This window comes from Vidua chalybeata, chromosome 9 (assembly GCF_026979565.1).
Source record: "Vidua chalybeata isolate OUT-0048 chromosome 9, bVidCha1 merged haplotype, whole genome shotgun sequence".
Lineage (NCBI taxonomy): Eukaryota > Metazoa > Chordata > Aves > Passeriformes > Viduidae > Vidua > Vidua chalybeata.
Window position 1 is genome coordinate 8,602,022 of NC_071538.1, and position 286,226 is coordinate 8,888,247.

Consider the following 286,226-nt stretch of genomic DNA (forward strand, 5'->3'; position numbering starts at 1 on the left):
TGCCATCAACTTGTGCCCTCTCCTTTCTTCTGATAATCTGAACAGATCGAGCTCCTTAATTTTTTTCACTGACCACATATTTGTATTCCTTTAATGATTCTTGTGGCTGTTTGGAGCAAAACCAAGCGTGGGGACAGCACTGCTGGTTGCTGTTGTGGTTGTACCAATTCACATTAACAGTGTGGAATAATCTTTCTGTTCCCATGTGGCTTTATTCTGCTGACACTGTCAGGGAATGCATTAGACCCTTCAGTACCATAGCAATGCCTGGTCGTGATTTCCAAGTTTTTTTCTGTATTTTAGACCCTTTCTTCCCCAAATAGACCCTTCCAACCTGTAAAAGTGCTGTAATTGCTTTGTTCCTAGGATTCAGTTTATCCCATTTCCTAATTAGGATTTAGGACTCACTCAGTAGCAGTACTGTGGAGCACATAAAGCTTGCTTGTGTTGATCTTATCAGGTTGCTTTGAATCAATACCTTCCCCACTTCATTATTTACCATTCTCCTAATCTTTGTCAGTCATTTGACATTTTTATCAAATAATGTTTTCGAATTTTCTTCCAGCTTGTTGATAAAAATGTTGTATAGCTGAGGGTCAATTACTCAGGGTGCTTGCAGGATCTCATTAGAAACGCCCACCACTCTGTGATTCCTCTGTGGAGTGACTGAAACACAGTAAAATCAAATGAATTGATTAGTGAAGTGGTATAGGAAACAGTGACAATTAGGGAGCTGCCACATTAAACAGTGCTGTGCTGGTAGAATTCAATGTGAACCATGCAGAGCATTGTTTTCTAAAACAATTTTTACAAACTCAGAGAAAATAACCTCTGGGTTATTCAGTTGTTCTGGGCTGTGCCTTTTTAAGGCAGAGTTTTTATACTGGGAGAAGCTTCAGTATCAACAGTGCTGTGATTTTGGAAAGGTTGTGGTTAATTTCTTTTCTTTTTGGCATTTTTTTTTCCCCTTGAGGGAATAAGGATTCCCCCTCATGGGCAGAGCTGGACCAGCACTGGGAGGGCTCCTCAAGAGCTGGGGCACTCTGATCTGATGCCTCCTGTCTCTGTAGTGGTTTGTGTTGTCCTTTAAGTGTGGTGCCAGAGGGTGGGGAGACACCTTGCTGGAAATGCAGGTTTCTGAGCATTCCATGAATCAGGAATTTAACCAGGACAGGAATCTCAGGGGAAGTTCAGCACCTGCAGGTGGGTGCTTCTTGAGTTTTGGGTAACAGGGTGCTCTTCCCTTGAGTGTTAATGTGGAAACAAGAGATTTCATAAATCATAAACAAGCACAGCTGATGGGCAGGGTCTTGCCAACCTTATTGCATTTACATCAGAAACTTTGCCTATTTCAGTCGTGTAGATTATGGGATGTGATTTTTCACGCTCTGTAATATCAAGGCAAACCCTACCAAGAAAGCTTTGTTGCCTCAAGACTAATGAGGTTGTAAAACTCTATCCATAAAATCAGAATAATAGTATTCCCCTGCATCAGAAGATTGCTGTAAGTACATATGTATATTCTGCACTTGCATGGCCTAATAATGTGAGAGAAAAACTTCATTTATTCATGTGAAGGACAAGTTTCTGCAGTGCACAAGGTTACAGGTAAAATCCCAAGGTTTTCCACCTTGCTTCTGTAAATAGAGAGGAACACCAGTAAGGTTCATTTTATACAGTGAAGAATATAACAGCAATTATTGCTGAAATCTTTATTTGTCTTCCCACGCAGTTATCTGCTATGGTTTCTTTTGTGTGTTCTCATTTATTTAATTAAATTACATTTAGTCTTTCCAGAGTCCTTTCTGTCTCTACTTGTTGTGGACATTTATTAATAGTGTCACTTGGTTGATAGTCTGTTAATTTTAATCTTGTCTGAATTTGATTAACTTTGTCTATTTACATTTCAGAGACTTTTCCCCGAATTCAGAAGGGCTTGCTCTCTCTTCCCACTGTTAGAGCAAGGCAAGTTGTCGTGTGTACACTGGGCAGGTGCTTTAATGGCACTAATTAATCACGAAGCAGTACAACAGAGGAAGGAAAACACTCCAGATGAGTGCAGCCAATTCATATGCAGAGCACCCTGCCTGACCCACGCTGGGAGTTACCCTGGATCACCCATCAGTGCAGCAGCGAGGCAAACCAGACCCCTGACAAACGATTAGCAGCTGCTCCTTGGCACCCATCCCTTTGGCTTTAGGTCAGGTTAGGGTTTAAAGCACTTTTACAGCACTAATCTCTAGCGCTTTAGGTTTCTGGAGCCCTGTGATAGCACAGTGTAAGTGCTTAAAGAACCCCAGTCACTTCTGGACATGTTCAGTGCAACAGCACCATGTCAGTGTTTAAATGAGTTTTGTCAGCTCTCAGGTGTCTGGTCTTTTTCTCAGGGCAGCAGGTCTTGCTCTCTCACCTTGTTCTGCTTTTAAGTTTCTAGTGCTTAGAGTTGTTGGAGAGAAACTTTCAAAACGGGGACTTGAAATACTCAAAGCCCTCTCTGCAAAACCGAAGTATAAATATAACACTCAAATGCATTTGTTTTCAAATCCATGATTTAAAAGCATTCTGAGAGGGGCTCAGAAGAGGTTGGAGGGAGCCATGGAGAGCCCTTGTCTCCGGGACATGGCTTGTTTGGAAACTGCTGGGTGCCTCCAGGAATAACTGGAACCTTGTCAGGGTGGGGGAATGCAGCAGAGGATGTCTGCGCTCAGTTCTTCTGCAATTTGGGGGAGGCAGCATCTCTTGCACAAGATGGGGTGGGTGCCCTGGGTAGAATTTGTGTTTCTGACACCCAAAATGCTTTGGCTGCCAAGCAACACAGGCAGGGCGCTTTCTTTAGCTGGTTTTGAACCAATACAGTCACCTCTCCTTGTTTATCCATTTTTATTAAGAATTCTGTGGGCAGGGGACTCAAGGCAGGGCACGTCACAAGGGGCTGAGCCTCTTGTGCAGGACAGACTCAGACACAAGGCACAAGGGTCTTCTTGCTGGTTGTGTTGAGTGGTGTTTTTTTCCCTTAATAATTTCAGTTGTGTTAAAATTCACTGTTGGTTCGCCTTGATCTGTATCGAGAAGTGAAATTCCTCATCCTTATCTCTGGATTTGTCTGTGGGGTTTAGGAGTTCAAGCACCTCACAGCCCAAAGGATTGTTGCCCAATTAATCAAAGTGTTTCTTTACATTGCACCAGTGAAGAGAGTGAGAAGAAAACAGGTCTCTATACCCCTGTCTCTTCAAAGAGATAATGTGTAATTATTAAGAAATGCTGTTGCCAGTTGCCTCCTCTCTCTCCCAGTGGAGGCAAGGGGCAAGGATCACACACAATCACCTTTCCTCATTTTATCTAACAAGGGTGAAATTCTACTGTCAGGCATATTTTCCAGTTTAAGTCATGATGTACAGCAGATTGTTATGCATGATTATAAAGCCTAATAAATTTCTCACCATCTCATTTCCCCTGGCTGGTGGAAGTCAGGGATTAAATGCCATTCTGATGGGTGGTAAGGTGATGAGGAGAGCTGCACTCACAGCCCACAGCACAGGACTGCATCTGCCCCTTAAACTCTGAGTCAGGAATATGTAATTTGTGTCAGCTAGCCTGATGGAGATTTCCCAATTTCCCTCCCATTTTGGGAGCTCACAAGCTGTGGGTCCATACTGAGCCTGGCTTGGGGGGCTGAGCAGAGAGACTGGGACTTGCTGCTGCCACAGGAGTGGGAAATTAGGAGTCCATGGAATGGTCATTTAGGGGAGCTGGGCTTGCTAAATGCACGATGAGGTTCCGTGGTGGCTTTGCTCCATCGTTCATTCTGATTTCACATCAGCAGCTGATAATCTGTGAGCGATGCAGTGTCTGCCTGGGTTATCTGGAGTACCTGGCAGTGCCTGAGGCAGGGCTCTGTTACTCTTTCAAAATTAATAGGAGATGAATTCTGAGAGCAAAATGGGCAAATTAAGGTGTGTGAGGGCTCCATTAGCTGCTCCTGGAGTGCTGTAATCCACACTGGTGTTGGCTTTCATCACAGGGAACAAAAGCTTTTGTGGTTTCGGTACATCACCAGTTCTGTCTGCATTCAGGGCTCCACCTGCCCTGTGAGTACTTTTTTTTTTTTTTTTTTTTTTTTTTTTTTTTTTTTGCAGTGTGTGGTAGGAAATGTTTAATGTAGAGATGATCAGAGCTGGGGCCTGGAAATATTAGTGAGACTGTTACATGATGAGGTTAGAAAGGTAAAATAGTGAGGGGAAAAAATACTGTGATCTTTATGTAAGTGTGAAGTGTTTCAAAGATACCTGAGAGTTTTTGTCTCCTTTTCTTGGAGTTAGAAAAATTTAATTGAGTATCTCAGAGGGTGGCCAATAAATTTCTGGACTACTACATGTTGTTGAATTGCTCATCTTTGCCAAACATAGAGATCCATTATGCTAACAAGGGACAGGCTACAGCTGGGATTTTGCTCTACCAAGTTCTCAGCATGGACAAGGAGCTTTTGTGGTTTCTGTGAGAAGCCCAGCCTGGCTCAGCTCGGCACTCTCAGATTGTTTGTCTCAAGGGACTGTGGGGAGACAGGCATTTTCCATTATTGCTTTCCTAGTGTTAAATTTGATTTGTTCTCTTACCTAGTTCTTGCTACAGAAACCAATCATGCCCTGATTTACTCCCCTTTCTTTTTGGTTACACAACCATTTGGAAAGAACACCCCAAATGATCTATTCAGCTTCAGACTGGCACAACTCTGCTGAAAGGTTGGAGTCCTTAAAACTGCTCTTTTATCTCCTTCTCCTCTCTCTCATTCTCTTCAGGTTACTTAAAACATCAGCCAGAAAAAACACTGCTGCACCAGTGATTACTGGAAATAAAAGTCCTATTTAAACTCAGCTATCATAGCAAGCATTCATTTTCAATATGTGAAGCAAATCCATTGTAAATGGAGAAGTGAGGGGGCAGAGTGGGGCAGTGGCAGAACTGGGGTACAGCTGTTACAGAAACTGAGTTCTTGGGGTCTGAACAACTGGACTGGAAATGAGTTGGAGGGAAAATTGTGGGAATGAAAAGGAAACTGTTGTAGCAAAATGTACTATTCAGTACATCAGGGAAAAAACACACCACTAACAAGTCAAACCACCCATATTTCTGACTAATCCTGACAAGCAGGAGCTGCTATTAGAAGAATTTGAAAGACCTCAGTGGAATAAGGTCACTCTTCCCATGGCTTCCATGATTATTTGTATGCTACATGTGATTTTCTGAAATACAACTCCTTACCACAACATACATAGGTCTTAAAATTATCCTCCCTTATCATTTTATGTCTCCATTAGTTCAAATCAGTTTCTGATCAGTTTAATTTTTTTCTGTACTAATACAGGGTGTTTTTGCTGAGATGTGTTTCCACCTGAACTGCAGATTTTTGAAGGATCCTGCATATGTTAGATTCCACGTAGTTAAACTTGTGAACGCTGCTGAAATCGCTAAAATCTTAATTCACAAATATGGATTTCCTGAATGCATTTTGCACAGCCTTTAGCATGGGTCACATTTACTCTGAAGGGCACAGGACAGAGCTGAGTATGTTTTAAGGCAAATCATGAAGTGGTAACATCATTTACAGAGGAAGCCTGTTAACTGATAGGTTGGAGAGGGAGAAGCTATTCTGGTTCACTTATCCCTATAGATTTATTGGCAAATCCAATCTAATCATTGCTTACAGTGCAGTTCCAAAAGGGGAGGGAGAAAAGGGGAAAAAAAAGAAAACAACAGCTTTTCAGGGCTCAACTTTATTTTAATAGGTTAGGCTGGTGCAAACCTGTGTGATGCTGTTTCAGATGAAAGGACTGAGATCTAAAAAGTCTCCATTCTGTCAAACTAGAAAGGACGTGAACTATTATTTTTGACACAGAGGGGAAGTAATCAAATATTTAGGTCTTTTGTTTTCATTAACCAGAACAGGAGGATAAAAAATAGACACCAGAATATTCCTTTTGATTTGCTTCAAGAGTAAGTGAGGCATAGCTATTCATTCTTCTTCATTTTCTCTCAGAGATGAGAATCAGGAGCAGTGCTGTCCTCCTGGTGTGTGCTCCAGTCTGTTGTGGAAGGAGCATTTTCTCTGTCAGCTTAAAGTATCCACACAGGGCACTTTGTCTCTCTCTGTCTCTCTTTTATTTATATGAATGGTCTTGCAGCAGAAATAAGTGCTTAAGTGTTAACTTTTTTTTTTTTTTTCCCCTTGAAGAGAAGATGAACTGCATGTCAGTGTGTACAGACAATGGATGGAAAAACAAACAGAATTTGTTTTGGAGGTGTTTTCATTTATGCGTTCTCAGAGCTTGGATGTGAAAGTGCCTTTCAAAACACCACAGACACACCAGCTTTTGTGCTTCAAATGAAGACTGAAATTCTCTGCTTTCCAAGAGAGCCATTCAAAAGGGTGAAACGTAACAATTCCCATTGATCCCTCCGCGGGAGGGGGTTTTGTAAGGATACCCTGGTCCCCATCTCAGAGGTGGAGAAGCAGAGAGAGACAGGCAGAGATTTTTACAGGGGAGCATGCCAGAGGGCAGTGGCAAATCCAGGAGCATAAGCCAGGTCTCCTGAGTCACAAATGAGATGTGGTTGAAGTCTGTACACAGCAGAGTCTGGGCTCTAATGCAAGGATTTATGCAGGGGCTGCTGGATGCACATTGCAATATGATAATCGTTAGAATGGACAATTGTCCCACTGGCTGTCATTGAGCAATCCTCCAGTATGGTTTGTCTCCTCAGCAAAGGAGCTGTAAATGAACTCTTTTGTTTTTATTCCTTTTGTTTGAAGACCTTTTTAACTGCAGAAATCATCCCTATGATGTCAGCGGGGAAAGATTAACCCAGTGCGTTTTTTTTTTTTTCTGAAGGTGAAAAAACATGGAAAATTGCCTCAAGAAAATTACAGACTGTGTCCTGTTAAAAAGCCATTAATGCCTAAGGTGTTGGGGGAAAAAGGCATTGAAATTTCAAATATATTGGATGATTTTTCCCTGGCATTTAAAGAAATGAGAGTATGCTGCTTATTTTCTCCCTTGGATTGACTTTTATAGGTTTGGTCCAATGTTTCTTCATTAGGTGAGAATTAAGCACAACAGAAACATAAACTGTTTTCTTGCTGCAAGATATCCTAGACAATTTCTCATGAACAGAGATTCAGTGGCTTACAAGTCATGTAATTAGGGGATTAAAATCGAAGTGTAAAAGGAATTCTGAGGCTCAGGTAACAGCTGGAATGAGCAGGTTCTCTTTGCAATGTCTGCAGGACATTGTCAGAAATAGGATCCATCTGACTAAAGGTGTAAATCCTGGGGCTAAGGAATTTTCCTTCTGCATGCCAGTGGAGAAGACTTGTTTGATTTAAGTCATAGTTACGTGGATGTTGCAGGGAAAGAAAGTTTCTAATAGATCCAAAGTGTATTTTGTATTTCATACCTGGCTTTGGGATTTGTATCAACACCCTGACTTGCACTCAAAAGCAAATGGGGTTCACTGCAGCAAAAGATGGATTTATTAAAAGAGTGACCAGAATAGCCTGTTATTGGTTTGGACTGTCTAGCAGTGGTTTAAATGTGCTATCCATGGGAAAGCAGGGGAGAAACCTTGGGATAAAGGTATTTTAAGTGTCTGCCACTGATGTTATTTTCTGATAAGCTCCCCTTCATGCTCAGAAATGATGGAATGTTGGCAGTCCTTTGCTTTCTCTTGGGCTGAAACAAATAGCACCAAGATAATGCATTTGAAATATATTTGAAAACTAAGCTGATGAAGAGGCAATGACATTTTTTTTTTTTAGTTCTGTACCCTGGCACCATGAAAAACATGTTTCCCTGTGTGAGGAGAAGCAGCCGCTTGATAACCAGTGGCATGTGAGGACACAGAATCAAATCTTCTGTCCTTTGGGCTGGATTTACCAAGCTACATCTTCGCTGACCTTGCTGACTCTGGAGGGAGAGGACACAACCAGCTGCCAGCAGTCCCCTTCTGTGGCTTCCAAAGCTCCTGCTCCCAGCTGAGGAGCACTGGCTGGGTGTGTGTGTCCTCCCAGCCCTCTGCAAAGCCCAGTGCAGCAGCCCAGCTCACCCTGCCACGGGGCTGAAGTCTGGTTTTGTGCTAGATGAGGAGTGTAAGTGCCACTGCCTCTCTGATTGCTTCCTCTGGAGGAGGCAGTCACTTGAACTGCTCTAGCTGCAGCTCATGCCTTTAGGCAGGCTCTGTCTAGACCCATAATTGTTATGTTCTAGTCTTCAAACCCTTCTCTGCATGATCTGCAGTAAAAGAAGATGTGTGAGTACAATGATCTACATGTGTACACAGCCAAATTCTTCCTTTAATTGTGTTAGTACAACCCATCTATTGAGTGCACTAAATGCAGGGTGAGCTCTGCCCTGGCACATTTGGATTTGGACTGCTGATTAGCCTGCAATACATATTTCACTTTGCCACCAATAGGACCTTAACCTCACTTAAAAAGAATAATGACAAAACAGCCCAATTATCAGTTCCCAGAGTCCATTACCGAGGGGGAACCAAAATTACCCTTTCTGTTAAAACAGCCCAGTTCTCTATTACATTTGCATTAAAAAAGGGTCTGAGATTAGGTTGCCTTTGTGTTAGGCGCTGTATGAACAAGTAACAAGAAATAGGTCCTGGCCCAAAGAGGTTACAGTGTAAATTAGACAGACGTGGAGAGAAAGGCAGTGGCTTTCATTCATTTCCTGTGGGGAAATGAGGCACAGAGTGTGTTACACAGCAGAAGTGCACAGAGCTAACTGAGAATGAGCTACCCAAGCCCAGATACCTGTCTTATACTGCCAAAAGGAGATGCACACAGTGGTCTGGTTATTTTACTTCTGGAATTGGGACTCTGGGATGCTTGAGTGATGTGGATGTACACGCCCTCATTTGGGAGTTGCTTGGGTTTCTACCTGGCTGCAGCATTTGAAAAACATTTAAACAGGTTAAAACAGACCTGCACTGCTCTTCTACCTCTGTCTCCTTACAGGGAAGCACAGAGCCCCAGAACCTCGAGGTCATGGGTTAGGTACCCCTGCACTGCTGTCCCTGGCACAGACAGAATTTTGTGTCCCTTGGAGCTGCCCATGGCAGTGGACAGTGGGAATCCTGATTCCCAAGCAAATGAGCTGTTGGGGAGCAAGAGCATTAGAGGTTAAAACATCTTGGCTTCAATGAAGCAATATTTTCCTCTGAAAATCTGTTTTGTCAGAAATTTGCTGATGAGCATTGCTACAAACCAAGCTCTGAGTGCTACCAAGGGAAGTTCCCAAGAGGCAGGCAGTAAAGGGAAGGTGGGAAGAAGGCAAGGATGGCTTTAGCCTCCTCCCTACATCCTGTCCCCCTTGCCAGGGCCCTGTCTGGGTCCCCAAAGCAAAGCAGAGCTGCCTTCAGCTCCTGGTCCTGCCCTCTGCACCCCTGCTCTGCCTTCCACTGAGGGGATGAAGATAAAAAATAGCAATGTGTGCTAGAACAACAGCACAGATTCTTTCTTTCTGCTCTTTTTTTAATTTCCCATCCACACCCAACCCCTTTTCTCTCCCCTTTTCTCCCCCCTTTTCTCCCCTTTCTGTGTCCTGGCTGAATTTTCATGTCTTACATCAGCTTTTGTATTGCTGGGGGGATAATACAGCCCTGAAGTAATCACTCATTTCAACACCTTCCTATCTGTGTCTCTAGTTTGAAGTCATTTTCCAGCCTGCAAGAATGGATTCTGAATCTTTAGAGAATCTCACTCCTTGCTTAAAGTACAGTTGTTGTGTCTTTCCTTTTTGACTACCTTCTCTGCCTCAGAAAATCCATGGGTAGAATCCTAACTTCTATGAATTTATTGGCAACCAGGCCAAGGGCTGACCTCACGTGTTTGGTAAAAGACCTTTCCATAACTGCTACAGGAAGAACTGCCCATAAACAAGAGCTCTGAAGAGCCTGGAGCGCAGCCAAATGGGGAAACAAGGTTGTTATTGGCATGATTTTAATCACGATAGACAATTAGCAAAGCTTAATTATATTGAGAAAGAAAATCAGAGCAAGTGGCAGTAATGAATTTTCCTAGTAAATCTCTTGTGCTTCAGAATAAAACCAGCTGACCTATAAATACAATGAAATTAGAGGAGGTGTTTGCCCACATGGCTTAGCTTTGTGCTGCCTGGGCTGTGAGCGTGGCTCCTCCTCTGAGTCCCTTTTTATCATCTTTCTCTCCTGCAGTATTAATGCTGGGAACAGAATTGCAGTTTAGCCATTTAGATGACACCCAGTGTCAATAGGCAGCAAGAGGTAGGTTTTATTTTTTTTTTTTTCTGAAGCTCAACTTGCTAGTATTAGAAGTTAATAGGCTTAGAGAGCCAAGGATTTTTAAAATACTGCCGTTAGCTAAAATAAATATTATTTAGAACTCGCTAAGTGGGTTATTTTTTAATATTGTGAAAGTCGGAATGTTTCCAGAGGATTTTCTGGCTACAATAAAAATACTAAATTGAGTACTATCAGCCTTAGAAGATTTCAAAGAAGATTTCTCTTGTTTGTGTTGGCAACCTATAGACCTGATACCTGGAGAGTGAAAGCATGTGGCTTAACTCAAGAGTGCTATTTAAATCATTAAACCTTTTAATAGCACCGTAATAATGGAGCTTATAAAACAAAGCAGCTTCTGGTGAAGGCAGAGAAACCCCTGTGGGTAATTTTATGTTGGACATCTTTAAATGCAAACTGTGCTTTATGGAGGTGTGAGCAGCTCTTTCTCCTCTCTGTTGTAAAGCCCAGGAAACCAAAATGCACCTCAGTGGCCAAAATTGGCCAGGTGGGTGCCACTCCTGTGAGCCTGAAGTGACCTTGACAAAGTCCAAACTGCTCATGAAGGTCTGCAGGGTGGCAGATGAGGGAGGGCAGGGGGTGTCTCTGCTGAGGGTGCTGAAAGCTGAAGGTTTATTTGGGTCTGGGTGGCCTGAGTGCATCTCCACCTGTTCTGGAGGTGGCAGTGCTGTGGGGGAGTTGGAGGTTTCTCAGTTCTCTCCACTTCCACAGACAAAGGTTGGCATTTTCAGAGTGCTCCTGATGCCTTAAGTTTTAGCTTTTATATTTTTCAGATTCTGTGCTGCTTTAGTGTGTACTTCTGAGCTCCATATTAGGGGATGGTGAGCTCTCTGCACAGAGCAGGGAGACAAAACAATTCCTTCTCCAGCTGGGGACCAAGGACAAATGACCCAAATCTCAGGCCCAAGAGCACAAACAGCGTGGGCTGGAGAGAGAAAAACAAGCAGGATGGGAGTGCATGGGCTAAAGCTGGAATGGGACAATGAACTGCAAGGTGCAAATGGAGCAGAGCTGATCCCAGTGAGAGCCCCCGGGAGCGCTCGTGCATTTTGGGACCATTTTGGTTCCTCTTGGCTGCAGCCCTGGCTGGGCTCTGGTGCTGCCCAAGGTGGATCCATGGAGGCCTCCTAATAAATCCCTGCTTTATTCTTTAGCTCTGTCCAGCCTCTGCTCTAGGGCAGCCTTCTCAAGGCATCGTTCCCACGAGCACAGAGCCGTGATTCCAATGGGATGAACAGAATGAGGGAAATTTTGGGGGCACCCACAGCATTGTCACCCCAAGCTCTCTCTGCTGCTTCTCCCATTTGGGAATCACACTTCTGGCTGAGAGATGAGAGATGTCTGTCACTGCTGTGCACATCCCCACAGCTCTGCTCTGCTGTGCTCCTCCACAATCTGAGCCACAGCAGAGAGCTGTGCTGGTCCCCACCGCACCCAGCCTGGATGTGCCTGAACCAGGATCATCATTCCCAATCTTTTAGGAATTCTCTTCCTGTCACTGTCCCCAGGGAAGGTACCAAGTGCTCAATTTGTTTGAAACCCGAGAAGAAGCAGGAAAAGTATGTTTGCATTTTTCTCTGTCATTCATGAGGATGTGCTGGTGCTCCGCTGCTTCAAACTGGCTTTTCTGTAAAACTCAGATTTCAGTCTCCATAGCAAGTCACTTGCAATGAGGCCTGTACAAATTTATATTGAACTCAGATATTCAAATCCAAGAAATTTCACATCTGGGGCTTCACTGTAGAACTCTTTTTCAATTTGGCTTTTTTGCTCTTGTCTCCAGACTAAGCAGAAGGGAGTGAAGATCTGCTTTGTGCTCACAGAGATCCTAATTTTGACTGGCAAGTCAGATTTCCCCAAACAGAGGAGAAAACCAGAGAGAGCCTCTCTTTCCAAACCATTTCTGAAACCCAATTAACTCACTGGAATAATCTCTAACTCTTCTTGTTAGACACTCCGGTGCCTAAGCAAGGAGACAGAGCAGGATTCTTGTTTTTTGTGGGAAGGCTGTGAGTAGTGACAAACAAGCTCTTGCCTGTGGAAAAATCTTTTACAACTGAAAGAAAAATGTTTTAGCATTTCAAATAGCTAATGCTCTGAGATCAAGTGAAGTTCTTCGCTTTAGGAAGTGAAATGAATCTATTTGACGGGATATTTTATTAATCGGTTTTAAGTTTTAGCAGTTTAGTTTTACATTTCCATGAATATTGTAGTATCATAGGAATTTGTGATAATGTTACTGGGATTATTACATGCAAGTCACTAATAGCAGAGAAGATGTAAAAATTCATTACCCTCATTGAATTTAGAGCAAAGTCAAGCCAGCCTAGTTCTGTGTGATTTGTGTGTAGCACTGTCTAGGCTGAAACAGCGCAAAGCCTTTCATCTGCACTTTGTTGTGTTGTGGTGACAGTTGTGGAATCACTTCTGCTCTGTCTCACACCACAGCAAACCCTGTGGAGCTGCCCGAGATCCACAGTGGACTGGGAGCTCACTTCTTATATGCAGCTCATTGCAAATGTTTTCCATCTGTGGTTAAGAATGCAGAGAAAATGTGAAAAGCCTCATTTTTACTGTTTGTTTAAGGTAAAAATCAGGCAATCAGTAGAGGGACAGGTTGATAAGCAAAAAGGGGCTACTTGATGCTGTCTTTCTTTGCAGTCCCTTGTTCAAGGGCCCAAGTTCTGACACTTGAATTAGTGCTGAAATTATGAAAGCAAGCAAGAAAGAGGAAAATACGTGTACAGCTCTCTCCATCATCCTTAGCTGGACTGTGACAGCTTCTCTGACTCCTCTGAAGCTACACCACTATTTCTCCAGCTGAATATTTACACATTGGGGTGTGCTAAAAGCCCACAAATATCTAAAGTAACACCAGATTTAGTTACCATCTGTCTCTCTGAATTAAGGTATTGCATGGGCACTGATTCTCTTTCTTTCTATGAAGTTTCCTTATTGGTATAAAGATGGGTTAAGTAATTGCATAAACAATGGGACATGAGCACCCCAATCCTGCTGTTGTGCAAAAGGTTGATTTTTCCTCTGTATCTCCAATGACACAAGCAACTGAAAGCAAAATCTTTATATATCCTTTTACCTGCTAGACTGATCTATCTGTAGTGAGTGTCTGCCTCCAGCTGACTTTGGGGAGTGGGAAAAATTTTCCTGCAGCACAGTCTGGCTTTTGAAAATGAGGTGAAGCGAGGAAAATTGTTGTTTGTTTGTTTTCGTAGTAAGACGTCCCCTAAAATATTTATGACCTTTTCTTTGTAGACTCTAGCCCTTTGTGCTTTGGATTACACACTTAAGAGCTAGGCACTGATTTTGAATGCCTAAATCAGCCTTTTTATTGGCTTCTTGTCTACAAAATGGAATAACGTGTTCTCTTGTGCGGAGGTTAATAAACCCTTGTGGAAAGCTTGTATTCCATAATGCTGAGTGCCTGGAACAGTCTGTGAGGGAATGAGCAATCTCTTCCTTCAGAGACAGTCTTGGATGGCCTGCACTGAAAGAAGGGATTGCAGGGGAAATGCTCCTGCAAAGCTGTTTGGTCAGGAACAGCCCTTCCATGTGTAACCAGCCTGCAACTGTGGCGTGAAAATCCATGTCAGGTGGGCTGAATGGAAATTATGTGGAGAAAAATGTTTCCAAAGGTCTGGACCTCTTTTCCCTTCTGTCTTCTGGCTGCTCTGTGGCCAAGAGACTATTTCAGGTTTTTTGTGTGAGGTTTTGGTTCCTTTTCTTTTGCTGTGTGGAAGAGCAAAGTGCAAGGGTTGTTTACTAACCTGGATTTATGGAAGTGCACAGAGGAGGGAACAAAACCCCTCAGCTACTGCTTACACGTGTCTAAACCAACCCAAATTCCTGTAGCAGAACCAAATGGAATAATTAAATGATCACTGGTCAAACAGATCAGCATGGATCTCACCACTGGTGATGGAGAAGGGGTTGATATGGATGCAGCTTTACTCAGAATCAGGGGCAAAAATGACAGAAGTGTTTCTACAGTTTTATAATTGTGAATTTCATGCAAAGCACTGCTCCAATCTGCTGGAATTTAGAGGTCTTATTTTCAGTAAACCTTCCAATTGGGGGCAGATACATAAATTCTGCTTGTATCTTTAGTAGTTAAGGAAATTAATGCAAAAGGATCCATGCACTTAAAGGAAGATCAGTGGTGGGTGAAAGCAAAGGAACATTTTTTCTTTTCTTCTGCTTTGGTCAATGCTTAGGAACTCTCATTCAGCCAGAGGAACTCACTGTGAGGTACTGTACCTGTAAGTGGCAGACTCCTGTCACATTATGGCTGGCACCCCAGGTTTGCCATTTTGAGGAAAGAAAAGAACCACAGCAAACCCAAGAACAGCAGCAAATCCATATTGTCCTGCTATGCTTTAATGTGTAACAGGGGCTGGGGAAGAGGGGTCCATGGGTTAATTATGCATTGCACAAAAAAGGAATTTCCTTTTAACAGTTGGGATTTTTCCTAATTCCACAGAACTTATTAAATCAATGGATAAATGCCTGCATTGTACCATTCATTGTCTGCCCTCTTGTTTTCTCTTTAAACAAAAGAGGTTCAATAATATCAATTTGGCATTTTGAGAGAGCTTTTTTGTGTCACTAAGCACACAAAACACAAAGTGTGTGCTGTCCTGGCAGTCAGAGGGCAGAGATGCTACTCTTGTCACCTTCTGGGAGCTGTTTTGGGTCAGGGCTCACCTGTGGAAGGCTTGTGCTGGCTCGTGTCAGTGCCTGACCCTCTCCGTGGTGTATCCATGGTGTATCCCTGCCTTTCCCTCTCCTCTGTGGATGCATTTCCCGGTTGTGCTGCTCCTGTCTGTCCAAATAAACCTGAGTTAATCCCAGCTGGAGCAGGGATGGTGTGGGCAGGACTCACTGGGGTCACAGCTCCTGCCAGCTGTACAACTGGGCAACATTATTTTTAGCATATTCCCAGCCTGACTTATCAGTGCAGCACTTTGAGGTAACGACTTCAGCGCGTTTGATGTTTGTTCATTTTGAAAGATGTCATTTTAAGAATTTCTGCAAGTTTCAAAACTGCCCTGTGGGAGATCTGTTCCATGCCAAAATGTCATTTCAGATTCTAAACTACATGCTCCCTCATACTTTCTCTTTATAAATGTTTCACAGTACCTGCATTTTTTATCATTGCACTTTTGTGTGACCTGTGAGCTCCTTGTAACTAACCTACAAGGCCTGTCTGGGGGAAGTAATAGAATTATTTTAAATGAGCTTTTTTCCTCTGTCAGGAGATAAAGCCACCACCCAATTATTTCTTCCTTATGCACAGATATTTGTATTAATATTGTAAAAAATGCAGTCATAGGTCCGTGTTAAAATTAAATCAAATGTGTCCTGGAAACTTAGTTTCATTTCTAACAGTTTTTAGAACAAGGCCTTATTTCTTCAGTAGCAGATCAATCTCCTGATATTGTCTGCAAGTCATCAAACTTCATTCCCGGGCCATAATTATGTGTGAAATCCTGCTTGATGGCTTTCCTGGTAACACTACCACCCAGAGCAAACATAGAAATAACCTGAGATAATATTTGCAGTGAGCACCTCTGAAAGATCCTCTTTGATGGGAGACACCTTCAAAGGAAAGGAGAGGGAATCCTTGAAATGTTCTTACCAGTGCTGGTAGCATGGGGAGGTGAGCATCAAGAGCAGGTGTGCAGCTCTAAAAATGGAAATATTGGTTAATAAGAGCACAAAAATGGAGTAATAACAGATGTAATGACCATGAATCAGAAGCTCTTCCCAGTTCCCAGCTCTGCAAAGGTCAGTGGGGAGCAGCAGCCCTGGGGAAGCTGGGTGGGTACAGGGCTGGGAGAGGGGTTTTGACCTGTCCTCCTGCAGCACCCATGGAAGGGTACTCAGCCACCAGGCTGGGGGTTTGTTCTGTCACTTCTGATCTCTCCTGTTTAAAGCCTTTCCACTTCCTAACAATAAATATTCATTGAGCTGAAGGGCAGGGGAATGAGAGATGGAATACTTGAATTAGTGAGGGCATGAGCTTAGACCTGGGGTTCTCTTATCTCAGTCTCTTTCATATATTTTGATCAGAAAATTTTCATCCTGGATCTATGGAGTCTTTGCAAAAAATTTCTCCGCAGCCTCCAACAAGTGCAATGTCCTTAATGAACCACATAGTGCAGGTTAACATGCACAGCTAAAAACTTGTAGGGAGGGCAAGCCTGAGGGAAATTAGTCATTGTGTCAGTCACAAAGGATGTAAACTCTTCAGTTTTCACTGGGGATGTCTGTACTGTGCAGGTGGAAAGTTAAACCTGCTCTTCCCACCTTGTTTGGGTTTTGCTTTTGGGATATTTTTTTCCTCCTCCACAAATACCTTTGCCAGGATTTCTTGGTCCACAGAGCCCTGCATTGGATTTTCCCTTTCCACTGAGCTGTGCATGAGGTGGTATAATAAGATCTGATAGTCGTATCTTTTTTTTACAGCTACAAAGTCATGAACTCCAGGGCAGTATTTCCACCTCACAGCAGGCTTCAATAGAGCAGTGTAATACCTCTGGCAGCCTTGGGCTGCTCTGTTAGGAGGAACACTGGGTGCCCCCGACAGTGCTGATTTAAGCTTCACAGTTAACATTATTTTTAAGGACTCAGGACACAGAAAACCTCTGAGAAAAACTGGTTGCTTCTGTGCTCTCCCCACAGAGCTGACATCAAGTATCAGATGTCACAGCAAACCTTTCCAGGCAGTGCTGCCTGAAATTATTCAGAGCCGTCCTGAAAAGCAAACAACTAATGGCTTAAAATAAAAGATAAGAAATTTCTCCGTAATTTAACTGTCAGGAGAAAGGGACTCTGGTCTTAAGACTAAAGAATTCCTGTGGAAAATGTGTTATTTTTGTGCTGAATATGTTATTTTTGTGATGCTATTGGAACTAAAATCCTGTAACATCCACCCTTCCTTTCATTTAGTTTCTTGATGATGAAGATGCGTGACCCTTCCCACCACTCCCCGCCACCTCCATTTCCCTGGCTCTGCTCTGGAAATTCACTGCCAGTGGATTTCCAGCGGTGGGGAAGGTTAATGAGCAATTGGCACTGATTGCCCTTTTCCAGGCCTGGGAAGTTCAGAGCCCCAGGGGGGTCAGGGACAGCTCCCTGGGCACAGAGAGGTCACTGGCCAAAGAGCAGGAGAGCAGCATCCCTTTGCTTGCCCGCAGTGCTCCCTCCCTCCCTCCTTCCTCCACCATTTTTTTCTGCAGTGTGAGAGAGAATTAATTGCCCAAACTAGTCACCCCAGAGCTCTTTGTTAGGAAACAAATTTTTGTGGTTAAAGCTTTTTAACGAAGGGAAATCAGTAAAAATGTTTGTCAGTACCTTGATGGCAAGACAGTGATCCCAGCCTGCAGAAATACTTTCTCATCCAGAAATACTCTTTCTCAACCAGAAATACTCTGTCCAACTGCTTGCAAGACCTTATGCAAGGTTGTAGCACAAGCAGTGACTGGAAAATGATGAAACTTGTCTTCATGATGTCCCTCCACCAACTACAGGCCTGGAATAACACAAGACAAGGCTTGTTCTGAAGTCAGTGACCAATTTTTGTTTAAAAATGGCTTTTCAAACATTAAACAAATTTTGCATAAGACAAAGCACTGAGGAAAATGACAGGTTACTGTTTGTGTTGAAAGATTAATTTAATTTGTATTCAGCTCGAAATTAAAACATTGAGTTAATATACATTTAAAATGTACTGTTAGCAGGAACCAGAGGCAGTGTTTTACTGTTGCTGTAGAAAGTGTTTGTAATCTAATTAAGAAATAATAAAAATAAACACAACACAAGAAAGCCAGAGGGAAATGGTCAATGAGAATAGATGAAATTTCAGAGAGTGTTTGCAGTGAACTTACAACAATAAAGGGAAGCTTGGGAAACTTAGGGGAGTTACTTTTCCTACAAACCCATTAATGGCCAAATTCTTCCCATTTCCTATGGTGATTTTTTTTTTTTTGTGCTCTTTAAAAAAAGCCTGCATAATGCTAACAAATCATAGAGCTTAGAGACCCATGAGTGGTGTAAATCAGGGCCATGGTCAGAATCAAAAGCTGGGTTTGATTGCTTGGTTTTCAGAACAATAATGAATTTGTTGTGCACAGACCTGGCTGTGCAGAAACTGCGGCTGGAGTTGGTGATGTTTGCCCACCCACAAACCTGTGGGGACCTGTCCTGGCTCTGCCTCTGCCTCTGGCTCTGGCTCTGGCTGTCCCTCCAGCACTGTATCCCCACTGCAGCTTTTCCACCCAAGTGCTTTCCTCTCCGTGCTGTTCCCTGCCAGGCTTCCCTCCCTCATCTCCTTTTCTTCTCATCTCATCACCTCACGATGCTCCTTTTCTTCATTCAGAAGTCAGAGATTAGAAAAATATGCTTGTTGCTGTCAAAATACATGTTCCAGGCTCCCTTCCAGCCAAGGACTACCAACTATTTGGATGATAATTCCTCAGGGCACAGGTCTCCTGACCTATTTTATTCAGTATTTATGATATGGGACAAACTCAGAGCGAGCCTCTGGGCCTCAAAGCCACGACTTCTGTACTTTTTCACAGTGTGTGGGCAACATATCCAAAATTCCTCAATGCAAGCACAAGTTTAGGTGAAGAAAGTCACCCCAGAACCCCTGGTTTTTAATTTATAGCCTTTTTTTTGAGAATGCAAGTGACATGAAGGTGTTCTTTCCAAATACTTGTAGTTTTAAAGGGATGCAGAGCATCTCAAGTGATGATTAATATGTACAAAATTACATAACTCCAGAAAATGGCTAAACTTGACAGTGTCTGTGTTCATTGAGAAAATAAATAGCTATAAAAAGTCCTATAAAGAAATATTTTTCCTTTTATCTTTTAATCGATATGTAAATTAATAATCCCTGTTAAAATGTAAACATTTAGGAACTATTATTCAGAAGTCCTGATGGCTTTTAACTTCATGACTTTTGAAAGTCATTTGAATACATTCCACTCTTCATCAATCATAGCTTCTCTTGTTCTGAGGAGAAAGCAAAAAAGTCAGTGGTGAATGAATGCTCTGTAAAAATAGAGAGGGAAGGGCTGAGAAAAGAACAGCATGATTGTACTGCCTTGCCACTGCAGCAAATAATGCACATTGCACTTTCAAAGGGGGAGAAAATAGAAGTTTTGGCAAGCTGCACTAGAATAAGTAATATAAAAGCTATCACAGAGCTATCTGACCAAAACCACTGGGTTTAATTATGCTTATGGGGAAAAGGAATAAAAACAAGAAAACATTTTGGACAGATTGGGTGGATTCTTCCACAGCTGATTCTGTTGTGAGATGGTCCAACAGGAACTCATTTTCCTGCAGTGTAAGTTATGTTTATTGTACATTATCCCCACGCTGGATCATGTACCTCATATATTTTGCTTTATGGGACAAATCAGATAACAGTTTAAGGCTGAGGGCTAACTGACTGTATATATCCCCAGCTGGTTAAACTGCTGGTTGTCACTGGGCATCTTTCATGGGAAAGGCAATTTCAGGAGGATGAGATTCCATCTAACAGAAGTACCTCAAGTACATTTTTACACTTGCTCACATGCAGTATTTATTTCATAGCTATCTATGCAGAAGATAAATGTGAAAGATACAATTACTGAAAATCCCTCAGCTTGCTTGTGCCCTATGATTCCTTTCAGCTCAAAGGGTTCAAATGATCATCCCTTACAGAAAAAAAATGGATAAAAATTAGCTTGGTTTTCTATAAAAGCAGTTTCGTCTATCCTTCAATTTCATGTTGCTAGAGAGGATTTCATAGTAAATGTGAAAATGTTTATATTTGATACCCCACAAGCAGCGTGACAATTACCAATTTTTGCTAAATCAATGCCAGCAAAGAGGTAATAGTAGATACTTTATGGCTGCTAAGTTTAAAATAATTCATTGAAATTAAAATATATAAATTGGATGTCTTTATGACTTTTCTTTACATGTTTAATTGGATGTTGAGAAACCAACAAATGTATTTACAGGATAAAAAGATTGTGCTATGAAGAGAAAATTGGCTGAAAGAAGTAATCTTTAATGCATGTCAATGGTGACATAGAAAATGTGAGGTTGCGATGTTATGAGAGTTCTGCTGTTGACTCTGTTATACTGATATAAAGTTTATTGATTGTATTAAATTCTATGTTTAAAATGTTCTCCCTCCTGGCTGTTGATATGTGTAACATCCTTCCTTTTCTCATTGTCACTTCTTTATATAAAGGGATGAAAATGGGGCAGTGTCTGTTTCAGTTCAACTGGTCTGGAGACGCCACGTGTGGTGGATTTTGTGTGCCTTCCAGAACAAATAGTTACAAACATTCTACCAGGCCTACAATGGCAGAATACTTCATAACTATTCACCTCACATTTCTTTCAAGTAATTCAGGTGTGCTTTAGAATCATCACAAAATCCCGGACTGCTCTGAGTTGGGAGGGATTTTAAAGCTGACCCAGGTCCGGGCCCCTGCCATGGCAGGGGCAACTTCCACTGCCCCAGGGTGCTCCAAGCCCTGTCCAGGGCACTTCCAGGGATCCAGGGGCAGCCACAGCTGCTCTGGGCAACTCCCATACCCAGCAGTACAATAGTGACAAAAGACAATACAAGAAAGAGATAAAAAGGTTTTTAGGTACTTAATGCATATTGAGTTAAACAACTTCCACTTTTAGGGATGGTCGCAGTGAGGATGCTCAGGCCTGCAAGCTGGTCCAAACCAAGGCTGTTCCAAAGCTGCCTAAATCTTAAAAAAAACCAAAGAGGCAATGAATCGAAAACCTGACATTCCCTGTTTCTCTGGGAAAATATCTCAAAGTGCACTAACACAAACAATCTATTTTTCTACTACTTTCAGATGATATCTGCGCTGGTCCATGGGCAGGATTTTGCCCTGTGTCTATCCAACACTGCAGATATGTTTTCCTCCCTAGCTGATTCCATAACCCTGTGCTACTCTGTTCTCTGTAATTGTACTGATCCATAGCATACTGGTTTTTTTCCCATTTGACCTTTGCTTTTCACTGACATTTGCAAAATGTGACTAAGTTGAAACCAGACTAAATAGATGTTAACAGCAAAATCTTTTTGCTGCTCTTTCTATTAAAAAAAAAATCTATTTTCTAGAACTGCAGAATGCGAGGACAAATGCAAAAGTTCTGATATTTGCCATTACTACAGCACATCCAAATGCAATTAAAGGCATTGACCACTTGCTTATTTTTATGTGCTGATTTACACAAATCTATTCAAAGTAATGAGAAGCCCAGCTGGTACAAATCGTTACCAAATGCCTTTCGTAGCCACCTTTAGCCAGAGAACATTTGTTCTACGTTAACTGAGAACAAACTGTTTCGAATCATGCTGCAGTCCCTCAGAAGTATTAGAAATACATTTATCAACTGTTTTGAAAGGCAAAATTAATTTACATGCCTCTCCAGCACCAGATGTGTGTTCTGACGTGTCGTGGTACAACCGAGCCCAGCGTCTCAGAGCAGCTCCACAGCTTTTGGGTGGAGGGGACATTTCCTCGCTGGGTAAAGCAACCTTGGCAGCAAAAGCTGCTCCACAACCTATTTATTAGTATCTGCACTCCTCCCCTGCCGTTGTATTAATATAATGAATTGTTCACAGGTGCTCCAAATGAGGTTTAGATGATCGCTGGGAGCTTTGTTACTCAGAGAAGCCAAATCGAAAGGAGCAGATGCAACAGTCCCCCAGCAGAAGTACAAAGTATGACTTAATGAAGGTCATTCTGCACATTTTGGCCTTGGCGACTCTATGAACAATCAGACTGTCATTATTTTACTGTTTCTAGACAGAAATTGATTGCTTCTTGCCCACTTGCCTTGATTTTTTTTTTAAGTTGTCTTTATTACATCATTGGGAGCTCTTAATTGCATTTAATCCTACTCCCTTTTAGCAAAAATGAGATGGTTCCCATATGATTGTTGTTAATCCATGCTCTAAGTCATGTTTGAGCTTTAATGCTTTTTTTTGTGGCAATGGTTAAATCACAATGTGTATTCAAATACTGGGCCAGGTGAACAGATAGCAAAATGGACATTCCCAGCTGGATATCTAAAATGGGGAGAAAAGAGGAGTTGGAAATGGTGCCAGGTGCATGGCCTGAACATTTCCTGCAGGTAATAGTGGTGCTGTCCAAAACCTGTGGTTTTCTTCTCTGCCCTTGTTTTGTGGCAGATACAAGCTAACCCCATGCCATTATCCCCAGAAGGCCTGTGTATGCACTTAGCTTTGTAAATGTTGATTTACTGCATTAAAAGTCTCCTCAAAGGCTGTGCAGGATGTGAAAGAGCTGCAGAACCTGGGAGATGAGGAATTGTCATAGGTGTGTCTTTGGGAAATGGAGGTGTCAGCCTAGCAGAGACCCAGGTCTTTCCCCCTGACTCTGCCACAGATCTCACTGGGATTTTGGAGAAAAGCTCATCTGTGCCTATTCCTTATGATGGAAAAAGGGGTGAGGGTTTTTTTCCTTAGTAGCCTTTTTAGCTCTGTTTAGTTCATGCATTTCTGAGATAAGGCTTTTCCCTTGCTTTATGTCTTACACTGCTCATCATAAAGGGATTGCGGTCTCGGCTGGAGCCTCTTAGTGCTGCAATAATTGCAATAAATGTGAGGGCTACTGCACCCAAAGTGCTCCTTAATGTCCTTCTGCCCCCAAATGGGAAAGAGAAGAGGCTCTTTTCTTTTTTTTTGGTTTTTGGTTTTTTTTTTTTTTTTTTTCCAGTTTAAAGGGAATGCACTAAGGTCACAACGTCCATCGAAGGTCTGTCTTTGCATCACTCAGCCCTCCACTAGGCAGGCTCTCTAACATGCACACTTTGATAGTTCAGTGACAGATCTCACCAAGGAGAAAGGACAGCATTTTAACCTTGAGTACACATTGCAGGAGAAAATTGCACAGGGACAGAAAAGCCATGTACAACTCCTGTGCAATGAGCCGAAGAAAAGGATCTTCACTGGGCTTTCCATCTAGAGGGGGTTTGGCAAGGAGCTGCCAAATGCTGATGTTTTGTAAAAGGTGGGGGTTACTGTGTACTCACAGTGGCTGCAAGTGGTCATTGGAGGAATTCCCAAGAGGATACCACTCCTGCCAGCAAATATTAACTGAGGAGAGTGAGACTGTAGTGTAAACATGAGCACAATATTCTTAGTTCTCCCCAGAAGAGGCATCAGTTGTCTCCTTTCTGAGCAGTGCACATCCTTCTTTGCTCCAACAGGACACAGTGCATTCAACATTACGTATATCCTAACTCTTGGGTGGGTTTTAGTGTGAAAAATGAGTATCTGGATGCTTTTCTGGCTTGGGCCTTGCCAGACTTTGTTTATATAGGTTTACACTGGACTCCTGGGGGCAGGTGTCTCATTTCTACTGGGCTTTGAGGCAGAGGCCACAGAGTGGAGCACAGAAGTAATTGTTGGATCCAACCATGAAAACTGCTATTACTTGGTTTCTCTGTGACATCTGTTCCATCCTGTTGTGCATGTGATGAGAGGCAGATTTTGTTTCATTTCAGAATCTGTTGGTGAGCATGAATAGTATCTAAAATAGTTGATGGCTCATCAAAACACACACAAAAGCCATGCTTCCTGAGCTCAGCTTCGGGAGGTGCAGCAAATCAGGGCTCTATAGCAGGAGGATTCAGTTCCCAGACTGTGGCAGAGGCAAAGCTGGGAGCAGGTGTGTCAGGCAGACTGCAAAAGCCCCTGTTGGACCAGGACAGGAGGAGCAGCAAAAGAGGGAGGGTGGATTTATGGCTACCTGGCTACAAATACCAGCAACTTGTGTTTAATTTCAGCAGATTTCCCCAGAATTTGCACATTCTCCCATCCCAGCTGGACGCAGGGGGATTGTGTCCTGAGCACAAACATGGACAGCGCCAGGCAGGGCTGGAGCATACGTTCCCACAGATTTGGGGTTGCCACAGGGGCACGGGGCTGGGGGAGCTGCTGCACACTCCCATTTTCTCATCCTGGCATATGTGCTCCTGGTCACATTCTGGAGCCGTGCGTTTTGCAGCTCTCCTCCTTCCTCATCAACAGGCCAGATGGATCTAGTCTTGCCTACCACCCACTCCGGAGCTGTGTTGTTTATTGACATTTGTCACTCCCAAGGACTGGTATTTGAGCAGAAGGTAAGGATTCAGTTGGCTGCTGTAGGTCTTTTGTAATTCATTAGCTATTTAATCAAATTTTGACTTCTTTTTCCTTGCTAAAGACCATGTCCATGATTTATTTAAGTCCCGAGTGAAAATATTTAATATCAACAGCTTTGTTTTTTAAACAATAAGGATTTTCCCTGTTCTGAAAGCTGACAAACATCTTGGTGTTCTTTGAATTTATTTTTCTGTTGAGGAAACAAGCTCATTGTAAAGGAGATACGCTTAGGTGGATGTTGATGAGAAACAAAGGAATCAGAAAGGAAGGAGCTAATTGGCTTAACAGTACCTCAGATTTCTTTTTATTCTGTGTGTAACCTGGATTCCATGTAACTTCTCTGGATCCTAATGCTGCTGGTTTGGACAGTTGTGTTAGAGGTTGGCATAAAGATTCAGTCTTTAATGCACAATACACGTGAGAGCCTTCCAAAAGTTGCCATGATGTGTGTTTAGCATCTAAAACTGGAATTTGGCCCTCATGCTGGGATGAAGGGGTGCCAGTGTATTCCCTAATTTGTTGAGTGTTATCCTGATTTGGAGAAATACCACCTTAGCCACAGGAACCACAGATCTGAAAAACTATAACTTCTTCTGTGTATATGCTGTGTAGTCTCAAGCTGGACCTTTTAAAAATGACATTTGTTAATGTTCTTTGAAATGATCCTGGTTTTGTGGCAGTGGATGAGGACTCCATAACCAGGTTGTATAGATTCTGTCTTGGTTCTGTCATAATTTCTTATTAAATGTGAATAAGGAATGAAAAAAGATGTAGACATTTAGGAACCTAAACTCCAGTGAGTAGTTTTCTAATATAAATAAATAGAATGTATTTGAGATATTCTTTTAAACCTCAGTGTTTTGTCTTGGGCTAACGTTATCAACTCTTTCAAGTGAAGGATTGTCTTTTTAGATAAACAGCAAAACCCCTTTAGAAAGGAAGCCCTGATCTAGTTGACACCTATAAATTTATTACAAAATAAAAATACTTCAAACATCCTTCATTTAAATTGTTATTTGAAGATTTATATTATTGCATTGAGTTGCTATGGTGGCACTTGCAATTTCCATTCCTGCCTGGAAAGCGTAAAGAGAAAAAAAAAATGAATAGCAAACATCAGAAAGTAATGATTTGTCATGTTTTGAAATGTATTACAGAAATATCAACTTAGGCAAATATGTTTGGCTGAACTCTGGCATGCTGCCTGGAGCTGAGGCTTCCAGACTTGTGCAGAGCCCCACTGTGTGGAGTGCCTGGGGACTGGGAGCTCCAGGGTGCAGCCTCCGTGCTGGACAAGGGGAAAACTGACATCCCAGGAGTGGCTTTACCTGGACATTAATTTCATGGTGCTTTTCAGGGCTGAGATCTTGTATTGGAACTGGCACTTGTTTCTGCTGAGACGTGTGTGTGTGGAGGTCCTGAGGTCAGCAGCAAGTGAAGCAGTCCCGCTGAATTCCTCAGTCCTTGGCCCAAATGTATCCCTGAAGGATGAAGTGCTCCAGTCAGTGTCAGCTCCACTTTGTCACAGAACCATGCAATGGTTTGGGTTGGGAGGGATTTTAAAGATTATTTCCAGTTCTACCCCCTGCCATGGGCAGGGACACCTTCCACTATCCCAGGTTGCTCCAAGCCCCCTCCAGCCTGGCCTTGGACACTTCCAGGGATGGGGCAGCCACAGCTGCTCTGGGCAACCTGTGCCAGGGCTTCCCCACCCTCACAGGCAAGGATTTTTTCCTAATATCTCATCTAACCCTGGCCTCTGGCAGTTTGAAGGCATTCCCCCTTATCCTGTCACCATGTGCTCTCATAAAATCACCAAGAAGCTTTGGCAAGAGAGTCACTAATCAGCAGCTGATAAAGAGGGGTTATATCCATCCTTGGATGCTGATGTAGGTTCTGAAATGGCAAAAGGGAACATATGCTGTGGTATCCAGAGAATGGTTTGGGTTGGAAGGGACCTTAAAGATCCCCTCATTCCAACTGTGCTGCCATGGGCAGGGATGTCCATGAGCTGGACTCACAGTAAGAGAGTAAAGGAAAAGGTCAGGAATGAAGCGTTAAAGGCAAAGAGATGTACAAGTTACTTATTTAAACAAGAGCTTTTAAAAATGTATTATTATTAAAAGGAAACAGATGAAAAATTGATTTCATACTTTCAGATGTAGCTTTATGTAGCAGTGGGCTCAGCTAACTCGAAAGTGGGCTAAGCAACTTTCAAAGGAAGGTGTCAGGAATCCTTGCTAGTGCCTAACAGAAATAACACATTAAATCTTACTTGAAAATGCCTTTTTCAGCTAGTGCTTATAATGCCATGCTGAGGGCATATTTCAGGATGAGTCTGAGGTTAAAAAAAAACACCTATTGAGTAACCAGTGGCACTTGCTTCAGCACTTGAGTTTTCCTCAGAGGTCTTCCATCCAATTATTGGCCAGATCCAGTGATATTTAACTTATCAGATCTGACAAGAGCTGAACCCAAGGTAGACTGACTGCCTAAACATTTATTTGTGTCAATGACACGTTTAAAACTCTCTGCTCTGTCTAAATATTTAAAAGGAAATATAAAGAGGAAAATGTAATGTGACATAAGAGGAAATGAAAAACATTACTTGTTGAGGACATTGACTACACACAATTGCTGTCTCCTGAATACCTGTTATTTTGGCAGAAATTGAGGGGAATGCAGCTCTAAATATCTTGTTAATCTGTCTCTTTTTAACAAAAAATGATTTTTAAAATAGCAAGTGGATCTTTTGCTGTCAAAATCATGGAATATAACAACAACCAAGATCTTTAGGAACCTCTGAGACTGAAGTTTCCAATTGTAAAATCTACATCTACAAATGAATAAATAATGAAGATAAACATGTACGTAGTGAAAAGAAGCTGCAGTATTGTCCAGATCAGAGAGCTTAAATGTGTCAGCTGCTTGTTAAAGTAGACAAAAACTTAAGAACAAAGTATAATAAGGTTTTTTACTGGAGAAGTGGAGAGTTTAAAGTAGTCAACCCCCCTTTTACTCTCTAACCCAGAGTAAAGCCAAATTTTGGAATCCTCTGTGAAGCAGATAACCTCTATTTTCATAGTAGAAATACAATTTCCTTAGTAGGTACCCTTTGCTTTCAGTTTATGTGTACTTAAACCAGTGTGAGCACTCTGCAAGGTAATGCAGAACCATGTGGGCTTTCAGGATGTAAGGGATGCTGAAAATTTTCTTCACCCGTGAAGTTCTCCTAGAAAGGAGTTTATTAAATTCTGAGGTGTCTCTGTGTGGCTCATCAGTGGTGTCTGGGGGGAATGAGAGAACAACAGAACTCAGACTGTGTGCATAAATCATGCTCTTAGCAACATGTTCTCTGTTGGAACCTGACACTTATGTTTGCAAAAGCAAACCCTCTCTAAATTAGTTTGCAGTTAATTGGCTGTGAAAGGAAACGCACCTTGCCAAAAAGGATCTGAAATATGAAGCAGTTTGGATTTGTGAAGGAGTTGATCGCTGTTCTTGGAGAATCACAGACTCTTCCATGGGCATCTGGGAAATAATGTGGTTCATAATCTCCAGTGCTTTCACAAATTCCATTATTTGGCAGGACAGGCATCTACTTGCTGCCATCTACTAGAAGATAAATGGATTTTGGAGGGGCAGTCTTGGACTGTTTGTTGGAGCTGCTCATTTGCAGCTGAGGAAAGCGTTTGCAGCAGGGTTAGTTCAGTAATATTTTGAATATGTGAAGGAGACTAATAGGGGCTACCAGATAGAATGACAAGATCTTGTTTCTATTTTTCCTCCCAGGACTCAAAAGTGAATGAATGGCCACGTATAGGACAATAATTAGTGTTTATGTGTGTCCTTGCCTGTCTCTGGGCTCCTTCCAAGCATTCCTGAAGAAATTCTGACAGGAGGCTTCTGACATAGATGTGGTAGAGATGGACATAAAATGAGTATAGGTTGACTTATCCAAGATCACAAACTAGTCAGTGACACAGCTGAGATCTGAACCAAGCTCCTGAATCCTTTTTTGCACATGTAACTATGAGATTTTGCAATCTTTGCTGAGATGCATGAAAGGAAGGTTCCCCCTGTGACCAAACCACAATACAGTAGAGGATCTACCTTCAGAAACCAGTGATGAATCTCTGGTAATTAATTCCATTTTTAGTTTTTCACATGCTGGCTTTAATAGAGAGATGTCAGTGGTATTTTTTTGGATAAAGCATTTTACACCAGATTTCACTGTGGGTACAAGAATTATCATAACCTTTTCTTGATACATCACTGCCAGAAAATAGACCGGCTTCCCATTTTTCATGAAGAGCTACCAAAATTTTTCTACACTGATATTTTTTTGGTGGGCAAGAGCAGTGTTCAGCAACATATTCTGCTCAGCCACCTGAGGTATCTCCAAGGAAGTATCCCAAGAGATCTTTAGTGGAATAAGAGAACTGAGTTTCTTTGCATTTGAGAAAACTGAGGATGAAACCAAATCATTATTAATTCTCCTGCTGAATGGCAAAAGGAGCTCACTGTGTGGCTACAGCAGTAAGAGATGGGCTACCATAGTTACTGATAATGCAGCAGATACTATTTTCAGTCAGTGCCTAATTGCCTTAGAGGAACTTATTAAACTGAAATCACTATTGTGTGAGGAGCTATTCACGTAGAGGATCTCCAGAGTGATCAAGATGATCCTGCTGTGGGCTACAATATAGATCAGTAAATGTGAAAAGGGGTTTTGTGAGAAGGCTGACATCTTGAGAGCTCACTTGGCAAGGGATGGGTCTGCACGTTGTGCTGTGTTTTACTGAGATGTTAATAGCAGAAATAATGGCTCCCTTTTCAGATATTAAATTCCCCCTCCAAAAATCCCACTTGAATCCAGCAAAGTGTAACATTGCGTATCTCTCACTTCCAGATTCTTTCAAAGCACCAACAAAACTCATTCTCAAACATCCATCAAAATTTCTCTGTACTATTATTTGGTAGCCCTTTATAATCAGCACAGCTTGAGGTACCTTAATTAGCTTCATGAAGGTAAGGCCTATATTCCACCTCAGGAAATGTCCAGTTCCCATTAATGCCAGTGGCTGTCACACATGTGCATCCACAAGAACCCTACAGGGTTTTTGGCCAGTGGTTTGCCATTTTTGCAGGATGATGCTGGTTTTACAGTGTGCATTCTGCCTTAGCATTCCACGTGAGAAACATACAGGCCTGCAGCTGGGCAGCAGTGATGCTGATTAACTTGCCTCTGAGGTGAAACAGGGAAGTTTTCTGATTACTCTTTTCCTAGGGAGTCAGAAACTTTGACTGTGAATTATCAGCAAATTCACCATCAACAATTATCCTGCAAATTATCTCTTATTTGCAGGTAAACATTTTTGCTCTGCAGGGTGCAGTGGTTTACTAGCAGCTGCAGTGCTTATTGAAATTGGGTAGTATAGCAAATTACTTAGAATCCAGGTCTACAGGTATCAGTGGTGGATATTTTAATGTCGTTTCCAGGCAATTCTTTAAAAAATTGGTGCAGTGCTCTTGGTTGTAAGATTGAATTCATCATTCTCTCAACTGATGCATACAGGAACACTTAAAAATATTCTGATCATTGTCCTGTTAGTACAAATCTACTCAGGAGCTCGGCTGATCCTACTTTCCCTTTAGTTGTTTTAGCAAGTACTGAGTGACTGAGAGCTGCACAAGTGACTACTGCAAAAATAGTTGAGAACTACACTTAGAGGTTTTGATCTTCAGTTCCTCCAGCTGTTCAGTGGAAATGAAAGTTTTGGCCTACAGGTCTTAATACATAGCTCCTAATGGTTTATCACCAAATTGGTGATGGCATAGTGCATCATCAGAAAGGAGAATATAGGAATGATGAGTTTAAGCTTTACAGATAAACAAAAATAAAAGCTGTCAGTCTTCACATCAACCTTCTTGCTCCTTTGCTTCTTGATCGTGTTTTTCAGTAGAGAGAAGGAAGTATGACCAAATATATGTTCTCATGTGAGAGTTTGTGTTGCAAAGTTATGGCCTAAAAAATATTTTACATTAAACCAGAGCAGATTGCTTATGGCAACTCCTGCATAATGAAGGAACACAATGAAGAACTGCAGTGCATATTGCTCTTCAGGTCTGTTCTATTTTCATAGTTGTTTTTTTTTTAAGTAGAAAATTGCATAGTATAATTACAAGTTCATTTGCATTCATATTACAAGCTGTGAGCTAGTAGTCTTTTATATTTAAAAAGTATTATTAGCAAGTGTGACTTGCATCCATACATTTCAGAAATGAATGGGAATGAAGTTTTATACTGCTGCCAGCACCCCTCCTGTAAACTCCAGGACCTCAGTGAGGCCAGCAACACAATAAATGCAACTTCCTTTTATTGTGCACTGGTCAAAGGGTAAGAACAGCTCAATTACTGTTTTCCCAAAAAAAAAAGCCTTTTGGGAAATAAGGGCCACCAATATTTTATTGGACCTAATACATATAGACAAGCATGTCTCCTCAAGGATGCTGTCTACTATTTCCTAATGAAAAAAATTACTTTATTTCTCCTTTAGCTCTTTGTCTTCCCAGATGGTGAAATTCTCATCAATAGGAAATTTTGCTGCAATGAAGTTGACTACTTACTTCTTTTAATTCACCTTAGAATAAGTGAGTTCAACTGAGAATCTGACCTTTCATTTCTGTAATAAATTGAAATGCAGAAAACAGGTCTATAGTGAAAAGCTCCATTGCATGAACGACTTCTATAAAAGTGGCTTGAATTCTGAATTTTTTATGTTGTAAATGTTATTACATGACGTTATCTTTTATGCTTAATACCTAATGTGCTGTAGAAAGAATAATTGAGAGAGGTGAAACTGATAATATTTGAGAACGTTACCAGATCTGTGCATGTACTTCCAATCAATCTGCTCGCTCAGCCTTTCCCTCCGCTCCCTGCCCTGTTAAAGTGTGTTGCCACATTGGTTCAGCTCTCCTGCCTGTCAGGTGGAGGTAAAATAACCTGTAGACATCTTTCTACCTTGTGAGCATCCTGGTGATGCTGTCATCCCGGGCAGTGCACATCAGCAGCTGGGTACCTGCGTGTCCTGCAGAACATCTCGCTCGTAATTCCTGCTCGGATCCAATCCTCTGTAATGGTCTGAGCCCTCTTCCCTGTCAGCCCAGGGAGACGTGGCCACTCAGCCCCGGGGGGTGAATCAGATCTATCTAGAGGCTGCAAAAAGCTTTTCTTTTAGTCATTTACCTCGGTTAGCGAGAGCAGCGCTGCTTTTATGCATTGATTGGAGATAATACTGGTGAAATGGCAATAACCTGGCAAATGGACTTCTCTCTGTATGTAAATCCTTTCGGGAAGTGCATGACAGCCTCTGTTTTCTATGGGTCTCCGTTTGTAAAGAAGCTGTTATCACAGAATAAGTTTAATGGGTCGTGAATTTTGCGTTGAAAGGAGAGTCTCTCCGTGACTTCTGATCCGCCTGCAACAGACCTATTGGCTCGGCAGCGAGTGCATTAGGCTAAATATGCTTCCTCCATTGACTCTGAAGGTAACAGCCCTAAATGCCTCATTAAATTTTCATGGGTGACTGCGAGAAGCCATGAGAAAAGCAGCACACTGGTGGCGGCGGGGCCCCCGGCCCGGCCCCCGCCCCGCGGCCGTGTGGGGGGAGCCGCGATGGCGGGGCCGTGCCCGGGCCCCACGCGTGGGCAGCGGCCACCCCCGCCCTGTGTGCCCCACTGACCGCCCTCCCTGCGCCCCGGGGGAGCCCTGGAGCCCCCGGGCAGCCCCCGGTACCGGTTCCCCCCCGGCCGGGCTTGGGCGCGGTGCTGCGGGCGGGGCGGTGGGGGTGTCCAGGCGCTCCGCTCCGCTCGGCCACGGGGCTGCCCCGGAGGCGATGACAGGCTCGGGACGAGCAGACGCGCCGAGCGCCCCCGCCCCGAGCGGGGACAGCCCCGCCAGCCCCCTCCTCGCCCGTCCCCCTCTCCCTGCCCAGCTGCACAGCGGCGCTGAGACCCCCAGCCTTGGGAGAGGAGGAGAAGGAGGAGGAGGAGGAGACCGACCCCTCATCAGCCGCGTTCCTCCGCCGCACACCTCCCTTTTCCCCTCCCTCTGGCCTCAGCGCCGCGCTGGCGGGGCCGGAGAGGGCAGGCGGCGCGGGAAGGCGGCTCTCCCAGCATGGACGGGCCATGTGTATCCTAAGGAATAACAGCAGCTGCTGCGCCCACGATGGGGAGCAGAGGAATGCGAGAAGGAGAGGGCTCGCTGGGGCAGGTGAGAGAGCCGGTCCCTGCTGCCCTGCGCGGCCGGTCCTGAGCGCGGCGCGGCGGCAGGTGCGGGTTCGGGGGCTCAGCGGGGCGCGCCGCTGCTCCTGCGAGCGGGGACCCCCTCCCCGCAGCAGCGTGGAAGGGCAGCTTTTCTCGGAAGGAAGTTTATTCTTTACCCGTCCTTCTCCCCCTCCCGCTCGCTCCCGTCCCCCCGAGGCGGGGAAAGGGCTGGAATCCCCCTGCGAGTCGCGGGAAGTTGCCGGCTGCGGCGGGAGCGCCGTGCGAGGCTGCCCCACACCCAGCCGAGCTCTGGGGCAAAGGGCTGGGGGCGCTTTCGCCATCCCCCGCAACGGGGCAAGTTAAAAAAAAAAAAATAAAAAATCGAGGAGGGAGCCACAGACGCGATGCGGCTGCGGGATTCCCCGCGGCCACCCCCGCCGTGCCCGGGGGTCCGTGGGATGCGGCGCTCCGGAGCCTTGGCCGCTGCCGCCCCGCAGCTGGAAGCGCCGATCGGTCGCGGTAGTGCCGCTTGCCGCGGGAGGCGCCCCCCGCTGCCGGGCTGGGAGCCGGCCGAGGGCTGGGAGCCGGCCGAGGGCTGGGATGCGGCTCGGCTGCGCCGGCGCTGCCCTGCCCGGGAAGGTGCGGCAGGGCCGGGGGACGCCGCGCTGAGGAGCGGCGGGGAAATGGCACCCGGAGCGGGGCGGAGGGGCCGCTGGACGCGCGGCGAGCGGGGCGAGCTCGCCCTGCCCGGCCGGGGACCCTCTGGGGAGCGGTCCCCGGCCAGCAGCCCCGGCGCTGGTCAGCGGTGCGCGGTCCAGGGGAGCGGGTGCAGAGTGACCGCTTGCCTTAGGGGTGCTGCGGGTTCATGCGCCTCTCCTTTACAGCCCCTACTTCAGGGGAAGAGCCGACAACTCCCCCGCGGTCCGAGTGTTTTGGAGTGCTTTCCTCTCGGGGTTGTGCACGGCCACCGAGTCACCGGGAGCAGGCAGCCGGGAGTGAAAGTTGAGAGCGCTGCGGTGGGAGGAAGGTGGGCGCAGGAGCTGCTGGCAGGCTGGATCAGGACAGCGGTGACAGAGCCCACAAGGGCCGGCAGGACTAGCACGGGACTATGAATTCCCCAGACCCAGCTCTTCCTTTGGTGTTTTCCAGGGTGTTTCACACGCTGGGAGCTCAGGTTCATGACCGGCGCGATTGAAATGCCTCTATGAATGGTGAAGTGGGAGTCTGGGACTAGTAATCATAGTAAAGAACAGTAGATAACAAAGCTGGTTTCTGGGCTGGAGAGTCCTGGAGCTTGCAGACGAATGGGAAGTTTTTAATTTCCCGACGAACTTCTTCATTGTACATTTCAAACCGGTTAAGTCAATTTCCAGGTCTCTCTCCGAAGTAGTTTTAAAAGCAAAGTCCTTGGAACTCTTTGCCATTTGTCTAAATTCTGAATGCATGTCTGAAGCATTTAATCATGTTTATTGTTTTCAGCCACTCAAACGGAATAAAAATTACTTATCGTTGACGAAGCTTATCTCGCAAGCTGTTTCACAGTATGTTTCCATTGCAAGACACAGCGCTGTGTTAAACTACTGATGACTGTATTGTTTATTGTTCTTTCATTCCCCACCCTCACCCCCCATAACACCAGTATCAATCTGTTCTTTACTGCTCTACTCAAAAATAATGGAGGAGCAAGTTTTCACCAGTTTGGTATGCTGAGATTTATGTCTTTTATATTTGCTCTTAAGCTGTTTTTCATTCAGTGTGCTAGAGGCAGCTGATGTATTAAAAAAGGAATCAAGGCATAAAGCTAAAAGGGACTTTCAAACTCCTGAGCTGAAACTCAGTGCATGGAATGAATTCCATGAACTAATTCCAGTGCATGGAATTAATGCTGGATCCACAGCATTATTTATTTGTTTATCCACATACATAACACCTTCATGAACCATAAGGTTCCTTGCCTCTTTGTCATTACCATTTTATGTCATTACACAGCTAAAATGCAGTATTCACAGTGGCCTAGAAATACAGATCTATTGTTTGGAGTGTTTTGATCTTGGACTGTACCTCATAGGTGATTTTGCTGCACTTTAACAGTATCTCAACACAGTGATGGAGGACACCATCATGTTTTCTTGTAGGATTACCTTTGGGACCTTAGTGACTGCACACATCAGTGGTTTCATCTTAGGAGGATTGAAATTGATTTTCTTCTTTTTCTTTTTTTTTTTTTCTTTTTTTTTATCTCAGCCAGTGAAAGACCCTGTGTATGTCCTTTGACCCATGGCCTCACATGATGAAGTGAAACCAGTAGTGGAGGATGTAGACTCGAAGTAGCTACTACTAAAAAGTAGAGGTGTCAGAATGAACCCCTTGTCCTGGTGATCAGCATGTGTGATTCTTTGGGCAAGGCACAATTTTTAAAATTTGCAAAATTTGTAAAACTGCTGCATATATGTATCAAAATAAATTTAAAACACAAGCGTTATACTTTTTTTCATACTTTTGATGGGTCCTTGCTCAAGCAAAGGAAGAATGACCATTCCCTCTCATCCATAACAGGCCTTTGTCTCTAAAGTATTATATATTTCAAATTTTTGCAAGGTATTTGTGTTGAATTTAGCAACAGCCAAGCTCAGCAACTAAATATCAGTGAGGTGGGAGAACCTCTATTTTTACAACCCTGTTTGCATTTTAAAGCGATAGCAAATACTAGCAAAGAGGAACACGATTTTCTAGATGTTATAGTTCAAATTAACTTTCCCAGTCAATATTTAGTCAAGGTCTTGATGGTTAAAGTTAACTGTCCAAGTCAATGTTTAGTCAAGGTAATGACTTGGTTTTTATAAACACTACCCAAGCATTCTGGCAGAATTAATCAGAGTTGCTTGCTCAGCCAATTACTTAGGAATAAAGCTATGTTATTACTTGGTCTCTCATATGTCCTGTTCTGTTTGGTGTTATTTCAGCAGTGCTTGCTTTCAGCCCTTCTGTGGCTTCCTTCTTACAGCACCAGCTCTGTCTTTAAGGCATTCATTTGCCTGGTGGTTTTGGGAGGTGAGGGAAGTCCTGCACTAACCTCTTTTATGGGTAGGAAGCTGAAGTGTGGAGATGCCAGGTGCAGGCTCCCAGAAGGAAGTGCAACATGTAGTGCAAAAACAACATTTATGTACATCCAAGGAAGTCTTCAGGAGCCTGTGCTGAGCAGCTCCGTGTGCAGTGCTCAGGAAGAGAGGAGCACTTGGGATAAAGCAGTCATTACAATGTATGAAAGCCATTTTGGTGCCTGGGACGAAAGTGATGAAATTGAGAATTGTTGGCATTGGTACTTACAGTGAAAGATGGAAGCATGTTGTGAACTGGGAAAGAACTGGAAATCTTCATTGTGATTCTTCATTTCTTGGCATCTCTTTAAATGGGATCTTCATTCTTCCAGGATGGCACTTCAGTCTCTTAAACTGACATTAGAATCAGTCTGGACTTCCATTGTACCCGTGTTTTTTCCTTTTTTTTTATTTAATTGTACCACTTGCAAATGCATTCCCTGCAATTACATGGGTATTAGAGTAGATATTCATTAGGATTTTACTAATCTGAACCTCAAGTGCTGTTCTGCAAATTTGCCAGCCTTTGTAAAGCAGTGCTTGACTTCATCAGCTGCACTGTTTTATTACGAGTATTTTGATACAGTAGAATGAAAAGCATATATTTTAAACCAAGTAATTAGTCAGATTGAAACATTTTCATTTTCATACTTTGATTTGTCACAAAGAGAGCCTGCAGCTCTATATTTTTCCCTTAATACTAGTTTTTGCCCAGTCTAGCTGCAGCCAAATGACATTGTGTGGTGGTGGTTTAAGAATTTCATCCATGAATCAATCTTCTGTTTCTGTTTCAAGGCAGCAGAATTGCCACAACTTAGAGAAGGTGAGTAAACCCAACACTGTGAGCTCCAGGAAAGGTACCTGTATCTATGTATTTAATCTTACACTGCTGTCAAACACATTTTTAAGTGTTCCAGGTGTAAGCAGTGTCTTAGAATTTTAACTTTGTTTATTTTAGTGGTTCAGCCACATGCACAAATCCTCTGTCAGAACCCACCAGTGTGAGTCTTGCTGGTGACAGTGGGGTCTGTGGTGGATCTGTCTCAAGGTGGTGCCATATTGCAGAATCAGACCAGAGCAAGACCTGTCAGCTTCTATATATTAATCAATATATTTGTTGTGGGGTGAGAGTGAAGCTCATTCCCTGGGATGAGCCGTGTGTTGCTGCAGGTGCAGAGGCTGCCGTGTCCCCAGCTGTGGGGGAAGCAGCTGCCCAAGCCTCAGACAGCTGCATGTCCTGATCAGCTCCATCCACAGCGGAGCAGCAGCCTTGCTGAAGGGCTGCTTGTCACATCTTGCTCTGGCTCAGTCCTCTCCTGAGATATGTGAAGCTGTTGACATGAACTTATGGCCCTTGGAGGCGTCAAGATTTCCTTCAGTTACTTTTGGGATCAGGGAGAGGATGGCTGTGGGTGAGCTTTTGAAAATGCAGCGTTCCTGAGCAGGAGCCTGCTGGGGGAGCTGGCTCCAGGCACTTTCCGTGATCCTTTGCACTTCCTACAGACAGTCATTCCATTACTCTTTCTTTAATGAGGATGCAGAGGTTTCTTTTCTTCAGGGTATCTTATCTATTTATTTTCTATCTTACGTTTTATATTCTTAAGCATAAGAATGTTTTCTTAGGTTTTAGCTATACAGAAGAAATTCCTTCCCGCGAGGATGGCACAGGGAAAAAGAGAAGCTGTGGCTGCCCCATCCCTGGAAATGACCAAGGCCAGGTTGGACAGGGCTTGGAGCAACCTGGGATCGTGGAAGGTGTCCCTGCCCATGGCAGGAGGTAAAACTGGATGATCTTTAAGGTCCCTCTCAGCTCAAACCATTCTGTGATTTTATGATATGTACCACATTAAAAAAAATAGGGCAATTGCTGTTTTTTTCTGTATTGAATTTTGTATGTCTCTGTGTATATATATATAGATATATAGATGCAAAAATTCGTTAGCTGTCCTTTTTACTATGTAAGGATTTAGGTCTCCAGGTATTGCCAAGCAGTTACACTGAGAGATTCCCCACCCCTCCCACCCACAAACAGTGATTGCTCCTGTGGGTGGAGGAGCATCAGTTTCTTGAGAGTCCTTGCAATTCCCTGAGCCTGAAGGCAAATGAGTAGAAATTTAGTGGACCACCTAGTTCTTAACTCAAAATTCTCCAAAGAGGAGTCTGACCTAATTTATATTGTATTGGAGCAAATAATCCTATCATGCATATGTGCTTGCTGTTGTGTTTTCTTTTAGCAGGCATATTGCTGTCTTGCAGAAACTTCAGATTTAGATGTTAGGCAATGTCCCCGTGGTTTTGGGAGGTGCTTTTCCTCAGTGAGTACTTACTGGAAAATTACATTTAGAGGATACTTGTGAAGAGGAAAACAGTCAAGACAGAATACTAAGGCTGCTAGAATTACTCATACCTGAATGTACTGTTGTTTATTACTGAGGATAATCAGGAGTCCTCTTATACAAAGTCTCCTTATTATCACTAAAGATGGAGCTGCAATCTCCCCAAAATGCTTTTTATCTGTCATCACATGTCCCTGTGATAGGGATTCTGGTGAGGTTTGATGTGGGTGATTGTAGGGTTGCTGACTGCAGGGTGTTTGTTGGGGCCAGCATGTGTTGAAACTCACTGGGAGCTGATCAGCATCCGGGCACTCCAGGTGTGCAAAACCTTTTTTATGTTATTCTGTAGAGTGTAGCACCCTTCAGTCTGTCTGTCCCAAGATACACCCCAAAGCTTGTCAGTCCATCTATCTGTGTTCATGGTTTGGATAAGAGCTGTCTAAACCTGCACAGGTTTGTTTTTGGGAAGCTTGGGAAAGTTTTGAGTCTGCAGAACTTCAAGATCATAACAAGAGTTACCTGAAAACAATTCTTTGCTCTTGAATTTCTTGAGGAACTTGGATTACTGGGAATCCAGTTGATGCAATACCCATTTCATTGTTTCCCTTTTACAGAAATGTCTTCTACCCTACTGACAGAGCAGTTACTTAGAGAACAGCAGGCATCACTATTGGTTGTTTCTTAACCTAAAGGATTATAAATTTTTTTTCAATAATTGAAGTAACTGAGGAGAAAATTGTGAGTGATTTTTTTACACTATTTAAAAAAAGCTGAATTTCTGTTCCTTGAGATGCAGCTCAATAAACTATGCTAAAACAGCAAAGAAAAAGAGCACTTCAACTTGTTTCACCTTTCCAGGAGCTGTCAGTCTCTGCCTGAGACTGGCCAGAGCCCTTCTATTGGCATGTGCTTTTTGCCAGATTAACATGGATTAGGTCACCTGAATTCTCCCCTCATTGAGTTCATACCTTTCCTTTTGTCCTCTGTCATGGTATCTGTCAGGACTGATGAGGAAAGAAAAGCTTCTCCTGTGTTTGGGATATTTTAAACGAATAATTAGCATGAAGTATTTGTTTTACCTTTTTTTATTTCCTCGTGTAACCTTTACAAACCAAATACTTCTTCACCTCTTGTGTTTTGCTTGTGGCTGTGATGGGGTAGGAGACTCTGCTTCCTTGTTCTTGAGGTTGGTGATGATGGGCACACATAACTTGGTGCTCTAGAGGATTCCTGGCTTAGGAATTTCTAAGTAGCTCCATAGTTAAGCCAAGCAAAAAAGTAATTAGGAAAAAAAAGCTAAATACTTCTAAACTTTAATGTAGCACAGCTGATACTCAGGAAATTGTACTGCTCTTCAGTTCATCAACAGTCAATGCTGCGAATACTTTATTAATATTTAAATTTTCCCTTTCATTCCTTTATGTAAAAAAATACACACTTAGTTTAGTTTTATTGTTACTGCCTCTTATGTCAGTTTTTTTCTAACTCTGAGGCTGATCAGCAAATTCAGACCTTTTAATGGCAAGATTAGATGACCTGTTAGGTGTTCATGTTTTAAATTTTAGCAGCTATTCCCCAAATATCAGGGGTCTTCCCAGCAGGTGGACTTCCCCCCTGCTTTTTAAACATAATGAAGGTTTTCCCATTGTAGAATTTTAATTTCTGTGAATGTGCATACATTTGGAAATGTGTTTGTTGTGCCACAGTAACACTGGCAGTGTCACTTGGAAATGTTGTGGCCCCTGTTTGTGGTTTTAAAACACCTGTTAGTTGTTTGCAATAAAGACTCCACTTTTTAATTGCACTATAATTAATACAAAACAAATCAACAGGAAGTACTACTTCACACAGCGTGCTAATAGTTAGTTCAAGTAAAAAAAAAATCAGTGAGTTTAATAAAGATTATTTTATGAATGAGGTTTTCCTTTGTGGCTGCTGAAGTAATCAAATCTCACGTTATGGCTTCAGGACAGTTTTCCACCCACCTTCCCTGTGTGATAGTTTTTATATATTCTGACCCATTTTTCTTCTTTCTGAAAACAAGAGAAATAAAATGTTTGAGAAGTCCTAAAGAGGATAACAAATTGAATTGACCACTTACTGTTCCTGGCACTCAAATTTTATGGTCCTTACCTCCCTAGTGATGGAGTGAGCTGTTCACCAGCACTGCGTGAGAGTTGCAGCTGATGAAATTTGGTGAAGTTCTTTCAAATCAGAGCCACTACACTGATTTCCATCACATGAGGGCTTGTCCCCTGTTGCTGTGTCACATTTGTAGCAAATGCTAATTGAATTTGGTGCTTACGGATCCTCAGAGAAAAGTGAGAATTGTTACTGACTGAATCCCACTGTGCCAGGCTTCAGTTTCTGGATTTCAGTGTGGGATGCTCCCAGAGAGAACATGAAATCTTCTTTATGTTGTCAAACAACACCAGAAAAACAACTCTGCTGCAGCCTCAGAACAGGTCTGAGACTTCAGCACTGCTGAGTTTGGGCTTGAAAAAGAACAGCAAGTGATTTTCATAAGGGAGCTCTGGTTGCAGCTCTTTATTTTCTTCATGGCAGGACTGTTGGTCCAGCAAGCTGCCTGTATGTGGTTGTCCCTTTTGAATGTAGAGTTTCTCATGTTTCATTCTTGCATAATTTGTTCTGTTGGATTCTCAACTGAGGTGAGGAGATGGCAGAGGGAAGGCTCTCCAAGGGATGCTTCTGTGCCTCAGCAGTCCTTGTTTGTTAATTTAGACACGATGCCCAGTCCTGACAGCTGAAATTTAGGTGAGAAGAATCCTGTCCTCAGTCACTGGCCTCGAGATGCCTTTTTTCCAGGGAGCAGAAATCCAGGGGAGCAGATCATGCACATCAAGCTTCAAAATATTGCTCAGGCTGTGCAGAGAAGTAACTCAGTTCTTTATTGCAAAGATCATCTCTACTTCAGAGAACAGACTGCAAGTGACCCGTGCACATTGTGGGTGGCTGGTTCTGCTAATCACTGTTTTTAGATGGAGCTTTTTGGTGGAGATGGGAAGGAGGACAGTGTTGAGAAGGAAAATAGCACAGGTAGAGTAATTGTTCTTGTGGATCTGGGAACACAAGAATAAATTTTCCTGATGAAGACAGCACTGATTTTCTTCTTTGTGGCTGAAAGTGTGTACATATTTTGCAATGCAGCCAATGAGTAAAGCAGGTGTAACACCAATTTTAATGTCTGTATTGGATGACCTCTAAGACTTTTTCTCATTCTAGTGGGCTAGGATTATCTTTGGTTGCTTCACAGTGATTATTTATTAATTAATTTATTAAGGAGACTTATTTTGAGGTTGGATGGTAGTGAATATATTACCTTGTTTTCATAGGTGCACATATATTTTCTTGAGAAAGACTGACACTAGATTTTTCCAAGGCTATCTAAGGTTTGATTTGTTACAAGAAACAGGCATCCAGAAACCACCAGGAATTGTGCTGATTTAGTGTATGTCTGGTTTCTGCTCCAAAAAATCATTCTGGAGATCAGTGTAGGTTCACTGTTGGGTATTCAGATAATACTGGAAAAAACCAAAAGAACTGAAACAAGGATGTCTGGAGGATTCCTTCCCACTTGGGGCATGAACATTGCAGGTCTCAGGTGAAAATTTTCAACTTCAGACAAAGTTATAATCAGCAGGAATAGAAGTAGTTCATGACAGCTCTGTAGTTCTACCATTAATACAGCATGAAAAAGTTCAGCCTCGAGTTCCAGCAGATGGTTGAAGAGGTTTGGCCACTGCTGGCACACTTCTGTTGGGCTGCATCTTTATCATTCCAGTATCACTGCCTGAGATAAAATGCAGACATGACAACATCTTGTGTATTAATCTTGCTGACTCCTAATTGTTCCAGCAAATACTTCCTGTAAGAAGTTGGCCACACTGGATACATTAGGGAGAGAACAGTGCTAAATGTAATGAATTGTGTATTCAGATGTACTTCAGCTTGTACTTCACTTGCAAAAAGTGGAGAGAATCTTGTCTGCCTGTCTTGAAAGTAAAGGGGAGAATGTCTGGAGGAACAGTTCCAATGCTTCACAATTAATAATAGCACTTTGAAGAGAAGCTTTTAGCAGAAGGGGAGCACATAGGTTACAGATTAGTACAGAGAACAATGTAATTTTTGTGCTAATATGTTGAGATCAAATAACTCATTAATGGGAGAATAATTTATAAGGATGATGCAAGTAGGAGAATAAAGTTCTTCTAAATATTAATCTACTGCATATATTATTTATTGTTGTAATAAAAGGTTGAGGAGTAGACAAGGGAGACTGAAATGCCTTGCAACTTCTAGTAGAGTTCACAAAGTGCTTTTTAAAATGAAATTTCTTTTAAATGAAAAATGCTGGCGTAACCTTTTGGTGAGGTAGTGGTAATAACTTGTAAAGTTTCTAGATGCATCTCTGTGCAGTAATGTGAGAGAACTCCTGAACCAGGGTTCTCTTCTGCAGGCTGAACAATCTCAACTCTCTCAGCCTTTCCTCCCAGCAGAGCTGCTCCACCCCCCTCATCACCCTGGTGCTTCCTGTGGACTCACTCCTATGGCACCATGTCCTTCCTTGCTGTGTATCACAGTTGGGAAGAGAAATCCCGAGTTTTGGCACCTGTAAAAGAGTGTTACGACCCTCCCACCTCAAATCTCACATGCCAAAGGTTGTCTTTTTAAAGACCTATTACATTCTCTGGTTATAGCCTTAGGAGCTGTACCCAGAATTTCAAAAATGGAATGGGAAAAGCAGCCCAGGGAAGAGTCAGGGTGCGGGAAAGAAACAGCTGCTGTTACAGGTACGATGTGTTACTACTCACAGCCTCCCTTTTATCCACTGAAAAAATTTATATTTAACAGCAACTTGTGAAACAGTCTAATGATGTGTTGATAAACTGGAGTGGGACCCATTTTAATTGTCATTTTTTTCAAAGTTTTTTTTATCTGCTGGCCTACTTCTTCAGGAGTTGAGTAGATGATTAGGTTGTGTATTCTATTTTTGAACACTCTTTTTGTAGTACAAAGCCTCGCGTGCTTCTGTCATTCAAAAACCTGACATGACTCTGAATCCCCTCCTGTGATAATTCTGATTGATCACTGAGGCTTTTAAAGCACTAACACCACCTGTAGCATGTGACAGAAATATGTCTTGCTTATTTTGAAGAAGTGGAGTTCACACATGTTCGCAAAGATTTGTTAAACAGGTCCTTGTAAATTTTTGCAAGGACTGTAAGTCGGACTGTGTGTAAAGGAGAATTCAGCCTTCTTTATTGTTTGTGAAAGCTTTTTGTTTCTTGTTCTTGTGTGATATTCTGGCACCTGTTGATGTTTGAAAGATTATTGCCACATTTCAGTGCATAGTATTGGGTAGAAAATGGCTTTACTGATGTGTTTCCTGGAGTTAATCAGAGATGCTGTTCCTGCCATTAGATAATCTTCATATATTACTGTTGATATGCATGTAGGAATGTGTTGTGCTTATTGTAAATAAAATGTTGCTTGCCGTTCGTTTTTGGCTGTGGTAAGCCAGATGTTTTTGAGCTCTGGTTTAGTGCTTTGCACTGCTGTTGTGTAGCTGTAAATCTCACAGGAATTCTGTCCCCCAGGGATCCGCTTTTCCTCGTGCCCAAGTGAGCAGTAAAAAAGCTTTTGCCCTGCACAGAAACCTGTAAGTTCTGCACGTGCTTCCAACTTCAGTGTCTTCATCTCTATTGGACATAGGTAGAAAATGTAGCATTACTTTCTGAAATGGCCATCAGAGCTTCCTAATGAGACACTTGGATTTTTTTCCTCCTTTGACAGAATTAAATGTTACCTATTAACCATAATGCTTAAATTGATGAAGTGTAAAACTAGTGAAATGGGTTACAGGGAAAGGAAGTGAAAATATTATGAACCATATGCCCTAATTTATGTCTTCTTAGAAAATCCATTTAATGAAATTAAGTATTTGGAATAATTCAGTGTATGATATTCAACAAGACGTACAGCAGTGATGGTAGGATGATCTTGCTTTTAATATAGTAAGGAAGATAGAACTCCTTTTCTGGGGAGGAACATCAAATCCTGTTGTGTTGAGATCCACGTGCATCATCAAGACCAGGTTTTCTTTTCCTTTGGACCTACATTGTTCTGTTTAATTGAGTAGCTGTGCCAGCAGCTTCTGCTGTGCTCTTTGTGATCTTTAATAGAGGCAAATGAGGTGCCAGCTCCTCGGGTGAGTTCTTAATCCCAGTTTCCTGGTCCCTCTCCTTTCCTCATGGCTCTGATCTGGATGCAGCTCCTCTCTCATAAATGACTGTCTCCATCCACTCTTAATCTCCCCCTCCCATGAAGCTGTTTTTACATCTTCACTCCCAGACTGAACCTCCCAAGTCCTCCATTATTAAACAGCTCTCACAAATTCTCCTCTTCTGCTTCTTGTGATACAAGACTTCGTGTCAGAGTCAATCCCTTTTTTCTCTGCTCTGACTCTTCTGTTTTATGCATTCAAACTCAGCAGCTTGCTGGGTGCCTTGATGGAAAGATGAACCTCTTGCTGTCACTTCGGCTGTTCTGTGTAATTTCAGTTCAAAGCAGTAATTAAAGAAATAGTCCATTTTCCAGGACAGTGTTTATAGGAATGTGAATGCACATTTTAGTTCCTTCTGGAGGCTGCAGGAAGGGTGATAGCACAGAGGGATTTTTGTATAATGGAGTCATCCTGGACAAATGTAAAAATCTCATTTTTTATTTTAAGTAGTTTTGGGCTTGAGACTTTTGGTTTGTGGCTTTTTGTTGTCTGTTTGTTGGCTTTTTTTTGGGGGGGACGTATTGTTGTTTTTTAGTGTTAGCAAGAAAACCAGGTCTGTGATATGAACACCAAATCCTACTCCCAGTTTCAAAACTCAGCAAACTTTTCATATATAAGTCTGTAATGATTATTTAATGTGGTCAAAACACACTATTTCCCTACATCCTAAATTTTGGAAGCAATTCAACCCATTCATCCCTCACATCCCGAAAATCATCCCAAAGCAGATAACACTTGACATGTTGAATTGTAACTTGAACAGTTAAAAATCTGCCAAGTGATTAAAGAGAGTGAGAAGTGTCAACCAACCTTGTCCACAGGTGATGCTTCCTACCCTGGCTTTGAGTAGAGAAAATGTAAATAGGTAATTTATTTAAAGGGACTTATTTAGCAATGTGATTGTTGATAACTACATCATAAATAAACTGCCCAGAATTTTTGGTGAAATTTTAGACCTTGAGACCAAAGGTGTAGGAGGTAACTGGAAGAGTGGATTTTGTGCAGATTATGTACTCACTGAGGTACTGTGGAACTGGTTGGTTTAATCAATATAAAATGTGCTTTATCTGATGACTCCTGTGAAACAGAGCATGAGGGTCATTGATACCAAGAGTTCTCTTGACTCTTGTTAAAGGGGGAGAGAGGAATTTAAGCTACACTGGTGTTTGGCTTCTTATCTTTCTGGTGATAATCATGGTGTGTTTAATGGCTGTGCATGTCTGAAGCATTTTCTTTAGGTAAATGAGTTTGGGATGTGGTTTTGGAATTTAGGGGGAGGAAGATGTATAAATACAACCAATATTACTCTTCTTGGGCCCTTACTAGAGAACTGAAAACATGCAGATGCTAAGTCAGGGAGTGAAAATGTCATCCTTCAAAGACACATGAAACGCAAGGACTGTGATAAAAGTGTTGTGCACTTTGAGGTGCACAACCTGAGTTACAAAGAAAGCTTGTAGTTCATGGAATTATGTCCATGAGTCTTTTAATTTACTCAGGTTGTTCCTTATTTCCTATGGAGCGTTGCAGAATTTGTTTCCCTGGAGGTGACTGAAGTAAGGCTGGAAAAATCCTACCTGATCTTTAATAATCCCTCACACTCATGGTAGTACTCCAGAATTGTACTATCATTGGATAATTTACACTTAAATCCTTTCATCTCTGTGCTCCCACCTTAAAAAAAAATCCTTTAAAGTCTTACGGGGAGCCAGGGATTGCACACTTGAAATACCTTGGCCTTGTTGCCAGTTCAGTCTCACCTGCTTACACTGATTTATTGTGATTTTCTTTTTCTTCTGAGGGCAAGACTGAAAAATACATTTTTCCCATTATGGTTAATAGATTCAGGAAGTAATTTGCAGATCAGGAAACAATGGATCTCATATGATAAAAGCACTGCCTAGGTAATTCATAAGGAAGATAAACTTGCATTGTTAAGCTTGCACATTTTACTCTTATTTGTAGGCCATGTATTGCTCTCCTGTGCTTTCCACCATTAAGCAGTATCATTATTGCATTAGTAAAAAAGCACTGCTGCTTTGACTGGCTTTCAGAACCACACACAGAATCAGATAATGCATTTTACTGAATTATGAAGAACTGTGTTGTTTATAACTCACTTAGTTATTGCTTTCAGGGCTCCGTGGTACAATTTAATCACTTCCCTGCATCACAAAGTTCTCCCAGGCTGCTGTGAGCAGCGAGGGTACAAAGCAGAGTGACTGGCAGCTAAGTGTTTCCATCAGTCAGGATACTGATTTATTTCTGTGAGGAGGAGTGTAAAGGAAATGAGAATGGCTGTTTTTTGTAAGTGATGCGCTGAATAGTCATCAGTTAAACACTGGAGGTCACAAATAAACACTGAAATCTTTGAGAAATGGGAAAAAAAAAGCCTGGAGTGTGTCTTGTCACCCTCACTGCACACAGGCTTTGGGAAGTGTGTGATGCTCATCATGTCCTGAAAAGGAAGCACAAAGGATGAGTCTGGAATCCTTTCACTCACAGGGTTTTCCTCTCAAAAGAAGGGACATGAAGCATTAAAAGGCAGGGTGCTAGGAATTCTTTGTTGTCTGGTTACTATACACACCTGTGAAGATTTTAACTGTATTCAGGATTCTGGCATTGCAGAATGTTTAAAGTGGACCCCAAGAATTGGAATAGGGCAGGTGGTGTAAATACCTGTGCAAATTGATCCCTTTTGGAGTTAAAAGTATAATTTAACTTGAGCAAATATAGGAGTAAAAACACTGGTGGAATATTATATCTGTGCTTTAAAAATATTCATAGGTATGCCTGAGATAGGAACAGATACATTAAAGTTTTCATTGCCTACTTGGAGGCAATAGAAATAATGTAATTTTATGTCCTTCTTGAAGTGCTGTTCTTAATCTGGAAAAAATAATTCTTTTTAGATTGCCAAAACAATAAATAATCTGTAGCAAACCTGACAACATTAGATGATGTTTACAGGAGCTAGAAAATTCAACTTAAGTTTTTTGCTAATGGTTTATCATTCCTTCGGTATTCCATCTGAACTCATACAGATATAAAATCCAGAGGAAACCAGCAGGTAGTTTTGAAAGAAATTAGGTCTTTCTAAGATTTTAAACCTCCAGAGCCCACTGAAAATCTGTGCTCAACAATCACTGCTTTTATAGCAAGGCAGATACCTTAGCTATCAGGAGACTGCTTTAGTGGGCTATTCCCTAGAAAGCCCCCTGTAGCCTAGCCTACATTTCCTCTTCTTTTTCTAAACTAAATCCTGAGGTTGTCAGACACTTTCATAAAATGTATAAACTAAAATTTGATGAAAAAATGTGGTTACTTAGAGAAAGAACTACTTTAGGAGAAGCTTTTAGTGCTGACAATAGAGAAACTTTTTACTGTCTCATGAAAAACTCAAACTCTGACTGCAGGGAGAGAGAGGAGGACTTGCCTCTTGGTCAGAGGAGAAATCTCTGGTTTTGCTGCTAAATGCACTCAGGGGAAGTGAAGGTTTCTGCAGTATAAAATAATCAAATATAAAAGCAGCCCTTGCTGTTGCAGAGACTGGATGGAAAAGGAGAGGCCCCACTTTTTGATTACACTGATTTCTGGATGGTTTATGCATCCAGATGAATTGATATTTCTTCTGATGCTGCCCATTAAGACACAGATTTTGAAGCCTATTTTGTCTCTTTCACAGGGAAGGTGTATGATATGTTGATAGATGTATGATCATGATAGTTTTGGAAGATGAAGGAGAAGAGAAAATGTGCTGTGGGCAGGAAACAGCTACTTCAGCATTTCTTTTCCCTCCTGTCTTTTTTTTTTCCTGAGCTAACATTCCATTCAGCCTGAATACAGATCTGTTCTTAATGTGTTCAACTGCATTATTTAGCCCACCAGTGCAAGCCAAATTGTTATCTGTGGAGATGGAATTGCTAAGTTGATTTAATGGAGCTTTGTTAATCTGAAATTTCATTTAAATCTTGTCTTGGATGTGTCTGTTGTCACTTCTTTGTGTTTAGGATGGGTGATTTTGGCCAAAAGGCACAAATTTACACCAGGAGCAGCTCTTTAGCTCCTGGATACCTGCAAGAAGGCTGTGGAGGAGACTCTTGTCTTGTGAGAAGCACTTAAAACTTGCTATTAAGTCCTGTAGTGCCTCTGTTTGCAGCACATCGATCCCTTGGAAGTGAAGCCCTGAAGGAGCAGATCTCTGTTGTGGTTGTGGCTGTGATTAATTACGGAGAAGCACAGAAAAGAAAACCTGAGTGGTTTATTCATAACCTGCTTGGTGCCTGCATTCCTGACTCCTGCATGGCTGGAATGGGAGCCACCAGTTGAAAACACAACCAGCTGCTGGCTGCAAAGATCTGCAGTGGTTAAAAACACTGAGAGAGAGAGATCAAATAGTCCCCTGGAAGGATAAGGAGAAGAGCGAATTTGCAAGCCTGGAATGTGTTTTTCCCTACAGTATCCATTTCCATTTTCTGTGAAATGGCTTTCAATATTTAGGTTATTTCACATTTTGTTATAATCTCTTGGATGGAGATCAGATAAGAGATTTACAGTCTGAAAACAGGTTGAAATGGTTCTTGATGGTGTCAGGAATATTTGCAAGGTTTTAGCAGCTGATATGGCACAGATGAGTGGATAATACAAATAATAACATTTATTATCTCTGTTGCTATCCCATTCCCCAGAACTGTGGAGGTGGATTGGAGCCCTCCTTGCCTTCATTTTCCCCCATGATCATAGGCACTGTATCAAACAGGAAAAAAAATCCCAAATTATGTTTTAGAATGCTTGATAGTGGAGATACTTGCAGTTGTCTGATGAGGAAATAGCAGAATGATGTGACTCTGGTTATGAGCTAGTCAGTGGTGTCACTGGTCAAATAACACCTTCTACCCCCTTCTCTCTCATTCATTAATCACACCACAAATGACATATTCAAGGTGAAATTTTAACAACAAATAATTGGCTTTGGAGGAGTCTGTGTGGCCCAGGTTTGGGAGGGCACTTGGACCTGCCTGAAGATGCTTGTTTTGGCAGCAGAGTGTGGTGATGCAGATAGAAATGGGTTGAGTACAAGTTATTAGTGGTTTAAGAATATTATGTGGGATAAAATTGCAACCTCTCAGCTGTCCCACCTCCCTGAAGCAGTGCAGCCAGTGATCCTTTCCAGATTGTTTTTCCTGAGGTCTGATTTGATGCAAGATCAAATAAACTTCGGCTACTGAGCAAAGTAACCCTCTCACTTGACTTGAGGGGGACTTACATGGGCACTCAGACTTTCTATAACAGATTTTTTGCAGCATCAGGCTTCTGTTTGCAGGATTTGGTAATGCATTTCTTAATGGAAGATGAAAAAGTTCTGTTGCCTGTGAAATGTTGAACGTTTAAAGCTTTCTGCTCTCTAACAGCTTTCTAGTTTCTCTTTGTTTCTCCATAAAGTCTCTTCTTTCCCACATTATTCTGTCTCCTCAGAGCAATCTTCAGCTCAAAGTGAGGACAGATTTGTACCTTGAGCAGTTCAACGTCTTGAAGCTGAGATTTGTGGTAGGGAAAATATGATGTGATGCAAGGACAAAAGGTGGTCTTGCCCAGATTCCCATGTTTGTCCATAATTAATGTATTTCTTTCCTGTTACTTTCAAAGGTTTTATTTCTAGTCAGGAGTTAAATAGGCCCATTCAGTGTTTACATTTATGCAAATGATCGTTGTGTCACTCAGGTTGCAACATTAAAGAAAAAAAGCCAGATATTTTACATGCCTTTGAGTATTGAAGTGATTGCAATTACCTACATAAAAGGAGTTGCTTTATTAATTAATTAACTTGGAGAAAAATGTCTAGTGACCCTCTGAAGGAATATCAATAACTGAAACATTAATTATGTAAATAAGATCTGCCTTTACTGTTCATTATTCATCGTTTAACATGAAAATTGCCTTTTAAAATAATGCTTCATTCATATATTTCAATAAATGTCGAGTCCGCCTAGCTTGTCACTTGGATTTAGATTCTGAGTCAAAAACTGTAGTGACATCAGACTTTGGGACACTTCCTTTGAGCCAACAACACCCAGTTCCCAATTTCTGGGCTGTCATTTTTTGGGGATGGGCTCTCTGAGGCAGCAAATGCCCTTTGGGAGTGAGTTCTTGCAAAATTCTTGTCTGGAGAGACAGAGTTGTGGCATTTCATGGGTGAGGAAGGAGGAGAAAGAAGCAGCAAGATACTTGCAGGGCTTTTGTGACTTTCCCAAGGTCTCAGAAGGGAGGCTGCAGGACCAGCCCAGCTCCAGGTCCTGTTGGGTTGTGGAATTGAATTTATCACTGAGTCATAGGCAGCAGTACCAAGGCAAACAAATACCACAATGAAAACAAGGTTAGCCCACGTGGTTGGTGGCTGTGATCCTGTGCACTCTGTAAACTTGCTGGTCCTTTTTACATTTGGAGGATGTGACTGAATGCCTCCTGGCAAGTGCTGCAGGTAATTTTGTTCACGTTATGAGAATCCTTTCCTTGTAAAGAGCTCTGCTTTTTTTGTTTTCTAAAGTTTCACCGAGCGTGTTAGCAAATTCTGATGAAGGATTCCTGGAGGGTTTTATTCCTTTTCACATCCCTAAAGACAACACACAAAGGTTTCCAGGGTTACTTTTTGCTCAGGTAGCTGTGAGTGCACCTGTAAGAAGAGAGGGAGGAAGAGCTGTGTTTTATTCTCATAATCTCAAAGGCTGTGATGCATGTAATCTTGAGTGTGCAGACAAAAAATAGTAGCTGTGCAGTCCCAGAAAATCCTTTACTCTCCACTCCCTGAAGAGCACCTGCTTATGAGCATAAGACTTTCAGATTGCCTTTTTTTAATGCCTCAGAACTCGCTTTGCCCATAGCAGGAAGGGCTGATGAAGAAATGTGTGTGTCCCCCCCTTTCCCTTGCAGCGTGATGGATTGTGGAAGTCCTGATTGAAAATTCTAATCACAGCCTTGCAGTCCTTCAGATCACAACCCCTGACAGTTGATTCACTCCTTTTCATGCCTGCTGCCTCTGAGTGCTCCTGGTGCCTCGTCTGCATGAGTCTATCATTAGCACACAAAGCATGATGGATCGGCCGGGGTACCTCTGTCCTCAGAACCTGGGAAATGCTTCTCTTCCAGAATCAAAGAACCTGTGTGTGACATCGTCATGAACGAGGCAAGAAAGTAATACAGTGTTGGAGGTGCCTGTTTGCTGCCACTGTTTAGAGGGAAAATGATGCATTGTGGGGACTGTAAGTACCTGGCCTGTTTGTTTGGGGTTTGGCTCCTGGCTGGGAGCGATGCAGAAAATCCCGGGTGTGGAGCAGTGCATGAGCTGAGACTGGCAGGTGCACAGCAGTTGTAATGCTGTTTGGAAATCAGGGCTGTAAACACTTCCAAAATTCTACTTAAAAGTTCAGCCTGTTAATGAAATCATTTAAGTTTCAATGAGATCTGATGAGCAAGATGATTACAAATTATTATTATTTTGATACTGACTGGGCTCGGTTCACTTTGGTGGATTCTCTTCTACAGACCCTTTCAACAGGAAACTTTTGCAAATGTTTGCATCTTGCAAATGCTTTTATTCATCTGTGTGACTTGGCATTTAATGTTTCAGTGAACAAGACAGTTAAGTTTTGGCTCCAGTGAAAGATTGATAGGAACAATTTTCGAATGTGGTATCACAACAAAGTGAAAATATGTCATGTTCAAATACTGAGCTCTGATGCATCATGTGGTCTTGTAATAAATGAAACAGCACTACCAACCTGACAGATGTGCAAGAAAACGGTTTTAAATTTATGATGATTAATTTTCAAGATGAACTGCAATGAAAAAAATTGTTAGTAGATACTTAAAGAAGGTAAGGGGAACCGGCTTTCTGAAATGAGAACAGGCAGGTAATGATAAAGCTGCCTTCACTTTTATGTTTTGCTTTCTAAAATTTCAGCAATGGGAAAATTCATATTCTGGCTGCTGCAGCTGGCGTTAACTGCTACTCATGCAAGTGTAACATCTCATGGGAATTCCACTTCTTGGATGTGTGCTACTGTTTCGTGCTGGTTGTCTTGGAAGTAGGAGTAATTCAAAGCAGAGCTGAAGGGTTTCTACCTGGTGATTCTTTCAGAGCCATCAAAATAAAATGCACTGAACTCAGTGAGAAAACAGAAGTAGCTTGATACTACCTTGAAAGAAAACCAAACATTTCGGAAACTCAGCATGTTCATTCATTTTGAGGATTTGCCACTTGAGCAATGACTTTATTTTGCACTAGGACAGTAAAATGTAAAGCATATTGTTAGGTAATAAACTGATTTAGTTAAGCATTGTAAGGTAATTTCAGGCTAAAAACAGCCCTCGATAGCCTGAAGTGAAGTCTACTCCTGCCAAATGCAAGGAGATAAAATACTGCCCATCCCTCGCAGTAAACTCCGTTATTTCAAGGAGCTGTGTCCCAGTGAGGCCAAAACGGAGCTTTCCAGTTGGAAATGGAGAAAAAACAGCCTCAGAAAGGATGTGGGCTGTACTTTTTTCAGAACAGGAGTTCAGCAGGGGAAAAAAAAAATCCTAAGTGTCAGTGTCATGTTATTTTGAAACAAACAAAATACCTTTAAAAGGAGATGTTTTGTTTGTCATTAGCACTCTAAGCTTTTACATGGGAATGTTTTAGGTTGGCAAGTTACGTGGGAAACCCCAGCAATTGTCAGCCAGCTGTTAATTTCAGGCACTCGGAGAACAGCTGGTCTGTAGCATCTCCTCATATCTGACTTTCCTCATCTTCTGCAGTGCTCCCTCATCTCTGTTAAACACACTTGACAGTTCTAGATTTTTCCCTTATTATTTGAGGGAAATTATAATTATTTGGGACAGTGGTTGTGGAACTCAAAGGCAGTATTTTGTCTGTGGATTGCAATTGAAGTTCACTTAATAGAAAGTAAAAATTCCAGAAGCCATTTTTGGCTGTCTGAAGATAGATCTGACTGCATGTGTCCATTTTTTTTCTGCAGAAAGACTTGTCAAAACAAGGTCTCTGCTGGTCCCTATCAGGTCCCTGTCTTACAGTGCCCAGAGGAAAGAAAAAAACAAAATGTCTGAAGAGCTTAATAGAAAATTAGTATAATAAGTATAAAACTGTCAAAACAGATGAGGTGTATCTGGAAATGTACAGTATATTGTGTTTGGTGCCTTTAGTGCACTTTGTAATGGCTTTCCTACAAGTTGCTTTGGCCCTTAGTCTTTATTATCAGGAATTGTTTTTATCCGCTGAAATCTTCAAAGAATAGCCAAGATTATGCTGAAATTTAATGTCTTTACCTCCAACTAATGCCAGTGTCTGTGCTGGAGGGAGATACTTTATTTAGCAGATGCTTGTGAATGCTCTGTCCCTGCTCTGGAATCACCAGGAATCCACTGAAAATTCGCTTCTACCAAATCTGGATTTTTTCCCAATGTTACTTTGTTTTAGAAATGAGAATACTCTGTGAGACTTTCATGATCAGCACTGATCAGTTGTACTGTGGCATTTTTACAGTTGGATAGCATTCAAAGTTCCTTAAGCACCGATATTGGCAAACATTGGAGTGTCACATGAATGTGTTCTGAGGTCTGTTAGCACCTGGCATGAAGTGACCTGAGGAATGTGTTCATTGCTTCCAGTGACAATTAGATTGTCTCTCTTTTGCAGTTTCTGACAAGCTTAGCTCTCCAATAACCTGTGGTTATTTTCCCTCTGAGTTGATGAAGCTTTGTAAGTTTTGGAGGTTAATTCAAAGAACATTTGAGTTGTACTTGCCGCCGAAGAAGTTCCATTTAGGGTGGGCTGTGTTTTATTTTAAAGGGTGTAATTCATTATTGTGTAAGGATTTATACTGTCTTTAGTTACACACAAGATATAATGGTCTTAAGGCATAAGAAAAGTAGTTGTATTTTTAAAAATAATATATTTTTCTGAACTGTATTTTGTCAGTGTTAACTTAGATTTTTCTGATCTGTTTAATTCAGTGAATTTAATCTTTCATTTCATTACATCAGGAAAGATTTCATGAAATGACTATAAAGGCATATCCAAATTGCTCTGTATTACCATGGAGAGCTGCATTTCTGGCCTTTGTAGCTGTACCCAAGTGCACTTTAATCCAGGCAGCAGGAGTGGTGCTCGTGTGCCAACTGTGACAGCTCTGCTTCCAAGGCCACTGTCCAAGCCTGCCCAGCACTGTCAGGGCTCACTTTTCACAGCCTGCTCCTGCCTGGTTTGGGCTCTGACTTAGTTCTGTTCACACAATGGAATTCCTATTTCCTAGGTCTGGCTGTAAATTTCCCTAAACAGACAGAGTGGATTGTTTTGTAAAATTTTTACATTTCCTCGCATCCTTTGCTTGTGAAAAAAAAAAAGGCTTCTTATTTACAAAATATTTACTGTATTATTCATCATAAATATCATAAATATATTGTATATATTTACTATGTATACAGTCACTGCAGTGCAAATATGTAACTTCTTAATAGAAAATACTCATAAAACTGGGTTGATATTTGAGATTACTACTCTGAATCCTGGCAAGAGGTACCTAAATTCCATCCACCACGGTGACTAACATTTTGACATTTACAGATGGGCCTTTGACTTTACAGTTTGTCACACGTGACCTGTGTATCCTTGGCTGTAAATACCTGGAATGTGGAGGATGAAGCTGGAATCTTATCTGTGCATGCAAATGTTTGCTTTTAAATTTCACTAGAAATAATTTTCATACCTTAAGATAGTTCCCCATCTGAAATGTGAGTTGCAGATGGTACAGTTATAGGATTATATTGGAATTAGTAGTTATTAGAGTATTAGAACTAATTTGAATTAAAGATTGTTTATGAGTTTTGGACCTTATGTAAAATATTGTGATACGTACTTTGGCGAGATAAACTAAACTGTTAGTGAAGATTTTACTTTTCCACTGAGACTGGAGAAATATTTTTCTCCTAAATACTGAGTGTAGAGTATTTTATGATGGCTTGCCTATAATGAATCTTTCAGTTTGTTGATGGAGCTGCTCAAACACACCCAATAATAAAGAGTGCCAAGAAAGCTGAATTTCCATCCTGCTCTGCCACTATTGGCTGGGAGTGACCAAATCACTGTTGCAATAGGTAGTTAAATATTCTGGTTTTCTTTTTAACTTGTGAAGGCAGACTGATCAAAAGGCATACTGTCAGATTACATGGGAAGTCGGGATTTTACTTCCCCAAGAAAATACGGGTTTCCCTATAGCCCATTTTAAGTCCAGTGCCATACTTTATTAGGTATTAAAAATGTGATCTGTAATAAAATTGAAAATAATGTATTGGTATGTTCACGTTTTAAGCAGTAATGGCCGTGGCTTGTCTGAACTGGCCTGGACTTCATTTTAACATCCAGCGACAAAGTGGAAAGGCTGTACAAATGTATGGCACTTTAATTAATGGGGGCAATACTGAGCTTTGAAAGTCCTCTGGAGCTTTTGTCTCTGTTGGAACATTGTGCTGTGAATCTTCCCTAATAGTTAAAGCAAATGAAGTAAGATAGCCTTTGGGCTATTTTGTTACACTGTGTTGTTGGGGGGGAAAAAAAATTAATCCTGTGCCATTTTGCATTTGCTGTCTGTGAATCAAACTGTGAAAGCTAATTTAAAAACTTTCACACTCGGCTTGAATGAGGACTGTCAGTGCTTGGAGAATGTCAAATTGAATGCAATTAGCTGGAGTTGGGCTAGCCTAGATAAACCCATCAGACTCAAAGTGCTCAGCCTTAACGACTGCCCTGATAAACTTAACACAGAGGTTACAGGAAAGAATTTAAAAGCGTTACAGTCCTGCTGAAAACTTGTCCTGTAGAGAAGAGGTCTTTGAAACCAAAATAAATTGTACACCAAGGGGGCAGGGAGGTGGTGAGACCCTGTGGAAAGTTAAATACAGCACAGAGATGCAACCAGGAAAGGGAAACAAAACCACTGATGAGCCTGCTCAGAAATTGTAAATGCATCAATTACTTAAGTATTTATTAATTGTTAAGCAGCAAGTTAGCATTTGTGGTCTCTGAAGTCGTTGGGTGTCAAAGGCATTTGTAGAAGAGGCAGTGGTACAGCTGTGGTGGAGTGAAATCTTGGAATGTCTTGGTGCTACGGCTGTTCTGGGTTTTTTGGGGAAATAATGGGGTTTTGAAGGTCACCTCTTAATTGTACCTGTTCATAAACGCTGCATCGACCTATAATGGGGACACTTAATTGATAAAGTGAAGTTCTGTGCTTGGTTCTGTGTGTTCAGAGTGACTTTCAGATGGGATGTGAGCTGACTGCGGGTGCTCAAGACACAGGGAATTTAGGAAGAAGACTGGAGGAGAAATAGGTGATGAACAGCTGAAGTTGTGAGAAGAGTTATCTGCAACATCAACTGCTAATCTAAAATATAATGACTCTTCCCTTGGAAGATGGGATGATTGCCAGTCAGTGGACTGTGGCTTTTGGGATATTATTTTTCCATGAGAACATGCCAGAAAATGTGTTTGGAGCTCATTCAGAACATTCTTTTTTTCTTTTCTCTCCACTTTTTCTTGGAGAAGACTCCCTGCAGAGTTATATCTCCAGGTGCTGAGTGAGGTCTTAGCCCAAGTTATTCCCTGAGAATTGTAGTGAGTGACCCCTGATTTTCCTCATGGAGAGAGAGCCCTGATGGTAAATTGAAAAGAACTGAGTCTGTAAATTAGCATTTTACATGTCATCCCTTCTCACATGAGCAACATGAATTGTGCAGACAACAGCAGCATTTTTAGTTAATGAACCCAGCCATGAGCACTGTTCACATTTAACATATTTACAGGGGGTAGCATCCAGTCAAAAAATTCCATTAATTCTTTTTGCATGAATATTGTGTGCATGAGTGCATGCATTTATGTGTGCATTTGTATGTATGTGTACACTATCAGTGTATGCAGTGTTAAAGCATATAGAGTGATTCAAGAAGAATCACTGAGGAGGTTTCATTAGGCATGTAAATATATTCAGCAGAAGATTTGAAATAACTCTTTAATGGAAAAAAAAGGAAAAACTGTGCCATTTGACATGAGAAATCTATTTTGAACTATAGTATATGCACAGTCTGTTTTCTGCTTTCCCTTTCTTGAAATTGTTGCCTGAAATATTATGGTGGCATGCAAAGGCTTGAAGTTTAATTTTAAATTTAATTTGCCTGAATGCTGCCAGGGTATTTTTACACAGACAGTAAAATTGCAACTTGGTAATAATGCATGGCACTCAATTTCTATAGAAATGGCATTCAGGATAGAACTTTGGGCTCATAAGTAAGATAATATGAAATCCCACGTGTTAATGATGATTTAAAAATATTTTCAGGAATATGTAAATGTAATTTTTGCCTTGATTTTGTTAGTTTTATGGGCAGCAGGGGAAAGAGTTTGTAACAGTCATATATATGTATATTTAAAGCTGTGAATGAACTTTTTTCAATCTGTTAATCCAAATGTTCTTTAATGGCTAAAAATAGAATCAAATTACTTCATATCAAAAAATCTGGGACTTACTTACTGAGTTTCAGGCAGAATTATTCTTCCAATAATATTCTGAATATTCTTAAACAGACTGTTGGAAGGTTGCTGAGCTGCTGAAGGCTGGGCTTCCTCACCTGTGATTGCTGATAATCTGGTTGTCCTTCCCGACTTCAGTGCTGATAGGAATGCCTGTTTGGTGAAAAAAACCAATATTTTAATGGCTATTACAATATGAAGTATTTGCCTTGAGGTGTTCAACATCAGTTATCAGTGTAACTTTATCTTCAGGCTCTCTGTCACCTTCTTGGACAGCACAAGACCTTGAGCTGGGCCTCCGTATGGGGAATGCTGCTCTCCTCAGTGTTGCACCTGAAACCAGCTGGCTCAGGGCTGAGCCTGGTACTTCGTTGTGTCCCACAGGTGGTGTCACATCTCCAGTGGGTTGTAATTCATGGGGAGGAGCAGAGGAGATGAGAGAAAGACTTTTTTTTTTTTTCTTCTTGAATGTCATATTTCCCATTGTTTTCTGATGTGTGTTTTCATATAACTCATGCAGATCCTTGTACTCATTTGGCTGCTTAAGAGTTCCCCATCTGAATAATCAAACACTTTTTTTTTTTCCTCCTGACATGTTAGCCTGGCAGTGGTTTGGGGGTTCCTTTTCCTGGAAGTGATTCTTTTTGCAGTGTCCCTGGGCTTTCCTCCTGTTTTAGGGTGTGAGGTGGTCGTGCACACCTGGTTATGTCACAGTGGGGACCCTCTATGGATGTCTCTCTGTATGGAATTAAGACTATTTCCCAAAGGAAATCTTTGGTTTAAAGATACACCATGAAGTCTCTGTGTGGTTGGTTGGTTTTATTTACTAAAGTAGTGCTCAGTAATTTATTATTTAGAGAAGTAGTGAATGATCTGAGCATTCACAGCTCAGGACTATGTTTTGTCTTTCCAAGCACATTCTGACACCACTTTGACACAGAGACCTGAAAGTCACAGCTAGAATTGAACATTGTGCTTTCCTTTCCTATCCTGTTTTTCCCAGGTCATGTTTGAAAGAGAGTCCCTGCTGCCAGACCCAAATCCCACATTGCTGATGTAACTTTTGCCAGAGTAGGTGCTGAAGGAATGCAGCTTTGGAGCCAAATTCCGGAAGGTGCTGCAGTGTGGTTGTTGCACACCTGTGCTGCTGCTTTTTCCTGCATGGAATTACTCACACAAAAAAAAAAAAAGAAAAAAGTAAATTGCGGTTCCAGAGCCAAGCGCATCAGTAAAGAGATGCTGAATTTATCATTGTCCAGGTGGAATGAAAAGTTGTGGGTGCAGTCACAGAGTAACTTCTCTTTTCGTGTGACACCTTTAGGTACAGACAGTCCCTGCTGGAGGATCAAAGTCAGGGCTGTGAGCTAAAGGCAGTCACAGTCTGTGGTCATTGCTTGGTGAGGAGGAGGAGGAGGAGGGATGATCTCATGCCTTGGGGCAGCAGGACAAGGTCTTGGAGCTTGAGCTCTGTGTGTCATTGCTCCTGCATGTGTCGTCCAAGATGTCAGCCCTGGCACTTCACTTTGGTAAGGAGCTAAAGCCAGAGCTCATGAAGGGAGATATCACACAGCTTTAACACATCGTGCTTACCAGACAGCCCTGTAATTAAATCAAACATCATCAGTAGCCAAATCTCCTTAAAAATGGTCAGAAAGACTCATAAATTCCTTGTCAAAAGTATTAGGTTTAACTCAGATTTTATTGACATGTTTTGGGCTACTGTAATGTACATTTCCTTAGTTGGACTACCTGAGCTAATGGATTAAGTACCGTTAATTTCAGCTCCTGTGTAGGTGCCTGTAGCTTCTGTGTACCTGTGAGTTCAAGTATAAAGTCTTTTCTGTGACTGTTATTTGAAATAAATCTAGAAAACTCTTCTAAGCATTGTTTGCAAAAGAAGCAATATTTTTAGAAAATTCAGTGAACTTCTCTTTGCCTGTGTTGATACTGTGTCAGTAGTCTCTTGTTGGTTGTTTTTTGGTTTTCTAATTTTTAATTGATTTTATTGCTAGGCACTGTTCTGTCATGTAATAAAAATCATTATTCTGCCCTTCTTGCAGTGTTTTTGATAAAAATATATCTGAGGAAGAAATCCATTATGCATCTTATTTTTTAAAAGAAACATCTCTGTGCTCTTTTTAAAATTAAAGAATATAATGTATCTTAGGCTTCTTAAAATCAAAGTAGGATGAAGTATTCACTGCAGATGATCCTGTGGAAAGGCTTTGCAAGAGGAGGGCAATCAAGTGGGGATAATTAGAGTTACTACTTAAATATGCAGAAAGCAAAAAGCTTATCTGGAAGAGCAGGGTGAAATGTAAGCACAGCGTAAGGCTCACGTAAGGATGATTTGCAAGCAATAAAATCACACCTCCCTGACTTTGTAAGTACAAACTAATAAGCAGTATTTAATAATGGAGACTGTAATAGTGTGGGATATAAACCCAGTGGAATGTGATTTTACCATTAGATCTTACCTGAAGGGGATGGATTGGTTTAGCACAGGCAGAGTGAGGATTACAGGTATTTGGAATGTGTGTGCAGTAAGGGATGAGAGTAATTGCTCAAGATAATCTCTGAGCAGTTAACTGAGAATAATGATAGGGGGTTGGTGGGATTTCTCTTCCCAGGTTTTACTTCTTCCTCTGAATCAGCCTGAAAGTGTGAACCCCTCTGATGGGACTCTTGCTGCTCCTGTGATTTGGAAAGGTTTGCTGAAGAACAGAATTAATGTGCTGCTAAGAACAAATCCTCCTTGGCAGAGGAGTGGGTCGGATGGTCTTCAAGTTCTTAATCATCCCTGATTTTGTAACTCTGTCATTATTTTCGTTAATTAACTTGAGTGGGTAACACAAACATCACACTTCTTCCAAAATTAATATTATTAACTGCCTGCCATTTAGTCTGCTGATCTGAAAAAAAGCCCAAACCAAAATGTTAAAGTGGTGCACAGGCAGTAACTTCATTGAGCATGTATTTATCCAAATGGCTTTGACTGGGCATCATCTGCAGCCTCACCCTGTGCTGAGAGCCTGCCTGGTTTCACAAGCTGGGCAAGGCCAGGCCTGCCTGCAGCTGGGCTTTGGGAGGCAGGAGCTGCTGGAAAGGCTGGGATTCAGGAGCTGGTTCTTCCCTGGGGCTCAGCTGCAGGGCAGTGCCAGGGGTGCCCTGCTCAAAGGAGAAAGGAGCTGGGGGCCTGACCACTGGAATTCCTTTGAGTTCCCCTGGCCCTTTCAGAAGGCCATGGGTGCTTAACCCAGTGGTCCTGGCTACCTTCCAAGTGGAGTAATTAAATTGTGCATTCCTGAATTCCCTCTCGTTTTAATTGGATTTGGAATTCTTCACCTTTTGGCTTTAAACTCGCCTGGCAAAACAACTGTTTCTCATTACAGCAAGGGCTTTATTCAGATCAGGGTATATTAGCCTTGAATGTAATGTACATTGCTTTAAGTGTGCCAGGTGTTTCGGGAGAGCAGTGTACAAGGGAGAGCAACGTTTTGCTTCTATTTTTAATTGATTTTCTTTGCTGTACTGAAGTGCACCCATTTGATGGTTATTCCTGTTCGCTCTCTCAGTTTACAGGCCTTGTTGAGACTGTAGAATCAAAGGCAATTCATGAAAATATTTTAGATCTTTGCTGCATCCAGGAAACTTCTGTTTGCCTCTGTGTTCAGCTTTCATCTCTTTTGTGTAGTCAGTGAAATCTAGGGCATCAGTGGAAATCCAGTTTTTACTGTGTATCCAAATGTTCACCTGATCATGGAGACTGCTCAGCACTTCACAGGAACCAGCTGGTAAACAAGGGAATCTGTGCTACAACTCCCCTAAAATATGGCTTGGTTTCTACTGTGCCAGTAACTTCTGTTCATGTACTGGAGCCTAAATAATTGATTTTTTCAGTGTGTGCCACAGCACAGCATTTTAAAGGACAGGCTGCCTTGTCAATGAGTACTGTGGTTCTGCAGAAATTTTAATTAATCAATAGGGATGTCCAAAAGTTGTAGGCAGTAATGAGAGTGAATACTTGGTTTAAATCTGGGAAGGTAATTTCTGGACAGGATAAATGTTTGATATGGATAAAATTCAGATGAGTACACTTCATGGTTCACCTGGCCCTAGTGATACCTACACTTAGAACTTGTGAGCACCGCTGGCTCCCAATCAGAACATGTTTTTCCCTGCATAAAATGGAATTCTGTTAGTCAATTCACATTAGCCAAGTCTCAAGTCTGTGTCTGGTTGGATTTATTTGCACTGGGCTGATGACAGAGCTCTGTTTGGCTTTTTGTTTGACCTGGATATGTGTATCTTCCTTAGTGCTGTCAGTCTGCTCTTGCGCTGCTCAGTGAATACTCCTGTTACTGAAAATCCAAGATCTGTAGCCCTTTATTAAATTACAGAGTACATTACTTGCTCCTTTAGTATTTACCTTTGGGCATTGGGACTCTTTTTCCTAGAAAATAACCTGGTACAGAGTTTTGTGGGACTTTCTGAAACCTTTCTGAGAGAAAATAACCATTCAAGCACATCTGGGAATCCCTTAAAAAAAAAAAAAAAAGCAGTAGTAATGAGCACATCTGCATTTTTTTTTTATATAGTACATTTCATGTGAACGGATGCACAAAAGTCTTTATAAGTAGGAAGGTCCCACCTGTGTTATGGACTATAAATTCTCTTTTTATAGCATTCTGTCCCTTTTCTCTGTATGAATCCCAGAGGACAGCCCCAAACTGACAGAAAGCCTTTCCCTTGTGGACTTGATTTTGTTGGTAGGCAGAGAGGGCGGGCAAAACCAGCATCTTGTCTTTCATCCTTCTGCATGAGGATTAATAATGATCACAGCTGCAGAATAATGCAAATCTTAGCTGGGGCTGGCGAGGGGGAAGGGGTGGGTAGGGGGGAGCAGAGGACATCTCTGTCTTCCCTTCCACCAACCCCTCCTGCCCTTTATGGAGGAGTTGGAAGGAGCAGATTCCTACCTCTTTCTGTTTTTTAACTAGTTAATCTTTCCTGCATCTTGTGTTTTTTTCCTTTAATCATGAAGAGTGCACTCGATTTACTGGTAGCACACACACACAGAATGTTTGCATGGCTTCCTTGTTTCCTTGATGATGCATCAGGCACTGGGTGCTGAAATTCTGCTGGTTCAAAGGCACACAGATTTACACCAGTGACTTTTACTGTGTCTCTGCAGGCAGCCCCGAAATGCCTTGCAGGTCAGCTGGTTTTGAAATGGATAAAAGTGTGCTAATTCCTTCAAGGTAAATCAGAAGGATTATGACATCTCGGAAGAAGAATCTGCCAGGCAGTTCTGAAGCAGTATAACCAGGACTGACCCAACAGCATCTCTAAAGCTTCCAATAAAATTGCCTGAGGAGTCTGCCAAGAAGCCAGATGCTGCTGCTGGAAAAATACCTTCTGTAGCTTGGCATTTGTCCTGTAATTGCTTCCAAGAGAGAATAAACTGTAGCGTGACAGTAGAAGGTGAATAGTTCCTCGCTGCATGCTGCTTGGTGATTTTAAAAAATATTTCGAAAATAAGCATTATTTTCTGATGTGTTACCACTCATGCAGATCCTGGTACTCATTTAACTGCTTAAGAGTTCCCCATCTGAATAATCAAACACTTTTTTTTTTTTTTCCCTGACATGTTAGCCTGGCAGTGGTTTGGGGGTTCCTTTTCCTGGAAGTGATTCTTTTTGCAGTGTCCCTGGGCTTTCCTCCTGTTTTAGGGTGTGAGGTGGTCGTGCACACCTGGTTATGTCACAGTGGGGACCCTCTATGGATGTCCCTCTGTATGGAATACAGCAAACAACACCTGGCCCACACAGTCCCAAGGGTTAGACAGTCATGTGGCTTTGGTTTTTCTTTTAGTATATTTTCCAGTTGTGGAAATTATCTGTTATTATTCAGAGATGCTGGTGAATCTTACATTTAACCAGAAAATGCATGGAAACTTCTTAGGGAAGATGCTTCCTCCCTTTGAAAATGGTTAATACTCCTGCTGATAGAAAGCAGAGGCATTTGTGGAGCAGTGTATAACCTAATCAGATACAAATGAGATGAGAACAGGTAAGTGATTCCAAGGAAATTATTTATTTGAAATTTCTCCAGTAAAATCTAGCAGCTGTCCCCAAATACTTCTGTTTGGTATCACACAGGAGCCTGCCTGCTGTTCATCCCAGCACTCCTGTGGGATTGCTTTCAGGAGTGGTTTGAAGACTGAACTATTCAAATGGAATGGTCAAAAGTAATTCTGCAGCTAAAACTCATCAGAGAATCGCAGAATGGCCTGGTTTGGGAGGGACTTGAAAGCTCATGGTGTTTCAAGCCCTCTGCCATGGGCAGGGGCACCTCTCACTACCCCAGGCTGCTCCAAGCCCCATCCAGCTGGGCTGGGACACTTCCAGGGATCCAGGGGCAGCCACAGCTTCTCTGGGCAACCCGTGCCAGGGCCTCACCACCCTCACAGGAGAGAGTTTCTTCCTAATCTCTGCTCTAAACCTACTCTCTGTCAGTTTGAAGCTGTTCCCCCTTGTCCTGACACTAAATATGAAAAGTCTTCCTTGTGGGTTCCCTTCAGGAAGGGAAGGCCACACTTAGGTCACCTGACAGTTCAGAATACTGATATTTGTCAGTGAACATGAATGTAGAAGTAATTATTGTCTGTTTGTGTGAATTCATACAGTCCCAGAAGCTTCTTGCTTTTTCCCTTCACTGCACTAGACAGTGAACTTTGGTAGGAGTCAGGTGGTTGAGTTTGGTGTAATAAAGCAAAAGTCCATTTCCAGCAAGGTGAATTCCTTTGATCAGCGTTCCTAATACTTAACAGTCAAGGGAACCAGGGCTGAGTGTTGAAAAATAACAGTGAACAAAGATCCTGGCAAAGGGGCTTTTTGTTATTGTTGGCCTTAGGAAGGTTTGCACTGCTTTGCTGTAGTGTCAGGAAGCTTCAGAGAATGGAAGGGCACAATGTACAGGTCAACTCTTGTGGCTGAACAAACCTCAAAGGGACTTGGAAAAGTTGGTGCAAAATTCACATCCTTAGAGAAGGTCAGTGTAAGGCATCACTCCAAACTTTACTTCAGATTTCAAAGTATAGCTTAAGTTAGGTATGGTGCTGTTATTTTATTTAGAATGAATGAGAAGGTGAGTTCCAGTTCAGTCTCACTAGAAATACTAGGAAGATGATCCTGAAATTCAGCAAAAAACCAGAACTGAATCAAGATATTTCTATGAAGGCCAGGAGATTAACAAGATTCCTGCAACTTACTGTGCCACTTCAAAACATGCTGAGCTGTCCAGGATGCGTGATGTTTAATTCCATAACCTTTTCTTCCAATTAGAAGACGCAGGTTCTGATTGTGAGGAATTTGCATTTCAGTATGAAACGTGGTGTCTGACATTGCTTTTACCTTGTCCCTGGTGATGCTCCTGACTGCACACTTCTCCCTTTCCTTCGGTGTGATGATTGCACCACTGCACTTTAGTAATCATTTAACAGCTCTAATTACAGAATACTGTGATCCCAGCTGTGTACTTTGTCCTCTTTGCCTTCTTAGTCCCTGTTTCTTTGGTGTCGAGAGGATCACAAAAGAGCCGTTCTTCTGCTTTGCAAAACTGAATTCCAAAGGCCCTGCTTTGGTAATGTACAGATCTGCATTTTCTCGTGGCTTCGGAGTTAATGACACTGACTTTTAGCCATAGAGGGGTTGGTTTGTCTGCTGTTGTTTGCATCAGTCATGCTGGCATAACTTCTCTGACACTAATGCAGACGCACCAGCATAAAATTGGTGTAACTCCAACTCCATTAAAATCAATGGAGTTAGCCAATATGAGTCAAATGCAAGGCCATTGATTTTGTGCTGGTGTGACTTCATTGACTGGAGTGGAGGTGAGGCAGTTCCTGCTGGTGGGGCTGTGCCTGTGCTTGGAGTAGTTGTGACTTTGGTTCCTTGTTTGTTCTTGCACAGCGTGATCAGAAATTCCTTCTCTTTTCTGCTCCAGGGTCAGCAGTGTGGGAATCTGGGAGCAGTGAAGTCTTGGAGTAGAGCAATTCCTAAGAGAAAAGCATTAGGGAATTCAGCTTCACTGAGCAATCTCTAGACCCATCTGAATGATTTCCTCTGTTATCTGCTAACATGGTATCAGAGGAATGATGTGGAGTTTTTAAGCCTGCTCCTTTTTGATGTGATACCCTGCTAAAGCTTACAAAAGCACTCTTGAGTGGAGTTTTGAGTCAGAAAGTGCAGTTAAAGCAGTGATGAGTGTTCTGTCTATACCCCCAACACACTGGGATTGCTCCTGGTTTTCAGCTCTCTGTGCTGGAGTTGCATTCCCTGCTCCATGGGCAGAGGAGATGTAGTTTTTCCTGAATTCAAATGCCATACCTTTAATATTTCAAAAATCCTTTAAAGCAAGTCCATGTCTTCTATTTTGCCATTGTTGCATAAGTGCTGTCCTGCATAATATAAAATAGAAACTGGAATATTAAAATGAAATGTTAGTAATTTGCCATTAAAAATGTTGATGAAATCAATTCATTCCTTTGAAAAGCTTCTTTTTAATCTGGTCAGCATTTTCTGTGAGTAGAAAATTCACAGCACTTCTGGTGAATAATTGGTGGAGTGGAGTGCAGTATTCACCACGACATGGAGTGATTTCCAGGAGGAATTTCAGTAATTATTCCTGCCATCACTGGAATACTAATAAAAATCTTACTTTAGAAATATTTTATGGGTCAGTTTTTTGCCAAGATGCTCTTCCAGTGGTGAATCAGTTTCAGTGGTGCTATTTACCCCATCTGAGGAACTGGGTAACATGCCCTAGAAACAGAAAAATGAAGCATAGTTTAAACCACAATAAACTTAATAAAATGTGTTATTAGCCTAGGTAACATGTAGGATTTTATTAAAAAAAGAGCTTCTTGTTTTCAGGAGATAAAAGAAGTATTTTATGAATACAGTCAACTACAGCAATTAAATACAAAGGGAAATTAAATGCTGTGGTTGGAGTACTAGGGATTTTTCTGATATTGGATGAATTAAAAAGGGTTATTTGGCAGTGTTGTTCTGGAAGACACTACAGACATAGTACAGAAAACTGGATAAAGGACATAAAACTCCTTCCTTTATCATAATATGTAGAAAATCAGGAGTGGAAGGAAGTACACACTCATTTTAGAGCAAACAAAACTAAATATGTGATCTGGAGGCAGCTGTGAGTCTTAGAAAGCCATGTAATTTAGGGAGTGAGTGGGAGATGAAGGGTGCTGGGTTCCAGGGGAGGGTTTGTAGGGGAATAAATGTTTGTGTAGTATCTCAGTTTGTGCACGTGAACAGTAAAATTCCTTTCACCTTTACAGGCAGCAGGAATACAAGAAATGGCAGGAAAAGGCAGTGCTTGGCATGGATTGCCATAAAAGAGACTCCTTTGGCTTTGTCACTGGAAGCAGTGCATTCTGCTGTTCTGGAGCAAATGGCAAAACTGGAGGAGAGGGACAGATCCATGAACAATCCAACAGAGGTTGTTTTCTGTGGCAGGGCAGCCAGAATTTCAGTGCACGGTCTGGCTTAGATTTTCCTGTTGAACACTTCATAGAATTTGCTGTAATGGAGTGTCACCGACAGCTCTCCTGTTTGCTTTTGTTTCCTCCTCATTTTCTCCTCTCTGTCAGTATCTTAAGCTCTCTTTTACCTCAGCTTGCTCCTTTTCTGGTTCTCACTTGCAGGCCTTGTTAGCTGCAGCATATCAGTGGGTTTTGGATCAGTCCCTTGGGTTCCTGTTCGGAATTAGAGCAGTGCCTGCTGTGACACATGAATCCTCTGATGTTCGCCAGCCCTGACCACTGGGGAAATGAGCTGATGAGTACAAAACACTGTGAGCAGCACCAGAGGATTTCCTGGCCCCTCTCCCTGGAGGGTACAAAGAGCACTGGTGCCAAGGATGGGTTTTCCACTCTCTGTTTGTGTGTGGTCCCACTGCAGTTCTCTGTACCAGGCTTTGAGGGCAGGTGGGCAGTGGATGAGTAAGATTTTCTCCTGGGACTGCAGACCCTTACACTTGAACTGGTTTAAGTTTTCCAGGATCACAGCACTTTTCACTCCTATTTTCACTTACATTTTACCCTTTTACTGTGTTTGGGCTTTGCTTAACACTTGCAACACCACAGGCATCAACATGATTATGTTGGTTGCTTTGGAGGAGAAAAAATTAATTGCAGGACTCCAGAGACATAAAACAGGAGCTAAGGATGGGAGCATGGCTTTTGTTTTGTCAAACCAATGTTTGGGAGGTGCCATCCTCTTGTCAAATCCCACTTTGTGGCTCTGGAGAACTTAAATACCTAGGGAATGCCAGGGCTTAGTTACAAATCCTTTCTAAGACTGCTTTGCTTTTATATAAACAGATGGAAACTGGTTTCAGGGGAGGGAACTTCTTAAGTTTTGAAGTCCCGAAGAAAATTAATTAATTAATGTATTTGAAAGCCAGAGGGGATGTATTACGATCATCTTGTCTGACCTCCTTCATAACTTGGGCCAAGGGAAGTCTCCTAATAACCCCTACATGAGCTCACTGAAGCGTGGCTGAAAAGACAAATGATTTGACAGAAATTGTTATTTCACAGGCATGTGGGGGAGGCGAGTGGAGCTTGGGACTAATTTCCCCCTGCATAAAGGTCCAACCTGTGTTAATCCTAACTGCAAAGTGTTTTTACAGAAATGTTTCTTTGCAAAGGCTTTAGGTTTTGTGCTGGCGTGGGAGTAATAGAGAGCTCAGGCTTAAGAACTTCTGGAATTAAGAGCCAGTTAATTCCAGAATGCGCTGATTGTGCTCCTGCTGTAGCCACTTAATAAGGCCACGGAAAATGTCAGTTTTTTGTTAAAAGGAAGAGCTCAGAATCCTCTTTAGGAAAAGCTGAGGCATGCACACAACATTGCAATAGCTGGAGCAGTAGCAAGGCACACAAGGAGATTGTCAGAGTAGATGGATACGTGTAAGACGATGGATTTTTTTTTTTTTTTTTTTTTTTTTTTTGGAAATGCAGCTAACAAAATTTTGTCTTTAGAGCGGGGAGCGAAATGTGGCAGAACTGATCAAAGCAAATAGCATCTCATTGATAAAACACATGCTGCAGTACTTCCCACAGTTGGGAGGCTGTGGTATTTAACAGCGGTGACCTAGATTGGAGGAGACAATGAAAGCTGTTGCGGTGAGGAGCAGATTGACTGCCATTCTCATCTGGGTAATAAACGGCTGAAATATGGACAGTGCATGAAAGTTTACTAATGTGGCTTACATAAAGACCTACACTTTTGGAGGAGCTGTCTCTGTAGCAAATTCAGTTTGAGCTATAGCTGGTGTCTGACAGATGTTTATGTGCTCCTGTACAAAGATGCCTATTACTTTATTCAAGGATCTACGAGCCTGCGAGAGTATGACCTGATTAGGTTTGGAAGTAAATCAATATGTGAACCTGTCCAAAAACAGACATGCATTTATTTTAAAAAATATTACTCAGTGGGATAGCCTCGAGGGGATATAGCTTTTCTGGAGAGTTTCAGATGAGATAGCAGTCATATGTTGTTACTTTAAAATATTCAGTGCCATTCAGATGCTACTATTTCAGCTGTCCTGTTGGAAATAGCTGACAACAGGAGATGACATTCCTGAGGCTTTGTAGCCACAATGGCCTTCTAAGACATTAAAACTTGCTTAACTATGGACCCCAGGGGTATTTAGTATTTATTTTTAACTTATTTTTTAATAAGTGGACCTATTATAAATATTTCCCTTTTGTGAAGTGGCTCATGTTAGTGCTCCTTGTAGAGTTATGCAGTTAACCTTTGGGTAAATATAAATCCAAATTCTCGAAAAATAAACTGTCAATCCAGCTGTGACTCGAGAGATGCTTTAAGTAAGTGCCATTGAGCTGTAAAGGCTGATGCATCCCTACTGTGCTGTAAAACTAAATATTATTAAATTGGGTTGCAGGCAGGGGGAGGGGAAGGAGATGGGGGTTGTGAGGGACATCTGTTCTGCTCAGAGCTCCTCTCCCTGCTCGTGGGGGGATTTGAAGCGTGAGTGAGGAGGGTGAGGGCGTTCCCCCCAGCACTGCTCCAGCAGCTGTGCTTGGGGAGAGGCATCTCCCTGTCCTAGACCTGGCCAGAGAGAGCTTGGGTCCTGGAAGCCTCCCTTTGGGAGCTGTTTCTCCTTTTCCCTCTCTGACCAGCCTTCGTTTGCTATGTCCTTTCCTACTCTTTTATCAGCTGAGAAGATTCAACCAAGATGCTGTTGGTTTATTCAGGGCTATTTCAGCAAGCAGGTGTGTTCAGCAAGCGCTGCAACTTCAATTTGTGCCTCACTTTATTTTTCTCCTCCCTTTTTTTGCCATGTGGCGCTTATTCAGGTTCCACGGAGGGGGGAACAGGGAATTTTGTATTTCAAAATCAGTTCAGCAGATTTTGAAAAGCTATCTTTGAATATTCTATAATACACAGACAGATTTGAAGAGCTTATTAAAGAAAGCCCCTGACACACTTCAGCAATATTAAATCACTTCAGACGGTGCATGGCAGTGTAATGTTACTGAAGCATTTTAAAATGTTAAAAAAGCCTGGATTTGAAAGTACTGGTGGCTTCACAGCCCTTACTGTGAAAAGTGATTTAAAGTGTCAAAATTATTCCAGTGTTTACAGTCTGTTACTTTCTTAAATGACAAAGAAGGGACATTAGTAAACAACTCTAACTGCAGTTAATCTCTGGCCATCTAACCAGCTGATATGCTGGGTTAATATCTTTATTAAATGCTTATTTAATAAGTGGGCAGCTGTTCTGACAGGCCAGATGGACTTCTCTGTAATTGTGCTGATAATGAGAACTTTCTCACAAAAAGAAAGGGCAGTAAGAAGATGCATTTGGTGAGGGAACATCCTGACAAATGGCTTCAGGACAGCCTGGTCCTCTGCCCTCGACAGACTGGCTCAAGTAAGTGCTTCATCCCTCAAAGCACGAGGGACCAGCAGTGAGAATTGGAGCAATGGGTTCTTTTTGGCTTAGATGTTTATTCTTTGTGTATTCTTTGCCTCCAGAGCCCTGGCATCCCCAGTCCTGCCTTCCTCATCCTGCTCCAGCACATTCCTGTCACACCTGGCGCATTTTTGTCCCCAACAAATACACATTACATAAAGCTGTAGCTTTCTCCCTAAATGCTATCTCTCTAAAAGTTATCTTTTTGCACCTATCCCACTTACATTTCATGGGTTTATTTTCAGAGATCTTTGCAAGAAGGTTTGCTAGATGGGTGTTAATATTACGGCTTTGTTTGCGCAGAGACAGAGTCTTTTAAACTGGAGACATTTATCATAAGCAAGAGGAGTGGCAAAGTATGATGTTCTCAGCATGAGCAATGAATACATTTTTCATTTGTCTTTGTTCAAGAACGAGAATGAAAGCACTGAAAGAGAATTGGAGGAGTAAAAATCTGTACTTACTCTGGCAATATGGAATTAGTGCATTTAGGAATTGAGCCCTTGCAGATTTTTTGGCTTTTGGTGACATTTCCAGCTGCTTCCTGCATTGTGGTCTCTGTCCTCCAGCTGCTGGTCCAGAAGTGCTGGTCTTCTCTACACCCTGAGCAGAGTGTCTAGGCTGTGAAGGGATCTCAGATATGCCAAAACATCTCAAATACAGGTGTTTGAGGTAGTCACAGATAACTATGGTCAAGCATCTAAAATCAGGGACAATTGCCTGTAGTAGATGGAGAACTTCATATGTTTCTCCCTTGCAGTGGTTTGGCTTTTTTTATTTCCCTTTCATGTTTTAAACCCAGAAAATGACTGTTCCTTTTTGTTTCCTTCCCTAACAGCACTGGAAAGGAGTGAATGAGATGAACTGTTTGGGTTATAGTATCTGAAAGGCTAAATTATTCTCTTGGAGAGACGTTCTAAATGAGCCTGACCGAGATCCTGGATCTGTGTGAAGAGGACTAAGGATATAGGATGTCAACTGAGACAGAACTTCAAGTGGCTGTTAAAACCAGCACAAAGAAAGACTCCAAAAAGAAAGGTAGTGACTCATTTCTCTTTATTTGTGTGTGTTTTGTACTTTAATCAGCTCCCACATCAGCCACCTTTGGCACATCTGTGGCTCTTCTGTTATCTCTGTGCTCAGTGAAAGTGGGATTTGTTAAGCTCAGTGGAAGTCTGGTACAGAAATATGGGGGTTGATTCTCTGACATAAAAAATACATCCTTTTGAAATATGAGGAAAAAATTTGCATATTATTTATTGTTCACAAAGAGAAATACTGTTTTTAAAATTACTCAACAAGAGATCACTTTTCTTTTTCTCTTCTGACAAACACATTTACTTCTAATGTTCTTTTTTCTGCTCTGTTTTGAACTAACCAGAGCTCAAATGCACTTTCTGTTCCTGGAGTTTGAATTTTACTGTCACTTTGTGAAGTTAGAGAACTCAGTAGCAATCTGTGGAAAGATTATTTAATCTGGTAATCTGGTATATTGAAATATAAATGAGGAGGAAGAAAACTCAAAATTAAGGAAATGCTGGGGGGAAATGCATGGTTGATTAGTTCATATTTGTATTTACAATTTTGCCTCGGACTGTAGAGCAGTTCTTTGGAGTGATAAGTGTGAGAAATATGAATTTGGTGCTTAAGCTTGTTTAAAGATTTTTAGTAGGGATTTTTCTTCTTACATTTTTATTAGTATTTTTATTACTTATGGTTTTCAGTACTGATGAACTTGGAGTCCAAGACCTTCAGTTCTATTGGTAGTTTTTGCTGCTCTGAAGAACCAAAAAAGAACCAAATAGCCATATTTGGTTATTTTTTAACGTACACATGAAACTGAGATTGAAGACAGATTTAATATTAGTTATTCAAATAAAAAAAAGTAAAACAAAAAGAAAATAATCATACTAAATAATTTTAATACTCAGCACAGCAAGATTTGAACTTTCCTGTGAGCTCTGGAGTTTGTGATTCTATTTCTTTCTGTGGATGTGTAATTTAGCCATTTACTTCTGAGGATTTTTTTCTAAGACAAAAAAAAACCCTCATCTTTGCTTATGCAATTTTACTTATGTATAATGCAATTTTATAATGTATAATGTAAATTTTACTCACAGTTAACTTGAACTGCTGGGCAGCAATACAATTTACTGCAGCAATCCTACCAAAGCATTTACTAAGGCCTTGTGTTCCCTTTGGCTTTTGTATCAGAAATCTTTATCCTAGAGTTCGTAGAAGACACAGCAATTAAAAAATTTCAAGTGTTTGTTCAGGAAGATGGTTTAAAAACTTTATGACTGCTCTAGGCCTACAGTCACAAATCAAAAATTACTCATTTAAGATAAAAAAGCTCCAGTCTGGAAAGGCAAGAAAAGGGGAACTTTGATGTAAATGAGAGTGTGGTCTAAGATGTTTAAGGCAAATAAAGTGGTTTGGTTGCATGATCATTCAGTTTTTGGGGGCAGGCAGGAAATTAAAAAATGTAATTTCTTTGCAGTATGGATAACATCTTTTTGATGTGTGTCTCCTATGTTATTTCTTCTGCTGGAGGCTGTAACTTTTGAAACCAGCAAACAATTCTTTTAGGAACTTGATGTTTATGTTAATAAAGTATTCAGCATCCAACTTGTAAAAACATTCCCATAAATCACAATAGCTGCACACTTCTCTGCCCAAAATCTGATTCTGTCCCCCAAACGGAAATTCTGAAAAGTACCTTCGGTGCTGAGGGCGAGTATGAATATGTTGTGTGGCAGTGATGTGAGTGTCTGGAGAGCTGGAAGGGACAGGGGATGGCAGTGGCACCTCCCCAGGGTTATTCTGGCTCAGTGCTGTCTGTGCAGTCTGAGTGATCCATCCCATCAGCCAGCCCAGGGCTGGGGCAGTGAATGCTTCACACAGACAAGGTACACAATGCACACACTGTTTGCTATTCAAATCCCACAGAACCAGAGTCAAAAGAAACTCGGTGTGCTCATTTACTTGTCTTTGAGTTGTATGCACTGCCCTGTGTTCCAACAAAGGAGCCCTCCTCTGTATAGTGGGAGTGATGGACATATGAAAAACAGGGATTTTTTTTCCCCTTTTTTTTCCCCAAGTTCATTAACTGTGAGCAGTGGCAGGTAGCAAGTGCTAACATGAAGTTTCTTATGTTGCTAATCAATGAGTTTGATTATGCAATGGAGCTGAGTATTCCCAAGAAATCAGTCTTTGCTGTATAAACAGAAATTTCCGCTCTGGTGTTTTTTATTTTTTCAGCTCAGTGTTTTGTTGCACTGCTGGAAGAGCCATGCATCCCTCTCCACCCAGAGCAGGGACAGGCCTCTTTTGCTGTATTACCCACTGTTCTGGTAGTTTTCCTGCCTTCTGCAGCTCACAGCAATGCATGGAATGTCTGTTCCATGTTCCTCTCCTGGAGGTCTGGGATGGCTCAAAGAGGATGAGGATTAGTGTGGAGTTGGAGCATGGGACTGAGTTCTTTCCTGATCTCAGCCTAAATCTTCTGTGTAGAGTCAGCTAAATCTTTAGTTCTCTTCATCTGCATAAACATCCAGTAAGGTGGTGTTTCTTATTTGGAGTGTTGAAATAAAACAAAGCTTAATTCCTAGGATTTGTAAGGTATTTGGATATAAAACAGTATAAAGTGTCAGATGAATGTGAGCAGTTCTTGTTGCTGATGTACAATGGCCAAAAGGAAAGCAGTGACTTGTACATTTGTGGTAATAGTGCCTTCCTTGAGTTAAAGCCACTGTGGTGTCATTAGTTAACAATTTAATAACCTGAACAGGTTAGGAAAAAAGTCCAGGAGGAGTCTAATGCTATTTAGTGAGTGTGAATGCAAAGTCTTGCTGCTGGGATGGACTAACTCCCTGCCAGAAGGGTGGAATGTGTGTTGAAGTTTCTTTAGGATTTTGTATAACTGCTTTTAGGCTCTGTTGCGTAGACTGCTGATTTTTGGGTGACAGGGAAATAGTTTGATTTGTGCTGCAGATGGGGCAAATGACAACGCTGGTGCAAACATTTTACCAAATATTTCTTTGATGCGCCGGGCGCACACAGAAAGCTCTTTCTGTAGTCACATGCAGGGCAGTTCCCTTTGGGACACTTCTCTCCAGGCAGGGTGTTTTTACAGGCATGAGCTTTGTGGTCATGGCCAGCTCTGCAGTGTCTCCACTGTCGTCTGAGCTGGTTTGTGAGGCAGTGTCCTGCTCCAGCACTGAGGGGTTGGCACTGCAGTTAGGACAGGAACTTAAATACAAAACCCTCTCAGGAGCTGCTGGTGGCACAGGATCACATCTGAGGAGCTCTGATCTTCTGTGGGTAAGTTCAATATTTACATGATCATGTCAGAGTGTAATTTTGTATGTTAACATTATCACCTTGAATAACCTTAAAAGCAGGCTATTGAAAAATCAGGTACAAATTTTGCCTTTCATTCAGCCCATATTGATCTGATGGATGCAGGGTTGGGTGGGCTCTAGAAATGCTTCCTGGTCACACTCCTGGCAGAGGAGTTGGAATTTTCACTGACCTGGAAATACCATTATGGGAACAGAAGTGAGGCAGGCACCTCCCTTCCTCTCCAGATTGTCACTTTTTCCTCTCTGTGCTGTGAAGCTCCTTGTCCCTTGAGGACCAGTGTTTCACCCTGACCTCCAGAGCCCTCCTTCCTGCACTTTATTCCATTTTACAGGCTTACAGTGCACTGGGTGTTATTAGAGGAGATTATATTTCTGCCATCCTCCACCTCCAGCCCTAATCTTCATGCCACTCTTGCTGATATCTGCTGGTAACTTCATTGTAATTATCTTTTTTGCTCACATTTTAAAAGATATCCTGGAGAGGTTTCATGTTGCTCTCTAAGTGGAAACGGTGAAAAATTCTCAGGAGATTTAGGAAGCTCAATTTGAGGACTTTTTTTGGCAATAAATTTTTTTTTTTGTGAGTTTGCCAGAAGTCATGTGTTCTTTGAGAAGGTTTAGAGAATTAATGATATAACTAATGCTCTTAAATGCTGGTGTTACTTTGTTTGTTTATGTCATCCAGTTCATTAAGAAGTGGATAAAAATTGTGTGTTTGTATCATTCAGGATAGGGAATCAGAATTTTTTTATTAGCCACAGTTGTTAGAAACATAAACCATGTTTGTCTTGTAGTACATGGGGGAAAAGCCTTGTTATAAGTGCCTATAGATTATTGAATCAAATTGAAAACATTTACTTGAGCTATTGGAATTAAAATTGATTTAGAAACCTCTCTGGGGGAAATGTGTTGCATTGATGTTGAATTCACACTGATAACTGCCTGGGAAAATCCCTTCTTGTGAAATTAGCTGAACAGAAAAATTGAAATGGGAGGTCAGTAAAGAAGTGAGCCAGGCTACCAAATTTCAGCACAGATCTGTGTCTGCTTAGGGTAGGCCAGGGGACTTATCTAGAGATTTAATCTCTTTCTCTTTCACTTAAATTCTGTAATTTTTCTATTTGAAGCTTAGGGCTTGTTCTGCAATTCCATCTCTCATTGTATCCCTGTTGTAAGATTCCTGAGTCAATTTCCAAAATGACAGGGACTTGTAAAGAATGGAAGCAAATTCAGAGAGGAGCTTGGGCACGTTGGCTCTCAGCATGATGGTGGTTGCTCAGGTCCCCTTGGGTGAGATTCCCTTGTTTATTTGGTTTCCAGAGCGTGTGGGAAGCACGTGGCATCCGGGAGCAGCTCAGAGCAGGCAGGGCGCCAAGCTGGGGATTGCTGCGCCCAGCCAGTAGGAATGGGACATTTAGGGAGGGTGGGATGTGCTCTGCTGGAGCTGGAGGTCTTCTCCTGGCCCGGAGCTGGGCACTGTGTCCAGGCTGGATGGACATCCAGGTGCCCAAGCCATGCTCCAGGAGGGAGAGCTGGTTCATGCCAGGTGAGGAGTTTACACCAGGGGGGTTTGCGTGGCAGGGCTGGCTTGGAGGTGGGAGGTGTGAGTCTGATCCTCTTGGGATCACGATGGCAAAAAGCTTAATTGTCCCATTTTATCTCTCCTGAGTGCTGATTAAAAGGAAAGCAGTGGCTGCGGGAGCGTTTGCGTGCGGATTGGGCCTGTGGCGGAGTCACATCTATTTCCTGGGTCTTTTAAGCACTAATGAGAGGCTGGGGTCTGTCTAACTATCTAAAGGAAAACCTTTGCATCCCCAGGAGCAAAACTCTTGTCAGACTGAGATCAAACAGGAGCTACCTAGTTAGTTTAAAAGCCTTTGGGGATAGGAAGCCTTTAAACGAGGTTATGTTTTGTCATTGTCAGTTTTCTTCAGAGGTGCCTGATGCTACCTCAGTCCTGTTTTGGGCTTCTTAGACCTCATTTGAATCCAGTCTTTGCACTAATCATTGCTAAACTCCAGAGTGGAATGGAGATTTCTGATGGATGTAAAAGTTACAATTTTGCTGACACACGAAATCTTGGTGCAGTTTTTTGCAGCTATGTTTCCAGACTGAAACTTCAGTTTAAATTAATAACTGCTATGATGGTGGATTGCTTTTTCAATGAATTGGATAGTGATGGTGGATTACTTTTTTAATGAATGAACTTTTAAAAAAAAAATTTATGATCAACTACCAACAATTGAAGCATCATAATGAGGCATTTCAAGATGTCACGTCGGTATAGGTTCATTTATTTTTCTGATTATGTAGCTAAGATTCATGGAATCCAGCAAAATCTAAATTTGATCTAAAGAGTAATGAACAGAGGAGCTTCTTTCATTGACTGGGAGTGGATTTGCTTTGTTTCCTTGCAGTAGCTATGAGTTTTTCAATAATTTATAGATCAAGTAACAGCAACATTAATTGATACACTAATTGTGTTCACATGCCTGCCTTTAACAAATCTCTTTTGTGAAATGATTACTGACAATATTAATTGCACGTCTTTTGTGAATTGATATAAGTTATGAATTCATTCTCAAGTTGAAAAGGGGTGGGAAAATCATTAATTTTGACATTGTGTAGCTATAATTAACAAGGGTTATCCAATAACCTATCATCAATTAGAGAGCTCATGAATTCTGTTTTAAATACCATGTACCAAAGGGGTCTGTGGTTATTAATTGAAGGATTCTTTGGGGGTGATGGATGTTGTCTCTTATTGCAGATAGGATGTTTATTGTTGTATTTAATTGAGGGAAATCACCCTAAACTAAGGTTGGAGCTGGTGTTACTTTGCTGCTCCTCAGCAGAGGAATCAATAATCTGTTGAATATTAAGAACAGCTTTTCTCGAGAGCTTCTGTTGCAATTTCTCAATGATTTAACAGTCAGTTTAAAGTAGTAATCAGGAGCTCAATGCAATGCATATTCCAGAGAGGATCTGAGCCACATATCAGTCCATAAATACAGGTGGGTGTTGCTGTGCTCCAGTGCTCTGCACTGAGAGACCTGCTGTGAGCATCACCTGTGCATCCAGTTCAGCCTGTGCTGTACCTTCTTTCTGGCTGCATCCTCTTATACTCTAAAACTACCCCTGAGATTTGACTGAAATACTGAGAAAGTGAGGCTGGGGATGATGAGGAAGAAGAACTTCTGAACAGGCAAATCAATTAATTTTCAGCGAAACTTTTTCCCTGCTTGCAGTCATTGAAAAGACTCTCAGCAAAATTGCAAAATTCATACTAAAACTTTCGTAAATAGAAACTTTTGTTTAGAGAGTTCAGGGAAGAAAATTCTATTGTGTAATGAATAACTGAGCAGGAGTGACCTAATTCATCCAGATTAGTAGCTAAAATACCTCCAGAGGTTTGGATAAGTGGAAGTTTCCTAATATGGCTCACAGAAAAATATTCTACAGGGACAAGTATGTTGGTGATGATAATGTTTTTGTAGCATTCTTCATCCAAAGATATTTTCTTGCCTAATAAATATTAATGAATAACATTTCTGTCAGCATGTTGCACATTTGGGCACTTGTAATTTTCTGAGACATTTTGCCTTTTTCATCAACATCATTATTACTTGCAAAATTTCCCATAAAATGCAATAAAGTGTTGCTTACTTGTATAATACAGATTAGAGGTATCAGCTGTGTTGATAACTGCTCCCATTTTGCTGAAGGGATATCAAACACAAGTAATTTTAGAATATTAGCTTGATCCCAGTATTAAATTGCTCACTGATTTTCCCTGAAATAAACAGATAACACTTAGCATTGGTGTCTACAGTATTTCACTGTATACTTTTTCATGTTACAAGGGAAAATTCCTCCAATCTTATATAATTTTATGTAATTTATGAAAATCATGAGCTTTCTTGACCTATGTACATATGGGGGAAATGCAAATTGATTTCAGAGGTGGTTAGATCCTTGCATCAAAAGCCAGTGCTGATCTCTCATTTATTTTCCAAAGATTACAGCACAAATCAGGGCAGAGCTTGGTGTGTAATCTGAGGATCCTGTTTCTTACTTTGTGCTTTAACCAGCACGTTTCACTCTCTCAGTGTTGACATCACAGTAATTTCATTAATCAGCTTGTGAAGAAAAAACTGTGGAGGAATGTACAAGTTAACAGACACATGCAGGGCTTGGTTTGTGTGTTTAAACAGCCTGAATTAGAAATGTTTATTTAAATCTGACCACTTCTGGTTAAGAAAAACTCTCCCACAGAATCGGTGCCATTTTGAAATACTGTTACAGAAACTGTAAACCCTTCATTCATGCCTTGTGGTATATTCCTCTTAAATATTCCTCTTAAAGAGCTCCAAGAAATATGTAGGGAATTTGGCCAAGTAATAGGCTCAGACTCCCTGTGATAAATATGCCAGGGCAGACATTCACTGTGCTCCTTAGGAGTGAAGAAAAGATGTGGCTGTGATCCTCCTGCATGATTCTATGTATAGGATCAATATGGACATTATTGGTCCTCCAGAATAAAGGTAATATATTATATATACATAAAATATATTTGGGTTGTTCAGTGGTAGAGTGGATGTTCCTTGTGATTCCCTTCCAGCCCAGCTTATTCTGTGATTCTGTGAATGTGATGAAGCATAACATTTCTCTTGAAAGTGAGTTAGAGATAAACATGTCCTCAGAAATAATGACATCCTATTTGTATTATTTTTATCTAAACATTATTATATATAATAGCTAGTGTTGGTATAAGGATAGGAAAAAGAGCATTTCTCTGCTTTTGCATTTGCTTGGGTTTTCATGTGTGACAATATTTAGTTTGCTTAACTAAGTAATGTGTTTGTGGGGGTCTTTGTCTGAAAAAGAAAGGGACGTACTTGAATGCTCATTGGCATCTTTCCTTCTACTTGCAACAAGAGTTTCTGATAGCCCAGTATTGGGATATCCCAGTATTGAACTAAACCTGAGAGCTGCCAAAGGCCATTTTCAGTCTGGTTCTGGCTGTAAAACCTCATGTGGAGATGCTCAACCTCTTCAAATGTTTCTGCTTTGAGCCTCCTGAACAGCCAGAGCCTCTCCCCAGAGCCTCTCTCCACAGATGAGGATCAGTGGGGCTGAAATCACTTCTGATTTAGACACTGTTTATCCTGTTCTCACTGCCCAGACTGAAACACCAAATCCAATTATCACTTATTTGCAAGCAGGTGAGTTTGCCCCCTTTATTTACTCCAGTATTGGCTTTTCCCAATTCCTTTTATTTGTGCAGTTGTGCAGTGCAGGAGAATAGTTGCCAACACAATATCCATTATTATTCTGACAAGAACAGAGTAGCTTTCACTTCCATTTCCCAGAGACAGCATTACTCATTGCTGCAAAACAGCACTAAAATCAGGAGAAGGAGGATGAATTGTCATTTGGCAGCAGAGTCCCAACACTGCCTGTCCTTGCTCCCTGTAGATCAAGTTTGAAGTAGAAGTGGGAAGGATGTGTGGTCTCTGTTTGTGATGGGGCAGTCAGGGAAGCAAACAAGCTGTTTGTTGCTCCGTCAGCACAAAAGTCATTGGGAGTGGAACCAAAGAAATTGGAATGATTGTGTTTCCAGCATCTTCCATTGATGGTAACTGAACCTGGTGAGCTACAGGGTTTGGGGGATTTTTCCTCTCCCGGTTGTTTCAGTGGCTGTAGGATATCCTGCAAAGTTGTCCAAAAGCACAGACAGCTCCAGCCTTGACTTCTAAATATTAACATTTCCCAGCAGATTCTTCTACAAGTGACAGGAGCAGCAGCTTCCTCTGGAGCCATCTTTAAAGTCTACCCTGCTTTAACCATCAGCAAATGCTGAACAGCTAATCTATGATCTATAATTACACCTCTTATGCTCTTAGTTTAGTTAGAGGGAGAATTGTGTAGTGAAAAGGATGATTCAGGGAGTGAAATGAAATTAAGTGCAGTCTTTTGAGGTTAACTATTAATTTCATTTTAAATATAAAATTGCCTTGAAAGTAATAAGAGGGTAATACTCACACATCACAATAATGTGCTGATAACTAGGTGGAAGGCAAAACCACCAGTAGTAGTTGGATGAGCCATTCTTTTTTCTGCAACCTGGTGTTGCCTGTGTAAGTTTTAAATTGAATTCAAATATCTAAAGTCACATAAAGTGAATTAAATGCACCAGGGAAATTGGGTGTACTCGGTACTCAGGCATGGCTTAAGTTTAATATTGACATGGTTACCTAGTGTGTTCAGTGTTTGCTGTAGTGTAGGATGTTTATGGTTCATAGTTCTTTTTTAAAAAATGCACCTATCTGAAATGTCTCTTTAAAAATCACGTTACCAGCCCTTGCCAGTAAAATTGGATGTGGAAGAACACAGCCTCTGCTGTGGTGAACGTGTCAGAAGGATGGCAGTGCTCGAGAGACACTGGAGATCAAAATGAAAGCTACCCACAGAATTCTTTATCTCTCTTGCCTATTTTCTTTCCCTGTGCTAGACTATAACTAAAGCAATACATTATATCTCTGTCTCTGTTTAATTGCATTAAAGAAATGCCGGGGCTCTAAGGTTAAGCACTAAAATTCTAAGGAAGCAGAGCCTCAAAGTTGCCTGTGTAAGCCTCATTTAACATCCCTTCAGGATACACATTTTCATACAGTTTTTAATGAGCTGAGCTCCTCTTGCTGTTTCCTGGAGACCTTTGTCCTGCTCAGTGAATGGAAGGACAGTGGTCAGGGAATGTGCTCCACCTGGGGCTGTGCTTGGCGCTCAGGATGGAGCTGATGCTTTGTTTGCATGGCACCACAGCCTGAATGTGGATACGTGGCTATTGATGGAATCTGAATCCAAATGCCTTACACCTCAGAGAAATCCTTTTCATATATATACCTCTGAAAGAAGTTTAAAATGAATAGTGTGAATGACTGGACATCAGTGCAGGCCCTCAGAGGGGTGCAGTCAGAGCAGGATTTGGGAGGAATTAATTTGGCACGGGAACAAATGAGAAGAGACTCAGAGTTGGTTAAGATATGGATGTTTAAAATGATCCCAGGGTTAGAGTAGGGTGGATGAGCAATCTTTGGTGACACTGAGGTTTACTGTGGCAAGCACATTTCTCTCTGTGCACCTCAATGAAAAATCCTGAGAGAGAGAGAGAGAGAAATGTGCTTGCCACAGTTTATTAGAGATTATCTAACTCTAAAATGATGGAAAGGCCCATGCTTTGAAGCTCATCTGCATGTGCCTATGTTTATGAGGTCCAGGATAATGCTAATTAATAATAATAATTCTTTTTAGGCCAAGTCATTCCCTACAAGACAAGTGTAGGTGGTCCCACTCAGTGCTAGATGTTTACTTCAGCAAAACAAACACAGCTTGGGTGTTCAAAAATAGCTTGAAAGGAGTCACCTGAAAGCTCACTTTAATGCTAATTTATAGGGGTCATGTCTGGGGTTTTTTAATGCAGACATATTTAAGAAAAGCAACAAAGATCCTGGGGTCAGATCTCATGGAAGCAATGAACCTTTACGGTGTTTAAAAGCCTTTAGGATTTTATCTTAATTTCACTACTCATTCATTTTAAATTATCTCACAACCATTTTCAGGGACATGGTCATTTAAGCAAATAAAGATAAAGTAAATATATATTTCATATATTTAAAAACCTAGTAAACTCTCTCCAGTAATTTCTTAACTCAGTAATTCCTCATATTCTATTCAATGCATAAACTGCTGGTGTACTGAAAAGATTTTCAAGATAAAGTGGAGGTTTGGGTTTGGGGTTTTTAATCTTGTGGTGGAACCAATTATTTGGTGTTAAATGTCCTTAGAGCAGTCAGATACTGGATTTTTAGTATGTGAAATTATTGTGTGTTGATATTAAGTACTTTGTGTCTTTGTATTAAACTCCTCTGTTTTTAAGGCAAAATATAATGACAAAAAAAAGAATTTTGAGGGGAGATTTGTGTCTGGTAATGAAGCAATCAGTGCAAATTTAAAGGTGCAGTAAGCACTTCTATAAACACATTATGGAAAATGTATTTCCTGTTGCCTATTAAGATTGACAAATGAAGATGTCACTTGTAACAACTAACCTGATATTTGCTACTGGAGTCCAGTTTTGTAGTAAAATGTTCACAACAGAGGAAATAGGAAGCCTTGAAGTTGTGAAAAGTAACTTGTTTTTCACCATTTACTCACAGTTCAGCTTCCAGGGAGGTTCTATCGACATTTAATCTGGTTTTGAATATTTCATAATGAGGAAGCTCATTTGGAACTGCTGGCCCACACAAGAGTAAGAAAGTCAGAGCTACACCTTTGAGTGAAGTTATCAAAGAGGACTTTTATGTTTTATTAAATTTGTGCGGTGGATATGAGAATATAGGTGAATATATATTGTTTTCCACTGCTGGGTTGCAGGGGAGTGCTCTGGTTAGAGAGTAAGCTGGGGGAAAAGACACCAAAGGTGCATCTCTTCATGTGTTTTTTCAGCAGTGTGAAGTTATCTTCAGAAATGTAGCTTGAAGCTTGTGTGAGTTCACTGACCATCAGATGAACTCTGTGAAGGCAGCCTTACATTTTCCGTGCGTTCTTCTTGCTCTGTTCCACACAGGCTATCTCCAGCAGATAAGTCTAAACTATTACAACATCCTCTTTTGTTAGTGCCCCATAACCTCTGCAGGCCAGATTTTGTCATTTCTGTCATTTCACACTAATTCTATCCAAACACAAGCTGATTTACTTTTTTCTCTCAAAGCAGATGATGTTTGGAGGAGACTGAATTCTCTAAGGTTAGTAATGAAGTTTCCATTTGAAGTAACCCAGTTTAAAGGGGGAAAATTTCCCCTTTAGGTTTAGAGCAAAGGTTCTAAAAGCCTGAGATGTGAAAATAAAGAGGCACCAGCTATAAATACCTTTCAAATTATGTCTCTTAGACTTGCTGAAATGTGTGGTTAAGCTCCTTTCTAGCTGCTTTAAAATATTCAAGGTTATTGGCCTGCATTAAACTCAAAACCCTTTAGATACCATTTTTTTTTTACCAAATTATTCAGAACTGACAAGTGGAAAGATTTGAAAATAGGGTTCTGTGAGGAGAGAAGAACAGACTTGAAAGAAGGAACTGGGTGTTTTCTCCCAAAAAGTAATTTTAGTATTTTTACACTCAGAAGTGAATTATCTTAATTAATAAGTGTATAGGACAAGCAGTTCCCTCTTGCCAGTGCTGTTTATATAAACTGAGCATCCCTGGAATATGGGTATTTAGTAAGCCAGACTCTCATGTCTAGAAAACATTAATATGCTTATGTTGCTGTGACCAAGGCAAAATATTCCAAGTGCATCACCTCTGAAAGTTCCTTTGCCAGCATTTGAATAGGGTCTTCATTTGATCTGCTGTGTGTGATGGGCTTTGAGGTCTGAGATTCCATAATCAATATGTTCCTGTTCATCAGCATTTCATCTACTTAGATACATTAATTTACACATTTACTCATCTCAAGCCTGATAGTGAGCAGTATTAAGTGACTGCTAAGTCAGAATTGTTGAGGGAAACACTTTCATTTAATGAAAATTTTATCTCTGAGTCTGGAATTCAGCCATTAGATGTGAGAGTCTGGAGTGCAGCTGGAACAGCCTTGTCCCAGTGAATGCACAGCTGGGCCAGTGCTTGCATTGGCAGTGGTGGAATTCCTCCAGAGGATGGTGTTTCACACACAGGTTTGGAAAGGGAACAGGATCACTCCAAGGCAGTGAATCCCAACACTCATGGTGTGATTGGAGGTGCTCTTTGTGCTCCCTTTTTTAAAAAAACCTCCTAAGCAGTGTTAGGGATGGGAAGATTGTGCAAAAAGCATTGAATCACTGAGTATTTCCAGCCATTGGATCCTGCAGGTTTTTATTTCTTTTGTCTGACAGAGGTATGGCTAAAGCTTCATATGACTCTTCTTTAATGTATTTAACCTTTGTAGCAGAGGCATTTTTATTCATTTGGTGTCTAAGTACAGCAGGAGATTGGAGCAGCATTGCCAACCTCTGCAAATGCTGTAATCATGGGATTAACCTACTTCAGAGCCCTGGGAGCACGCTCACTTGGTGAGGAGAGCAAGAATGTTTTCATCACTCTGAGTTCGCTGGCAGGTTTTGAAACCAAATTCTGCTCCTTTTATTTGTGTCTCTAAGTGGAAGGTGCAGTGGAAATGATTGTTCCCTCTTCCATTCTGCTTAGAGGAATGAGAGTTTCCTGTACATTTTTTTGTGCCTCCATCAGGACGTTTGTATTTATTTCTGCTGGGCATAGACACAGAGATTTTCCCACCTCACAGGATGTTGTTTTAGGAATGACTTCATATACCCCAAAGTAATTTGCCAGTCAGCTTTGGGTTCCCAGCTTACAACAGCTTATAGTTATTACTAGCAGAGACCTTTCAGCATTTTAGGCACAAGAAGTGAGTGTAAAAGGCATTGCTCATGTGCACTGTGTACAATTTTAATTTTAGAATGGAATCTTTCATTTTACAATAGAATATTTTCCATTCTGAAATGAAAATTCTAAAGATTCCGTTCTAAACCCAACCTGATTCTTTGGTTAGAGACCCACGTACAGAAATTTAAGAATGGTCAGGTTTGTAGTCAGCTGTCCATAACCTGATGCTTCTTTCCTGTTCTTAACCTGCAACTGAAACTTCCAGATTTCCTAGAATGATTTTGGGGGTACTGCTGTCTGTGAAAAGCCCTGTGAGTATGTTTAGAGGAAGTCACATGGAGCAACTGTGCCAGAAAAAGATAAGTTGACCTGAAAATGCAGCTTTCAAGGAAGCAAGAGTAAGAAAGGAGAAGGAATTGTTGCTATTTTTAATTACTTTTCACTAGCTATGGACCAACCCCACAGAACTCAGTGCATGGTCAGGGCACTGCATCTTCACCATGCCCTAAAGAGAGAGCAAGTTGGCATCTTGTTTCTAGACAAACAATCCCTGCTTTCCTTCCAGTTAATTTTCAGTGAAAAGAAGCACCAGCCAGTTTTCTGGTTCTAACTGCACTCATAATAATAGCAAGTTGGCAGCAACGGTGAAGAAAGGAAAATTCACGCCTTTGCAGCTAAACATTTTGTTCTGAACTGTATTTTAATTACAAAATGTCACTTTGTGATAAATGAAGCTTTCTTCTTCTAGCTGGTTTCAATTAAGTTTTGTTTTAAAAAGGAAGAATAGGTTTTAATAAGGCTCAAAATACATAAAAATATTTCATTTTGACTTTAGTAGAACAAGGAGGATTTTAACGTTGAATCAATAGCGAATAACTTGAAGTTATCTTGGCTGTGGGCCTTGGTTTCTTGCTATCCAGGCTGCTCTTTTTAGTGGCCAGGGTCATCACTGGCTCCAGTGGGTGTTTTTTACCTTTCCAGATCCTGAATTGCTGCATGCCAGGTGTTGGCAGGAAAAGTCAAACCATCCTTGCACTTGGAGTTTCTCTGAGCTTAGAGACTTTATGGAATTAGGCACACGAACATGGACTCACTTCATGATTAAGGATATTGACTTAAAGCAAGAAGCTGTTCCCATAAAGAAAGATATGGGGAATAAACATCTTCCTGTAAAATCACATCTCTAATTTGACTTGTGAGGTGTTGGACTGCTCAGAGGACAGTTTACAGATCTATGCAGATATATTCTGTCCAGCTCCTGTCTGATGTGTGGTGTCATTCATAAATGACATAAATCTCCAGGTGAAGATTCTTCAGGGAGATTTCACATAATCAAGAAACCTACCACAAAATGTGCAGGTTCTTGTGGGAAATTAGGAGGAGAGGATTACTTTTTAGTTTGCTAGAGCTGCCCCACTTAAAGCAAATTTGCTGGGGACTCTGCTTTGGAACTAATGCAAAAGGTCTGCACGCTCAATGGAGTGGCCTCAGCTCTCAGTTGTGTCAAAATAAATCTGCTGAAATCAGTTCAGACAAATTTCCTGGAGGTTACCAAACCAAGACAATATTTTAAAGTACAGTTTTTGTTAGCTGAAACCAGTATGGAAATGTCTTTTCCTAGAACTGACACCTTGAAATGATGTATTCACACACTTTCATTAGTGTGTGAGTGGTCTGGTGACGTAGCTGAGGGCAGGGGACATGGCAGTGATTTCAGGGAATTGGTGGCCCAGCTGCCTGTCCATGGCACAACATTTAGATAAAGAAAAATAGAAAAAAAATAGCACTATCCTCAAGATGTAGGTTTGGGGTTTTTTTCCTCACTCCAGCTAGACAAGAAAGCCACAAAATATTGCCATGTAGACAAAGCTGCAGATTGGCTAAAAGCTTTAAATTCCAGTTACTGCTGAGGTCTGGGCAGTGCATCAGCCACATCCAGGCTCTTAAAGGAGCACTCTGTGGAGGGAATGTGATTTTCTCTTTAAGATGCCTGAAATAAAGCTGGCTCTCTAAGAAGGAGAGATTTTAAATATCTTCTCATTGTGAAGGGATTTTGGTCCCTCGGCTGTAAGAATAAACATATGTGACTCCAGGTCTGCTGCTTACAGGGTGGGGAAGGATTCTTGGAGGGAAATAAATTAATGTCAGTGATTTCTCTGGTTATCTTTTCAATGTGAATAAATGCACCTTTCAGTGTGAAGTGTCTCTGGTTTTCAGAGTGGTCAACACAAGGTGGTTTGTAGATGTGGCAGTTTAATGCTGTGAAAATCTTCTGGCAGTAAGACAGATGTGGCAAACCCCTTGTTGGAAGGGCTTTGGAAGAGGAGCAGGTAAGGATTTAACACCCAAGTAGCTGCTAAGCACACAGGCACTTGATTTTCTTTCTTAGTGAAAAAGGCAGAGTGGCTGTGGAATGTGATAATAAAAAATAACATTTTTATTTTCATAGAAATAGAAGGAAGTTGCTGCTGAGGAGAAAGGAAAAGCTGCTTCAGAAATCCAGCTGCTGTTGGGGTTGGAGCTGTGTAAATTCTTCTTGCTCTGAGCTGGTGCAGGTTCTTCACTGTCCTGTTGCATGACCATATTCACAAAAAGAAACCTTTTTTGTCTCCTTTTGGGCCCGTTTTTCCCCCCTCAGTCTCTGCTAAAGATGTACAACTTTCTACAAACACGTGGAAGGCTGTAAATATTTCCATCTCCCGCAGGTAAAATATGCAGCGCGACACAATTAAAATACAAAAATATTCACCGGATTTCTTGAGCGGTTTTGCCTCCCTTCATTTGGCAGCACATTGTCAGGACGTTCCTAATGAATCCAGCCTGCAGCAGAAGCTGCTCTCTTTCCAGTTTTCCCTTTATGAGTTAACAAAGAGAGAAAAGTAGGGAAAGTGTGTCAGTGGCATCGGGGAAAATGACAGGCAGCTTCAGGGGCAGGTGTTGGAGCTGCACAGCTCCGGAGGTGCCAGGGAGCCTCCAAACCCACTTTGGACTCTGCTTGTAGGAAATTGAGAATTCTGCCCAAGGCAGATAGAAAGGAAATTTGGGATTGAACAACTTCCGTCAAATAACTTTGGCAGAAAATGCCTTTTTTTTTTTTTTTTTTTTTTTTTTTTTTTTTTTTGCCTTTAAGTCCCAAAAGTCGCACACAGAAATCGTGTCAGCCTTGTTAGAGGCTTCTTTTTAATTTTTCTTCCACTTTTTTTTTTTTCAGCTGTGTGGCAGATTTAGGCTCTATCATGTTTGAGTTTTAAGGAACAGTTTTAAGGAACTGACAGTTTCATATTTCTGACTTGTCTCCCTTTGAGGAATGCTGTGATGCAGAATCGAATTAGCCATAATAACTGGTCTGTAATTTCAGGTATTTCCTTAAATTATTTACAAATATTCTTGCAGCAAATCAAGCACTTTTAGTGGTGCATTTTTCCTAAACTGAGTGATTGCCTTGCAAACATCTCCCTCAATTTGTCACTTTATACTGAACATCCCCTGCATGTTGAGAATCCTTTGTAGTCTAAATACACCCAAATGGGAATTTTTTCACCAGAATTGGAGCTCTAATCACACCACACTTTGGTTTTCTTCAACTCCTTTTATAGTCTCAATCTAAATCAATTTTTTTTCCTTTTCAGATTTGATTTAGTGGGATATTCCTGAAAAATCTCTGTTCTTCCTTACATCCCCATCAAAACTTACAGCCCAGAAGTAACTTTGGGAGTGTGGGAATTGCAGTGTTTGCAAATACACAGGCAGAAGATTTCTGTAGTACAGCTGTTAGGCTTTATGGATTTACCTTCATAAATAATTAACCATAACCCTAAATGAAAAACTGTTTAGATTTTTCTTTTCCTTAGGTGGGCTGAAATTCGTTACTTCAAGGAAATTGTCTTTCAGTGTCTTCCCAACTTAATTTGTCTCACTTTAATTATTGCACTCTGGCATCATTACAGTCTTTTTTTCCATTTCTGTCTAAATATAATGTTTCTGCAATGCTTTTCCAGAGGCTGCAGGTAAAGAGCAATTCCAGCAATGCAGAATAGAAGGTGATGGTGCATAAGCAGTGCCACAAGGATGAGAGACAGATCAGAGCAGATAATGGAAAAGAGCCAAAGCTTAAGCTTTATGAATTACAGGAAGAAGCATTTTGTAATCTTGAAACAAAGCTTCCTATGGTTATTGAAGTCACAACTTACACACTGGTCAGTCACCAGTCATGTCAGTATATTTGTTTCAAGGATGGAAATATATTGTTTTCCTGCAGTGTCAGGAGCCTCACTGAGCTGCAGCATCTGTTTTGATTTGCCTTGTCCTTACCTTTTTTTGGGCCTCCCATTGCTGGGATTTTCTCCCTAACTGGTTTAGGGAGATGTTGCTAGAAAAGTGCAAGGATTGCTTCTCTGGCTACGTCTGAGAGGCCTTCTAAAATCTGGCTTGCTTTCCACAGCCTCAGTTATTCCTTCCTTTATTATGTCCCTCTCAATCCCACTCACACTTCCATCCTTGCTCACAGTAGTCTGAGATTTACCTGAGAAAAAGTTTCTCTCTGCATATTCTTCCATAACAGACTTTCCATGAAGGTTTCTAGAATTAACCTGTTAGGAAAGTAAACATCCTTTGGCTACCATGGAATTGGAAATAACCTTGAGAGAAAGATCCTTAAAGCGGTTTCTCTTCACAGAGCTTGGGCTGAGGATTATTTCCAGGCATTGATTGCTTAGAGAGGGTTTATGGCAGCTTGAAGGGTGGCTTTAGTCTTCCCTCACCTTTGCATATTGTCTAGGAAACCAGAGGGAGGCTTGGAGGTGTTTAATCATGCTGGGCTCTGTCAGTGGCTCTGTATTTGTGTGGTTATGGGGTTCCAGTGCATCCACAAATGGTTTGGAGCCAATGTAGAAAGGAGAATTAGGGACTGTAAAGGCCTGGTGAGGGATGAGAACTGTCTGTGCCGAGTGCTCCTGTTACTCACACAATGCTGGGTTACTTTTGCCATCAGGCGTGTTGACACTGAATAGAAAACCACTTCTCCTGCTTCCCTCTGCACTTGGAGAAATCAAATACAGAACAATGAGATCACAGTTGCAGAAGAAGGGAAGAGTTGGAGCAAATAACAAGGATATCAAAGCAAATTGCATATATGGGGAATCTCACCTGCTTTTTAACATGAGGTCAGAGGTCTTTGAGCTCTCTTAAAGCCACAATTTAAAATCCATTACTTGTGTTGTTGGTCTTTTCCTACTCAGTGTGGGTAGTATTTATGGTAGTATTTTTTATTTAGTTCCCCTTCTTGCAATAAATAAAATTCAGAGGAAAATCCCATGTGGGGATGGACACACAAATAGCCTTTTTCTACAGAAAGCTTGATCCAAGCAAGGAGTTTTCCAGCAAATCTTTAGTGTACAAGGAGGAAAACCTAGTGAACAGTAAACAAATAAACACAGGGGGGGATTAACATTCAGATATTCCTGTGAAAAACAACACACTGTGATAATATTTTGATAAGCAAAGAACATTCCAGTTGATGGTAATAAATTGTGTCTCAACAGCTGCTTCCCTTGCAGGATATAGGCAGGTATTTTTCCATCAATTTATTTCACCAAAAATGAAAATATCCTTCATCTTTTTCTCTGGAATGGAAAGAGCAGATGGGTAGGTATATTTAAGAAGTATTTTTGAGAACCTGCTATACAAGAAGCTGGTAATGCTTATGTACTTTCTAAGGTTTCCATTGCTGGACCTAATTGGGACATACTGAAACACAAAATCAGTAGAGATGCTGTACACATCTAAAAATACTGCCTGTGGAGGTGGATGTGTGTCTTTTTTATCCCCCATCTCAAAGTACTGCACAAAGTTTGAAACTAAATAAAGATGAGGAATTCACAAAAATCACATGTGTGCTCTGCCCATTGTGAACGGTGCATTTTGGAGTTTTATTTTAGAGCCACTTTTTAAAAACGAAAATGAACCTGCCTACATCAGTGATGGGCAATGAATGCAAAAATAATAAAGCAATCAGCCACCACTGAAATGCTGCCACCTCTCAGGAAATGACAGCAATTTGCCTGTGCTGCAGCACATTGCAGTATCATCCCTCATTTTAATATTTGATTTCCAAGATTCATGTTTCTGATATTTATGACAGATGTAAATCCTGGAAATCCAGAGATGTAAAATTATGGACTCGACACCCAGAGTCAGGCTTTTGTGCTTCTTGGCTACTAAATAACATCAGTTAAAGGAGCAAGGATTGTTCTGTCTGAGCACGAGTCTTCCCACATGTGAATGTGTTAGGTGCTGTCTCTGATGATCTGATAAAAAGTTCTGTGCTTTGTCCTGTAAATCAGTGAAGGGCAGATAAACTACACTGATTTTACAAAAGAAAATGTCGTTTTTCTGAATTAAAAGATACCAGCCAAACTCCTGCCTGTAAAGCCTTTTCTCCTCAGCAGAGGCTCCTCTCTCAGGTGTTTGTGAGCTTCAAGCATTTCAAGCAGCTCTACCTGTTCTAGAAGCACTGAGAGCTAATAGCTCTGAAAGAAACAAGGTTTTCATTGACTTTCCAATCTCCAGCCTGAGTTAAAAGCTGAATTTTACCTCACTGTCACTGAGCTTCACTTCTGTGAAGGATCCTGAGCTGGATGTGGGGTGACAGTTCCAGCAGATGCTGCTGCTCTGAGCAGTGCCACATTGGGTTCTGTCACTCAACAGGCACAGGGGAAAACTGCAGTTTTCTTTGTCAAGTATGAGAGTATCAGCTGTAATTAATACGATTTCATTGCAAAGCCGTTTTTAGGTGAGCCATTAGACACTGCTGGTGGAAAGGCTCAGCCTAGTTAAGTGTTGTTGTAGCAGTGCTGCCTGCAAAGTTGAGAGTGCTTTGCTCGAAGCTGAAGCCACTTGTAACTAATTAAAAAATACAAACTTTTGATTCTCAAAAATTACATTAAACTATTCAGAATTAAGAAAGATGTGCCACTTTTTTAGCAAACTCACCTGGGGGCCATTCACCTGGATTTCACTTTGCTTGTTACATCTGAATGCTTAATCTGTATTTTTCTGTGCTCCACTGGTTTGGTTGTTTTTTGGTTTTGTTTTTTTCCCCCATAAAGAACAGGCTTTTCTCAAGCAATGGAGCAGTTTGTGATGTAGTGTAGGCATTAAAAGGTTGCAGTTGGGCCGAGCTGGTTGCTGCTGGAGCTCGGAGTGCAGGGATGGATTAAGATCAGACAAAGCTGTGTGAAGTTGGCTGTCAGCTACGCTCAGACTTCTGACGGGGGATGTAAATTATGCTCTGCTGCAGCTCTCTTAGTTAGCTGATCTATGGAGTGGAATTGAACCTCACTACCCGGGCTGTTCATCTTTCTTCTTGATGGAGAAAGAGGTGCCAGTGGCACTTGAGCAGCGAGTGCCAGTGCAGAGGGAAAAGGCTGTGGGAGACCAGGATGTCACTGACAGCCTGTGGGACATGGGAGTGATGGAAGCTCCCTCCCTTCTGCTGCCCTGCAAGGGGAATGTTGTAATTTTAAAAAAGAATAGAGGAAAGAAAGTATAACAGAATGGCTAATTAAATTTAAACGTGTTTGATCAAGAAAAATAAAACAAAGCCCATATCATGGTGTAAGCCCAGCTGGTAACTAAGCACAAAAAGAAATTATCCCAGCTGAAACCAGGACAGCCCATGAAACAAAGCTGAGTTGTAGCTTTCTCACAAGTGTGATGGCAATTAATAAATGAAAATATACATGTGTAGTACTTGGAAAAGAAAGTGAATATTAAGTTACTAGTGAATATTATTTATACCTTAAATTTGCCTTCATCTTTATTTTTTGGTGCTTTTAATTTTGTGTATGTTGTGAGAATGAGGATATAATTCTGTAGACTTTCAGATTTTACTTTTGCTTTCCAGTATGCTGTAAAAGTTATCCTTGAAATATTTATTCCCGGAGCAGATCTTGAAAATTTGGTTGTTCAAATTATGAATGGACATGGATTTCAGCAAAAAGAGAATATGAGCAATTTTGTGTTAACTGAGTCTTTTAATCTCTTGTGTGTATTATTTAACAGCTAATGATGAACATCTAAAGGTGTTGCAAATTTTCTCACAGTGGAAAGCTTCACTTGAATCTTTCCCTACTTTCTGGCTTCCCCTCTTCATAGAAGTGATGAGAATGATAAAATTAGAAAATTGCATTATAAAAGTAGAAAATGAATCTGACATGATTTTATAGAATTACAGGCTTGAAAGTCCTTGGGCAACCACACAGGTAAGGTCTGGACCATGTCAGAGGTTCACTAAGATGCTCTTGCAACAATTTCAGTGAAGCAGCATATTAGCAATGGGTAGGTGTTCCTGTGGTCCTAGTGCAGGACTGAAAGTTCTCTTTAATCCCTGACCTGTAAATTTATCTGATTTCTTCTTATCTTTTCCCACCATACAGAGAAAAATTAATTGCCTATCCCTTAATGCCGACAGGATCATAGCACATCTGGAGAATGGAATAAATAAAAAAAGTTGCAAAAGTTCTATAATGCCGTCGTGCTGCAAGGGATTAGAGTCAAAAAGATAGCAGATAGCAAATACACAAGAGAGGCTGGATAAAATTAGGGTGGTTAGTGCAGAGAGTTGGAAAGATAAAAGAGATACTTCCTGCCAGAAGATGAAACAAGAAATGAAACTTGAAGAGTAGTAAATTTATGTTACAGAAAAGAGAGAAACCTCATGGAACTCACTGCTGCAAACAAGAAGTGCTGAAAATTTCCTTATTAATAATGGGCACTTACTCTGAATACCTGGATAATCTTACTTTTATGGTTTGGTTTTCTTCAAGGTACAAAATCCTGTGCAGTCCCATCCGGAGGAGCCTTCCTGAGTGGGAATTTTGCACATCTACTGACTGAATTGAAGGGCAAAAGGAGTGTCAGCCAGTGAGGCAGGGAGTCAGAGATGGGGCAGCTGTCAGTGTTCACATGCTGGGCTTCATTTGAATGTTAAATATTAAAAGGTGCCCTCTCCCTTCCCACACTGTGCATAAGTTCACTGTGCTGGAGCTGGGAGGAGCACAGGTAAAAGCTCAGGCAGGGAAGCAGCAGCCTCTGGTTAAGTGGGATCCTTGGGCTGTGGGTGGGAAGCTCATCCTTGTCCTCTGCACTCCTCAGCCTCAGTGTGAGCAGAGCAGCAGCCAGCAGCAGTGCAGGGATTGCATTTTCCAAGTGCTACTTCTCTCTTACAACTTGTTTTAAACCAAAAGATGCCAGTTCCAGGATAGGAGCTTCTGCAGTTGTTAGGGAAGTCATTATTCCACCTGTTTGAAAATCCAGGGGAGTTCACCTCAGTGCTCCCGCACCTTCCAGCGAGCACGTGTGACTTTTCTTTTTTTTGAGCTGTCTCATTACCAGGCTCTTCTCCTGTGCCATCATTTTCATTAGGCAGCATTGTTGGAGGGAACTCTCAGAGACTGAGCTCTGATTTCAGCATGGGCGGGAGAGCGGCGAGGGAGCCTCGCGTGGCACCAGGACCAGAGCCACAGAATCACTTCCAGGAGTTATCCTCGTTATTCTGTGGCCCCACAGCTTTGTCTGATCTTAATCCAGAATCATTAGTAACAAGCTGGCCTGAAAATCCTGTTTGTCAACACAGGTAAACGGGCCCTGTGAGGTTCCTGCTGTTCCCTCGTGGGGCAGCTGAACAAGTACAGCTTTAGTGTTCACAAGAAACCTTTGAGACAGAAGAAACAGTAAAATTGCCCTTTTATAGTGTTCAATCTTCTATTTTGCTGTATTATTCAAAAGATGAGCTTGCAGAGGATAATGCCGTGTCTGGCCTTGCTGAGAGCAGGTGCTGTGGTATAAATGAGCTCATGTTTCTGCAGCCTTTCTTAAGGCTGAGGAATTTTGGAATGACAGCACTAACATAAACAGTGTTGAAGTCTGCTTTGTTCTTCTGATGAGGTGGTGCATTTATTTAACTCAGCTTCAAGGTAAAAAAGCTTAATCCCTACAAGCTGTTTTTGCAAAAGCCCCAAATTGGGTAATTCTCGTGTGACAGGCTGGCCTGCTGAGGTTGCTGCCCCCCTGGAATTTCTCTGAGCCATAATTAGGAAAAACTGGGTTAATGCTGTTTTGTAGACTGAGCTTGAACAGTGGATGTAGTGAGTTTGGGGCTATCAGTTACCCAGCCTCTCTGTAAGCTTGGAAGTCATCACCTGAGTGATTGACACTTGAATGTACAGAGGGATCAGGATCTGCTGCACTTATTAAATGAAGCTGATTTGTCTTCCTGCATCAGCAACTTTAAACTTTCTGTTTCTCGACATCATTGGACTGGGAAGAACTTTGAGTCCAGCCCCTCACACTGGTAATTATGCATAATATATGCAGTGCTTATCACAGTCTCTTTCTCCAGGTTGCTGCAGGTGTACAGAGCTCTTAGTGCTGCCTGTGTGTAACTGCAGTGGAAGGTGAGAAATTAACATCTTAAAACATCTCTGTTTCCCTTCCACACCTGCCTCTAATTTGCATGGCAATTGAGGAAAAGTGAGTCTAAATGAAAATAAATGTTCTGTTTCTAATTTTTGTCTCTTCCTGGAAGAGGCAGGCAGGAGGGGGCTGGCATCTTTGTCATATAGATTGAGGAGAACCCAGCTGGGTTGTAGCTCTGTGTTATTTGAAATGTCCCGGGACACTGGGCTGGTTGCCTTTGAAATGAGCAAATAGAAGGTGCTGTATTTAGGGCCATTATTGGAGTGATGTTGTTAATGGGAGTTTTGGATTGGTTTGGTGGGACACGTGGTTTAATGTTCCAATCTCAGAGGCCCTGCTTGTCCCAGGAAAAAGTTTTGGAGTTTGAACTAGTGATACCTGAGATCCAGGGGGAGGTGTTCACATCCCCAGCTGTTCTACTGGAGCAGACCTGTAAGGGAAGGCAGGTGATTTTGGGGTACTCGTGGGTGAGAAGGTGGCTGGTTTTTGGGAGGGGGAACCCGTGGAGATGAAATCCCATCCCTGTGCTGTGTGGGGAGAGCTACTGGCAGAGAGGTAACAAGAGAGGCAATTTGAAGAAGGCTTAAATTAAACTCAATCAGGCACAGCAGCCCTGAGCTGAAGGGCCAGATCCTGTGCCTGGTACATGCACAGAGCTCCTATTTCTGTCTGTAGCTTTGGAGAAAACAATGTTGGCATCAGAGATGTGAGCAGAAAGCCGCCTTTTCATCCCTCCTGCACGTAATTTCTGACAGTTCCCCCCCCCACACTTTTATATTCACTGTTGTTTGGTTTTTTCCCCTCTTTGAAGACTTTTCCATTGAATTTAAAATCTCAAGATTTAAACTGTATGTAGACATAATTATGTCTCTTCCTATTTACTTAGTCTTGCTACTTGTTATCCGTGCAATATTAGCGATGACACTTTTTCCTGGGCAGGGTTGTCAGTGACATATTTTCATATGAAAAAAGGGGAAAAAAGGAGGAGTATTTTGAATAGAAAACTTGACTTCTTTCAATAAAAGTGGGCAGGTGGTGTGTTTAATACGTTAACCCCATTCTATGGATTTGTTTTACAGCCCTTCTGTCTTGAGATGGTAAAAGGCTGGAAGGGAATTAAGGAGACCAAAGGAAGTCCCTTGACATTTTAATGTGCTGAAGTAACAGGCAGGCAATCTTGCTTTATACAATGCTGTCTTCCTGGGTAGAACAATTAGTGTTAATGTGGTAATGATAATTGTTTCTGTAAATTATTCTTAATTAACTATTTATGTAATAAGACACTTAAGGATCTGTATTTAACAATTTTGAGGGTTTTTTTTCCCCTGCTAATTGGCTTCCCCATATATTTCTTTCCTGAGCTAGTGACTGTTTTCTGTTCTGGTTATTAACTGTGTGACATTCAAGCTTAAAATTTGGTATAGATGATCCTTAATTAACACAAAATGGTGCATAAATGATCAAGAAACAGGTGGGTTCCTTCCTTTAGCTGTACTCTAATTGCAGAGTGCTGCGTTTTCAGGGAAGTTACCAAGCTCTAAGACAGATCCCAGCTTGTGGGGCCACTGTTACCACCCAGAATCATCACCCCAGACTTTAAGCAGGTGCCTCCCAGATGTTAAACTTTATTATGTGCCAGATGTGGAAGTGCCTCTTTGGGAATCTTCTGTTTCCAACTGAGGAGATAAGAGGAAAGGGGAAAAAGTGTTCGAGACAAGAGCTTCAGGGCAGTCAGTTTGTGGTGGTATTTAAGCAAGCAGAGAGTAAAAATGGATGATCTCCTGCCTCATTTGATGCTGCCTGATATATTTTGCAGGGGTTTTGGAACAAGGTATGAGAGAGGGAATAGCCTGCTATGCCATGTGCTCTTTAATTAATTCCCGTTGTTCTGGTTTGGGCTTTCTTCATCTTGAAAATGTCACCTGCTGCCCTGCTCTTTCCTCATGGTTTTTTTCACTTGCCTCTATGTGAAGCATATACCAATATTTTATGTACATAATTGGTCTGAGTTTCTGTATACTGCCTAATATAAAGTGCACATTCTCCTCTTCACTGTGGTTTATGTTTATTGCACTCACTGCATTGCTTTATGTGCACAGTGTGTTTATGGAATGTGTGGTGCAGGCAGAGATGTTATATTCCATTCTTAGCATCATTAGTGCTGTTTTCTTCCCCAATTTTCATCAAGCTATAGCTTAATTTAATTCACTTCATTATTTTGCAAAGTAGTTCTTATCTGTTGGATTTCCCTTCTGTTGCTTTAAAAACCAGCAATGTCTCAAAACAGTGAGAACTTAAATATTTTTAGCTTTATTTTTCTTTTTTTTTACATGTTCTGAGCATCCTAGGATTTCTGTAATACAGCCAATCAGTTAAAGCCAAATACTGATAGCTTTACAAGTTAATTAGCACCTCAGTTCATCAGCACTCACACTCAAATTAATACTGGAGTAAGCATCTCAGAATCTCATCTCCCATTTGCATTTAGTGAAGTTGATTTTGCAATATGTTAATTTTTATTGTGTGCAGAGCCTGTTTAATTTTCGGTGCTATTATTTTTTGACCTATTTAAACTTGGGGCCTAAAACCTTACAGGAATTGGTTTGTTTGAGCTTGTGTGAAGAATAAGAAAAATTCAGTCCATTGCTAGGATTTATTCTGATTAAATAGCACTGACTCATTATTTCCCCACTCAGTCTCTTGGAAAGTAGGTGGTTTTTTTGACTATTTTGGGTTCTTTTAAAGTGTTTGCAGCTTAGGGCTCTTGATGTAAATAAAAAGAACTATTAGACTAAAATAGGAAAAATAACTTTAACCTAATCAAGCCCTAGTTGTCTGAATTAGTAACACCTACAATGATTAAGATACTCTGCGGAAGTAAGAAGCTAATTATGTTCAATAATAAGGAATAATCATCATACTCAGTCCATTGCATCTTTAGATTTTTCACTGCATAGGCTTTTCTTTCAAAGACTGAAAGAAATGGTGGGAAGAAATTTTTACACTGGTGGTGAGCTCTGGTGTATCTGAGAACAAATAATTGGAACTTCAGAGGGTTGGTATTTTGGGAAGAGTACAGATAATTACTATTTACTGTTGTCTCCTCAGCTGCAGCACACCAAGAAAAAGGAGCTAATTTCAATTACTCTTTCTTTAGAGATGGTTACTGGGGGAACACTTCATCAAGGGTAGTTTGCTGCTGCAGAAGGCTTTATCCAAGTGCTGTGGGAAGCCAGAAGCTTTTTGGTGGTCCTGCTGCTGCAGGGTCAGAGAAGGAGAATCCTTTGAGTCACAGATCTAATTTTACACCCCTGCAGTGGTGCTGAGGGCTGAATGTGCTGCAGATGCGTCAGTACTGCTCTGCTGGCTGAAAATCCCCACCCTAAGGAAGCAGTTATCCCAAACACCAGCATGGGGACTTGGAGTGTATTGAAAGAGGAAGTCAGGGCTCTGTCTCTCAAGAGCACTGCTGGTGTGGGTTTTGGTTTTTGGTAGTATTCTTCAGGGGTTTTAGCCATGTCCTGCACCATTGTGACTTTCTTTGGCGTTCTTGGGGCAGGTGTAGATGAGATCTGAGTTTATGGGAAGCATGGGAGGTGGGAGAGATTGATTGGCTGTGTGCTGGAGTAGAGATTTTATCAAAATTTATTGAACAGGCTACAGGTAAATGTTTCTTTCTTTTAATCAAGGTTGATTAAATTACAATCAGAAGGATGCCTCTGCTCCCTTAGGCACATCACAACCTTGTTATCATCTCAATTCATCCAGCCTTTCAAGAGGGGGTTTTATTAGCTGTTCCTAATCCCCAGATAATTACTGTAGACCAAGAGATATTTGTAGAGAACATTTTGAGTGAGGGAAAGGGATTCACAGGACATCACAGGCCTGAATAAATTCTGTGACAGCAATGCCTGCTCCGATTTCCAGTCCCTGGCTCCAGGCACAGCCCCTTGAACCCTCCTGGGCTGTGCCCCTTTCCTGGGCACAGAGCAAGTGTTCCTCCTTTCCTTCCAGCACCAGCACTGCAGGAAAAGGGATGATTTGGATGATTGGCGCCGCTGCCCTTTTATAAAACAGCCTCATGATTGCACGAGGTAGGAGACGCGGCAGGATCATTAATTCCTTGAGTTTTCCACTTTCTTTCATTGCAGCTGCCTCCAGAAAAAGGTTCCTATTTCTGAGCTTCCTGTATTTCAGAAATCAGCAGATTTTGTGGGGACCTTTTATGACAGTGACAGTAAAACAAAAGCAGGCAATCAAACCTAGACTGTTTTATATACTTTGGTGTTATTCACTTGCTAATACAGTGCTCCCTAAAAACCAGACTATCTGCTCACACCTATTCCAGTTTTAAAGGAAAATAAATGCCTTTGCTACTGCAAACAGAAATTAATCATAACTGGCTTGTTCTACAAAACACACTCTCAGTGATGGGAAAGGTCTGATTTTTTTTTAATTTAATTTTTTCCCCCTCAAATAAGGAAACTTAAATTACTTAAGGGACTACTTAGCTTCCACTGGTGCAATTAGATTAACATAGGAGGAATTTTGATTTATTTCCAGAAATGAATGTATGTTTCTAGGTCAGCAACTCTATTTAGAACAAAAGATCTTAAGATTTTTTCCCAAAATAAATCCAAATGTAATGTTGGCTAGGCTGCTCTCCATTTGAATTTCAGTTTAATCTTCATCTTACTTTATTCCCATTTTCTTGAGAAGTGCAAAAGTGTTAAAGTTCAGAAGCAATACATGAACTGGGAAAGAGGGGAAGGGATAATAAAATTATGAAGTCAGTCACCCTGAACCAGTACCATAAGCCAGACAGAGGGACAGGGATGTTCACTAAGAGTAAAATAAGCTCCAGAGCAGGAGAACTGAAAGTTAACAGTGAAGCCATGAAAGGTAGGATGATAGTGAATAATTGGGCAACAAAAGCAGTTGCGATCCAATTCAATGTTGATAACATAAACCAATCCATATAGAGGAAAAACAGTAATACATGACTCCTTTTCAGTGAACCAAAACCAGATGTCTGGATTTGACCCCTTGTATGCAGTCTGGAGGAATATATTATATTTATCAATGTTTTCAATTGAAACAAAATGAAATGTGCATTATGTTGCAGTCTGTGCGTGTCTGGTTTGGTAAAATTTATCTGTTGACAAACTTTATAACAGAGTTGTTAAAACTTTGACCTCTGGAGAAAAGAAAAATCAAAGAATTGAGCCTCCCTTCAAATATTCAGGATGCCACGTGAGAGTGAAAATTAACTAATGTTACTTATGGAAAAGTAGCCTCTAGCAAACTCTTACATGTAAATTTTGAGGAAGTTATATATATCTATGCTGGTTAAAAATAATCTTACCCATTAGATATTCAGTATAATACACCTTCCTCTTGATAACTAAGCTGCCCAGGGGGATGTATGGTAGGTGTTGGTTAAAAAACAACCTTAACCCCTAAAAATGCCCCAACTCTTCCCCCTCCCCCAAGAACCCCTTGCTCAGTCCTTGAACACCAGATCAGGATCCAGTCTGGGCTCACCTGTGGAACCTTCTGCCTGTCACAGCCACTTCTGGCTGCAGTTGCAAAGATTTATGACTAAGATAATAACCCCAGAGTATCTGAATTTACAGCCTGATAGTTAGTTATTCTCTGTGTGCCCTGTGCTGTAGTTCACATGTAAACAGTGGTTGGAAAGCAAAATAATCCCCCCACAGCAGAATTGGGCATATCCTGAGGGCTATTCTCTTTCCATCTCAAGAGTGGGATGCTCTTCTCTTGTGTTTCAGCTCCTTGGAGGGCTTTAAAACATGACCTGCTGTATCTAAACATGGTTTATCTCCACTGCCAATAGTGCAATGGAGTCTCAGGACTAACCTGGAATACAGTTTAGGCTCTTTTTGCATTCATGGGTGGTTTTGTGAACCTTTTTTCTTGCTGGTGATGTCAGCAGAATCTCTCTACTGAATTATGGTTATTTAATCAAGGTCTGTGCATTATTATACAATAATTCAGCTTCATTCAGCTTTGTCCTCAAAAACTGACTGAAATGTTTTTGATTTGCAATGGAATTGAGTGATCTTCTGATACATTAAACCCAGTTGTGCATCCTGCACCTCTGTCTGGTGTCATGCAAATGTGGAACAGGAGGTACATGTCCAGCAGGCCTTGCTACTGGAAGCCAAAGAGATTTTCTACATCAGTAACAAAGGAATACAAAATTTGGAATACTTTCCACCAACTCTGATGCATCTTTCTTAGTGGATCTTTGCAGATGTTAGCTTTGAAACATCTGTTTCTCCTGGTGTTTCTTTCCTCAACATCTTGGATCACAGTTGAGCTGGTGCTCCAGCACCAGCTTGGGACCACCAGATTTGCTGGTTTAGCAATTGCATCTGGTTTCATTCCAAATTATAGTTTTGTCCAGCTGTCTTTTAAAACCATTCCTATGAGTTGCTAGGATACATTTCTAAAAGTGGAAACCATGTTTATACCGCTTCAGTGTGAAAAATTTTTGTATATCACTTACTTCTTTGCCAAGGCTTCATTACAAGGCACTGCTGAAGTTTACCAAGCTCTCTAAATTGTCATCCAATCCTGTTTCTTTGTTTGTGGTACTCAGAGAAATACATGGCTGATTAAATGAATCCTGTTCTGTCTGCTGTTATTAACTCCTTTGCTGAGCAGTGCCATTATTCAGACGGATGTTTAGTCAGCTCAACCCCGACCAAGGCCAGTCCTGCACGTGTGGGTTCTTTTTTGTGCATCCTGCAGCCCTCAGAGCATCTCTGTGACCTCCCCTGTACTGGCTCCAAGTCCTTCTTATGCTGAGGGCCCCAGAGCTGGGGATCAAATAATTCTGAAACAAAATCAAACCCACGCATTTTCCTAAGGAAGGTTGTAGGCAAGGAACTTGAAACTTGTGCAAGTGAAGGATGGGCAGCACACACCACCAAAAGGCACTGTCAGAGATTGCCCAAGTTCTGCATGATTTTTAAACTTCTGTTTGCCAAAATATGATTCCAAGGATGAAGTCTTCCTCATCTTACAACATCTGCTGTAACTTGCCTTGTCTTGCATTGTTAATTTTTCTAAAATGTGAAGTGTTTTTGACATAACAGTAGTCTCCTTACTATAAAATCTACACAGTAGAAATAGGTTTTATCACATAAATTTATATTTTGATCAGCCATTTCAGGCTCAGTGTTGATGATTTTAATATCAAATAGGGTTTTTGTGGGGAGCATCACGTAGGAGGGTGATTGAAGAAAGAACTGGCATTTAAACCTTCAAAGAGTTTTTCTTAAATGATAGTTCTGAGATTAGACTTGTTAGTCACTATTGTGATTCTTTCAAACCAGCCCAACAGGCCTTGAAATAAATGCTGTGGATGTAATCAACAATCAGATTACACTGAATGCCCACAGACTCCACCAGAAAGGTCTAAGGGAAAACAATTACAGATGAAACAAAACATAGCATTTAAATCCCTGCATGAGAAGCATCCACACAAAGGAAACACAGATCGTGGTTTAATTACCCGGGTGAAAGAATGTTTAGAAAATTAATATTAGGACCCTGGCAGTTGAAAGCATTTAAAAGTGTTAATACCCCCCCTTTTCTTCCCTTTGATTAAAAAGGTCACTGACAGAACACAGCTCTGTGCATACTCCAGCAAACATGGGAGTGATGGCTGCAGTGATTTTGTGCAGCTCCTACAGGTGTCAGAGGACTGAGGGCTCAAGAGTGGTGCATAGCTTCTTACAATGGTCCCCAGAAACACATATTTTTATTTAAAAGGAGCTGCATGGTTGGTGAATTTCATCCTTCTCATGATTTTTTTCAGGTGCAGCCTTTCTAGCTCAGGTGTATCGAGGCGACTTGATGGTTCAAGTCGTGCACAGAGGTGACCACCAAAAGGTTTAAACTCCCTCTGTTGTGCAGGGAAAACTCCTAAACTGATGAAATGTCAAACCATTCTTTCCATTCTGTTCTGGAAGTAAAGAATCTTAGAGACAGACACACATTAGCTCTTGCAGGTGACTGAGGAGGACGTGCACACGGCCTCTGTGTCCTTTGGACCTCACTGTGGGCGTTGCTGGGTGCTGCCTCTTCATTTTCACTTTCCAGTGTGGTGCTGTGTTCTGGTTTGAAAGCAAAGCCAGTGAGAGACTCCAAGTCAGAAATACAATTTATCAGGAAAAGGGAAAAGAAACAAAATACATGTAATAATACAAAAGAAAAACCACTGACAGAGTCAGAATACAACGTGACACCCCTTTGGCCAGCGTGTTGGTAGCAGTCCAAATTGGAATGGCTGCAGTCCTCCTGGAGTGGCAGATGTGGTTCTGTTGGAGCAGTGATCCTGTAGAAGGGTGTAGTCTTCCTCTGAAGGTCCAGTGGAAAACCCCAGCTGTTCCTCTTGGGAACCAGTGGAAAGGCTGAGTCTCATGTCCCCAAAACCCAGATTATATCCAGTTAGGAATGTTTAGCTCCCAGACCCAGATTATATCCAGTTAAGAATGTTTGGCTCCTCTCTCTGGGTGGAGCATCTCACAATGGGATGTTTAGTTCTTATCAGTCATGCAGTGACATTCAGTGGCCCATTATCAGCAGATGTCTCCCCTGAGAGAAGATTGGTTGTGGAAGAGATAAGGAAAACTGCCCACTTAATGGAAGACAACTGCCATACAGATAGGAAATAGAATGCATCTTGCTTCTTAATCTGGGACATGCTGGAATGGCAGGAAAGAAAACACAGTAAAGACAAGAATTAGGCTCATCTTTTTTTTGCCTCAGGAATGATGGCACTATACAATTTCCATTGTACCTTCTGGCAGTGTATTAAAAGATGAAGTGTAGGCTTAGGCAGCATTTAGCTGGGGAGGAAAGTTAAAAGATTTTGTTCTGCCAAGCCTTTTTTAGGATATTTAATAGGGATATGGTGGGTACAGTATGGAACCTGATATGTGGGTAGTGATGAAAGCAAGGACTGGTAAAAGCAAGAGAAATCAACAAGTAATCTGAATGCTGCAGCAAGGTCAGTGCAGTGAAGGAACTGGAGATCCTGAAGACCTTTTCTTTGGTTGCAACAGCACTGAAAACCTTGGAGTTGTTGCTTGCTCTTGAATTTATGTGATCAAATGGTCAGAGCTGGGCTCAGCAGGGTCATGAGGTGATTCCCAGAGAAGCTGTGGCTGCCCCATCCCTAGAAGTGTTCAAGGCCAGGTTGGACAGGGCTTGGAGCAACCTGGGATAGTGGAAGATGGCAGATGGGTTGATTCCATGAATCTGTGAACTTTTCCATCTCCCTGGTACTGCAGGAGTGTTGCCTGCATCTTGGAGTTGTTCCTGATCTCTCCCTGGGAGGAGTTAGATCTTGTGGAGCATGTGGATAATGACATCCATTGTAAATCCATCCCCCTTTCCTCCTGGCAATCTCTTAATTTTGCTGGAAGGCCTCTCGTGCACTGAGGGACCAGGGAAGCCTGTTTTCTTTGATTTTCATGTTGATCTGAGCTCTAAGGAAAGACAAGGCTCAAGTGAGGCCTCTCCTCAGCATATCCATCCACAGGAGGGTTCTCTTCTATTGCACCATCTATTTCCCCCTGCCTGGTAAAGTGCAAAAATCAGGATATGGATGAGACTTGACTGAAATTGGCCCGAAGGTTCATGTGTTAATCCAGGCACGAGAAGGGAGGATGGGGGTTTCCATTGCTCTGCACATTCCCACATGACACCCAGGGAGTGTCTGGCTGTGTTCCTCTTGTTTCCTTGAGAAACCAGGCTAAAAATAACTGCAAATGGGAAATGAAAACAATTCTGTTACTACATAGTACATTGCGAGGAAAAAACATTCTCCACATCTCTGGATTAGCAGAATGTTTGAAGCTGTGATAACCCAGTTGTTAACAACCATAATTTAGACGTGGGTTGTTTTTTTTTCTTCACATAAATATGACTTATTTGAAGTACGTTGAATTAGAAAACTCATGAATAAATATTTTGACATAATCAGAATTATATGGCTAGAAATTGACCTACTTTGCATGACAGATGCCTGAGAATCCCCCAGCTAATAGCAGACTAACCTGGCACAGCAATGCCCGATCTTATAATATTCTAAGCTGCATAGAGACATTAAATTATTAAATTGTTGGGTTTTTTGCACGGAGATTAGACACAGTCAATTTTGTTTGTAAATGAGTAAGTTATAGGCAAGCTATTGAGGAGGCCTTGGGGTGCAGTCCAGAGAAGGACTCCTGCATCATTTGATCAGTGTTTTCAGCGTGGTCTCGAAAAATCTGTTAGAGGTAGAGGTAGAAATAGCCAGCAAATCTTGATGGTATCAGCAGCCAAATAATGAGAGCATTACACCAAATAGACAGGTCTTTTCAGAAGATAAGCACAACTGCAAGAGGAATAATAATGTTTTAAAAATCTGGTAATATTTTGATGGTGTAAATAGAATCTTCTTTTCCCCCTGCAGCTGCTCCTTATGCCAAGTGTTGATTTCAGCAGACTGATTTTATCTGCGTGTCCTTTCAGTTAATATGACAAGGATTTTCTATAGGTTAAGTTAACAGAGAACTCTGACCTTGGGAAAAGAGTCTTCTCAGTTTAGGTTTATATGGATTCTTATAAAAAAATAATATCCCTTTATTATTTTAACAAACATAGGTGATTAAACATTTTAGGTGCTTATTGCACAGAATAGAGTTTTCAAGCTTCATAAGTTTTTGTTGTTCAGTTCTAGCACAAGTAATAATACTGATTTTATTTGTAAAGTATCATGCTTTTTATTTTTACTGGGGGAAAAGTACCTTTTTCATGGCTCAGTTTCAGCAAAGATAACCCTCCTTTTATTAAATCCATGCAATGAAAAATAATAGCATATCCCATTTTAGTAGCCCCTTTTTTCGCTTCCCAGTTGTTTTCTCTGTTTTCAGAGAATCTCTGCAGATGAAGTCGACTTTGTTCAGACTTTTCCTCAAGGTCTTCAGGGGAATGTTTTGCTCTCTTGTAATGAACCCTTGTTAGCACAAAGGTAGTAAAACCACGTGTATCATATTGGCAGATCTGTTCCCTTCCAAGACTGAAGCAGGGCCAGGCTGAGACACAGCTCCTATCCTCTATCTTGATTTGCTCCAGCTGCTTAAAATTTCCTAGAATTAGCTTAAACTGTCCCTTTAGCACCCATATTTCTTCCAAAAAGGATGCAGTTCAGTCATCCTTGCAGTGCCCAGCTGCCAGACCCAGCATTGTGGGCTGCAAGCAGAGACCCCTTCAGGTGGTGCTCAGCTGGGGACAGAGCTCCTCCTTTCAGGGAATAAAGCATCCTTTTAAAAGAGAGTCCTGTTTGCAGGACACTGATTTGCAGCTGAATTTGGATTCTTTGGAAGCCTCACCTAAGGGCAAGAGACAGAGGTGATTACTTGGGTTGGTCACAGTCACTGCTTTAGGAGCTTCTCTCTGGCTTGCAGTGTTTGGAGGAGCGTTGTTAGTGATTTCTTTCTGGTTGCTCTTCAAATGACCAGCTCTGAAACACTGGACTGCTCTGCAGGTGGCTCAGTAAATGTGTTACAATTCATAAGAATTTCAGCACTCGACTGCGGTATTTTGTCCTGCTTCTTCTCACACACCAGTAGGCTTTTTGGATTCAGACCAAAAAAGGACCCATGGTCACTTGGGTCCTTGTACCCTTACAAATCAGACCATTTACTCAATAGCTGAAGAAGTCTCCAGGTTCTCCTGGATGGGGAAAGTTTCCTTTCCTCTTACTTGACGCAGAGTTAGCTGGTGGGATTTGCTGGTTTGTTTTTATTGTATTTTCTTACTTTCCCAACAATTCACTCTCAGTTCCCAAACACTTTGGCTCCTTGATGCCCAATCAGTTCCAGGAGCAGAGGAGTTCTCCTGATGTGCTGATCCTCCGTGGCTTTGCACACACCAGAGATGTGCAAACCCCAATTTCTTACCTCTGGAATCCTCTCTGGCACAGGGGTGTTTTACTTCTTGTCAGCAGTTTGCCCAAGGGTGACTGCCAGCAGTAGTCCTTTCATTCCTGCCTCCTGCTGCCACTTTGACAATAGGAACGGCAGCAGGAGGCAAAAATGAAAGGACCCGATTGAACAAAGCACTTTGCCACTGTTGTAATTTCAAAATTGATGGCGTTTTTTAGCCCAAAGTCTCGGGAAGAAAACTGCTTTCCTCTTTGCCTCCTATTGTTTTTCCAGCAGGGAGAGACATTCTCTGATGTTGCAGAGGCAGTGGGAAGCCAAAATGAAAATAATTTTCTTCCTGAAACATTGGATAACAAAATGTGAACAATTTCAGCAGGGAAAGACTCGTTTGGGTTTTCTTTATTTTTTTTTTGTTGACTGCCATGTGGTGAATACTGGTATTTCCATTTGACTACAGAAACTAAATAGCAGCTGGTTTTCTTATTGAGTTAATGTGATCTTAAGATCATTTCTAGACACCTATTTGCTGTGGGGTTGGTTTTTTTTAGCAGAACACTTTAATTCTTTTCCTTTTTCTGCATGAGAATAGGTACTGTAGGGTGGATGTGTAGTTCGCTTTTGAGGCCATGTGCTGCCTTTAATGCTATGCTCTTGGAGCCAGCTTTTTAAGGCAGAAACGTAGAGGTCTGCACATTCTAGAGGTGTGTTTTACACCAATATTATCAGAACCGCTAATAATGCAGATGTAAATGTCAGGGCCACTAATTCCATTGGAAGAAAGATGAGGATTGTTCTGCAGTTGCACTGACATTTTCTGCTGGAGTCTTTTCTCAGTGGGGTCTGAAGTGGTTCTGGGGTTTAAGTGATGTGGGAGGTGGGGATGGGGAGCTTTAATGCTTCAAGAGTGACTTTCACCTTCTCTCCCTGAAGACCAAGTTCTGTGATTTAGGTGAGACTTTATTTGCGCTGGGGAAGGTGGTGCCTTGTGAAGGCTGACCTAGAGCAGAGGCTGGACAGAGTTAAAGAGTGAAGCAGGGATTTATTAGGAGGCCTCCACGGATCCACCTTGGGCAGCACAAGAGCCCAGCCAGGGCTGCACCCAAGATGAACCAAAATGGTCCCAAAATGCACGAGCGCTCCCGGGGCTCTCACTGGGATCAGCTCTGCTCCATTTGCACATTGGAGTTCATTGTCCCATTCCAGCTTTAGCCCATGCAGTCCCATCCTGCTTGTTTTTCTCACTTCAGCCCACGTTTGTGCTTTTGAGCCTGAGATTTTGGATCATTTGTCCTTGGTCCCCAGCTGGAGAAGGAATTGTTTTGTCTCCCTGCCCTGTGAAGAGAGCTCACCATCCCTTACTATGAAGCTTAGAACTACACACTAAAGCAGCACAGAATCTGAAAAATATAAAAGCTAAAACCTGAGGCATCACAGGAAATCAGTGAAGGACCACAAGCACAGCCCCCAGACTGTGCAGTTTGCAGATGTTCCCAGCCTGGTGTGTTGCACGTTCTGCAGAGCACTGACATCAGCCTTCAGCAGGATGAAGTTCTGCATTGACAAAGGGGATGGCTGGGAGGGGAGAGGTGGCTCTGGCACCATCCAGTGTGGTGCAAAGCCCCGTTTCTGTGCCTGCACTCAGCACTGGTGCAGGGGGGACCACAGTGGTGACAGGAGAGGGTGAAGTGTAAATCAATGAATGGCTTTGTCCTCCTGCTTTAGCTGTTACAGGCTATTGCTCTTGTCTTTGGGACTTCAGTGGCTGTAATTAGTTATCTTGAATGGAAAGGTTTTTTTCTCTTACTGAACGTGTGAGAAGTTTGGGAATGTTAATCAGCAGAGCATAACCTTTTCTTAACTTGCTCTTTTTATAGTCCCGGGGAATTAACATTTATCTTAGGGCAGCACAGGAAACTGGTATTTGTATGAAGTGAACGGATTCTCCACCCTTTCTCTTTCTTTATACTTAACAAAAACTAAACTCTTCGGTAGGCTCATCAGCAGAATATATTTTGCAGGCTTTGAAGTGTAAATTGTGAATGTGTGTGTCTTGACATGAGTTTGGGGTGCCGCGTGTAAACACGTGCGTGTCTGTGTCCTGGATTAGTGAAAGTCTCATTAAAATTTTCTTGAAAACTGCATACTTAAAGCCAGATATGGGGAGGCACAGAAAAACAGCTTGATTATTTTTTTCATGAGTTCTGAACTCTTACAGTTCTTGTAGGATTAAAGAGGAATCGGGGAGATCCAGCAGGTCTGCAGGTCTTGTTACATGTTCACATACCAAAATAATAATAAGATGCTTATCTGTAAATTGTCAGTATTCCTTGTGTTGGCTGATTTTTCATCTGCTTTGAGGTGATTCTCAGTGCTGTGGTGGAGCTTGAAAGGAAAAGCAATTCTATCTGACTTTCTTCAGCCCCAACAAGTTCAGATTTGGTTGGGAAATGACACATTCTGGGGTTATTTAGCAGCCCCTTTGCACTGGGCTGTCCTTGCTGCTTTGGAAGTCGTGTACAGAGATTTTTGGCAGCAGATGGTATCAGCTGAGTGCCCCATTGGGACTGTTTTGCTCGTTCATGTAAGTACAGCTGTAACAGGTCCTTTGGTTTTCAGAGTGCTTGGGCTTTTACAATGCCCCTTCCAAACGCAGTGCACATATTAATGCAAATTAAGGATCACTGTAACATCAGTTACCTTTTCTTAGCTGGTTTTAGCTCAGAAACATCTGGTTTCATTCTGAGTCCCAGGCAAGTGGGTAAGGAATGAAACAGCTGATGACCCTGTTTTTCCAAGGGCTTTATGTACTTGACATTTTGATGTCTGTTTGATTTAAACATTTACCTAAGCCTTGAAACATTAGGTGAACAAAGATTGCTAAACTATCTTCCATCTCCTAAGAGGAGAGTCCACAAATACCTGTCTTTGCCCTTCCCCTCTGGTTGTCCAGAAAACATCATTTTAATTCTCTAACAGCAGAAAATGGACTGCCAAGTTTCCCTGGTTTCACTTCTGGTCATTCCCTGGGGCTTGCTGAACAAAGTTAGTACCCCAAAATGAAATTTTATTGCAGGGTCTCATTTCACTTTAAATCAATGTAGAATTTGGAATTTCAGCTGCTTCTACCCGCAGCCTGCAAAAAGCTCCTTTACAAAATGACTTTCAAAGATTTATGAAGACTTGCATGGTACAGAGGCTGAAAGGAAGTTTAATTACATTCAGCCTTTGGTCATTTCTGTGTCTGAAGATGTGCCCATATTCTGTCATCTCAAAAACCATCTAAGAAAATAAAATTGATCAGTGAGCCTTCTGGCTAAAAGGAAAATGAGTGCTTTGTCATCTGCCCGTGGAGCCTGGGTGCTCAATCACTGCCTTCTCCCGGGTGCTCAGCCCAGACTCTCCATCACTGAGATTTGTCCCAAGTTTTAATCAAACATTATTTTATACTGAGCCCTCCTCTATAAATAGCAGAACCCTTCCCCTGACATACTCACATGGACTTCATTGTAGTATATAAAAGAAATAATTTAATAATTTAATCCAGTCCATGCAACCATTTTGCTTTGGAGATGGTAAAATGTGCATCGTGCTCATCTTGCATTAAGCGTTAAGATAAAAACTTGGCGAGTGCAAGTCGCTGTCACTTGATAAACAACATCTCTGCTTATAAAGCTGATCAAGGACAGCAAATAACATGGGAACACCTTATTTCCTTGCAGAGGAGACTTGGTTCTAGGAGTGGAGCTGTGTGGGTGCCTTCAAGTACAGTAATTCTCAGGCTAATAATGCCAGAAGCCATAAAATCTCTGAGTTTGAGGTTTTGTGAACAGCAGCGCTGAACGATTGGGGAGCACTGCTGAGATGATAGCCTGAATGATGATTGAGTTTTCCTGGAGAGCCTTTATCTGTGCTTAAAATTGGAGGTAATGTTTTTAAATTAAACCATAATAGAAGTTCATTGAGCCTTCGGAGTGGTTTCTCTGTCCCCTCTTTACGTGGTTTATCATTTTCTGTAGAAGTATTCTCAGTCTTTTAGTTCAGGACAAATTGTGTTGCTGTCAAAACAGGGCATTAAAGGCACCCCAGAACAACACCTTGCAGACTTTTTTAGGAGATTTCCTATCAATTGATGAAAGGAGAAGTTTGCACTCAGGTTGTGACCATATACTGTAAACAAGCTTTTGTACAGGCACTGACATGGAAAGAGGTGCTTATTCCTCACAAAATTTTAACATGCTTTTTAGGGTGGTGTCTCCCTAAAAAGGTTGTATTTCACTCCATCAGTAGGTTTTTTTCAGCTGCTAGGGATTAGCCTTTATCACTGAAATAAAGTGTGAAATCCAAAGTATGTATCCATTTAAAAGACAGCAGTGCTTGATGTCATGAGCAAATCGTGCTGCGACTATGCTCTGGTCACTTGAGATGAAGTATTGATCTTGAAATTAAACTTTCAAGTATCTGTCCTTTTTAAAGAGAAAAAAAAATAAAATGGCTAATTGCAAGAATCTCATTTCAGAAATATTGGTAGAGCAAGAGAATGCTAGTGCTGACACCAGAAGGTTAAATTTTGAGTACATAGCCTGCTAGGTACAATGTGGTTTCTTTTCTAAAATGTTATGTTAAAAGAGGAAAAAAATTTTCTGTGGCAGATCTGTGGATGCCCACAAGAGGGTTGTGCAGCTGTGCTCCTAGAGACAGTGACAAATGACCCCGCACCTCTAAGTTTCCTAGAACATTTCAACAATTAGATTAACAGATGCCAGGAGAATCTGAGAACATGTGAAGGGTTCTCTGCTTTATAACCCCAAATTAACATTCTGCACAGAACTTTTTTATGGTTATGAAGCAAGAATTCCTGGGTTTGTAGTATCATGATCCATTCCTTTGTGTGATGGATCATTTTGAACCCTCTGTGTCGGTCTTGAGGTTCTGTGAAGGCACTGAGGAAAATGTGCTGTCAAGGAGAGTAATCAGAGTTATCTTCATGGTTCCTTTTAGTTCCTGCTGTACTGAAAGGCACATTTAATTGCATGTGAGTATTTTCTCTTTTACACCTGCTTATGTACTTAGGGGCTTTTTTTCTAGGGAAATCTGTAGTTGATTAAAATTGCTGTGAGTTTTCTCGGGATAATTGACACCAAGTGAACCTGTGCATCATGTGTGTCTATATGTGCAAATAGATAAGATTATGCATGTATATATGTGTGTTTAGGTGCATATATATGCACAGCTAATGGGAAAAACCTTTCACTTAGCAATTAATTTAGGAGTCTTCAGTCTGTGTGGCATCTTAGAGGTCATTCTGCACCACAGTGTTTTGTATTTTCCACTGCGTTGATGCCATAAAAACCCATAAAAATGCTAATTGCCCCAGGCAGATGTAGGCTGTTTATAAGTGTGTATGGGATTGTTTTTCAGCCCTGTGATACAGGAGGAGGTGTTATTTCAGGTTTATAATTTGAATGTGTGCATAATTTGAATGGATACAACTTTGACAGTTTATTAGTTAGAAAAGAAGTAGAAAAGAAAAGACAGCGCTGTGTCGTTCTCCAGCGAATTGATTGCCAGGAGCATGTTATTGACTTTGGTGATAATATCATTATATATTTTACAGTCGTAAAATCAAGAAATTCAGATTATGCCCTGAGGGCTTCACACATTTAAATAAAGGATATAGCCATTTCCAGGGTTATTGGTTTAGATTAGCGGGTGCTACGAGGAATGCTGAGTGCGTTGTGGGCAGGACAGAAAGAGCAACAGTGCTCTCACTGCAGCGGGGCTTGGCTTTATTTTATTTTTCTATTTATGAATTACACTCACAGATCCCCTGGGAGGATGAACAGCGTTTGCTCTAAACTTTAGCATATTAATACAGTGTTAGCTTCGTGTTCTGTGGGGCTGAGAGCTGAAATCAAGTGTAATCCTTGGCTTGTACCATGAGTGAGGATAAATGAGGGAACACTGGCTAAAATACACAGTGCCTGGGAAGCAAACCCGGGCTGAGCTGCAGGCTGCAGAGCAGTGTCAGAGCCAGATAACCTGACACAAACACATCTCTCCCTCTTGGTGGCAAAGGCAGGGGATGGTGCTGCCTTGGGTGCAGCTTCCCAAGGAGCCCCAGCACCTGCTGCTGGGTACAGCCCCAGGAGCACCTCTGGAATTCAGCTCGGCTGCTCCATCCTGGATCTTCCACAACAGCTCCTCTCGCTCTTGGACTGCTTGCCAGTCACCCCTTGGGACTGGCTGGACTTGAGGCACGTGGGCTGAGCACTTGGGGTTTGGGTTTGGGGCTGTCTCCAGCTTGCTTGAAGGAGTCTCAATTTAATTAAGGTATAGTGCCTTGAATAAAAATGATTGACTGCATTCCAAACAGGGTTTATGACTTCTACAGTAGCTTTAGTGAGATGGATAAAGCACCTTAATGCTGATCGTGCTGCTCAGCCTCTTTCCATTTCAGATGGGAGTTTGGGAGCACATTGCATCACCCAGCTCTGGGCATTTATTGTTCTCTTAAAAGACTGTGAAAGTCCAAGTGCAGTGTCACAGCTTCGCAGCAAAGGTCATGTTTTCCTTCTCATGAAGAAGCAGGGGGTCCAGCTGGAACATACATGGCTCCAGGGTGTGTGGTGACATCCACAAAAATAGATAAAAATGAAATAATTACCCTTACATTTACATTTTAAGGGCCTCTGAGGACTATAAATCTATATGCTACAAACAAAACTTTCCCTGGATCAAGATCAGCACATTTTCTAATTAAAAGTAATCACCTTTTTAAACTGAATTTGTATGACTTCTTAGGGGGTTTTTAGCTTCTGCATTTTTTCTAATTTTTTGGCATGAGAATCAATTTGATTTTAATTTTGATAACCTTGTTCCATTTTGGATTGTAAATTGCTTGTGTTGAGTTGGGAACAAATGCCTGGGTTATTTCTTATGAAAATCCTTTTGCTTATGAAAAACACTATGAAAGCATTTTAGAGCAAACCATTGGAAAACACCCATTGATCTCGAATAGTTTTGATACAGACATTTAATTTAGGATCCTTTTAGAATGGTTCTTCAGAGTTCTTCTGAAGAAGAACTCTGGGGATGTTCCTCCCTGTGCAGGGGGCAGGTGAGCAGCTGCAATGGACATCAGCTGCTTACCCAGAGTGATTTGGCATGGCTGCTGTTCTCTAGTCAAGAATTGCTAAAACAAGATTTCAGGAAATGTCTTGTGGAGAGAGGAGTGGTTGTCATTGAACACGGGCTTCTAATTTTGCTGCAGATCATGGCCTAATAATGATTGCTGATCTCAAGCCTCAGTGTTGCATAAAACCTTCACAGATGACTGTCCCTCTTTGAACCATGGAGATGTTACCTAATCCCAAGATGTGGCTTCACAGTATTGAAATAAAACTCAGCTCTGGCAGTAAGTGCATCCCTGTATCCAGAATAATTTTCCTTCCAGGGGCTGGTACCCATCCAGCGTGGTGGCAGGGATGGCTGGAGAGCCAGGCTTGATGGCAGAGCTCCACTGATAAAAGCAAGAGATGCAAAGGAGCAAAGCTTGACTTTTCCTGTTACATGGAAGGAGAGATTCACTTCCCTGGGCGTGTTCCTGGCACGGGCACAGCCTCTGGTTTAGTGGTTTAATATTCTCACTCCCCCTCCTCTGAAGCCTAGGAAGAATTACAGCCTCGTAATTCAGGCATCTCTTATTTATGCAGTTTCAAATACAGAAAGAACCTTGTTCAAGAGCTGTCATTAAAAACCCCACCCTTTTTTGTTTCAATGATGAGATGTTTATGACAGTCTGGACTATCTACTTTCCAAAGTGTCCAGGGTTCAAATGAAATATCACCCTCCCATAAATCTCACACACCTCATGGGTGCTGTAAAATCAACTGCACTGACAGCGCCACATGGTAATTTCCCAAGCAGGTAGGGAGATTTCAGCACCAAAATTTGGGAATAGGGGTGAATACACATTGGAGGAGATGTGGGTGTGTGCTGAGGAGTGGTGGCCTGCAGATGGCTGGCCCACAATATAGGGCAGCGTGCGTGTGCACTCCGTGTGCTCTGCACGGGACATATGCTCTGGGGTTTCACGGATGAATTTGTAGTCTCCAGCAATTTGCAGCTTCCACCACGGTTTCAAATATCTACATCATTTTCAGGCTGATGATTTTTCCCAGTCATTTATCCCAGAAGCACTTCATCCTGCTTAATCTGGGTCATAATTGACATGGGACTTGTGCCGAAGCAGACACGGCCGTAAGTTGTGTTTGAGTGGGCTGCTAATGGCAGGGATTTAGTTACGTGCAGTAAAACACAGCAGAGGTTGAAACAAGTATAAATGTTAAAATAACACATGAATGCAGGGTCACAGTCACGACTTGGACCCAGAAAAGACTCTTGAGCACTTGACGTGCTCCTGCTGTCAGCTCACAGCTGCCTTTGGCTCTACCGAAGGCGTGAAGTTGGAAGTTTCGGGTAAGGAAGCTGTTGGAATTGGATCGTAGTTATTGCAAATCAACAGGATGTCTTTGCAAGTGTAAAAGACATATGGAAAAGTCCACTGTTATTGTTGTACTCTGTTTTGTCTCCAGATGTCTTCCCTCCTGCCCTGCTCCAGAGGCTGAATGTGGGAAATGGTTTTTCATTGTTTCTAGCTGATAGTGCCAACATCTGCCTTGATGTTTCCCTGGGGAATGATATTAGCACTGCTGAGAGTTTCTGATTCATCACTTGTGTCTTATCTGCCTTTTTTTTTTTTCTTTTAAATACAAGGTAATGTTAGAGCATGAAGTTTTAGCCCTGCTTAGTTATTTTGAGGGGTGAGAAGAAATCAAGGGAAACACTTGGGTGGCTGCTGGACTATCACAACAGCACTTCAGAGCTGCCTTATTTTTAAAGGGCTACAAATGAGGCATTAAAACATTGCTCTGAGCTGATGTTTTTCATTGAAAGAAATAGTATTTGTGAGCTCAAACATACTTGAAGATCTCAAAATGCTTAAAATAGCTCTGTTTTCTTAATATACATTTAATCCATCATTAGTTCATAGTGCTTTACTCTGAGGGGAAGGGAACCGAATGAATATCTTCCTTTGAAAGTGCTCCTTGCTGGTCATATATGCTCATAATGGTGTTGTAAAGACTTAATTCCATAGTTAATAACCTAACTGGTTGATGAACTTGATGGGTGTATAAATTAGCAAAGTTAGCCAGTGTTGACTGCTAACGAAGGTGCTTTTAATAGAAATGCAAAACAAAACAGTATTTTTTCCCCAAAGCTTTCTCTGTGCTTCTTCTTATCAATAAACAGCTGTACAGTGTCAATTATATTAATCTTCATGTACTAATAAAATTTATTCTATTAATGATGCTATTTTTTAGTGCTTTAATCTGACATTTTAGATAGGAATGAGCTCTGGAGAAAGTTTGGGCCAGCATTCTCAAATATAGACTAAGACTAGATCCTGTCCTGTGACTCCTTTATATCAGACTGTGGTTTTTGGTTCATTCTCTTACATGAGCTGCAAGAATCTGACCAGAGCCCTTAGGTGCCAATAGTGTAAATTTTAGCAATGTCTGTCAATGTTTAGGGAAGGGGTTTTTTTGAGAAATCTGTTGGGTCTAAGAAACTGAAAATTGTGTAATATCTCACCGTTCTGCCTGCTTCTTTGTGCTTTGGCTGTTGTTTGTTTGGTTGCAGTTATTTACAGCTCACTCCTGGGTTTTTTTGAGATCCTAGTAAAAAATTCCACAGGCAGCTGCAAAATATATGTTTGATCAATTTTAGGAAGACTGATTCCCTAACTTAACATTTTTCTTCCGGCTGAAACACAGTAAAAACTGTTCTGCAGATACTCAGGGAAGGGGGGAAAGTTTTTCTGACAAAGATGTTCCTTTTGTGGGCTGTTGTGGTGTCATAGTCACATGGTTCAGGCAATTTAGGTATGTTGGTATCATGGTTTAACCTCAGCTGACAACAAAGCACCATGCAGGCACTCACTTCCCCTCCCTGCAGGATGGGGGGAAGAGAATTGGAAGGGTAAAAGTGAAAGAATTTCTGTGTGGAGATAAAAATAGTTTAATAATTTAAATACTGCTACTACTACTACTACTACTACTACTACTACTCCTGTAATGAAAACAAAATATCAGAAAAAAGAGACAACTAAAACCCAAGCATTTTTATTAAGAAACATATTTTTTGCCTTCTTTTAAGCTTCTCAGGGTGAGCCTGCGAGAGCAGCCTTTGCCAGTTACGTTGTTTCTGTGTATGTTTATGTGCAAAAAGAGTAGAACCAGGAGTTTTAAAGCATCAGTATTCTATAGACAAACAATACAATTTGGTATTTGGTTTTCCACCTTTCAAGTGTTAGTAGTGTAAATATTGCTTAGATTAATCATTTTACAAGGAAATAGTGGCATGTTAGAGTTTTGTCTGCAAAACGTAGAATTCTCCTGTGTGTTGGGATTGAAACTACTCGTACAGATCACAAGTTTTCACAGAATCACAAGGTTGGATGGAAGAGACTTTAAAGATCATCAAGTCCAAGCCATGCCCTAACCTCAGCTAAGCCCTGGCACCCAGTGCCACATCCAGGCTTTGTTTAAACACATCCAGGGATGGTGACTCCACCACCTCCCCGGGCAGGCCATTCCAGAACTTTATCACTCTTTCCATAAAAAACTTTTTCCTAATATCCAACCTATATTTCCCGTGACTCAGCCTGACACTTCCAGATCCACAAGCTGTGATTCAGGTTTGTCTCTTACTTCTGTCCAAACCTAATTTCTGTGCTGGAGATTTTGTACGGCGACAGTTCAAACTCCTTTGGGTTGCAAGACCAACAGGTTTCATCGAATGAGCATTTCCTTCTAATTCCACTGAAATGTTCGGGGTTTGACCTGATTTGCCACTTGGCTGTGTCCCTTCCCTTGTTCCTCTTTGCCCTCCTGTGAGTATCCTCATGCCCACGTTGTCTTTGCAGGTCAGGATCGCAGCGAAGCCACTTTGATAAAGAGGTTCAAAGGTGACGGTGTCCGCTACAAGGCCAAGCTGATCGGGATCGATGAGGTTTCTGCTGCCCGAGGGGACAAGTTATGCCAGGACTCCATGATGAAGCTCAAGGTGCAGTGAAACTTCCCGGTGTTGCAGTCAAATGGAGTGAAATTCAGCTTGAACTTGAACTCGTTCTCCTTTCATGACACTGAGCCTTAGTCTGGTTAATTATGTATTGAAATCAGTCAATTTTGCATGAACTCCTGCGTGGTATTGCTTATCCTGGTTTAATTTTAATACATTATCTCTGAGTTCTGTAGTTACTCCGTGATTGACACCACTGCAATTTGTCCACAAATTACAAACAACACACTGCAAATTGAATAATTTTATTATGCAAAAGGGGAAGTAAATGACTGTGGAGGAAAATGGGATATCAGAGCATTTTCTATGACATTTCTAATCAACTACAGCACTGCCTCTGGCTGTTACCTCCTGTGAGTGATGGGTGTAGGCAGCCAGATTTAGGGGGAACTGGTGTCCTCCTGGAAGGAGAATGTCTTGCACCAGCAGTGGAAGGGCTGAAGTGTTGCAAAATCAGGCAGTGCACTGAGAGGATGGGGCATGAGAACGTAAAGAGGAGTGCCTGGAGTTTTGGGGATGAAATGAAGCCGAGGCAAAGGCAGATTTGGGTATAAGGTTGGAGCGTAGACACTCTGAGGTACCAGTGGTGTCCAGGGTGGGTTCTCTGGAGCTGACAGACATCCCTCTGTGGCCCAGTCTTTCTCAGAGCATGAGAGTTCCTGTAGGAATTTTCTGTCCCTCACCCTGGGACATGTGGAAGAGCTTGAGTCACTGGAAAGAAGGAAGGAGAGGTTGTGTTTTCCTGGAGTGCGCTGTTCACTCTTCACTTCCCATCTCCCCTCTGCATTGCAGAGTTGCAAACCAGGTCTAGCAGCAAACCCTCTGCTGCTTTTTCCCTTTTATTTCCCTCCCAGCCCTCTCCCCAGCCTAGAGAGCTGATGGGTTTTCCATTGCTGGTTTTTCAGGAGAAGAAATCACTAAATGGTGTCTGGTCATACCAGCCCACAGAGTTCCAGTCCATCCAGGAGGAATGAGTTACTCATTAGGGAAACAGCATGGGGTGACACTCAGCTTGTGGTTCAACAACCTAAAAGCAAGATCTGGGAGATAATTTACAAATCACTTTCATGGCAGGCAAAAATTAATCCGCTCCAAAAGTTGCTCTGTTGGTGTGTCACATCTGCCACAATATTCCTGCCTGATTTAAATGTGTGCTGGGTGTTTCTCATCATTTCATAGCTCCTGGCACTATGGGGAGAGTTGTCACTGTTCTGCTGCACAAACCTTTTTGTCTCTCTCCTCCATAGATTAATATTTCCACATCTCCCAGGTGCCTAATACCTGTTTGCAGGTGGCAAGATTGATCTAAACAGTACCAGGAAATGACTAAAACTGTTAAAAGAAGGGAGTGTTAGAAATTCATTTTTGAGGGCAGAGCATTAATTTCTGGGCTCTGGAAACACAGTGTCCCATAACATGAATTTTGAGGCCACCCATAAAGTCTTGGGGTGGCTTTTGACATCAGATCCTTGTAATGGCAGCAATGAAGGTCTTAAAACCTAAGTTAGTTGTTAGTGAAACATCGGAATTGCAGAGAACCAGATAAAGTCTAAATATTTCATTTCATTTAGAAGTACAACTGATTATATTTGATCTCAGTTCAGTGTTACTGGTCAGGGCAGGCTCCTGAGAAGGTGGAAACAGAAGTTACTGTTCTAATTCTGCTGTGGGAGAATAATGCATGAGATGGTATCAGCGAGTTCTCTTACAAAGTAGAGGTCTGAGATCCTGAAAAATATTACCCTCAATACCAGAGTGTCACATTACAGGTATAGTTTAATTTTTAGAAGAATATTTTTCTTCTAGAAAAACCTCAAGTTGCTTATACTAGATGTGTGTGAAGTGAGCTAAATTCATTGGAATTTTCTGTCCTCTGCTGCTTGTTGGGTTTTTTTTTTCCTATTTAATAAATAAATAAATAAATAAATAAATAGAACAGCTTATAGCTGGGAAAAGTGTGCTAGAAATGACCTTCAGCATCCATGAAAACAAATTTCATGGAGGATTAGCTAGTGCTGAGGTTGGAAGTGGGAGCACATTTGAAATGCTCTCTGGGTAGCATAAAGAGATGTGGTACCTTGAAAAAAAGGAGGAATCCAGAAGTAAGGAGGGGGCTGTTCCTGGAAAACCTTTAAGTTTTCCTAGAAAAGTGGTGAATTGTCCACAAGTAAATCTGTGGCACCTGGGAGAGTCATGAAACCAACTAAAAGTGCTCCTTGTTTCCACAGGGAATTGTTGCTGCGGCTCGATCAAAAGGAGAACATAAACAAAAAGTCTTCTTAACAGTTTCCTTTGGGGGAATCAAAATCTTTGATGAAAAGACAGGGGTAAGTAAAGTTGATTGTGTGGTGGGACAGAGTTGAATCTTCCTCTGGTTCCTTTAGAAGCATTTCCTGGCTGGGCAGTGGGACCTCACTGGTGCAAGCACACATGAAGGATCTCAGAAATTTGATAAAGGGTTATCGCCCCTTACATCACTTGTAGAGTGTAGCTTGTGTATTGTCAGTGATAGAAAAATCACATTTTGTATGGAATGAGAGGTAAGAGATACTGGAAAATTTGAGGTTGTCTCTGTGAAGCAGCAACTTCCCCAGTAGCATCTGGTGGAGGAAGTTGCAGAGACTTTCATGCCTTACACGGTTTCTGCCGCAGCAATACCATGTTTGATTTTTTAAAATTGCTCTAAAAGAAGAAACCTAAGCAAAACATTACACTACTTCAAGATAAAGCAACAACACACAAACTGTTTTAATCATAATTAAGAAGATTTTTACAGCGGTTTAAGCTCTGCCTTGAATTTTAAAAAGCTCTTGATTTAATCTTTTGGAAGATTAACTATTTAACACGGTGCCAGAAATAAAACCCTACTGATGATAGATGAAATTATCTTTGCCAGTTAATTTATATTATTAGAAAATCAATGTCATTGAGCTCACTGATACATAATACGAGTAGTTAGTAATGAAAAGCTCATTTGGGATGTGTTGTGTAAAGTATCCATGCAAAAGCTGTGTTTCAGAGGGCACTGCTGGGGTTACAGAAAATAGGAAATGTCAGAATTAGGGCTGTCAGTGCAAATTGCACCCCAGCCATAGTTGCTTTCCTGAGATTAAAGCCTTTTATTGGGGAAATAAAAAAGAGGAAAGAGAAAGTCTATTCCTTTTGCACTTGTTTCTGAATGTTTCTCAAACACTGGAATTTTTTGCCTAGAATAAAGAGGGAAAAGAGGCCGTGTTTTAGAAACAAAGGTGTGCTTTATTCCAGCTGCCTCTCCTGCAGCATCCTGCACACTCTCCTGTCTGCAGAAAGTGAGGTGGGGACATGGGAACAGTCCCCTTCATTTCATAGCTCTGACATCCCACACTCTAAATCTGACATAACTATTTCATCCTTATAGTAAACCTGTCACTCACCCACTGAGGCTTAGAATGAAACCCTTAAATCCACCTTGCAGATGTCTGCCCCTGAGCTGCCCGAGTGATGGGCAGGACTATTGAGTTGTCCTTCTTGCAGCAGGGCTGTGACAGAGGCATGTGGGGAGCTTTCCACAGCACTTTGTACATGTTGTTGTCAAAACAGGAGAGTCCTGCTTCCCATGCCAAGGGTTTGGAGCAGAGGTGCGTGAAATCCTCTGCCAGGTCTTCACAGCCACATCCCTTGGGCTTTTTTCCCAGCTTGGGTCTCTCCTTTTTCAAGAGTTTCACACCCTTGTCCCATTCATTCTTAGTCTTTCTCATCCAGCCTGTCTCTGCTTTGCCAGCCTACAGTTGTCATGTCATTCCCACTCCTGCTGGAAAATCCCAAAATCTGGCAAAACTAGGGGTTGTACGGTTGCTGAGCCCAGGTTTTTGGATGGAAAGAAGCTGTAAAGAGCTGGGAAAAGATTATATTTCACTCACACTGATCTTCTAAGTTCCATGTTAAACTTCAGAGTTTATAAAGTTTGGAGTTTGGTGATGACTTTTATGCAGCAGGGAAAAAAAGCAGCCCTTAATAGGGAAGATAACCTGGATAATCTTGCATTTGCTTTCTCCTCCTTTAACAACCCTCTCTGTCCCTCACAATGCTTTTTCCCTTAGTTGTATTTCCATGATTTTGGAATTCCCAAAAGGGTATTTTGGAAAGATTATTTACCTCTCTAGAGTGTCTTTTCTTAACTTCTACAGCATTGTCTATTGCTGTCACGTCTGCCCCAGCACCAGTCCCATGTGATAGAAAAGAATAAAAATACTCAGGAAAAAAAAAAAAAAGTGGGCTTCTTCATGTTGAGTATCTTGTAGGCTGCCATTGGATTTTAATTTATCACAATAAAAAATCAATTTGTAGCTCAAAACTAGCAAATTTTTTTTCAAATTGGCAGTGTCATAGCTGACTTCATACAGATGATTTAGGGGAATTGCTTCATAATTCGTTACAGATGAAGGGCTCTGGTTGGGTTACTACTGAAAATGATCAGCAGGGTTTTTTTTTTCTTCCTCTGCTTTATAGGTCTCCATAATATGTTCCAGACATAATATTCATCAAAAAGTATTGATTTTAATAATGGTATTATTCCAGGCATCAGGAATTCTGCCCTTTGAGTAAATTTATCCATGAAGGAGATTGAGTTGAAGGTGGAATATCATTTGGAAAGAATATATCTCACCAAGAAAAATACAAGAAGGATTTTGCTGTGAGTTTGCACTGTAGATGCAGCACAATATGGTTCATCTACAGCACTGCAATAGAAATAATAACAGTCCTTTCTTATATTCCATCATTCCATGCCAGGGATTACACTAAAGAGGTCCCTTCATTCCACTTTCCAAGTACTTGTCAGTGTATTTAGAACATGATAGCAAAAAATTGTATTTAATATGACTAACAGGATGTTCTCCTGTTGTGTCTATGCCAAAAATTGTCATTACACGTGGGGTTTGAGACCCTATTAATCTTATAAATGCACCTTTTTTTTCAGCTGTCAGATGTTTTCCATCTATCCCATTTGCTTTCTCCAGATTATGTTTGCTAAATAAATACCTTACCTAAAGGATACACATTTTCTTTTGGTTTTTATTGTAAAAAAACCTACCATAATTATTTCTGAACACAAGACTTTCTCTACCCAATGCCACTTGAGAAATTTCCTGGCTGCATATTACAAGAAAATAATGTTTGTACCGTTTATTCTGTCATATCCATCTTGGTTAGACCTCAATGCTGCAATATATTGTGAATTTATTTTATGGGAGTTCTTTTATATTTTCTAAAGCTTGATCTTCAGAGGGCAAAACCACAAATAATTGCGTTGTGTTATTTAATATTCTCCCTTTCTGCAGAATGCAGTGATTGGTGATTTGCTAATAAAGCAACCAAAGCCATGAGTGTGCATGTGGAAGGAAATGCAGATTTTGTGGAGGCCCATCATTGCTGGTTGGCTGTTCCTGAGTGTTGTTTTGTTAATCACACACATCAGGCCATCTCCCCGTGATAGCTCAGTGATGCTTCATTAGACGTGCGTGACTAATCTGGGCTCTGTAAAGAGCCTGTAATTGTCTCATTGTTTATTTATGTGGCCATAAATCTCTGTTTACTTGCAGGTTCCTTTCCAAAAATGTCTTTGAAACTAATAATTAAACCCCCCCGAAATGCTTGGGAAAAGATTTCTTTCCACCTCCATGCAGTGAGGTGTGCTTTTAAACTCTTGTTGTCTCTAATTTCAAAATGCTGTCGACTTCAATGGCAAACCCCTAAACTGTGAAAAAGAAATGAGATAAAAGCAAGAAATTACTATTTGGCTCTAAGCAACGAATTATTTCTGTTAAAGTAAAATTTTGTATCAGCTCGTGGATGTGCAGATTGCCAGAATATGCTGTAAAATTTAGCTCTCTATGAGGTATTGTATAGCTAAATTATTTATCTGGATTCCTCCACTGGCCAAAAAGCAGGGTAAATCAGTGTCAGTATCTTGTTTATTTATGGGAAATACACTAAACAGAGGGATTGTAACCCAATTGATGAAGATGACAGCCATCTCAGCAAATTTTACCTCTTTTGTAGGACCCCAAAACTGAGTTTCATTTGCACTGCCTATTCTCTTTCAGAGATGTTGGCCCATATCCTTATTGAAATAAAGCTCTTGGGCCCAGTGTGTGGGATTGTAGCACTTCTAGGAGTGCTCTGGTGGGGTTTTGGTACTTATTGCACAGAAGTATTGCAGTGTGTTACTCGTATTTCATGAATTTGATCTGTAGCCATTTTCTTCAGGCTGACAGTGTGAAACCCAGGAAGGAAAACCGTGTGTATAAATACATTTATTTAATTTTGACTTTCTATTCTTGTTATCTATCAGTTCCTCCAGCCTTCATTATCTTTGCTGAGGATTTGATTTTATTTTAATATCTTTAAGGGTTTACCTGCCTGAAGTGGTGTTACTCAGTGCCCTTTTCCATGTAAGGGCAACCAGACCTTACCTGTAGCATTCTATTTAAAAAAAAAATTCATTTGTCTCCTCATGCTGGCCACAGAACTGGTGTGATGGTGCTTCTGCTTTAAATCTTAATGACATCCAAATAAATAATATTTATTTGTGTGGTTGGCTGGTTATAATCCTGTTGTCCCCAGGATTAACTGAGATCATGTCATGCCTCTGAAATGTTCCAGCCAATGTTTTGGATGCCAACATCCTGCCCATCTTCCTGAACTTCTAAGCTGTCTTGACCTTACAGTGCAGATTTCTCGGGTTGCTTCTATAGAAGCATTTTCCAGCATGTTCTGAGGCTTTATCAGGTTTGAGCTGATAACCCCTGGGTTTGCTGCTCTTCCCTGTGCAATGTGAGTGATGGTGTTAATTATGCTGATAGATTGCTAACAGGACAGCTAAACTTGGCTGAAAGAGAATTTTAGCAAGATTAAAATTCTCACTGTTGGCAGAAGAGGCCTCGTTTAAAATGTACCAAAGGTACCTCTTGACTTTGCTGGAAATCTGTTGGTTCTGGCATCCCTGACCAGAAATCGAGGTGCAATCATGGATCTGCAGTTATTCCTTGAAGCACATGTGCTGGAGCAGATGAAATGTCAAACTGTCAGAGTCTCTTTCACTGAGCGTCTCTGAGGCTTTAAAAATAGAAATAAAAGAAGGAATTAATTTATTCTGCTCTCTCTTCACTCCACAGTGAGCAGGAGATATGGGGTGAGGAGTTCACCGAGTTTGGTGTTTGCCAGAGGGTGGGATTGGCCAGGAGGATGCTGGTGGTCCCTGCCTGGGGCTCCCATGGTGGGTTTTGTCCCCTTCATGTCTTTGAAACTTCCCAAAGTTCCTCTCTCTGGCTGATCTCAGGTGCAGCCCTGTGTGAGCATCTCACCCCATCCGCTGATTCCACACAAAGTCCTCTCACCTGATCTCCATGACTCTTGTCTCTGGATTTTACCTCTTTTCCTAGATCCTCTCCTGCACAGTTTTCATCTGGGATTTCCTGTGTGCTCTCTGTCCTTGATTGTCCTTGATCTCTTTTTTTTTTTTTTTTCTGTACTTTTTGCCAGAGTTATTTCATTTGCCAACATAAATTTGGTTACTGTGTTGAACCAAGTGATGCCAGCTCTATCTTCTGCTCCAATCTCGATCTGTCTCTCCATCCCTCTCTTTGCATGTTTAGCCAACAGCTCAGACTCAGTGAGGCCAAACCAGGTCTTCTAATCCTGACTCCCAGAGGTTTCTCTCTGACCTCCTTTTTGGAGAGCTGAGCAAAATATCAGCATCATCTCTTATTCAGCCCTGTCAGTTCAGCAGCCTGTTTGACTAGTGATGTGTTTGGATTGCCACACCCAGGGTAGCTGCAGGTCTTGCAGAATTCTTCTCACCTGCTCTGAAGTACAGCATTTGCTCTCACACTGAGAGTTAAAACCCAGTCCTGCCTCTCTTCATCTCGTGTCTCAATTGTTATCCCTTTCTTTGTCCTTGACAAATTTGACTTTTATTTTTGAAATCCATTGTGACTGCCAGGATTGCTGCCTCAGCTTATTCTTTTGATCATGTCACAGTTCCCTTTGCATTCCTGGGCTGAATCTGCCTTCTCTCTTTTATCAGCCCATTGCTGAATTGTTTTTTCTGGGCTCTTCATGGCTGCCTTTATTCATCATCAGCTTTTGAGGAGTCAATCCATGGTACCAATTTTCACCATTCGTTTATTCAGTTTTCTTAATAAATGACTCCCAGATCCCTTCCTCCCCTACCCATCATCTTTTAGAGGAATTCTTTACACATATTCATGCAGTGCCTCCTTATTTTTTCCTTAAAATATTCCCATGCTACAAACTTGTTTTGAACCTGATGATGCTGAGGAGCTGCTGCATTCCTGCATCCCAGAGATGTGCCAAAGGGCATCTGGCCTTTAGCTCTCAAAGGTTGCAATTTAAATATAAATATAAATATAAAGTTGCTGGCATTATCCTTTTAATTCTTTCTTTCTTTATTTTTTTAATCAGTATTATCTATTTATAGGAACTTCTTCTCTAAGAAATGTTTGGTCTTGGACCATGCTGAGGACTTGTAAGGGCTGCAGTATGGAAAAATATTACATAATAACAATACAGAGCAATAACTGTAAAACAACAAAGTCAAGTTTTGCACGTAGAGTTGAAAATTGTGACATTTGGGGCCTTTCTTTGTGCACTGTCCACAGCTTCTGCCTGCAGAAGATCCCTCTGAGCTGACTGGGATTCTTGCCCTGCTCCTTGACACTTTCCATCTTTCTGCTTGTAAATATGACCAGTAAAACATGGCATTTACTGTTCTACATGCAATAAATGTGTCTAATTAGAATATGGCAGAGGAGAGGACTTAAACATCTGCATATGATTCTTAAAAGGTATTTATAGACCCTGGTACTTCAGAAGGGAAACAATAACACATTTCATGCACATGTGGCAGCTAGCAAAATGTAAATGTCAGAAGAACCTACTTCCTTAATTACATCCCTTATTGACTATTGTAATTCATTCATTATTGGCCTTCCAAACTGGGCCCTGGGCAGTTTGGATGGTTCACAGTGCTCCACAGGGACTTTTAACAGCCACAAGCTCGTGGAATTCTGTGCTTTAGATGCTCAGTTTGCTGTGTGGGGGTTTTAAAAGCTTTAGGTATCATGGCAGTTTTGTTACTGTGGAAAAAAAGAACCCAAAAGGCAAAATGTGGGTGTGATTGTGCATATTGTGAAGTCTTGGGCATCTAGAGGTTTGATTTGAGGGCTGAAATTTCTCTGCCTTTCACCTAGAAAGGGGAAAAGCTCAGATCTAGAGCTGAGTCCAGCCTATTGTAGTCAGGATATGCAGAAACTGCCTCGTGAGAATTCTGATCCTAATGGGCATGAAGATAAAATAAAGCTATTCCAGACACATTATCCAAACTGGAATAATTTGTGCAATTTTGTTGCAGCTGTATTTTTATTTTAGTGTGAAAAGGGTAAAAAGTTGATTGCTTTCAAAAAGGCAGAAAATGAGATTTTATGAGTTCAGTGATAGTCTCATTTGGCCTCCTGATGTTTAATCCAAGCACCCCAGGATTGAGTTAAGAAAGGGAAGTGCTGCTTACATGCATTCTGCATTATGGTATGGAGAATCTCACTGTTATATAGTTAAAACAGTGATAAATAACACTTCCAAACAGTAAATATTAGGAATATTAATGTATTCCCAGTTACCATTTGGCTTCCATTGCATATAGGGGTGGGTACTCTGTCTATGGAGCTGTTGTAGTAAAAATTACTATGCCAACACTTCTGGTTTTTACTAATTTCAATGTTTGGTATGCTTAACCAGAATTTGGGGTGGATTTTGCTAAGAAGTTGAAAGTCAGTATATTTGTTGTTCTGAATCCTGTTATATAGTGGAGCTGCAAAGCATCTCTTCCCTATTGTCCCATGGCAGAAAACTCAAAGTATTCGGTTATACTGGGATTTTTTTTTTTTTGCCTGTATTCACTACTCTTTTGTGATCCAGATAAATGAATCTCCAGCAGAGCCACATTGCTTTTTCTCCAGCTGCAATTTTATCTTATAAGAAGAGCACCCAAAACACAGAGTTGTGTGCAAGTCCTGGTGTTTTTAAGCCAGGTTAATGCATCACACAGTAGAAGAAAATTTCAGGCCCATTTTCAGCACACCTGGAATTACAATGGCAGGATTTCAGACTGCTTGGGAAAGGATTTAGCAAGAGAAGTGCTGACATAATAATAGCACAGGCAGCTGAGATGCTCTGAAACCTCCCTGGAGAGCAGTGGGGGACATTCAGCAGGTGCCAGAACAGAAAGTTACATCCCCCTTTGAAATCCATTCTTTTTTTTTTTCTTGGAGTTAGCTGGGAAGCATTACACCCCAGGAGTGCTGGTGATTTTCCTTCCCCTATTCAGAGCATTTTTATCTGGTGGGCTGCTCTGCTCTCACCAAAATTTTGTGTTTGCACTGGTAGGAGCAATAGCACTGTCACTGCTCCTGAATTCCTGTGCTGCCTCGTGGGCTCTCCTGTTGTGGGGGCAGATGGAAGGGGGGCAGGTGTCCTTCACTGTCAAGGATAATTAGGGAGGGAAACTACAGGAAAGGAATGCTTTTAAATTTACATGGAGTTTGCAGGATGATAGTAATAGATACTTATTGGAAGTAAAGTCATTGGGTGATGTTCTGCCTTCAGGAACACAGGGAAGTCAGCAAAAGCACTGTTCTCTCTGATAGTCCATGGGGATGAATAAACACCTTTTTTATCCCTCTTGGTTTATGTAATAAGTTCCCTGTTGAAGGAGAAGAGGAAAGGCCACTGCCACTGGATGTCAAAGACAAATACCTGCTTTCATCCCTCTCCTTCAGTTGAATAAGCCATAAATTTCACATAACAGTAGATCTTTTCTTAGTACAGAAACAACTGCTCATGAAAGTTGTCTTCCCAAATGGGATCCCTGTACTGCTGACCTTTCTGGTGGGTGCTCTGTGTGCTCAGCAAGTGGCAGCCCATGTGGCAGGGGAGCCCAGGGGCTGGAACAGCATCTCCCGTGGTGCTCCCAGCACGTGGTGGCAATTGTGGAATTACAGCACTGCCTCTTGTGTCCCTAAACTGTAGCATCCTCCCTCTCTCTGCTGTTAGTACTTCCTAATCCTTTGTGGTTCCCATCCTCATTCCACATCCTTGTCCTCCCAGTGAAGCAGGCAGCAGCATTCCTGCTGGCTTTAAAGGCAGCACTGTGAATAGGTGAGGCAGAGCACTAATTAGTTTGAGTGCCCTGACATTTAAAGCAAATAAGAAATCTGGGTATCTAAAAATATTGCATATGGCTCCCAGCCCTGGCTCTGCATAGCTCAAAGTACTTCTTCTTTCCTTTTTAGATAGTCAAAATATGGATTTGAATCCATTTTTTTGATTATGTCCTTGCTTTTAAAAAGGCTGAGTTGGTTTATAAAAGGTTTTATGTGCAGCTTTCTGCGATCTTTAATTAGCCAAATGCTTTCCTGTGAGTGATACAGGAATTTGGAAGTATTTTAAAGAGTAAGGCAACTGTGAGCATAACCTGTGCATGCACAAGGCTCAGTGCTGAGCAGTGCTGGGAATGCAGAAATGAGTTCAGGTTTGATGGGGAGAAGAGAAGACATGCTGTGTGCAGGAGCTGCAGAGAGGCAAGAGTGAAAGGAGTTAGTAGGAACCAAGGCAGCATCCACGGCTGTGAAAGGCTTTGCTGCCTGCATTTCAGTAAAAGGTGAGGGCAGCACTGCCAGGGAGCTTTTCTGAAAGGCAGATCCTGTGTGTGACACCCGTGGCCAGGACTGAAAAGCAAGGCAGGGAGAGAGAAGAGCCAGCAGAGTTGATCTGTGCTCTCAGCTGTGTGGCCAGGCCTGCTGTGGAGAGTTAATCAAAGTTTGCTTTTGGAGATTTCAATTAGCAGCAGAAGACTAAAACCAAACATTCATCCTGCTTTACATGAAAATGAGCAGGGAAGAAACAACTCTGGGCATTACAATGTGCAAATGGGAGCTGTAGAGATTGCTGTTGAAAGGTGCCAGGGCAGAGCTTAAAAACAGTCTTCACTGCCTGAGTTGAAACACAGAACTCTTGGAACATGATGTGCCAAGCCCCTGCCAAGGGCAGCTTCAGGAATTCCTACCTTGGGATAATGCAAGGGGAAAAGAAAAAGAAAATAGAGCAAAAAATTACCTGCAAGTTCTTTATTCTGCTTTAGAGTCTCTTTGAGGTTTGCCTTTTACATTTTATTTTATTCTTATCTTAGGGCTCAAGTACTGCACACACACTTGTCATGTTGCTACGGATGGTTTATATCCGAGGTGAAGTGTCTGCTGGGGGACCTGAACAAATGAAGGATTTATTGATGAATGATCCCATTTATGGGATTGTCTGAAGCTTTCTTATATGTGCAATTGTAACTCAGAGGAAAAGGTTTCCTCTCTTTTTTTTTTCTGTAGGAAAACTGAAAACAGAATGGTTTGGTCTTTATGACCAGGACTGGTTGTTCATGATGCTGTTTCTGAATTGTAAAGCTCATCACCACAGGGACATCTTTGGTGACATGCAGGTACCCCAAGGCCATCACCAGCCACAGAGAGCAGTCTCTCATTGTGGAACACAGGGCTTCTTGCTTCTCTACCTTGGTTAATTTCTGCTTATGAAATCATTTCTATATTTGAACAATACCAAGATTGTGTCATGTGAAATTCTCAACTGTTTTGCATCATTTTCAACTGGCTCGGGAGCACAACATACTGGTTGTACACAGCTTGTGAATTCATAGAATCCTTTTCTGCTCTTGTTCTTCCCTGTACCTGTGCTTTCTCTCAGCCCTCTTTAAATTCTTACTAAATTAGGGAGAGTATCTGGGAGATAGATAGAAAAATATAAAATAAATCCCTCTTGTCCTTTTTCCCCTTTTCCAGTAAAGTTTCTTACATTGTGCAAGTAGATTGATGGTCCAAGGAAGTTTCTGTTTGATGACTATCCAGTGCAACTTAAATTTGAGTATGGTTTTTGTGATCTTTTCAAGCTCTGCTTTATAGGGGTTGCATGAGAAATCAAGGGAATCAGCGGCTGCCTCTCACTGAGGAGTTTTTCAAATCACAGGCTACAAGAAGAGGGTGGCTGGTAATGCTTGCTGAATCTGAAGCAGTTAAGATCTGAGACAGCTAAAGCCAAAAAAATTACTTCCAAATCTCCTAGGAGTTGTATGAAGCAATTGCTTGTGCTGTTCATGTAAATCAAAAGCATTTCAGGAGGGTGAGGAATATCGGTGCAAAGGAACAAAAGAAGCTTGTAAAGAGTAAGGGCTGCTCAAAGGACATTCACAAGCTCTAAAGATGAACACAGTAAAAATATGGAGAGGTTCAGTGATGCTGCAGCAAACTGTCTCATTACAGAATATTGTGCTCCCTCAAATTCAGGATTTAATCAATGAGTCTTACAGAGTCTATCAGGAAAAAATACAAGGCATGGTCAAAGGTGCTGCACTTGAGCTGTATGGAAGCTTTGGCTTGAGAGCAGAGGGCAATGCTGGCATATTTATGGCTGTTTTGATCCTCTGACCATTTTGCAGAGGGTGGTGAGGTGGGAGCTCAGGGGGGATACACTCAGATGTGTTACAGCCCTGGGAATCCCACGGTGACCACTGAGCAGCTGCCATCCCAAAGACTGTAACAGTGGCTTACAGGCAAGTGCTGTTCCTTGTGCAGCACACTGAAACAGTGAAATGGCAACATAAAACAATGTGCTGCAGCCTCTAGGTGCTCCTTGCAGATGAAATTTGGGGCATGTTGCACTGCTGAACTGATTAGGGCCATTGACTTCAGTGTCGAGGATGGGGTCTGCAGCTTCTTGGTTTTACTGTGCAAATTCTTTGCTTTAACCTTCCTGATAGAACAATGGCTGTGTCAGATGCAGAACAATAAGGAAATAGTACAAGACTCATGGGAGGCCCAGCATCTCAGCTTCAGTGTAGCCACATCTGTCTTTCCAAAGCTCTCTGAAAATGTTTCCTTGCCCTTTAGGATTTTCTTTGTCCTGGGACAAAATTTGCAAGTGCATATTTAAAAGATAACTTGGGCTTCATAGTAATTGGACAAGGGTTTTGGGTTTAACTAGCTACTTTCACTCCTGATACAATAAAAAATTGAAAAGCCTTTGAAGTGAAAATGGGAAATGGGCCACATGTGCGTTCCAGTTTTGTTTTGCCCCTTTCCAAATTCATATATCTAATAAATGGATCTTCTGCATGAGCAACTTAGCATTTGCTTCTGAAGACAATGACCAATAACTAAATTCATATCTGGTCTTTGTCAGACATTATTACAAATTATGAGAGCTGGACAGAAGTTTATTACCTTAGTGCTGTTCTCTTTCACAAATTAGGTTCTTGGAGCATCCAGCCAGCTCAATATCAGAGATCCATTCATCACAATTAGGCTGCTGTGCTGGCAGAGCCATGTCCTGCTGCCTTAATTGACTCTGGGGTTGGGGACAGGGCCACACCAGCTGAGAGCATCACTGGGTGTGTTTGTCACAGGGGCACCCACAATGGCACTTGTCTTTGCTCTCTTTGGAATTTCCCACTCTGGCTCCCCAGGTGAGATAAAGGCAGCAGCAGGATGCTTTTTTCATCAAGCAGAGGCAATGGTGAGGATTAATTTGGATTTTAGCTGTGGCCCAAGTACCCTTTTGAGCTCTTTTCCTGAGTCCAACCAAACAGGCTCTTAGCTGGGGTGCTCCTGGGAAGTACTTGCCTTTCTTTAGGATAGAGGGTACAGGTGGAGCTTAGTGTAGCCCTAGACTTGGGCAGGTTCTTATCCTCACACAGGACCTTGCTCCCTGCTGACTCAGCTGCTAAGCTCAGGAAGTCACATAATCTGGGCTTTTTTGCTTCAGTCTCCTCGGCTGCAGGAAGAGAATGGCTCTCACGAGTTTGTTATTGTTATTAAAAGGAAATTAAATTTACACTTCTCTGGGTGCTGTGCTGTGTCACAGCCAGACGGCTGCCCCCCTGGAGGGACTGAGTCTGCAGGAGCTGGGGCTAAATCTGTTTTGATTCTTCTCTTTATCAGCACCATATTTCATGTGCCCCTTTGTGCTACACAGACCAAGCTTTGCTCTGCATATAATCTCAAAGTGAGCTTTTTGTGCCAAGTGTTTTTATTGCAGAGCTTGTGCACCGAGACGCCTTTTAGTAGCTGGCACTTGGAAAAGTCTTTCCTCAGGTTATTGTTTGCAAAATCAGTGTGTGTGGAGGAAGCACGGGGATTAGACAGATTTATTTTCTTCTCATTGTGAAGCCACGCTTACAGGCTGCCATCTGAGAGGGCCCTTCAGGCTTGGAGAACACTCTGGAGGTTGCATTTTCCTTTTCTGCTCCTATTCTTGGGGTGGGGTATTTTTGAAGAAGGAAAGTCCATAATTTATTGTTCAGCCTACATTCCATGATTGGCTCTGGCTCAAACAGATTCAGGACTGAACTTTTCATTTTCAGTCTCCTTCATGGGCAAGGGTTCAGCCCCCACTCCATGGATTTTTTCCATTTATGCTCTTTTATGACCAAAACTGATTATCTTGGCCAGTGCTGGGAAATGCCTCCCAATACTGAAATCTCCATAACTGCAAGAGGTTTCCAGTGGGTTTTGCTTTTCAGGTTTTCATATGTGACATTTCTTTTTGAAAGCTGAATTGGAATGATGCTGTGTTCCAAAACTCCTTGCTCTTCTTGTAGGAATTCAGTATTTTGATAATTTGCTAAGCCTAAATGCTACAGCTCTCTTCCTTTCCTAGATCAAACCTGATAAAATTTTCCACATGTTGCAGTAAATGTTTATATCACAGATCTTTTTGGGCTATCAGGTATTTCCTCACACTAAGCACTATCACATTTAAGGCAGATTACAGTGATCTGTCATGTATTGTTTGTTCTGTCCCCTCTCCATGGGCATGTGACTGAAGTGTTCATGACAGTAGGGGAGGGCTGTCAGATGGGAAATAAGATGTTTCTCAGTCACCCTGTGCTGTGTCCAGTAGTAATTTGCAGGGAGTTTGAAGCTGTTGGCAGCTGTAGCTCTGAAATAGCACTGAGCTGTCTCCTCTCTGCTATTTCACATGAAACTGAGAATTCTTGCAGTGGTGGTTTCATTTCCCCATCTGCTCATCCCCTGCCTTATCTCATGAGGCTGATGTCTTGCCACCCCATCTGCCATCCAAATACCAAGTTCCAGAAAACAACACTAGAAAGTTTGTGATGCAAATGCAATTTATTGATGTGTTTTTCATTTCACTCTGACATTTGAGGCTGTTGACTTTTCCTCCAAATTGTGTGTACACAGTCCCACTGAAATGCACTTCCCTCTCGAGGCAGAGCAAGTGGAAGGGTTCACAACTGCTGGAGAGGTATCCATACACCTTCATGGGTACCAGGGAAAAATCGATGTCAGGAAGAGGTTTTGGGGGTTTGGGTGGTTTTTTTTTAGCTGTCTACATACAGGGACTGTTGTTCATCTCTTAAAACTTTCAGAAGTTACAAAACTAGATTTGAATCTGCAGTAGAGAATTCAGGTGTTTCATGTCATGGAATGGTTTGGGTTAGAAAAACCCAAAAAAGCCTTAAAGATCACCTAATTCCAACCCTACAGGACTGTGGGATGATTATGATGGGGATGAGCAGCTCCACTCCAACTCTGCTAAGTGCATTTTAAGGGAACAGCAGAGAAGCATTGCAGCACAAACACAGCAATTAAGGAAATGCTTGTGGCATGTTGTTGTCCCCATGATCCCTGCAAAATACCAACTAAAACAAACAGGAATTGTAAGGAAATGGTCGTGAGGGGCATTGGACCAGGTGCTGCATGTTGAGCCCTGTTAAGGAGCACAGCAGCCTCCTGGGTGCAGTGAGGGAGAACCATCTGTGCCACCCAGGATTTTCTTGCAGCAAGGAGATAAAATTCATCTCAGAGCCATTCACATGTCTTGCAATTCAGTGTTTTCACTGGAGGTGTTGAAGTAAGTAATGGTCAATGTCCTGTTGAACTTGGGGCTTGCTTGGTCTAAGGCTTTACCATTCATTTTCCCTGTTAGGTTCAATTTCTGTGATTTTTTTTTTTTCCCCCCATGGTCTTCCTAAAGAGACAGGGCTTGGTTTCCTTATGTGCTGCTGAGCAGTCCCAGTTGGAATACAGGGAACTTGCAGCATGGCTGAAAATACAGTCCATTAAGTTATTTTATTATGAATCCATTAAGGACTCTGCAGTTTGGTGGGTAACTGAGGTGTTCAGGCAAAATGTTTTCTTGCTTATTCCAGTGTGAATAGGCAGGAATAAGCTTGGTCCATGTGCACCCCACACCCCAGCATCCATAGTGGAGCTCCCAGTTGTTCCCAGCTCTCTGAAGCCAGGCTCAGCGTGCAGGTACTCCAGGTGAGAGGCTGTGCAGCCCCAGTCCCTGTGAGACTTGTCCTGGTGCGTGTAATACTGTGTGGAACAAGCCTCCTGCTTGTGGTGGGGCAGCTTTTCCAGGAGGATTTGCAGCTTGTAGGATATATATTTTTTTTTTTTCTTTTTGTTGTGGCTCTTAACACTGTGCCCCAGGCTCTACTAAATAGACAACCTCATTAAAAGAGAAATAGCGATAGTAAAGCAGTGACTTTCTCATGCCATCTAACTCACATTTTTGACATGATTGCTGGACCCTCCAAGTACTTAATTGATTGACTTAATTGATTTAGTGGCACTGGAGGCTACAGCATGGAAATAAAGGGGCAAGATGAGGATAAGGGGTGAAAAAATTTATGATAGGTGCCAAGCAGCCTGAGGGAAATTAGAAATGCTACAGATCTCAGAGGCAGCTAAATCAATTCAGTGTGATGTACAGGGAGTGACCTGGGGGAAGAGGAGAAGCAGGGGATGGAATGGAGAAAAGGAGAGGAAACAATGGCTGGTGGGAGAGACCAGAGTAAACTTAAGGGGAAGAGGAAAGGCAGCAGGCTTGGTGCAGATGGGTATTTTGGACTTTTGAGTTTAACACTAGGCAAAAACTTCTTAGTGTATGAATAAAATATAATAATGCCATTATGTTTAACCTAAAAAAAAAAAACCTAATGCATCACAAGAATGTCTTGTTACCCATTTGAGATTTTATCTATGCTACCACTTAAAGTCTCCAACATTTGCAGCAGTGACTAAAGTCACAGGAGACCTAAAATAATTTGGAGGCTGTGGATTTTGTTAACAACTGAAACTTAAATGTTAAATTACTTTCTAATCTCTGCAATATGTAATTGACTGTGTTGAACCATAATACAAATTAAGTCTTCTCTATAATTTGTTCTGGAGTGCTGCAGTGCTCCAAAACAATTTGGTACCTCACTTAAGGATTGGTAAATGGTTTGTAGCAGCTCTCAGCACAGACAGAGTAAAAACTTCATATAGGGTGTGATGGAATCCAGCAGTATTGGCATACAGGGGTGTCAGAAACATCCCTGAGCTGAGAAATAATTATTTTATGTGCTTGTGGCCACTAGTAACAGGATTCTGATCTTGCATTTTATGGTGGTGAATCTCTCCTGACTGCAAGAGGAGCCCCATTTCTGCTGTGCAGGAGCAAAAAGTCAGACACTCAGTAAATAATGCTAAGAATGGATCATTGGAATATGTAGAAAGGACACATGAGGTGAACTGAGGGCTGTGAAAACACAGATGTGTTTATATCTACATTTGAGTACAGATGTGTGCGTGCACCCTTGCATTTCACATGTGTGTTCTAACTCTGTGTCCCTCAAACAAGTGAAAAGCTCTCCTTAAATACTCCATCCAGTAAAATACAGAAAAGGATAATTGCAGTCACCTTTACTTAATTTCTGTTTCTATTGATACAGTGTGTAAAATATAACCACTGGAAATGTAACGATTTTTGAACAGTGAATGTGGATTCCCAAATAAATGGGAGCATCTCCATCTGCTCTCTTACCTTGTGGGTGATACTCTTCCATGGTAGAACAATCTTCAAATTTAATTCCATGAGGAAGGCATCTGATCACAGTTTAATTTCAGTGCAAAACGCTGCCTGGCAATCAATAAAGCAATGTCAGAGAACTTTGATTTAATAGGAGCGAGAGATAACGTTCCCTGTCATATGCAGAATAGAGAGATGGGAACATTTCATTTCATCCTAACAGATAGCATGTAACTTGGTTTTCAAAAAAACCTAATAAATCAATATCCCTGTATTATCTAAGTAAGATCCCATCATTAATTTTAAACGTTCAACATGTCGGGAGAGTCTGAAGTGCACCTTCAGCCAAGCCACGTTCTGCCTGCAGTCACTGGCAACACTTAACTCTGCCACGAGCAAGCAATCTTGATACGGGGACATTAAGAGCCATTTACTGTGAAATGAAAATGAAACATGTCCAGTCTTTTGTTTTACATGGAGCCATCCATCTCTTGCAGGCTGCCTCTCCTTTCAGATGCCACTCCCTGCCCTACAGCGGTCCCGTCGCTCCCTCAGCCACGCACAGGCGTCCTCCCTCCTTCTGAATTTTGAAACTTTAACTTCTCTTTCTTAACTCCAAAAATAACTGGTTGTTTAGAGATTGCCTGGATACCATGCTGGTTTTCAAGATGTGCTTTTCTCAAAGCCAGCAGGGATCTGGACCTCCAAAGAATTCAGTGTGAGGCTTTGCCTGCTCTCAGAAATAGCATTATCCCTAGATGATGCAAGAGTAGGTCAATATATCAGAAGGTAGAAATTGAAACTAATAGATTGTTTTAGATAAGCTTTCCAAGGACATTATTTTAAGTGGAAATACTTCTCTATTACTTCCATAATAAAATGCTGTTCAGTGCAAAGTGAGGAAGATTCTGGCACAACAAGAGATGCTTATAAGAGCCTCAGATTCATGTCCTGACTCTGGGCAGAGTTTTGCTCACAGAGTTAAAATTAAGTCTTTTTATTATTACAATTCACCAAAGAGGGATTGTAAGTAAAATGTGGACTTTTGCATTCAGCATTGATTTCCAGTTGAATAATTACATTTACATTCATTTTCTGAGGAAAATAAGTATTTGGAGCTGCGTTACTGCTTGAAGTGAAATCTCTTGCACTGGCTGATGCTGATTTTTGTGGAGATAAGGCAGGACTGGTACTGATTCCTAGAGGTACTGGAGATCTCAGCTGTAGCTCTGCAGATCAGCCTGGCCTGGGAGTCACCCTGTGTGAAGCTACAGGTTTTTGCAGCCCCTGCTTACTTCTGTACCAAGAAACACTGGTTCTGTGCCTGGGATGCTGTGTAGGTAGTAGCTAGGTAATATTTTTTTTATTTAATTATATTTTACTTAAAGATACCTAGAAAAATCATCAGTGGAAGCTTTTAGTCAACCTACAAAAGCAAGTAAAGTTTGATTAGAATTTGAGCAAGAAAGAGGCTTAAAGAGTTCAGATATTAATTGGTTTTCATATCAGAATGTGTTGGGATCCAGATAAAGTGGTGAAGGAAATGATACTGCTTTTTAATCAAACATTCTGATGGATATTCTCTACTGTTGTTTGTTTTTTCTTAGCTACTCCAGCATCACCACGCAGTTCATGAAATTTCCTACATTGCAAAGGATATCACAGACCACCGAGCGTTTGGATACGTGTGTGGAAAGGAGGGAAATCATAGATTTGTGGCAATAAAAACAGCCCAGGCAGTAAGTATCAAATCACTGTCATTTTCTGCCATGTAACTCATCTGAAAAGCCATTTGTAAGGTGATGCTCAAGAGGCTGGTCTTGGGTTGTTGATGATTGTGCTAAACTGGTCACAAGTGTCTGTGCAGGTCTTAAATAGCAAATTAATGGAACCAGCTTGGCAAAATGAAGCATGTTTCATTGTTCCCAATTTTTTATGATGTGTTTTGTTATAATTAGTTATTGTTTACCTTTCTAGCTAAGCTAGACTGGATGATGATAAATTTGCTCATGTTCCTATACTCATGGAAATACACATTGTGTGTAATTTCAATGGATGAGAAACCACTAATAAGTATGCCTTTACATTCATCCATGTGCCTTTTATATTCATAATGCTTTTTATATTCATAACTATAATTATCATTAATTTTCAAGCATAGTTAGTTCAGCAGGAATTAACCCAGGCCTGGGTGCTGAGATAGAAATTAATTCTTTATTCAGTTTCAGTGTGGAGGTGCTCTATCAGCAGGATGGGATAAGAGGTGTTTATTTTCCCCTACAGAAATTCTCCACCCTGTTTTTGCTTCCTTAGGCTGAACCTGTAATCCTGGACTTGCGAGACCTGTTTCAGCTCATCTATGAACTGAAGCAAAGGGAAGAAATGGAAAAAAAGGCACAAAAGGACAAACAGTGTGAGCAGGCGGTATACCAGGTACACCAATAAGCTTAGACTACTGCCACGAAAATTTGGGTTTGGAGTTTCCCCCTCAAAGTTGCTCCAGAGAGGCTCTGAGCATCCTCAGCACTTCTGACAGCAGTGGGTTTGAGCAGTGCTGGCTTCCAAAGGACCAGCGTGAGCCCAGCAGCCATCCTGAGCCCAGCCTAGGATTAAACTGAGCTGAAAGCTGTCCCTGGGGTGTGGTGAACCTGGTGAGCAGCTGGAAATGGCCCCCTCATTTCCTGCTTAGTGTTTCTTCTCATTCAGATGGAAAACTTTAATGAAGGGTCAGTGTTGTAAGCCAGGTTTTAAGTGTCTCACAGTTCAGGGGAGATTCAGTATACTTCTGAATGTGTGTATTTGAATCAAGTCAAACAAGGTGTAGATTGTTAAAATCGGATGGAACTTGAATAAAGTTACTTTGTACCATAATGTGACTTTATCTGTATCCTAAAGAAAGAAAAATATAAACTTACCTGCCCATTTTGCTTATTCCTTTGCTGTCCTTTAATTTCTGAGTACAGTTCTTTTATCTCTGCTGTTTATGTTCTTTGCTTTTACTGCCTGTCCTCTTACTTTGCTGTAGACAATTTTGGAAGAAGATGTAGAAGATCCTGTATACCAGGTAATTTCTGAAGCTGTATGGCCTTGGAGTTTCAGAAATGACTAGATACGTGTTATCTTCAAACACAGGCAAAAACTTGAACAAGATGTTTTGAAATTTACTGAGAGAGGTCTTGTGAGAAACCTTTAAAACCTCCACAGAAAGCAGCATATTTAGAGATTAGGCTGTAAGTAATAGCACAATATGTCTGTATAGAATGGAATATTTCAGTTGGAGTATAGAAATATTAGATGAAATATGTCATAAATGCTACTTAAATGTGGCTTGTGTATGCAGATTTTATGTTTCAAAATGAGATTTGTCATCATTTTTTAATACAAACTCTTAACTGAAAAGGGAGCTACTCTGAGAATTAGGGAAGGTGACATCTTGTCCTCACAGTAATAAGTTGACATTTTGTTTTTGTTTTCTGTGTAGCCAGAACTTAATTCAGAGGGTGAATATTTGAGAAAAAAAAAAACAAAACAGTGGCATTGATGTTGTAACATACTCCCTTGTTGGCGTTTGAGCTATGATTTAATAATAGATCTGAAATTCAAGTCTTGCTCCATCCAAGAAAAATGTCTGGGAGCAAAGATGATTATCAGAAATGTGTCAATATATTCATGTCCAATACCCTGCTGAGTGTGAAGAAGGAAAAGATGTAATTTCATTCTTGTGTTTTTGTGCTGAAACAAAATATGTGATAGTTTACTTTTTTTTTTTCCTGGGGATTTTGTGTTCTTCCACTTAGGCATATCAGTGGGAGTTACACTGAAAGGATCCAATTCAACCATTAGTGAATATTGAACAGTGCCTAAGGTGCAGCAAGAAAGATTATAAGAGTCAGGATGCCCTAAATTACTGTTCAGCTATTATAATGTCAGGAGTTTTGTTCTGTACTCTTCACAATAAAACAAGAACCTGAAAATGAAAAAGTGTTGTGCCAGCCTTTTGCCATGTGGCCTGTTCCACGCACACCAGCCCGTTCTCCCAGCTTGGATTTAGCACTTTTATCCGCAGATAATAAATATATGTGGAAATAATTGCCATTATGTAAAAGAGGCAAAATTCACGTTGCCTTCAGAAAATTAATATTGGGCCACAGGCAGTCTCCCTGGCGAGGAAGAATTAGGGAGTTGCTCTAATGATCATTAAGAGGAGATTTAGGCCTGTTCATGAAATATGAAGCAACCTTTCCTGGTGCTTCCCAACAAACCCGTTGTCCTGCTGCCAGCCTGTGCTTTGAAGTTGTTTCTTTAATGCCTGCCTTTGTTTTGACGTGGAATTCCAAACGGCCTTTTTCCCTTCTGTTTCATCTCTGACTGTCCCTCTCTGGCGCTGGTGCCTTAGTACATTGTGTTTGAGGCTGGACACGAGCCCATCCGTGAGCCTGAAACGGAGGAAAACATTTATCAGGTATAAAACCTCTCCCCTCGCTGTTCCCATCGCAACGACCGCAGAGCGGTTGGTGGAAGTGCATTTCATACGTAGCTCGCTTTTAGTTTCCATCCATCACCAAAACTGTCTTGGCATTTCATTCTGGTGACATTATCTGCCCAGTCACAATGTGATTTTTCTGTTGTTTGTCATATCAGCTTCTGCAAATTGATATTAACTTTGTCAACTCACAAACTTTTGAGTACACCATATGAGGTGATAAATGGAGATTCTCTTCTTTTTTTTCCCCTGTTAATTTTTTGAAATTTTTTTTACACCTATTCTGAGAAACATGCTGAAGATGTTTTGTTGGCAGACCATCCAAGCAATTCCTAGAAATTTCAGTGGTGCTGCTCTTGTTTCTATTTAACCGAGGAAATAACTGAGCAAAACCTCAGAGCTCTCAAGGGATATCCCCCCAGACCAGGGAAACTGTTTACAGAGTGCATATGTTATGCTAAAGCCCAAGCTTCACATTCTTCACACTGACAAAAAACTGCATTGAAAGCAATATAAAATAATCTTTTGTCGTTCAATTTATCCTCAAGGGATCAGTACGAGGTTTATTAAAATATAATGTAATTCATTTTGTATCACATACTAGAGGCAAATCTGAGGATAGACAGAGATCCTTGTGCGCTGTGAGAAAATCGTGATTCGAGGAAATGGTTCAGTGTGGAGGGGAAGGAGTTTCAAGCAGTGATTAAGCATTTCACCCAGCTGGACTAGAGGTTGATCTCCTTATAGGAAAAGATTGTAAGGGTAGGCAGGAGCAAGGATAGAACAAAAAGGGAAAAAAAAAAAGGAAAAGCGTTAAGTAATGAGAAAATATAGGAAGATAATGGAAAAAATGAGAGGCTAGTGTAGCTGTAAGCTAAAATAAAAAGGAGCTGAGTGGAAAAGAGAAATGCAAGTTAAACATTAGAAAATGACATCTTATAGATGCCATCAGAGGGTCATTAATATGAGATTCATTTAATTTCTCCCTGCTGCTCCCTTTGCACCATGCACATTCAAAAATGCAGCTTTTTTGCATCTCCGGACCAAGACATGCAAAGCTCTCACTCAAGGTGAGAGTCTGCCTAAGGCTGAACATTTTCAGTGTTGAAAGTTTGACTATTCTCAGCAAATGTTAAAAAAATTGCTAGTCTGGTTGTCAGGTTTGTGCTAGAAACAAGGATCCCATGAGAATTAGATTCAAGGGAAAAAATGGTGATTGTTGTTCATCAAAGTGTGGAGCTTTTAGTGACACTTCAAAGAATTACTGGTGGAAGGAGGCAAAATGGGGCTGTTGCTCTCAGTGTTTGTAGATCTTCCAGCAATCACTGGTGGGTAGGGAAGAAGTTGTAACTGTGTTCTGAGGAATAGCCCAGAGGACTGCAGGACTCCTTGGGCAGTTTCTTTTCCATAAAATGGAAATAGAAGGTGAAAAGCTGGTAGTGAGGCCTTGTCTCACCTCAAGGTACTGCTGTTGCTGTCCTCCAAGTCACCAGAGAATTGCTCAAGGCTTTTTTTGACAGCATCTGGATGTGATGAAGTGTTTCCTCCCACAGTGGTCACAGAAAACACCTGTGATTAATGTCCCATACTCTGGATCTTCACAATCTAGCATTCTCCTCTGTGTTTACTACAGGCACTGCACTATCTGAGTACAGCAGATGCAGAACTGGGGAGTTAGGAGTCATTTTTTGGTCTCTCTGTAATTGAAGGGTGCTGAGGTGTCCCAGACTGGTCCATAGCCATGAGCTTCCCAGCTCCCACAGCTTCCTGAGCTCTTGGCTTCCACAAATATGGGTCTCCACACCTCAGATTTTACACTCAGATCACTGGCAGAATTGTTTCTCTTACAAGATCTTGGTAATCTTAGAACCATCAGGCTACTGTTAAAAACAAAATTGAGAAAGACCCTCTTTTATTTTTTTTTTTTTGTGCTTTTGGTTGATTGGTTGGGTTTTCATTTTTTTTTCTTTTAAATTTGATGCATATTTGTGGCAGCTTCTATTATTTACTGTGAAGCCTTCCCCAGATTGCTAAACATATAATAACCTCACACAATAACCTCACACCGCCTTGCTTCAGCCTCACCAAACCTTTCTGCTGGTGCTGCTCTGGCTTTTCATTTGCTGGCGTGCAACAAATTCACTTCTCCCTTGGTGGAAGACATTCCCACCCTGTGGGGAATTGCAGATGAAAGATACGTGCAGAAAGTGACAATTTCTATTTCTTTTTAGCATAATAGAGGTCACAACTTTCTTTTTAAGCATTCTTTCTCTGTCTGTCACCTTTCTTTGATACATTACCCCAAAGAGTGTCTGTGTCTGCTCTTCTAATATTATCTATGTAAGTTGCTGTAATGTGTTAGGCAAGGACTCAATCACTGAGCGCATACCAGCCCTCAGATTGCTTAACAGCAGCTCCTCTGCTGCCTGGTGTTCTGGAGAGGTGGAGATGGGATTTTGGGAGGTGGTTTGGTGTTTGTGTGGCAGCCCGGGTCTCTGTGGGAGAGGCAAGTTCTGCTCCGTGAGGAGCTGACACTCCGAGACTGGGGGTTTAGGATTGTGGTGCTTTTATTGCTGCAAGATGCAAAGGCATCCAGATGGTTCACAGCCTGTCACAGAGACAGAGCTGACAGCAGAAATAGTGCTGGTACCTCTTTCTGGTGCTGCTAATCAAAGGAGAAACAGCAATTCCTTGCAGCCCCCAGAGTAAGCAGAGATGCAAACAAATGTGGTGGTGCACAGCAAGAAAAGGCAGCAGGTTGGGCAGCACTGAGTTGGGAGGGAGAAATGGTTTTCAGGAAAGTTCCTCTGTCTTCATATGAGAAGCAAGGAGCTCTTCTCCGAGTATAAATTGGAGTAGAAAAAGGGGGATTGATAGTGCAGGGAAATGCTCAGTCCACAGCCAGCTCCAGATGTAGGTGCAAATTGGGATGACTTCACAGAAAGGTTGGAAGGAGGAAGAGGAGAATGGCTGAAAGGGAAAGATTTTGGAGAAAACAGAAAAAAATGCACACTATTGAAAGTTTAGAAACAGTTTATCCTTCCATATTTCTCTTCCTTCTGTGAAGACCCAGCTTTCCAGTGACTTCCTAAATCGACCATTCCTGGTTCCTGCTCCCACACTGTCACCTCCAGCTCTCTCCAGTCTCTTCCCAGACTCTTACTGCCATGGCCCTGAATTTTTACCAGTTTCACATTTCTAATGTGATACAGAGAAAACCAAGGATAGGAATAGAAGAGATCTTCCACAAAGTTCATTCATTTTCTCTCAGAGTTCCTTACAAGCTCTTCAGTGTGCACCAAGTTAAAACCACCGAGTTTCTTGTGAAGGCTGTGATGGGGTGAAAGAACAGTAGGGACAACAGTACAGAGAGGCTTTTATACAGAATAATAAATGATAGCATATCTCAATGAATAAGTAACATTTCTTCAGCTTCCCCTAGACCAGTCTGAGTTTAATATCAGAAACTTAAGATACTTGTCTTAGAAAACAAAAAGGTCATAGTTTTATCATATTTGCAATATCATCTCATTGACCTGTGAGGTTTCATTGTTGACTGAAATGTAACTTTTGTACTCAGAATGCCTTGTTTGGTGGAAAAGCACCACTGATGAGAACACGTTACTGTCCTTTTTGCTTTTGTCATTTTCAATGGACACCCAGTGTTTCCAGGGAGGAGAGGAAATATAATCAAAAATTACAAATATGCAAACAAGTGGTCCTTGGGCGAGCCCAGCCCAGTACTACAAAGCAGCTGAGTCTGCATGAGCAGGTTATAAATCCCCTGGGCATAAATCACGACTGGTGGCTCAACTAAAGGCTCACACAAAATTTTAAGTGCATTGTCTCCTGCCCATCTCTCCTGTGTCAGGCTTCAAGAGACCTTAATTCCTTAGGAAAATTGCAGCATTATAACCAGGTATTTCATAGAGCAGCCACAAGGCCCCATCACTGCAGTATTAGGACTCTTCTTAGATGATTAAGTGAGTTGTGAGGAAGAAATCTGACACAAGGAAAACACATCTCTTACCCTCACCTTGGTGACTCTGCTCTGTGTCTCTTCATCTGGGGAGATGATGCACTCACCTGACCATAACTTCCATTGCACATCTCTAACCCCCAAGTTAAAGGGAAAAACAACCATTTAAGTAGGAAGGAGCTCCAAGTACAGCTGGGCTTCATGCAACCAAAATCATGTGAGAATGGAAATCTCCTTTCTGAACACTGCTGGGCTGTAGAAAATTCAGATGGGTGTTTCATTTCTTCAGTATTTCCTCCATTAATGGTCCTACTTGGATAAGAAGGGAACCATCATCGATTCCATTAGTATTAAAAATTAGTATTAAATAAACTACTCATTTAGGTACACCCTGTGCATAAATAGCAGTTGCTCTTTGCAGTTTTTCATCCAAGCTGCTTTTGTAGTGACCTCAGTTTTCCTTTGCTGTTGCAGGTTCCTACCAGCCAAAAGAAAGAAGGTGTTTATGATGTGCCAAAAAGTCAACCTGTAAGTGTAAGTATCTCCCCCATTTATATACAGTAAAGGAAGTGTGGTTTTTAGCTTCTGTGGCTTTTGTTATTGTCTGTAACATTTGATACATTCCTCGTGGTGTGACTTTTGTCAGCGATATGTTACGGGTTGGTGGGGACTGTGATGTCACTTACATCCATCTCATTCATTGCTTGAATCTCCTTTCTGTCTTTTCTAACTCATTTTTAGGCAAGTCACCATTTGTAAATGTGTTATTTGTGGTTAGGAGTTGACAGTAAGCCTTCTGCTGTTAATGCTTGAGGTGCTGTCTGGTTTTGAAGGGTTCCTCTGGTACCCAAATGTGTTTTATTTCTGTAGTTCTCTAAGTATGCTGGAAACTAAGCTTAATTCAGCTGAATTTTTTTCTGTCCTGTGCCTCACGTGGGCAGGAAAATATTCAAAAAAATAGGGGTAATATGCTGTTGTAGCTAAAAAACACCACTCCCATTCTGTGTACTGGCATTTTGAAAAGGTGAAGCATTTCTTCCCAAAATGTGTAAAGAATGGTAACAGGTGATTGAGAGAAGTGACAGATGCCTTAGAACAAGGTGTGGGTTTGCTGAAGGGTAGGTTATGCTGTTCAATATAAATTTGTGCTATAAATACCTCAAGAAATTGTTGGATTGCTTTGGTTACACAAAAAATTAGCATTTCTGAGGATCTGTGTGAGAGTGGAAAAAAACCAAGGCAAAGAATTTCAGTGTAGTGTAGGCATGGGAAAGATGCCTGTGTTCAGAAGAAGGAGACTTTTTTTGCACCAAGATGTGGTGACCTGCACAGCAACCAAGATGTGGAGTAAAAAAAAGAAAAATGCTGTGAAGGAGCTGGATGGGGACCTGAACTGTGAGTTCTGGGCTTTGCACAACCAAACAAACAAACCCTGCCAGAAGTATTTCACCATGAGCCAGTAGGAGCAGGGAGGCATCTTCATGTTGCCTGCAAAGATCTGGTGAAATAAATCACATTGCATCCCTGATTGAGGTATTTGTGGGCATGGAGTAGCTGTTGATTTTTCACTTCCTTTCCGTGTAGTTTTTCATATAGTTCAGTGGTACAGTTTTTCTGCTGTGCTTTTCCTGTGACTCCTTTATTATCCCTTCAGTGGTGCTTCAATTTCACTCAGGGTACAGCATATAATTTAGGTTGCTGCAGTGTGACTGGGTGTGCAGTGCTTGAAATCATTTGCAGTGCTGCAAATCTGCAGACAGTCTGTTACTACTCTTCTGTAAATAGCAGATGTGAGATATAGGACTCGTGGAACCTACTCTGTAATCATCAAATACATTTAATCTGCCATCTCCATGAAGCTAGTTGCACCTCTTTTTTTCTTTTTTTTTTCTTTTTTTTTTCTTTTTTTTTTTCTTTTTTCTTTTTTTTTTTTTTTTTTTTTTTTGCTAGTTCATGGTTAAATTTAAAGGGATTAAAGCTTTTTCTCTAATCATCTTCTGTGCATTAATTAATGAAGAAAAGGAGAAGAGGAGGAAAGAGGTAGCTGCGATCCTGTTTCACCTTTTTATATTAGTATGTATTAAAAGAAAAAAAAAAGAGCAATAGCTCTTAAAATTAGCAATTTAATATTCCACTGCCCGTCTGATTTATTGCTCACCCTTCCACATGTGAGAGTCTCTGTCATTGAGACACTCACCATAATTTTGTTTTCAATTTATAGCTGTCATTATTATATAAACCTCTAAAATTCAATCTGAGGGCAAGTAATCAAGCTCATGTACCTGGTTTAAACATGTAAGGACATTTCCTTTATTAGGAGGCCTTGTTTTCAGTAATTTCACAATGGATGAATGAAGTGAGAAACTTTTTTGTGGCTCCTGATGGGTTTCAGGCACCATGAGTTCTCTCTGCTGATGATACACTCAGCTCTTAATAACAATGCAGCAAGTTTTGGTTGAATTCAGGCTGAATTGCCCACAGTCCCTGGCCAGAGATGGAGTTTCCATCTTGGGATTGTTTTCCTCTGGTGTGTTCCCAGGCAGGTTTGGTCTCTGAGCAGGAAAGTGAGGGATATTGAAGTGGTCATCTAGGGGTCCTCCAGCCTTGTCTCTCTGTAGCCAGTGGAGAGAATTGGCCACTTCCCAGGTTGGATTGGCCTTGGAACATCCCTGCTCCAGTGGGAGAGTTCCCTGCCTGTGGCAGGGGGTTGGAATGAAATGATTTTTAGGGCCCCTTCCAACCCAAACCATTCAGTGATTCTCTGATTCTGTGAGATTCCTCCCATCTGCACGACGTGTCCCTCTCAGATGGAAACAAATGTACAACTGCATGTGGTTCTTTTGTGGCTGCAGGTGAATTTTAGGTGACCTGCAGCTGTGATGGCTTCTGAACATTAGGCTTAGGTGGGGTGAGATCCACCACAGTGTAAAGGCTTGAGGGCAGAACCCCCATTTCAGAGGCTGCTTTGAAACTGGGCACTGTAATTCACACTGATTTTCTGCTTCCTAAGGCACCAGAACCATTTGGGCAAATATTTCTCCATGGATACAGGATCCCACTGAGGCAGAAGGTGTGAAGCATCTCCCGGGTGGTGCCAGGGAGGAGCAGGAGAGTTAAAAATTGTGTATTCATGTACTTAACAATGCTGTGCCATGGTGTGAGGCTGTTTGTCAGCAGGTGTCAAAGTGCTTTATAGCCCGGCTCCTCATGATCTCTGATATCAAATAATGTAAATACGGAGCAAATGAGGCAGAAAGGAATGAGCCTGGCGTCCCAGGATTGGAACAGACCCACTGAACTCAATTATCAGCAGTGGCTGCTTGCCAAGTCACTGCTCTGACATTGGGATGGAAAGATGTAATTCTTGTGTTTCTCCACCTCTCTGCTGCATCCCTTCCCAGCAAATACTGCTCTCCCATGGTTTTCCTCTGCTGGGTGTACAGCTGAGCTCCAGACACACACTTTCCCTGGAATTTAGCTCCCTCCCAGTACCTCTCCCTTCCTCTGTATTAACTCACATTTCTTGAATTCATTCTTATTTTCTCTCTGCTCTGTCCTTGGGCCAATTCTCCCATTCCCCATTCACTGAGAGTAGACATCAAGACAAAGAAAGCAGGCTTACCCTAAATTCTTCTAAGTGGTGCATGCTCCACTTAGAAATTCTAGCTCTGTGTGTGAAATTAACTGTTCTAAAAAAAGGAAAATGTTTAATGATCTCTTTTTGTCATAATTTCCCTCCGTCTCCCCATTAAACATCCACATCAAGTTCTACCTGTCACGGTGTTTTTAGTAATAAGAGTCAGACTGTAAAACACCCTTCACAGAGACTGTCAGTCACGTCACAATAAAACCTTCTCTCCTCATCAAAATGTCTAAACTATCTGCTTAACAATTTCGTGAAGGCTTTCAAACAACTCATCTCGCTGCTGTATGGATCCAGGGCGTCAGAGGTGGTGCCTTACAGTGCAGGCAGGCATTTGGCTGCTGCCAGCTGCGTGGGGAATACCAAACCAGGCTGGAGCAGAAGGGACAAATTCCAGTGTCTTGGGACACGCTGTGGGAGGAGCAGATGAAGCTGGACCTGAGCACACTGAAGCCACAAGACCTGCCCCGTGGTTCTGGTGTGTTTGGGAAGGCTCAGCTCTGATTCTGGCTGGGATTGCAGTGCCATTCCCACATCTGGTTCTCCTGAAGTTTGCATCAGTGGCTTTGCAGGAACAACTTGCAGGCTGGTGATGTTGAATTCAGCCTCCACAGTCAGGCTTCCAGGATCAAATTCTCAGAGATGAAGAGAAAGGGAGTGCATAGTCCTGGTCTCTGGCCATCCATGCTGGGAAAACTGTCCAGTTTTATTTACATTTGCTGAAAGAGACACCTGTGTCCAAATGTCCTGACTTAGTCACACCCAATTAAACCTCATGTATGAGGTTTAATTAGTGCAGTGTGGGACGTGCATTTTTAACAGGTACAGCTACTTGTTGCAAAACTGGGAAATAGATTAGTTTGTTGGGAGAATGTCTTGTGGCCTGGGTTGAAGATCTGGTGAGCCTTTGTTTTTTAGACAGAATCATAGAATGGAAATTATAAAATGATTTGGATTGGAAGTGACCTTAAAGATCTTCTGTTTCAGCAGGGACACTTTTCACTAGACCAGGTTGCTCCAAGCCCCATCCAACCAGTTTTTGGTTTTGGTTTTGGGTTTTTTTCTTTTTGTTTGTTTGGTTGGTTGGTTGGTTGGTTTTTTTTGAGCTATCTTTTCTGGGGTATTTTCTGGTGTATTCCTTAATAAAAACTTCAGTGGCACAGGAAGCAGAAGCCAGATCCTCCTCCCTAATCTTCCCATTTTAGAGCATCGTCAACCTAAAGTGATGAAGTTCCTTCACATGTGTTAAGTAAATGGTTTATGTGGAATTTAACACTTGAGCTCAAAGTGAAAGGCATTTTAAACAAAACCTGAAAAATTGTTTTTGCACTGCCAGGTAGAGCAAGACAATTCAGAAAGCTGCTAACCTGAAATCAGAGTCTGATTTCCAGCAATCAGGAGGGGCTGGATATTAGAATTAATCCATTGTTAATGTATAGACAAGTAGAGATAAAGATAATCTGGATAGCTTCCGAGCATTGAAAATCTGCCCATGCAAACTTCATGTTTCAAACCATCCCTGATTTTATATCTGGCATGTCAAATAGCAGGTTTTAACAGTGAAGGAATGCTGTTTCACAGATAGGAATAAAGTGTCCTAATTTAATTGTTCTTTTACACCATATGGATATTGTGGGCCGCATTTTAAGCTGATTTTAACCTGTAGGAGTTGTCCTGCTGGCAGGTTTTCCATCCTGCATGGGTAATACCATTCCCCCAGTGTGATCCTAAACCCTGCTCCACCAGCAGAATGATTACATGCTGTCAAAAGCTTTGAATTCACTTCTAGTGCCATCCTTTCGGGTTTTGGGACACAATCACATCATGTGGGGAAGCTGGAACCCAGCAGTGCTGCCCATGATCAGTTTGTAACTGTTCTCTCTCTGTGCTGTTCAAACAGCAAGAAGAAAAAACAATATTAAAAAAAACCCAAAGATGCAGGCTTTGCCTCAGTGACAGAGTTTTCTTGGTGGATATTGGGCACATGGGTGCTGCCATGTTTAGATTTGTGTTTTTAATCCAGAACTTGGGCAATATAAATTAATGGTAAACATTTCAGTGGTCCCTCCCATTTATGCATGTGTATTAAAGGCTTCATGTGTATTTGCATTCCTAAACTTCCCTGATTGCCTGGGCATTTTTTGGGAGTAATATTCTGCACCTTTTGATATTCTTCAAAGTGGAGAAAAGAGAACCATAGATGGACCTCATTGATTGTGGCACAAAGTTCTGTTACATATAGTGATTTTTTGTCTTTTATTTAATATGACCCATGCAGAGTTTTTCTGATAGAAGCTGATACATTAAATTGACAGCTGCACCTGGTGTTGATTCACTACTTTTGGATTTGTTCAGAGTAATTTGCTAAAATATCTATTTACAACCAGCTTTCTAAGTAGTGAAGTTTGCAGCTTTACCTGGTCTGCATCACTTTATGCCTTAAATTACATCGTTTGCATGATGTGGGGTTGAATTTTTGCAGATTCATTCTGTGCTACCCTACATTATTTGGTACAGAAGTACACAGGTCTTGGCTTTTTTGCTTGCTGAAACTCATGGGATTTCAAAGTTTGGAAAATACCATGATGAGAAAGTATTTAGTAGTGAAGACAGAAATAACTTGTTTCTGAAGTTTGGTAGGGTTCCAGTCACCTGTTGTTTTGAAAAGCAATAGATACACCTGCCAAAGAGTGCCTTGCAAGTATTTTAAATAATCAATATGAGGTTGTGCCTTATTCCTTTCCTCTGTTAAGTTTATTCCCTGCAAGCATCCTGTCTCAGTCCAGAAGTGGAGTTTGGCTGCCACATGGAAGTCTGGGTTCTCATCATCTCTTGTGTCTCCCACCTGCAGTTAAAGGAAGCCACCCCTTGTCCCCAGGCTGTGATCCTGACATTAAAGGGCTCATCTTTCCCTGTCCTGACCACGTGGCCGGGACCTTGGCACCAGCAGCCTCTGTGCCTGGGAAGTTTGACTATCTTGGGAATGTGTAGCCTGGGAGCAGTGTGGGCCTGGCTCCAAGCTGGAGTCACTCTGGAGATCTCTTGATTTATTAGAGTCTGTCAGAGAAAAGTGGTAATTGAAGCATTTTAAATAGCATTTCCTATAAGAGTAAATACCCCAAGTATACAGGGAATTCAGAATTAAGTTCCCTGCAAATGAAGAGGAAATAAACAAATGAGTAAGCGTCTGTTTTGATCATATGAAGAGTTCCTTAATTTAAGGGAAGCTATCGAGCAACAGTGGAGCAATTCAATTCCCTCAACATGCCTCAGTAATCCGGGATGTCAATTATATCCAACAGTCCCAATTCTTCAGCTGTGCAGGACTGACTAACAGGATGTTTAACCAGCACATCCAGGGCTTCCCAGTCTCCAAAGAGAGGAAACTGGACAGCTGGGGAATGCAGTGAAGCTCAAGGCTGCCCTGTAATTGAGTACATCACACTCAGGACTTGGGTTTGTGGCTTCAGGAGAATTCCCTGAAGGAGAATGAATGGTTGTGGTCACTAATTCAGAGTTACCCTGTGAAAGTGAAAAGAGGGACTTTAAACAGGAGAATTCCCATGTCCCATGGGATTCTGAGCACTGGATTTTTACCCTGTGCAGTGTCAGATGCCCAAAATGCCTGGATGTTGGATAAAAATCCACCAGTGGTTTTATGGCAGCTCATGTTGCTGACATGGCCTGTACTGGTTGGGAATTGCCTCCATCACTGGAAGTGTTCAAGGCCAGGCTGGATGGGGCTCTGAGCAGCCTGATCTGGTGGAAAGTGTCCCTGCTCATGGCAGGGGGTGGAATTCAATGAGCTTCAAGGTCCCTTCCACCCCAAACCATTCTTGATTCCACAGTGAAATGTTCACAGCAGCCTTAAAATGAAAGGACTGTGCTCAGCTGTACCTCTGTAAATCTGGGATGGTGACAGCAGTCTGTGACTGGGAAAGTTCATGGCATTTGAAGATCTTTAGGATCTGCAGGAAGCTGGAGATTGCAAAGACATTGGCAATTTTTTTCTTGACACACATTCTTCTGTGTATTCTCTTTAATTGGGAAGTAATTGAGCAATTCTTTGTTGAGTTCCCATGCCATTTCATTAATTCAGCAGTAGTTTTGCAGGAAAACAAAGTCTGTGGGATGTTTTTGGGATGTCTCGACCTACCAGACGTGGTTTGACTGATGATGGGTTTAGTCACAATGCTGACATGCTCCTTCACTGCAGTTCTAATTGGTTTTTTTTAGAATGAATTGTGGTTAATTAGCAAACTGCTTGCCGCTCATGGAGCTCGTAGCAATATCAACAGTTGTGGTGTAAGGTGCAAACAACTGGGCTTTGCTGAGCAGCAATAACCATTTGGACCATCAGGAAAGTTATTTGTCATAGCCAAAACCTTTACACGTTCAACTGAAATAGGAAATCTTTAGTTTGACCAACCGTTAGACTTGGCATTAGACTTCCCTGTAAAATCCGTGTCAGGAGAAGGGAATTGGAGATGCAGAGAGGCTGTGCTTGGGTGACTCCTCGTTTGTCTGCTGGGCTGTGTGGTATACCACTCACCCTGAGTGCAAGAAACCAAATGTAAACCCCTCTGCTGCCTTAAAAGAGCTGAATAGCTAATACCCAGCTCAAAGGTTAATTACTAATTACTGCTTATTTGCTATATTTAGTATCCTTCATACTCTTTTTTCTTGCTGAGCGGTGTAGCAGAGTACAAGTTAATTACCACGTATTTTTTTTCGTGCTTTTAAGCACCATCTTCGCTCCATTCTCTGAGATTACAAAACCACGTTTTGTGAGATGCTACTTTCATCATCTTGTTTGCAAAAGTACAGCAGTATTAAGCAGGTTTTCTCGTGCCATATGTCAGCGTAGATCCCTTGCTGCTGGTGAAAAACAGACTGAGTAGCAGAAGTTGGATATTCTGTCTTGATATGTGTATGGGAGTGAAAGAAGAAGGTGCTTCACACTCATGTGAGCACAAGAGCCCTGTTTTAGATTTCCCTTTTAAATTCTGAGCTTCTGCATTGCTTAGGAAAGATGCTTTTCAGAGGACTTGGTGATCAGAGGGAGTACTGGAGTGGAAGTGGATCAGTTTTATGTGGTTTATGAAAGCTGCAGCTCACTTGTCTTTTATCCTTATGGATGCCTTCCAGCTCAGGATATTCTGTGATTACCATTGCTGGTGCACTCTGGAGTTTTCTCCAGCTCCTGGCTAATAAGTTATTTTTTAGTGAATAGTAAAAAGCGTCACGAGGAATTCTGCTGCCAGCTTGACGTGGTTTCAAACTGCTCCTGGCTTGGACTGGTGCTGCTGCTTTAAGGACCAGATTTACATATTTTGTGTTTGAAAGATTTACAGGATGTCTCACCTGTCTGTGTAGGAAGATGGAGCTTTCATGACAGATTTAATGTCACTGGGCTACGAGGATTAATTGTCCTTCCTCCGCCCCGGCCTGCGCCTGGCGAGCTCCTGGCTGGCTGAGCTGGAGGGGGTTTCACATCCAACACCCTGCCTTTTGGGAGAATTAAACCAAGCTTTTGCATCACCCTGTGGAGGAATCCTCACCTGGAGAAAGACCAGGAGCTGGAGCATCTCTCCAGGCTTCTGGTGCTGGAGGGTGGGGGACGAGCAAGGGCGGCTGTCAGAGCACAAAGTGATGAACTGCTGGCCAAAACTGGGCCCTCTGAAAGCATTCTGCTGTCATTTAAAGGACATTTTCAAAGTCTCTGGAGTTCTTTGGGTAAATGGACACAGCTTTTCTCACACTTTCCTCACCTGGAGCTGGGGGAACACAGGGTCAGCTCCAAGAAGGTGCAGGACTGTATCTGTTCCTGATTGTTCACAGTGACATTATATTACTTTGGCTTTGCCTTTTCCCACTCTTTTTTTTTTTTTTTTTTCTCTTTTCTTCAGCTCTGTGATGAGATGAGGCGTGGGAAAGCATTCTAGGCTGTTTGTGAGGTTTTTAAGTGACATGGAATTACTGGCTGGTAACTTGTGTGAAGATTCTCAGTCATCTTAGAGTTGATTTTCAACAGCCTGCTGTTGTTTGTGTCTGCAGAAATGAAGTCTCCAACACTACAATAAATGTTACCTGAAATGTAGCCTTCCAAAGTGATAATATGTGCTAAGTGTGTGGATGGGTACAGATATGTAGAGATGTGAGGGCATTATATTCCCATATACAAACTATAGATTTAAATATAACGTGAATTGACTCATGTAATTTTCAAAATTGCTACAGAAAGAAAATAATTATCTTAATTATGTTTACAGTGATATTATAGTTTCCTTAGTTAGAGAAATATGTGGGTTTTTTTCTGAAGATAACTGGGTTTTAGAGCTTTTGTCATCCAAAACTCAATCATTCTTTTTTCCCCTGAGGATGTTAAATCCCTTCTTTCACCAAGCCAGGGAAAAGTTCTATTAATATAAGCAGGATCAGAGCTCACTGGGTATGCTTACTGCTGAATTAATAAATATTTAGGAAAATAAATAGGTGTGTCACAAGTGGTAAAATTGCTTTATACACCAGAAGATGGGATTTAGCACAAATGAAGTGTATGTTTGCCCCACATCCCAGCAGCATTCAGACTCACTGTTTTGACTGCCTTATTTCAGATCTGTGCTCACAGCAAGATGGAAAGGGTTTTCATTTCAATGCTGAAGTCAATAATTATGGAGGTTATCATTTTCATGCTCAGAAATTCATGTCATTTTCATAAATCATTCATCTCATTTCATAAATCATGCTTTACAGCTGGAGAATGGAAACTTATTGCTGGACATTGATGAAAATCTTGTTTCAGTCACTCAGGTAAGGTTGTGACACTAAAAAATGTTTTAAGGAAATATAGCTGAAATCATCTATAAGAATAGTGCAATTGGAAAATGTTCAGCTTGGGATTAACTTCACTGGAACGTAGCTAATATCAGATGTGAATAATCTTAATGAAGCATAAGGGGTGAAATCAGTTCTGCAGTGACAGTGAAATCACAGAAATAAAAGATAAGTGCTTGGTGTCCAGGATCTCATGTGCTGCAAGTAGATAAAGGCAGCTCTGTGTCAGAGAAGATGCATTCATTTATTCAGGCTGAGAACTGAAGAAGTAGAAAAAAGACTCCTGAACCATTTGGGACTTTAAAATGCATCTCCAAGGGTTGCTGTTTAAAGCTCCAGTCAGTAAATGAAGGTGTTGTGTTCCCACTAAATTTGTGTTTACATTCTCTGATGTGGTTCTGTAGCTCCTGTTGCATGTGAGGTTGCTATTCTGTAAAAAAAATAATTCCCCTGTAAATGTATTTCTTTTTCCTGGGGAATACTGTGAGTGAGGGTTTATTATAACAAAGTGCTGTTGACTTTTCTATCACTTTCTCCAGCTGCCTGTTTAGAAATGTGCCTGCAGAGCTTTAACAGAATTATATCTGTGAAGAGTATCCAAAGATCCATCACCTTGAAGCACTCTGAAAAATATTACTGTTCCCATTATCCAGGAGTATGGAGGCACTGGGATCTGAGTTACCACCTTTCAGATGCATGTCATATAATGCAGAGTTCAAAAGTATACTGACTATCAATTTCCAGTATTCCTGTGAAACCTATACTATCTTTTGCACAGAAAAAAAAAAAAAAATACAGCTCTGCACACAGCTCTGTGTACCCTGCCCTTCCCATCCTCCCCAGTTTGCTCATCTGCTCCCTTCTGCTCATGGAAAGGACACAAATGTTCCTTAGGAGCAAACAGTGAATAGTTCCTGGGGGGGCAGGAGAAGGGCAGGTTTGGGGTGCTGCTAAACAAGCAGATGAGAAGAAAGTGGCTCTTGGAGTATTTCAGTGTCACCTGACACCTCTTGAGTCAGTAGTGCCTACAGGAGGCTTGAAGTGATTTCCAAATGAGAGCTGCTGTTGTCATTATTCCCACTTTCCTGGGCATTTTAACAACCCTTGCCTAATGTGTTTGTGCACTCTGCAGAAGGGACTTAGGCTGGGTTTGTTGCTTGTTTGTTTTGTTTTTTTTTTTCCAAAAGCTACTCCTGGCAGTATTTTCCTACAGAATATTAGAATTGGTGTACCCTGAAGAAAACATGGCTTTCCCTCTTTTTCCCTTCTGCATTTCCATGCAGGTACTTAGAGGAATATCTAAACCCATAAGAAGGAAATGCATTGTCATAGCACTAAAGCAATGTGATCTTTTTAATATAAAACATGGTATGAGAAAACATGAGATAATTCATCCCTCAGGTTCATGACATGAAGCTGAGAATCAACAAAGCTGCTTAGACAAATTCCAGTTCTAAGTGATTGTGGTGTTGCTTTTATGTGTGGGAATAGAGGCTGGATTGGGAAAAAAAAAAAAAAGTATAAACTTCTGATGTGTGCAGTCTTGCTCCTTAAGGGATAATTTGTAATGGAATAATTTTTAAAGGCAGGAAAAAAATCTTGGGGTGATCTTGGTCTCTTGGAGGGCTGTAAAGCCTGACCTGCCAGCCTGGTTACTGTCCAAAGCATTCAGGGGCTGCTTTTGCAGGACGAGACTCAACTGAATGTCAAACCTGTGTGTGTGATAGGAGGATCCAAGGTTTATGTGCCTAAGATGGGGAGGAGCTTTAGTGAGCTCTAAACTAAGATTTGTGTTAAATCTTGTTCATCATGAGAATTGTGCCTTCCCACATTTTGTGGGTGTGATACTGGGAAAGCCAGTGAGAAAGAAGTGAGAAGGAGAGGTTCTGGGCTCTCACCAAAGCTTCCCAGTATAACCACCCTGATAAGGGTGGTGGATGGGGTTTAGGTTTCCCACAGAGCTCTGAGGGATCTGTGCTTTAACATCCCTGAACTCCAGCTGAACTCACTTGCAGGTGGGTGGGAGGAAGTAAAGTTGCTCTAGAACATGTGAAGGAGCTTTGATTATGCAGCCACTCAAGTGGCTTCTTTATAATGAAGTGTTTTCTCTTCTGGTCCAGTTAGCCAGGCCTGCATGGGTGGCCTGTTTTGAGCTCCCAGTGAAGGGCGTCCCGAGGAAATATTTCTAACAAGAATTAAATGTAGAGCCACAAACTTGCAATAACCCAGTTGTGCATCCTCCTTCAAGTCCACTTATCCAGGTCACACCTGTCCCATGGGCAAGGGGGAATCAGGCAGCACTTTAAAAGCCCTTCCCTTCTGCATCCTGCTGGCACTCCACGTGCTGCTGCCATGCTCTGAGACCTTGAAGTGAGGGTTTAGGAGAGGAGCCAGGGAAAAGGACTGGACATAAATCATGCTTGGAGCTCACTGATGTTAAAGGCAGAGCACTAATGCATCCAGGTCTGTCCTGGAGAGTTGTTTCATGTTTTATTCATTTTTTTTTTCATTTTGAAGAATTCCCTACAGAATTGTTTTATAGGAGTTGTTGGCTGTTTGGGTCCATTAGCAATATTAAAATCACACAGCTTGAGCCTGTGTGCTTCCTCCATGTGGAACTTCACAGTTGAAGCCTGCAGGACTTAGGGGAGGTTTATCTTGTTTGCTGTTACCAGATAACTTTACAAGTTGCAACTGCTTAACTCACAGTTTCTTCTCCTCAAATGGATTTTTTTTTTTTCTCTTTACAGGCTGTTACCCAACTAGAGCTTTTTGGGGACATGTCCACTCCTCCTGATGTAACCTCTCCCCCAGTGAGTACCCAGGGAAACTGCACTGTGTTTTTCCCTGCATGCCATTTTCAGCACATTTATTGAACACATCTACAGTTTGTGTCCAGTGGGGAGGATTTCAAAGTAGTTTTTAGGTTGCAGGAAAATAGAAGTGAAGTAAATTGAACGTGCAGTCCCTGCTTCACGATGATGTTCAAAAATACCTTTGATTTTTATTTTTCTGCTCTGGTGTTAAGAGTCACATAGTGTGCAAACTGAGCTGCAGATCTTCTTCCCTGGATTTTGTCAGAGGGAAGTGCTTCACTGCACTCTCACTGCACTGCAGAAGACCCAGTTACAGCCTCATATTTCATGTGTCTGGATGCACCAAGCACAGATCCCAGAACTGCTGTTAAAGGAGGGAAGTAAAGACAGAGAGAAAAGGCTGGATGTATTTTTAAGGGCAAAAAATAATGTCTCAACATGTTTTTCAGCAGTATAAGATGATAAAAAAATTTCATATAGAGCTTTTGAGCCTTGCATCAAGCTGTAGGGAAGTGTGAATATACTGAAAAAATTCAGGTGCTGTGAGGTAAGGAGCCTCACATCTCCAGTATATTCTGGATCATGTCTGGGACTAGATGTTCAAAGCCCTTGCTGCTCATCCTCAGCATACTCCATTGGATTTGGCTTCTCCTTTAATGCAGACCTATGAATTTGGTCCTGTTGGTTAATTAGAAGCAATATTTTTTCAGTTTTCCATAAATCCTGTAGATATTTCATTTACCTTAACTATTAATAATAACTTTAAAGTTAATGCCTTGGTCACTGCCTTTCCCTTTTGTCACCTAATATCTAAAATCACAAGTCTGTGTGTTCTGGAGAAAGAAATTATGTCAATATTTTGGTTGTGAAGTATTCCAGGCAAATTTCACCTTGATTTTTTTTCATCTGATAGAAAGTTTCTCCATTTCTTTCTTTTTCTCCCATCCCCAGCAAATTCTAATACTTTTATTTCTATTGCTTCTTTCCTTCTACATCTTCCCATTCTTTCTTCTTTCTCGTTCTTCACTCCCAGCCTTGATTTTTAGAGCTCCAGGTGATGTGATGGCAGTGTGCAGCAGAAGCTGCAGCTGATACATCACCCTTGTGTTTTCTGCCTGTCTCCCTGCAGACTCCTGCTACTCCAGGTGATGCCTTTATCCCATCTTCATCCCAGTCACTCCCTGCTAGTACAGACATGTTTGGTTCTGTACCTTTCAGCACTGCTGCCGTACCCTCAGGTAAGGAATGCACTGTAATTAAAGTCTGGAATCAGATTTGGGGATCAGTGGCCAGCTCTGGTTTGCATTTCAGTACTCGGGGCATTGATTTTAGCAGGGTGGAAATGGGGAAGGCTTTTGAGGTCAGGGCAAGGCAAAGCAGGTCTTTAACAAGCAGGGAGTGCATGAGTTGGAATTTGCTTACATTTTATAAAGCAGAAGCCAAAAAAGTCACTGGGAGTTCAAGCACAGTTCAGCCATCTGGATAACAGAACTTCTAGGTACAGGAGCAAGAGAAGAAACAGCATTTAGTTTAAATTTTGGGGGTTCTGTGGTAGCAGTGAGTATCCTCTGCTGTCTTCAGTAAACAGAGGCTGAGAATTTGATTGCACTTCAAAGGTATTCCACTTTGTCAAAGCCTGGAGTGTCCTCTAGACTTCCCTGGGTTCCTCAGGGAAGTCTAGAGGACAGAACTCAAAAGCTGGGTGCATTCTGCACAGACACTGTGGTTTGATGGCTGATCTCTCCTGGTGCTCTCAGCCCCACTTAGGGAAGGAAAGGAGGATGAGGAAGAGGAGGAGGAGTGCCTTGAGTCATTCAGCAACCATTTCTAATTGGTTACCTCCTCTGATGGCACCAGATCAGCCACTGCAGCTGAGGCAGGTTACAGTGGCAGTGAAGTGTCTGGGGATAATGTCAGATGAAACCTTCTCTGCCGGGATGGGGTCACAGCGGGGACGAGATCAAAGAACATCTGGAGAATCCATCCTGGATGTCTGTTGGAATGGAAATGTGTCTGAGCTCCTTCCATCACTCAGGAACTAGGTCTCTCAAAGTTCAGTTCCTTATTTCTTAATTTTATTGAGTTTCGGGCTTTTCCCTATGTAATATTGCAGCCACCCTTACGTTTGTGATTACAAAACAGCCTAGAAATAAGGGAAAGAGGAAAAGGTACAGGAGGGCTGAGGAAACACTCAGGTTGGAAACAAGTTTTAAAGCTATAGCAGTATTAAAATTGAGAGAGAAGTTACATTATGCAAAGTATTAGTGGTAAGTATTGAATTTAAATGTGAAACAGCATATCTGTAAAGCACAGTACTTGTGTCAGTGGAACATAATTATATTAGGTAGTTCAATTTGTAAAATGTTTTACAGGAGTTTTCGTTTCAGAGCGCTTTGTTGTTGTTGTAAATAAAAAAGCACCTGATCCTATAATTCCTACAGAGTCGAACCCTTGGTAGCCTTAAAGGAGGCTTCAGGTCTGACAGGAAGCAATTATAATTTTGGTTTTAATCGTTAATTTCCTCCTCAGCTGGAGGGGGTTATGTTAGCCTAATACCTGAAGCAGTTTGTTGTTAATAGGTATTTAGTGCAGCAGAAGCTCAAGATCTTTTTGATGTTCTCAAGTAATTGGGTAATAACCAAGTGTGAGGGTTTTAATCTGAAATCATCTGGGTTGGATTTTTTTATTAGCAGCAGTAGTAGCAGCATTACGATGCAATTTGAGATGATTGCTTTGCAGAGTCCACCAGCCTGTGGTTGTGCCTGTACTTGTGCAGTGATGTGAATTCAGTGTTCTCAGTTTTCTTTCCAAGTGTGCTGCAGCTCTGGGATCACTGGTGCAGCTCTGCACGTTTCTGATTTATTTATCCTGCGTGCTCTCCACAGCTCCATTAAAATCTTCCATCCCGTTTGTTTCCCCCCCCCCCCCCACACTCTCTTTATTCCCTGAAGGTTATGTTGCCATGGGAGCTGTCCTGCCCTCCTTCTGGGGACAGCAACCACTTGTTCAGCAGCAGCTGGCCATGGGTGCCCAGCCTCCAGTCGCTCAGGTGATGCAGGGAGGACAGCCCATCGCGTGGGGCCAGCCCGGCATCTTTCCTCCCACCCAGCAGCCGTGGCCATCCGTGGCTGGCCAGTTCCAGCCCGCTGCCTTCATGCCAACACAAACTGTTTTGCCTTTACAAGCAGCCATGTTTCAAGGTACCATTGCTCCTATAGCCACCGTCCCTCCCACGAGCGATTCCAACAGATCGAGTCCGCAGACAGACAGGCCCAGACAGAAAATGGGAAAAGAAATGTTCAAAGATTTCCAGATGGCTCAGCCTCCACCAGTGCCATCAAGAAAACCAGATCAGCCTTCCCTCAGTTGTACCTCAGAGGCCTTCTCAAGTTACTTTAATAAAGTTGGGATGGCACAGGAAGCAGATGATTGTGATGACTTTGACATCTCTCAGTTAAATTTGACTCCTGTGACTTCCACGACACCATCTACAAATTCACGTGAGTATTCATGTGCTTTCAGCCATCCCTCTCCTCAGACATGACTGCTCCTCAAAGCACTTCCATCTCTTTTTAAATTCTAACCCAGATTCTGAGAACCTTCATGCATGCTCTGGCTTAAGAAATGTGTTCCAGCCATAAAGGAAAATATCAGAGAGGAATTTCAGAGGTCATAAAAATGAACAGCCCAGATAGCTACAGTCTGAAATTTAATTTCTAAAATTAAATGTTGTAGTATTTGTTTTGTGATGGGAACATGCAAGCTTGTTGGCAGAAGCCCATGGCATTCAACCTTACAATTGGTTTCACTTATTTCCCATCCATACTTCTCAGAAATTAGGGGATGGGTATTTTGACACATTGGACACCTGGGGAAATTCATTGAAGAGCTGTAAAATGAGCTTATGATGTTCATAGCATGGTGATGGGGGATTTGCAGATTGCTAAGAAGAATTCATGAGATTCACCAGGGGTCAGTCAGAGACCTGTTTCACTTACCTGCCATAGGACAGGCAGCTCACACATTCCTGATGTAATGTAGCAGTGTCTCCCAGGTTCATGAAGACATAGGCCAGATGCAGCCAAACTTAATCTGGAAGTTTCCAAATGAAATCAAACACATGGGATTGATAATGACAACTGTGCTCGAGTTTACCTCCTGCAGCTCCTTGTTAGAGAATGATTCTCAGGGGTGGTGAAAGTTGAGGGATGTAAAAGCATGAGCAAATTTTGTGCTGTCTTTTTGAAGAAATCAGCAGAATAATTGTTGCTGTTGCCTTGATTCTTGTTTAGCTCCAACCCCTGCACCCAGACAGAGTTCTCCATCAAAATCATCAGCATCTCATACGAGTGACCCTGCTGCAGACGACCTCTTTGAAGAGGGGTTTGAAAGCCCAAGCAAAAGTGAGGAGCCAGAGGCTGTGAGTAGCAAGGAGGTTTCTAAATCCTCATTGTCTCCTTTGAACTAGAAAAGATAAAGGCTGATTAAATGTTGTTCTGTAGTGTCAGAAACAACTTTTCCAGTAGGGCTGGGTGGTGCTTATGGGGGAGCTGCAGCCAGAATTCCCGTCCTGCTTTGGGTTTGACAGCTGATAGCACAGCATTTCTGCTGATGTGCACTAACGCTGCATACAAGGAGCCAAACTCAGAGTTCATATGTAAGGCTGTACATGTTAGGTGTATCCAATGTCCTCTTTAGCACAACAGCAGTCACTTCACTCATGGTAAGGAAGTCTGGGGCAAAACAAACATGCTGAGGCTGCAGAGAAAGATGTGAGAGTTTGTGTGTTAAAAGATGATGGTTGATGTTGTCTTGCACATTCTTGCATCCCAGTTGCTTGCCTAGCTATATTCCTCAATGTCCTGGCCCTCAGTATGTGATTTCTTTGCCTTTATGGACCAAAGCAAGAAATGTTATCCAAGCAATGACTGTAAATCACCAGGTGTCTTAGGGAGGGAGCCAAAGGCAAGAGGGGGTCGGTACAACAAAAAGTGCAAAATAACCCAAGCTTGGACTCTCTTTCATGGCTTTCAGGGCCTTTTGCAGTTCTGGTTGGCCTGATCCAGTACCTTCTGAAGTCTGTGGCAGCTCTTGCCTGGGCTCCAGCAGGAACTGGCGAGGTCCTTTGGTGCCTGCAGCAGCTGTAGGAAACCGCTACGGCTTTGGAGAGCGGCGAGGCCTCACTCTCTGGTTTTCATGAGATAGGATGTACTTGTTATGCCCACAGCATGAAAATAACCTCGTGTTGACTTTTCACTTTCTATTGTTGAGAAAAAAAGGTGTTATGTTCTTGTATTCTAGCCTGATGGGTCTCAGGCCTCCTCCAACAGTGATCCCTTTGGTGAGCCAACTGGTGATACTATAAGTCCACAGGTCGGTAGCTAGATAGCACAGGTTGGGGTAGGTATCTGTCCTTTTTTTCTCTACACCTTGAGGTGTTCACTTACTCTTCCACCAGTGCCTGCCATTGCTTTCATGGATGCATGGTTTATTTTTTTTTTTTTTCCTTTACATCTCTTCTGTTTTACCTCTCCATCCTCCGCAGTGCATTCCTCGTGCTTGGTGGTTTGCATGGCTTTTGCCATTCACTCAGTGTTGCAGCTTATGCAAATATGTGTGTTTCAGCTGCATGCTTTAAAGAAATGTAGACTTACATTACTTTGTGTTCAAATTCTGAGGGCAAATAGGGAAACAGAGCCATTACTAACAACATGTTAGGCCGAGCATTTTTTTAATCAAAGCCACCCTGGCCTTCAGCCAGATGTAACATATTAAATGGAATAAGACATCTTACCCATAGACATAACAATCATTAAATAAAATTATGTCATGATACATGAATGTCTCTACCCTAAATCAATGGGATAATCAGTAGAAGAAGCACGTTTATTATCTGCATGTAAAAAATATTGAAATGGGTTTGTGTATTTTTATCTCCAACTGCAAATTAAAAACATCTGAAAATTATCATCATTCATATTACCATTGGCATACTGATGTTTTAAAAATTATTCATCAATGTAAGTCATTTAAACCCAGCCAGACGGGAAAGATGATCTGTTCATCCTTTGTGTTACAGAACACGTAGAAAATGTGGCTGCCTGTGAATGTTCTGTGATTTGTTTCAATACAGTAAATATATTTTGCCAAAAAAACAGTGAAGCTACAAAGTTTTATGAGTGCTGAGCGTTGTTATTCCATCCAAATACTCTCTAGTGTTGCTGTTTGAAGAATATGTTTCATTATCTTCTCCCCGTCTGCCACTCCTGTTTGGTATTGCCCAAATACATGATCTGATACGACTTCTGTGCTCCAGCACAGAGCTCCTAGAGCACAGAGCTCCTGGAGCAAATCCAGAGCAATGGGAGAACCCTTCCCATTTTTGTACAAAAAATTCCACTGTGTTTGCCAGTGGCTTACCCATCCTCAGTTTAGTTTCAGCTCAAAATTAATAGTTTCATTAGGAGTCAGTTTACTTTGTGCATTAAATATGATTTTAAAAAACCTTACAGTAGCTTTGATGCACTTGGGAATAATGAGGTTTTCTCTTAATAGCACGTGGTGCTGTGAGAGGGCATCTCCCCTCTCTGTAGCTTCACCCCTGCTCAGCTCCTGGGGCTGCAGCAAAAGTAGCATTAAGCTTTGTGTCTCCTTGAGTCCAGAAGTGACAGGGCGAGGAGAAAGTCAAGCAGGGATGAGCTGCTACAGCAAGAAGATTCATTATTTACTCCAGTGAGAGCTGCTGCTGCAGATGGATGGTGCCACTTGATAATTTGGCTGTGCCTTTGCCTGACCTTGGCCAGCACTGACATCCCCAGCTATCCCAGCTTCAGACCACTCCAAGAGTTCTTCCCTACATCATGAAAGAGGATTTGCCCTTTTATCTGAGTCCCACACTCTGGAAACCCACATACATCTGTTTATTATGGTTTATCACAGTCAGGGTGGTTCTGCAATTCAGAGCTACCAGGACAGTGTATTACCAGTGATTGCATATGGTTTTGCTGCATTTTTAGTTAATCCCTGTACAGCCTCGCATCAAATATGCATAATTCTCAGAAATATATGCTGGGAAACGTTAACTAATGTTCCTGATTATCGTATTACAGTAATTCCTGAGAGCTGTAGGCAGGAACAGGAAGCTGAACAAAAAAGAAAGCCTCTCTCCAGTGAAGTTCCACTAATATCATTGTGCCTGTGTGCAGAGCCATTCAGCAGCAGTCTGTAGGAAATCCACTTCCCAAAGCCAGCCCAGCTAATTCTGAAGCCTGGTGTCGTCAGAGCAACGGGAAGTCTAATCTCCATGGAAAATTATCAATTCAGGACTTACTGTGGAGTTGTGTATTGAGCTCTGCATTTGGAGAGAAACTTAATGGGGAGAAACATGTCGTGCAAAAGAATCACAGTCTGCATAAAAGCCATTTTTGTGGCTTAGATGGGAGATTACTTCGCTCCTTAGAACGTGGTTCTTACCCCAGGAACTGCACAGTCACAACTCAGCTGAATGGACCTCTCAGGAACAGAGCATTGTGTGCAGAAATGGCAAATCTGTCTGTCCCCAGATCTCTGAAATCAGCTCTGCCCGTACCATATCTTTATTTATCTTGATGTATTCAGAATATCCACCTGCCCGTTTTTTTGTACTCTGATCTTTCAAGGTACCACAGCAATTTGTTTTCTTGATTCCTTCTGATACTCTAAATTACCATCTAGTTGCAGTCTTCTTTTCTCCTATTTTTCCTCTCTTCCTTTTGCAATCTTCCACTTCAGCTCCCAAAATCCTCATCCTTCCAGAAACAGCTGTTTCTAGAAGTCACCCTTCCAGAAATAGCTATGAGCTCTTAGTAGGTAAATGTGACATTTTATGGATATATTACATTTTTGTCCCTTTATGGTTAAAGATAAGAAGCAGAAAGGCCCAACTTCCACAGGTAAAATGACATTAACTCTTTGCAGAGCTGTTTATTGTATTTGGTTGTTTCCCCTTTGTTCATGCATGCTGTTGAGGACAGAAGGGGTGAAGAGAACACAGAATAAGATGACTGCTGCCTTCAGATTATTTATGTTTAATCCCCGCTGCTGTCTTTAGATTATGTGGGGAGTCACTGTGGTGAAAGGAGAGAGAGGGAAAGAACTGTTTCTTAGCTCTGATCCTACCAAATGTCTTAAACATTTCTTATTGTTGACATTTTACATTAAAGCAGGGAGTTTGAACAGAGGAGCAAACGCAGCTCTATTGAGCTGCTGCCCAGCTCTAAACTTGCACTGGCAATCATTCATGAGAGATTCTCAAGAAACCTTCAAAACATTTGTGGCTAGAGCGTATCTCCCTGAAAAAAAAATTCTTCAGTTGTTCTGAGAAATGTGTGCAGACAATTAGGAGAGCTCAGAACGTGTCACACCCTTCACAATGCCATCAGCGCTGTCAGGAGAGCAACAGTTCATTGGAATATTTGTCTATCAGCTTTTGGTGGTGCTTTGGTGGCCCACTGCCATCATCCGTCTTGGAGCAAGTGCTGTGCTTGGTGATAAATCTTCCTAAAAATCTTAGTCAGCTCTGGGATGGGCTGCTGTAACTCTTTTATTTGGGCTGGTTTTAGGAAGTGGAGAGAAAACAGGAATTTATGGACAAAGGCTTGGGTTACCTGGGAGCTTAGTGAGCCTCAGGAGGGAATATCAAGCTGAGTCTGCATCCTCCTCTTGCTTCTGTTGCACCAGGACTCCAAATAAGCTCAAAGTACTAAAGGCTGTATTTGCAGGACCTGTTCCAGTCTTTCACCTGGCTCAGTCAGAACTGGATAAAGTCCAAAGAGAAATTCCTAATTACAGGTGACCTGTTCTTGCTGTAGGCTCTAAAGCTGTCATTCTCTAGCTAAAGACAGAGGGCTGAGCAGGGTTGGGAGCCTGAGAGAAGTAGTGTTGTGTCTTTGGAAGGGGACCACAGGTTGGGATGTCCTGCTTCACTGCAGAGAAATCCTAAAATTAACATTTCAGGTCTCCTGCTCAGTTCCTATTTCCCAGAAATATGGAGGGGCATGAGCAGAGAAATTCAGGCTGCTCTGTGAACAGGGGCATCCTGAAGGTTTGCCCTCATCTCTGCTGCTGCATTCTCCTTCAAGCTGTCCATTGTCATGTGGCCAGCTCATACAGGGGCTTCTCACCTCTTCAGTGTCACCAGCCCACCTGAAGTCACCTTGTACCCTTCCATTTCTGCAGCTTCTTCCTCTAAACAAGAGACAGTGTTCTTTGTAGCTTCTCTAGAGCTGTGTTCTTGCTGATTTGCAACCCAACAATTCAATTTAGGGACAAACTTTCCTCCTTTCCCTGTGATGAGGTCATTTAAAAGTTCCCTGTCTTCTGCACGACAACTGATTTCAAAAATCTACTTGTGAAAATTTAGCATCTTTGAGACTTCTGAACAATTTGCTTCAAATTGGCCATCAGGTTCGATTGTTACAAAGGAGAATTGACAGATATGTAGATGGAAGGATATGTGGATGACAGATCTGGAGATGGAAGTAATTGTGTGGCTACTGTTTTGGGAGAGGGGCCCAGAAATAATCAGTGTTTCTTGGCTGCAGTTCATTTTTATATCAGGACTAAGATATGGGGCAGGTTCATCTTTGTGAGTAGTTGTCACTGCGTTTTCATTTCATGGATGTACAGCATCCATCTTGCTACTAAAATGACAGAGATTTTTAGAATGCTAATAATTAAACTGGATATTTGAGACTAGGAGATATTCCCAGGTGGGTTTATGGTAAGAACAGAGGCATAATCCTGAACTAGAGTGTTGCTGTATTTATGCTGCTAACAGAGGCTGTAAGAAAAATAACCAAATACTAGTAAGTAATAATAAGTAATAAATAAAAACTGGCTGTTAATGGGGCAATAGGAATGACCTGTCTTATCACCAAAGATATTTAATTTCAACCCCGCTTGCCAACTTTACTCTGTCCTATTTTTCTATGGTCAGCATGCAAAAAAACAGAGAAGACGCTTCGCACTCCCACCCCCCTTCACTTGCATCCCCAGCACAAGATGCTCATTTTGTGTGGCTCTCCAGCACACTTATTTCATGAAACTCTTTATCATTTGAGCCTGCCCTTTCTGATCAGTCAGCCAGGAGTAAAAGTGGCTGTAAAGGGCATGGAAATCTGTGCAGGCCTCACCTCCTCAGCTGAGAACATCTTGCCTGCAGCTCTGCATGGAGCAGGTGCCTCGCAGTGATCGAAGGGCTGCCAGGGTAAAAATAGTTTCTTCCTAGCCCACAGTTATGTTTTGGGAGTTACTTCACCCCTGCAAGCCCGAGTGGGTGCTGAGTCTTCCAGGAGATGCTCTCCAGTGATTAGTTCTGCTGGGGAGCAGGTGTTAATATCTTCAAATGGGATGCAAATTTACTTCTAGCATTTGCATAATGTTATTCTAAAGCATTAGCACCCTTGCTGCCTCACACAGTAGTGGACTACACCAGAAATGGTGTTTGCTGCTGTCTTGTCCCCCTTAAAATGGGAAAGATAAAATTATTTGCAGCATGAAGTATTTCTGGAATACAGCAGCAAAAAAAAAGGTGTTTCCAGTTCTTGTTTTGGTTTCTCCCTGTGGGTTGATGAAAGCACATCAGAAGTGATTCTGGGCCAGTTCAGCAAGGAGAGCACTGTAAGATTCGAGGGGTTTATGTGAATTAGAAGCTTTGTCTGCTATTTTATTTGTTCCTCTCTTTTTGTTCTGACAAAGACCAGTTCTTTCCTTTTCTTCCCTCTGCGTCTGTTCCTAATGCAGTGGTAGAAGTAGAAGGCAGAAAATGCTGGTGAGATGCTGTGAGAAGAGTTAATGCTCACCTGCCTTTTCATAACATGCCCTGTGACTTTTGTGTGGATTATGTAAAAAAGGGGGGTTATTTCTGCTTTCAAGACCCTCCAAAATAGTGCCTGGCACTGTGGGAGGAGCTGTCCATGAAGTCAACAGCACTCAACTCTCCTTTTGCCTCTTTCCTGTCCCTTTCTGCTCTCTTTTGCCCTCTTGAGTACCAATATTTTACAGACACCATTTGCATTTTTGGGCTAAAAGCATGCTTGAATTGGCTCAAAACAAGGCTAGAAAACAAATCCCAGGCATTGACCAAAACCCTTTGACTGGGAAGACTGCACACAATTGCTGCAATAAATTTCTCGTTTAGGCATCTGAAGTGAGAAATCAACTGAAGGGAAGAAGCAAGAGCACACTTTTCATACAAAATGCTCTGGTCTGCTGGAAGAAAAATTATTCAAATCAGTGGGAAATGCAGAACTTTGCCACATCAGGTGTTTGTACAGATAAATGTTGGGTATGAATCAAAGAAGTTTCTCACTGTAAAGGCTGTCTCGTGCTTGTTGGAAGTGCTGCTGCTGCTGAGGAGCTCCTCCTCCTCCTCTTCCAAGGGTGTGCAGTGTAGTGGCACCTTAGGACACCTGTTACTTCAGCAGTTCTGCATATCTGAAGGATATTTGAGGACAGCTCTAAGAAGCAGACTTGACATTTTGAAAAGCTCCTTTTTTCCCTGAAGGCGTTTGAAAAACTGACATCTTTTGTTCCAAAGGGATGTTCTCCCTCCCTCTCCTTTTCTTCTCCTCCTTCCTTTTCACTTCCCTTTGCAATGACCTTAGGTTCAGCAACTGCCTGAAGAATGGCCTGGTGTGTGTCAGGTTCACACATTAATTAGTACAGATTTTCTCTGAACTAGCTGTGATAGATCATTCTGCCAGCTTCAAGCCTGCACGTGAATATTGGCATAGGTAGACTTAACTCACAGTGAGTGAAAAGCAGCTATTTACTCTCAGTCATCTCCTTTGATTAGCTTCAGTTTTTCAAGGTCACAAAATGTATTTGCTTCTTGCTGGGGATAATTTCAGCAGCATTTATTTAATCACTCCAGAGGGTTTCTCTCACTTACAGTGCTTGTAGTGTACCCAGGGCTCCACGTGGGCAGCGGGTGGGGAAGCATTGTCTGCAAGCTCCAGAAATGCAGCAGTTTTGGGGAATAAGAGACACATTTCCTTGGCACGGAGGAAACAGGTCATATTTTGGATTTGTTGTGTGTTCCTGCACTCTAAGGCAGGACAGGGCACTGGGATGGAGCAGAGCCTGGAGCACTGGCCAGGCACCCTGAGCACAGAGCACCCTGTGCATCCACCTTGAGGCTGTTCTCCTCATCCCCAGCATCACTTTGACAAACAGTGATTAAAATCCTGTGCCATCCCCTGGCAGGCCTGTCTGTGCTGCTCAGTGCCCAGTGATTTGCCAACCTTCTGGGGTTTTTTTTTTTGCTCAAAAGTCAGCTCCTGCCTCTGCTGCTGTAGCACGAGTTGATTCTACCTTGGTTAAATTCAACGTTGTGGTGTGGTATTTTAATATTTATTAAGCTGTGGAGAGTTAATGCAGTGTGGCATTAATTAGCCTTTCTGCCTGTCTTGTTCCTTTTTTAGATGTCATTCTTAATTTAATAAATTAGTTTCTGGAAATGAAGTAGAGTGGATTCCAGGGCCCACAGATGGTTTGATACCCACCTCGGCTGAGATGAACACAGTGTTAAGAAAGCACAGGGTGTGTCATCTATGAAGCAACAGCTGAAGAACACGGCAGCTTTTCCCCCCTCCCACATCCAGGAGATTCCCAAGAAAGTATCTGTTAACCAGTTGACATGCTTTCCTCCCAGCTTTAAGGATTGTACTAATGGTTCCACAGACTCCTAATCCAACTGTGCAGGGCTGGCGCTCCTCGTTCTTCATGGGCCACTCATGTTGTTGTTTTAAATCCCATCACAGCTTCATTAGCTCAGCTTTCCGTGGCAGTTTCTGTTTGCAAGTGGTTTTCTCCTGACTTGTGCAAAACCCACAGTTATGTTCTGCTCTTGTGCTGCTGGGGGGAAACTCAGCCTTGTACACGGGCTGCAATTCCGGCCTCTGAACTTCCAAACATGCAGCCCTATAAATTATCATTTAATTCCTTCATATGTCCATGCCCAGCAGTGAGGGTCAGTGCATGGCCAATGCTGGGAGAGGAAATGGAGAGAAAACACCCATTTTCTGAAATAATTCCCATTTTCTTCACCACTCAACCGGGGTGCCACGATCAGGCACAGAAGGCAGCACAGAAAGCAAACACTTCCTGTGGGTTTTGACTCACAAGGTATCGCTGCTCTCGAGCAGATGTTGTAAAAATGTTCTGAAAATGCTCTCTGGAGACATCTCTGCTCATTTTATTTTTGTTGTCCCCAGGAAGCAGAACCTCTCTACGCGCAGATTAACAGACCTAAGAAATAGCATTGTTGCAGGCTTGTGGTGCTCCAAGACTCAAACGAAACCCAACAACCTGGCGGGCCTTTGGCTTTCAAGCTTTTTTCTGATTGATTTTGTCTGACAAAGGAGAGAGTTTGCCCTCCTGGACTGGCTCTACGAGTGTTCCTGATGTGTTTTTTTGGCAACCAATGGCAGATTCCTATGGCAGCACAAAACAAAAACTCTCCCTGCTTCTCATACCACGAGTGCAGCCCCGTCTCCACAAGTGGTGGGTATCCGGACTAGGAAATCCTACTCCTCGGTCTTCTTTTAAACATTTGTCACCTTCTGTGTGCCACCTACAAATAACGAGCATCTGAAATGTATTGGGCGTTAGACATTCCTTTTTTTCTCCTTTTCAGCAAAAAGCAGAGTCTGTATGTAGCAGTGGCATTATCCTCCAACAGCCTTGGGGGCACGACTCGGCACTTTTTATGTCACGGTGACATGTTTTTCATCTTCATTTACATCAGGCTGATCCTGACCCTTTTTTTTCCCCTATGTAGACATATTTAAAAACAACAAATACTGGTGGTGTCCTTTTTTTCTTTTCTTCTTTTTTTTTAATTTTTTTTTTAAATGTATTTCTTACTCTGTAGTTTTGTATGAGTGACAGATCTAACAGCGAAACGCCTCCTGCGGAAATGATTCCCAACTTGAAACCACAGAACAGAACTCGGTTGTTTGTCCATCCTTGACTGAAAATGTTGCCAAATGGACCTTTAAGTTCTAGCACATCGTGAGGAAGAAATGCTGCTTTCTGTTGGAATACTCATGTTGTGGGTAGAGAAAGGACATCGAGTCCCACTGAGGAAAGACAAAAGAGTCAGTATTTCCTAGGAAACTCTAAACAAAAGTGCAGAAAAGGAATATTTTTATTTCTTCAGTATCTTGCTGCTGTAATGCTATGCAGACAAGTGTTTTCTTCTCTGTGTGCCATTTTTGATGAAAAAAAAAATCATTTGCCAAATAATACTGGTATGCTTCTGGTTTAGGAGTTTGGATGAAGCGGACTTGACAAATGGGACAAGGACGGCATGGATTTTGGAATAACAAACTGACTCTGTGATCAGAATTGTTCATCTTTATCACTTTTTGTACATCAGAAAAAAAATCAAATGGGATTTTTATTTTATAACTTGAAAAAAAAAATCTTACTGTTAAACTCTTTAAATGTTTAAGGGGAAATGGCTTTAAGGAGTTCGAATGAAAATTGCCATTTTTTTTTGTAAATATAAATGTTATGAAAATTCTTTTACTAATGCCATTACACAGTAGAGAAGGTAGCAAGTTGCAGTGCTTGGGAGGTGTGGCAAACCCAGTTTGTGGTTCTCACATCACATATGTTTTTTCACATGCTTAACAATAATGGGCTGAAGCTCAAGTGCATTTGCCAAAAGCAGTCAGCTTGTCAGCAACTAGTGAAATTAATGGGAACACATGATTTTATGGTCTAGCATTATCACACGGACATAATTCCACTTACAAGAGATCACTTTCCATTGACATTCCTTTGAACCTCTGCATAGAAGTCATCCAACTGTTTACACGCAGAACAAAAAGAATTTAAAACTTCCTTTTTTTACATTTATGAAGCAAAAAGTGCAGTGTTTGGGTTCATATGTTTAGCACATGATTTTCATAAAGAATCTATATATTTTTGCCCTACAGAGAATTGTTATACAGGTCAAATGTGTTTTCCTGATGTTCCTATGCAGTTACAGTATATTGAATTTAGTGGTTTAACACTAAAAAGGAAAAAAAAAAGAAGAAAAAAAAAGAAAAAAGGAAAAAAGGTTAAAGAAATCAAAGGATTAATCAGTTTTTAGGGTTATTGTGCAGATTTTGTTTTTAAATTGACACATTAGGATTTACATTTTTGTCATGATTAAAATAGGCCTGGAGTTATAAATGTTTTGCTTTCTTTCATCTCTGTTATAAGCTGAAAATGGTTTAGAAGGCAGAATAACTGGGGTGGTGATTGTTGGTATGTGCAACCAAATCTCACAACACGATCCCATTCTTTTGTTTTGAATTAGAGAAATTAGAGAAATGTGCATTGCCGAATGTATGTGAATGAGAAATCAGCTGTGGATAGACCTAATGAACCTGCAGAGTGGAGAATTTTATCCCCATCCACGGTCATCTGATGCTTGTTCCTTAGTCATGTGCAAACAGCTTCGTAGCAAATCTTATTTTCCCATTGGAAGATCAAGTTTTCCAACTGGAGGAGATAATTTAAGACCTGGTGGATCGAGTGTTTCAGGATTAAAAGCAGAGGTAAAAGCGTTTCTGGAGGACGCTTCTGTCAGAATATTTTCCTGATTTGCACAGTGGTGCTAGTTTTTCCTCAGCTGCTTTTTTTTGGGGGTTTTGTCCTGCACATGGAACCACAAACCCAGTTTTGGTTCATCACAGACATTGGAGGTTTAGTGCCATCAGTGCATTTCCAGTAATGGGGTGAAACACAGAGGAAAGAAGAGATTGGTGTCTCAGAGGATCACATTTGTAGGAAGCAGATCACTCACAAATAGGTGCTGAGGGAATGAGGCTGGAATTCTGGTGTCTGGGCCATCACCACGGACCTCTGTCTTACTTTTGCTCATGAATAAAAGCAGATTCTGGTTTGTCTTGTCCTGTGATCGTCCTTGTCGTGGCTGGGATGCTGAGCTGAGAGGGCTGCAGGGCCTCTGCACTGTACCAGTATTGTAGATAACTCAAATATCCAGCTTGTGCAATTGTTTAATCCCTCATCCTTCACTAGCACTAAATTCGTCACTTTAAATTTACAAACCAGGGAACCCCACCAGCCATCCTGTTACCATCCCCCCCCGTAGGTTCTTGATCTTTACCTGCCATGAAAAGATATTTTGATAGATCGTAGTCATCCAAGTGTCTGATGAAACCTTTCATCTCAATAACGTACTGGGCACCTTCTTTGCAAAAAATGTTTACTCCGTGGTTTTCATTCATTTTTATTTCTGCATTCTGACACTTATTTTTTTAATAAAGATGAGAAAGATAAAATGACTGTTGCAGTACATTTCTAAGCCTACTTTAACTTTACCTCAGATAACGACCATTTGTTAACACATACGGACACATTATTTTTAACTTTATGTGTAATGCATTCAGCAACAACAACAGAAACCAACAAATTTTTAGAGATTTTTCCATTAATTTCTGTAACACACCATGTAATACTGTTATGAATAAAAACATTAAAAAAAGGTGTCATTTCAGTAAGTTTGTTTCATAGCTTGTGCTCCTCTGGGATAATTCTGCCAGACTTTAAATGCAATGTTTGTGTCTGGCATGGCCTTTATTTTTGACAGTGGAAATACCTGGGAAAGGAGAAAATCCTCAATTTGGGGAATAACTAATGTTGAACACCAAGTGTTTCTTACCTTGCAAATGTGTAACTTGCTGATTTTAATTGCTGCCGCCACTTTTTTGGGCTCTTTTTGGGTGTTTTAGGATGAGCATCCCAAACCAGCAGGTGTTTGTATCACCTCCTGCAAAATCCCACATTGCTGGGACAGCCCATGCTGTGTGATGCTCCCAAAGCTGGTTTATCTTTGTGGCATGAAAAGCTGAAATCACTTTGCTCACTTTTTTCATTCAAGTGGGATTTGAAATTAAAGATGTGCATTTAAACATGACAGTTTTGAAAGCAGAACCCCCCTAAATTTTCCAGTAATGTGCACAGAAGTGATAATAAAGCTCAGCTGAGAAGGAATTTTCCCATTCTCTGCCGAGAGAGTAACGCAGTAAAATTTAAGAGTAAGAAATACATGTTCTATGTACAGGGAAAGAGAGAGGTGTGGATGTGTGCACATATATTTTATTGTGTTTCAACTTTTTGATGTCTCATGCCTGCCTCAAAATGCCCAGTAGGTCATGGTGAAACATCCCTTGCCTTTGTCAGTGAACATTGTTGAAATACTTGGATCCCACTTGAGAATAAAGGTTATTCTGCTGTGGTGAGAGCACTCCAGTGTTAATGGCATTTTGATTTGTGTGTAGGTAACTGTACCCAGGTGTCCTTGGAAGGAAGAATGTCATCTCTGGTTTTCAACCAGCTATAAAACATCAACTTATATAAGCCACAGCTAAGCGTGGATTTAAATTAAAATGCATTTTTACAGCGAGGGCTAAATCTGGTCTTGTTCCTCTTCTGGTACCCTCACAGTGAGGCTGGTTGCAAAATCAGAAAAATTGGCTCATGTTCTACAGCTGTTGTGTAAACTCAGTTTAAAAATACAGAATGAGCAGGTTTGAGGTGTAATCTGGCAACGGTGAGGAAGAGGAATCTGAAGGAGGGAGGGAAGGACCTGTTCTGTGTGCTCAGGAGGGATAAGAATGTATTCTACTGTGCTGTGTTTATGTGCTAAATCACATTAATACTGCTGTAACTCAGAGTCCCTGTGTTGTGTATGAGAGTGCCCAGCTCACACATGCCCACTTCAAGAAATGGTCCCAGTTTAACCAATGCTGATTAAGGCCATGATCTCATGCAGTAATGAGAATTTCATTAGCAAACAGTTTGCAGAATGAGTCTGTGGTTTTACAGCACTGAGAACACTGTCAGATCTCTCCTTTTTCTATGTCAGTGCCTTCTTTGCTTGTATAGACTGGGAATATGCAATTTTCACTCCCTCACACTGGATTAAAGGCAGTGTTTTCTGTGCTTTAATCTCTACTCAGTGACAGCTGCTGCAACAGAGAAGGTAACCTCTTTCTGGCTGTTTTTTAGGTTGTGAAATATATTTTCATGCACTGTTTCCTTTTTTCTTTCCTTGCTTTCTGAAGAGCTCCTTGTCCTGTCAGGTTCACATTTATGGCTTTCCTGGCAAATGCTGTTCTCAGTCAGAAGAATATCACGTCAAAGGAATGAGAGGGGATATCTGCTGGCAGTTTTCCACAGAGGTTTGAATCTGTTCTCTGCATTTCCCTCCCTGAGCCAGCGTGGGATGCACAGAGAGCTGAAGGAACACAGTGAAAGTCCATCTGAGCAGCAGGGAGTGCAGGCACAGCTCCTGGCTTCTCCTCCTGCTCCTGCTCGTGCCATCCTGGCCCTCAACCTCCTGCTCCTGCCTCTGGGCTGATGTTACTGCTGCAAAAGCCATGATTTGTAAGAGTATTTCTCTCTTGTGCTGAGGTCTTCCGTGAATTCTTCTCACACTGATTTGCTTTTTAGGGTCAGCCCCATTAAAAACCTTTATTATGTTGTTTTTAAATACCCCGGGTAAGACTGGCTTGGGGAAGAATAAAGTGGGTTTGGTGGGGTTTTTTTCTGGTTTTACTTGCTGTCTGAAGCTGAATTGCACATTTCAGCTCATGACAGTGAGGAATATGGGGAGATATCCTGATAGGATTTCCTGAGTACCTCTAACATGGCCTTTCTCTTTATGAAATTATCCTACTGGAGGCAGGAAATATCAGGTCTATTAGTGAAACAGCTCTCCAGCTATTAGTTTTTAGAGCTTTAAATAGTCTTATCTCAACGGATGTGTTTGCCCTGTGGCTCATCTATCACCCTAAAATGTTTTATCTGTTTACCTGAAAAAATCTCAATGAGAATAATAGCCTCAGATGTTGCCCATTCAAGGGGCTTTTAGATACATTTTTTTTTTAAAAAAAAAAAGGTCTTTTAAGATCTTGTATTATTTGCTGGCTTTTCAACCCTGTTTCATAGCTCCTGTAGCACCACTTCTATAAATACTCCTCACCAGCAAAGAAAGGAAATCACAATAGATTAAGGGAAAATCAGGTTAACAGGCAGCAATCTCTGCCCATTCAGCCTCAGACATTTGTGAAAATAAAGGATTAGGAAGAATTACTGCCAGGTACTAGCTGCAGGAAAAAAAAAAAAAAAACCTTTTGTGACATCTTTGTCTTCTCTAACAGTTATTAGAGAAGAACAGCTCTCAGTGTCAGAAGTGAGCTGTGTTTGAAATGAGAAGTCACAATGCTGTGAGATGTTGCATTGTTTGTAAATTTTGTACTGTTCATTTGACACACAGATGATGAGTATCTTTCTTTTTTTTCCTTTTAGAAATGCTGTTTCTAGTTTGAAAACAAGTTGGTGTGTGTGTTGTCTTGAGGTCTGATGGAGAGGAGATGGAGACAATGGATGGGACATGGAGGGGTTTTCTTTATCTTACCCTCTTCACAGGACTTTAGAGCTTTTAGAGTAGGTGAACCTGTGCCAGATTTGGCCTCAGGCACAATGAGACATTATTTTTAGTGGATCAAGAGCCGGAAGAGGAGAATTAAGTTCAGCAAGGTGAGTTTTTTATGCTCACAGCCTTCCAGAGAACAGCCTCACAGCAGAAAATAACAATGTTAGTAACAAAAATGGTGATGCAGTGGGGTTTGTTGTAAAAATCTGGAAGTAGTCTTTGGTTGTGAATTTTACCATATATTTGCCACCTTGTGCTCTTCACAATTAAAATTGGTGGGAAGCTTCCTTTTACCTTTGGATGAGTTTTTCCACAGAAGGAAAAACGTTCTGAGTTCTAAAGCCAGGAATAAAACAGTTTTCTCAGAGGAGAAAAAGCAACTTTTTGAAAAGTGCACTGATAATTCTGTAAACAGCTGCTTGCTGGCTCCAGTCTGATTTTTCTTTCAGCTCTGATGTATTTCAGTTTTTCTTTTAACAGGAAACTGCCATTTAAAGAACCATCATGGTTGGTGCAACTGTAGAGGAATCATTTAGAGGGAACAAAGGCTCCCAAACTTGGAATATTAATTCTGCAAAGGATGTGTTGCACTCGCAGGCTCCATTTTCATGGTGGGCATTTGATTTTCAAGTGTGATAAATGCTAATTCATCAACAGAGAGAGTTGTTTTAGGACTTCAGCTCATCAGAAAGCCACAGTCACCAGTGGAGAAGGAGCAGCAGTGGAAAAGAGGCAATATTCCCCCTGATCCATGGACCTGAGTTAGCAGAAAATGACGTGTGCTTGCTGTCATAAATTTCATGTGTTAGACCTACTTCTAATTAAATCAGGTTGTAAATTATGTGTAAAACCTGATGGTGCTTTTTAGTTCTCTCTGAAAAATGTGTTGAGCTGTAGGAAATTCTGTCTCCTGGGTCCCTGCTCCTGTTCTAGCCTCACTTCTGGTAATTCCCCACTCCTCCTGCGTGTTCATTCACCACTGAGATATGATGAGAGGCAGCAAAACAAATACAAGCAGCAGAGAGAAGCTTGAGAATTCCACGTGCTGGGACCACTGTCATGGTTTGAAGTTATGTCTAGAGGGTGCTCTGTGTTTATAATCTTGGTTTATCTTTTACTGCTGTTGAAATATTGGATGTATTTCCCAGCCAGCAAAGGTCCCGTGGATGGAGAGGTCCTTCTGTAAGTGGTTTTTTCTTTTTTTTTTTTTTTTTGTTGTTTTCTTTCTCGTCATGGACAAATGATTAACAACTGAATCAATTGTGCCAGAGGTTGAGCAAGCTGTATCACACAGGCACATCTTGGGTTCAGGCTGGGGCAAAGTCATTTGGAAGAAAAAAAAAAAAAAAAATCAGGCAGAAAAGGCAAACAGAAAGCTTTGCACAGCCTGAATCATCTCCCCTAACAGTTTGTCCTCAATGTCTAGAGGGCAGTTTATCACCGTGCTCAGTAGCTCTGGGTTAAAAAAGGGCTGTCTGAAATGCAGTCTTTTATTTGGAGCAGATTCCTACAAGGATTCACTTATGTGCCTCTCTGTGTTAAATTGTTATCATCAGGCTGCCATGCCAGAAAGGTGTCTCAGCCAGTTGCTGATTTTGCAGGGATGTTGCTCCACAGGCAGAATAATGTCATTTGTAAGGTAACTGTGACATTTTAAGGTGTAGCACTTGGCCAGAAAATGGCACTGAGGTTGTTGGGTTTGTTTGTTATTAGTGAGTATGAATCATTTTATGTGTAGCACCCATCATTGCCATAATGAGCAAATTAAAATGAATTTACTCTTTGTATCACCAAAGCACTCAGAGATGTGTCCCAGGGTGAGAGATTGTGCTGCTGAAAGCCAGAGTTGCACGAGTCAGGCTGTCTTCTCATTGTCCAGCAAGGGGAAGGGTGGGAAAACACAATGGTATTCCTCATTTTGTGCAGGAAAACACAGATTCAGAGAACTTTGCTCTCTATAAGATGCTTGCTGTAGGCTAAGCCTAATAGGAAGATGAAAGGAAAGACTCTCGTGTCTCAGGAATCAAAAAGCTGTACCTGGAGGGGGAAGCAGCAGGATTTGAAGGCTCAGCAGGCAACCAAAGAAAAACTCTTCCAGGTTCTGTCTGATCTGCCTTTGAAAGCCCAACTGAACTGATGATGGCCACCAGCCCAGGGTAAGTTCTCAGCCCAGTCAGGACCATTTAAGAGAGAGAATGACTCAGTGCAGCAGCAAGAAAACACCGAGACATTACATTTGATACCCTGGCAGGTCCTGCTTTCTTGGGCTCAAGATTTTGGGGATGTGGAGCAGGGAATCTCTGTGGCATGGCCCAGCCAGGGCTGGGGCTCTTGTCCTCCCCAGCAGCAGGAGAGACAGGGAATGGCACTCTCAGGGATAAGACTTTCCTTGAGGCATGAGAATAAGTGCTTATGCCTGGTGTCTGACCTTCCTCTGGAAGACAGACATGAAAAGCAGCAATAAATAAATGATTCTGCACTCTCTTCCTAGAAAGCCGACTTGAGTTTACTTATCACTTCCTTCTTGCCAAGACTCAAATATGTTTTGTTTGTTGAAATATTCATTTTCCCCGTCCCTTGAAAAGGAGCATTACAAATGAAAGTGCAAATCGCTCCTAGGCACAGCTTTGCTGGCCTCGGGAAAGCCGTGTGCTAACCACTGCGGCGTTTACCTTGTGAGCCTGCCAGGTGCTGGGTCATCTGCTGTTTACAGGGTGGCAGAGCAGCTCTGCAGTTCCTCTTTTTGTGCCTGAGCCCTGCTCAAACCCCCACGGCAGACAGGGTGGGGGTGTTGGCGTTGTGGGACCGCCGGCGCTACCTCGGAGCGATGAGCGCCCAGCTGCTGCTGCTGCTCTGTGCCGTGCTGGGCACCCAGATTGCTCGTGGCTTTGGGTGAGTGAGGGTTTCTGGAGCCACATGCAAGGGATGACAGGAGAAGCCATCAGGATCAGCACAGGCTTTGGTGTTGTACGGGCTGCAATTGCTGTCGTGAGCGATTCCTGCCGTCTCTAACGAATGGCAAAAGCCGTCGTGTGGACGCTGCGTAGGGCAGCGTTTCCGCCGTCAGAGGAGCAATCCTGGTGATGAATTGGAGCTGACAAATTGCCACGCTCGTGTTGTAACGTGGGATTGTTTGAACATGCAGCCTCCTTCCGTGCTGGCTGCCCCACGGCGTGCTAGGCACGCGGGGTTGTTTCCTTCCAGTGCAGAAATGGTGAGAACGTGGCTGAGGGCCGTTCCTTTCTCTGCTGGTGTAATAGATTTTGCTGTTTCATCTTGTAATCTTTCCAATCTAACTATATTTTTGCACTGTTCTCTGAACTTTGAGCTCTGATTTCATGCCTCAGCAAGCTGATGAGGTTTTGTAATTCCTTTATTCCGTGTGATTTTTAATATGCTATAATGGGAACGCCATGCCAGGCACTAAATCATACTTAAAGCTTCAGCTGATGCTGTTCCTTGTCGGGGTGGAAAAATTGGGAACGTCGCTGTGGTAGTTTCCTTGTCAAACTGGGTATGAAAAGAAACTAATTGTCAACATTTTACTAAAGCTCCCCACTGGAAGGAGGTGCAACAAGGGAGCATTTGTCTGGGACAAGGATTTAATCAGAAATCCTGAATCTACCAAAAGAGGAGGCAGCATTTTAGCTGTGGCATTGTGGAAACCTTGGAGACAGCTGTCACGTGAGGGAGTGAGAGTGGCTGGGGTGAAGAGTAAAGGCTCACACTTGGGGTTCAGGTTCATTACTGGGTTGAAAGGGATTAATGGGTTAATGACTCATGAAGTGAGAGTAGAATCTAAGACCAGTGCCTTTGGCCAGCTTGGGGGGAAATGGACTGCTGGACAAAGAGAGAAATTAAGCCTGGTTTTGAGAAATGCTGAGTGCATGCCAGGCCTTTCCTTGGGACTGATGTTCATCATGGAGGCATCTGACCTTGGAGCCACGGAGTGAGGGCAGCAACTGATGGTGAAGGTTTTACTGCTTGCACAGCTTGAGGTGAAGCCCAGATTGGTGGACTGTGGGTTTAGTTTCCCATGTTGGCACTAGAGAGTGGATCAGGTTTTTGCAGAACCAGTGCCAGTGGAATCGGTGCCATCAGGATGAGGACTGAAATCCAGAGGTTGCATACACAGCGTGATGAGTGCTAGTTCTCCTTGGTGTGTGGTTTCACCCAGGCATAGGCTGAGGGGCCAGGTCCTCAGAGCTCACAGTTTCACAGCCTGAAGCTCTCGTGTTGTTGGACACAGTGGCCAGGAGTCCCCGAGCCCCAGTGGCAGCGTGGCCAGGGGCAGGCACGCCCGCTCCGTGAGTGTCCCACCACAGCCCCGTGACTGCATCCTCTCCTCCTGGTCCTCCTGGAGCAAGTGTGACCCCTGCCAGAAGAAAAGGGTGAGTGTGTGTGCTCTGGGGGGCTCTGAGAAACCAGGAGGTGGGACCTCCTTCGAGCCGTGGCCTTTTTGTCCATGGGGTTGGGCAAACCGAGGGGGGCTGCCAAGGAAAGCCCTGTACAGGTGAGACCATGGGTTTTGCTTTCAGGTGGCTTTTAGCTGTTCTGCTCACCACCCCCACTAATTCCAGTGCTTTCCAGGGTGTGCCTCACTGTCCTGAGAAGGTGTAAGGCCAGGCTTTGCAGGGACTTTCCAACACAGTCCTGTCCTTCCAGCATCAGTGCGAGGCACCTTCCCCACTAATGGTCCCCTGTGGGACCTGGAGACACTCGGTGCCTCTCAGGATTAAGATGCTTTTTCTTGTCTGCCAGCCAGCATTTTCCACCTGAGAAGCCCCATCAAATGAAAGTAATGATCCCAACAGCGTGAAGAGCAAAATCCCCGTTGCTGGAGAGACCTCTGCTAACAAGCTGGAGAAGCTGTTCTCAAGCTTGAGCAGAAATAACCAGTGATGGGAGCTGGGGGGGAGAGTGAAGCTTCGTATCAAAGAGTTAATCTCAGAAGCTGGGGAAAAAAGGAGGGCTAACATATTGGATGGAGTAATTGACTGCTTCACAGCAGTGTTGTGGGCGGAAAAAAGTCCCTAATGATACAGAGGGGCAAGTAAATACACTGACAGAAAATAACAAGGGGTGTCGTTACCAGCACTAATTGAAAGAGAGGAGATGGAACTGGATCCTTCCTTACTCTTGCAAAGTCCCGCACTGCACTGTCAGGCTCATTTAAACAAACTGTCAAAGAGAAGCAAACTTTCCTTCATCCCTCCCAGTCCTCAACCCTTCCTCAGTAAAATTAAAACTGTCGCAGATCAGAAACCTTTGAAACGAGGCAAATTACCAGCTTCACGCTTCTGTGCTGACACTTTTCTCTTTTAATATGACAGAGCGCGCTTAGATCAGATCCCGGCGACACAAAGTTTGTTTTTCAAGCAGAGAAGCGTAAAATTCACCATTTCTGCGCACTTGAGTCAATATTTTTTATTTCATCACAGTACAGATTTGCCCGCCTGGAACAGCCCTCTCAGTTCAGCGGAGATCCCTGTGATGCCTCTGACAGAGAGGCTGAGCAGTGTGTCACAAACAGTCCTTGCAGGAGTAGAGCTCGCTGCGATGGGTTTGTGTGTGCGGTTACAGGTAAGGATTTGGGGACCGGTGCTGCTCAGGTGTCACTTCTGATGCCACTGTGCTGGACTTTGTGCTTCTGCAGGAGTTTGCTGGGCCGGGGGGATGCCAGGAATTGCCCTGGCTCATTCCATACTTGTGTTCGTGTCAGCGAGCCTATCATCCATCTTTAGAACCTGCAAATAGGAAATTATTACCTGGCTATATCAGCAAAATCTGCAGCACAAGTGACAGCAACAGGAGCTCAGCACCTGAGATGGGGCAAAGGAAAAGCCTCTGCTCTCCATCTTCCAGAGTTTTGGTGAGACTGAAAAGGCTCAGTAACTGTGGACATGGGAAGAGAGGAAGAAAATAATACCATATACAAGGGCTGCTGAAACAGCATGTTTGTTCTCTCAAAATGAAAAAAAAAATAGCGAAAACATTCTATGCTTTTTTATACTTTTAATTATTGTGTGTTTTTTCCTAAGATGAGCAAGGAATTTTCAGATTATGATGCTTTTGAGTGAAACTGAGCAGATGGACTTTGGGGATCCATATAGATAGAGAAGATTTTTTTTTTCCCAGCTAGATTTGAACCATTCATTCCAGAAATTTTCTATTTTGCTCCTAGACTCCATGTCAGGGAGTGTGATCACAGATTTATGGGTGACTTTCCCCTTCCATCCTAGGGAGATGCATTGCACGGAGGCTGCTCTGCAATGGGGATGACGACTGTGGGGACCAGTCAGATGAGAAAAACTGCAAAAAAGTGTTCAGGAAATGTGACCAGGAGATGGAAGAGTACTGGGGAATAGAGAATCTGGCAAAAGGGTAAGGCTGTGACTTTGGTGAGATGCTGTTTGACTTAAGGCTGGGAATGATCTAATGTGACTTCAGACACTGAACAGAGGAAAGCTGGAGCAGTTGCTGTATCCAGGAGTGAGTTGGGATCCAGGAACCTGATCCAAAGCCTGAGGGACATTGACCTGCTGGAGCAAGTCCAGAGAAGTTCACCAAGTTGGTCAGAGGGATGGAGCAGCTCTGCTAAGAGGAAAGGCTGAGAGAATTGGGGTTGTTCAGGCTGGAGAAGAGAAGCTCTGGGGTGACCTCATTGCAGCCTTTCACCTGAAGGAGTGAGCAAGAAAAATGGAGAGAGAGATTTACAAGGGCCTGGAGGGACAGGACAAGGGGGAATGGCTTCCCATTGCCAGAGGACAGGGTTAGATGGGGTATTGGGAATGAATTCACTCCTGTGAGGGTGGGGAGGCCCTGGCACAGGGTGCCCAGAGAAGCTGTGGCTGCCCTTGGATCCCGGGAATTGCTCAAGGCAGGGTTGGACAGGGCTTGGAACAACCTGGGATGCTGTAAGGTGTCCCTGCCCATGGCAGGGGGTGGGACTAAATGACCTTTAAAGATCCCTCCTAACCCAAATCATTAATCCTTGGATTTGTTTTCTTACACCCTGTATTGGTTTGGTGGGGAGGGGGAAAAAAGTGTTCAAATTCTTTTCATTTCTTCCATGACATTGAGAGGTGGTGGAATTTTTGTGCTTTGTGTGAGAGGGGTAGGGTAAACCTGCATATTAGCAGCTCTGTGGGGATTAAAATCTAAGTCTGAATTGATTCAGCTTTTGCAGGCTAAGATTGTGACAACTTTCTATAAGATCAGACTGTGTGAAAAGAGGGTTTTTTTCCTTACTCTGCAGGGAAAAAATTGCTTTTTACATTAAAAAAAAAGAAAAGGGAAAATCATATTGCAAGGAAAAAATATAATTTTCTCATTATTCTCTGGAGATATGGCTTCTGCACATGTCATTGCTAATGCTTTGTACTTCTGAGTTTAATCAAAATTAAAAATAATGTTGGACAATTATAGGAACATGCTTCTCATCTCTTTGAAGCCACAATTGCTCAGTAATTTGCTTTTAGTGGACTTCCCTTTTTTTTTTCCAGATTGTTCTAAAATTAGAGTTAATTTTTTTACAGCTTCAGTGTCATTATCATGCAAGCCTCTCTCCCCAAAATCAGGAGAGGCAGATCCAACAGAGTCCTGGAGCACTGATAGTTTTTTGTGGGGTTTTTTTTTGATGAAGTTTCACCTCACCAGCAGCAATGGGAGAAGCAAGTGATGGGGTTTAATCTCCTCATCTCCACAAACTGCAGTGCTGCATCCTTTCTTAGAGCAGACAGGTTAAGGTTTCTGTCCATCATCCACTGAAATCAAAGGAAAACTCCCTGTGCTTTCAAGGAGCAGTTGAGCTCTTGCTTGAGTGCCTCTTTTCTTGTTCCCCAACCATTTTTACTGTTATCTACTGACCTCTGCTTGACCCTTGGCCAGCCTGGCAAAGATTTTGCCTGATAAACCAGAATGAAGAAGTGGGAATTCAAAATCAGTCTGGATTGATGGCATGGATTGGCAAACCTGCCTTTGAAGGTTCTGATGGATGCTGTGGATATTTGGGGGTGCTCAGGGTGAGCAGCCTGGTGGGGTGGGGGTTTGGCTGATCCAGTTTGTTCTGCTTTTCCTGGAGAGTTCCAGTGAATGCCACAAAGCTGCCAGTGCTGGTGGCAGTAACACTGGTGTCATTCACAGCTGGGGGATGAAAATTGCCATTTATATTCATCAAGGGTCAAAATTCAACTCTGTCTTTTGCTTTCTCATTAGTCAGGTCCTTTTGCAGCACCTGGGTTGGTTGGACAGTGAAAGAGGCCAAGATTTCTTTTGGGGTTTCAAAATAAAGAAGTGTGAAACAAAGAGCCTGTGGCCAAATAAAACAATCTTTTGCTTTTCTCAGCCAAGACATTCAGTGCTTAGCTCTGAATTGATGGTACCATAAAATGTTGCTGTTCTGCAGGTTGAATATCTTCACAAACAGCTTGGAGGGGTTGGTCCTTGATCACAGGTACTATGCTGGGGGATGTTCTCCCCATTACATCACAGACACGAGGTTCAGGAAGCCCTACAACGTGGAAAGCTACACACCAGAGGTGCGTGCCAGATGTGCCTGCAAATAAACCTACACACACATCTTCCAATGGATTTAGTGCCCAAAGCTTCATTGCTGGATCAGTTTGTAAAAAAAAAAAAAAAAAAAAAAAAAATCACAAAATTCTTGACACCCAATAGGATCAGGCTGATTTTTACCCTATTCTAGATCATCCTCATACCCCATGTACTCCACGATGTTGAACACACCACATGCTTTGTGTGAAAACTTGTTCCTGTCATGCATCAAAGCTGGATTTCAAATATCATATATTTGACCTTAGTGCTTCTGATATCATGATGGTTTTGAGTGCTGCCCACTAGGAAACCTGTTCTTTTTAGAATTTGTAGTTTAATTGACGCCCGTGTTTAAGATTTCACCTTCTTTGCATGAGATTGACATATTAAGTGAAAGCCTGGGGACCTTGCAGTGTGGAGGAGATGGGAGCTTTCCTGCTGCTGTAAATCAAGTATTCTTGAAGTACCTGTGTTAATAATAATAGTGCTTTGCAATTATACAAGGCTTTTCATCTTCAAAGTGCAAGCATTAATTCATGAGTATATTTGTGTCTGCATTCCTTCCCCACGCTTCAGGTGTACAATCACTGTGCAGGAAATGAGACTTGTTGTTTTTCCTTTCTGTTTAGACCAAAGGCAAATATGAATTTACAATGACTGAATATGACTCCTACTCAAATTATGAAAGCAGTGTCCTGAAGGCAAAAGCTTCGCAGACAAGCTTCAGCATCGGTATAAAAATACCAAAAGTGTTTGAACTTGGTTACAATTCAAATGACATGAGGTTCAAGAAGTTCATGCAGAGGATTAAAAGATTTTCTTCAAGTGTAAGCACTGCTCCACTTAATTCCCTGCTAACATGTTCCCTGTAAGTGTGTGTGTGTGTGTGTGTGTGTTGGTTTGAGGCTCCTCCTCAGGTCAGCAGCCTGGACTGGGATAAATCAAATCCTTTCCCCAACTGGATTCTGCCATTTGTTCAAGTCTTGACTACCCCACAATGCCTTCCTTTGTGTTTGCAGCGTCCAGGAGCTTTTCCATTCAGCTCTCAGCCAGGATCTGGGCTGCTTGGCCTCTGAAATCAGCCACAGCTGGTTGAGAGGACTTGGTGATGCTTGAGGGTCCCTTCCAGCTGGGGATATTCTCTGATTCTCAGCGTGGTCTGTCCACTGCCCTGCTGGGCATCCACCTTTGAATGCTTGTAGTGAAAAATTGAAACTGAAAAGCCTGTTCAGCTTGAATCTGTAACTCCTATGACTGCCATAATGTGTTTTCTCTTTTTTCATCTGTTACTGCCATAAACAAAGGTAGCTCATATCAGTGGTGTAATACTATCACCAATCTGTGTCTCCTTTCAGGAATGGCAAAGTATTCCTTGTGTTTGCTTCCTGCAAAGTGGAATTTCTCACAACAAGATCAGAGTCTGATGAGATGCATTTGCAACATACATCCATAAAGAAACCAAATATTAAGTCCTGATTTTATTATTTAAGGTGCAGTGCTCTATACGGATCCCTCCCTGATGTGCTAGTCCTGCTGGCCCAGATAGCTGAACACTAAATCCTTTGAACATAATGGAAGACATTTTCTGTTCCAGACTTTGATGCCAGAAAGGGGAGAGAAAAAAATTATCCATGTTTACATATCTACACAGAGCCATATAAATATGTGAGTGTGTGTGTGCGAGAGAGAGAGTGTTTGTGTTTTCTTCTTTCCTTCCCATTTTGATAAGGGCATAGTCTGTGAAATATGAATCTGGCTCAGCCAGAGAATGGCCATTTCCTGTACAAATCATTATTTCAGATGTCAGAACTTTTCAGGAGAGAGTTTGTGAGAGATGAAGTTTTATTAGGGGTAAAGCAGTCCTGCAGGATGCTGAGGTGTCCTTGCGTTCTGGATGTGCCACATCAGAACCTGGACCCTGCCTTTTCCAGTGTCCCAGTCCTGGCCTGACTCTCAGGAACTTCTACTACTGGAAGTTTTGCTTTTTGCAAAAAAATGGAGAGTTTTTTAAGAAATGAAAAATAGTTAGGAGATTTCCACTTACAAGATTTCCAGTTGGAAACTGTGAAATTAATAAATCCCGACCAGCGCTGATGGTTTAACTGCAAATAACAAATTCCCATTGTCACGAGAATGGCATCCCTCACTCCTCCTGGGCTCTCCTGCCTTTCCTGCAGTCCAGCAAGTTCATCCACGCCCGCTCTGAGCTGGCTGTTGGTGTTTACAAGCTGAAGCCCCGGGCCCTGATGCTGCATCACGAGTTCCTGCAGCGGCTCCGGCAGCTCCCCACGGAGTACAGCTACGGGGAATACCGGGAGCTCTTCAGGGATTTTGGGACACACTTCATCACGGAGGCCACTGTGGGAGGCACCTATGAATACACTTTGGTCATGAACAGCGACGAGCTCCGCAAGGCGGGTACGTGCGTCTGATGGCGGGTCTGGGGCCAGATTTTGGGTGGGAGAACCTCTGTGCAGGCACACAGGGATGGCTCAGGTCTCAGAGGGAGATGATGGGAGAAGGAGTCAACTGCATCTCAAAGAAATCCTGCAGGAAATGTGGGAGCTGAGGTTGGCAGTGAATAAAGAGGTTTTCAAAGCATGCTCGGCATCGTGGGCTGCATTTAGTTCACAAAGAAAGGCCCTGTGGCAAGCATTTTAGACAACACGTTTTAGAGGCTGACAAGATGTTGAGATGAATGAGAATAGTGGATTTTAACACTTCTGTTGGCTTTGAAAACCTTCACCCAAGTTCTTTTTCCACTGCCTTTCAAATGGCAGTTTTGGAACACCTTTAGCCTCAAGAGCTTTTCCAGCATGTAGGAAACAGTAAATAATTTGCTGGGTGACTCCTGTGCCTGACATTGCTCCTGCTCTTTGGCTCTGGCTCCCTTTGTTGTGAGAAATGATGATTGTTGTGTAGGACAGAGCGAGCAGTGTGACATTAATCAATAGCTGCACTCCCAATTATTTATTCATTGGCAGGGGAGTGAGGAACTGCCTCTGCTGTCTGTTTGCAGAGGCATTTACTGGGCTCTGCTTTCTGTAATACTCTGCTTGTTTGTTCTTCTGCTGTGTGGGAAGTTCCTTACCCTGGAGTCAGAGAGAGGGACAGAATTTAGATTCACATTTCAGGTATTCTAATTCTAACAGAGTTTCCCAATTTCTCAGCTGTTGCTGAGGGCCCATCACAAGCTATGTTTGTTTGAACTAAAGTGTGTTATTGTTTGCATCAAAATGCTCAGTGTCTGCCGACCCAGATCAGGATCCTGCAGCAATAACAACATCTTCACACAAGTGCTGAACTGGGCTGTAAGTTCTCAGCAGGGCTTTGTAGGTCCAGTCTGAGAATTCAGTTTTTTCCCTTCAAATCCCTCATTATATTTGCACTGTCCGTGCTGGAACTAAAGTTTTCTTTGGCAGATCTGGTATCCCACCCTGAGTGACATGGTTGGTACTTGCTCTGCTCTCACACAGAATCCAATCTGCCACATCTTAGAATCATGGAATCCTTTAGGTTGGAAAAGCTCTCTAAGATCATGGCATCCAGCTGTTAACCCAGCACTGCCAAGGCCACCACTAAAACATGTCCCCAAGTGCCACATCCGCATGTCCCATGAGTCCCTCTGGGGTTGGTGACTCCACCCTTGCCCTGGGCAACTTCTTCCAGGGCTTGATAACCCTTTTAGTGAAGAAATGTTTCCTGATGTCCAATCTAAATTTCCATGTGGCACTTAAGGCTCTTCTGGCAGCAGAGAATTGGAGATGTGAGCTGGTAAAAGGAGGAAAAGCTATTTCATCTGTTCCTCTTAAAAAACCTGGAGCCTGGGGATGGGGAGGGGTGGTGGGTAGTCTGTGCTTAGGCATCCACTGTTTTCCTACCCACTGCAGCTCTGCTTAACCCAGTACAGCTGGGTGGGTGACGAAAATCCTCCTCTTCCCGCATTTACCTTGCATTTCCACTTGGCCTCTGAGTTCTGTTGAACACAGAGATTTCATTTCATGTAGTTCTGTTAAGTATCAAACAAAACCCCAAAACTTAATCTTCTTCATCATATCTTGTTTTTCTTTTCCTAAAGCAAAAATACTTATCAGCTCTCATTTTCTGTGTAGATGCACATAAAACATGAAACAATTGTATTAAAAGCTTACAATTTTTGTGTATTTAAGGTTATTCTCTGAGTGATGTCCAGAAATGTGCACAGAAGGGCTTTAACATTGCTGTGGATTTTGGTAAATTCTCGGTGGGGCTTGGAGTAGATTTAGCTGGCTGTAAAGCCCTTTTGAAAGAGATTGGAGGTAAGCACAAAACACTTCTGCCATTTCATTTCTTTGTCATAGTGAAAGGAAGGTTTTGTCATCTTGCCTGCCTGAAACATTTCCCTACTCCCTCACAGCCACTTTTGAGTCTGCTGGCTAACCCCAGCCAGGTTTAACAGAGGGGGAAATACCTCAGAGCTTGGGGTTTTTCCAAGATTTTCTGTGTAGAGAGTAAATATCTGCTCAGCATCCCAAGGAGATGATCAACCATCACCCACCTGGCCAGCTCTGTGTTAAAGATCAACCCCCACCTCTCAGCAGGGCAGCCCAGCAGGCCTCTTTTTGCATCCTGATGGGGAAAACAGGGAGGTGATGGTGTTGGGGGAGCCTCTGGGGACGTGGGGAGCTGGGGGTGTGCACGGGAGGAAGGTGCACCTGGGAATACATATGGAGGAGAACAGGGAATATTCCTGGTGGTGAGGAGCATCGGGCTGTGGAAGAAACTTAAAGCCATGGGGAAGGGATTTAGGGAAGGGATGCAGGGTGCAGGATGGGGAATTCCTGCAAGGGAGCAGGAGGGACACACTTTGCAGGAAGCCAGGTGAGCAGCACTTGGGGCCTTTTTCCTTTGCCCTCTGGGTGGGAAGGGTCCTGCATGGGAGCGTTTTTGCTGTTAGCTGATAACTGCAGCCCACAGAGACCCAGCGTGGGCAGAGCTGGGCGCTTCCCTGAGTGCACTTTTGCAGACAGCACTGCCAGGAAGCAGTTTGTGGAGGATTTCCTGGCGCTGGTCCGTGGAGGGGCGAGTGAAGACATCACCACGCTGGCCCACAAGGACCTGCCCACGGCCCAGCTCATGCAGCACTGGGGAGATGCTGTGCAGTACAACCCTGAGATCATAAAGCTGAAGGTACTGCACCCTTCCACTTCCTCCAGCCCCAGCTGAGCTCCTTGAAGAGCTCTGTGTTTAAATAAACAGGATTTAGATGGGAAAAAAAAAATCAGGAATAACAGACTTCATTGTGCAGCTTCTGTAAGAGAGTATTCAGGAATGCAAAGGTGGGATGCTTTAAAGGGACTGTGGTTGGAAATACACAAAGTAAACAGCTTTAACCCTTTACCCTGGCTGTGCAGATGGCATTTCTTGATGATCCACCTTCTGTTTCACCAATGTATAACTTACCAAAAATTGTATCTGGCACCATGCATTTTATAAGGACTTCTATTTTCCTTGATGTTTATCAACTTCTGTGAGCACCAGTGACCACTCTTTCAGGTGGTTCATTGTGCATGCCTGGATGTTTGTGCAGCTTAGCTGAACCTTAAAAACAGGAGTTAGGCTTTGAAGAGGCAAGGATTTTTGATCCCTGGAGAGATTTAGAAATGCAAAAAGGCAAGCAGAAGTGTGTAGCAATTCTGCCTCATCATCTTTAATGTCAAAATGAGTGAATAGTACAAAGGTGCGAGAGAACATCCTTTTAAACAGGAGTTTGGACTGGTAGAGGTGGAAGTTGATTTATAGGTTTTTTTTTCATTGTAAAATTTAATTTTAGGCAAATATCTTTACATTGGTAAAAGGGGGTTGTTTCTCAAGAAAGAGGTGAATTCTAAAAAGGTGAATCAAGCAAAAATCAGTAATTTGGAAATACAGCCAGTGCCCATCTGGCACTTGCTGCAGCCCCTGCTGTGCTGTGGATTGACCTTCCAGAAATGCACTGGGAGGTCTCAGGGCAACAGACAAGAGAAATGCAGACCTCTGCACCAAATCCCCCACACAGAAAAACCTCCCATGAGGAATTGAGGTGTTCTTTGTCTTGCCTGGCATCACTGACCAGGCTGCCCAGTGAAAAACCTCAGGCGGATGTAATTTGGATTTGGTATCTTCATTTCCATACCAATATCCCTGTGGGGCTGGAAGATCAAAAGTACCAGTGGAGTGTGACTAAATGTCAGCCCAAGAATGCTTAGTTAGGGAAAACTAAAGCAAATCAGTTCATAAATCATCTGCTGGAGGGACTTGGCAGGTCACTCTTAGTGTATTTCCTCATTTGTATGGTCTGAATTCAAAAAGCAAAGTATGGATCACAGATAATTGATGAAGAGTGGATGTACAGCAGCAGGAAATGAGGATTTTTTTTTTTTTAATTGGAACATTCTTTAGTTCTTGTAGTTTGAGCCTGTGATAGCAGGAGGGTGACTTTATGTGTGTGTGGCCTGCATGGCAGCATCTCTGCAGTGAGGATGGGAATTTGGGATGGAATTGTCATCCCACTGGTGGTAATGGGTGACTGGCACTATTGACACCCCACTTTAACTTTCCCTTGTTCACAGGAGGAAAATAAATGAGTGAGCCAAAGTCTCCTTGGTCCTGCATGTTCACTGTGCTGTGCACACTCTTTTTTCTCTCCCCAACCCCATCTGCAGATGGAGATCAAATCCTGTCACTTCTGGAAGGCAATGAAACCCTTATCTGGGCTCCACAAGGATAAAAAACAGCCTTGAAATGCAGCAGTGGTGAAGGTGGAAGTGCAGATGTGCATCCCTGTGACTGGTGCCTCTGGCTGTGCTGGGGGGCTGTAGGAGGAGATTTTTGTGGATGGTTTTTAGGGGGGGATTCTTAAAATAAGAGTAAGAGATCACTTATAAAATGTAAGTTTGGGCAAATCTGATCTAAAAATGTCTGTACCAGAAAAATGGATGAGAAAGGATTTAATGAAACTCCTGTGCAAATTAGCCTGTTTCTTATCCGACAGGTTAGCTGCTGTACTTTGTTACACCAAAAATTTTGTTACTCCTTTGGTGTTGGAAACCAAGGGGAGTATCCCTGGGAGTATTCCTGGCATCGTGGCCTCATTTTTCACAAGGTTTTAGCAAATAGCAATGGGAAATGTGGAGTTTGTGCCACACAGCCTCCATTTCCCCCTCCAGCTGTGCCACTGCCGAGTCTTGGGATGTTCACAGCATTTTGAGCTTGGGAATTAATGCAGTTTCTCCCCTCCCCATAGGCAGAGCCGCTGTATGAGCTGGTGACTCCCTCTGACTTGGCTGAGTCCATGAAAATAAAGGAGAATCTGCGCCGGGCTCTGGATGAGTTCCAGCTGGAGAGCAGCTCCTGTCGCTGTGCTCCGTGCCACGGGAATGGCATCCCCTTCCTGAGAGGTACAGGGGTCCTGCTCCTCCTTCCTACCCTCTTGATTGAATTCACAGAATCACTGGGTTGGAAGAGACCTTCAAGATCATCGAGTACCCAGCCCCAACACCTCAGCTAAACCCTGGCACCCAGTGCCACACCCAGGCTTTGTTAAACACATCCAGGGATGGTGACTCCACCACCTCCCTGGGCAGGCTATTCCAGAACTTTATCTTGAATAAGATAAAGAATCTCAGAATTTATTCCAACCTTTATTTTCCTTGGCACAACTTGAGACTCTCATTCTGTCAGTGCTGCCTGGTAAAAGAGACAAACCCCACCTGACTCCAACCACCTTTCAGGGAGCTGTAGAGAGTGATAAGGAAATTAGTTGGGAATTTGTGGGGAGCATGTGGTAAGCAAGTTGCTCTTTAGATTTTCCTGTCATTTCTTTACCAGGGAATTACTCTGTGTTTTTAAAGTTGCTGTGTTTGTAGAGTCCTGGTAAGTAAAGACAGTAAAGTCAAGGGACTCCTTGTCATGGGAGTGACCATTATCTGTATCAGTTTTTCAGGAGAATTTGTTACTTCTCAGTTATGCATTTAAAAAAAAATCCTTGACATCTTTAAGTCTCCTCCTTTAGCTTTTAAGATTGCTTCTTTCCTCCTGGAGAAGTGACTACTGTCTCAGCATTAATTAGTGTTTGTAAAAGGGTTTTGAAGATGAAAAGCACCATATAAGTGCCAAGCACAGTGATCCCCACCACCACCTCCCCCTGTTTCTGATAGAAGCTGTCCTCTTCTGTAAGCAGGCTGTGATTTAAAAAATGAAGGGGAAAAATAAATTGAATGAAAACCACTCTGCCTAAACAAGAGATATATGATGTGATGAGAGCTTGTAACAAAGGGACCATTTTGTCAAGTGCCTAATTCCAATCTGCATCTGCAAAAGTCCTGATGAGAATTGTTATCATCAAATTGTATCTAATGCAGAAACGATCACTTCAGGTACCAGCAGCTGATTGTAGCACTTCAAGCATTTGTCTCATGGTGACCTTTGTTTAAATAACTTTGTAGGAGCTGAGTCCAGGTTAGCATTTCATTTAGGATCTTCTCAGCAAAGGTTTTAAATGACCATGTATTTTCCTAAGTGGGAACTCTTCTCCAGGATCCTGACATGGGATGCACATTCCTGGGCAGCCAGGGCAGGGATATTGGGCTTTTCCTCTTCCACAAAGCCAAGTTAGGATATTCCTGTCCTGGCTGCTCTTTCTTGATGCTGCAGTTTGTTCTTTATCAGCTTCACCAAGAGCTCTCTCCACCTGCAGTGCTGTGTCCAGGTCTGAGACCCCAAATGCTAAAAGGACACAGAGCTGCTGGAGTGAGTCCAGAGGAGGCCACAGGGAAGGCAGGATTAGATGAGATGTTGGGAAGGAATTCCTGGCTGTGAGGGTGGGCAGGTCATGGCACAGGATGCCCAGAGAAGCTGTGGCTGCCCCTGGATCCCTGGAAGTGTCCAAGGCCAGACTGGACAGGGCTTGGAGCCACCTGGGACAATGGAAAGTGTCCCTGCCCATGGCAGGGGATGGGATGAGATGAGCTTTAGGGTCCCTCCCAGCCCAAACCATTCCAGGATTCTGTGATCTCTCTTGGAGAAGAGCAGGAGGACTCTGTGGTCCCCTGGCTTGTGGAATTGCAGCAGTGAGTGTGAGGTTGAGTTGCAGGGCAGGAACAAATGTCTGGGGAGGTGTGAGGGGGTGCAGGGCAGTCACAGCTCCCCTGTTTGTTGGTATTGATCCCTTCAGCACTGGAGAAAAACAATGGCATCTCACCCACTGTCCCTTCCTCCCAGAAGATGAAGTGCTGGGGAGCAGTGGATGCCTGCTGGGAAATGTGGCTCCAGGTGTGTAATTCCCACCATCTGTGCTTGCTTCCAGGAACAGAGTGTGAGTGCCTGTGTCCCCTCGGCTACAGCGGCACCGCCTGTGAGATCAGCAGGAGGAAAGGTGAGAGAGACCCAGGAGACAATCCCAGCTGTGTTAGGGGTGTCCAGGGCTGGCAGCTGATGGATGGGGACTGATGCCAGCCCTGGCTGTCCCCAGCTGGGCCCCTGCAAAAGGGACAGATGTATTTTCCCTGCCCACTTCTGAATTTCTGTGCCCTCTTGAGGAGGTGGGTTTATTTTTGCATGTACATGCCTTGCAACTGTGTCAAAATAGAGATTCCTGCCTAGTTCACAATCCCTGGAAACCCACAGGTTTGTCCTTAGGAAACAGCTCTGTTTCCTAAGCTTTTCCTTTTGATAAAGCCAGCATGTTGCAAACTGTTCTCCCCCAGATATGCTACCATGCATTTTAATCTTAAAATCTTGTTATGTTGTTTTGAAGCATTTATTAATGCTTCTTGGTCACTTTATGTCTCCGCTGTCTCCTGACTGATGTTCTTAACTCCTTCTAGTTTAGGATCATCTATGAATTTAATCATTTTGTTTACTTCTTCCAGCTCATTAATTTAGATGCTAAATAATACCAGATCCCAGGCACCCAGAGCTCTGGCACCAACCCACAGTTTGATGCACTGCATTTATCACTGGCTTTGTTTACAGCCTTACCCAGTACTCATTCTGCATGGCTGTGTCCAAACTGAGCCAGGCTGAAATGCACTTTAAGCCAAGATTTCACTGAACAGGGGGTCAATTTTTGGGTATTTCTAAGGCAGTCCATGGAGCCTTGAATGGTGGAGTCACTGACACCTTAGCTCAGTCTGTTTTTCACACTCATAGTCACATCCAACCCTCCCAAAGCTCACATCCATCCATTTGTCAACACTGTAACTTCATTTCTCGCTCCCATTTCCTCCTTTTATGTGTCGCCTCCGTGATTCTCGGTGTTTTGAATTTATGTCACTCACATGCTCAGGGTCCAGAAGAATCAGTGTAATAGGAAAAGCATTGGAGGGAAAGCTGAATAATCAAGCAGCAGTTCATTGAAGTGCTAACACTGCCCCTACCACCTTGAAATGTGGCTGAGACAAGTTTAGTTGGTCTGTTTCCTATCTAGGCTTGGACTAAGACAAAGAGAGAAACATCCTTCAAGCAAATATAAAGCTAATTGCCCATTTTTTCCCCCTTTCATGTCTACCTGAAGTGTAGTTTGAACGAACACCAGAAATGCTGAACAGAGAATTAACACCTCTGAAACAATCCCTCATTGTTAATGACTCCAGTGTATTGTTAGTGATGTGGACAGGGGCAGAGCTGTTTGTATTCAAATACGGCTCATGGGAGCTGACAGCTCTTCCCATGGAAAGAGCTGCTTGTTTCTGAAGGTCCTTTCCAGCTTTGTTGTTGTTTCTTTTCCAGATGCTGCTGTTAATGGAAACTGGGGGTGCTGGGCCAGCTGGTCCCCGTGTTCAGGAGGTCAGAGGACAAGAAGGCGAGAGTGCAACAACCCTGCCCCACAGAATGGTGGCTCCCCGTGCTCAGGGCCAGCCTCTGAGGCAGTCCCTTGCTAGAAGGAATCAGTAGGGACTCATACAAAACTGATTTAGTTTGGCAGACTGCTTGGGAAGACATCACCTCACTGGCTGAGTTGGCCTCGCTCTGCCCATGGGTCTCATCCAAATCAGAAACATTTCAGGAGACACTGGGAGCTGGGAGGGTGTTGGGAGCCACACCTTTGGATGTGCAGTTGTCCCGTGGGATTGAATGTGCTTACTGACCTCAATATTTGCCTTTTCCCTGTTTTTATTGCAATGGGCTAAATGAGACAAGCTTTATCTCTGCCTGTTTTTGGTAGCTGCATGATTTCAAATTGTACTGTCTTGTTGCTGAAGGTTCCTTTGAGATAAGAAGAGACACTTTGATCTTACGTGCAGCAGGATGTGCACTGATGCACAGCTTCTGTGAAGGCAGCTGTGTCATGTGGAGCAAAATCCAGCACATTAAAGCCTAAATCCCAATGAGCACAACAGTATCCAACGTGACATTCAGAGCCACTGTGCCTCACTACCCTGCTTTCCCAATTTATTGTACTGTTCCCACCCCTGCCATGGGCAGGGGCACCTTCCACTGTCCCAGGTTGCTCCAAGCTCTGTCCAACCTGGCCCTGGACACTTGCAGGGATCCAGGGGCAGGCACAGCTTCTCTGGGACAAATGATACATTTTGAAAAAGCTGTCTGCACATCCCCAAGGTCTTCTGCCCTTAGTAGCTGTGTTTGCCCCAGACAAGCTGTGGTTCATAAGTCTGATCCCATGAAATCCAGTATTCCAGCTGCTGCTGGGTCCACCCAGGGACATCTGGGACATCTGACTTGGAGAGAGTTCACTGTGAAAAGAGACAAATTGGTTTGCCTTTTGTTGCCATACTGGGTCTGTGTATCACAGTCCAGGTCTAACAACAGAGGAACTTTAGAACCCTGTGCACCATTTCATGAGCCTGGATCCTTCCAGGGATTTGCCTCCTGCAGCTTCGGTGGTGGTACATGATTTTTGCAAAGACATTTGGTTGGGCCTGCTGTGAAATAACCAGCTTTGCTCCAAAAGGCAATTCCACCAGTGCAAAGTTGTTCATGAGTGCTGTGAGTCTTCTAACACCTGCAAGGTCAAACTCTTCTTCTGAGGGTTTTTTAGCAGAGCTGGTGATGGTGGGCTGGTATCGCCCGTTCCTTTCCTTTCAGACTGATGCTGTCTGAATGTAATTCCTGTGAGAGCAGCTCAGGCTCCCTGACATCTGAACAATGGAACATGCATTTAGTTGTAGCCCTCATGCCGCCTCCACACTTATCCACAGGGCTCCTGTGACAGCTTGAAGAAAGGCAGAGCACATTGCATATGTAAAACAAGAGGGCTCTGTGCTCATTATGGCCTTCATCATTTAGCTGCCAACCCAAAACATTTCCCTTTTCCACTGTGTAGCTGCAATATCTTTTGTGTGGTGGAAATTTGCCAAGAGATTCTTTTTTTGGGTCATGGTCAAAGAGGCCAGTGCTTGTGTGAAGCAGGATGTGCCTCCAGGTTTTTTGCAGGGGCTCTGTAGATGCTCTGGAGGTGAGGACCTGAGCATGGTTCACCTCTGAGGACACAAACTGCAGTGCCATTGCCTGCCCTTCTTGAGAATCTCCAGTGTAATCTGATTAAGGGCATTTCTCAGATGAGTCAAGTGGCTTTTGTAACTTTAACCACCTCTCCTGATCATCAAGCTGGTCAGACACACAGCAGTGGTGCCTCTCTCCACTGCTGTGGCAAGGACAGCCAAGTGTAGTGACCTGACTTGGGACTGTTGTTCCCAAACCTGAAAAACACAGATTTTTGGAAGTGGTAACAGTACCTGAGTTTGTTGTGGTTTTGGTTTGGGTTGTGGTTTTTTTTTTTTTGGAGGAAGAGAGGAGAGGTTTGACAGTCATCAGGATCATCAGGATAGTCTGACTGAAGTATGATTTCAGCAGTGGCTAAATATTCAGCCTGTAGGCTTAGAAACCTCTCATAAAGGACATAACTTTATCTTGTCCTTGTGATTTCGTGCTTTGATTCACCTAACTAATGATTTATTATAACCTGGAGGGTAATAAAAAATACTATGCTGAAGCTTTTATTGTTTCATTTTGGTTGCCATTAAATTTTGGTACCGTCTTTTACTGGTGTTCCTAACTCTCCCTCCCTGTGTAAGTTCAGATTAATAACCCTGGTGTGAGGGCTTGGGAAGGCTGTGCACGTGTTCAGCACTGCTTCTGCTGCTCCAGCCCCTTCCTCTGGTTGAGATACTCCTCTCAGTGGGGCTCTCCTGCATCCCATGTTGTATTCTCACAAGTTTTCATGAGGAAAGGAAGAGGATAAACACAGAGAGGCTGTATTTATTTGCACCTCCCCGCTTGAAGACATTGCTGCTGGGGTATCCTGGCTTCAGGAACTCCCAGGAGGGTATTTCAGGTGGGTTGTGATTGCCTCATCCAGCTTTCCCAGGACAAAACCAGCTGGAATCTTGCCACTCTAACATCTCCATCAGCAGTGGGAAACTGGACTGCTTTCCAGCCTGGATTCATGTGCTGCCTGCTGTGTCATACCACGCAGACACTTTACCTGTGAGGCTGGAACGTCATCCAGGCTGCAGATGGAGATTTGCAAACTCTGTATTGCTAAATTGCTTTATCTTGCTGCTGTTTCTCCCACTTTCAGATGGATGTAGTTGTTCCTGCCCAGGTTCTCTCCCACATGGAGCTGTTTTGTTGAAAACAACCCAGAAAGGCCATGCAGAGGTATTAGCAGTCCCCAGATTTCAAACTCCTGGTTTTACCCTGGTGGCTGAAGAGCCCAGTGAGCACCCAACACAACTGCCAGATTTCAGGTCAAATCGTGCCTGCAGATTTATCTTCCTTTTATATCCCATTAATATCTCCTGTTTCTGTAAATCAAAAAGCTAGAGTTGAATACAGTAATTATTACCGTTATAAACCAATATTTTTACTTATTTGTAGTGCAGCACCACAGGTCCCACTGTGGTGGACAGGATAGGGCAGCACCACCAACACCAGTCCCTCCCCAAACTCACCAGAACCTGGAATTTCTTTTGTTTCAGGTTTTTCTGGTGGGATTAAGGGTTTTGTATCTGCCTGTGCCTGTGCATTCCACTGGATAAAAAGGGAAGGCAACAATTTTTGAGCTGCTCCTGCCAGGGAATTTTTGCCTGCTCTAAACTCCCAGGCTCAGAGGGATGCAGGCGTTGGGGCAGCTGATGTGACATTGACCCTGAGGTAGAAAACAGCTCTGTCTCAAGCACTGCCCTTATCTCCTCTTCTGTTAGCTGGTTATCTGGAGCCTACACCTTGCAACCTCAGGTGTATTGTCATCAATCATTTCCTATTTTCTTCTGCGTGCTGGTTCCTCTCTGCCCTTCCTTTGTTAATAACCCAGTTTGCCTATATCCATAAAAATATCTGATTGTGATACCATTTATCCAAAGCGCCATACATCCATCATGTGCTTATGAGAGAGATAAACAAGGTCTCCTGGGAAATATGCCGCCAGAAATGTATAGGATAAATAACTATATCAAATATATGTCAGTGTGCAAGAGGGGAAAATCCATTCATTAAAACCCGGGTGGAACTGCAGTGTTTTATTGTACCCTCTAAGCTTTTAGTTTAACTAAGAAACATACATTTCTGCTGCTTATCTCATCTTGCACAACTCTCCTGCTGCCCACTTCAGCATGAGATATATTAGCTTCTTCCACTGCCATTGTAAATGTGTAATTGCTCATAATCTTTTTTTTTTTTTTCCCTAGACCTTACAGGCAGCTTCTTCCTTTCTTCTGACTTCAGCTTCACTGCTCCTGGGTTTCAGCATGTGGATGTTTGAACCCTGGGGTGGAGGGGGAGGAGAGGGGCACTACCCACCTGCCTTTGGTGTTTGAAGGAAGCCCTTGGGTTTGTGTCTCAGTGCCTTGGGCTGTGAGGTGAGTGATGAGAATGAACAACTGCAGGTAGAACATAGCTTTTCTGCTTTTATTTATATGTTTCATGGGGATTTTGCATGCAGTTTCTTTAATCACTTGGATTTTTTTTTTTTTTTTTTTTTTTTTTTTGTGGCTCTGTGATTTATCCTTTTAGAAACAGCTCTAGAAGCTGAGGATGCAGGTGGTTTTCCTGCAGGCCCCATCTTTTCCCAGCCTCCAAGGCATCAGATCTTTCTGTTCATTAATTTCTCCCCTCTGGTCAAAAAAGAAGCGTACTTGGTTTTCTGACTGAGGTGACTTTGTACTCATTTACTTACAGGCATTTTCCTGAGTCCTAAGAAGTCGATGTAAAGGTAAGAATTGCTTGTGATCCAAACTGGTCTTTGGTGTAGGAGCCCTGTCTTGTGTTCCCAAAAAACCAGGCAGCCCAGATTCATTAAATCACCTGTTGTGATCCTACATTTCACATTCCTTTGGATATCTAAGTCACACTGATCCATCGGTGCTTCGTGCTGCTGCATTTCCTAACACAGAAGACACCAAATTCAAGCCCCTGGGAGCAAATTCCTCTCTGGGTGAACAGCTCCTTCACCTGGAATAGCAAGGTTGGCCCAAAAGGCCATAGCTTTGCCCGCCAGCAAAGGGATTTTTCACAGAACAATCCATCTCAGGGGTTGAGACAGCATGGTTTGTTGTTTTCAGCCCATAGTTTCATTTACAAGCAAAAAAAAAAAGTGGTGAAAAAACTGGCCTTTGGCAAACATGGCCACAAAAGAAAATATGGAGCCAGATCTTCAGGTGCCATAAATCAGCTGCAGTGAAGGAACAACGCTGATTTACATCAGCTGAGTGTCAGCCTGTAAATTCCCACTGACACACAGTTGAAAAACAAGCATTTCCAAGCACCTGAGCAATTTCTTTCACTAAACCACCATTCCTTTCTACTCCCTCTCTCCATTCAAATGCCTACAGAAGGGCTGCTTTGTGCTTTGAGGTTTTGGTGCTGTTTGGTGCTGATTCCTTCTCAGGGCTTTTTTTTCCCCCCTTCTCCCCCTGCGATGAAAAGCTCAGTAAAATGAAGTGCCATTCGCCTCCCGTCCATCCCGGGTTTTTGTGGCAGTTCATTAAGAAGAGGGAGCTGCAGGCTCTCGCCGTGGTCTCTGGACACAGTTCAATACTGTGTGCATTCTTGTGCTGAGATTTACGTCTCACATTCAAAAAAGCCCCTTAAATCAAGCAGCCTGTTAGCATCTTCTCAGGCTCTGTGTGCCTGGGAGATAAAATGCCTGCGTGCTAATAGTCAATTCATCACTGACCTTACATAGGAAAAGCCTTTGCTTGTGTGGGAACATCCTCTGCCGAACAGTTGCGTTCGAGCCTCTCTATTTATCGCTTTATTTATTTATTTAAAATTCCTCATCAGCTTGGGCTTACATTCTGCAAAGGATGCTTCGGCATCTTTAGGCTGAAGCCTTCTCCGTGCAGAGCAGCATATGGCTTTGCTGCAAAGGCAGCCCTGGCCAATATGCTGGACTCACAAATCTGACAGTGCCAACTTACAAAAGTTTCCTGGTACATATGTCAATACCAACTGCATAGATCGTGAGCTCTTCCTCCTGCTTCCCAAAGGAAAATATATAAATGCCCTGAGAGTCAAGCTCAGTTGTGTAAACACTCGCAGTGAATTTATTTCATGACACGCTGTAGCCCCGTGGTCACCCACCAGCTCCACCTCCTTTTGGGTGTGGATTTTGTGCCACCTCCTGTGCTGCTGCAGCGGTGCTGGGCACCGATGGGGCTCCCATCACATCTGGTGGGGCAAAACCATGGGAGCACTTGGTCAGGTTTGACACAGTGAATCCAGCACACGTAGCACGTGTAGGTTTGACACAGTGAATCCAGCACACGTAGCACGTGTAGGTTTGACACAGTGAATCCAGCACACGTAGCACGTGTAGGTTTGACACAGTGAATCCAGCACATCACCGGTCAATTATTCCTCCCAGGGGTAATTCCATCGCACGCCTGGAGTATTTACAGCCCAGCCCAGGTTCCAAACCACCCCGTCCCAGGCACCTTGTGCTTTCAGCAGGCTCTGCTCTGGAGGTCTCTCCCAGCACAGGGCTGCCCGCCGTGCTGCGGGGCAGGGTTGGAGCACTGCCGGCTGCGCCGCGCCGTCCCCGCCTGGCACGGGGACCAGCCCGACCAGCAGCTCCAGCGCCCGTCCGTCTCACCACCTGGGCACACGCAGAAAAGAAAGGGAAACACAAACAAAAAAAAAGGGATTTCAGGTCTGGCTGAAACTTCTCTGGCACTTGGAAGCCAAGGCAGAAAATCAGCATCACCCCAAACACCAACAGCTGTTTCTTGCCCATCTCATCTGAAACCCTCTGCCTTGGTTTTCCTTTCCCAAAGCGCAGCTCACACCTCTCTCTGCAGCAACTTGCTTGCCTCTGACCAAGGCAGAGGGACAGAAGTCCCCTAAGGCTGTGGGGATGTTGTGAAAAGTCCTTTTGGAGATGGGTCATTTCAAAGCTTTTTCATTACAGTACAGACTGAGTTGTCAGGAGCGGTCGATACTATGGATTACGGCGGTGCTCCTGAATGATGGGAATGCTTGATGGCTGTCATTTACTGTCGTTTTTTATTTACTCATCTGGCCTTCATGCCTGGCTTGGGCACTTTATTAATCTAGACAGTGCAAATGGATGTGTGTGCTCTTACTTAGTGCTGGCTGGGAAGCTGCATTTTCCATCTGCTGGGACATTGTGTTTAAAAAAAAACAAAAAACATTAGTTTGGTCTTAAATGAGTTTTGCAAGTGAAAACTTGAAACTAAAAATTGCCGATGAGTTTAGAAGTGTGCTTGTCCCCACTGTTGCTAAAATCAAGGAGCACAGGGCTGGCTGGTCCAGTGCTCTGCTTTGGTCCTGGCAGGTCCTGTGCTTCCCAAGCAAATTCCTGAGACTTGGAGACAGCTTAAAGAACCTGAGCTTTTTAAAGAAACCCACTTCATAGTCACTGAAGCAAAGCTTTGGCATTCAGCCTCACAAACCATCTCCCCAGCTCTGCTCCAACTCCTTGTCTCATCACAGCTTTGATTTCCTGCTGGTGAGACCCCAGTGATGAGCCCACAGTTGAAGGCCTGGAGCTCTGCCTGGTGGAACTGCTCTGAAGATGGATTTTTCTGCCAGCTTCATGTGCTGAGATTTAGATATTTTTTTTCCTTTTTAGTCATCATGAATCAGGACAAAAATATCCAGAGAGAACTGCAAATTTTTTTTGGAAATTAAAGAGCCTGTTCCGACCCCGGCTTTTTTTGCTACCCACTTAACTTTTTAGGATAGTATAGAAAGTGACAAAGAAAACATAAATATAAGCCTGTCACTTTGGAAAAACATATTTTTTCACCCCAAAATAGACACTCTAGTCAAAATGCATCCCAGGAGGGGGTGGGAAATCTGGCAGTGTAGCAATTTTTTACTAAAACAGCTTTTTTGGTGGCACATTGTGTGAGCAGTTGCTTCACCTGAGCGTTTCCCCTTCCCTCCCCTCCCCGCCTGCTGAGGTTTGTGCTATCCCCCATGGAGCAGCCATCCGTAGTGGGATGCCACAAGCCCTCCAGAGGATTTCCTGGATTTAATCCAGCAATTAAACAGCCTAATTTCCACTACTCTATTTATATAATAGTAAATTATAGAATGGTTTGGGTTGGAAGGGATCATCTCATTCCAACCCCTCTGCCATGGGCAGGGACACCTTCCACTATCCCAGGCTGCTCCAAACCCTGTCCAGCCTCACCTTGGACACTGCCTGGGATGGGACAACCTGTGCCAAGGCCTCGTCACCCACACAGGGAAGATTTTCTTCTTCATATCTAACCTAACCCTGCTCTTTTTCAATTTAAAGCCATTCCCCCATCTCCTGAGCTGCTCATCTCAGTCCCGTGCGGGGCTGCTCGGCATAAGGCAGCCACAAAATACAGAAGGGATTGATGCGTGGATGCCAGGAGCTGTCGGTTTAGCCGCGTGGAGGGGGAAATCCATCCCCTTTGGTGCCTTTCCCCCCACCCTGCTGCAGGCTGGGCTCTCACCTGGGCGCTCAGTGTGCTGGCAGGCGGGTCCTCTGTAGCCAGGGCGGCACTGGCAGGAGCAGGTGTCACCCACCAGCACGGGCTCCCCGTTGTTGAGGCACGGCCCACAGCGGCAGGGGCTGAATTCCAGCAGGAACTCATCCAGAGCCCTCTTCAGGTGCTGCCCTTTGCTCTCCACGCGGCCGAGGTTGCTCCTGCGGAGGATTTCGTGGATGGGCTGCAGCTGTGGGGGATGGAGATGGATGGCATGGAAACAATTTCAGCTGGGCATCGACTGGGATGCTGTGACAGTGCTGGATGAATTCAGGACTTGGGGAAAAACTCATTTGTCTTCCTCGACAGCTGCATGTACATCATGCAAATGTGTTGCTGCCCCAGTGAGGAGCCACCGTTCCAAAACCTTCCTCATCTTGGAGGTTTGTGTAGGATTGGCTTTTCTGGACATGCTTTGGGGTTTTAGTAAGGATTCAAATGATAAATTAAAACACCCCAGTAAGCCCATTTTTTTGACTGATTTCTTAGTGCTGTCACAATCCCTGAGATTCTTGCATGCTCTTTGCCTTTTTGAAGAAAATGTTTTGGTAAGAGCTTTGGACAGAGGGTATCATCAAAATTTATTGCCACCCTATCCCTTGCAGTGGCCAGATTGTGAAATATCCAGTAAATGCTGAGAATGAGGAATTTTGCCTATATATCTTTTGCCCTTTGATGTAGTGAAATAATACCGTCATCCACAGCTTTGGGAATGTAACTCGCTCATCATATTTTCCAGCAGCACAATCCAGTTCCCATATACCAGTCAGCAAAAACAGTCCAGTTTGGGCAGCACTTATAACTTGCCCAACTGAATATTAATATTCAATGAGTACTAAAGCTAAAAACTTGGGACTGTGTGAGGACACTTATTTACATTTGTCCATCGATGCACCTGTGCAAACGTTCCCTGTCTAGGCCAGGAAATTGTTCCAGGGAAGAGCTGGGTGTCAGCTCACAGTGCAAGGCAGTGTGAGAGTGATTTCTGGGGAGGATCAGGATCAGCTGAGCTTTGGGAAGAGCTCTTAGGCAAATTTGCACAAGCCTGTTTGACAAACCAAGGGGACTGCAGATAAGAGCTGCTGAAGTGGCCCCTCTGGTTGCAGGGTCACTGCTCAGCTCTGGAGCAGAGAGGTCAGTGCATGGTTTACTGGAAAATAGAGAGGTCAGAGAGGTTTACTGGAAAACTGCAAGAAATCCTGCCCAGAATTAATGGGAACTTGTGCAAAAAGGTGAATAACCTGCAGCTGGAACTGAAAGCACTTCAGTGTTATCAGACCTTTCTGCCACCAGCTGCTGCCCAGGAAGGCTTGCACAGTCCTTCTTGCCCTGCCAATAACACAGATAATTCCCAAATCCATTTTCCCTTCTCCCACTCTCTGTCAGAGCTTTCAGACCTGCTTTCAAATGAAGACAAGAGGGATAGAAATGGCAGCATGTCCCTGCCACAACAGAGATCCTTCCCCCACACTCCACAGCTTCTGCTGGAGCAGACTGGTGATCCTGGCACCTTGGGGTCCCTGTGGTCCTGCTGACCACAGCTGCGGAGTTGTGGCCACCCCCTCGTGCCTCTGCCAGTTCTACCCTGGATTATTTGTTTGTAGGATTGCCCTTATCTGTCCCCTTCCATCCCCTCTGCTTGCACTCATCTCCTCCCACCCCAGAAGCCCTATAAGATGCTTCAGTGATCTTCCCATTTTATGGAGCATCCAGTGAAACAAAAGGGACACTAGAGCCTGGCTGATTTTTATGGCCACAGGCCTTCTTTTTGGAGTGTGGAGAAATACAAGACCCACCTGACAAAGTAGCCAGGAGCTCCCTGCTCAGAGAACTCCTGGAGGGGGGCTGTCTTTGCAGAGCTTTTTCTGGGTAACAAAACACCTTCCCCAGCTCCCCGTGAGTCCCCTGCTTATACAGGAGGGCGGACAGCATCAGGGAGAATACTAGGGATGAATACAACTGCAATTCATTGTGAAGCTGTTGGGGAACACATCAGAAACTTAACCTGGCACTAATCCAGCATTAAGCTCCTTGTCTGTCTCCCTGTGGATGCAGTCAGTGGGAGATGTACTCCCCATTGTGAAATGAATAAGAGGTTACCAGATCAGTGGCCCATTACATTTAATCTTGTTCTGTGATGGGATCACAATAAAAATACGAAATGATCTGCTCGACTACACTTTCATTCCTTAGAGCAGCAGAGTTTCTTCAACTGCAGAAAAGCCTTACCTGGAAATCAATAACAGCAGGATTATATTTTAATGACCTGCCCCAGTGACGATACATTTTGCCATCCCAACTCTTCAGGAGCCCTCCGCTGTAACTGGTATCTCCCCCTCTAATCCGGGGAATAATATCTTCCACAACTGCACTGTGGCTCTCAGCATCTGCAGAGTTGAATTGCACACGTGTTATTCAGCTGCTGTTTCCACACAGGCTCCAGAAGCTGCTCAATGGAGGTGAGATCAATTGTGCAGGGGGCTATCAGGGGGCTGCCTCCCGGGATCGATGTGAGCTCAGTGCTCCCTGCTTGTGGGGTGAGCCCTGCCACCTCATCACAAGGTGACAAGTTGAGCATCCCAAATCCTCTAATCTGAGAAGAGCTGAAGAGCCTGCACTCCTCCAGCCTTGGTTTCTGGATAGGACATGGGCAAGAGATCACACTGTCTATAGCTCATTATGAAATGTATAAATCTGGGGGCTCCTACCTTCTTTGAGTACTTCTTAGAGTCAATTCTGACTTTTTTTAGTTGCCAGTCTGTCACTGCTGTGGACTGCAGCCTCCTAGCCACCCCACGGCCTCTGTTTCTAATCCAGATACTGCTGCATTAATTCCTGCTCTTTTAAGAGGGATCAGTACTCCAGGAGATGTGGACCCAAAGTTTCTGTGCTCCCACCTTGTCTGGGGGACAGCACCAGAGCTCCCTTCCTCACACCTTGTGTGACCCTACACAAACCTCTGTGCCCAAGTGACCAAAACAAGTGACCCAAGGAGCCTCAGGAGACCCCTGCCCTGCTGCTGTACCAGTATTCAGGAGTCCTTTCTGTTTGCAGTCAGAGTGTGTCAGAGTTACACCCAGATCCAGGTTCTCCTTGCTGGCTGTAATGCCAAGGGACAGGCCAACACAGGCACTTATCTCCTCGATGCTGATGGCTGCAAACCAGAAAGTAGACAGGTAAATTCAGTGACTCGTGGTGTTCGTTTTCCTACTTCTCTTTTCTGTCATTGAAGAAAAGATTCAGTTACATTCATGGCTTGTATTTTGAAGTCAAAAGCTATTCTGGGCAGAGGACAGTGGAAAACCCCAATATTTTATTGGGGTATATTGGGCCTATCATATAATAGGTGTAAAAATTGTTTCCTTAGAAAATATTAGAAGACAGTAAAAATCTTAAGGCTTCAGGCACAAATGTCCCTGTTTGATCTATATATTTAACAACAAACTTTGTTTTTTTTTCACAGACTAAATCATAGCTACAGTAAAGCCAGGAAGAGCAGCTGAAATCAATAGAGCCTCACTGATTTTCCTAAATTCAGGATCTGACCCACCCATTAATGGCTTGAGCATCACCTTAAGGAGTAGCTTAGAAAAGGTGTGTGTGTTGAGAGCTGCCAGAGCTTTCCTGCCTGCTGCTGCCAGCACCACCACATAGATCATGAAAATATGTAACTGGAGAGCCATGAAGCGACTGCAGAGGGGAGAAGGGAGCTAATGAGGTGCTTTCCCCAAGGTAAGCAATGTGCATATTTCATACAGCCTGGCTTTATGTAAGCACTTCGGTGTGCTGCAAATATGAGGCCGTCCTCTTCAGTAGTTAAAAAGCCCATTGATTTCAGTAAATGCGGGTATTGTAAGTAATAGGTAACTTTTATATTGCTCTTTTTTTGTCAAGAGGACCTTAAAGTGTTTTCCAAAGAAGCCTGGTGATGCATAGCATGGTTTTGAAAGGAGGCACAGAGGTCAGTGGGGTTTGTGTGTTGGGGTTTAATGGTCTGAAGTTTAAACCTCTGTCCAAGTCCCACCCTGGAGCACTGTCTGCTGAACAGCCTCACCTCAGCACTGGAGAGCAGGGCCTTGCTTGTGTTTAAAATATTGCTCAAACACTCATGGCTCTGGTTTTGTGGAGTTATGGAATGGCCTGGGTTAAAAGGGACCTTTAAGGGCCATCTGGTTCAGCCCCTCTCCCTCATGAGCAGGGACATCTTCAACTACACAAGTTTGTTCAGAGCCCAGCCCAACCTGGCCTTGAATGTGTTCAGGGATGGGACATCCACAACTTCTCCAGGCAGCTTGTGCCAGTGTTTCACCAACTTCATTGTAAAATATGTCTTCTTTAATCTACATTGACCCTCTTTTAGTGGAAAACCATCACCCCTTGTCCTGTCACAAGGGGCCCTGATTAAAACCTGTCTTTCTAATGTCTTTTAAGCACTGGAAGGTTGCCATGAGGTTTCACTGAAGACTTTTCTTGTCCAGGCTGAACAACCTAAATTCACTCAGCCTTTTCTCATAGGAGAGGTTCTCCACTGCTCTAATCTAAGCTTTGTGGCCTCCTCTGGACTTGCCCCACCAGTTCCACGTCTTTCCTGTGCTGGGGACCCCGGAGCTGGATGCAACACTGCACGTGGGGCCTCACCAGAGGGGCAGAATGCCCTCCCATCACCTGCACGTGGCCTTGTTGGACCTCATGATGTTCCCAAGGGCCCAGAGCTTGTCTAGATCCCTCTGGGATGTCACCTGCAAACTTGCTCCCTTCTGCACAGGAGAGGCTCTCTGGAGCCAGCTGGGGCACAGATCTGCTTCTTGGCCTGGTGGATCCATACCCTGCTTAGGTACTCAGCATCCCTGAGAAAGGGGCTGCAGGTCCTGGCTTCAAAGTGGTGAGAGCTGAAACACGCTCCAGACTTGAGTTGGGAACTGCATCCCACTGCAAAACTGGGCCCTTGAGAAAGATTAAACGTGTAGCACTCAATTACTTGTACTAAACTGTTCAACAGTTGTAAACACAGTGGGTAAAGCTCACTCACCCAAAGCAACATGAGTGATTGCTTATCTTGGTGCTGGAGTGCCATAAAATTAAACTTGAGGAACACCCTGATTAATTGATTTGCCATGGTTCCCGTTGAGTAATTACGTTCAGCGAGGGGCTGTCGATACCATTCGCTATTGGTCGCGGCAAGATCGGGTCTTGATAAATGAAAAGTGGTTATCACTGCAAAAGGGTGGCCTCAGTAAATATTAGTGCTCGAGGGGGGGAGCCCTGATAGGTTGGTTTTTTTTTTCTTGTTTTATATGATATAATTTGCGATAGTTAAATGTGCTTGAGTGATAAGATTTACTGCTGCATTTTGAATTAATCAGAATATATGAAGACTCTTTCTAATTTACTCCGTGCATAATGTTCCTCCCATAAATGTTCTTGTAATGTGTGAACACATTATACTGTTTTCTGCTAAATAATAGAACCATAACAATCTATTTTAAAAACAAGTAATGAAAAATATTGATGGCAGAGCAACGAGGGACCTCGCTCTGACATATGTATTTATTTCACTCATGACCACATCCATATAAGACCTCGCAGCCTGAAAGCTGGGAATGGGTCTGGCAGCAAAACTGCAGCCCTAAGCTCTGCAGTGAGCTGTGGATATCTAAACACAGGAGGTGGTTTCATTTTCAAAATTCAGGTTTCCTAAATGCTCAAATGCCAGATGCTCAGTGACCACCTAAGCTGTATCTCATTTAAGGAGGGCTCAGCCAAGGGATCTTTTTCCTGAGTTTGTGCTTTAGTCACTGGTCTAAAAATAAATGAATATTCTCTGTTTCAGGGCATTTAGCCAACAGCCTCGTGGGCTGGATGGGCCCTCAGGGTGCAGTGGCTGACCTGAAGCAGCGCCATGCTCAGCCCTGTGGGGACTCAGTGATGCATCTGCAGAGCTTCAGACTCATCTTAGGAAGCTCTAATTTTAAGACTTGAGCACTTATATCCTGATCCTAACCATTCCTCAGGGAAGGAGGATAATCCTCTTGCAAACACAGTCTCCAAGCATGGCTGTGATCAACATTAGAGAAATCAGGGTTTTTTTTTTTTTAACTAAATGCTTTCAGACAGTGGCATATCAGACACTGCAGGTGGGTCCTTCTGGGTCAGCACTGTGTGACACAGAGCACTGCTGGCTTTGTGAGGGTAGACTTTCTGGCAGAGCCTGGATTAGATGAAAATTACAGAATGGTGCTGCATTAGAATGAAAATTGCATCTCTACTGGGGTGCATTTTTGTCTTTTGCTGGACTTCAGTATCCTTCTCTCCTAAGATAAGGCATCTCGTAGCAGTAAATCTTCTTATATACACAGCAAGCACAAGATAAAGCAAAATAAAAGCCTCCCTCCACATGCTCTTGATTAATTCTTCCTCTGAAATTGGCAGTCTGCTTCCTGAAGACTTGCTTGCCAAGACCTTGTTCACTTCTATATCACTCACCCTTCAAAGTGAAGGAGGAATTTGAAGAGACATCATGTTTCCAAACATTAGAGGTTCAGGAACTTGCTGAAAATTCTCTCAATCAGTAATTTCTTGTGGAAAAATTGACATGGTTAATGTGCAGTATGGAGTGCATAGTTATCCTAATGCTGATGGGACCAAACCATTTCAGACCAGGCACAGAATCTGAGGCAGAACCATGAAAATTATTGAAATTACTGAAATTACAGCAATTTGCACCTGTTGTCTGAGATCTCAATTTCCTTCTTCATCAGTGTCTGGCCTGGAGTTACCAAGGCAGTGGTACCCTCAGCACAGCAGAGTGATGGCCCTTAGGGGAAATGGGATGTATTGCATTGTTGACACCTTTACAAAAGTTGACAACCTGGTTATTGAGCCATATTACTGTTCTGTATCCCATGTTTTTGATTAGGAAAAATGTTACATTTTTGACTTGCTAGCAATGGCAATTCTCACGTTCTCGGCCTTTGCAGTGGGTGTTTTATCTAAATGAGATTTAGAGGTAGGGCCCTCCAGCCTCATACACTCCAATTTGTTGAGAACTGGAGCTAACAGGGGTCTGTTAGTCTCCAGATGTGACAGTAAGTGGCAGAGGTATTGCTGAGTGCAGTGCAGTGTTTCCATTTACAGAAAATTGTGGCCCTCGCTGCGAACGGGCTGAAATGTGAGAGGGCTGATTTGCTGAGCTCTGGGTGGAGCTCAGCCTTCAAGCATTCATGGTGAACAAAGATGACAAGAAATAGGAGAAGATTAGCAAGTGACACTGAAGAAATGGAGAAAATGCTCAGGTTCCTTCCTTAATGACCAAACCCTCACCCAGGTACTTCTGAAATCAGAGCAGGAAGCACATTTGGTGACACTCAAGCTAATCCCAAGCCACGTGGCCAGTAGTGCCACCAGGTTAGAAATACTAGTTTTAAAGCAGAAAGCTTAGAACAGAGGATATATTTTGATTTTTCTGACCTTTTCTTCGCATTTCCTCCTTATTGATGACAAGGATGTACTCAAAGACACCCCCCATGGTGCCGGACGTCATGAAGTGGGTGCCGTAGTCGTTGATGAATTTGGCATACATGCCATAGTTGTAGGTGTCTGGGAGGTCCTGCAGGGAGAGCAGCACATCTTCATCCAAAACAATGTTGTCCCTTCTCATCTTGAAGCGGGCTGTCTGCACCTTGGTCACAGCTCTAATGAATCCAACCTCCTGCAGGTAAAGGAAAGAGGAGCTGCAGTCAACGTTAATTTAAACAAATGAATTTCTAGTCTTCAGGCTTGCAGGGGAAAGCCTGAGTCTCTGACTCTCAGTGCATTTATGGAAACAAGCCTGATTTTAAATGAAATAATGGTAATTCTTTTTTAAAAGTCTCTTTCTGATGTGCTGTGGAGATGGAGGGCCTTGGGGGGTTGGATACTACGGGGGTTTTATTGATGTGTGAATATGATCAGAGTTGGGCTCCACATAATTCCCCTCCATTCTCCATTTCTGCAATTTCTTTTTCCAGATTCCTTTCCATATTGTTTACCTCCTTTTTGCTTTTTTCACAAACTCAGTGAGTGGCAAAACACAAGGGTCAAGCCCAGACGAGCAGAGGGGAGATTCCCTGGCCAGGAGGATGTTGATGGAGGAAGAATTTCCTGGATATGCCACCAGGTGCAAGGCTCCATCTCTCTATTTGCCATTGCTTTGGACAAATCTCCGCTGCAACATGAGCAGCCCTTTAAATGATTCCTCCAATAACTGATCATCATTTAGCTGCAAACATCATGTGAGTCTGGACAAGGGCACAGTAAATACTATAATGGTACTCATTTCAAACAGCTTTTAAGGGCATTTTAACTCGGAGAACCATCAAAGTAATTCTTCTTTATTGTTTTCTGTCAGCAGCCTGGAGAGAAGTGGGGATGGGGCACGGCAAATGTGGGAAACACCAGCACTCATGTTATTAGATTGGAAAGAGGTCATCACTGCCAGTCCATGATGCAAACCCTCTGTGAGAAGTACACCCTATTATCAGGTGCTATTTTTTCAGCGTGGTATTTTAACCTCCTGTAAAAAGTAGCCCATTTCCCCGTCACAAGGCAGCTCGTATTAATTTGAGCAAGATATATTTGCTACTAGAGATCATTCCTTGAGGATAATTGTTTTGATCAGCATCTTGATATTCCTTCCTCCCTCATCGTCACTTTCAAGCATTTTTTATTTATGTGCTTAATGTAGCCATGAAACAGGATGGGGTGAGATGACATGTGCCGTGGCACTCCGTAATTCAATTTTATTCCCACTCCCTGTTTGCTAAAACATACCAAGAACAGCAAACAGGATTCCTAACGATCATACATTTGCAATTACATGAACAAATTAAGGTACAATTACCCTGTGTTAAAAAATGCAATTGAGAGGATAAACTGACATAAGTTACAGCCAGACCATGCGATGCACAGATGATGCGACTGGAGCAGATGCATCGCTGATTTGGCTGGGTCTTTTTTTTACCTTTGCATCATACTGTGTGAAATTCTTCAGGGATCCTTTGCCACCTGATAAAGTGAGGCCCAGGTTTAACATGAGAGCTGCACCTCCAGGCCCAATTCCAATGGTGAAGCCCGTTGTTTTGGATTTATCACTTTTAAGGGCGTCAAGCAGGTCCTTTGAATCGTCGTAAAACTCAAAAGAAAATCCAGAATCAGCATGAGCCTAAAATGAAAGGAGCAGACATTAATTTTTCAGGTGCTTCCCTTCCTTTTTAATCTCTTTTTCTTGAAGGAATACCACTGTTAAAGCCCATGATGCTCCTGACAGCACCAGCGCTGACTTCAGTGAATGTGGAATAAGGAATTAAGTCCCGAGCTTTATCATTTGGAAATATGTGATAAATGTGGATAAAGCCAAGCATTTTGCTTCTCCCATCTCCAAGCAGGGGAAAGGTTTGTGTTTAGCCACTCAAAGCCAGAGCTGGTAATGGTACCTACTAAGACAGCCTGACACTTCCCATTATAAAACCCTCCTTCCAGTTCCTTACAGCCCTGCCAAATCCTAATGATTTGGACAGATTTTTTTTTTTTTTTTTTCCCTCACCAGCCTGCTTCTGGATGAATTTATTTAGGAAAAGAAAAATTCAACATCTATTTACAATGGCAAGGCTAGAAAACAAACATTGTTTTGCCCGTGTTTTAGAGAAGTGACCTTTTCCTTGACAGCTCTACTTTGCTGGCACGTGGAATCGAGCAGCTCTGCTGAGCCTGAGCTGTGTCATTTGCCAGCTCTGTAAAAAGCCAGCCCCAGTGTTCAAACTGGGGACTAAGGGATTCTGCCTGCTGGGGGGGCATGAAAGCTACTTGCATTGAGCAGTATTTCCCAGGAATAATGTGTTTTCATTCATTCATGTCAGAAAACACGTTAAATGTTTAACAGTGTTGCCAAGGCACCCACTTAGGATGTGGGAGACCCAAATTGAATCCTTGCTCTGCTTGGATCAGTGTCCAGCATCAGACGTGACCTTATGGACTACAGGTGTTGTGATCCCTGGTGATGGGTTTCAGGATCTCTGCCTCGCTCAGAATTCAGATTTATGCCCCCTGTAGCCATGCCATAAGACTTAAAATGCTTTCAAAGATTGAACCAGCAGCACTGTTACCATTTTACACATGGTCAGCTCCATCCCTAGAGAGGGCAAAAGGCCTGTGCAAGCTCTACAGCTCATTAATAGCAGAATTTAGAGAAAACACCTCTCTCTTGGCTCTGCCTGGGCCAGAGGAAGCAGTGGGGATGCCTGGGTGATGCAGCACGTGCGTTCCTTGACGCGCCTTAAACCAGCATTTACAACATCGAGTGCCTGTTGAGGTACTCTTAACTACAGAGAGAATGCACCTGATATCTCTGTGGGAAGTTTGTCTTTTTTTGCTGGGGAATTGCTGCCAAATTTGGCCTCCTGCAGCACTCACCAGGAACTGGTACACGTGGAAGTTGTAAGGCTTGCGGAAATACTTCTCGTCGTCCCCGTAGTGCAGGCGCTCGCAGGCGGCGTCGTACCGCAGCTCCCGCCACTCCCCGTTGTACACGTACTCACAGAGCCCCCCAAAAAACGCGGGGTCGTAAATGTTCTGCCGCCCTTCCTGTGTCAGGATGTTGTATCTTGGAGAGAGGTAGCATTCAGGAGTTTATCCATCACTCCCGTTTCAATTCCTCGGGCTCTGTCACAGGCTCTCCTGATGCTATGGGTTATCTATCCTCAGGCCTCCTGAGGAACTGGAATAGAACTTAAAGCTGGGTTGGGTTTGTTATCTCCCTGCTGTCTGCTTCCCAAAGCTACCAGGAGGCAAACAGCCATTTTGTTTCCAAGGCATTAGTTTGGGCTCGCATGCGAGAAATGGAAGAAATCAGTGAAGTTGCCCAGCCCCTCCCAGCAAGTACAGCTATGAAAGTCCCAAAGTCCTGGAATTCCTCCAGGTTCCTCTTGAGCCCAATGCATCTCATTGTCACAAAGTGCTTCCTGGCATTCTCTGCAATTATTTTCTGTCTTAATTTAATCTCTTTCTTTTTAATAATGGTCCCGTTTCTCAGGGTAGTTAACACCCTCCCTAGACATGAAGCCTGTGCTTTGCCAAGTCTGTCACTTATTATTTCCTTATTCCTCCTTCTTCCTGCTCTCCAGCCCTCACAGCTGCTGCCCTCTGAAATCCCTCCTATTACTTAGTATTCCATGTAATTCCGTGGCCCAAAATGAAAGCTTTATTCAAACTAGACAGCAGCACCGCTCTTCTCAACAGGGAACCATCTTTAGGACTAAGATAGCAAATGCCATTGCTTTTGTGTGTTCTGCAGGAGAAACACTTCAGAGAGCAGAATTAAACAGGGTTCTCAGTGGAAATTAATGCATGCCTTGTAAAACTTTCGATAGACCCTCCCAGGCCCTGGGCCAGGGAGACATTTATCTCATGGACTCCAGAGAGTGTTGGATTGAGCTGATGGGAAAGTTGCACAATGGCTGGCTCCATTTTCATCCTGTAGCCCACGTTCATAAAATCCTAGAATGGTTTGGGCTGGGAGGGACCTTAAAGATCATCTCATTCCAATCCCTCTGCCACAGACGGGCCAGTATTCTCCAAGGGAAATTGAGCAGAAGGTTGGTTAAAATACAAGGTTTTCAACAGGAGTGTCACAGTGATAATTTGCCTTTCAGTTTCATTTTATTCCAGATTTCTCTTTTGCCTGTATTACCTAATCAAACTTTGAAACTGAGCAGGGAAATACTTTTCATGGATAGGAGTATTTACATATACTCATGTGAAGCTCAGGCTCTCTGCCTAGAATCTGTGCTCTGAAGTCCTAAATCCTGGAGTTAATCTCCTTAAGGATGAATGCCAGCAGGGTGCTGCATCTCCCAAGTCTGCTGTTTGCTTTAGTCTCTTACTTTTAACAACTGGACAAAGCAGTGAGATAACCGGGATCTAGTTTTTCAGGAGTATAAAAAGGGTGTCACAAGTACTGTGGTCAGGTAATAGATCTGAGGCAGAATCTGAACGAAAAGGTGAAATGAGACCTCATTGCTACCCATGGTCACATGGGACAGCACCTCCCCTTTGGGTTTTGTACAACGCCCTATCAATTCATGGATCACTGCTATTACTAAGGAAGAGCAATATAAGAAACATAATCCTGTTTTGATTGCGAGAGGAGCAGCTATTGATTAATTACTCACCCTTGGACTATTTTTTCCACCCCTGGGATTGGGAACAGATGTTCACAAGGGTTTTCAATATCTTCATCCTCACAATTATCCTCATCAGACCCATCTCTGCAGTCTCTGTCTCCGTTGCACACGAGATGCCGTTGAATGCAGCGCCCTAAAGTGCACAGATGCAGGCGGTGGCTTATCCACCCTCCAGAAATCCTGGCTGGCAGCTTGCATTGACTGTGCTGCTTTTCACCCACATCTCAAGGCCACAAGAAGTCATGCTGCGTGTTAAGCACGGCGTTATTCCATGAGGAATTGGCTTTTCCAAGCTTCTGGGACCTAAACACAGCACAGAGTCCAAGCTGGCCCCTCCCATGGGCTTCTATCAGGTGGGAATCAAGGAGAGATCACCTCGCTGCCCTGACTTTATTTTCTAAAATCACACTCTTGGAAAGTTGCTGTAGGAATAGCTTCACCCTTTGGCTTAAGGAATTGAACTCCATCTTATTCAAGTGCAGGAGGCACTTAGGGAGTTTATTGCAATAATTAATTGCAAGAATGGATATTTGCAGGAAAGGCAATGTGGAAGGGCTTTTGCTTCTGGGAGCATGGAGAAAGCCTTGAGGAGGGAAGTGGCACTGGTTAATTTACCCCAGTGAAGTGATGATAACCTGCTCCAGCTGATGAGCTGGTCATGGAGCTGGCCTGTGGCTCCAAATTTCAATAGAATTTTCATTAAATGCTCAGGAAGGAAGTTTGAGCCACTTGTGTAGAAACAAAAAATCTGTCAAGGCTAGTCAAAGTTTCAGAGAACAGCAGTTTTATATCTTAATCCTCAGAGCTGGAGGTGGCTAAAAATAACTAAATCACCCCAACAGATTGCTGGTTGGATTGATGATTGAACTCTGTCTCTAGCAGGGGAGAATGTGGTGAATTGTGGAGCGTTGTGCCCACAGAGGGGAGTGTGAGCACACAGCACAGCAGTTAGAGCAGAATATTCCTACTCTCTTTGTTCCACTGAAAAAATCACATTCTCCATGTCACACAGCCTTCTTTTCTACCCAAATCTGAGTGCAGCATGGACGGATTTCTGCAAAAGTGAGGGGGGAAACACTGAAGAGGGGAAATTCCCTGCTTTCTCTTGTACTGGTTCACCCTCCTGCTGCCCGGGGCAGGGGACTGATACCCCCAGGACCAAAACCTCTCTGGCGGGGGTTTGTGCCTGGGTCACTCACCTGTTTCCTCGCACTGGAAGTCCTGCCCACACCCTGGTGGCCCCGAGCACGTTGTCTCAGCTCGACAGACTTGCTCATCCCAGAGGTGCCCCGCGCAGCGTTGCCCTCCAAACTCTGCTGGCTGCACCAGCCGCCGGTACCGGTGCTGCACAGAGACACAACCACGTGTGTCCCCCACAGACATCCCCTCCACAGGCCACAAAGCAATCAAAACTATCATTTTAATAGGTATTCCTATTTTTATGTGTGTGTGTGTGGCTTGAAGACTTTGTGCACGATAGGAGAGTCAGCAGAGAGTTGGGAGCGCGGATTTGCCTGGAGTTCATACATGTGAACTTAGAGGGGGCTGGAATGGCTGTTAAAAGAATATCTCTATTTTATACCTTGGAAAAATATGGCATTTTTCCAGCTGTGTGTGCTTTGTCCTGCGGTGCACCAGGCTCAGATGGACACAGACACTAATTACAACACTGATCCTGCAACGTTTCTGATGGATTATTAATGAGAATTGCTGCTCTTTAAGCTAGGAAGGAGGAAAAAAAAGAAAGGGAGAAAAGCCATATTATTTACTGATAATATACTGTCTATATGCACAGGAACAAAAAAGACAGGGATAAGATAAACTCAGTAGAAAGCAGAATTATGTCAGGTATGTGAAAATAAATTCTCAAACTATGAAGACACACGTGAAATGATATAAAAATATGAGAGCAGGAGCTGATGTATGAAGGCTGCTTCTAATTTCTTTTCACTGGACTATTTGCATTAAGAATCAGGGTATACTTAATTAAATCAGAGACAGAAAAGGAAGAAAGTCTCGGGCAACTATTCTGGCCTGATTCTTCCACCATTTGCCTTGATTTTGCTTTTCCTGTTCTGCTGCCTCCAATGAGTTTATTCCCCAGTTTACACCAGGGTAAATAAGAGCCTCTCTGGCAGAGGAGCATTTCCATCATATTTGGATGAGTTTACTGGATGCTTCAGAATGATGAATATTTATAATATATATAATTAATGTGTGTACATCCTCATCACAGACACATCTGAAGAGAAATGAATACATTACAGTGGATCCTTACTTTTTTCTCTTGGCAAGGGAAGCAATCAGTCCATCCTGACCACTGGCTCAGCTGACAGTCAACAGGAGCTGGAGAATTAACATCTCTGCTGCTCCTTCTAGGGAGGGGAAGAAAGAGTGGTCTAAGGTCTTTGAAGCTGTGTTTTGAGAGGGGCTGAAGGCTGAAAGGGGGAAAATTATCTCTGTGTGTGTGTTTTTCCACCAGGAAGCTGGTTTGTAGGAAATGGGAAGCATCCCAAGATGTCCCATCCAAGTATTCACCATGAGAATTGAGCAGGGCCTGCAGGTGCAGCACCTGGGGATTTTGTCTTGGCATTCCTGCTCTCCCAAGATATCTTTGCCCTTTCCAATAGGTAGATTGCAATTAAAGAAAAAAAAAAATATGACCATCATCCTGAGTAAACAGAAGCAGTATCGTGAAGAGACAGGTTTTAGAGAAAAGCTAATTTTTTGCCTTTCTTTTCAGAAGCACATCACAATCTCCAGGAACAGGGATGTTTATCACTACTGAGCCTGTTTTGATGTCACTTTCTTTACACCCGTGTGATCTCATGGTCAGGATTATTCCTGGCCAATGTGAAATCAGATCCTGGTTTCCATGGGCTTTGTGGAGGGCTGGGATTGGCTGCACCAACAGTGCTGAGAGCACAAGGTACGAAGGATCTTGACTAAGAATTTGTTGGTTGAGTATTTCTAAAGCAAAATACACAAATTATGAGGAGAAGAAAATAACTATAGGAATATTATGAAAGGAGAAAAGGGCAAAGGTATGGTATTGTAGTAGCTCTTGGGTCAGACTCTGCACGTACTCTGAATATCACTACACAACAGCCAGAAAATACTTCTCCTGCCTCCCAGCCCAGTCACTACAATCTCTAGTTCTGTCTCTACTCCTAAAACCTTCATTTGTACAAGCCATTTCTTTGTCTTGAGGAGCAATCTGTGGCATGCAAATTCAACCCTGTGTTTGCCACAGCCTTCAATGCATTTTGAGGGTTTATTGCAAGTCAGAACATTATTATTTTTATTATTATTTTGGTGATTAACTAATGAGCAGTCTGTTTTATTTTACAAGACTTCAGTCCAAAGAGAAATACTGATAATTAGCAGAGGTATGTAGCTCATGGGGGATTCATCAGAGGCTGGGGAAGAGAGATTTACTGAACGAGAGCCACAGCAGCTCAGTAAGGGAGCCTGTGGGTGCAGATCCCTGTGTGAGGTGAAAACCCAGGAGCCTGCAGGTGAGCCCAGAGCTGGAGGACGTGCAGGCACTGGTGCCTTTTTGCTCTGACAGGAGGATTTGTGGGCTGCATCCTTCAGCACTTCGCAAAGTACTTAATTGGCTCACCTTCGATTGGATTTCACATTTACCTCTTCATTATTCTGCCTTGTTTGATAAGTTCATCAAACATCAAAAATCTTGTCTTTGTTCATTTTCAAAAGGGATTATCAGAATAAGCCTTCATAATTAAGTGTATCACTACCACGATTTTTTTCCTTTCTGCCTTCTCCTTGTCTCCATGTTCCAATTATCACTGATACCTTTTTTTGATCCTCCTAAATCATATTTGCCTTTACAACAAGCTTGAAATTAATAGCTGAAGAAAAAAACCCTCCACCCATTTCCCTATCATGACACTATAGCTTTAGAAGAAATGTAACTTGTTTATTCCTTTCCTTCAAAGCCCAAGTGACACTTGGATAGGTTAAGAATATTGTTCATGGGGGAAAAAAAATGAGGTATGAAGATCTGGCTTGGACTGAAAACTGGGTTATTCACATGCACTTGTTAGCTTCGTGTTGTCGAGTGTAAAATAATTAGAATGCAAAAGAATATGAAAAATATTAACTCATAAATCATCCTTTATAGAGAATTCATTTCAAGTGCCCAAACCCAGCCTGTTAATTTCAGTAAGGAAGTTTAAGGAGGCTTAATAGTCATCTGTAAAAGGAAAACTGTTGTGCAAACAGTTCCTTTAAGAAGGAATTATGATGCCTGGCTTGGTCTTTGGACAGCTGCCAATTTTTAATTTTTTTTTTTTCCTAGTATCTTTGTGCACATGCCTCAAGTCAGGACAAAACTGATGGGCTGATTGACGTGCTGGTAATTCCTGTCTGGAAATCTGGGGAAGGGAACAGACTTACCCGTGGGAAGGCAGTGCCTGGAGCTCCCTGCACGCCGTGGCCTGGGCTGGTGTTAAAGCCAGTGGGCACATGGACAGGATCAAGGGACAGAGCTGAGCCAGCCTCCACCACATTGCTCTGCCATAGGTAAACGTTTGCTATAGATCAGCTGCAAACCAAAGCTTTTTAAGTTTTCAGGACTGCTGGAAAGAGATGGAGCCCACCAGGCTCTGAAATGCTGCAGTAAATCATTGACAGCAGCACCGATCCAATCACAAAGAATCAGGACACATCCCAGAGGCCTTTGCCCTTTTGGAAACAAATTCCCAGTTTTCTGGCAAGGAAACATATTAAACTGTGCAACTGTTTCCACATTAAAGTCAATCAAGTCCTATTGCAGCAGAGTGTTTCTTACCCAGCCTGTGTCCTCCTTTTAATTTGAAGGAGGAGGAAACTCGTGTTATTTCCCACAGTGACTTCACTGTAATTTTGATGTGTCTGGTTGCTGACCAGGGACAAGCTTCCCAGTACAGCAAATTGAAGATTAGCACAAAATTGTGTTATGGGGAACGTGTACCTTCCAGATACATGAAGGAAATGTCAGTTCAGCTCCCTCCCCTTGCCAACCCCATGAGGCAGTTTCCCACCTCTAAAGCTGATGTGAGTAGGCACCTGGCTTTCGGATGGCCCTACACAGCCATTGCAACGTGAAAATCTAATTCCTTGTTTTCTAAAGTGCTTTGAGGGGGAGGAAAACGTCCCCTACATCTGAAATTGTTGTGGCCATACCTTGTGCAAACCCATCTGCTCGTGGTGGCTCCAATGCTTTTAGCTGGGTGGAATCTTAGTGGATGTGCACAAGTGTAGAAAAGCAATACCACAGAGAGCACCACAGGTTATTTACTTTTAAGATAATAGTCACAAGATGACAATATTTGGTTCTGTCATGTTAGAAGAAAATAAAAATGGCCATGGGAAAGACACTTGGTCACAGCCCAAGTTGCCTCATAGCTGTTTCTTCAAGCTTTCACAGCCTCCAAAATGCCCCTAAGGGCCCTGGGCAGGCACCAAAATGCACGAGGAATCTGTATCTTCATTAGGTATCAGTTAGAAAAAAGGATATCTATGAGGACTTGTGTGTTCAAACAAGTGCCTGTTTCTCCCTGCTTTTTCTTCTGCATAAGCAGCGGAGATGCTTTGTGTACAAATGAAGTGTTCCCAGCAGACAACTGGAAGTTTGAACCTCAATAAATTCAAGGGAATGTTTAATTATCGTAGGGAAGTCTGGTCTTGAGCTATTATAGCTGTTAAACAGACAGTGAATTGTCCTGTGTCCACAAAAGGCTGGGCTGGAAGTGTCATTTTGTGTATTTCCCAAATCAATTGCAAAGCTCATTTCAATAGCTGGTATTGTAAATTATCAAAATGAAAGGACCTCTTAGCAAGTTATTTTCATGTAATTAAAGTTCAGAGTGACCCTGGGGCTTGTCTTTGCTAAACACTAAGAAATGTAGCACAGGGGTAAACTCTGTATTGAAATGCAATGAGCAGTGCCCTTCTGTGACCTTGGGGAGCACGTTAATGCAATCCTTTACCGACTAATGCACTGCAGATGAGCTCAGAAAGTCCTTCTCCTCTCTTTGCCTGTGCAAGAAGAACTCCAATAAGGGGTTTAATATTTTTTTAATATACTATTAAACCTAAATTGCTTTCGCCTGGGAGAAGAAGTAGGGAAATGTAACTGGCCTGAGGCGATCCCCCTCGTCACCTCCCCGTTACACATCACAGCCTCTCTGCAGGTGGCTGCTAAGACAGGAAGACATAAAAAGGTTCTGGCCATGCTTATAGAGGTCTGGTGGGGATGCACCCCACTGGTTCCATCCAAACCTGGGCTGTCCTGTGATACAAATGGCTGTTTTGCACAGCCAAGTGCCTCCTCAGCATCTAAGCAAGGCTGCCGACGCATTCTATCTTCTTTTTTTTTTCTGATAGCAGCATCAGAAACACCCCCTGTATATAATGGAAGTTATTTGTGGCACATCTCCCAGGTAAAAGGCTGGGCTGGTTTGTGCAATCAGGCACAACACCAATTTCTCACTGATAGGTGAGGTCGTCTGGGGGAGAGATTTAAGCAGCCAGCAAGGCACTCCGCGTTAGAGGTGAAATTAAAGAACCTTTCTCAGAGATGTCATGTTCCAAGAGTGTGTATTTATAAAAGCTGTGGTTCCATTTAAAACACTTTGAATTGAACATGTCTGAAATGTTTGTGTTGGGTCCTTCACTCCAAACCTGAATTAGGTCTCTGGGCCTCTGGCTTGCAGTGCTGGCCGTGCTGTCCATGGTGGTGGAGTCACGTTCAGGAGGATGAGCCATGGATTCTTCAGGAGCATGGAGAAAGGGCTGTGAGCAGGCTGGGGTAGGCACTGAGCTCACATCCTCACTTTGTGGCTGTTCCCACCACAGAGCTCTTTCCCTGACACTGAAGAACCCTTTAATTAAAAGACACACAGTTCCTCACTCACAACTCTAAAATCAGGGCAGATTAACTCAGTGTAAACGAACTCCATGATAGCAACACAGGATTTTGTTCCACTTCAAAAAGCTCTCCCCTTCAAATGTGTTTGGCCCAACAGAAGGAGTTAATTTTTGCCTGAAGAGTGCATTGATCTTTGAGGTATCACCTGAGCAGCCCATGGGTAATGTGGCTGGCTGCAAAAGCCTAACCCCAGGGTGAAGTTGTAATGGATATAACCTAATGTTTTTGTCATCCAGCAATTTGCATTTGTTCCTTCTTCATATCTGGATTTTTATTTTTAGTATATTCATATAGCTTTTGCTGCAGGGGATACAGTTATGTTTAAAAATTGATCCTTTTTTATGCCAATATTCTATTTATATTTTTCGTAGTATATTATTCACGCAATGCTTTAAATCTGAATTGTGTTCCTACTTGAAGACTGTGAACATCTAAAGGCAGAGAGAGGCCTGTTCATTTTTTATTCTATTTGTGCCATCCTGCCCACAAAGTTTGATGTGACTGTCACCTGCCACGTGCTGTTTGCTCTCTCGTGGTTCACCAGGGAAAAGGGCAGAGCAGACAGCCTTTTATTCAGGGCTGGAGGAGAATTTTTGAACAATATAGAGATTGTTGCAATGTGCAGAGGTTATTTAGAGCTATGGCAAGATCAAGAAGCTGTGCCTTGCAATTGGAGCTCTGCCCTTGGAAAGTTTGCTGTTTCACACGTGCTTCTGCAGCACACATGGGCTTCTCTCAGCTCATCCTCTCTTTCTCTGCACAGCAGCTTGGTAAAAGAACTTCTGTTTTGCCAAGGAAGCCAAGCTGGTTACCGAGGCCTTCATCTCTGAACTTCAAAAATCAGAATCCCAGCAGAGGTGCCATCAAGAGAAGGATTTAGATTCAGAGATGGCTTTACATTGCAGAGCAAGTAGGAGACCTGAGTAGGAGCAGGAAGAAGGACAAGATGTCTGGTATAGTTCACCCTGCAGAGCAGATGCTGTGATGTTCCTGCAGTTTGGAAGGCTGCATGACAGCAGGAAAGGGCTGCTGTCAGGGAGGGGACAGCAAACGCTGCTGTGCACCACACTTCTCCTCTGTGCACCACTTCTGCTCCTCATTACATCTGCTTTCCATCCCCAGCCTAACTTCTCCGTGCAACACTGAGCTCGTCTCTCAGTCACCAAGACTGGCTGTGGAGAGGTGTGGAAAAGGCCCAGCCAAGGGCCAGCAGATGGCCACAGCCCCAGTGCTGGACCTGCCAGTCCTCCTGCGGTGCCACTGAACCCAGAACTGCTCTGATGAGGGATCTTCCACCGGAGTAAACACTTGGCTTTGAGCACACAAGGGATTACGTGGGCTATATTGCTAAAAAGAGGTGTGCACTTAAGTGTGGGGTCAGACTGCAGAGACAGCCGTGTGGCTTGGGCAGAGAAAACACCCGACACTTTGCAAGGCTGTGAAATTAATTTTCTTGGGTCCTACAGTGCTTTGATGGGGCTGATGTTCAAACTTTTGATGGAGCTGTGTGGGTCCCTCTGTGGGCTCCTAAAGCCACAGCAAGTGTTGGCTTTTGGAATGCAAGGAACGATAATACTGAGTTTTCCTAAATCCCTCGTTCCTGCCAGCAATGAAAGACGGAGCGAGCAGCTCGGTGGTGGAAGAAGTGATCCTATTTCCCCCTCTGCTGGAAAACCACGATATGACCTCCTGGCAGGAAAAGGATGATATTCCAGCCATCCTCGTCCCTGCCCGTGGCAGGGGGTGGGAATTAGATTATATTTAGCGTCCCTCCCAACCCAAACCATTCTAGAATTCTATGAAATGTGCAGGGAGCCAGGCTGGGGGGATTGTCCTGGCCCTCCTGGGGACAGAGTAAGGCATTAAACCCGAGCCAAATCCTTCCCTGCCCTGCTTTCCATTTCCCACCCCCCCCCCTCCATTTTGGGGGGTTTTGAGGTGGTTTTTTTTCAGAGATATGGTCCCTACTGCCTTTTCCCAGTGTTTATGTGGGGCCAGTTGCTGTGACAAAGGAAAACAACTTGTCAGACCATCCCCAGTCTAAAATATCTTGACACTGGGCTAATGTTATCTCCAATTATGCCATGGGAAATACCTACGTTTTGTTATATTCCAAAAAAGACTGGATTGCCCCAAAATTTGCCTCATCTTCACCAGTCACGCTGCCCTACCTTTCTAAAAAGCTGAAATATTAAGAATAATATTAAGAATAAAGCATATTCCCAAGATCTGCTGTTGTTCTTGGCTTCTAGTAGCACCTCTGTAAAATCCAAAAGGGATGAAAAAAGAAATTCCCAAATCTCTGTAGCAGACTTATATACAAACTCCACCACTAAGTAGCTGAAAAGAATAATTCAGGGAAAATAATTCAGCTGGATGCTGTGCTTGCAGCCCTCAGACTGATTCAACTACATAATGTACTAAATGCTTCACTGCAGGGAAAAAAAAAACCACCCAAGAAATTAAATTTAAACCTTTTAAACAGGCCGGAATGGTTTGTTCTGGGGAGGCTGTGCATGGGCAGGGAGTGTTTGGGGCTGCTGCCCTCAGCAGTGCTGTTTGGGTTTATTCCCATTGGGTTTATTCCCATTCCCCAGCCTGGGAATTCCCTTCCTGAGTCGGTGCCTCTGAGATGCAGCCCCAGAGCAAACCCCAAGCTGCTGCCCGAAGGAGGGGGCCACTCTGTTTTGCTGGGACATGAACAAAAGATTTGGATTCCACTTGTGCAGTGTGTGATGTTCACACCACCATGGCTGCCCCGTGCTCCCTGTGCAGTTGTTGTAGCCCACTGTGGTTTATGGCAGCCCTGATGGGGCTAGTGGGGTCCCAAGGGGCTAGCACTCACAAAATGCATGTTTTAAAGAAACTTTTGGCATTTTACTTTAAATTTTAGAGCGCACATAGAGGAATCTACCCTGTCCTTTTCCTCAGGACTGCAGCTCTGAAGTCAGAACCTCCTGATTCTCCAACAGTGCTTTAATTCATGGTCTGTGTTCACACCACTGGGCGGGTCATAAATCCTCCCCAGCTACCTGTACACAAAGCTGGCATTGATTCCCATCATGCTGTGACTCCAGCACTGGCTTGGGAGACTTCCCTGCCAGCTTGCAGCTCAGCAGGATCCCCCTTTCTTCTCCAAGACCTCCACGAGGCAGCAGGGCTTTTCATGTGGTGAGGAACCAGACTCATGCTTCGAGTCATGTCCCTGACAAACAAGCCTTTTTCTTTTCCTCAGTTTCTCTTCCTGTTATTTTTCAGCTCCCCTCACATTTGGCTCTGGAAAGCAGGGTCAGTTCCTGAAGGCATTAGGGATGCTCAGGGCTAGGATTTGCTCAGTGCCCATGTGCATTGGGGCTAGGACAGAGGGGAATGGCTTCAAACTCAAAGAGGGCAGGTTTATTAGGGCAGCTATTAGGAAAGAGAAATATTCCCTGTAATGTGGTGAGGCCCTGGCACAGGCTGCCCACAGAAGCTGTGGCTGCCCCATCCCTGGAAGTGTCCAAGGCCAGGCTGGACAAGGCTTGGAGCAACCTGGGATAGTGGAAGGTGTCCCTGCCCGTGGCAGGGGGTTGAAATTGGATGATTTTTAAGGTCTCTTTATGTTTTTTTCCCCAGGCATGTTATTGGGAATGATCTATAGGAGAGGGGCTGAGTCTTGGTGTGTGGGATTAGGGTCAGCTCTTGAGTACTGCTCAGGCTGCCTGTGGCTTCCTGCCCTCCCAAACCCCATCAACAGCCACCTCTGAATGCCACAGCTCCATGCAGCAGCTGTCCCTGCTCCAAGGAAAACACCAAGCACTCCTGCAGAGAGAGATGAAATAATATTTGACCAGTTACAGAGGGGAAAAGGAAGTCCTGGGGCTCTCAGCTCTCTTCTTGCCGAGCTAACCAGCCTTGCTTTTCCTGGGAGACATGCTCTGTAAAAACACAGGCTCGGTGTTTGGACAGATACTTTCAGTCTGTTCTCCAGGGCAGAAATACCCAGTGATAGGAGAAGTCGTGTTTGCCCTGATTTAACCGGGCTGTCCTGAGGACCCTGAGGAACATCTCTCCATGGAGAGGAGCTGCTTCACCAGGGAGTGTGTGTGAGCTGCAGCAAGGATGTCTGTCTTTGCTGGGCTCTGCTGTCCAGAGATGAAGGAAACCTTTGGTTCCTCTGGGGGAATGTCTGGTTTAATCACTCCGAGGTCTCTGTGGGGAAGAGCAGGGTGCAGAAGGGTGGGTGTCACCTATGGGGAGACCTGAAATTTGGGGTGAGAATTACTGCTGGACATCATGGGGCTCCGCATCTCTGCTCAGTTTTGCTTGCCCCAGGTGTGAGAAGGGACCTGAGAACATGCTGGGGGGTTGGAACTGGACAATATTTACAGTCCCTTCTTACCAAACCACTCAAAGATCCTACAAACTTCCACAGACATGGACATCACACGGACACAGACGGTGCTGTGAGGGCACCCATGCTGAGAGCAAGTGCCATTCTTTCCCTCAAAAAGCAAACCAAACCTGAGCTCTCCCTTTCCCATCCCAAGCCTGCCGCGGTGCTGACATTTGTGGCTCAGGTCAGGGAGTGCTGGGCAGGCTCAGCCCTGCCCAGGTGAGGCTCTCCCCGCCCCGGGGGCAGAGCCAGGCTCAGCTCAGGTGTGTTTAGGGCTGGCTCCGCCTCACCTGGCTGCAGGACTGCACGGGGGCAGGCAGGGCACACGGAACATGCCGGGCTGAAGCGCTGGAGCTGGCGTGGAGCAGCGAGGGATGGACCTGGTAACTGCTGGGGCTCTGTCTCTTCTGCAGCTGGCCCGGGGGAAGGATTTCTGCTCGCTTTTCTGCTGCTGATCCATAGCTTGGGGCTGTTCTCTCCATGGAGTGCTGGGAGCAATTTATCCTGGCAGTGAGGTGCGCGCTCATCGCCGCTCCCGCTCCGTGTGCAGAACACACAAATATTGCTTTGCTGCCCCAAGCAGGGGCTCCCAGCGCCTGCTTTCTTCCCCTCTCACTCTGACACGAGCTGCAGTTGTGCCTCTTAATGTAACAAAAAGCCGAGGTGGGGTTTATTGACTTATTTTGGGAGAAGCCAGAGGGTTAATGAGTCGATGATATCTGCAGTGCCTGCCCTGGGGTGCCTGGGCTTGGCTCCAGCAGTCCCACGCCAGGGCAGAGGGCAGCACAGATTAAACATTTACCCACCACAGCTCCCTTGGGAATCAAGATAAAGGATGGAGTAAACCAGAAAAATTCCAGGAGGGGAACAGGCAGTGCTTCCTCTCGGCTGTTCGGTGTGCCACGTCTTGAATGAGGTTTATTTTCCTGTGTTGATTCATTTTAGAAAAGCAACTTCAGGAAACTAATGAGAATTAGTTCAATTTAATTAATTAATTGAGAAGAGAAGGCTTTGGGGAAGAGCTTATTGCATTTCAGTACCTGAAGGGGCTGCAGGGGAGCTGGAAAGAGACTTCTGACAAAGCCCTGGAATGACAGGATAAGGGAGATGGCTTCAAACTGAAAGAGAGCAGGGTTAGATCAGCTATTAGGAAGAAATTCTTCCTTGTGAGGGTAGGGAGGCCCTGGCACAGGTTGCCCCATCCCTGTATGTGTCCAAGGCCAGGTTGGATGGGGCCTGGAGCAACCTGGTCAGTGTTGAGTGTGCTCATGGCAAGGGGTTGGAACAAACTGATCTTTAAAGTCCATTGCAATCCAAACCATTCTAGGATTCTGTAATTCAGATTCCTTTTGTTTAGTCCAAAGTATCAGCCTAAACCTCCTGCTGGTGCTCCTTCTAAAAGGTGCCCTTATCATAGGCCTAAGCTGAGCTTTATTCTGCTTCCTAGACTGATCTCGATGTTAGAAGAGCACTTTATTTTTAGGGAGAAAATATGGAAAGTTTCACTGCCCCCTGACTCTGTAATGCTTCTGTCCCCTGACTCCTTAATGCTCACAGCTTTCCGGCCAGTGGGAGTTTGTTTCCCTTTTTCTCTCTCTTCCCCTCTCATCTTGCGTGGGCTTTTGCCAAATGTAGTATTATTCACAGTCGATTATTTGGCCAGATGTAGCTGTAATACACGTTGTGAGCTTTTGGCAAGCCTTTAAATTTATGAGTTTATTCTCCCTGCTTGTCAGCTGGTCTGATTTTCAGGGGACCTGAGCCCTCCCTGGACTCCTGGGACACTGGGACTCCACGTGTGTCCTGCCTGTGACACTGTGTTTAGCCTGAGCACCTCCCTGGGCCAGCTGAAGGTGCATGGATCAAACAGGAGAGCTGCTTGGATGGGTTTGTGGTTTGAAACAGTCCCAGCTCTGATGGAGAATCATCCCTGCAGAGACTGGGAGAACTCACTGCACCTTGGAGGGTCTGGCTAAGCTCGGCCCTGTGCAAGGAAACAGCATTTGCAGGAGCTTTTTTGGGGAGGGATGGATTGCCCAGCTGGGTGTGGGTGTGCAAGAGGTGGCAATTTAACCCAATCCACCCCAGCAGTTCTCTCTATTTGGCTGGGGTCTGTACTTGTCCCTGCTTCCCATGAGCATCCCATCAGGCTGCACTCTGGGGGAACCATATCCGAGTGAGGGGCACTGAGAGTGCATTGAGCACAGGTAATCTCCCTCTTAATTAGGCAAATCAGCTGAAGCTGCCCTTTCAGGGCAAGATGAATAACAATTTGAAGGAGGGAAAGGAAAGCTCATATCCATCCCACTTTAATTAAACTTAGTGCCAAGCTCGTGACTGTCACAGCCCATTTCTGTCACAGCCAGCGCCAGGGAGAGGCCTGACCAAGAACCCCGTGTCTGCCTCGCCTGGGGCACTCTGAGACAAGCAGGTACTTTTTCCTTTCGCTTTTCTTTGTCTCTGAGGGCACTGATGAGGAATTGTTTGCTGCAGTAAAGAAAATCAGCACGGGGAGGTAAACAGCTCTGAACTCTTCAACCACTGCTGCAGCTGGTGCAACAGCTCCCTGCAATTGCACTGGGGCACCTCACTGCTTTATTTCCTGTCTGGCATCGCTGGAGGGATCTGGGTGCATGTGGGATTTTTTTAACATTTTTTTTCCCCCCAAAACCTGATTCATCCTCCGTGTGCCTCTGGAAGCTCCCGTTCCCATGGCTCGCCCCTAGATTAGCCTGTCTGGGCAGCTCACACAGCATCAGGCTGCTGACCACTAATATGAAATATAATTGGAGCAATTCAAACCTCTCCCCCAAGGGCTGGTTCTTTACATCATGTACTACCCTGTGAAAGTAATAAAGTCAGTGAAAGGGGTTATTCAAGAGAAATTGTCAGTGTTTAATAAATCGTGCAATTAAATGCAATAAAACCTCAGTATGCTATTCATCTGTTCTGTCTTAACACTTAAGGCTGGAGCTTTTTTCAGAATAACGAAGTTCTGTCCTAGATAATTTTTTCCAATTTCCTCATTAGACAGGTTCTCGTGAAGCCTTGTGCTGAACTAAGCTGCCAGAGCAGAGCACCTAATGTAATCATGGCATATAAAAAGTTATAGAGCAGTTCAAGGACTTAAGTAGCTCATAAATTTTTCTTCATATTTTCTCCCTAGTTCAGTTCAGGGCTGAATTTAAGCCACGGCACTGCAGGCAAAAATCGTGGTCCCTTTTCTCCAGCGTGGGACGCAGGGGAGTGAGGGGCTGAAACAAAATGTTCTTTAGGTGCCCTTTTAAACTGCACTGTCGCTGATTTGCTCCTTTTCTTCAAGAACCTGGGGTCTGGTAACTGTGTGGGAGAGGAACTGAGTGTGACAGCCAGTATCCATCACCTGCACTGGGAGATGCTCTCCGAGTGCCGTGTGTTTGGGTTATGCGTGCTCCGCTTCCTGGAGTGGCATGAAAGGCAAGGGGAGAAGCATCCAAAGAGCCCTGGGTGACTTAAGGGACCCTAAGCTGAACCAGCACCCTGGAGGAAAAGATTTTTGTCCCAGAGGTCATTAGGAGTGCAGCACCAAGTAGGTTATTTAGTGCTTCTCTTCTCATGGTGGAGTTTTCTCAAGGAGGGTGGGGATGGACTGGGCATCTCTGGAGCAGCACTGGCCTCTCCCCTGTTTGGTGCTTGTGTACTGAAAATAAACTGCAGCTTTCATACCCAGCAGGTGTATAAACAGCATTGCAGCACCTCTGCCAGGAAAGCTTTAACATTCAACTCAGTGTTTGCCAGATCCTCCCGAGGGAAATTCTCCATCACTGGGTGACACTGGGGAGAAGGAGGCATTTCCCCTGGCCACACTGCTCCTGCTTGGTTTCCATGCTGTGCTCCTGCATTTTCCCACCGTTTTCAGCTCTTTTGTCTTCACCAGAAGTGATTTGTGAGCCTTTGGAGGATCCTTTGAAAGAGCAAATTCTCCTCTGCTGCTTTTAAATTTTCACCAGGATCGGCATATCCTTGGTGACCAAGGTTGAGTGTGCAGCCTGTTTCTCTCTGAAAAGAGCATGATTGTTTAAATTGCCTGTTGCCACCTCTGTAAGCAGCTGTTCTGTGCTCTCCTCTCTCCCCTCACCCAGGAAGGTGTGACTGATTTCAAAGCCCTCCGAGCAAAATTTCAGAATGACTCCAACTTGGCCAACAAACCAGGGCAGAAACCTCCCACGGAGATCGCCCCCAAGCCTGGCTCTGCAGGGAACACCAGCTCCAGCCCTCTGCCCCTGACTAAGAGAGAGGTCAAAGTGTCCAAACCTGCCCACCCCAGCTCCCAGCCCCCTGTGCTCACCCAGCACAACCCCTTGGCACTGCCTCAGGGCTACAGGGAGCGGACGGGGCGCAACAAAGAGCACACGGGCAGCGCCTCGGAGAAAGGGCTGAGTTCTCCCAAGAGCAGCTCAGAAAAGCCTCTGCTCTCCTGTGGCACTGACCAGCAAGGATCCAGCCAAACAACTCCAGAGGACCCTCAGCTCTCAGATTCTTTCCAGCATGTCCTACAGATCTGGGAAGAGACTTTATCCCGCAAGGAGAAAACAAGTCCAAGACTCCCAGCCCAGCGGGCAGCAAACTCAGCTCCTGCTGCATCAGGCAGTGCCAGGATGCCACCCTCTGGAAGCTGCCCTGTCCTGGACTGGCGTGCCCAGAGGAAGGATGCTCTGCATGGCAGAGGGATAGCTCTTCCTCAGGCTCCCAGAGGAGACAGGAGCTCTGATGGAGCACGTGCTGAGGCTGTGGTGGCATCTGCGTTCTGCCAGTCGGGTTATCGTGTACCAAGAGAGCCACCTCAGCACCAGAAAGGTATGGAAAGGTGTATTCTTAACCCTGAATATAGAAATATATGAGTGTATAGGTGATCTGGAAGTGCAGGATACAGCAGCAGGAGAGAAAAGCTCCTGGGGGTTGGGACCCTCAAACAAGAGGCCAAGCTGGCCCATTGGAATGTTCTGTTCTTGTTCAGGAGGCCCTGGAGGTAACAAAGGGGTCTCAAACTGCTGCTCCACTTGGGTAAGAGGAATATCCAAGAAATTATTTTAAAAATAAACTCTGAGAAATAAACTCTAATTGCCCACATTTTAAAAATAAACTCTAATTGCCCACATTTTAAAAATAAACTCTAAGAAATTGCCCACATTTTGAGAGTAGGATGAAAACAGAGCACAGGAAACTATCTTAGTTTTGGTGTGCTTTGGCCGTTTGCAATCCCAAGGTAAATGTGACTTCACACAGATGTGAAAGGCTGGTCTGCAAAGACAGTTTAATTCTAATTAAAAGAGCTTAAACCTGAATTCCCACCCCCCTTTAGTGACATGAAAGAGCTTAAACCTGAATTCCCACCCCCCGCCTCTGCACCCTCCCAGCTTTGCAGAAGGTCATATTTAAGATCTGAGAAGATATTTCTTAGAGAAACTGCTGCTGGGAAACTCAGAGGCTGTGAAACTCCCCTTGCTGACGTGACTGGGTGACGGGGCACTGAAAACCTTAAATCTCTGTTTACCCTGGAAAGCCACCTCACCTGGCCTGAGCACTGCAAACAGCCACGGCCCTAAATCCTGGTGGATTAAACTGTTACCAGCGCAGAAAATTGGGCTGGTGTTTTATAATCCAGAGGAAGGGAGCTGTCAAGAGCTGAGACCCCAGCGTGGTTCACGTGGTAAAAATCTGTAAAAATGGGCATTTCCATTTGTTCTGCCATTCTGGTAGCACCTGCTGTGTGATGGGGACACTGAAACTGGGAGGAGGCAGAGCTGGTTAGAAATGTCAGTGCAACAACTAATGATCCTGTGTGGATTTTTGCTTAAATCAGGGCTAATTGCTGCCTGTCCTTGTGCTTCTCTGGAGCAGAACTGGAACCTCCCTTCTGCCAGCCTGGAGCAGGAAAATGGTCTTACAGCCCCGGGAGCAAGTGGCCAAGGATTAAACCTCTCCCTTCAGCTGAGTCCCTGGGTCCTGCCCCTGGGAAGCCTCCAAGACCCCCAAAGGTTGATCTCAGTGCTTTCCAAAGCACCATGCCTTTGGTCCACAGAGGAAATGAAACAAGTAAGAGATATTTAGTCTTTTTCCCCCAGATCTGTTCTATAGAAAAGGAATTAAAATGAGCAGTTTATTGACAGCTGTAAGGCCGCGATTTCCAGAACACCGAAATCAGACATTGTTACTTGTTTATAACTTCTTCCTCAAACATTAATAAGAGCTCAGCAGTTTCAGTGGGGCCGATTTTTGCTCTTAATCTGGAAAAGGGATCTGGTTTTCCAGGCTGGACGCCATCCCATGCTCAGAAACCCGCTTCCCTCCGTGCTGAGAGCAGTTTACAGCTGGCTGTAAAGCAGCAGCAGCTGCCTGTGAGCTGAGCTGATCTTTATCACTCCTCTTCAATGGGAAATGCCTCCACTCTGGAGCACACAACTGTGGGAAGGCACAATAAAATTGTTAGAAAATAGTCTGCTAATCCCCCCCACTTCTGTTTTAACTACAACAGAGGGCAATGTCGTTAAGTGTTCCGACATCAAGAAATGCAAAAGTTCAGTTTCCCATAATAAAACCCTATTGATGTTGCATAATAGAATATTCTGGACCACTTATTAAGCTGCTAAGTGGTGTTTCTTTATAGATACAGCCTTAATTACAGCCAGATCTTTAGGCACAACTTTTTATGGATTCAAAGGGAGCTGCTTTTGTAAGAAGGGCTCTGCTAAAGTCTCTTTGGCTTTACAGTGCCAGTTCTTATTGGTGTGCCCTGGCTTTGATAAGAACAAGAGGGAAAGAGGGTTTTTCACTGAAACTCTTTTCTAGCCTACTTGCCTTTTCTAAATATACTGATCTGGTGGGGGGAGCTAGTTACATTTCTATGCCATCATCTCCATGCCCTCCCAGTATTATCTGTCTCTAGAAAGCCTGAGATTGTTGCCAGGAAATGTGAAATAATAATGACAAAATAACAGAGCCACGTCCCCAGTTTGTGCTGGCAGTCCTGTGTCACACCTGCCTTTGTGTGCAGCGAGGAAGGGCTGTCCCTGTCACACCCCCCATGTGCTCTGGGGGGGCGTGGGCTTGCCTTCCAACACTAATCCTCTGTGTCTTTGTGTGCAGCTGCTGGAGAAGAGGATTACCTGACCCCTGAAAGGTGAGCCTGGGGAGAGGCAGGGCGTGGCTCACAGGTGATGGTGATGCCTTGTGAAGGCTGACCTAGAACAGAGGCTGGATGGAGTTACAGAATAAAGCAGGGATTTATTCCAAGGATCTCCTCCATGGATCCACCTTGGGCAGCACAAGAGTCCAGCCAGGGCTGCACCCAAGATGAACCAAAATGGTCCCAAAATGCACGAGCGCTCCCGGGGCTCTCACTGGGATCAGCTCTGCTCCATTTGCACCTTGCAGTTCATTGTCCCATTTCAGCTTTAGCCCATGCAGTCCCATCCTGCTTGTTTTTCTCTCTCCAGCCCACGCTGTTTGTGCTCCTGGGCCTGAGATTTGGATCATTTGTCCTTGGTCCCCAGCTGGAGAAGGAATTGTTTTGTCTCCCTGATCTGTGAAGAGAGCTCACCATCCCATAATATGAAGCTTAGACGTACGCATTAAAGCAGCACAGAATCTGAAAAGTATAAAAGCTAAAACCTGAGGCATCGGTGGGAACATCCCCATCCCATTTCCCCTTCAGCCTGGAGGGAATGGCCCACTCCTGGAGGCAGCAGCTTGCTCCAGGGGCTGTTCAAGGAACTGGAGTGTGCAAGGCCAGGTTGGATGGGATCCTGAGCAGGGTGGTCTAGTGGAAAGTGTCCCTGCTTGTGGGAGAGGGAGGGTTTGGAACTGAATCATCTTTAAGGTTCCTTCCAACCCAGCCCATTCTAGGATTCTGTGACTGTGTGATGAACCTACATGGCAAGCTCAAAGCTGGCTGGGAGCACCCTTTCCTAATGGAGAAAACTTCACCCCTCTTCTCTCATGTGGACTCTTAAAGCCTCATGGAGAATCATATCCATGTGTCTTTAGGTCTGGTTTAGCTGGTGGGAAGCAGAACTCCCAAAAAAGCCATTGCTTTTGTTGCACAGTCATCACCCCCCCACACCTCCCTGTGTGTTTTCTGCTTCCTGTGAGCTGTGTACTCAAGTTTTGTGTTTTTAGAAAAGAAATCCTTTTGAAAACTGTTGCTGAAACAAAGCCCTGGCATAACCAGAAGGTGTTGGGGGTTTCTTTGCCAGCAGCAAAGGAATTTGTATTCCTGCACTGTTCTGTGATCCTGTGTTTGTGCAGCCACTGCCCTCCCTCACCATCCCAGCCCTTCAGCTGCCTCCACTTGCTGAAGTGAGGTTTTTATTGGGTGGTGGTCCAAAATCACTTGAGTTTGTCTGAAACAGCTCAAAAATCTTGCAGACACAACTCTTCTGTATGCAGGGAGATCCTGATTTTTCTGGTCTCTGACTTGTCATGAGTGGTTGTGCAGCAGCCTGGGTTTTGTACAACAAGAACAGCAAAAGCGGGGGAAAATACTCATACACATGTTTTGTTGTAGTTGTGAAAAGGGGAAATGGAACAGCTGAACCAAAGCAAAGAGAGGGGAATTCTTAAAATACTTTCTGTGCCCAAACAGCTCCTCCAGCTATCGACAGCAAGTTGTTCTTGACATCATGAGGTGCTCCTGCCAGCGTGGGCTGGTGTTAACTTTTAACCTGTACTTGTCAGAAGAGAACTGGTCAAAAAATAACCTCCTCCAAAGCTGTCCTGCACTGCAAGAAGCTCTTCTAGCAATGTAATGCAGCAGGGTTAGCTGTCTTGCTCCAACACTTGTGATATGGTCTTTACAGTAGATCACTTGTTAAATATTAACTGTGTGATAACAGGGGAAATTAATTCAATAACTTTGGCATAAAAGCAAAATACCAGCAGTTTGAGGACAGGAATTCCCCTCCTCAAAGCCTCACCTGGAATGAAATCTGGTCTCAGAGACCCTGACATCGTTTCTTGTGCTGACTGTTCCTGAGCTGAGTGGGGATGAACACGCTGTGGGACAGCAAGGCAGTGTCCCAGTGCTGGGGGGCTGCAGGGGACACCGGGGGGCTGGGGCAGCCCCTGCCATCAGCACAGCCTTCTGCTTGACTTCAGGGGTTGTTTCCTTCTCTGATTTCACTGCTGTCAAAGTGCACCTTGAGTTTCTTGTTCCTCGTGTTCTGTTTTGCCCTTAGTCCTTTCTCTGCTGAAGCTGAGTTGTGACAGCGGGGTGATTCCAGGCAAACCAGACCCTCCCTGAGGTTTTTTACAGCTAGAAGAAAGAAATTCTTACTAGAATTCTTCCTGGTGCTCTTTCCCTGCCTTACCCTGTCCCCCACGTGTGTTGCAAGCTGTGTCTTGTGCATTTGCTGCTTCCTGGTACATTCCTAAAATGCCAAAACCTCCACCTCTGTGGGCGGAGGGGAAGGACCGCTGGATTCGCCTGGGTCATTCAGGAATGCTGTTTTTTTCCCTCTGCATCTTCTCCCAAATGACACTACCGTGACTTTCTGGAGGAGGGAAGGAAAAAGGAGGATGGGGAGATGGGAACTGGATTGGGGAGCCCAGCACTTGAGGCTGTGTGGTGCTGGAGCTGTGGTGCTTTCCCTCCTCCTGTGGCTGGCACGTGCCACTCGCGGTGTTGGCATGGAGTGGGTGGCTTGATAAGCTCAGGAGCAGGACCTTTAAAAGTCCCCTCTGCTATCTCTGCTTCCCCTTTTGTTCCCTCCCATGAGAAGCCAAGTGCCAAAGAGTACAAATGGGAATTGTTATCAATTTCAAAGTACCTGAGTAGGCTTGAAAAATGCTGTGCTTGTCAATTTCCTTGTTTCATGTTGGTTTTTTTGGTGGTTTTTTTTGGTTTTTTTTTTTTCCCTGTTTCTACTTGAGGGATTGCTGTAGGCAGGAGACTCTAACCCTGGTAGAGGGTGTGCTTTGAGCCCTGTAAATGCAGCCTGGCCTCCCAAAGGACAAGCAGTGGGAGCGTGGAGTCAGGGGGAAGGTTCAGCTGAGCCCTGCATCTGCCACAGGTCTCCTCTCCCCCTGAGGAATTCCTGATTTCACCTTGCTTTTTTGTAGGCTCACTACCAAAGTGCTTGATTTCCTTGTCCTTAAGATGATTTTTTTTTTCATACTACTGAAAGGCGAAAAAAAAAAATCTTTTCTCTCTTTTTCATCTTCTCAGTGCTCAACTTGAAGAGCAGAATAATTATGAAGAAACCCCGATGTACCTGAATCAGTCTGGGGACACCACAACCTTGTGTGTCATTGAAGGTACTTTGAAAGGCAGCACTGTGAGGTGAATTACATGCTAGCTGGGAAAAAAAAGCCTTTAAAATAGGAAATAATACAGTTTCTTGTTGAGAAAAGCAGCTGCACAGTGGTCTGGGAGAACAAGTTTGAGTGTCCTGTCCCCCTGTGCAGTGGGGCAATGGGAAAACAAGTTAAAATTCTGGGGGTAAAATGATGCTTATAGTAAAACTCAGTGGGGAATATCATGAGACATGGCCCATGTAGAGGAGAATAAAAAGAAGATAGTGAGGCAAACCTCAGTGTCTTCTCGGGAACAGAAGGGCACAGACTACGAGACTTTTCCAGGTCCACCAATATTTTTTCCCAGTATAATTTTCTCTATCAAAGTTGCCACTGCTCTGCTTTTACATTTTCCACACTCTCACAATGCCTCTTTTGGGGAGGTTACTTCTGCCATGTGCACGGGTTTTGTCTCCCAGTGGGAAAGGAGCCAAGCAAGTCCCTTGTGGGGGACTGCCACAGCCCCCTGGGATTTCACAGATCCCTGAAAACTGTGGCCAGTCAGGCTTGGTGCTGCAGCCCCCTGCATGCAAACCAATGCTCAAATATATATATAAAAATATATAATATAATATATAATATAAATTATATTATATATATATATAATTTATATAATATTATTTATATATATATATATTATATATATATATATATATATATAATAGCAGGACATGGTGAATGTGTGCCTGGATGCTGAACATCCCAACTGAAGCTGACTTTTGCACCTAAAAGTGCAGTGACTTTAACATGGACTAAAAATTAATATCTATTCATAAATATCTTTCCTAGGACCTAAGGCAGAGCCTGAAAAACACAGGGTAAGTGTCTTGAAAACTTCTAATATCTGTATTTCTTACCTGCCAAGAATTTGTCTGTGTGCTGTCTGTGAAGACTCTCAAAAAATAAATAGGAAATTGCAGAGGGGACACAAAGACTAATGAGATTCCCAAATATACCAGTGGGAAGAGTCAGTTCCCTTGATTTCCACTGAAGAAATGTAAGGAAGTGATAACACCAGCTGGATTGATGGACCAAGTGTTAAGCACCAATATCAAGAATACGAATTTTTGGAGGAAAAAAATCCACTGGAATGTACTGGAATTTCCTGCCAAGGGTGAGCTGGTGCTGGTAATCCCTCTGCAAAGATGTAAAAGCAAAGTTGGCTTGGCTTGGCAGCACACTTGGAGTTGTGGCTCATAAGGAAGGACAAGTGTGGTGAGCACAGCTGTAGGGGCCTTCATCCCCTGCTGCAGGGATCTCTCTGCTGCAGATCACTCTTCTCACTTCCCCCTGGCTGCAGAGGGTGGCAGTTTCCCTTGGCAGGGGGAATATCCTGCAGGGAAGGCAAAATCCTGAATGCACAGGGCAGGAACTGCTGAAGCTGTTCCTAGATAAGCCCTGCTTGGCTGAGCTCAGCTGAGAGCTCGTGCCAGGAGATGTCCATGTCCTGGCCATCAGCTCTGGCCCTGCTGAAACTCTTTGTAAAATGTCAAACTCCAGTTTCAAGTCCTGGCTTGTAAAGCCATCACACTGCCTGAGAAGCAGCACAGCTTTCCAAACGTATTTATCTCTGTGTGATTTGCAGAGAGGTTCTCTGGCTTGGCTGGAGTCTCATTTTATGGCAGGCTGGGAAATCTTTATTTAAATTTAAAAAAACTTCCTCCTCCTCTGCAAGCTCTCCTTTCTGTAACAGCTTCCATGCTGACCAGTACCTTCACTGGTCCAACCCTAGCACTGTTTTATTATCCCTGTATAGTTTGTGAATATGTGTATTCCCTGTCCTGCAAAGGAGATGAAATATCCTTGTCTGATGACTATTCCAAACATAAAATACTTCTGGGCTTTCGAAAGAAATATTTCTTTAAATGCTAGTTGACAGTTGAGGCCTTGTATGAAAGCTTGACTGCTGAGAAAAGCACAGTGGCTGAAGGCTTTCCTCTTCTTTATTCTAGAAACAGAAGATTTTTCCCTTTGCCAAATCCAGGTAATTTCCTTTCCTCTCTCTCAAACTTCTTCTAACCCCACAACGGATTCGGGTTAGGAATTGAATATTGTAACACTCAGTAAATAGAAAGAAATTTCATATATTTCATGACCAAGACAGCAGAGATGATGCTTTTCTTTGTCAGCACTCATGGATTCTAAGATTGTTTCATATCTGGAGGGGAGATTGTAAAAAAATTGCACTGTCTATTCCTACTGAAACTTGAAGAGTGTAAACAGGGAGAGTTATGAGGCTCTCAAACTGGGGCACCTGGTTCTAGGTCCAAGGCAAGGCAATGTCCATTCTGAATTTCACCCTACATAGGTCACACTTCGAGCTCCTTGTGGTGTGTATTCATGGTCACTGTCTGAAGGCTGGGTTTTTGGTGGTGACTGAAGAGTTATGTGATAAAAAGGGGTCACTTTTATGGGAAATGTTGTGATGCTGGGATAAAGAAGGTATCAAGTCCTGCATCCTGTTGCTGTTTGTTCTTCCCTAAATCTCAATACAGTGTGGTGGGAGGCACATCGTGTGATCCAGGTGCCACCACAAATGGATCTATTTTGTCCTTTCCAGCTATGAGGAAACAATCGTATTAATTTGTCTCTCTTCCAAGAATTATTTGCATTATCCCTTTAGATTTGGATTTGCCCTTACTTTACTGGTGGTCATTTGGGCATCTCCCTCATTCAGAGGGAAAATGAGCTACGTATTTGGGCACTGTCACAAGGCAAAGTGTTTGTGACTTTGCTGAAGTGTCTGTGTGCTGAGTTCTCTCTCATTTCTGAACATTTCAGCCCAGAAAGAGCTCTGATAGAGGATGAAAAAGAGGGAGAACCAAGTGATGAAACAGCAAAACTGGAGGAGAACAAAATGTTCGAGGTATTGTATCCTTGAGGTTAATTTTGATAATTGTTATAGGATGTCTCTTCTCCTTCTGTCCTCCCTCTGTTTGGGAAACAGTTGAAACCTGAGCCCTTAATCCCAGGGGGTTTCCACCTTCTCTTTTGCTTGTTCATCACTCAACTGCTTCAGCCTGAAAGGTTGATGGGGAAGGGTGTGAAGCTGTTTTAAGTCCACAGATAATTGCTATTCTTATGGATGCACAGATGTGTAATAGAAATCTATATTAGAAAGCTGTTTTCTACGGACTGCATTGACCAAACACAGTGTTTGATCCAGACAGGTAGAAATGAGTACATGTCTCCCACCAGCCATGCCAAGGCAGATGGCAGAGGTGGGCTGAAGGTTCTGCAAGGGAAGCAGGATGTGACCAGTCCCCAGAATGCAACGTATCCAACCCCACCAGGGCTGGCAAAAGACAGAGCAGAGCACTGTGAGTATCTCGTTGCACCATTGAGTGTTTCCCCAGTCCCCAGCCCCATCTGCTGCCCAAATGTCTCTTCCATATGGGAAAGAACGTTAAATTTGGACGCAACTCTTGAACCAATTTAGTTAAACCAGGGCAGAAGGTTGCATGAGCGTTTGTATTCTGGTCTGGATCATTTATTTTGGCTGTGCAAACAGCTTCCTAGGTTGGTTAACCATCTGCATAACTCCGGCCGAGGTGTTTGTTTTTCTAGCAGATTGCCCTTATCCGTGAGAGCTGAAATCCATCTCCTCTGCTCCTCATAATTTATGGAGTCTCAGGAAAGGGGCTTGGGTGGAAATGCAAGTGGGCAGGATGAGAGCCTGAAGTCTCCCTCTGTGCCTGGCTGAGATGGGTGCTGGCTCCATCTCCTCGTGGTGCCAGGCTGACTTTGGGCTCCTTCTGCCAGGATGGTCTGAGGCAGCGACCAGAGCTGCTGAAAGGCACCTCAGCTGCACAGTTAAACCAAATCACATCCCCTCTGTAAGCACAACTTCAGCTATAAATGTTCACTGGTCCTATTCTGCAAAGGCTCTGCAAGCCACTGGTGTGATATGGCAGCATTTCAAAGATGAAAGAGAGAAAAGTAGCTCTGTTGGGCTCTGTGGACAGAGCAGGAGTGTGAAGGAGAAAGTGTAAATTGACTGTGACTGTGGTTATTTTTATTGGTGTGGTTCTCAGGTATTTCTCTTTTTTTTTATTATTTTAAATCACCTCATAATAATTTTCTGGTTTGGTTGGTGTCTGTTTCTGTAAAAGATCTTGCTGGTTTGCTTGACCTTTGAACAGCTGGAGGTAATTTCTGTTGGGACTTTTTTTTTCCCAAAGTACTCCTGGTGAGCCTCCTGCTTCAACAGAGAGGCTGATTTGGAGAATTGTTTGGTCCACCCCTGCCTGCTTTTCTAATTTGCTGTTTGTGGATGTTTTGTAGAAGTTTTGGTCTCTAGCTGGACCATATTGAGGTGGTGCCTGTGTGCAGCAAGATCTACTGCATGAATCAGAATGGTTTGGGTTGGAGGGAGCTGAAAGATCCTCTCATTGCACCCCCTGCCATGGCAGGGACACCTTCCACTGCCCCAGGGCGCTCCAAGCCCTGCCCAGCCTGGCCTTGCCCACTCCCCACGTTCATTTACAAACAATATCTGCTTTTATTTGTGTGGCTGCATTTCTGCGTTGCTCCAACTCTCTTAAGTTAAGGTTTTAGCATGGCCACTTAAGAGTTCTCCACTAATAATCTGTTTCTAACCTCATGAGGTGCAACTCCCAGGCTTGATTCCAGCCCCCAGTGAAATCCATCTCAGGGATGCTCATCCTCCTTGGGTCCTTTCCAAGATGTTGATTTACAGGTGTATTCCAGTGAACTGGTTCATTATTTGGATCTTAACATTTCCACCAGCCATGCCAAGCTTTTTCTCCAATCACTTCTCTGGAGATCCAAGAATAATCTCTTGGATGCTTTTAGGTGAGGAAGATTTGGGTCAGAGCTGCCACAATTGAAAAAATTGACAGCCATTTTAAGTTTTTTAAACATAAAATATTTTTATGACTTTTAAAGCTAAAAACTTTGAAAATTGTTCACTTTTGTTTCTTGCAGTGTCTCAGAGCAGAGAATTTCCTGGACTCCTGGAAAGGAAAATATATCTGTAGGCTCTTACTTGTTGTGTTACCCTCAACAGTTGTCCTTTCTCTGAGAGATTCCTCAGAAAAGCTCCTAAAGCAAAGGTTTATTTCATTTATTTATAATTTATTTCATTTATTTATTTTTTTATTTATAATCTCATTTCCAGGGCACAGCGTGGGTGTTGGTGCTCAAAAGCCAGAAGGAACAGCCTTGGGCCAAAACCCTGGGCAGTCTCTGCAGGCACCAGAGGACATCTATGACGATGTTGAGGAGCTGCAGGACAGACTGTGAGTGTGGACCTGGGCTCTTGCAGTGCCTGTGCCTAGGAAATGTCATTTAAAATCCCTCCTGCTGCAAACCCCCATGTCACACTTGTGTCTTCCAGCAGCCACGGCTCAGACGCCTCAAGTTCCTTCACTTCAGACAGCAGTAAGTGGGGAAGCTCAAACAGAAGCTGCTTTTAATTTGGGCTGGTCCCTGGGAGATGCTGGGAATGGTTTTGCTTCACTTTCAGCATCTACAGTGTCTCCTCCTGGCTGGGTTGCTCTGAATTCTCATTAAAACCAGTGGGGAGTAGTATATATGTCTAGCATGGAATTCATTTGAGCAGCCCTGAAGCCTCTTTAAGAGTAAAATGTAAAAGGTCTGGGTGCAATTTGTCCAGCAAACCTCACCTTATTGCTACTGAACTTGTCTTAATGGCAGGCCTTGGTTTTAAGTTTCAGGAAACAGCTACGAGGAAACATATGAAGATGTTGAGATTGGGGGTGATAACCCAGCAAAACCAGAGTAAGTTGCAATTTCTTAGCTTGTATTTTGAAATTCTGGCCATTCAGCCTTGATCTCACATGCCAGGTACTGGCTGGAAACCTTTCTTTTTCCCTCTGACTCAACTGCAGAAAAGTTGTTGTGTGGGTGGGTTTCTTCCCTTCTTCCTCCCTCTTTCCTCTTTGGATCACAAAAGGGGGCAAAAAGTCATTACCAAAATTAAATCCCAAAGCAGTGAGGGGGATTTTTCTTCCTGTAACACCCTCCATAATTTCCAAGTACTGCTCTCCCAGACCTATTCCTGCATCAAGCACACAGGACTGCCTCACTTGCCCTCTCTTGTTTAAAAGTGTTGCTCAGGAATTGGCACCTTCTTTGTGTGTGCCAAAAGAGGGGATGCTCAAGGGACAAACTGTCCGCATAAATCAGGACAAAATGCTCACATTTGAGATCACAGAAGGCTGGAGAAGAACCCCATGTACTGTAAACTAACTTGCAACCTGCTCATTTTTTATGTAGACTCTCAAGATATTTGCTTCCACGGGGTGTGTTATAAAACCAATGAGTTTTGCAGCCTCGGGTTTTTGTGTTGCCTGAGCTTCCCAAATGGATTAAGAGGTGTAAGGTGAAGTTCAGTTGCGTTTTGTGTGGTTCCCTACCCTCGTGCAGTAAAAAGTTGCTTTTGTAAGGAATAGAGACAGCCTTTGGGAAAGGCAGTGTGGCACAGGATTGCTTGGAGTGCATCTGGTGGCTCTCTCCTGAGGAGCAGTGTGGGAGGAATAATAAGGTGTTGCTGTAAACTGCTTTTCCCTTACGGATGGGAGGCTTGCACTGGCCTGCATCTGGATCCCAGTCCAGCTGTGGATGTACAGCCTGTGTGTGACAGAGAGGGAGGGAAAAGGGGATAGCTGAACCCCCTGGAGGTGACAGGATGGTTATTCAAAGAAGGAAGTGTCATTTCTCTGCAAATTGTCCCTGGGAGTTGCGGGGTGGGGGTGCAGCAGCTCCTCCATCCAGAGGGAAGCGTTCCCAGATGGATCATGCATATCCCCACTCCTGGGAAGCACATCCGTGCCTCTTCTTCGCCCCTCTGCACGTGGGTGCAGAAATTAAAACCCTCCTGCTGATTCACAAAGGGAGCAGTGCACCTTGCTGGGGCTGCAAAGGAATTTCAAGACCGTTTGGGACCAAATTCACGGGTTTCAGAGGTCAGGGTCTTAATCCCCAAACCTGCCTTTCTGTGATCTCTCTATTGATCCCACCTGCAGGATTAAGTGTGCTGAGACACATAAAGGGTTTTTAATGGCCCTTGTGCAGGGGTAATGACACCCAGGGGAGGACCTGGCTTGCTTGCAGATACTTTACAAGAAAATTGCTGTGTAGATTTGCAACCCTTTGTAAACTTCAGAGAGAAGTGTGTGCCACGGACTGTCCTCCTCAAGGACAGGCACAATAGAAATATGTGATGGAGGGTGGCTCAGAAAGTGTCCCTGATGTCCCCTTTAATGGTCGCTGCAATGCTTCTGGGTGATGCTGCCCTTTCCTCAGGAATTTTCACTCCAGAGAAACCTGGATCACCCTCTAGTTGCTGGGCCAGAGGAGGACAACTTCAATTAACACAGGAAAAAAAAGCAAAGATAGGAGCTTGGTCTTAATAATTAAGCACCTTTTCCTCTGCTGGTGCTTATCCCCATGAGTCTATCATCCATATGATGCTGTTAACACTTAAATTCTTCTTCTGAGCTGAGGTCCAAGGTCTGCTGCCCTCCCTTTCCCTGCCTCGGGGTCTCTGGGGCTGCTTCTGCACCTTTTGTCTCTTTTAATTTAAAACCTGTTTCTCTTTTGGACAGAACAGGAAAACAAAAGACATTTGGAAACCTGTTTAAGATAGAAAAGTTGAAGCTGAACAATTTCAGGCTCAAGAACAACCTAAGGTAAGAAAATGATGGTGATCTCACCCCTTCCCCCTTCAAACCTGAGCATTTCTCCTGGCAATTTTTTGAGAGCAGGAGGTCTAGGAGTAAGGAATACAGCTCTTTTTTTTTTGGGAAACTTAGGCCAAAAGTGCTTCTATCAACTCAGTAGGAGCTACCATGGCAGATGTGGCCAGTGGTCAATCTGTGCAGCTTCTCCAGAATTTCTGGCATCAGGAATCTCCTGGAGCTGATCCTATAGCAGTTTCCAGGCTTTCATAGATTTTCTGCTGCCTTTGGTACCTTTCTGATACCTCAGCATGACACAAGGGAGTGTAAAATGGTGATACCTGCTGCCTTGACCTGTGAGCCAGGATTAGGGACAGCCTTGTTGATGGGGGTTTTATTCCAAGTTCCATTCAGAGCCAAGCTGGCAAGAGCATCTGCTGAAGGAGTTTGACAGTGAGTTTTCATTCTAACAGGGTGGGGAATATTGTATAACTTCCTACAGTGCCTTTTTGGGTATTCTAATATGCAAAGCTGTCCATAAGCTTCCAGGGAAATTGCCTTTTCCTCAGGTGTGCAGAACCTGCAGAACCTGTCCTCCACTGCTGCCAGCGAGTGCCTCACCCTGTACACGGTGCCTGAACTCCAGGAAATCCCTGCCTTTTCTTATTTCTTTGGGAGTTCCAGGTTAAACCTTTCCTCTTTCCTCTTTTTGTAGGAAGGTTTGTTTTCCTTACAAATCTTTTCGCACAAGACACCCTGTAGCAGCTCCTTCAAATATAAATATCATTAAAGGGAAAGACCCAGCTGGTTTTGTGTGATTCTCCTGTCTCAAAGAACCCTAAAAGCTCCTGAAATCATCTTAGATATCTACAGACATTGCCACCTTTGAATTCCTGGACAACCCCTGATGTTGGTAGACTGGCAGGAAGGAATTACTACTGACTAAAAATTCCAACTATCCAGCAACCCCCTTGCTGTTGAGAAGGGCAGCAGGAGTTTGGACTGTTCTTTGGATGCAGTGTAGATCCTTCCTGCTTGATGAACACATGGCTCTTATTGCTGTCAGGGTAGAAATGCTTATTTAGCAAGGGATTTCATTTTGGGAAATGCTGTTGGTACCATGCTGTATGGTACCCATACACCTCGGCCTGTCTCTGCCACTTCAAGAGCATCATTAACAGCTTTTTGGGGCTCCTCGTGGATTTTTGGGCATTGCTGATGTGCAGATCTGTTTCTAAAAGCCTTTTTTCTCTCCACAGACTGGTTTCCATTTCAGTACCAAATTTAGGTAAGCACATACCTGTACCTGACTCCTGGGGATCTGTGTGTGTTTGAAGATCCAAATGTTCTGTACAATCAGCTTGGTGCACTGTGCCTTTCTGAAAATCATGTATTGTGGCAGCAGTAGCTTTGAAGACTTGATAGAGATTTGTGTTTCATTTGAGGGTGGGGGTTTTGCTCATATTTTGGGTGGTTTTGCTTTAAAAAAGGAGCATTTCCCTTGCAGATCTGGATATATCCAGGAAGGTAATGTGTGAAACAGCCCATGCAGAACCACTGCTGGCAGTGGTATGTGGGCCCATGGCACTCTAGCTTTACAAAACCCTTTACAAAGGGTTTTACTCTTTGTAAAACTCTTTATTCCTGCCTGCTGGAGGGTCAAGTTCACCCTTTACATATATGGGGTGGATACAACCTCAACCTTGAGGAGATGCTGGAGTGAACACACCCAAGTCCTTGTGTTGAGAACGCTGCCTGGGCTGGCTGCAGTGCAAAGCTGGGGCTTTGCTGCTGCTCCTGCTCCACCCATGGAGCTGGATGGCCAAACCCATGCAGAAAACTGCCCATAAATACAACTAACCAACCCCAAGCATCATTCCTTGTGCTGGACCTTTGCTGAGTGTTTGGGAGCTCCAAGGCTCCTTTTGCATTTCCTTGGCCCCTTTGGGTTGAGCGACGAGCAGCAGCCCCAGTTTCCTTTGCAATAGATTTTTTGGACTAGCAGGCTCAGAGTGGCATCTCCTAATCATTTTATGTCCTGCACTTTGGCTGACAGCAGCTGTCTCCCAGGAGGACAACGTGTATGATGATGTCGAGGCGGGGCAGAGAGAGACCAGGTGAGGAGGGTGCTCTATCCCGGGGTTGTCCTTAACCCAAGATTTTCCTCCTGGCACAAACCTGTGCCTGGTACTGTAACCTACTGAGGGTCGTGGTCTGGTTGGGATTCAGTCCTCTGGAGACAGTCCAGGTGCCCTCCCTGTGTGTGTTTGATTTGGCAGGGTATTTCCTCGCTGTTACCCAGCTAGCGCCAGAGACGTGAAAAGGAGAGAGCAGCTCCCTGAAACACATGAAACACATGAAAAATCAGATCTTTTTCCTAAGGAAGGAAAACTCCGTCTCCCAGACCAGATTATCAGCCCCGTCCTGGCAGGCTCTCTGTCAGAAAAATTACTTTTAATAGGAACAGCATGTCCTGGTGTCTTGCTGCCAGATGACTGCGGTGGCTGCGCGTGCTGGTGTAAATCACAGCAAGTGTTTGCATTTCAGTGCAGGGTGTGGGGGGAGATGGAGAAAAATCCCAGCTCTGTAGGTACATGGGTCTGGGGAGGGGACACAATCTGCTGGGAAAAACCTGAATTCCTGTCTGTCTGTTCCTCTCAGAGGGAAGGATGACAAGTACAAGGTCCAGATGCCAAAACTTCGGGTGGCGAAAGAGTACAAGGACAAAAGGAAAAGCATCGACGACGTGGAAAGGTCTTGATTTCCATTCTGTGTTCCCATTTTGTCTGACTTTGTACACATCCCTGAGTGATTTCAGGAACAGGATGTCCCTGATTGCACGGACATTTTGTGTTGGTTGATAGTCCTTTCCCTTTGAAGGCAGATTTCAGGAGTCTTTGCAGAAAATATCTCAAGGGTGAAACAAACCCTTGGATCTGAACTGAGCATAAGGGGAGGATACCCAAAGGTCTTATCCTGAAGTCTTGTCGTGACTTTCCACTGAGCTGAGCCAAAAGTTGTTACTTCCTATATATTTGGCTCCTTTTTGCTATTTTAGTAGATTTAGATTAGATTTTTGGAAGGAATTCCTCCCTGTGAGGGTGGTGAGGCCCTGGCTCAGGTTGTCCAGAGAAGCTGTGGCTACCCCTGGATCTCTGGAAGTGTCCAAGACTGGGCTGGCCAGGGCTTGGAGCAACCTGGGATAATGAAAGATGTCCCTGCCCATGGCAGGGGGGTAAAACCATTCTATGATTCTAAGATTCTATGATTTTGGCAAGAGCCTTGTATTTTAAAGTATTGATTATTTGGGCTGATTGCATTGACTCTTGCTGTGCCATTTGTGCATAAAAGCAATTTTTTTTGTTGTTATTGGTGCTGCAAAAATTCACATGGAAGTGGGAGATTTCTTTTCCCTTTTAGATCACAAAAAATGTGCATCACAATGACCTTTTTCATGACCTAATACCTGGGACTTTGAATGTAAATCAGAGACCCATTTTTCAGGTTCTTACCACAGAGTTCCTGCATGGGGCTGCTCAAACACCACTGGTTGTGCTGTGCAAAGCCTCAGGTATAACTTTACAGACCATCAGGGAGTCCATGCAATTTCAACTTTCCCTTAGAGATCACAGGTCCTGCCCGAGGAGGAATCTCTTCACAGCTTAGAAGTTCCTAATTTCAACTCTTGTTTCCCTTCCACTTTAATTTTAAGTGCATCAAAATCATCCAAGGATGAATAATTTATTACAAATGGATGGGGGATTTTTTTTTGTTGTTGTTGTTTGGTGTTTGTTTCCTGTCTTAGTTTTAAAATGAATGCTACAGTTGTAATTTCACATATCAGAAAAAGTGGCATCCCCATGTGCAGGGAATGCCCCACTCCCTTGAAGTGGGTTATAAGAACTTGTTTTCCACTTTACAGTGCCATATAAATGTCTGCTTGGGGGACTTTCTCCTCCATGTGCTAAAAAACCCAAAGGGAATCTGGAGACCTGTGTCAAACCCCACTTCCTTAAGTGACTCAGGATGAGAGTTATCTGGGGACCCTTTATTTCTGAGCATAAATAAAACCAGAAGGAGACAAACTGCTGGGGGGAAAGTCAATTGTTGACTTCCCTAAAAATGGGGCTGATTCGAAACACTCAATAGAGAGTTTATTTGTTCCCACGCTGCTTACAGACCAAAGGAAAAAAATTGTCCCAAACAGAGATACAAAACGGCTCAAGTTGTGCCTCACTAAATTTGAGTTGTATATTCACCCTTTTCTGAGAAATAGGGATGTCAACTTTGTGTGCTTTGCTATTCTAAGAGTTCCTTGCAGACAAGGCTGGAATTAGGCTCTGGGCTGCAATTTCAGATTGCCAGGGGTTATTTAAATGCAGTTCAGAAATACATGTGTGTGTGTGTGTCTCTCTCTTGTTGCAGAAATATCTTCAAATTCAAGAAGAGTGGTGAAGAAAAGAGCAAGAAGATGGACAAAGAAGAGAAGTTCTTTAGAGAGACATTTATGGTGCGTGTTTATGGTACTTTCTAGCTGTGTCAGGGGAGGAAAGCAGCTCTGTGGCTTGTTTAAACCACTCATCTTGTTGGTCCTCAGCTATGCTGGGAAAGTTTTCCCCTGACTTGTTGCCTTCTCGCCTAATCTGGGGTTCCCAGAGGAGAAAAGCAGCTCCGTGGTTTGCTTAAAAGACACCTGGTGGTGTCTTGGTCCTCAGCTTGGGAAAGTTGTCCTGATGCCTTAGGATTTAGCTTTTATATTTTTTCAAATCCTGTATTGCATTAGTGTATAACTCTAAACTCCATATAAAGCATCAGTTAACTGTCTTCACATTTTGGTCAGACAAAACAATTCCTCTAGGCCTGATATTCAAGGGCAGCTTACTGCCCCGGGCCTGAAAAGTATAGAAAAAAGAGAATTGAGGGGGAGCAAACTCAATTTGAGTTATCTCCTCACACAGGGCACCGATTTGTCAGAATTCGAGTTATCTCCTCACACAGGGCACCGATTTGTCAGATTATACACTTTTCTGACCCAGAGATGGGGCAACTGAGAGGTGTTTTAAAAACTTTTATTCCATTTTTAGTCTCATGAGAAGGGTGAGACAATACTCATGTTATAATTCATGCCATCACAATCGGATGCCAACTATTTCCTAATGACAATATACTTTAAGTGTTTCTTGGCCTATCAGCTTTAGCCACGCCATGCTGTAGATGCCTTAAAGCCAATCATCTAAAATTACCCCTCATGGCTCTTACTACAGTGCATCTTTGATAGTTCTATTTCTCCAAAGTATCCAGTCTTATTTGCAATGCCATCCTTTGAAACTTGTTTCTAGTTCCATTTCTCTCTCAGCAATGTCTGCCCTGTGCCATGGCGTTTCTAAGTCAGCATTTCTTATTTCAAGGTTTGCATACAGATGCACACTATGTGAGCCTTCTGTCAGGATTTGAGAATTTTCTACAAATCCATTTTCCCACAATTACCTGTAGCTGTAATTGGAGGATTAATTGATATGTAAATGGAGCAAACTTATAATTGCCTGAAAAACTCATGACCGCCGTCCATCTTGGGCGTAGCCTCTGGGAGGCTGTGACTGCCCAACATGTACCTGTTGAAGGCCTTCAATAAATACCCACTTTTATTCTCTTAAATTTGTCTAGCCTCTGTTTTAGGTAGCCACTTCAAGTCATCAGTCCTACTCCCCTAATCTGGATCTTCATCAGAGGCGTTGCTGAGATTTTTCTCCCTCCTCCCCAAAGCCTCACAACCCAACCTGAAACCTTTCCTTCCCTCCCTCCCTCCCCAGTGCCCTTACAGAGGTTGCACACAGAGATACAGAATAACTCCTGCTCGCTCCCTGTCCTGCAGTATGACAAGGAGATCTGCCTGCTCAGATACAGAATAACTCCTGCTCGCTCCCTGTCCTGCAGTAGGACAAGGAGATCCACCTGCTCAGATACAGAATAACTCCTGCTCGCTCCCTGTCCTGCAGTATGACAAGGAGATCTGCCTGCTCAGATACAGAATAACTCCTGCTCGCTCCCTGTCCTGCAGTAGGACAAGGAGATCCACCTGCTCAGATACAGAATAACTCCTGCTCGCTCCCTGTCCTGCAGTATGACAAGGAGATCTGCCTGCTCAGATACAGATACAGAATAACTCCTGCTCGCTCCCTGTCCTGCAGTAGGACAAGGAGATCCGCCTGCTCAGATACAGATACAGAATAACTCTTGCTCACTCCCTGTCCTGCAGTACGACAAGGAGATCCGCGTGCTCGCCACGGCCACCGCCACGCGCTCGGTGCGCAGCCAGCGCCGCGCCGACCTCCCGCTCACAGCTGGGGAACAGCTGGATGTCATCGACGCCGTGCAGGGCCACGCCGTCATCTGCCGCAACGCCCAGGGCAGATGTGAGTCTGCAGCCCAACAAATCACCTCCCAAACCACGGCACGTCCCTCGTGCTCAGCCACGTTGGCCCAGGTTTTGCTAATTCCCTTCCTTTTCCCTCCTCCCTCAGATGGGTACGTTCTGGTGGAGCACTTGAACTTCAGGTAATCTCGGATTTTTATTTATTATGATGCATATTCTCCTCTCTTTCCTGTGTGGGGATAGCTGGAGAAATGTACTTAAAACTTCTGAAGGCAGGGGGAGTTAATGTAAACAGCCAGTATTAATTATTAAATAAGTATTTCCAGTTTTGCTCTGCTGCTGGACAAGTTTCCAGTCCAACTGCAGCTAAAAAAAGCCCTGTCCAGTCATGACTTGTGTAAATTGGAGATTCCTGACTTGCCTTCAGATATGCCATATTAATCCACATCTGCTGCAAACATGGGCGCTCGTGCCTTGCCAAAACACACCCTTAAATTCCCTGCTGCAGCATTTCCTTGCATGCTCATGCATAATTCATACAAATGAGCCTCCTCTTACCCAGGTGGCCCTTGCTAGGAAAATTCCTTTTTTTTTCTTTGAGACAGACAGTACTAACTGCCCTGAGAGCTGCTCTCCCCTGGAGCATCCCTGAAGGTCTCTTGTGCTTCCTGCATCCGTGACAGCCCATGTTGGTCAGCTGTGGGGTGATGATGGGAATGTAAATAAAGCTGGGGTTTTTTACACTGTTGAATGTGCAAGAGATGTTTCCTTCTTTTTTTTTTTTTTCTTTTTTTTTTTTTTTTTCCTGCCATTAGAGCATGTCTTGACTGATTATTTGTTATTTTCAGTATTTCTCACTTTTTGGAGTATTTTGTTGGTCAGCTCTGAAATAGCTATTATATTTCTACATTTTAAGAAAAAGAATAGTGCACTTTAGTTGCTCAATCTCATTTCTGTAAGAACTGCAAGTTTCCCCAAAAGATTTGCTCTTTAAAAAGCAAACCATATAAACTGGAACTGGTTTTGGTCTTAAAAGTGTTGAGAGAAGTAGTATGTGTCACCACTCTTGCTGTGTTAAATATATAAAATAGTGGAAAAGTTGACTCATTTCTTTGCAAAAATAATATGAAAAAAGAGCAAATAAAGCATTCAGTCAAAAATTACTTTATTTTTTTTAAGCTAACTTAGGCATCCCAGATATGTAAAAGTTGACTCCTGGCTCCCAAGGACTCGCAGCAACAGGGAATTACCCAACAGTTGCCCCTGTGTTCAGGCTGCTCTCTCTCCACCGTGGGCCTGGAGGATGATTACTTATTTTCAGAAAAATGCTCCTAAATGTAGGAAGAGAAATATAAATTGCTAATGGCTACTCCTCCATGTATTCAGTAGATACATTTTCAAAAGTGAAAAAAAATGTGGATAAAGTTTTTACATGGCTTTGAAAGAAAATAAACCCTTTAAATCTGACTGTAGTGTATGGCTTTTACCCCTTCCTGGCACATTTTAGGAGCCCATATCAGTTTGCTCATAAATATCCTAAAAATGTAAGATGTTTTAATTAGAAATTATTAAATGTTCCAGGCTTAAGAAAAATAAAAGCGCTGTTTGCCACAGGGCCATTTCAAAGCTGGCATAGGAGACATCAGTAAAAAAAGTCAGAGCAAATATTTAACATTTACTTTTAAGTCTATACAGGCATTCTTATTTATTTTACCATGTGGTTACTATTAAGTGCATTGGCCTGCATCCATCCTTGCAGCAAAAAAAAAAAAAATAAAGCACTCCCCTGTAAGCATGCGCAGCTTTGCAGCTCTGCCAGCCCAAATATTTGGATTTTTCTGGTGGAGAGGGAGAGTTTGGGGAGCTGGAGTGCGTGTTTGGCTTTGGCACAGGCTGGGACGTGCTCTGTGCCCTTCACCTCTACCCCTTTGCAGGGAATTGGCCCCAGGGAAGTGCTGGAGATGGTTTCTCCATAGTTTTTTTTTTTTTTTTTTTTTTTCCCATGGTGATATTTAGGATTAAAGCCTTGAAGAAAATACCCCCTTCCTCCATTCCTTCCTCATCCTCATCCCCGCCAGCGCTCGTTCACAACTCATGAAGTCAACTCATCACCCCCTCTATAAGCACTAGGGGCAAATCCTGTATTAGCCACATGTGCAAGCTCTTTTTTGCCTCCCAAGGAAGTTATTTACCAAGTTTCTCTTATTTTAAAGGAAGGGTTTTTTAGGAATCTCCCCCTGTATCCTGTGACAGACGTGACGCGGCCCCGATCCCGGTGCCTGTGGGGTTGTGCTCCGAATCCCTGGGAAACACAAACTTCTGCACTGCCAGAGGCAGCTGATTTAATGCAAGGATGCCTTGCAATACCCATAGAAATGTTTTTTGTTCCTCATGGACACATCCCAGTGCATGCAAAGAAGAAAAGAGCTTGCTATGGGCTGACTCCAGATAATACAAAAAATGCTTTAGATACAGCAACTTCTATTTCCTCAGTTAAACCACAGGTTGGCTATATTTAGGTCAAGAGATTGGTCAGGAAATTAAACTCATCCTTTTTTTTTTTCTTTCCTCTTTTATAGTCTTATTGGTACATCCTAACCACATCAAAACTTACAATAATTCTCATGTGAGTGTTAAGCCCTGTTCCTCCATCTTTCTCCTCAAAAGGGAAATAATCACGACAACAGCTGTGAGTTGATGAGCCTGAGGGAGAACTGAAATTGTGTAAAAAGGGGATAGGATAGGGACAAATCTGGGGCACTCCCTGCAGCTGCGTGCTTGAACTGGAGTCACATCCTCCTGCATCAGAGGCACAGAGGAAACAGGTGCCCACTTTTGTCCCCAACACTTTTTCTGCAGTGAAAGGTTATTTTTGCATGATGTCTTTAAAATGCTTCTCTCTCTTTACTCCTTGCTGTAAGGAGCGAAGATCTGAGTCAGCACATGTAAATACATGGGCCTGGCTCCTGGCATGGCTTTCGGGTTGGGGAAGTTGTTTAAATTACTCATGTGGAAATTTTAACTACAACCTCTGCCCCTTTGCCCCCCACCAAGCCCTGAGGGCATCTGTGGTCCCACAGCTGGGATGTGCAAGGATCTCCAGAGGGAAATTCCACCAGCCAACCCCAGCCTGCAGAAAGGGACTGTGCAGTAAGGAAATCCAAAGGATTTGTTGCTTTTATCTCTTTTCATCTCTGAGTTTATTAAAGTGCAAATGTCAACCATGGAGACAGCTATCACATGCAGTGCAGTACACCAAGAAACACTTTCCACACCATAAATGGAAGGAAAAAGGCTTCATTGTGATTATCTGATGCACAAAGAACAAAACTGAACCAGGGCTCTGTGCCCTTCCATAACAGAAAGTACTACAGCCATGGAATTGGGAAACAGAACCCTCTCCAGGCCCTCAGACAGAAAATATCAAGAAGGATGGAGTGTTTATAGAGATCAAGGTTTTTTTTTCTGAACTTCATGTTAATGATATGTTTGGAAGGATGCTTCTACTCAGAACTTTTTAAAGTTCAGTATCTTTGTCTTAAAATTGTAAATACATAATATTATAAATCATAAATACTCCTTAGAGTATGAATTTAAGAATTGCAGTGGACAAGTCCAGTTTACCTCTCTCATAGAGCTGAGGTTTGTCTGCCCAAAGATGCTGGGCCAAGGACACCACAGAAATCCCGGGATTCAGTTTTGCTTTGTGCTCTAAAAGAAAAAAACAAAACAAATGCATTGAGGTACAAACCACGTGAATATAACATGATACAGAACACATGAACATGCTTTCAGCAACAAGAATAAATATTACCATGGCTACAGGTTCTACTTCACAGCTTTGTGAGATGAGGATAAATAAACTATTTCCAAACTTGAAAACAAAAAAATCAGAGATGAGTCTTACAAATAAACTTTGATTTTTAAATTAAGGCAGCTTCAGCAGGAACTTCCAAGGCTTTTGTTAAAAACAGACTTTTTCTAACACCAAAAGTGTACTCGTGCTTGCAGGCAGAGCTCTGATTCACAGTCTAGTTCTCCTAATTTTGACGATTAAAATGAGCAAAGATCTGTGCATCGAATACCAGGTGCGCTCTCTGCAAAAGTCAGTGTTCCATCAGTAGGTGTCATGTGGGAACTCTGAAACCCAGTTCACCTCTCAGGCATGGGACTGAGGTACCTCTGGCTGAATCATTAACTCCATGGCCGGGAGGCAGACTGGGAATTCAGAATTACAAGAAGCTGTTGCGTTTTTTTTTAATAAGCGAATGATGAAAAAGGGATATGTAAGGGGAGGGCTAAGGAAGCCAAAGGAAAGCACTAAATGAAAAGCCCATACCAAAGTAAGACCTTAAGAAAGGTGACTCTAGTAAGGTCCATCATATAACTGGAATAAAACCAGATCCTAAAACTTTCCAGGAAAGAAACAGCAGGAGCTCGAGCGGGGGTTGGCTTGGCTCATCCAGATGTGCAATTCTTCTTCCCTCTCCCCTCTCAGCTAATAAAAGGGTGAAGCCAAATAATTGCACAACAAATGGTACTTCAAGTATTTAGAAACACGGCCTGCATGTCTCAGAGGGGGGATCCTGCACGAGCTGGGGAAATTGTGCACCTCGTGAAACAAAGCTGCCACTTCCAGCAGTCCCGACGCGCAGCGAAGGCACGAGTTCATGTCCTGCACACAGCCCCCTCTTCCTCCTACAGGGCTGCACGCTGACAGTAAAGAGCAGTGAAATGAAAAGGAGTAGACAGAAGGGTCATTTTGTTCAAACCTCATCTATTCCAACACGAATGCCACTATAATCACACACAGAAACGTATACACAGCACACACTAACCAGCTGGTTCACGTTTTTACAACACTGCCCATATATTCCCCTGTGCTTGTACACACCTCGTGAAATGCTAAACTGGACACACAGCTGAAGATGCATTTCTGACACGTTGAAGGGAAAAAAAAATATACCCTGCTGCCTTTACCTACTCAGCTCCAGCTCCTGAAAATAAACCTGCCCCAAACTCCATCAGCACCGGGGCTTTGGCCAGCAGGGGTGGAAGGGCAGGATTCTCACAGCTCCTGATGCCACTTCCCCTCCCATCCCTGGCCAAGGCCATGCTGAGCCTGATGGGGTGAGCTAAGCTACTCATGGGCTTTACCTAAAAGAGGGTGTAAAAATAGCATTCCCTTTGTCCAGGTCCTCTCAGAGGCTGGGATTAGTGAGGGTGGCAGTGTCCAGGGCACACACCTGCCCTGCTGGAAGAATAAAACTGAGAGGTCAGTGACAGGGATGCCACCTACATTTTATATATATGCTTGTATGCATATATAATATTTACATATATATAGCTTCCAACACAAGGTATTTCTGAATTAACTCATCCAGGAGCTGGAGGTTTCTGTTGGAGCCTATCTGAACTCTTCATCCTTTGCATTTTGTCTCTCGCCCCCTCGGGCTGAAGCGAAATTCGGGTGAGCTTGTGGCTTGCAAAGCACAGCTGTTCAGTGGCTTCTGAAGAATTGCACTTGGAGTAATTCAAGTTTCTGTAGTTCAAATATCATCTACCCTGCTTTTCCCGACGCTTGTGCATGTACCAGCATAACTCAAAAAGAGCTGACCACAGTGTAACAGTGTGGAAGTTAAACTCTTCCTCTGGAAAATTTAACTGGAGGTCAGCAGCTCCTCTGCAGCTGGGAAATAGAACACAGCCTGTTTGAAGGTAAAATAAATAATAAAAATAAGTGAAAGTCCTCAGAGTGTTCCAAAGTGCAGCACGGACTTGGGCGAGGCTGTGATGGACCGTTCAGTCCGATGTGGTCACTGAGGGTGTGCTTCCACCAGTCCTGCTCCCTCCACTGCCTCTGCTGACCCTGAGCTGGGAAGTGCTTCATCTCTTTGTGTCTCTCCATATGGAAAGCTGAGTAACTGACTGCCCTCCCTCCAGGCAGGACTGGTTTTGCAGATCCACACAGCAGTTAATGTTTGCACGGGTCGGAGAAGATGCCAAGTGCCACAAGGGGCTTATTCTACAACCTAGAAATCCCACCCGCCTCCAGGAAGCAAGTATTTCCTCCCAAGGGCATTTGCTGCTGCTTAATACTATTAGTTCTGCTGGGTAGGAAATCCCAGAGGACAAAAGTCTACCTGCTCCTGAGCCCCAGACTGTAACACACCAGCCCCTTATCAAGGGGGCTACAGGTGCTGCCAGGACTTGGCAAGATGCTCAGCTGGGAGTGAAGATTTGAGAAGCCTTTAACATTTGAAATACATTTCACTCATTGCTGCTTCCTGAATGGAAATTAATGCCTGGCCCTGCAGCTGCTCCTACTCCTTTGCAAAGGGGTTTATCCCCATCACCCCAAACCATTCAGGGCTCTTTGCTCATCTCAGCCTTGATCCAAAAGCTGCTGAAGGGCTGGGTGCTCCTCAGCTTTGACTCTGGGGTGGGGTTTGGGTTTTTTTCTTTTTTTTTTTTTTTTTTTTTTTTTTTTTTTTTTTTTTGCATGCAGGAGTTTGGATTCTCCATCCAAACTCACACCACAGCACTGGGGACACGAATCACCTGGCAGCCACCAGGCACAGCACCAAAGCCATCCTCACCCCAGAGTATTTATTTAATAACCATAATGTAATAAAAGGCTCATTACAAAACCTAGGAGCACTACAAATATTTCCAGTATCTCTTACAGTCCAACCACTGCTGTGTTGGATTTAGTGTTCAAGAGCTTAACAGCAAAACTGATTTTTCTTTTCTTTCTTTTTTTTTTTTTTTTGGAATCTTTCTACTTTGTGCGGCTTCTGGAAAAATTGCAGCTGTAAAGTCACGTTAGTGAGGATCCAAGCACAATCTGTAACAAAAGTAAGGCAATTTTGTGGTTCTTTTTTTAAAAAAGGGACTTCAAACTGAATAGGTCCATTTAACTGCCAGTAGATGGCAAAAATATCCCGTGTTTGTCTTGATTACCTTAAATGATTCGTAAAAAAGGCTTAATTTGTTGTTCTCTTCCTTGCTTCTCATACAAACTTGCAGAAAGTATAAATTAAAGTGCAACTGTACAAAAAAAAACCCTAGGAAAAAACCTCAAGGGGTCATAAGAAGATATCAAAAAGACAGATTACATTTTTTTCAAGTTGAATGACTGCATACCTGGGACTAGCAAAAGTTCTTTGCTTTGTTTCTTAAAACAGTACACAAAAAAAAAAAAAAAAAAAAAAAACCCAAAAAAAAACCAAACAGAACAAAACCAAACCCCCCATCCAACAATTTTTTGGCAAAGCTTTCATAAAGCTTTTGTTCCTTGATTAGACTATTACTTCATAATCAAGTAAATGGAATTAAATACCATGTCAAAGCCAAGCAGATGCCAACGCTGCCTATTAGATTAATCCCATGTAACAAAAAATAATAACTCTTTTAAACAAAGAAGTCACACATGCATTAGGGTTTACCCTTGGGTAACAAGAATTTAACCTTAAAAATCCCCGCAGTTCATCTTAAAAAATAAAATCCCATCCTTCTGATAGCCAGTAGCAAAGGAACAGTAAAATTCCATGTTGGGATATCCCTGCCTGGTCAGCGGAGCAGCGAAGGTCACAGTCCAGTGGGCAGCAGCAGGATGGGAGAGCCCTTGGGCAGGGGCAGTGAGTGTCCAGCAGCAGGGAAGGCAGATTTGGCAGTGATTTTGGGGAGGTGACAACAGGCAGAGATTCCTAGGGGAAAGGTGAGAGGTGAGTGCTCCGGAGCTGTGCGCTGCTGATGGCTCCTGCCCATCAGGGATGATCCCAACCCTCGGGGGAAGCGCCGGGTTCTCAGGTGGGTGATCCAGATCCTGTCCCCTGCTCACCTGAACCCTGCTTGGGATTCAGCCCCTGGAGCCCCTGGCAAGGCAGGGGAGGGGGAGCAGGCTGGAGGGAGGTGAGAAAAAGGCAACCTGCCTTCAGCTCCGAGCGTGGCGAGCAGGTCAGTGCTGTCCGGAGCCCTTGGGCAAAATAAAGCACCTTAGGGATACTCCTCTGCAAAGAGTGGACAGGGACCAAGACTGCACCTTAGGGACACTCCTCTGCAAAGAGTGGACAGGGACCAAGACTGCACCTTAGGGACACTCCTCTGCAAAGAGTGGACAGGGACCAAGACTGCACCTTAGGGACACTCCTCTGCAAAGACTGGCCTCCCCACCACAGCAGGTTTGCACCAGGACCTTTGCACATCCCACCTTCCCTGCCCATCTTCAGCAGGGGGAAAAAGAGAGGGGAGGGAGGTCATATTGCACTAGTGCAGAAGCATCTAAGCAGCTGCTGCTTTGGGGAGAAAACTGTTAGAGAGGCTGGCACCTGGGTGTGAACACTGCAAAGCTGCTTCATCACCCTCCGCTCCATCTCACAGAGCTCCCGGTCAACCCCTCTGCCCTGGCTCAGCCCAGCATCAGGGAAACATCAAACTCCCTGCAGGAAGCGTGGCTATGCCTTCATTACCTCAGGATGAACCAGGGGCGAGGTGTTTTCCAAAAACTCAGTGATAACGTTTGTTACTTTACAGCCTTAACATTTCCCATGGGGTTCACACGGAAAGAAAAAAAAAAAAAAGGGTATTGGATACATTTCACCAGGCACCAGGAGAGGTATGAAGTTAATTTCCTTGGTGCCTTGCTAGAGGGGAGCATGTTTTGGGTCTGGACTTGGCTCTGTGGGGGCAGTGAGGGGAGGAGGAGGAAGAACAAGGAAGCAAGAGAAAGGAGGGGGAGGACGAGTCAGCGCAGATCCTCACAGTGCGCAGAGGGGCCGGCGCCATCAGCGGGCCAGGGCCATGATGAGGCTGGCACACATCTCGAAGAAGTCCATGGTGTGGCTGCCCAGGCGAGGGGGCACCGAGGGGATGCTGCCCACGAAGGAGCCGCTCAGGGAGCCCATCAGAGACTGGCACTCGGTGGCCGCGGCCGCGTCGATGCTCAGGCGCGGCCGGTGCAAGCCTGCGGCCGAGCAGGAGCGCTGGGGCGTGGAGGAGCCAGACCTCTGCTCCATCACCTCGTCTTGAAAAGCCAAAAACCAAACAAAAAAAAAAAAAAAAAAGGAAGAAGAGAGAAAAAGTGGGATTAGTTTGGCAGCTGCAGTGCGGGTGTGGTAATGAAATGGGAACAGCAGCAGAGGTGGATGGCTCGAAAGGGCTTTTGCTGAAAAGACACACGTGTAAGTGCTAAAATGCAGAGGATGGTTCTTAAACTTCCAGGCTGGCCCTTCTACGTGTTCTCCACGTCCTACTCACCATCAATGCTTTTGAAGTCCAGCAGATAGCTGCGGTTGTCCACCTGGTAGAGCTGCAGGCTCATCTTCACGTAGTTGCCGGTCACGGGGTTCTTGCGGCGCACCCGCAGGTGGTAGGCGTTCACCACCTGCAAGGGGAAAGCTGCCCTCAGCAGGGAGACTCCAGGCAGCAACAGGAACACTTCGTTCCTTATTTTTTCTAAATATGAGCAAGACATCTTCTGGGAAAAACAGTTTCTCAAAAGGACAACCCCCATAAAACGAAGCAAATGGCTTCGTTTCCTCCTATCTTTAAATATTCTTCTTAAGGCTGTGATTCACCAGCTGCTGGCTGAGGAAGCTGCAGTGACCCATCTGCCAGGCACAAAGCTGATGTTTGCTCCTCCCTCAGCAGCAGCCATGGCCACAAGGACCAAAAAGTCCACTCTTGGGCCCACATACATGGGCAAGCTGGGCAGAGCAGCCTCTCCCATCAGCACAGCTAAACCCAGTGCTTGTGGATCAGCCTTAAGCTGAGTATTTCCCCTCGCTGCTTCCCACCTCACAATCTGCTGCATCGCATTTACAATGAGATCTTTTCTCTGTGCCATATTTATGAAGCAACTGCGTGGATGGGAGAGTTAATTCTGATGAAGAGTCACATCTGAAGTTATTCTTAGGGTGGGAAAGGCTATTGTGAAACCTCCTCGTATGAAATAAGCTCCACTGCCTACACAGAGATGTTGGGCTGAGTTGGTTTTTTGAGGCTGTAGCAGAAATACAGCAGGTTTGTTCGCTCCCTGTAAAACCATGCAGCTAAAAAATGTCTGGCTGGTGTGGGCAAATGCACCTGGCCATGGTCCATCTCCTGCCTGGCGCAGGGAAATGGGGTTTCTGGAAGCTACTTGGTTTTAAAGATGTAATATTATCAAAAATAAGGAGGAGTCAGGAGGTTTTAAAGAAGCAGCACAGTGAAATTCACACAGTACAATGCTTGGGACCTGGAGGGAGGAGGAGAGCTCCTCTGGTGATGAAGATCTGGGCTGAAATTCCTTACCTCGCTCCCAATGCTCACATGATGCTGCTGCCAAAGGCCACAAGCCAGGAGAGCTCACCTCAGGGGCTGCACAGGACTGGGGGAGTGAGGCACAGCAGCAGAGCTCCAGGGCTAACTTAGGGATTTATTATTCCAACTTTGAAAAGGACTGTGACTAAATGTTGCACAGCCCTGGAGAAATACCTGCAGTGAGTACTGTCAGCTAAAACATCTGGGTTTAAATCAAGAAGCTGAGCTAAACTGAGGAAGCAATAAGTGTCTGAAAACACATCTGGTTTGTGAGGACTGCTGCATCTCCATCAAGGAAAAGGCCACCATGTCAATGATACAAATTCTGCACCCAAGACCCCCTGCCCCTCATCTGTTCATCCTTTAGGACAATTCGTACTGTAACATTTCTGTCCTGTCAGGACCAGGCAGAAATAATGAGAGCTCCTCTGCTCAGGAGCACTCAAGATGACCTCGCAAGGAATTAGCCACTAAAATTAGAAATGTGAACAGCTCCTCTTATCCCTGCAGCTAAACAAGGCAGAATCATCTTTGCAGCTGAAGTCTTGGAGCACTCAGAAAGAAACCCCTTATTTCACGCCGTAAATAAGCACCACAGATAAGCACAGCTGGCACCTTAATTCATTGAGTTTGCCTTCAGAAGGAATAACAGGGATGATTGCAAGGTGGGGGCATTTATCTGGAAGGTGAGGCTGTGACCACACTTCCAAACCTCCCTGAGTTTACAGGATAAAGAATGCTGGAAACCCCCCCACCCCAGCACTCCCTACCTTCCACTCGAAGTCCAGCTGCTTCATGGCCCGGTACACCTCGGCCATGATGTCGTAGGGCTTGCTCTGGCTGCGGATCCCCAGGTGCCACTTGGCCTTTTTGACAGTCAGGGGCTTTGGCTTGGTGGTGTTGAGGGCGTCCAGGGGACAGCGGGCCTTGGGGCTGTCAGCGACGAGCGGCGGCATCCGCTCGGGGTGCGGCTTCACGCCCGGAGGGATGTGCAGGGCGCTGTCGTCCATGAAGGAGCCGGTGGGGGGGCTGGAGGCCAGGTAGAACTCGCTGGCCTGGTTCATGATGCGGCGGTTGTCGATGACCAGGTGGTAGGCCACGGCCAGCTGGTCCTGGGGGTCGCCGCTGTACAGGCTGTTCATCACCTCCGACTCCGTGCACTCGAACTTCTCGCACACCTCCCGCACCGCCTCGTCGTCGATGACCGTGGCGTCGTAGGAAGGGTCCTCCGGGAACAGGTAACTGGGCAGCTCCTCCTTGAACCACTCGTGTTCCCTGGGGAAGGCAGAGGGGAGCCTCGCTGTGAGAGGGGAGATGGGGGAAAGCACCAGCAGCCAAGGGTAAAGCCCAGCTGATGAACGGGGAGCAAAACCCAGCCCGGCACAGGGGCTGCACTCTGCACACCGGGCTTTGAAGTGTAGACCTCAGCACTTCCAAGGTTCTCACACTCTGGGATTCCCGCAGGCCTGATGGAGATACAGAGCATCAAACCTACCCAATTCCCACGCCCAATACCCAATTCTCACCAATTTACAACGAGGTGAATGATAATTAAGTGCCTAAAACTCACACAGTGCCTTGTCTACAGGTTCTATGTACTGACAGTGATCTCACCTCATGTGCTGCCTCTCTAACATGTAATTAAATCCTCTCATCCTAAGGAATTAAGAAATAAAAAAAGGAAGTTTGCATGGGTTTGCTTGAAGGGTAAAATTAAGGCCATCCACTGAAAATGCATTAAAAACCTGAGAATTCCTAGAAGCCCTAGTAACATTTATGTTCATGCTTAGCACACAGCTAGAGGTAATAATGTAATACATCCAATATTTACATATTAAGTTAGTAACTCTTGGGTTTCTCCTCCTTTTCTTTTGGACATACAGTAAGTACAATGATTACCCCCTTTATTTGGTACCCATAGGGATGTGGTCTTGAAATATAGTAATGAAAAATGGCTGTTGGATATTAAGTTCTTGGGATTATTGCATGCTCTAGCAATGGTTTTGCTACGTGCTGTTAAGAGATTTTAAAGGCTAGTTTATAATGCAATAAAATAGAATTTAAAATATTTGTATATTAAAAAAAAAAATATATATATATATATAAAATCCTCATCCTGTGCATCATCACCCACTTCCAGCCAGCACAGAAGGGCTGCAGGGCTGCTCCTTGAATCACCTGGGACAAAAACCATCTGGATTAGCTGACTACTCCAGCCCACCTGATGTCCTTGATGGTGGCTCTCTTGAGGGGGTCCACCTGCAGCATGTGCATGAGAAGCGTGGCCACGGAGCGGTTGAGGTATTCAGGGATGTAAAACACTCCCCCACGGATCTTCTTGAACAGGGTGGGGACGTGCTCGTCGTCAAAAGGCAGAGTGCCACACAGGAGGGCGTAGAGGATGACACCACAGCTCCAGATGTCCACCTCTGGGCCAGCATAGAGCCTGCACGAGGACAAGGGCAGGAGAAAGCTGTCACCACCACCCTCTCCTCAGTCAGGGTGCAGGTGAGGGCACCCTCTGCCAGCTCCAGCAGGGACAGAGCTGCAGCCCACACCAGGGCTGCTCACGTGGCTCCCCCCAAACCAAATCTGCCTCAGCCAAAACTGCTCAGGGAAGTGAATGGCAGGGCTGGCACTGCCTGCCCACGCTCCCATGTACAACCCTCCCGCCACCAAACTCTCCAAAAAGCCAAACCTCACATTTCCAAGAGCCCTGCCAGGCTGTTTGCTCCTTTGCCCTGAGGGCTCAGCCAGAAATTTCTGTTCGTTGAACAAGGCAGCTCAAACAGCAACAGATAATTCTATCTCTGAGTGTTTATTTTTGGTGTGCTCCCACTTCCGACAACCTGCCAAATGTGCTCTCTGCCATCACCAACTCAGGACACCCCAAACACACAGTTTTGCTGCCCCTGCTCATCTCTTTTTGCTACATCTGATGCCCCCCCAGAGATTTTGGGAGGCAACACTTGCCCTTGGGCTGTGAGGCCCAACCGAAATACAGAAGGTGAAATTCAACTACGGAAGTCTCTTCATGAAACCTGCACTCCCTCCTCCTGAAAAGCATCACTGCAGACATATCAGTGTAGAAATCCTGCTGGTCATGCATGTGACCATTCTCTGAACACCCCCAAAACACTTGGTCTGCTTGTCCAAGGTTGGGACTTTCTCTGCTGAGGCCAGGGACAGCAGCAAAGCCATTTTGGAAAGGCAGAGGCTCAGCTAGATGCCCCCTCAGCCCTGCCTCCATGCCCAGCTCCCACAGATCAGAAGCCTGATTCTTTTGCTGCTAAGAGCACTCACTGCCTGAACAGTTTTTTGGACCTTTAAGCCCAAATGAGATGCACTTTTATGGCTCTGAAACCTGAGCTGTCACGCTCTACTGCTTTTGTGCTCTAGCAGGGAAGGCAGCAGGAGCTCCCCCCTGCCCAACACACCCACCAGCAGGGCAGGGAGGGTGGATTGTGCCTGTCCCCCTCAAATGCAGCTCTGAGGAGAGGCCAGCTTGGCACATTGAGCAGGGCCATGAAACTCAGGCAGCCCTGAGCCTGTAGGTGGGAATAAAGAGGGAGGGATGCAGCTGCAGCCAGCCAAAAAATGCAACATATGGGCTTGGTTTTGGTTTTCCTTCTTACTTTTGCTGTTACTAAGCTGCATTGCCTGCACCCTTGGAACACTCAAGGACTAAATCCTCCTTGCTGATCTGCCATGTGCCTTGTCTCCTATACAAATTGAAAAACGTGTGTCTGGCCTTCACTGAAATGGAAATACTATTATTATTTTTTTGGAATCCCAGTAGTTTCTGGCTTTTTCCCCTTCTTGACAATGAGGATTTACTTGGTTTCATTTCACAGACAGAGCTGTAGTCACAACAGGGTTTTTGGATGCTAGTCTAATTCCTGGGATGCTCTGCCAACACTTGCTCTGGTGTAAACAGGGATAAAATAATCAAAATCACAGCAAACACATTCCAAACAAAATGTTCTATTTAAAAGCTACAGATATAGGCAAAAATACATAGGATCAGGAAAAGTAAAGCTCATGGCAAAGGGAGATAAAAAAAAAAAAACAGGCAGATAATGAGATGGGCAGTTTGAAGGACCATTCAGAGGACTGAAAATTTGAAAAGCTGTATTTGCAATCTTTGCTAAGGTATTACTGAGAGAACTAGGGCAAAATGTACATTCTATGCATTTTCTGTTCCTGACAGAAAAATATAGGAGGCAACACTTCTGTATCAACATGTGAAAGTCCAATTCAACCTTCTGGGGTGTGCCCAACGCTCCACGTGCTGTACAGATGTTTGCTGAGAGATGCAACCACAGAGGAGGTTTGTCAATTCAATGAATCAGTTCAAAACAAAGCTCTGAAGGTTGAACCTACTGCCATAGCCAAAACCCCAAGCTTAAGGAACCAGAAGACAAGAATTTTCTTTACCAGTGTTGGGAAGGGATTAAAGATCTTCCCTGCTTCTTTTGTTAGTGAATGGTTTTCCTCATTAACACTGTGTTTTATATTACAGGTGGGCAGGAGAGGAGGGGGTGGCCTGGAAAAGCCTTTCCACCTGGAACCTCAGTATTTGCATCCAAAGAGTCATTTTCACCCTCTTTAATTAGCAATATAAACAGTCAACATCTGGTATTAATAATTCCTCCAAAGTAAACACCTGTAGCAAAACATGGTTTGTTATTACAGCTACTGAGCAGGAAAATAACCAAGAAAACCTTCAGATCTTTGCCAACAGATTCACCCAAACACAAAATCCAGGTTGGAAGGATTCAGCTACTTTTACTAGATGTGCAAAGCTGTTTCCAATACCAAGAACAAATGTAAACTCCATGTGCTCACATAGACTCTGATGAGAAATGGAATGTCTTACCTTCCAGAGATGACTTCAGGGGCTGCATAATTTGGGGAACCACAGCTGGTGCGTAGAAATTCACCATCTGACATCATGTTGGACAGTCCTAAAAAAAAAAAAAATGCTTATTATACACTGATGTTTGATCTGAAGGTCCAGACATGCTGGACCCCATGTCACAAAGAGGAAAGGCAGGGAAGTGGAGTGTTTGAAAGGGAACTGTTGATATAATTTAGATAGACTTCTCTGAACTGATTTGAAAATTATTACTTTTGTTATTATTGTTGTTGTTTATTTTTGTTGGGTTGGTTTTTTTTTTTTTTCACATCCAACAAAGAAACAGTCGCTCCAGGCTAATTTTGCTCCTCTAAGTTGCAAATCCCAGAGCACAGAGGGGAAGAAACATAATTCCTCCCAGAGCACTTACTTCATATGGCAACTGGGTGGGGCTGTGAAATGAGTAAATCTTCAGGATTTACATTGCTAGAAAGGACTCACCAGGACAGAGTTGGTAGCCTGGGTATTTTAATGGATTTCAATCCCTAATGCCACTTAGAGACTCCTGTTACTGCTGGTTGTAAAATGAACTGAGGCCAAGAGCACACGGCCAAACAGAGGGAGAACACGCACGAAAATAAACGCACACAGCCAGCTCACCCTGAATTAGCTGCACCCAGCCTGCCTCAAACACAAATGAGGTAAATTTCACATGGGGTGATTACACTAAAACACGGCAGAGATTTACAAATCACGCTGCTCCATTCTCAGCGCCACTCCAGGGGCAGCCTGCAGCGGGCAATCCCTGCTGCTGCAGGAAGGGCAGTGTTTCCAAGTGTGGCATTCCCAGGCGCTGGTGGTCGGGGCAGCAGGCTCTGGGTTTTGTAGGGCTGCTCCGCGGCCGCGCTGGCTGCGCCTCGGGAACGCTGCTGGGGTCACATACCGAAATCAGCTATCTTTGCATTCATGTGTGCATCCAGCAGCACGTTCTCTGGCTTCAGGTCCCTGTGCACCACCATGTGCCTGTGGCAGTAATCCACTGCAGAGAGGATCTGCTGGAAAAGGCGTCGAGCTTCTGCCTCCTCCACCTGTGGGAACAGCAGAGGGAACAGCAGTGGAGCTTGGTGTGTGTGGCAGGCACATTCTTCTCTCGCTCAGGATTTTTTCATAGAGCAGCACAGAGAGAAAGAAAGAGAAAACAATTTCTATTTCTGCTCCTTGTTTTTCCCATGTGGAATGTGTTTGGAGAATTGTTTACCTGGGGTGATTGCTTGGTTGGGTTCTGGTGAGGATTGTTTGAGCCTGGTGGCCAATCCAACCCACCTGTGGCTGGACTCTCAGAGAGGGTCACCAGTGGTGAGTTAGTTAGAAAAAGGTATGTAGTTTTAGTATCTCCTTTAAATAGTATATTAATGTATTATAGCATAGTTACAATAAAGAAATCATTCAGCCTTCTGAACTGGAGTCAGAAATCAGTATTTCTTCCCACCTGGTTCACCTGCATTTACAATAGCTGTGCACTCAGGCAGGGGAAGGTTTGACTTAGCAAGGAGCCAAAAAGCTTCCAGAGTGCAGAGGGGAAACCCCAGCTTGCTGGCAAGCAGAAGCTGCAAATAAAGCAGATTTCTCACCCTTGCATTTTACAATGTGCCAGTGTTTGAAAATGATACAGCCCAGAGATGAAAGGTGAGACCTCAGTTCAGCTGAGATGTCAACAGGAATTTAAAGGTGGCACCTATCAGACAACGGGCCTGCTGTCCCAATGGGACTGGTACAGATCCAGCCTGGACAAACACCACAGAGGATGCTGCTGGGAGCAATTCCTCATGGACTTCCCCTGGAAGCAACAGGTGAAGCTGGAATATCATGGTGATTTTAATTACCCGTATAGCTAATAAAGTTGTATGAGCTACTATATTTTCAATTTTTATTTTTACTGATGAATTCCAAAAAACTCCATGAAAAACTGAGTTTATGAATGCAGTAGTTCAGAAAAAATCCAAATCAGCCACTGAAAAGATCTAGGTGGGTAAAATGTGTGAGAAACCAGAACTGTACATAGAAAAGAAAACTGAGTCAGCTCCATTGACCACTACACTAATCTAACCCAATCTGCAGTAAATGTGTTGATTTTGTAGCACAGAGAGGGAACATGGGATGGGCTGATCCTTCACCTGAACCCTTATTCTGGATGCCCACTTTGGCCCATTTTTACCTCCTTGCCCTGCAACTGCTCCACAAGGCAGCGATTTTCCTTGTAACCAAAACCTCACATTTCACAGGTGATTTATACCCAGTGGGACTGCTGGCATCTGAAAATGTTGCTCAGATAAGCCACATCCTTGAAAAGTCTTCAAAGAACCTGACATGGAACCAAGAGGGGGGTCTGGGAGAGGTGAATGACTGGACTGGAGACCACACCAAGTGGTCTTCCCCTCCCATGCCATAAGTTTCCTGCTGATCCATGGGGGTTTTGACAGGCAACCCATAGCTAAAAATCACAAAAACAAGCCCGTTTTCCAAATATTTGCCCTAAGCAACACGGTACCTTGCATATTTTGGTTTGAGGATCAAAAATACACCAGAGAACGCTGCGAAAAATCACACACAAGTTTTGCGCGAGCCAGTACAAGACACCCCAGATGGGATTGCTGTGAAGCAACTTCTATTTTGGGCCTTAACCTTAACTGTGCTCCCTTGAGCAGTCATTTTGCTCCTGATCACCTTCCTCTTCCCACACAAGTGTCGGGGCTGACTCGGGACTGGCACTTACACGTCCGTGCTTACAGATGTAATCAAACAATTCACCCCCGGACACGTATTCCATCACCATGAAGAAATCTGTTGGTGTGCTGATGACCTGGTACCTTCAAAAACACAAGCAGATTTAAAAAAAATAGCAATTAGGAACAGGGAAAGGCTTTTGAACAGATTATTAATTCCACATCAACACTTCAAATAAGAATTTGTTCGGATCTTGCATTTACAACTGCTTCCCACTTCTGAAAAGCTGTCTCTTGTTTCCAGTATAATCTTTCACTTGTCTGTGAAAGGACCTCTTTTCCAGACCTATGATCTTCCTTCAGCCCTTTAAATAATCCTCTGAAATATCTGCCAGGCAATCTTACCACTTAGGACTGCCCTGACTTTCAAATTTCCATTTTGGGTAAGATCTGCAACAACAGCTTCAGCAATGAAGTCCTGGTTAGCTGGGGGCAAGGAGAGGATCCATCTGGTCTCCCTGATATCAAGAAAAAGGAAGATAAAGAGCTCCAGGCACTAGAGAGAACTTCCTCTAGATAGGTACAGAAACAAAAAGGAGTTATTTTTCAATATCCAATATCCTAAAGTTATTTTTCAAATATCCAATCTCTCTAGAATGGGGGAAAATCCTTCTAGAATGGGGGGAAAAACCCAGAGCATCACCTTCAACTTGCAGATTGATTCTCCATTTTCCTTCAAAACGATCCCTGAGTGCTGCAAAGACATTTCAGTGTCCCAGCTGGAACAAACTGCCAGTGATCAGCTGAGGTCAATGCAGCCCCAGGAATTCACAGCAGCACCAGCTGGGACCTCCCTCTCTTTTATTTCAGATTCATTGTTTTGTTGCTGTTGTTTCTGTTTTGTTGTTTTTTTTTTTTTTTTTCCCAAATGAATTTTTTCCCAGATGAATTTTATTACTTTTTACAGGACTGTAATTTGAAACAAAGGGATTTCAGCAATTTTCAGAGGCTGGCAAGGGAATGTGGGATACTCCCATAAAGATCAATAGCATCAACCTCATTTTTCTGAAGAGCTTTGGACCCAGACATCTAAGCTACTGTTAATTGCCCCAGTATTTCTTTTATATACATTTAAAAACTTATTGAAAGAGGTTTGTGTGCCCCAGTCTCCTCACATCTTTACCACTGTATTTCATGAATGCAACATGTATCACAGGACACAGATATGGTCAAACTGGATTTAATTTTTATTGCTTTGACAAATGTGTGAACGGGATTTGACTTGCAGGATGCTGGGCACACAGCTGAGGAGTCTTGCTGGCGCTTTTTTCATGAAATAATACCAATCTGTTCTCCAATAAATCCATGGAACTGTGAAGTTACTCTAAAGTCAACAGTTGCTGCATGGTTAGTTATTTAACTGTAGAGAGAATTTGTTTTCCCTTGCCTCTAAGTCCCAGGTATTTGCTATATCTCCTGCCAGTTTTAAGGCTGACCTAAATGTCAACTTACCCTTGCAGTTACCATTCAACAGCTTTCTTTTATAGGAATGCCAAAGATATTATCGAGTGCCTCATTAATGTGGGCTGGCTGCACAAGCTGGGGATTGAGCAGGAATCCCAGAGGCTGCAGTGCAGGTGCTGATTTACGACCCCAAGGTTCATCAAAGTGGAGACTTTCAAAACTTATGTCTGAATAATAAATTTGGAAAATAATAAAAAAAAAATGTTCTTTTAAGCTCTGGATAATCAGTCCATTAAAACATAAATCCTATTGACTGGAGGCCAAGGTTTCACTCTCAGAGCCTGACCATGCTGCAATTCATGGAATCATAGAATGGTTTGGGTTGGAAGGGACATTAAAGACCATCCAATTCCAACCCCTGCCATGGGCAGGGACACCTTCCACTGTCCCAGGTTGTTTAAAGTCCCATCCAAACCTCACCTTGAACACTTCCAAGGATGGGGAAGCACAGCTTCTCTGGAAAACCTGTGCCAGTGGATCACCTAACGCACAAAATCTTGACCAAACACAATTTTTAGTGCTCTGTTCCATCTGCTGAAACCCAGCTGGCTGTGTGTGAGAGGTCTTTGTGCACAGAGGAGCAGCTGCACACGTGGCAGGGAGGGTACTCACAGTTTGATAATGTGAGGGTGCCGGAAGAGTTTCAGGTTTTGAATTTCTCGTTTGATCTTCCCCACCACATCCAGGCTGCGGATTTTCTGCCTGTTCAGTATTTTCACTGCCACTTTGTGCCCTGTCAGCTGGTGTTCACCAACTATTAGAGAGAGAGAGAGAGCATTGCAAAGTCACTAAACAGTGCAGCAGGGTTCACACAAGCAGCTTAGGGCACTATAAGCAAAAAGCCACTTCTGAAGGGAAAAAAAATCAGCAGATGAGGGTGTGAAGTATTTTAAAGTTTTTGTCTCTTCACTGATTTCCCAGTGGAGTCATAGAAGGCAGAAGAGAGGGCACTTATCTGCCAAAAACACTCCATTAAACCAAAGAGTGAGTTGCTGGAGGAGGTCATACCCCAAGCTAATTTGCAAGGATTTATAGCATGTAAAAGCTAGATTAATCAGAAACAGATATATTTAAATGGCAGTGGAGAATCTCCACCATAACACACTAGTAGACAAAATCCCTCATAAACCCAGTCTTAAAACTAGACCATCACACTTCTTTTTTTAAAAAATGGTATGGGGATTTTCCTTGCCCAAAATAGGACTGCAGGATTTGCATTACTAAAATGAATTTCTATTTATACTTCCCCCAGCATGCTTCTTGCTTTGATGACAAGCTGCAGGAACACTGCTGGACTGCAGGAGCAAACTCTGCTCTACGGAAAGATGCAAACGTCAGTATGGGTTTTTTAAAAAATGCACTTGGTGCATTGAGATGCTGAGTTTATCTCCTGTGTTCAGAGAAATATCATATCCATAAATTGGGAGGAGCAGCCCCACTGTCACTGGGGGAATTGTAATTAGTGATGTGAAACAAATTCAGCGTGGGATCCATTTGTTATCAATAAACAAACCACACAAAATATAGAAAAGCTCCCAGGAAGCAATATTTATATTGAAATTGAGAGCAGAAAGAGCTTTAAAATGTGGTGTTTATACCCAAAAATTAGCTGCCTCTTCTCAGTATTTTCCAACATAATATTCAACAGAGTGACACACGGATGGTTTCCTAAAGCCTGCACAGAAAAACCTGCTTACAGTAAATATTTGTGCTCTCTAATTACCAACATCACCCTTCCAGTGCAAGGAGTTAATTATTGCCAGCAAACCTTGTTATTACATTATTAGAGCCTGTAATTTTGGCAGTCCTAATGAGCTGATCAGAAGCACCCAGGGTAAGCAGGAGGTGTGAGAAGGGCAGGGCAGCAGCACTCAGGGCACACCAGGTCACTATTATTAGCCACCAGATAAGACCTGCCAGAGATTCTTTCCTCAATAAGAGCATCCTAAAAATAAAACACTTTACTGCCCTTGAAAATTAAAGCACCACTTTGCATGTCCATTTTATTCCTCGTAATACTTAAAACTACTAGATGATGGAATGAAAATAAACTCAGCTTTGCAGCAGAGATGCAATTTAGGGATTAGCTGAGGGCTGGAGGAGGCAGATAATTCCTCTGGTGCAGTGCAAGGAGAGTGCTGTAAATAGTCCAGGGAGGCATTTTCCCTGGTGAATCCTTGGGGAGAGGAGAGCAGGGCAGTGCTGCACGGAGGTAAAGCAAAGTTTTTTCACTGAACTAGGAGGAAAACCCTGATTCCTACCACCCTTTGTTTCAGGAGAGCTGAAAGGCTTTCTGGCCTTGCCTCAGCATATGCTTTGAAAATTTTTTATTATACACTAGGGAAAAAAAAGAAATGGCCATGCCCGGAATGAATAATTATTGTTTTCAATACTATTGCCAAATAGTTCATCCCCTTTCCCATCCATGACAAACAATGTGTAACTCTGCGAAGGTTTGCTAGCACAAACACATTAATAATTAAAAATAAACAGCCTATTTTGTAATCCATCTTTTGCTTACAGTAAGCATTAGATACAGAGATATTATTGTTTCTGTCTCCAGTGACTTGTTAAGCCTCCTTGAACTCGGTGAGAGAGACAAAGAGGGAACACAATTTCCTATGTGGTGGGAGACTTTTAAGCCTTCGAGGGCTCTCTGTAGCTGCAGGAATTTAGACATGGGCAGCAAGCACAACCCTCCCTCTGCTCACAGAGTCACTGTCCCTGAAGCCCAGGACCACCCCAAAAGTGAGGGGCAGGTCCCAGGTCTCCCACAGGCATGGAAGAAGATCCTCACCCCAAGGGTGGGCAGTGGTGGCCTTGGCTGGTGGTGAGGACACCTCCTTCCCTCTCACTGCCACCCCAGATTCAAAAAGTGGAAAGGAGACTCTTGACATTTACTTATTTTTATAAAAGGAAAAAAAAAAAAAAAAAAAAGAGGAATAGTGATAATAACAGCATGAGCACAGATAATAATTAAAACCCCTTGACAGCATGGGTTTTTACAGCACTTTTCTTAATCCTACCAGCTCAGGCAGCACAAGCAGTTAACATTTTTGCAAATGCTTCAGGGCGATATAGAAGCTTGTGGAGGGGTGAGGAAACTCCTTCCCTATCAGCTCTGCTGGCCCTTATCTCAGCCCAAAGTTAAAAATGAAATCCATCCAAAGCATATATTTAGCAATGCTGTATAAATTCTGCCCTGGTGCCACTTGCTTGTGTGTTGTCTCAGCCTCTCCCTGTCCTTCCTCTGCTCAGTCTCCTTTGGTTTATCTTCCCTCTGACACCAAGTTTGTCTTTCAGCAGCAATGCCACAGTGCCTGGGAAAAATGGGATCTGATCCCGACTGGAGCCCATGGAGGTGACACAAACACAACCCAAGCAGTGCCAGCCCTCGAGGGACAACAAATCTGTCACTTTTGTGGCAAACAAGCCAGGCAAAGGAGCCACCAAGGCCCCCAGGGGTGCCGTGGGTGGCATCACACACAGAAAATATCTGGGTTATTCTGCTGGGTGAAGCTCCCCAGGCTGCACCCACTGTGAACCTTGCTGTGGTCACAGGAGAGCTTTTGGGGGACCCCCAGGGTGGGACGTGCACAAACACGATTTGTCTCATCTGTTCTTGCCAACCCCCAGGGAAGGAGATGCCAACTCCTTCCTCCAAGGTTTTGTTAAACTCCCGAATCCAAGATCTTCCCCACAGTTCTATTTCTGCAAATTATTCTGATTTTCTGCAAATTAGAATTCTTTCCCCTGCAATTTTCTGCAATTTATCTTTGGCCTGGAGGACAGTGAAAATAGCTATATTAGGTAAAAATGCTGTGTGGTAACTTCAAGTCCTGACATGACACCTCCTGTCCATCCACCACATCAGCTCCTGCCACCTTCCTCTCTTCTAACAGATGCTGTGTCCTCATCCCCACTTCCAGATGGAATTTAAGTATTAGCACCAAAATCCTGCCCTCATCTGCCAACCTCACTGCTCCCCTCTGTGCCTTGTGTGGACTTTCTGTAAATGAGATCAAGAAACTGAGTGGGCTTAAAACAAAACAGTTTCTTGCAGGGTTCAGCCAGTTTTTAGGAGGATCAGTTCCCTGATTACCCAGGCAGTCAGGGACTTCTTCTGTCATGTCTCTGATGGCTCAAAATGACTACTCAGCTCCAGCCATGAGTTCAAGCTCTGGTTTGTACCCCATGTCACTAAATCCTCCCTTTCATTGCCATCATTTCTCTATTTCATTTCTCTAATAACAATAATCCTGAACAACTGTAAATTATGATTTCTTAACTTTGACAAGTAAGGCAGCAAAAAGTGCCAAAACCAAAACCTTGTGCAAGGCAGAATTTGAAGAAAACACATCAGCAAGAAGAAATGTCATTGATGGCACCTGACTTCTCCCTGAAAAAGCAATTATTATACCCAACACACAATGCTCGAATCAATCAACAAAAACCTCTACTTTGCTCATGTGAATACAAATTTTTCTAAAGCTCATTCTATTAAAATGCTGTAATTTTATATAAATGGGAGACTCCATTTCTTCATTTCAGTTCCCAGTCTCAAGCACAAACTCCACCTGTCAGTTGTAGGCAAAATATTAAGGGGAAAAAAACATATAACATACTACTCACCTATAAAGGATTTTGAGCTAGGAAATCTCTTTCATGTCATTTGAAATATTTCTTTGGGAAAATGTCCGTTTTTACCACACTCGGGTCATATGTGGGGTAGGGGGTATTTGTGCTAGTTAAGGAAAAAAAAAGGCTATTGTTGGCAGGTTTAAATTGGCCTGCAAGGAAAAAACCTGCCTTTGGAGCAGTTTTGAGGTCTGCTAGTACACACAAGTGATTTAAATGGTCCTCACTGTTAGAAGTATTTATTCTGATAATTCTTCAGACAGTAAATTTGTGGTTTGGGATTAAACACAGCAATATATATTTTAGGGACGTGATTAATGGCCACAGGTGGACTTAGCTGCAGTGGTTGTGGTGGTTTCTTTCATCTGCTGTCTATTTGGGTTTATTTTAAAACTCCAGGAACTGAGGGCAGGCACAGCACCCCTTTGCTCAGCCACATCCCAGTGGGGTGGGGGGACACTGAGTGGGACAGCTGCTCCCCCAGCTCGACCTAAACCCATTTCCTACTGGGGAGCACAGCTTAGACACTGAATTTTGTTGGTTTTCTGATTTTTTTTTTTTTTTTAGTATCTTGTTTAAAAAATGAAATTTGCACGTAATGGCAGAATCCACAGGGAAAAAAAGAAATACAAATATTTGCAAACCTCACAGCCAGGTAAAGCAAAGCCTTCAGGATGTGAGCTGGCTGCTCTGGCATGACTGGCCAAGGAATCCCTGTGTGGAGCCCCAGCCTGACACAATCCTCTCATCCTGCAATCCTGGAAGGGTTTGGGATGGAAGAGACCTTAAAGTTCATCTCTCTGCCACCTCCCTCTGCCACGGGCAGGGACACTTCCCACGATCCCAGGTTGCTCCAAGCCCCGTCCAACCTGGCCTTGGACACTTCCAGGGATGGGGCAGCCACAGCTTCTCTGGGCAACCTGTGCCAGGGCCCCATCACCCGCACAGGGAACAATTTCTCCCCAGAATTCCATCTAACCCTGCCCTCTGTCAGCACGAAGCCATTCCCCCTCGCCCCAACAGAAGTCCCTCTCAGCTCTGCTGCAGCCCCTCTGGGCACTGGAAGGTGCTCTCAGGTCGCTCTGGAGCCTTCCCTTGCCCAGGTGAAGGCGCAGCTGGCTCATCCCTGCCCGCCCGACCCCTCCATCCCCGCGGGGCGATGCTCGGCTCCGCGGGGCGATGCTCGGCGGGGCGGCGGCACGAAGCGCCTCCGCTCCCGGCTCCAGGAGCACCCCGGAGCACCTGCGGCCCCGCGGGAATCACGGCAGCGAGCGGCGCATTGCCGGCACGGAGGGGCGGGATGCCGGTGCGCGCTCCCCATCACCTCCCTCCGAGCGCGGGAGCAAAGTTTTGGTGGGTGCTGCTCGCAGCACGGGCTCCGGGGGCTGTGACAACCCGGGGCACCGAGGGGCGAGCAGCTGCATCTCCCACCAGCCGCCCGCCACCGCCGCATCCCCGCCCGTGCGCTCCGCCAGCCGCTGCCCCCGGGGATGCCGCCGAGGGAAGGAAGAGGAGCCGAGAGGAGGAGCGGAGCCGAGGGAAGGGAGGCGATGCCAGCGCGGAGGCCGCGGGAGCGGGAGGAGGGAGGCGGCGGCGAGGGGCGCGCCCGGCCCGGCCCGGCCCCGCCCGCGGCCGCGGTACTCAGCTCTTGACTTTGCCGAAGGTGCCGACCCCCAGCGTGTCCCCCAGCACGTAGTGGCCGATCTTCACCCGCCCATCGTGCTTCTGCTTCTCGGCCATGTTCGCCCCCCGCCGCCGGACCACAATGCACAGGGCCGGCCCGGCGGGGCGGGGAGCGGAGCGAGCGGAGCGGGCCCGGCCGCCGAGGGGCGGGGAGCGCCCGCCGCGCCAGGTGCGACCGGCGGGGAGGGGACAGCGCCCGCCGCGGGGGCACCTGCCGGGCACACCCCCTGGGGGCGGCACCTGCCGCGGTGACGCCCTCCGCGGGTGACACTGCTCGGGGTTGCGCGCTCTGTTGCCGCGCACCTGCCGGGGGTGACATGGCATCCTTTTAGAGAGGCATCTGCCAGGGGTGACATCCTTTTAGAGAGGCATCTGCCAGGGGTGACATGGCATCCTTTTAGAGAGGCATCTGCCAGGGGTGACATCCTTTTAGAGAGGCGTCTGCCAGGGGTGACATGGCATCCTTTTAGAGAGGCATTTGCCAGGGGTGACATCCTTTTAGAGAGGCATTTGCCGGGGGTGACATCATTTTAGAGAGGCATCTGCTATGGGTGACGCCCTCCACGGGTGACACTGTTTGGGGGGTACATTCTTTATTGCCGTACACCTGCCGGGGGTGACATGGCATCCTTTTAGAGAGGCGTCTGCTATGGGTGACACCCTCCCCGGGTGACACTGTTCAGACGGTACATTCTCTATTGCCATCCACCTGCCGGAGGTGACATGGCATCCTTTTAAAGAGGCGTCTGCCGGGGGTGACACCCTCCCCGGGTGACACTGTTTGGGGGGTACATTCTCTATTGCCATCCACCTGCCGGAGGTGACATGGCATCCTTTTAGAGAGGCACCTGCTATGGGTGACACCCTCCCCAAGTGACACTGTACTCGGGGTACATTCTCACACACTGTTCAAGGGTGCATTCTCTATTGCCACCCACCTGCTGGAGGTGACAGCCTTTTAGAGAGGCACCTGCTGGGGCGTGGCACTCCTCCGGTGACACTGCTCAGGGGATACACGGTCTATGACACACAACTGCCTGGGGGTGACACCCTCCCCAAGTGACACTGTACTCGGGGTACATTCTCTTTTGCCATGCACCTGCCTGGGGTGACACCCCTTCGGAGCAGCATCTGCCACAAGGGACATCATCCTCCGGTGGCACTGTCTTGCGTGTGGACCTTCAATTGCCATGCACCTGCCTGGGGGTGACAGCCGGGGGGTGGCACTGTCCTCCGTGTGCACCTTCAATTGCAATGCACCTGCCTGGGGGTGACAGCCGGGGGGTGGCACTGTCCTCCGTGTGCACCTTCAATTGCAATGCACCTGCCTGGGGGTGACAGCCTTCTTTGGCGGCACTGTGCTCGGGGAACACCCTCCCTGCGTGCAGTGACACCCTCCTTGGGGTGGTGCCACCCTTGGGCTCCTCCCTCCTTGGGGGTACACCTGACTGATGTGGGACATGGCCCTCAGAGCACACCCTCCTTGTGGTGTGCCTGGCTTGGTGTGGCACACGTCAGAGAGGTGCTGGTGGCACTCTCCTTGGAGTGACAGCCACCCGAGGGTCACAGAGTCCTCGAGGTGCACCCTTCTCTGCTGTGAGGGATGCCACACCTGCCCAGGGATGCGCCCATCAGAGGGTGGCACTGTCCTTGGGGTATGTCCTGCTTTTGATGCTGCTTCCTTGGGTGGATCCCTCCTTTTGGTGACACGGTTCACCAGCCAGGGGAGCTGCTTTTGGCCCCAAGGGCACATCCCCACAGGAGGGATGCTGGCTGTGAGGGGCAGGGCTCCAAATGCACCCTCTGAGGCTCAGCTGTGCCTTGGGCTGGGAGACAAGGTGGACTTAAGAGACACTTTCAGCCAGAATTCCAGAATATTTAATAGTCAAAGCAGGATGTTCTCCCTCCTGTGTAGAACATAAACTTTGTCTGGACCACATGAATTGTTTACGTAAAAAAAAAAAAAAAAAAAAAAAAAAGGATGCTCCTGCCAAAAAAGCAGCATGATTGAACACCAAAATCAGCACCTAGCGTATCTGGAAAGTGGTCCACCACTTTTCTCTGCCACATTTTAATAGTGTTAATTTGTAGCTCTTTGTTTCTCATTCAGCTGCGCGAAGTAGCAGAAGGCAGTCACAAATGCAATCTGTGCTCCAAGGTAATAAAGAGCTGTTTGGGAAGCTGGAACAGTGTGTGTAAACACAGGGTCCCCGATAAAATAATGACCAGCCTATGCAACTGTGCTATCATAAATAACACAACGGCAACTTAATTCAAGAAATCCAATAACATAAATAACTGAAATAACAAGCTGGGGGTAGAACAGGAAGGTTGCTGTAACACAAAACCGTTTGTAGGATAATGAAACCATCTCTGCTCAACCAGAACAACTGATGTACGTGAAGACATAAGAGAAACAGGGTTTACAAACAGTAAACTCTGGATAAGATACAATGCTACAATCTCCTGGAATGCCTGAGAAAGCTCTGCCTTCTTCAGGGAGCTGCAAAGTTGTCAGCCCATGCAAGTCTCTACTCTGCAAGCTCTGGGCAGCTCTGCTCTGTCTTTGGGGTTTGTTTGATCTCCCCTTCCAGTCCTGGCAAGCCCTGGCTCTGCCTGTATGAAACACCACACAAAGAGGTGTGAACTCGAGTGGTGTTTGTTTAATGGTTAAACTAATATGTTTAACAAGAGCTGCTGCATGGAGATGCACTGTTCTGCTGTCCTGCTTGTTTCCTGAAAGCTGAAAAAGAGATTTTTCACTAAATCTCAGAGCAAGCTGATGCCATGAGTGTTTCCACCGCCTCATGACACACAGAAGCTGCCTATTAGAATCATCAGATTAATGTTAATCAGGTTTTTAACTTACAGGATATATATTTTGGGGGCTTAAGGTTTGCAGGAGACTCACAGGCCTTTGCTTGGCAGCAAGGATGTCCCCAGGTGGGTCAGTGACTTCCACCCTCTCCACTGTTGGTGAGAGCTGAGAGCAGAGCCTGGGATGCTCCTGGAAAGCAGTGCCAGGGCTCAGCCATGAGAAGGTTTACTTAATTTCCCTCTGGCTTTTGAGAATCTACATATATGTGTGTGTATCTGTATCAGGGGTTCCTCATTTGCAGACACGGGGGAAGGGAGCTGTGCTGGCAGGAGCTGAAGGGTCTCAGGAAAAGGCTGGGTGGGGCGTGTTGCTAGGAGATGGAGACTCCAGTGTCTGGCAAAGCGGCGTTTTTATTTTTGGTGCAGATCACACAAAATGGTATTTGACTGTGAAGCAGGGTAGAAATCTCTTCTCCCTGCTTACATTCATCTCTGAAGGATCTGTTTTGTGTAGTAGCGTTGCAGCTCATTTAAAACACAAATCAAATGTAGACTGCATAGTGTTCAGTCCAGCTGAACACTGGGTGGGTGGCTGGGTGTTTGCAGTCTCTGAGAATCTTTTCTTTTTCTATTTTCTTTTCCCCTGCTCATTGAGAAATCCCTTGTCTGAGCAGCAGGATATATGTCTCTCTTTAGGGGAGGGCATCCTCACACGCCTCTGGCTCCTTTGTGGCCAACTGTCTCTTGTTTTTTTCAGACACTGCGAGTAAGCAGTCGGGTTTTCTGGGTTTGGGCTTATTAAATACATCCTGCCAGGGCTTGTTCTCTCTTGCTTTGCTGCCTGTGCCTCTTGTTACACCCCAGTGTCAGCCAGGAGCCCCCCATCCCAGCTGGCTGCACGTCCACCCTCCTCACAGACAGGGACTGTGCCACGGCACGGGGAAAGCTGCCATGGGATACCTGGCCCTTCCCTCCCCCTGCTCTGCTGCCAGGGCTGGATTTACAGGAGAAATTAGGTCTGAGTGCTAACACGTGGGATTTTTTGCACCCTTTTGTGGGAGGCAGGAGTCCTGGGCAGAAACACGCGTGGGTCCCTTTCAGCTCCCACAGAGTCTTTGGCTCATGCTCACATTCTGCTGGTGCTCCTCTCAGGCACCAAACTGCTTTCACTGGATACTCAAAGGGATTTTTTTTTTGGAAATGTAAGGCTAAGCAGCAGGATGCTGAAGAGCTGGGAGGGCACCAAGGAAAAGCTGGGTGCTGCCTGTTGCAACACTTGGCTTCAGTCACCATCGTGAACCTTCAGAAGGGTTCGTAGCTGAACATCTCCAGTTGTGTCCAGCCTCCCCCCTCAGCACCCTGCCCCTGTCACCACATTTGGGTGCTGTATTTTTCCAGTTCAATGTGACCAAAAAATGCCAGGGATGCTGTGCATCTGTTAACACAAAAGCTCAACTTCTGGGGCATGCTATCCAACCCTTGTAAGTGCCCTAAATCTCTGGATTTTCGGTAGGATTTGCATTGCCAGTCTGTTTTGGGAGGAGATAGTTAATGAGATAATGCAGCAGTGGGTAAACTGTGACATGTGAAATGGGATTTTTTGAATGTTGGAGAAACTGCATGCATCAGAGGCAGCTTATGCACATTAGATTTGTAACCAAACAATTCCCATTTATGTTATGTAAGTGATGTAATTTATCAAACCCCACGTAGCAGACAAGAGCAGATGTTGAACCATTTGCGCTGCAGTGTTGGAAATTAACTTTTCTAGAGGTTATTAAAATTATTGGTTATTCAAATACAATCTTGTGAGTGTAATATAATGGAACAACAAACAGCATTATTCAAAAAATGTAATTGGTGTGGAACCAGAACCTATTATGGCCTCTTGTTGGTGTTGGGTGAAAATCTGTGTGGCAGTACGTGATGCTCTGGTGGGGATGTGAGCTGAAAACTCTGTATGAGAGTGGGGAAGGAGGCTGGCATTTCTTGCATTGAAAATAGAACATTTTAAGCATGCACATGATAAACACCCATTTCATGAGGAGGCTGCTGAGGAGACACTGCCTGCCTGTGCAGGCACTGGGTGCACAACACTCTAACCAGCAGCAAGAGAAAGACATTATTTCTGAGAGGATTACTCCTACATGAGAATGAGACTTCTGGAGAAGATTTTATTAAGGGCACAAATGAGTAATTGGATTCCCCAACCCATTAGCATGTAACAGTAATGAATTCCTGCTATCTTTTTATATGCCCTGTGATTAGTGTGATGGTTTGGTTGAGGGTTATTTTTAAAGCAGATAGTTGTGGTTGGGCTCTATGATCCTGGAGGTCTTTCCCAACTTTAAAAATTCTAGGATTCTCTATGCACTAATCCCTTTTGTGCAATCATGCAATCAATCTTTTAGGCTTTGTCCACAAATATGAAAACCAATATGGAGTGTGAGGTGAGCTATGGAAAGGTCAGGGTGTATTTTTTTATTTTCATG

At 43.4% G+C, this 286,226-nt stretch overlaps 5 protein-coding genes and 1 long non-coding RNA gene across 13 annotated transcripts; 3 read left to right on the forward strand and 3 right to left on the reverse strand.

The window, feature by feature from the left end:
• Positions 1 to 32,698: 32,698 nt before the first annotated feature.
• Positions 32,699 to 176,221, forward strand: DAB1 (DAB adaptor protein 1). Of its 3 annotated transcripts, XM_053950876.1 has the most exons (17): positions 64,163 to 64,228; positions 65,719 to 65,800; positions 72,024 to 72,223; positions 119,417 to 119,556; positions 121,800 to 121,898; positions 140,121 to 140,252; positions 140,827 to 140,946; positions 141,539 to 141,577; positions 142,910 to 142,975; positions 147,450 to 147,509; positions 157,375 to 157,431; positions 160,206 to 160,268; positions 161,401 to 161,509; positions 163,223 to 163,771; positions 164,564 to 164,691; positions 165,573 to 165,671; positions 173,528 to 176,221. In XM_053950876.1, exons 3-16 carry the CDS (start codon positions 72,157 to 72,159, stop codon positions 165,654 to 165,656), a joined length of 1,713 nt encoding a protein of 570 aa, XP_053806851.1. In that variant the 5' UTR covers positions 64,163 to 64,228; positions 65,719 to 65,800; positions 72,024 to 72,156; the 3' UTR covers positions 165,657 to 165,671; positions 173,528 to 176,221. The 3 variants fall into 3 exon arrangements, with proteins under 3 accessions (XP_053806852.1, XP_053806854.1, XP_053806851.1); XM_053950877.1 differs by lacking the exons at positions 64,163 to 64,228; positions 65,719 to 65,800; positions 165,573 to 165,671 and adding an exon at positions 32,699 to 32,849; XM_053950879.1 differs by lacking the exons at positions 64,163 to 64,228; positions 65,719 to 65,800; positions 157,375 to 157,431 and adding an exon at positions 32,699 to 32,849.
• On the reverse strand, positions 62,424 to 63,810 carry LOC128792444 (uncharacterized). The gene is made up of 3 exons (XR_008432413.1): positions 63,136 to 63,810; positions 62,808 to 62,998; positions 62,424 to 62,695 (listed from the first exon to the last, which is right to left on the reverse strand). It is a non-coding gene; the product is annotated as an uncharacterized LOC128792444 (long non-coding RNA).
• Positions 176,222 to 182,489: 6,268 nt separating the features above from the next.
• Positions 182,490 to 201,301, forward strand: C8B (complement C8 beta chain). Its single transcript, XM_053950989.1, has 12 exons — positions 182,490 to 182,664; positions 184,022 to 184,163; positions 185,214 to 185,355; positions 186,015 to 186,156; positions 188,180 to 188,312; positions 188,958 to 189,155; positions 190,506 to 190,746; positions 192,498 to 192,626; positions 193,334 to 193,497; positions 195,593 to 195,746; positions 197,654 to 197,722; positions 199,078 to 201,301. Exons 1-12 carry the CDS (start codon positions 182,600 to 182,602, stop codon positions 199,227 to 199,229), a joined length of 1,731 nt encoding a protein of 576 aa, XP_053806964.1. The 5' UTR covers positions 182,490 to 182,599; the 3' UTR covers positions 199,230 to 201,301.
• Positions 201,302 to 204,827: 3,526 nt separating this feature from the next.
• Positions 204,828 to 224,141, reverse strand: C8A (complement C8 alpha chain). 3 transcript variants are annotated; one of them, XM_053950453.1, is made up of 12 exons: positions 223,931 to 224,141; positions 221,787 to 221,883; positions 220,708 to 220,852; positions 219,497 to 219,641; positions 217,740 to 217,929; positions 216,292 to 216,492; positions 214,761 to 215,001; positions 210,319 to 210,447; positions 209,523 to 209,680; positions 207,261 to 207,483; positions 205,245 to 205,405; positions 204,828 to 204,978 (listed from the first exon to the last, which is right to left on the reverse strand). In XM_053950453.1, the coding sequence occupies exons 1-11, from the start codon at positions 224,041 to 224,043 to the stop codon at positions 205,254 to 205,256; spliced, it is 1,794 nt and encodes a 597-aa protein (XP_053806428.1). In that variant the 5' UTR covers positions 224,044 to 224,141; the 3' UTR covers positions 204,828 to 204,978; positions 205,245 to 205,253. The 3 variants fall into 3 exon arrangements, with proteins under 3 accessions (XP_053806428.1, XP_053806427.1, XP_053806429.1); XM_053950452.1 differs by having other exon boundaries at positions 204,828 to 205,405; XM_053950454.1 differs by lacking the exon at positions 223,931 to 224,141 and adding an exon at positions 221,091 to 221,230 and having other exon boundaries at positions 204,828 to 205,405; positions 221,787 to 221,876.
• Positions 224,142 to 231,128: 6,987 nt separating this feature from the next.
• Positions 231,129 to 256,572, forward strand: FYB2 (FYN binding protein 2). Of its 4 annotated transcripts, none has more exons than XM_053950448.1 (20): positions 231,129 to 231,203; positions 234,942 to 235,656; positions 236,701 to 236,895; positions 237,946 to 237,979; positions 241,025 to 241,113; positions 241,942 to 241,970; positions 243,105 to 243,136; positions 243,934 to 244,018; positions 244,307 to 244,472; positions 246,293 to 246,413; positions 246,512 to 246,555; positions 246,846 to 246,915; positions 248,745 to 248,828; positions 250,076 to 250,104; positions 250,873 to 250,933; positions 251,478 to 251,570; positions 253,242 to 253,326; positions 255,073 to 255,229; positions 255,338 to 255,371; positions 255,795 to 256,572. In XM_053950448.1, exons 1-20 carry the CDS (start codon positions 231,195 to 231,197, stop codon positions 255,802 to 255,804), a joined length of 2,142 nt encoding a protein of 713 aa, XP_053806423.1. In that variant the 5' UTR covers positions 231,129 to 231,194; the 3' UTR covers positions 255,805 to 256,572. The 4 variants fall into 4 exon arrangements, with proteins under 4 accessions (XP_053806423.1, XP_053806424.1, XP_053806425.1 ...); XM_053950449.1 differs by having other exon boundaries at positions 250,876 to 250,933; XM_053950450.1 differs by having other exon boundaries at positions 246,515 to 246,555.
• A 1,798-nt stretch (positions 256,573 to 258,370) lies between these two features.
• Positions 258,371 to 275,363, reverse strand: PRKAA2 (protein kinase AMP-activated catalytic subunit alpha 2; the record flags this gene model as incomplete). Its single annotated transcript, XM_053950972.1, has 8 exons — positions 258,371 to 264,214; positions 264,448 to 264,574; positions 266,262 to 266,766; positions 267,713 to 267,937; positions 270,371 to 270,458; positions 271,293 to 271,437; positions 273,123 to 273,216; positions 275,209 to 275,363. Coding segments are annotated over 8 exons (1,578 nt in total), but the record flags the coding sequence as incomplete, so codon positions are not given.
• Between the last annotated feature and the right edge of the window lie 10,863 nt (positions 275,364 to 286,226).

What these genes read in the sequence shown, in the direction of transcription:
- DAB1 (XM_053950876.1), top strand. Translation starts at nt 72,157, where the DNA reads ATGTCAACTGAGACAGAACTTCAAGTGGCTGTTAAAACCAGCACAAAG. An exon ending in CAAAAAGTCAACCTGTAAGT is followed by an intron (nt 147,510 to 157,374) that starts GTAAGTATCTCC and finishes CATGCTTTACAG; the next exon opens with CTGGAGAATGGAAACTTATT. An exon ending in AAAGTGAGGAGCCAGAGGCT is followed by an intron (nt 164,692 to 165,572) that starts GTGAGTAGCAAG and finishes CTTGTATTCTAG; the next exon opens with CCTGATGGGTCTCAGGCCTC.
- C8A (XM_053950453.1), bottom strand. Translation starts at nt 224,043, where the DNA reads ATGTGGTGGAGGCTGGCTCAGCTCTGTCCCTTGATCCTGTCCATGTGC. An exon ending in CTTCCAGTGCGAGGAAACAG is followed by an intron (nt 219,642 to 220,707) that starts GTGAGTGACCCA and finishes TGTGCACTTTAG; the next exon opens with GGCGCTGCATTCAACGGCAT. An exon ending in TCACACAGTATGATGCAAAG is followed by an intron (nt 215,002 to 216,291) that starts GTAAAAAAAAGA and finishes CTTTACCTGCAG; the next exon opens with GAGGTTGGATTCATTAGAGC.
- FYB2 (XM_053950448.1), top strand. An exon ending in CATTTCAGTACCAAATTTAG is followed by an intron (nt 250,105 to 250,872) that starts GTAAGCACATAC and finishes TTTGGCTGACAG; the next exon opens with CAGCTGTCTCCCAGGAGGAC. An exon ending in AGCATCGACGACGTGGAAAG is followed by an intron (nt 251,571 to 253,241) that starts GTCTTGATTTCC and finishes CTCTTGTTGCAG; the next exon opens with AAATATCTTCAAATTCAAGA.
- C8B (XM_053950989.1), top strand. Translation starts at nt 182,600, where the DNA reads ATGAGCGCCCAGCTGCTGCTGCTGCTCTGTGCCGTGCTGGGCACCCAG. An exon ending in CTGAGATCATAAAGCTGAAG is followed by an intron (nt 193,498 to 195,592) that starts GTACTGCACCCT and finishes CCCTCCCCATAG; the next exon opens with GCAGAGCCGCTGTATGAGCT. An exon ending in TGGCATCCCCTTCCTGAGAG is followed by an intron (nt 195,747 to 197,653) that starts GTACAGGGGTCC and finishes GCTTGCTTCCAG; the next exon opens with GAACAGAGTGTGAGTGCCTG.